This window comes from Paramisgurnus dabryanus, chromosome 16 (assembly GCF_030506205.2).
Source record: "Paramisgurnus dabryanus chromosome 16, PD_genome_1.1, whole genome shotgun sequence".
NCBI lineage: Eukaryota > Metazoa > Chordata > Actinopteri > Cypriniformes > Cobitidae > Paramisgurnus > Paramisgurnus dabryanus.
This window is the reverse complement of record NC_133352.1, coordinates 29,618,628-29,850,909: the sequence shown is the minus strand read 5'-3', so window position 1 is coordinate 29,850,909 and position 232,282 is coordinate 29,618,628. Positions and strand designations below refer to the sequence as shown.

General features: G+C 36.6%; 5 protein-coding genes across 10 annotated transcripts; 3 read left to right on the top strand and 2 right to left on the bottom strand.

Moving 5' to 3' along the window:
- Nucleotides 1–306: 306 nt before the first annotated feature.
- On the bottom strand, nucleotides 307–54,802 carry trpc7b (transient receptor potential cation channel, subfamily C, member 7b). Of its 2 annotated transcripts, none has more exons than XM_065274847.2 (12): nucleotides 54,501–54,802; nucleotides 49,446–50,208; nucleotides 33,734–33,913; nucleotides 23,968–24,132; nucleotides 19,957–20,173; nucleotides 19,649–19,882; nucleotides 14,465–14,729; nucleotides 5,424–5,619; nucleotides 4,962–5,183; nucleotides 908–988; nucleotides 716–791; nucleotides 307–576 (listed from the first exon to the last, which is right to left on the bottom strand). In XM_065274847.2, the coding sequence occupies exons 2-12, from the start codon at nucleotides 50,196–50,198 to the stop codon at nucleotides 434–436; spliced, it is 2,532 nt and encodes an 843-aa protein (XP_065130919.1). In that variant the 5' UTR covers nucleotides 50,199–50,208; nucleotides 54,501–54,802; the 3' UTR covers nucleotides 307–433. The 2 variants fall into 2 exon arrangements, with proteins under 2 accessions (XP_065130919.1, XP_065130920.1); XM_065274848.2 differs by having other exon boundaries at nucleotides 716–788.
- A 6,517-nt stretch (nucleotides 54,803–61,319) lies between these two features.
- Nucleotides 61,320–72,875, top strand: adad1 (adenosine deaminase domain containing 1 (testis-specific)). The gene is made up of 15 exons (XM_065274845.1): nucleotides 61,320–61,404; nucleotides 61,662–61,730; nucleotides 62,099–62,221; nucleotides 63,968–64,109; nucleotides 64,436–64,570; nucleotides 64,652–64,828; nucleotides 65,044–65,112; nucleotides 66,086–66,166; nucleotides 66,251–66,376; nucleotides 69,828–69,951; nucleotides 70,076–70,246; nucleotides 71,104–71,336; nucleotides 71,544–71,778; nucleotides 72,013–72,145; nucleotides 72,472–72,875. Exons 4-15 carry the CDS (start codon nucleotides 63,974–63,976, stop codon nucleotides 72,583–72,585), a joined length of 1,734 nt encoding a protein of 577 aa, XP_065130917.1. The 5' UTR covers nucleotides 61,320–61,404; nucleotides 61,662–61,730; nucleotides 62,099–62,221; nucleotides 63,968–63,973; the 3' UTR covers nucleotides 72,586–72,875.
- An 11,175-nt stretch (nucleotides 72,876–84,050) lies between these two features.
- Nucleotides 84,051–195,689, bottom strand: dock2-like (dedicator of cytokinesis protein 2). Of its 2 annotated transcripts, none has more exons than XM_065274814.1 (52): nucleotides 195,549–195,689; nucleotides 191,029–191,112; nucleotides 190,896–190,936; nucleotides 190,713–190,768; nucleotides 189,645–189,741; nucleotides 189,328–189,479; nucleotides 188,401–188,536; nucleotides 185,306–185,463; nucleotides 185,036–185,117; nucleotides 184,772–184,907; nucleotides 182,816–182,891; nucleotides 182,161–182,237; nucleotides 180,303–180,553; nucleotides 180,045–180,143; nucleotides 179,884–179,956; nucleotides 178,279–178,382; nucleotides 177,521–177,707; nucleotides 175,351–175,448; nucleotides 175,178–175,267; nucleotides 174,953–175,053; nucleotides 174,719–174,853; nucleotides 171,004–171,112; nucleotides 169,073–169,143; nucleotides 162,951–163,057; nucleotides 147,260–147,399; nucleotides 140,906–141,001; nucleotides 105,329–105,427; nucleotides 103,891–103,985; nucleotides 102,840–102,918; nucleotides 102,219–102,319; nucleotides 100,775–100,833; nucleotides 100,541–100,689; nucleotides 99,838–99,923; nucleotides 99,501–99,657; nucleotides 98,905–98,945; nucleotides 97,530–97,620; nucleotides 96,597–96,707; nucleotides 95,251–95,340; nucleotides 94,614–94,718; nucleotides 91,974–92,115; nucleotides 91,304–91,385; nucleotides 91,114–91,198; nucleotides 88,403–88,489; nucleotides 88,043–88,219; nucleotides 87,871–87,954; nucleotides 87,633–87,770; nucleotides 87,436–87,554; nucleotides 87,078–87,174; nucleotides 86,787–86,885; nucleotides 84,712–84,817; nucleotides 84,466–84,614; nucleotides 84,051–84,362 (listed from the first exon to the last, which is right to left on the bottom strand). In XM_065274814.1, exons 1-52 carry the CDS (start codon nucleotides 195,589–195,591, stop codon nucleotides 84,294–84,296), a joined length of 5,496 nt encoding a protein of 1,831 aa, XP_065130886.1. In that variant the 5' UTR covers nucleotides 195,592–195,689; the 3' UTR covers nucleotides 84,051–84,293. The 2 variants fall into 2 exon arrangements, with proteins under 2 accessions (XP_065130886.1, XP_065130895.1); XM_065274823.1 differs by having other exon boundaries at nucleotides 84,051–84,359.
- On the top strand, nucleotides 116,492–138,258 carry insyn2b (inhibitory synaptic factor family member 2B). Its single transcript, XM_065274843.1, has 4 exons — nucleotides 116,492–116,670; nucleotides 127,143–128,785; nucleotides 129,219–129,293; nucleotides 137,018–138,258. Exons 2-4 carry the CDS (start codon nucleotides 127,380–127,382, stop codon nucleotides 137,181–137,183), a joined length of 1,647 nt encoding a protein of 548 aa, XP_065130915.1. The 5' UTR covers nucleotides 116,492–116,670; nucleotides 127,143–127,379; the 3' UTR covers nucleotides 137,184–138,258.
- Nucleotides 195,690–203,432: 7,743 nt separating the features above from the next.
- hrh2a (histamine receptor H2a) lies at nucleotides 203,433–217,082 on the top strand. 4 transcript variants are annotated; one of them, XM_065274768.2, is made up of 5 exons: nucleotides 203,433–203,565; nucleotides 212,371–213,817; nucleotides 215,574–215,603; nucleotides 215,708–215,801; nucleotides 215,886–217,082. In XM_065274768.2, the coding sequence occupies exons 2-3, from the start codon at nucleotides 212,724–212,726 to the stop codon at nucleotides 215,599–215,601; spliced, it is 1,122 nt and encodes a 373-aa protein (XP_065130840.1). In that variant the 5' UTR covers nucleotides 203,433–203,565; nucleotides 212,371–212,723; the 3' UTR covers nucleotides 215,602–215,603; nucleotides 215,708–215,801; nucleotides 215,886–217,082. The 4 variants fall into 4 exon arrangements, with proteins under 4 accessions (XP_065130840.1, XP_065130849.1, XP_065130831.1 ...); XM_065274777.2 differs by lacking the exon at nucleotides 203,433–203,565 and adding an exon at nucleotides 205,022–205,106 and having other exon boundaries at nucleotides 215,711–215,801; XM_065274759.2 differs by lacking the exon at nucleotides 203,433–203,565 and adding an exon at nucleotides 205,022–205,106.
- The last annotated feature ends 15,200 nt before the right edge of the window (nucleotides 217,083–232,282 follow it).

Here is a 232,282-nt window from a genome sequence, read left to right as displayed (position 1 = left end):
TTCCTTGTTGATGTGAAAAATAAGCTTTCTTAACATATGGATTGTTGTAAAAGTTGTGCTAGTGAAATGAAAGGATGTTTAAGTAATTGCAAAAGTACTAGCAAAAAAGTGTGTAAGCTACAGTATGTCTCTCTCTCTCTCACACACACACACACACACGTGCGCGTGCACACACACACAATTTCTGCTAATAAATGTGAACTTGATACTTTAAACTGGTAAAATCTGTGGTACAAGCCCACATGTACTGTAATGTGTGAAATGATACTCAGTGTGTTTTGTGTTAATTAGAAAGCCTGCAGGAAGTGAAAAAGAAATCTGCTTTATGTACTTTCACACAGTTACAGTCAGTTCAAATATTTCCATATTAAATAACACAATATCACAGTGTTTTCATCACCTCTCTCATTCCTCATGCATTTCAGCACATTTTTTAAGGTTGTTTTTTTGCATTTCTGCCGAACTTGTCGCTGAGTTGTTGAATGAGGTCCGTCAGTTCTCCAGTGGCCTGAGATTTCTCTTCTAGAAGCTCGTAGCGGAGACTGGAGATGTCCTGTTTAATTTCCTTCAGCTCACCTACAACACACAAACATTCAGCGGTTTAATGGTGCATATGATCATAAAAACACACAAACTTTTACACACACAGGCACAAACAGGATGTAATGTGCTACCAATCTGAGATGGCAAAGCAGATGTTACAGCGGATTTTTACCTTCATTAACTTCATCATTCTCTCTGTCGACTTGAGCCTTCAGAACATAGCGCTTAATCAAACGCTTCATTATCTTCTGTGAGAGAGAGAGAAATAAAGGAGAGAAAGAGAGAGATTGTCACTTTAATAGTATTGTATGTAGTATTCTGCATGAGCAATTTGTTTATTTGGATTATTTGTTATGTTTGTCACCTGATAGCGTGTTGGGTTTTTAATGGGTTTCTTTATGGTGTTCTCCTCTCTCTTCCTGATATTTGCTCGATGATGATCATACTGAAAAACAACAACAGTTACAAGTCTTGGTCTTCTCAGAGTGCCTTTGCATAGCTTGCGACACACAACCATTAATGCTTTGGCTTGTTTTGAAACGTTCACCCACATATTCATGGATTTGATCATATCATCACACTTACAATCCTGCTGTTGTTTTTCTCCACAATCCGAATTCTCCTCCACGTTTGGCTTTTTAAATGGTGCTCTTAGATAAGACTCTGTTCTTCTGCATACACGACGCTGACAGAGCAACATATCAGATCAAGCACAGCCGTCTGCTTCACTTGATTGAGTCTGAGTGTCAATTTCGGTTTCAATGATCTTAATCAAAGTCTCTTTGTCTGTCTGCAGCGCATCACTGAATAAGATTTATACAAAAACTGCAGACGAGACAGAATTTAGACCCTAATAGATCTGTGTGAGATTGAGTTTCTATTTTAATATCTTCAGCTATAGAAAATGAGTTTTAAAGTAAGAACAGAAAAGTGAAGTAATAACACAAACAGCACATGACAAACAAGCCTGTCACAATGATGTGAGTGTCTTACCCAAACGTGTTTAACATTAATCTAACACAGTGGTTTCCAACCTGGGGTACGGGCGCCCCAGAGTATACAGAGGGGGGCCTTGATCCGATATGCTTTGAGCTCAAATAAAAATGCATAGAATTTTCCACTAATAATTTTCATTAAAAAAAAATCTGATATACTTTGAGCTCAAATAAAGATGCATAGATTTTTCCACTAATCATTTTTATAAAAAAAAAAAATCTGATATGCTTTGAGCTCAAATAAAGATGTATAAAATTTTCAACTAATAATTTTTATTAAAAAAATAAAAATAAATCTGATATGCTTTGAGCTTAAATAAAGATGCATAAACTTTTCCACTAATAATTTTCATTAAAAAAAAATCTGATATCATTTGAGCTCAAATAAAGATGCATAGAATTTTCCACTAATCATTTTCATAAAAAAAAATCTGAAATGCTTTGAGCTTAAATAAAGATGCATACACTTTTCCACTAATAATTTTCATTTAAAAAAACTGATATACATTGAGCTCAAAAAAAGATGCATAGAATTTTCCACTAATCATTTTTATTTAAAAAAATAAAAATAAATCCGATATGCTTAAGCTCAATTAAAGATGCATAAAGATTTCAACTAATAATTTTTATTTAAAAAAAAAAATCTGATATGCTTGAGCTTAAATAAAGATGCATAAACTTTTCCACTAATAATTTTCATTGAAAAAAAGTCTGATATACTTTGAGCTCAAATAAAGATGCATAGAATTTTCCCATTATCATTTTCATATAAAAAAAATCTGATATGCTTTGAGCTTAAATAAAGATGCCTAAACTTTTCCACTAATAATTTTCATTAAAAAAAAGTCTGATATACTTTGAGCTCAAATAAAGATGCAATGAATTTCCACTAATCATTTTTATTAAAAAAAATAAAAATAAATCTGATATGCTTTGAGCTCAAATAAAGATGCATAAATTTTCCACTAATAATTTTCATTAAAAAAAATCTGATATACTTTGAGCTCAAATAATGATGCATAGAATTTTCCACTAATCATTTTTATATAAAAAAAAAATCTGATATGCTTTGAGCTCAAATAAAGATGCATAAAATTTTCAACTAATAATTTTTATTAAAAAAATAAAAATAAATCTGATATGCTTTGAGCTTAAATAAAGATGCATAAACTTTTCCACTAATAATTTTCATAAAAAAAAAAATCTGATATAATTTGAGCTCAAATAAAGATGCATAAACTTTTCCACTAATAATTTTCATTAAAAAAAAATCTGATATAATTTGAGCTCAAATAAAGATGCATAGAATTTTCCACTAATAATTTTCATTTAAAAAAAACTGATATGCTTTGAGCTCAAATAAAGATGCATAGAATTTTCCACTAATCATTTTTATTTAAAAAAATAAAAATAAATCCGATATGCTTAAGCTCAAATAAAGATGCATAAAGATTTCAACTAATAATTTTCATTAAAAAAAGTCTGATATACTTTGAGCTCAAATAAAGATGCATAGAATTTCCACTAATCATTTTTATTAAAAAAAATAAAAATAAATCTGATATGCTTTGAGCTCAAATAAAGATGCATAAATTTTCCACTAATAATTTTCATTAAAAAAAAATCTGATATACTTTGAGCTCAAATAATGATGCATAGAATTTTCCACTAATCATTTTTATATATATAAAAAAAAATCTGATATGCTTTGAGCTCAAATAAAGATGCATAAAATTTTCAACTAATAATTTTTATTAAAAAAATAAAAATAAATCTGATATGCTTTGAGCTTAAATAAAGATGCATAAACTTTTCCACTAATAATTTTCATAAAAAAAAAAATCTGATATAATTTGAGCTCAAATAAAGATGCATAAACTTTTCCACTAATAATTTTCATTAAAAAAAAATCTGATATAATTTGAGCTCAAATAAAGATGCATAGAATTTTCCACTAATAATTTTTATTTAAAAAAACTGATATGCTTTGAGCTCAAATAAAGATGCATAGAATTTTCCACTAATCATTTTTATTTAAAAAATAAAAATAAATCCGATATGCTTAAGCTCAAATAAAGATGCATAAAGATTTCAACTAATAATTTTTATTAAAAAAAAAAATCTGATATGTTGAGCTTAAATAAAGATGCCTAAACTTTTCCACTAATAATTTTCATTAAAAAAAAGTCTGATATACTTTGAGCTCAAATAAAGATGCATAGAATTTCCACTAATCATTTTTATTAAAAAAATAAAAATAAATCTGATATGCTTTGAGCTCAAATAAAGATGCATAAAATTTTAAACTAATAATTTTTATTAAAAAAATAAAAATAAATCCAATATCCTTTGAGCTCAAATAAAGATGCATAAAATTTTCCACTAATAATAATAAAAAAAAAAATCCAATATGCTTTGAGCTCAAATAAAGATGCATAAAATTTTTCACTTAGAATTTTTATTTAAAAAAAATAAATCTAATAATTTTTATAAAAATGCATAAAATTTAAAAAATATTTTAATAAGTAAAATATCATATGATCACAATGCCAAAATATGGTATTTAAAATATTCAATTTTTTTCAATTTTGCTTGCTTATCTACGTAACAGCAAAACCAAACAGATAGACAGATATAGAGGATTGATGGGGCTCAGTTTGTCATATATGGTGACCCTGGACTACAAAACCTCATAAGTCATAAGTCACTCGGGTATATTTGTAGCAAGTCAACAATGCATTGTATGGGTCAAATAATATGCCAAAAATCATTAGGATATAAATTAAAGATCATGTCCCATGAAGATATTTTGTAAATTTCCTACAGTAAATATCTCAAAAATATATTTATCATTAGTAATATCTGTTGCTAAAGACTTCATTTAGACAACTTTAAATGTGATTTGTTCAATATTTTGTTATTTTAGTTTGCACCCTCAGATAACATTTTTTTTGTTGTATCTTTTGTTGAGTTGTATCTCACCAAATATTTTCCTATACCCTAACAAACCATACATCAACCCCCGGAAGCCCTATGGCTTATTTACTTTCAGATGAAATCTCAATTTCAAAAAATTGATCCTTATAACTGGTTTTGTGGTCTAGGGTCATAAAGGTACTTAAAGGGGCACAAAGGAAAAAAGGTTGTGAACCACTGATCTAACGGGCGCCCTGATTTCACAAAGTAAGATGTGATCTGAACCAACCTTTTTTGTTGGTTCAGGATCAACGTTTTATTTAAAAGATACCCCAACTTACAATTGTTACCCTTCAAATCTAACATACACCCTAATCCTAATCCTGCAATCTGATTGGTTAATGAAAATGTTGATCCAGGACCAACAATGGTGTTGATCCAGGATCACATCCTACTTGGTGAAATCACGTTCACCCTGATCTAACAGATGCAGCTGAATTCTCTCACCTTCAGCCGTGAGTTGAGCATTCCCATTTCCAGCTCGCTACCATGTCGATGGCCTTTTCCCTTACATAGTCGCAGGAGGCCGGACTTAACCCTGATAATCAGGTAGTAGAAGGATTTTGGACTGGGCACCAGGTTAAATGGAGCAGGAAGGGTCCGTCCCTCATCGAAATACGACAACCAGAGTTTAGCACGAGCAAACTTCCATTCAACATCAGCGTCTTCCTACAGAGAGAGCGAGAGAGAGAGAGAGAGAGTGAGATAAAGTGAGAGAGACCTACTGTACTATCTGATCATGTATCAGGAAGTCTTAAAAATAAAGGTGCTTCACGAGGACATAGAAGAACCATATTAGCTGCATGGTTGCATAAGTAAGGGATAATCTAGCAGTTATTGCAGAAATAAGCCCTGACATTTGTATCACACTTAAGAGTCTATCGACAACAGTCTCTGGATCAGTCTTACCTCTATCTCCTGGTAGGAGCTGTTTATCATTGCGATCAACATGTTGAGCAGAACCACCACCATTGTGACATTATAAACCCCGTACAGGACGTAACCGATGTTTTCGATGAACTTGTGATCATACTTCAAAACCACAGAAATCACCTCTGACAGACCAAATATAGACCAGAACAGAGTCTTGAAACTCTCTTCAACCCTGTGAACACAAAAAACACAGACAGACGGGTAAGAGACAAGGCCAGAGAAAATGCTATGGCTCACATGGCTGATTTTTAGCTCAGAAGAAACATTTGAGATAAGCATGTAAACACATCTGTGATGTAGCTTAATTTCATATATGTTGTGTTCAGAAATTCATCGGACCACTATTCATACTGTGAGCTGTTTTTTAGCACAATAATACTATAGTCCACAATTACCATAAAATTGTTTAATGTCAGTTTCTGTCTAGTTTAAAGGCACACATTAAAGGAAGGTCTAACGCCCCCTTGAGTGCTACGATTTCTTACAACCACAACAATAAAGCGGCATAAAAACTCAAGCACGAAGGATACAGTTCATGCATCCTTCAAAAGTGGCAGAATGAAGGGCATGAAACAGATGCTGGCTTTGAAGTATCCTTTGGACTGAGATGTCCTACAATGATGCGTGTTGACATGGCAGCCGATATATGCAGCCTTCATAGGAAGCATCCTCACGTTTAACTCTTTCCCCACCATTGACGAGATATCTCGTCAATCAAGAGAAAATGCTTCCCTGCCAATGACGAGATTTTCTGTCTTTCCGCAATACCGCTATTATCCACCAGGTGGCACCCTTCTGCAACTTTTTAAACCCGGAAGTATTGCCCTATGGCAAGCGGCTGCATGTCCGTGTCTGTTTTAAAGATCGCTCTGAATGGGATCTCTATGAAAAGTCCGTCACAAAAATGGAATTATCTCTGCTTCTTGCTCAAAATGTGGTGTTTTTGCAGAAACCTACCCATATTCAAAAGCTGATTACAAAAGAACCACTGAAGGTAGGATGAAACAGTTTTTTTTTAAACAGAGGGTCTGTTCTTTTATTTGGTATATTGTATGTTTATATATTTAAAGAAGAAAATTTTCTGGAAGGCATTTAACTTTGGTGAAAATCATAAAAAACGCTGGCGCTGGCTGGCTACTTTGAAAGAGTTAAGAAACACCGAATGAATCATTCAGTGAATCAAATCAAGTGACTCTGAAGAACAGTGGAGCTGTTAAATAATGCATTTGTGAACTTTAAAACAATGATTCAATGTCTCTCTATGTGCCTTAAATATCTGTAGGTTTATATGCGACACAGTGAATCTCATGAAAATGGTCACATGTTTTACAGCTAAAAAAAACCTTTAAAGGAACACGGCAACTCTTTGGGGCTTTAGCTTATTCACCGTATCCCCCAGAGTTAGCTAAGTCCATACATACCCTTTTTATCTCTGTGCATCCCGTAACTCTGTCTGACTCGCCCACCGCTAGCCTAGCTTAGCACAAAGACTGGAAGTAAATGGCTCCAGCTAGCATACTGCTCCCAATAAGTGACAAAATAACATATGCCTATTTATATGTTGTGATTTGTATAGTAGTCACAGCGTGTATGAATAACAAGGTCATATGAGACACAGCCGGGTGATTCTCCTGAAATCCAGACTTAGAAGGTGTCCAGCTTCAGATTTTTTTAAAAAGCCCTTGAAGCCATTTTTGCACAAATAAGATTAAGGTCTGAACTTACTATAACCATTATTTTTAAAGGATTTAAAAAATATTTCCTTATTTACATTTTTTGGATTATCATTATCAAAAATCATCATTACTGCAACATGATATTACATTAAATATATGCATTTACAAGCTCATGTTTCGGTAATGAGAACTAAAAAGTTGTCTAGGTACCATGACAAACAAAATTTCAACTTTTATCTGAAGAGAAAAAATAAGATCTGCTTACCTGTTAGTTAAATGTTAGTTCCTCCAGGGCTTAAACAATGATTGAAAATTGTTGCGGAGGATGAGAAAATTGGTCTTGGACACATTTATATTCCTTATTATTGTCTCTACATTTAACAATGATCACCAAATACCACATGTTTCTTTACTGTAAATGTTTATAGTATAACATGCACTGAAGCTTTTAATTTTTTGATTTTTTTAATTATAAATATTTCCATGTCAAAGAACCCAAATCCAGTCATGGACACGTTGCGGTAATGAAAATTTCCCCTTAAATGTGGAAAAAACAACAAAATTGGTTTGTATGATGTCATTTGAAATCATATGCAAAATAGTACATGAAGAGATGTTTATAACTGTATGCTTCTTATTTTGATACTCTTACTTTGCATTTACTTTTTTATCAAAATGTTTCATGACACTTCATAAGTCTAATTTCGGGAGAATCATCCAGCCATCTTTTTACCGTGGAACGGGTTCTTTTTAAATGAAAATAACCCCCAATGAACCCCCAAAATTGTCTATGGAATGAATATGTCCCTAACAGCTAAGATTAACACACATTTTACCTCTCTCTTATAACTAATAATAATATATTTACATATGAAATTTTTTTCTCTGTCTTTGAGCGAATTTAATTAAACAAATGAAAACATCAGGATATATTACTCGTAATGAGTTTCGTATAGGTATTACATTTCTCCTCTCTCTCTCTCTGATCTGGTTTAGACTCTATCACTACTTTATGTTATTATGCAGACTGCAGGTATATATTGCCTTAAGCAAGGTATATTTTGCCTTATTGCTTTCATCTTCTCATGTAAAGCTGCTTTGCAACAATTAACACTTGTGAAAAGCGCTATATAAATAATATTGAATTTAATTGAATATTATTCACATGCAAATCACATTAAACAGAGAACATTAAAAAAAAATAACCCAACTAGAAAGTGATTCTATAGCTGCTTTTTGAAAACCCTCACCTTTCACTTCTCATATATCTACGTCTTTCCGTTAATCCATCCATTTGTGCGTCTATACTGTATATCCATCCATCCATCCATATATCCACCCTCGGGTTTAAGTTTCAATTCAGTGTTTGTCTTGTTACAGCTCTTATCTCTTCTTAGGTTTAATTGTTAGTCAACTCTTATTATTCCCCTCCCTATCTTTATTTCGGACCCAGTAAGCTGGATAATGTTTGCTTGAAAAGCCTCCGCCTGCGATTGTGTGTTTGTGTGCATCTTTAAACATTTGCAAGTAAAATGGTTGACTGTCAGCAGGCCCTGAGGGGGACGTTTTTAAGAGTTTACTGAATGTTTTTTATATGTTCCCTGGTGACACTCTTACAAACCTGAAAAGATTTCGCGAGACGGACTGCGAGCTCAGACGATCACATCACACAGATCGTGACTGTGCTTCCTGATCGATGCGTCTCAGCTTTATCCAGCAAGAGAGATCCGCTCTTCTCTTTTGGTTTGGGGACACGTTCACTCATTCTGTCCATTTCTGTCTTTTTGTTTCCTTTTTGTTACTTATCTATAAAATCTAAAGTGAGACCCTGAAGTGCTTTTTAGAGACACGCTCTATCATCTCTCTCTCTCTCTCTCTCTCTCTCTCTCTCTCGCTAAGAAAAACTATAATAATTTGGTTCAATCATTTTAAGCCTAATATAAGGATCATTTATCACTCAAAAAATAGCTGGGGTTGTTTTTAACCCATGCTGTGTAAATATTGGACAGAACTCACCGCTGGGTTAAAATTGACACAATGCTGGGTGGTTTTAACCCCACTGTTGGGTTATTATAACCCATGGTTGCGTGACAACAACCCCACATTTGGTAATTTTTAACCCAGTCTAATGTTTACCCAGCATGGGTTAAAAACAACCCAGCCATTTTTAGACTGTGGTTAACATGGCTTTTATTTTTTTTTATAAAATCAAAAGTATTTGAGTATTGATCAGATACTGTATAGACATTTAACATTTACAGTCCGTGAAAAGGAACTATATGGGAGATTCTCACGAAAACTTGGTTTTAAAAATGTCAAGCATGAAAATGTAAAAATTGCTTAAATTTACTTTTTTTCCCACCAGACATTGAAAAACAAAGTCTGGAGTAAATGGGAACATTAATTTAAACACTTTTACTTATCATTTAACACTTTTTGTAACATAATTAAAAAAATTAATCCTAAAAAATCTCATTACCGCAACAGTCAGAAAACATCAACACTGACATATTTTCAAAATTACATGACAAACCTGAAAGAACATAATTGGCGATTCTGCACATGCATTTAAAATCAAAGTATTATGCTTCTATTATTTAAATTAACATTTAATAAGCATCTGTTGCGGTAATGATAATCAAAATGTCGTGTAAGCATTCTGACAAGACAATATTTCAAATTAACTGTAAAAAAATGATCTTACCTGGTAGCCATCTTGAAGTAACTGGTCCATGTGCTTGGTCACTCAAAATCAAACTTTATTAAAATTCTGTATGTGTGCTTAAACTGTTCTCAAAAAGTGTTGCGGAGGATGAGAACATCAGGCATGGACACATCATTTTCCTAATTTTTCATCTAAAGTAGTCTAGAAAAACATCCATTTATTTTTTTTCTAAGTATTTTTGTGTTAATTTGATTAAATTACAACATAACGCATGTTCAAACACAGCCGGACACATTGCGGTAATGAGAATTTCAGCAGAAAATGAGATAAAATTGACAAATTATAAATTCTTATGTTGAAATCACACATTGTGCAAGGTAGAACACAGTATTGTGTTAATTCTGATGCTTTTTAATATTACTATATTACACATTTTATAGCTAAAATCATTAGTGCCATGGTGTGTCAATGGTTTCGTGAGAATCACCCATTTGATCAATGATTCAGTCCTATCTTACATTTAGGACTGAATATGCATGGTCAGGCTTCATGTTATAATTCAATTTTTTAACCTGGAAATGTGACCTAGACAACTATGTTTTCACAAGTCACTCACCTACAGTCTTTACTCGTGATGTCTATTGAGCAAACATTCACCATCCCTTGACAGGTGTCATTGTGTGTATGTTTGTGTGTGTGATCAATTTGTGCTGTGCAGGTGTCTTTCAACTGATCTCTCACCAGTCCACTTACACACAGAGACACACACTCACAGTCTGTCCCAAGAGAGATCATTATCACTTCCACCTGCAACACACACACACACACATATACACACACGCGCGCGCACACACGCACACACACAGCGCTGAGGCAAACTTGTGCTTCAACCTTTAAAGCTTGTTAGGAAACCCATGAATGTTGAACCTCACAGCAAACTGTCTGCTCTTCATTTCCCAAGATTCACAGCTGCTATGGCAGCAGCAAACCCACTCAGAGTAGTTGTCATCGATCCACTCCTAATCCAAAATTTATTCACTAAACCTTCTAATAGTGAAAACATTCACCTGCCTTAAATATTTCTTATAATAGCCATAAAATATATTTTACACAGTTCTTTTAAAATTATATATTTTGTTCCTGTTCCATTTATGCTTAATAAAAACTCCTGTTCCAATATTTTATTTGCTTGACAAAGTTTTTACATGCATTTGGTGCTGATCTGTAAATATGGACCCAGATTTCACCTTATAAATCTCTTATTGATACTATTATGTAATAAAACACATCTCATGCGGCAAAAAAATACATTTCATTAGCTAAAAATATGTTTGAAATATATGCAAAATACATTTTGTAGAAAGTAAAGCTTAATTAAATATATTTTTAATATTTGACAATATATTTAGTTTTATCCTTCATATATTAACATATATTTCAAAATGTATTTTAGGGGCAACAAATACATTTCTAATTTTACAACCCATACAGCAAAACATATTTTCCTGGCCAAAATATGTTTACAAAATTTAGTAAAAACTGTATAAGTATCAGTGGCGGTCAGTGACTTGTTTTTCTGGGGCAAACGATGCAAAGCTCATAACAAAACATGTATTTAGCCCATCGTGTGTTGTTCGTCATTTCAAAATATGTGTTCAGCGCGTAATGAATATGTGCATCATGTGTCATGTCAAAATAAGTGCCTGCTGCACTGAATGGTTTATGATAAAAGTGACGCTTGCGTTTGCCAGATCCTCAATTAATTTCATGTTCAATCAGAGTTTACTGTTAAGGGACTGTCTTGCGAGTATTTGTGAATGTTAGGGTCTCTTTTATCACAAACGGTTTCGACATGTGTGCAGCAGGCACTTATTTTAACAAGAAAATTGATGCACATGGTTAACATGACGCAACGAGCACATATTATGAATTTGCGCCCCTCTTAAGAGAAGTCACCAGCTGCCACTGATATGTAAAAATATTAAATTATAAGTATATTAATGCAGTTAAAATTATATTAAATTTTGATCGTTTTTCTTTCAATACAATGTGAATATAAATGCTTTAAAATATATTTATTTACATTTCAAAATATACAAAAAATGGCCAAAAATATATTGGAGAAAAATATTTCCGTAAATATATTATTTGGCCATTTTTGTATATCTTGAAATTTATTTTAAAAATAAATATATTTTAAAGCATTTATATTTATACATATTTATATATTTTAAATTATGTTTGAAAATATATTTTTGCAATATGGGATCATCCACAGATCCACTACAACTGTATCCAAAAGCCACAGGATTAGAAAGGCTCAAATGCCATATATTTCTGCCTTTAACCATAACTTCAATAATATAAATATATATATGGTGCAGTCATAGCCGAAACCTAAGTACATAACCCTAAGTACACCAGTTTGAGTCTCATGACTGGCAGGATGCGACTGAGGTTCCCCTGAGCAAGGATTTTTCCCCAATTGCTCCCTGGGCATTACAATGAAACACATGATACACTTTGAATCACTTTATAAATTTAAACGTTTTCATGTACCATTTGTTGTCCTGTTCACCACATCTGAGGTGCATTAAACAGACTGTAGGTCCAAAGCTCTTGTATCTTCAGTCTCCATGTAAATCAAGGATTACAACATCTTACATTCACCAGACCAGAACTAACACTGCCCTCTAGTGACATCAGTAAAAAATTCCACTTCATTCACACAGGTGAGGCGTTCCAAACGGGATAATTCCACATCCAATGAGATTTTCAGAGTGACAGCAATGTTGGCCACCGTATTAAAGGGTTAATCCCAACCGAGCTGCTCAAAATTGGCCACTTCAAAGGGCCCTTCGAAATGAAAGATTACAAAGGGTGCAACTGATGGACACTTTGCTCCACAGATTCTTTGTGCAGCGATTGACACAGAAAGACCACACAGAAGTGAACTCCAACACCCTTTATGCCTTTAAAGCTCTCCGTCTGGAGGGTAAACCCCTCGAAGGGATAAGGACATTGGGATGAGTCCTTCAGAATATAAAGCAGGGACAAACACACACACACATAGACCCAGTTGTATTGTTTTTCCATGTTCGTGGTGTTCACTGATGCTGAACAATTCACTCATGTCTCTGTATTTGACGTTTGTCTTCAAAATCTGTAATCAAACTGTAATAACTTTCTCTGTAATAACCCCTATCGTCCATTGCCTGATGTCATTGCGCCCTCCTCTTCACGTCCCAACCAAATCCTGAAGGACAAAATCAAGCCCGCCCTCATTTTCTCGCACTGAGTGTTGTACACAATCCAAAAAATACGACATAAAGTGACATTTCACAAAATAAAATGAATCGATTACAAAAAACATGAATCAATCAATCATTGATTTCCTTACTTTTGTGAACCATGTTGTGAACCAATGCCTAAATGTAATGTTTTGGACCGGTTTAAAAAAGCAAGTCTCACCCTCCCATGTGTACCAAAGTTCAGATCAAACAAAGTTAACCTTCACTGTTTTAGATTAAATCACGCTGTCAGATGCCTCCTAGACAGTTTGTTGATTAAAATCTGCTCTGTGGCTCTCGCCGTCCCGAAAACAGTCTCTATCTCTGCGGGACTCTTCTGTGACGCGCACCGAACGATTAAAATCGACGCCTCCCCTCTCGCACCCCTCTGACAGGCCGACATACATCGATGGGACGCTGTCACTCCCCCCCGCCTCGACTCTCCATTTAGAAGCATCACGGAGGAGCGTAACCATGGCGACGCTAACAGGGTTTCTGTGGGCTGTTACGGGCCGATGGCTGGCGAGCGCCGACGATGCATCACTTTAATCAGCATGCTAATTTCCCACCTACAGCCAACAAAACCACCAGCGCAGACACAACACATCGTACAAAATGTGCAGAGAAAATTAGATCTACTTGAATATCTCGATTGACAGAAATGAGAATGGAGAAAAGCACAGCAGAAATCAAATCCAAAATCAAAATGTGCTTAGTTTTGTCACCACAATCAAAGATTTCCCTCATACAATTCCTCCAAGACTAAATTACCAGTCGTTTTATTGCTCTGTAGACTCGTACCGGATGTCAACCATTGACTTATTTGTGTCTATTTTTAGGAAAAACATCCGAGTGTGATTTAAAAGCTCGGTTTTAAGATCTTTATAATGAGGAGCGGTACAGAGCACTTTATGAGACGTTTGAATCTTTTAAATGAAAGACAGTGAAAGCAGCAGGCATGGAGAAGAGCACCCGTGAGGACCACCGGTACAACTCATTCTGTTTGCTTTACAACGAAGACAGACCGCAGGGATCCACTTCAAATTGAGCCGTCTAGAACTTAAAATAAAAAACATTCACAAAGCGATCTGAAAAAGATTACAGCCGAGCTATTCTCTCATATGACTCACAGAATAGAAATCAGAGCTTAATGCTCAAACACACTCGTGCTAATGCAAGATGACAGCGAGCGAGCGAATGAGAGAGAGAGAGAAATTGGAGATTTTAGGTGACAATTGAATAATTCACCAATTCTTTTATCTGTCAAAAGTCTGTGTCTTGCATGACAAAATTGAAATGCCCGACCAATCCGTATTTAAAAACAGACGAACGACAGCGACCACCATAACAGAAAACATTTGAGTACCGTATGTGTGCGTGACTCACGTGGTGAAGGCCGGATTGTATTTGGCACCCAGGTAATATGAGTACAGGTTGAACATGCCAAGCATGAAAGCCACGAAGACCATGATGAAGATGACCATAAACTTGAAGATGTCCTTCACCGTGCGACCCAGAGAGATCTGCAGCGGGCCGAAGCTCTCGTTGGCCGGGAGGATGTAGGCGATACGAGAAAAGCTCAGGACCACGGCGATGGCGTACAGACCTTCTGAGATGATCTGAGGATCTGATGGTCTCCATCGGTTCCTTGCTGAAAGTGAGACAGAGACTTTTAAAACTAAATACTAGGTCATTAATACTTTAATCAGTTAAATTACTCTCACAGTAACCGTTTTTGTGCAATGATCAAATATTGAAGCATCCTAAGTCTTTACTTTACCGAGCGCTCGAGGGTCAGTGACAAAAATTGGCAAGATGAGAAATTCTAAAATCTTTAAAAAGACTTGTTTTAAAAGCATGCATCAAGTTTTTCAATGCACATAGTGTATTTATATTCATTTTATGCAATAGAAAATTATATTTGCACTGTTTTTATGAAAGTTAAGACTGAATGGACCTGAAAATGTCTAATGGTGTAACCGCCAATTGCGTCAAAGAATGAGAAATATTAAAGCTCCAGTGTGTACTTTTTTTAGTTAATTCTTAGCAAAAACCCATGTTTTCTTCCAAAAGTATGTGCTCATTCATGTGTAATTACTTCCACCCCACTAATCAAAGTATTCTCGTAAGTGTAGAATCTGCTATTTAAAATACATACCGCCGTAGCGCTCTCTGGCTGAACCCATGTTGTGCCTCCATCTTTGAAATACATTCGCCGACGAGGGACATTCCTGAAATTCAAGCTCCGCCTTTCGCGCTTTCAGAGCACACTCAAGCTGGCCGCGAGCTGAAGCCTACGGAGGTTGCATGTGTAGGCGGTATACGTCATCAAGACAGTCTTATTTCAGAATATTAACAATTATAAAGCTGACATTTATTCTTAGTTAATTGTAAATTGATGTAATATGCTTATGACTTGCGAATGTAATGCTCAGTTGATTTAAATAAACCAGGCTTGATGACGTATGCAGCCCGGATATGCGACCTGCGTTAGACTGAATCCTTCAGCCGCACGCCGTGATAAACCTGCGATCTAATGCTTTGAAAGCCTGTTGAAGAACTATTCTCGAGGACATTAAAACAAGTCGCCAAGGAAGCGAAACAGGGATTTTAAACGAAAACGCGACAGGAAAAACATCAAGACCAAAGTCAATATTGGAGTTAGTTTTCCAAGATGGGGCTCATTGGACTCAAGTTACTTTCTATCTTCTCCACAGGTAATTCAGCATATTCGTTTACATCTATACAGTTTATGTTGTAAACTTGAAGTTTTATAGTTCCTTGGCTAACTATAGCATGGGTATGCGTAACACTTGTTAGTGTAAACGTTCATGTGGTTTAATGTCTTGGAACAGCCACACGCCGTCTCTCCGCCCATTTATGTAATCTGAGGTACTGAGATAAATGTTTTTCATCTTTTCTGAACTCTAACACAAACACACGGTGTACAGCGCTATTTTTAGCCTTTCATTGATAAAAGCGTCTGATCTGCGCGTCTTTCGTTTCATTTTACAAGCGTGTGAAAGTTGAGCGATCTTATTACCAATATCAGAGAAAGCTCTTACATATACACGGACATGTAACGTTTACTTAAACATAAGCATTGGACTCTGACATATTAGTTCGCGTCCATTTAAACCCGTCATTACTCTAGCTCATGAGTAAATGACAGGAGAGGAACTGGTCCACAGACCATCTCCTCAGTAATCTGAAGAGAAGCGGTCGAAAATGGACAAAAAGAGACCGATTTAAACACCAAGTGTAAACGTAATGTCTCTCTCTCGTCCACTTGTGATCTGATCGATGAAAACACATCTTAATACCAAGTTTAACAGCCCATGTGATATTTTTCCTCGCGTGGATGAAAAAGGAGTGTCTAAGCTACGTTTATGATTGCTTTTTGTAACTTATGTGATTTTAAGCGGACATATCATGACAATCAGACTTTTTACATGTTTAACATAAATCTGTGTGCTTTGACGGATCACAGGCAAAGGACAATGCAAATTGTTCATTTTTTTTCATTGCTTTTGCTTTAGCTACTGGAAGCAATGTTAACCTTGGCATGACAGGGCCACCGTACTAGTTAAAACGCGTTCCGAATGGGGGGGGCTAGAAACTAATAATCAGTTGGTTGTCATATAGAGCTTTACCGCTAGATGGGAGTAGATCCTACACAGTGGGGCTTTAAATATTTCATCCACCTTGATAGCATGTAAGCCTAATCATCAAATAATAATAATAATAATTTTTTTCTAAATGTAAATTTTAATGCGTTTTTGAAATATTTGTCCTGGCATATGCTGAAAACAGCTCTGTTTTCTAAATAATCCATTGATGTAAAAATGTATGTAGAAAAACTTGCTAGATGATTATTTTTTATTCCACATTTTTTATGAATATATTTATATTTTCATAAAAAATAGTAGTTACACCAATTGACACAGACTGGTTATAACCACATTGACATTTTTGCAATTATCCCCCAAATATTCTTTGAAAATTTAATAAATCCAGAAATTTTAGACTTGGTCCTCAAAAAAGCGAATGTACGCAAGTAATCTGCCAATTTATTAGGAAATTTTAACCCTTTTACATTTAATTGAACCATACGGACACAAAATAATTAACGCCACATCATTGACCCAAATACAGATAATACTACAAAATAAACAAAAACTATTTTTACAAAGTATATTACAAAGTAACACTTACGAATGTAATAGAATTGAAATTAACATACGTTATAACAACGTATATTGGTTGTGAAATAATATAATTATTTTATAAAAATCCTTTAAGCCAATGGGGGCTCCGGCATAAAGAGTGCAGTTATGCAAATTTGAAAACCACGCCCACCGGGGGGAAAACAATCCAACCGTCTCCATTAACTTTGTATTGCGAGAGGCCGCCTCCTTGTCATTTCTGGCTTATAACAAAAACAGAATAATGCCCAAAACCTGCTGTGTGTCAGGATGTACAGCTAACAAGCCAAAAAACCCAGAAAAAGTTTTTATAAGCTGTCGAGCCGTAAAACCCAGCCTTTAAGGAGAAAAAGTGGATCGCCAACTACGTTTCCCCCTAGTGGACGCAGTTCTACTAATAGGAGTACTTTGAAAAGTTGCCTGTTTTCTACTTTTGTGTCTTTAAACGCTCATTTTTTGGAGTCGACAAACTTATTAACAGATAAAACTTAAAAACAGAATAATGCCTAAAAGCTGCTGAGTGACAGGATGTACAGCTAACAAGCCAAAAAACCCAGAAGTTTTTATAAACTGTTGAGCCGTAAAACCCAGCCTTTAAGGAAAAAAGTTCAAATGTATTAAAAGTTATTAATAGTAGTACTATGAAAAGTTGCCTGTTTCCACTTTTGTGTCTTTAAAAGCTTGTTTTTTTTGGTCTCGACAGTTTATAAAAACTTATTTCTGGGTTTTTTGGCTTGTTAGCTGTACATCCTGACACACAGCAGCTTTTGGGCATTATTCTGTTTTTTGTTATAAGCCAGAAATTACAAGGAGGCAGCCTCTCCCTATACAAAGTCAATGGAGATGGATGGATTGTTCCCCCCATGGGCGTGGTTTTCAGGTTATGACGCGCTGCGCTCTGTCTCTATTCCCGCAAGCTCCGTCTACGATGATACTATCACAGTGTCATTTATAATTACCAATGTCCTTTTCTGTGGCTATTGTAGTATTTTCTGGCATTCAATTTGTACCCATCTCAAACAACATGGTAATACCATAGTGCATTTTGTGATGGGATGTGACACTAGACCTTCATTCACCCTTGCTTTGATGTGTTCATGTATATATGCATCACCATCTCTGCTTAATTTGATCAAAGTTTAGGGTTTGATTTTAAGGAATTGTAAAATAACGTTTGTTAGGGGGTTTGAAAGTTTGACCTTCAAAGGAATGAAAGCAGAAGAATTCTGATGGCTTTCTTTAAAGATTCACATTGAAGCACAACAAAGATCAAACCCACAGTAACACACACACACACACACACACACACACACACACACACACACACACACCTACCTTTATTCTTTTGACTCGCCATGCCTAATGAGTGCGTATGAGTGTGTGTGTTTGTGTGTGTGTGTTCACAGGTTGTGATATCAGTTTCACACCAGCAGATAGCAGCATTGATAACACAGCAGCAGATTTCTGCTCACTGTTCTGCTTTGCACACTAACTAGTATACTGAGTAAAGCATACTAGCATGATTGAAATACACATAACTAGTAGACAATTGTAATTGAGTGAAATGTGCACATCAGGATTGTGTATTGAATGTCTGTATAGCAGAATGTAGATATTTACAACTGTACCAAATTGGTTTTATTGTTATTAGATTAAAGGGATAGTTCAACCAAAAAAGAAAACTTTGTCATTATTTACTAAACTTCATATCATTTGATCCCCAATGTCTTTCTTCGTTCTTCAACCCAACCTTTATTTTTAAGTATTGTTTTGAGTTACTATAGGAATGGATGGTGACTATCTCTGCAAGTTTCAAAGGGACCCAAAAGTGTTAAACAAATACTGTAACTCCACTCAACTCGTGTCGTATACTTTAAGTGTCCTGAAGATAAACAAAAGGGTTTGGTGAAAACAAACCAAAATATAATCCAATATCTCATGAAAGTCTTGACCTGTGCCACTCTTTCAGTGCACATTATTGCTGTCTGTACTGTTGCTTACTGGAACAACAAAGAAATACATTTCAAGATCAAACAACATGAGGGTGAGTAAACAATGACAAAGTTTTTATTTTTGAGTGAAGTATCCCTTTAACTGTCACACACTGCATACTTTTTTTGAAGTATACACTGTGGATTATGCAGTAGATGCAGCTGATGGGCTTAGTTAAAACTAATCTGATTATTTTTTATGAATGAGCTGAAACACTCCACCACTTGTGTTAGTCAGCATCCGTTGTGTCATCTTAAAACAATGATTCATAAGGTATAATGTCAGAAAATATGTTTATCATGGTAAACAGTTTACACTGGCAAGAAACAGGCGTGATGCTCTGCAGCTGTTTGAACTGCATGCACTTACACACCATATGTGAAGTAGGCGATGTCATCAGGAAGTGACGCATTGCTGATGTCGTGGTTGGGAACATGCAGGTCAACGTAGAGCTGAGCTTTGGACGCTTTGAGGAACGCCATGAAGCGAGCTGTGAATGATGCCACAAAGATGGACAGCATTCCAAAGTCCAGAACGTTCCACAGGTGCATGACGTACTCGCGTGGACCGTCCGTCCAGATCTCCTTACATTCAGACCAGATCATTCCTGTAAAACATACACAGATGGTTACACACGTCTGACCATTCGAACTCTTAACCTTTCAAACTTTTAGTCCTTACCTAGAACCCATTTCATGATAAGCAGCTCTGTCCAGGAGAACCGGGTGGTCTTGACCCGAAACACCTGACGTGGGTGATCTGTTATGGTCTCGTTCGGGAGGTTCTTCACCCCCTCAAAGCGGTCCGATGCGTTCAGAATCAGCAGAGTCAAGAAGATGGTGAAAGAGACGGCATGAGCTACAAACTTCATGAAGGGACTCCGCAATATCTGCCCCAGCTGAGAAAGAGAGAGAGAGGGGGGTTCAATATATTTAGTTTGATTTACTGTAAAATAAGAAACACTTAAAATTATAGACTTATTTTTTTAGGTAATTTTGCTCATCAAGAAAATGCATTTTAATTTAAGAATGTTTAATTATTTGTACTGAAAGCGAGACAAAAATACTAAGTAAGAAAGTCATTTTTTGCAGTGCTTTTCCTAAAAATTTGATGTCAAAAGACCAAACATTTTTAGGGGTAAATAGGTCAAGGATGTGAAAGTGAAAGATAGTGATAAAAAATATAAATAAAACTTCGAGGACAGTGAAATGAGTTTAATATATTTTAAATTTTAAATAAATGTTATTTTTAAAATATTCTTCCAGATATAATCAATTTATATTTAATACTGAATGTAATTTTGCATTCTGCACTACATAGACTGAAATCTGTAAATAATGAGAGTTTAATGTCATTATTGTTCATTACGCCAGCTGTTACTCATAAAGTATAAATATAAAAGGACGATAACATCAGATCATATGTCTTCTGCCGAGTCTTCTCAAGTGAGTCATGTGACAGAGGAACATTTGTTATTCATTTAATATATTTATTTCTATTTGCAGCCCTTTCTTACTCACGATCACACAGACAAATGTGAATTTACAGCACTGATAGCATCCACATTAAACACAGAAAACAAACCTTTATTAAGTTATTGCATAATGATGTTTTATTTTTCTTATAGATGTAGCCATCATCACTGTATCTTATATAAAAATATAGAAAACAGTAACTGTAGTTAACTTTTTTTATATCAAAACACGCCGCTTCTAATGTTTATGGAACTTATTTTTAATTTCTGAAAGACCTTTGGGATGGATTTACACTGCCTAATTCCGATTTGTTGCTTGTATCCGATTTTTTAAGGAACCGCTTACATCATCTTTTAACTCATTCCCCGCCAGTCATTTTTTGAAAAGTTGGGCACCAGCATTTTTTGTGATTTTCACAAAAGTTTCACAAAATGTTCTAAAAAATAATAAATACAAATATATCAAATGAAAGAACAGATCCTCTGCTTAGAAAAAAGTTTCATATATTTTTTTCTCTGCTTATAAACTCTTTGGTATTTTTCTATAAAAACTTTTCAGCAAAAAGCTTAAATAATAACATTTTGTGAAGGAATTTTGTTAGAGATCAGATTCAGAAAGGTTATCAAAACATACACAGAGTTTAAAATGAGTAAATAACGTTTTTGATTCAGTTTTTTATAAATTGGGTAAGTCTAGCCATCTAGTGGATAATCACGGTATTGCAGATTAACATAAAATTCAACAAGAACACTTTTTTATGCAAATATTTTCTCTTAATTGACGAGATAACACGTCAATGGAAATAAAAATATGAAATAAAATGTTGCGATATGGAATGGACACAAAATGATTAAACAAGATTTTAATCAAACTTCAACATTACTCCACTAAGTGGAGCCACTGTCCTCCTTTTCGCTGCTAAGAAGAGTTATGTGATGTACATCTGAGTTGATGTCATGTACCAGCGTCGCATTTTCAATGACGCACAACACGTTTTTATATGGGAATATCCGATCAGTACCCTTACATTCACGGACGCGAATGCATGTATCCGATTCATATCTGATTTATTTCTACATATGAATGCGGCCTAAAACCGATCTGAGAATATCGGAATCTATGCGCTTTTTTCCTGCTTACATGTTCGTGGGTCATATATACGATCTGTGCCATAAACTGGAATTGAGTCACTTCAAACATGCAATGTAAATGCAGCCTTAAATACCTCGTCAGAAATTCATTTGTAATCAGTTTAAGTTCTTTGTCTCACCAGATGATGTGAAAGTTTTGATTGGCACTTGACTTCAAGTGTCTCTCTCTCCCACATAATAACTTCATCATCAGTGTAGCATTCACCTCTCTGTAGCACATTCAGCACCTCTCTCTCTCTCTCTCTCTCTCTCTTGCTCTCTCTCTCCCTCTCAAGTACTTTAAAGTAAAAAAATGGACATAATGACTATATTTGCAGCTATCACTGCAGCGCCCGGGGACCAGTGTGGGACAGGTACCTTGCTCAAGGGCACCTCAGTTGCAACCTGCCGGCCGTCTTGGGTTACAAGCCAGACTCTCTAACTTCAACTTAATTACTACTATCTTACGCTATCTAAAGCTATTTCGTGCATTCTGACTTATTAACAAAGTTAAAGAGTTAAAATTTCGTTAAAATGGGGTAGTCCCAAACGGGTCATGACTTGCAGGCAGTAAGTAAAACTGCATCAAATGTCTGTGGTCTTTTGGCAATCGGCACCTAAGTGCATATAATGTAAATGACAAAAACATAAGTAAATCCAGAGATAATGTTTTGTGCATGTTGCTTGCTTGCTTATTTTTAGGCATAGTTTACCCAAAAATGAAGATTCTGTAAAATCTACAAAGAAAGATATTTTGAAGAATGCATGTAACCAAACACCATTCACTTCCATGGTATTATTTTTCCATCTAGGGAAATTGGTGGTACCCAGATCTGCTTGGTTACAAACATTCTTCAAAATATGTTCTGCTGAACACAAAGGAATAAACAAATGTATTCAGGTTTTTAACAACTTGAGGGTGTCCATGACAGAACTTATCTTTTTGGGTGAACTGTCCCTTTAAGAAGCTTCATACATCATCAAGTGTTCTCAGTCATTTAATTCATTAAAGGTGACATAGAATGATTGAACTGAGTATTTATCCTTGTTCTGTGATGTGACATGTAGACACATTTTTTTTGTTTGGGTCTGTAATGCCTTAGAAGCTTCCTAAAAACCTCTCTCAGATAACTCTATTAGGGTGGGGGATTTTAAACAAGTGGTTTGGACCTATTTGGCCCCCCCTACTGGCTTAACTTGCAATCTCATTACTGATTGGCTGACTTTCCTGACACTCAAAAAATGTAGCCAATTATTTTAAAGTGGAGGGGCAGTGAGATGCCCGTGATGTCATAAGCATCAGTTTTTCAGATTGGGCCGTTTTCTGGCTGACATTTCTAAAAGAGGAATTTCTAAGAGACTGAGATGTTTAGCATGTCTAGCACTTTTTGTATGTTTGTGAATGTGGGTAGACTACCATTATTCAACAAAGACAAGGTAAAAATGTTTTTTCATTCTCTGTCCCCTTTAATAATCTACTATGGTTCATTGTTCTGTCATAGTTTCTTCAAAATTAAATTTTTTTTGAGTGTTTTTAATAAAAATATTTTCACTATGATGTGTACCCTTTGATTGCCCCGCCCCCAGTTAAACGAGTACTCGTTCTTTAGACCCGTAAATTAATCGAAATGAAAAATGAGACAAATGCACATCCCTAATCCATAAGATGTAACCAAAATGTTTTTGTGTTTATTGTGTGTGTCTGAATGTGTATTTTTGTGTTTGTGAAAAAATACACTTTTAATTCCTACAAACACATTAGGGCTGTCAAAACATGACATCACTAAGTTTATTATACAGTATGTGGACATATTCTAATATTTATGGTGCAAAATCTCTTGTATAAAAGACCTACGAAGGTCTAAAGGGACTAGAAAGAGTAACATACTGTAGAAGTATATAAACGCATAAGGGCCAGATAGAGGATGTAAAATAATCAAGTTAAACTATACCAAACTTTAGTTAACATAGCATATTAGTGTGTAAATAATAACTCTGCAAGATAACAATAAAATGCTAAAGCGTCAAAGCCTTTCTAGTCTGTGAAATATTCCTCCTGGCACTGCAGGCAGGAGTTTGTGTGTTACCTTGCTACAGGGCACGATCCAGTAAGCAATGGCGAGGAAGGGCAGACCGACAGTAACACCCAGAACCGTCAGACACTTCACACCAATAGACTGCTGTCTCAGACCCGACAGGTTCTCATACCAGATGGTCAGGAGCTGCTGCTGACAGTTTGGATGAGCCACAAACTGACACAAACAAACAGAAAATCCTGAGGATTAATAACACTGAAATCTGGCTGTGAATGGCAGAATAACACAAAGTGTGGGAAAAAATAAACAATTACTGTATATAGAATTGATGTTAATATACTGACAGGTCTTTATCAATCTTTACTAAAATAACACTAAATGATCATTATGTTGAAAAAACAATAATAATAAACTTAAAACTATGTAATAACACAAATGTAACCAGAAAAACTATGTTATGATAAGAAAATAAATAAATAAATAAATAAATCACATTTTGATCATCTTCAGTATAATCACCTTAAATGTGTAAAAAGTTCTAAACTATGAACCTCAATGTGGGCTCTTACTGACTGCTTCATCCTTTATCTTTCAGTCACAACCGTCTACTTTAAACAAAATATTTCATACAATTTTAGTTTCATAATGAAAGAATTAATATGTTGGCACAATTTCAAAAATTAGTTTCAAAATTTCAGCATACCCTTCAGATGAAAAGATTTTTAAAACTAAAGAAACATTTCAAGTATACAAATAATATTTTTACACTTCCAACTAGCTAATTGTATGTTTAATATTCACAGGGGCGCTGCTAAGGATTTTGTGCCCCATGAAAAGAATCTTGACAGGGCCCTCAACACAGCAGAGACTTTTTTCATTTTAAATTACATAAAATCATGTGCTTTTTTAGCAAAAAATATCTAAAAATTCTTAAATTAAGATGCTTTTTCTTGATGAGCAAAACGACCCAAGAAAATAAGTCTAGTTTTTAGACCAAAAATATTACATTTAAGGGATTTTGTGCATAAAACAAGCAAAAAAATCTGCCGATGGGGTAAGCAAATTTTTCTTGAATTTAGTGTTTAAGAAAAATGTTCAAGATTTTTTTGCTTACCCCATTGCCAGATTTTTTTTTACTTGTTTTATGCACAAAAATCACTTTTTTCTTGGGTCGTTTTGCTCATCATGAAAAAGCATCTTTATTTAAGAATTTGTAGATATTTTTACTGAAAACAAGACAAAAAACTAAGAATTTTTCAGTTTTTGACTTCCAGATTTTTGAGGCATTTTCACTTCCTTGTCAGTCAAGTTGATATTCTGCCGGCGCTATAAGTGAAGTCAAGCTGTGTTGCCTGGATTATACAATTTAGGCGGACTGAACCATTTTATGATAATTGAGAGGGGGGAAAGGGGTCCACGGACGTTTGTGTTTCCTAAACAAATACATTTTTTTGATACCAGGAAACAGCAAATAGAATAAATTAAAGTTAATAATTTTTACTATTGAATATTTTTTAGCACCACAATTTTGGGCGCATCATACAAAAAACAGACGATGCGGCAGACAATTTATGGAAATCAATTCTCAATATCTCTCAGCTGAATGTGCATGACAGATATATTAGGTTATGTGATAAGCACAGAGAGATGTGATATTGATTTTAATGTGAGCTGATGGCCATCCCTGTAATACAGTGCTGGTCTTGATCGGTCTAGAGGTGTGTGTGCGCTAAAGTGACTTACAGTGATTTACAAGGTATACTTAAAATAGCTGTGCAACTTAATACAAGAAAAAAAAACTTCTTTTATTGACCTTTTTATATTATAAATAGATAATCCACTTAAGAGAGACAGGAATATTGTTCAAGTAAATTGAATGCACTCTTATTAGCTCTTATAAGTGTCATGCACTTAAACCTCAACATTGAACACACAAACCTCAATCATGGACGACCAACAAACATCATTCATTCAAAAACAACTCTAAAAATATCACAGCGTGTGTCACATAAAGTACTGTATAAGACTAAGGTCAACTTAACCATGTACCTGGTTGCCATAGTTACAGACGATGAGAGCAGGTGTGCTCAGGGTGGTGTAGCCGATAAGCAAATTAAAATCTGTAAAATGTACAATAATAGTAGATATTCTATTCTGCATATTTAAAAATGTAACGGTTATTAATTATAACACTTTATATTAAATTGTTTTGTGTTTTTCCTAAGCTACTTTGGGATGATGCATTATAAAAAGTAATATCATTATAAAAGCACTATATAAACATTTCTGAATTGAATTGTAACAAGTCAAGCATCCCTTCTGTCTACTCTTAATGAAAATGACATCTAACTCTTGGGTAACAAAATCATTTGAATACCTGCCTAAATTTTATTGCTTTACTATAAAAGTCAATAATTATATGGTCATTTGTATTCATGCAAAATTTGCATAGCAATCTGTCTGCTAAGTAATAACAGTCTGATGTGCATAAAATTTAAATGTCAAATGATGCAAATCATTTTTAAGGCACAATGATCTGCCGTCCTGAGCAAATGTTTCACTTATTGACAGAAACATAAAAGTTTAAAACCCCACAATCTTAAAATGACTCCTATTCACAAAACCTTGTCTGTTGCATTTGAGCTCAAGGTTTACAAAAATCTGGGGGCAACAGCAATAATAACCTTCACATTTATTGGTTAATGAGATTGCGACCCCTTTAACCCCATGAGTGACTCATAACAAATAAAATGTTCGTATCTCAAATACCCCAGCAGTTCCTCCAGAACAGAATCAATAATAAAACATTCACTCCTCACAGGAACATTACATTATATTGCTCTGTTATTGTGTTGGAGACTTTATTGAGTTCACACAAAAGCAATTCTGTTCTCATTTACTCGCCCTTTATCTTACCGTGAAACACAAGAGAGGACATTTTAAAAATTGATGAAGACTGCTGTTTTACACACAATGAAATGAAGGAAGTCTGTGAATGTCAGTCACTAACATCTTCTCTACATCACTCATACAATACAATGTAAGGATAAGTAAACTGCAGTTCCTGTTTAAATTGAGTATCAGCTTTAAAAGAGTTTAAAGATTTTATGATTTTTCCCCTATATGGAGTCTCTTGTTGCATACCCTATGTGGACCCCGTTTAAATGTCCTAATATTTTGCTAAATGATGGCAAGCACACAGTTGATGGTACCCATTGAATTCCATTGTATTTGTTTTTCCTACTATAGATGAAAGTCAATGGTTACAATCAGATGTGTGCCCACCATCATTTATCATGTGGTCATCAAAAAAATGATATTCATACAGGTTTATAACAACACGAGGATGACATTTTTTGGGTGAACTATCCCTTTAAGCCCTGTCTGTAAAATTGCTCCATTATGTCACAGATTATAATGTTTGCGCCTGGACGCTTTAGTGCCCGTCACCATTATATCTGTTTATCTTATGATATTACAGGTTCTGTGAGATGTGTTTTCACAAGGCCACTGTGTCTGCTTCACTTTCCATCACACAGGAGAAACTCTGTGTGTGTATTTGCCTGACATTTAAACCAATTTTATCCAAGAGGATAAGGCCACAGAATGCACCGTTCTCCAACCGAGACTTGATATTTACAAATCTGAGAGGACAGAAAAACATACATACGCATTCATGCGTGACCCACTGCTATTGCTGGATGTTTACTTTTTTTAATAAAGAAATGTGTCCGTGTGTTGCCAGATTGTGCTTAATTAAAATCTTTGAGATTAGTATTGGTGAGCGGGGCAAAAACTAACGCGGGGTTAATTGTAACATGGACCGTTTACATTGTTGCACAACGTTGAGCGAATTGTTTTTTTCCGTATTGTTTTCACGCTGCCAAAAGACAATCTCCCGCAAATGTATATAAAGGTATAATGCTTTTGCATAGAGTTATTGATGAAAGAGTGTTTTGGTGGCATGTAAGTAAATTTTCTCATCATATGTTTTTTTTTTTTTTGGTTTCTAAGTTGGGTGTGTAAGATACCAAATCCAATGCTTTGTCATATTAATCAGTGTCTTGATGACTAAAACATAGCATCATTTTGAAATCTGTCTGCAGCTCTTAGCAACTTTTTTGGTAGACTTAAAAATATTTTCACCCAGCGGGGTTAATTGTAACGCTGTGTTACAACTATCCCCCCATCAATAACGGTATGAAAACAGCTAACGTTAGCGTAATTCTTGCTGTAGTTTTAAATAGGCTACACAGCAATGATTTCTGGCTGCTAACAGAATAAATGTGCCTGTCTTATCAAAAATGTATTCATTTATTTTGTTTATGTCTTTAATATTGATTGAATAAGGTCACGTCAAAGATTAAAAGCATAATAAAATGAAGACTTTGATGCTCATTATATCAGAATTTGATTTTGAGACTTTAGACTGGATCACATACAGTATAAAAAATTTTTTGTCATTAATGTGCTGCATTTTCTCACATATTTAGACATTTGTATCCATTTATAATTGAACTGGTTAGATGAGGGATGAATAGTGTAAATACCTGTCTATTATAGGCAGACATATAAACAATTTTCACTTCAAGTATATAGACAAAATAGTATTGAAATATTTGCATGCAAACTTAATTTTAAGCAAGTGTTACAACTTACCCCCTGCCTGTTACAATTAACCCCACCTACGGGGTAAGTTTTAACGTTTGCACTTGTGTCATGTTTGGTGTAATTGTCCAAGAATGTAAAGCAATAAAAACAAACTTCAAATGGTCATTTATAGCAGAGATGTGTGTGTTGATTATGTAAAAATCTTTTTTTTAATGATTGAGCCAAAACCAAAAAGTGTTAGGTTGTGCCCCGCTCTCCCCTACATGTCTGTAGCATGGGGTGTACAAAAGTTGAAAACTAAACTTTATGCATATTCACAAGCTCCTGTGTCCCATCTGCCATCAGTTCTCATTTAGCACCCTGCAATTTGCCACCCACATCCATATTTCTGCAATCACAAGGAGTCCATTTCTATTTGAATAATAATAGCATGTATAATTTATATTCGTATACATTTATGCAGCAGCTTGAGGAGGAGAAGGGCTTCCCCAGCTGAGACCTCAAGTTTCTTCCTCATCTACTTCATCATCTCATGAGGAGTTTCAACGTCACTTTTCTAAAGCTGCTATGAAACTGATTGCAAAAAGTGCTGTACAAATAAATGAACCGAAAAGGATTAAAATGGATGAGAATCTGAGATAAAAACACTTTTACATTAGGGCTGCACGATTACAGGAAAAATGATGATCACGATTGTTTTGCTCAAACTTTTGATCACGATTAAAAATATGATCACTCTTTTAGTGAAGAACTTTTATTTACTTCAGTATTTTTATTACACTTTACAGCCATGTATAAAATATTATATACATTTTATAGACCTATATTATAAAATATTTTATTGTTTTGTAATATCCACAGCTCCCAATCTCTTAGATCTTTTTAAAACATTTACAATAATTCTGCAAAATTCCACATAGATTTTGCAAAAGAAATCCGCAGAAACAACAAATATAACTCCTTACACAGATTCCTTGCTGTACTACTATTGCAGCAATTAAAGCAGTTTAGTTTTAACTGTCAAAATTATAAAATCTTATATTATATATTATCTTTTATTTATTTAGAGCCTTTTTTGTTTGTTAAATTAAGGTTTTTTGGTAATGGCCAAGCGGTTAGCGGCCGACAGCTAACGTCATGTTGACGACTTGTTTGATCAAATGAGCCTCTCATATCAACACTTCACTTGCCTACAATAACATCTATATAAAATATATATTTTCAGCATATAACAATGTTAGTTTAAATGTTTATTATCAACACACTATTTTTAAAAAAGCGGAGGGAGGCTGCTCTGTTGCTCGCAGTCGCGGTGGGGTGCAGAAAATAATGAATCAAAACAAAACGAAATAAACATGAAACGAAATAAACATGCAGGTTGCCTTACCCTACACATTCGCTATGCATCAGTCTTTTATAAAGTATGCGCAGTATTTAAGGTTTTAATTCAGTTCTCCATATTCCCCGATGTGCTTAATGTTCTGCCGCTGGCATCAGGGGCGGATCTACCGGGGTGGCACGGGGTGGCAGTTGCCACCCTAAATAAAAGCATTGCCACCCCATATGCCACCCCAGCGCGGGTATCCTAATATATATAATTTATACCCGAGTAGGCTCTTTTAACCGGAAAGGCAATGTAGTTTGTCTCTGCGTGTGTTTGGGGGTGGGAGACACATATCTGACGATGATTGGTGTGTGTGTGTCTTAGACGGGGTGGGACAACCATAGATATGTATATAAAGGCTAGATGGCTCAAGGCGGAGTCAGCTGTGTCGTCACTTGGCGGCCATCTTAGGTCAGTGCTGCCATAGTGCTGCTCCCTGCTGCTGTGGACGGAAGGTGAGTGACATACGCCAACTAAAATGCTCGTAACTTGCTGAATTCTTGACGGATTTACAAACGGTTTGGTTTTTTACAAACGTTATTAACGTGGCTATAATTCTGGATGCTTTAACATGTTTCATGAATTTTTTTATTTATTTTAAGTATACGTATTCAGTGTCATAGGTACATCTTTGACGTTTATAACAAACCAATCCGTTTGAAAATCGGTAAAAAATTAAGCAAGTTATGGTCATTTAAAAGTACCTGCATCATTAAAACTCAATGCTACGAGTGAGCGAGCGCCCTGTCCTAAGATGGCCGCCAAAATGCGGACGTTCCACTCAATTGGCCATCAGCGCGGACGAGCCATCTAGCCTTTATATACATATCTATGGGGACAACCACGTAGCTGATGGTGATTGGCTTAATTTCCATCGTTAGCCAACCAGAGGCAGCAGAGTTCATACACAAGCATGCAGTCAGTCCGAGCAGAAAGTCTTTTACAGTGTAAAAAAAGTCCGCGCAGATTTGCCAACTTAGTGACTTGGTCGCTAGATTAAGAAACTTTTTAGACCCCTTTAGCGACTTTATTAAAAAAGCGACTAGGACAAATCTAGCGATCTTTTCTGGCGTGGTTGGAGACGTTTGGAAACTGCGGTGAAAGGATGCATCGCCCCGTCCAAGGCACTCACATGCAGCCCGGTTCTCGCGCTGCAGTCCATCCCTTCCGAGTCGCACAAACCCGCAACAACAGAGCGATGGGAAGTACAACGAGCTCAAAACAAAGGTAGCGGACGCAAACACAAAGTATAAAAAGCACAAACGTTACTTTTCCATCGTTGAGGTTAAAGGCAAGAATGATTATGAACGTGCAACTTATGCCCATGAAGAAAGAGTCTCTTCACGTCTGTAGCGAGTAATTCTGATCTAATAAAGCGCCTCACATCATCACATGCTGCCAAAACAAATTCTCTTTAGTGTCTTAAAGTGGTTAAGTTGAGCATCACATCGGCAAATCAGAGTACTAAATACGGTCATATTTATAGATAAATGTTGCATCAGGATAAATAAAAAAAAATTAAATTGATGTTAAATATTGCACGAGGTAGTTGCTTGGTAGTTAAAACAACTGAACTGCAGGTTTATGTAAGCAGTAAATATCTTTTAAGCAGTTCTTTCTAGCCCGTCATGTCTTGTTAGCTACTGCAGCAATCAAAATATTCCATACGTGCATATGAAATCGCTCGTTATGATATAGTCTAATGTTTTTATTTGTCTTCGTTAAGGAGACAAAACTATTCAGTGTTGTGTATGTTTAGAAAGCTTGAAAGACAACTTAATGCGGCATTTTCCAGGATATTATTAAAAGAAAGGCTGATATCCATTCTTTTTACCAAAAATAATAGAAAAATCAAATACTATGGGAGTGGAAGGTACAAATAAAACAGAAAAATATGTTGTGGAAGGGAAAAGAATAGATGAAGTAATGAAGGAAAGAAACATATGGATGGCAAAGAGCTAAAAAGAAGTGAAAAGACAGAAATCCATCATGAAGTGAGTGAAAGGATTAAAGAAGAGGGTTATGAGAGAAAGAGATGTTTGCCTTTCAAATATGTTTTACATAAATATAAACTAGGCAATCCTATTTTATTTATATAACTGTCTTTATACCATTATGTTCAACCAGTCAGTGTTTTTAGATATTGATAAGCTGTATGTATTAACTTAGTATTAAGACAAAGGGTGCTACAGAGATGCTAAAGGTAGCTGCTTGGGTACTTACTTATAGGAACATTTGTTGTTGCGTTTATTAATGTTATAAAAATTTGAGGTCCAGTGTTCACAGAATATAGTATATACAGTATATAATTTCTTGAATCCACGACAACCATGCAAGGACGCTTACTTCATTGCCACCCCTTGTAGTTCTCATGCCACCCCCTTGCCACCCCATAAATAATTTTCTAGATCCGCCCCTGGCTGGCATAGACTCTAAACACCGTTGCAACAGGTGCATTGTAAATGTGCGTAGTGAACTCGTGCGATATGTTAAATGTATTTCTTTTACAATTTATCAATGTCTCAACGTTTCTTTTAATTAAATTAAAATATAAAAAGGTGGATAAGCCTAAAAATCCAGATGCCTGTGATGTTAAAATTGGTCCGAAACCCAACCGAGGGGCGTAAAATGCTGAAATGCAGGGCTCTAATATATATTTATATCAAATTAGAATTAAACTGAAATAAAAACAAAAAAAAATTGAATAAAAAAATGCCTATGATATGCCTTTTATGTGGCAATAATTTTTTTAAACCCCTTGCTGCTCACGGTGCTTATTGGACACATATCCTTGGCTAACTTACATGATACGCGATTCGTTATTGTTGTCTGTGTCGTGGATGTCGGGTATTTTTTTATGATTGCGGCTTGTGTCTTCAGCTTTTGAAACTCTTGATATTTCACGCTTGTACGGAACAGGAGCACAGTTTGCACAAGACTCGTAACGTTTACTCTGACTCTGCCCATAACAAACACATTGCTTGATTCTAGACCGTATGCTTTGCGTTTGGTCTTTGCACATTAATCGCGACGATTGTCATTAATTAATCGTGGGGCACGCATATCGTTATCATGATAAAAATACGATTAATCGTGCAGCCCTATTTTACATGACTATATGAAGCGAAGCAGAAAGCTTCAGCTTTACCTGTGACATTTGCATTCACAAAACTATAACTTTGGGGGTCGAATTCCTATTTTTGTTATCCCTAGTGATCTTGGTCTATTGTGTCATGTGGTCTATTATGTGTTTAAAGTTCAGCAATGAAGCCCTGACAGGAGTCATGTGAGAAATGCTATCACATTCATAACAACTGCTCCGGTGCTCATTTATAGCTCAATGGTAAAGCATTATATTAGCAGTACTAAAGGTCATGGGTTTGAAGACAAGAAACGCACACGTTGATCAAAATTGTAATGCAGTATTCGTTGCTTTGAAAAGAAGCACTCATACAATTATGCACCAAAAATGCATTATGATGTTGACACAAAGCATTATCACATTTGACAGTTATTGCCATTATTACCCATAATAACCATAATTATGAAGTGGATTAGACATAATCTGGTTTGAATTTGATTATTTAGTTATTATTCTTTAATCAGTCAGTTTGAGCTCTGTCAGTGACTACTAAAGGATTATCATTTAAAATACAGCTGCCAGTAATCATTTCTACATATTTTTTACAGTTTAGCATGGTACAGTGAAGCTACAATAATAGTACTCGATGGTTAAACCAGGTACTTGAATGAATACACCTAGTAAAACCATGTACAATGCCATGGTACCCATCTACAATAGAACAAAGAGGGCGTTCTCACCTTTTTGACTTCATATTTGATGGCGAGTTTGACCCGACTCAGGCAGGGTCTCTGTTCTGTGGATGGGTTCTGATCCACATCACCGTTCAGAATGGCCTCCACTTCTTCTGTATCACGACACAGATCCAAAACACCAACCACAAAATCCTTACACTGCATGGATAACTTCCTGTACTCATTCTGAAAGAGAGAACGAGAGAAAGATAAGATTTCTTTTTTATTCACATAACAATTTTTTTAAATAAAAGACTTAAAGGATTACTCCACTTTCATTAAACAATCCAGATAATTTACTCACCCCATGTCATCCAAAATGTTTATGTCTTACTTTGTTTAGTTTGAAAAAAAAATTATTTCCAGGATTTTGCTCCATAGTAGACCTCAACAGTTTCAAAGGGCTCTAAACCATCCCAACCGAGGCACAAAATAAAAAAGTACATTTAAACCACAACTATTCGTCTACTGTACTGTACTGGCCCGTGTGATGCACCAGCGCAACCTTTTGTATTAAGTAATCACTTTGAAAGGTCATGGGTTTCATATGTGAAATGCACACATGCGGACCATTTTAAACAATTAACTGACATAAACACATTATTAGTATCATACGACAAAGTCTGAACGGTCCTCTTTCTCCACACTTGTAAAGACTGGAGTGTGTGGTTAAAAAGTCCTTTTTTTAAATGATGATTTAGATAAGACCCTTATGCCTCGGTTGGGATCATTTAGATCCTTTTGAAGCTGCACTGAAACTGCAAACTTTGAGGTCCACTAAAGTCCACTGTATGGAAAAAAATCCTTGAATGTTTTCCTAAAAAACAACTTCTTTTTCTGGACATAGGCTTTTAAAAAAGGTTTTAATATCTTGACCACACATACTTTTTACTCAGTAGAAATGTTCTTCAAGTTTTGCTACACCAGTCAAGAAATAAATTAACTGAACCAAAGTTGTTGAACCAAAAATATTTGATTCAACAATAGGAAGAGTTGTTTGAGTCTTATTTCACTGTTTTATGGAAAGTAGCTTCTATTAAACCACAAGAGACACATTTATCAACAACATTTAGACAAGCGCATTTACAGCCATATCATCATTAGAACAGACAGACCAAAGAAAAATATGAACAACTCAGCACTTCAAGCAAATATTCGCTTTATATGTGATGTCATGTTCTCAGGGGGGCAACTCAGCCGCCCCATCCCAATTGACATTAGTAACGCCCCTGATCCAGAGCATCATCCAGTCCACATCCATCCACCCTCAGAGGGATTTTTTTAGCTATGTTCCTCCAAAGTTAAAAGCGGGGTGCACGATTTTTGAGAAACGCTTTTGGAACTCTTTTGGAGTCGGGCGGAGTACCAAAACACTTGTAGCCAATCAGCAGTATGGGGCGTGTCTAATAACCAACATTGTTGCATATGTGTGGGGCGGGTCTTTCAAAAGAAGGTCCAGATTCTATTGGGGTAGGGGCGTGTTTGTTTAAGTGATTTCAAATGTTGGCTTTCAAAGATCATGCACCCCGCCTTTAATTTGCAGGACCTGTTCAATATTTTGTGTTTAATCATACCAAGCCTTGTTCTCCTCCCCCTTTAGGCAGTAAAAGTAAACTTTGAGAAACCCACAGGAATTTGCAATTTATTTAACATTTATTTTAAAATGTATATGTATTATATGTATTTATACATTTATTAGTTATTACTTCTGTAAGACATTCCTGAAGAAAAGCAGTTTGGGACACCCATACACTGCTAGCAAATTCAACCATTTACAATTTTTTTTTTACTATAGTTAAAGTAACCCAACACACAAAAGTTTTCAGGCTTTGCATTTTTGACGTGACATCAACACACACACAAAAAGCTGAACTCCTCCGTATAGAGCAGGCGCTCTGTTGTTTAAAACCAAATTAAATGTCTTTATTTAAATCCTACTGTGTTACAAGTCCAAAGTAAGACACGATCTGACGTACAGTGATATGAAACAAGGCACCAATTATTTTACTGACAGAGAAGTAAACTTGTATTATGCTGGTGAACTCGAACTCCAGAATGCAATGTCAGCTTCAATGACAGCTGAGCAAGCGCCAAATGTGAACCCAAGAAAATAATCGAGCTGGAGATTAAAACTGACAGTTTTCCAGACAATTCATTCAGATCTCTTGTGATTGGTCCTTTCACCGGAAGAATGAAGCTTTTTATATAAGATGGAAAGATCAAAGGGTGAAACAGATGTGATGCTGAGCGCTGAATTGCTCCTAAGGATAACAAGCAATCTGTCTGTCTTTTTAAAGCCAGCATTACCCACAATTCCATGGAACCATGTGTATCTGAACCCTATTTTGTTCAAACTGAGACACGGAGCACTCTCTGGAATAATGTGTCTCTCACCGTGAGTCTTGCCTGTCTATAAACGTCTTGCTGTTGTGGGTGAAAGTACAGATGGATCTGTTCGCTCGAGTTAGAGAGATAATGTTATCTATCAAATATGCTGATTCATGTCAAACACACACAAGGACGTGTTCCTATAGCATGAGACGAGTGATGACAAGATCAAGAGTTTGATAACAAGGAAACAAATGAGACATATATAAGACTTCTGTGACAGTAGGTACTGAATTAGATGAAGTACCTACTCATCGACCGTTAAAGGTGCAGTGTGTAGATTTTAGCGGCATCTAGTGGTGGGGTTGCAAATTGCAACCAACGGCTCAGTCCACTAGTGTTGCTTTCGTCAACGAAAAGTATGACGAAATATCCTCGTCAACGAACCTTTATCACGTGACGAAAACTAGACGAGACGCAACGTAAATGCTGGTCATGTGACGAAAACTATAATAAAATGTATAATACAATATCGTTGACGAATAAAAACGAGACTAAAAGTGGTTTACTAAATAAAAACTATGCTAAAATGTGTCTTCATTTTCGTTGACCAAAACAAGACGAGACGAAATGTATATTCGTCTAGCCATCTCCTGGCACCCCGCCACCTGACTGCAAATGATCATGTGTGTTCAATGGCGCTCTGCAAATCGATACGCAAAAATACGTAAACGTACCGCGAGAGCGATTAGAAAGCATGCAGAGCAGTCTGTTCTCGCGATGCTTTGATATCATACGCAATCCGTTTGCGCAGTATCACGCGACACGTAACGTTTGATGGCCAGCTGCGCCCGCGAATACACCGCCGCATCAAGTCTTCAAATGGAAACGAAAAGTCCAAAATGAAACCCGTGCGTCGTTTTCAGGTGAGTTCACAAGCCTGTTAATATGTATAGCGTTGACTGCTGGCACCGCGAACTCATCTGTGTGATTTAAATAGTATAACAATGTACCAGTTTGCATCTTCAATCGTTTAAATGACATGTGCTGCGTTGTGTTAAATATATATATGCTAAAGACTTTGTTTTATAACTTATATGCTAACAACAAGGGTCTGTGTCCTTATTTATTATTTGAATTAACTAAACTTGCTTAACTGAATGCTTGAGTGTTAAATCAATCAAACAGCTGTATTATTAAGAACATAACCATACATACAAACTTGCTTTTGTTAATAGACATCTGATGTTTCTTAAAGCTGGCTTTTAATTTACTTACAAGAAAGATATTTAGTAATTCTCCAAAATTGCTTGGATTTATACTGACACGTAAAATTAGCTTTGTCACATTATAGTGCCATTAGCTGAACAAATACAGATATACTATATTGCATATTTGTATAATTTTAGTTTGTGTTGCTGTCAAAATACAATTATAAATGATAACAATAGCATTTTAATAAAGTGCTATAGCATTTTAATAAAGTGCTATTCTCACACATAGCCTACTATAGTTCTGATTTTGTTGTTGTTTTTGAACTAAAGGTGGCACCACCGTAAAAGTCAGCTTATGGCACCCATCTGACCAGCAGTGGCCCTGTGTGTGTGTTTCTGCTTAGACTGCTCTGTTTTGATTATGTATTGTAGACTTTAATGTAGACTCTTTACCTAGTCAAGTCACTCACTCAGAGGTTAAATAAAATTAAGTAAAATATATATCTTCAAATCAAGTAAATTCCAATCAGAGCATCTTCCATGTCTGAAATGGATGTATTCTTATATCTATAAGGTATAATATAACAAGATAACTTTTTTTAATGGGTTTGGCTAAAAGAAAATTTTGGTTTTGTCTATACTACTGCTAGGTACTTATACTATATTGACTGGGTTAAATAGAATTGCATTACTAAAAAGAGACAAAAATACAATTTTCATTGACTAAAACTAGACTAAAAATGTCACCAGTTTTCGTCGACTAAAACTAGACAAAAATAGTCAAGGATAATTCTGACTAAAATAAGACGTAAATGCCCAGACTTTTAGTCGACTAGAACTTGACTAGACTAAAAAGAGTATGAACTGACTAAAACTAATAAAAACTAAAATGTCAGCTTGACACAAAGACTAGACTAAAACTAAAATTAAAACAGGCCGCCAAAAACAACACTACAGTCCACTGCTCACCCCTCACTTTTAAACACATAGAGAAGCTATGGTAGCTGCCACTAAACAAACATGTCATCGTCAGAGACAACTTAGTAAAAAAATGTCCATTAAGGGCTTCTGTAGAAACATGACGGCACAAAATGGCAACTTCCATGTAAGGTGACCCTCGGTGTATGTAGATAAAAACGTCTCATTCTAAGGTAATAAACACATAACGATTCATTATGAAAGGCCTTTATACACCCCGGATAATATAGTTTTGTATATAATATTGTATTTCTGTCAAGAGATCTTTCTAGAAATTACACACTGCACCTTTAAAACAGCAGGTACTATATAGTATGAATATGTATAATATGAATGAATTCGGATGTAGTACATCCGCCATGTTGATACATCACGTGACATACGTCTTCATAACAACAAGTAACAATGAAACGTGTTTAATCACAAAATCTTTTAATTTCATATGCAAGAAATGAAGGCATAATTTCATCTGGGTGATGCTTTAACCTCCTAAGACCTGGATGTGGTCATCAAATGTTTTTGTTGTTTTCACCATAATACTTAATTCTGTGTAACTGGAACCTGTTGTACACAAATGTGGACAATTACACTGCTTCATGTTCAAAAAAAAAAATTGGTTATTATATTTATTGGTTCTTCATAACCACAAATAGCTGAAACAAATCTGAAAAAAGACAAACCAAAGCTCGGGTCTTAGGAGGTTCAACTACTAGTCTGAAAGATCATAATGTCTTGGGCTGTTTCTAAACAGAGTAGACTAACATACTTAATCAGTCCTGTTTGAAAATTGGTAAAAATGTCACATCTATAATAAACAAATTGACGGGTGGTGCTTTTACTGAAATAATTTAAAATTAATGCAAGTATAAACAAACCCTGAATGTTGTAAACACTACTGTGCTTTTAAAATATTGCTTTGCATAAATAGTTTAACAATGGCAGACTTAACCAATAGCACAAGGTACCAATGGGACTTTCTGTTTGTCAAAACAATGAAAGACAGAAGAAAAGACATAAGGAGTGCGTTTGACATGAGTTTTGCAATGACATCCTTCACAATTTTTGCTAATATATAACTATTTTCTCTCATATATCCTCAACAGGGCCAATTTAAACACATCTGTGGAGAGCAGACCAAGTAACACAAAAACATTAAGAATTTATTCCCTGAAAAAAGGAAAGAGAGAAAATGTTTTTTTTCTGCAGGGTTGTGTATATCTGCATCTCTAGAAAAAGGTCTGCAGGGTCCTAAATTGTATATTTATAATATGTCCTTATCATCATACACGCATAGGATGAAATAGCATTTACTCAAATTGTATCTTTTCCTCGCACTAGTATAAGCACACATTTTTAAGCGCATACTTTAAGTTTCTTTCTTTTCTTTAGCAGCCCGTAAAACTGTTTGCTTAAAAGTGTGGCACATTAGCGCCACATTTTCATACTGTATAATTTTCTTACTGCATAATAACTTTGATTAGCAACATTAAATATCTGTAATATGACATTATGTAAGTAAATTTGTTAGTTTAAACATTAGAAATCAGTTAATCATTACTGCAAACACATGGCATGACAATCTGTAAGTGAAATGTTAACAGTGTAGGTGTCGTGTCACTATAATTTATCAGTTATTTTCTACTGTCTCTTTAGCATATGATGATGGAGTGGATGGATAAAATGTCAAATAATAAAAATAGTTCCACAAAGTCCCTGAATCGACCTAATAAGAAATGGTTGTGTGTTTGTACATGTGGACAGCCCGTAACACACTATGACTGATAGTTGCTGATCTAACTGATTTGCCCTTCTCATCGCACTATTGAGAAGAGATCAGTCATTAAGAGGGATGAAGACACACATAGACCCAAAGAGAGAGACTGACACAATATCATTATTCTTCTTCTGAACTCTTCCAATCCCATTAAAGAAAGGTTCTTCTGAGTTCGATACACGATAAGATCAATAGCTACGTCAATTGAGTCACTTAATAAACTTGTTTTACTGTGTGTTCATCTTAATTCAGTTCTTGTCGTGACCATGTAAAGCCAGTAATGTGGATATGTCTGGAAGTCGTGCCCTGTAGACTTCTGCTGTCAGTGGGTTTTTGTAAATGCAATTTATGCTTTTTCTCTACAGTTCTTCAATGTCACTTTTAATATTGCTCTGCTTCGCTACTGAAATTTTGTGTTGTGACACTGCTAATACTGTTTGCTCCTACAGTATATGATAAATTACTAGTGTTTCACATCTGTAAGATGCTTGTGTCAACTAAGTGAATAATGCAAATAGAGTATATTACACTCTTTAACAACAAACATTCACAACAGATGCTTTATATTCAGAACTGGTAGTGGAATATGGCTTTTCCATTACAGCCACAATGAATGTTGCCACATATATATTAATATGCTAAATTAATATACATTAATATGCTAAATTACAGTAATGCTTCTTTACAGACTGTTTCATTATACTGCAACAAGAACTTATACATTAAACATCATTCATACAACAGCACTTTACTAAATGCAAACTTTTCTGTGAAACAAGCTATACAACCTGAATTGAACAGAATATACCAGTGTGGTGTTAGTAGAAGAAAGATGATGATGATGATGATGATGATGATGATCATCATCTTTCGCCTTTTTTTCTAACACACATAATACAACAGTTGTTGCCCAAAGTGCTTTACAATGGTTCAAACAATCACATTTGAAGATGTAATAAAACCTAGGAGAGTGATGAAAACAAAGCGCTAAAATCAGTCCAGACAACAATCCAACCATATCATATAGAATCCCAAATGGACTTTAAGAAGTGAGCTTTTAACAAGGTCTTGAAGATGGGCAATGTCTATGCCGACCTGATAAAGGAGGGAGTTTAAGGGTCCCAAATGTGGGTCCAACTTGGGAGAAGTTTATAGTTTATTCTCACAGTATAAAAAAGATGTTGGTTTTCAGATCTCAAAGATCTAGATGGAGTGTACAATGATATTGTATTCATTTTACTATTAACTTTGAACCAAGTTTACAGACATAATATATATTTGAATTTGTGAATGAAACAAGCAGAGATAGTGTTTAAAGTGTTTTTCTTATCACATTGGCAGATTTTTTTGCCCATTTTATGCACAAAATCACTTCAATTAAAGCAATAAACCCCAAGAAGCAGTGGGTTAACAACGCCCCTTAGCTGTTATAAAATGCACTGTAACCCCACTGCTTCGAGGGGGTTTATTGCGTTTATAAAACGGTTAGTTCATATGCATAACGTTAGAGGGATTTTATAAAATAAAACACAAATAAGTTGTAATTATATTAGTACAAATATTACTCTTCCGCCAAACAAAGTAGTTCCTCAGAATCAAGTGTGACTGAAACAGAGCGCAGTTCCCAACCAACAGAGATGCAGCAAAGACACAATGAAAATATGTTTTAAGACTGTGGTGTTTATTTTATAAATCGCCATTCATCTTATTTAATTTATACATTAACATTTATATTGTGCAACTGTTGAAGTGATGATCAAATATGCTTGGAAGCATGCTGAACTCTTTCCCCGTCAGCGTTTTTTTTTTTAAGTTGCCACCCAGTTTTAGTTTAATGCCTTGCAGAAAAATGATCTTCTTTAAATAAACATAAAATATCAAATGAAAGAACAGACCATCCGCTTTCAAACAAAAACAAACAAAAAAACATTTCATCCTACCTTCATTTCTTCTCTTATCACATCTCAAATTTTTTAGCTAAAAGCGGAGATAATTCCATTTTTGTGAAGACTAGTGATGGGTCGTTCGCGAACGCCGGCTCTAAGAGCTGATTCTTTGTAGCGAACGAGCAGAGCCGAATCTTCAGACGCATGCAGGGGAGCCGGCTCTTCTAATGGAGCAGAGCCAGAAGAGCCGAATCTATGAAAAGAGCCGGACTGCCATCACTAAAATGTAGAGCCGGAGCTTGAGCCGAAAGAGCCGAATCAATGGAAAGAGCCGGACTGCCCATCACTAGTGAAGACCTTATGTAAAGATCAGATTCAAAGCCATCAAAACTTACACGCTGTGTTTTCAGTGTTGAGTGAATGCTTCAGTGTTTAATTTGGGTAAGATCGCCACCCAGTGGATACTAGCGGACGTATGAACTTGAGTTATAAACTCCTCAGACAACGTTTTCTCTTTATCGACGAGATGACTCAACAATATTTATTGACAGTTATCTGGATATCACCATTAATTGTGCAATTGTAGACAAATTTAAAATATGATTAAAGACACTGGTGTTTATTTTCATAAATCAGTAGGCAGCAACAGTGGCGCAGTGATACTTATGTAATGTGGTCTGAACCGTGAGGTTACCGGTGTATTTTATCACGGCTTAGAACGCATTTCAACCAATCAGAATGAAGAACCACAACTGCCCGTTTTATAATATATATTTTTTGTCTAAAAACTAGACTTATTTTCTTAGGTTATTTTGCTCATCAAGAAAATGCATCTTGATTTAAGAATATATATATATATATATATATATATATATATACACTAGACCAGTGTTGGGCAAGTTACTGAAAATTAGTCATTAGTTACAGTTATTAGCTACTTTATTTTACTTATTTTAAAAGTAATTGAACTACTCTACCAGTTACTGTATATCAAAAGTAATTAGTTACTAGGGAAAGTAACTTTTAAGTTACTTTTATGTCTGGTTTTTTAAATGTAAATATGAACAATACTGAACAGTCAAACGATCAAATGATAGGCTGGGGGCCACAGTGGGCGTCACTCTTTTATTAGTTTGGTTATGTACTGCATTATTTTAGTAAAGTTTCTTATATGAATGATCTATTTTACACATAAGACTCTAATATATTTCACATAATGTAGATGCCTATTTTGCTTTGGATTCAGCCTTTGAATATTTTTGGAATATTAATATGTAAGCTTACTTCATTTATGTATATCATTTAGACAAATATTCTGTATGTTTTCACTGAAAGGATACGTGTTAAAATTGTGTACTGTCTCTTTAAAAATTTGGGGACTGTAAAGCTTGCGGGTAGTGCGCTTTTTGGAATACAGTCGCACAGTTTTCTTTACCACATCCGTGATATTTAAGTTTTAAGATTATGGGCTCTATCTTGCACCCAGCGCAATTGACTTTGTCAGTGACGCATGTATCATTCGTATTTTGCCCCGGCGCACAGCGGGTTTTTCCCGTCACAGAAGCACGTCGGCAAACTAGGGAATGAACTTGCGCTCCCTGGGTGGTTCAGCGCAAAAAAAGAGCCGTGTTCCGGCGCAAACCATCCCTGATGCTATTTTGCAGTTTCAAAAAACAATTGCGCCACTGACCAGAAAAAAAAAGTTTAAAGTCAGTGGCGCGTTGCGCGTTGTTCATTATGCTATTTTAAAGGCGCATGCTTGACCATAATGTATAGGGTGCACAACGCGCATACACTTTGCTTATCTAATCTACACAGATGCAACAGTTATTTTTGCAAATCATAAATTGTTACACTTAAAAATATTAATACACGAGATAAGGGGAATCATAGTGGTGAGCATTGTGGTGATAGTTTTTATTTATTCTCATGCAAATAACGATTAAAATATTTTCATAACTTTGTTGTGTGGCTGTATTACGTTTATTTTATGTAAATAATAATTAAAATGTTTTCATAAGAAACCTTAATGTATATGAACTTGATTTGTAAGAGTACTTTGGGGTTGGACCTTGCTTGCGTTTCTTGGGTCCGATTTCAAAGCCCCCAAACCCTTTCAGCGGTGAGGGTGGACGCAGCGATGTCCTCTGCTGGCATCAAGTCCTGAGGCAGATCCACCTCCCGTTACACGGCGTGCCCGATTTATGCTGGCAAGCGTGGGATTCCCCCGTACAAGGACGTCGGTCTCCTCGGCTGTGAACCGCTCCTGGCGTGCGCCTGGTAAATCCGTCATAATAATAGCAACCCGCCATGGAACTTGCGCCCTTGCGTTTAAAGGGAATGTTGGCTAGCGTTCTGATTGGTTTATTTGACGTTACGCCCAGACCACACCTATGAATAATGAACCTACTTCAGACCAACCCCTTATTGATTTGCGCCCGGCGCAAGAGTTATTTCTCACGCCGGGAAAATAGCAACAGCGCCCAAGATCCGCCCACAAACTCACTTGCGCGTTGCGCTTCGCACTTGCGTTTCAGATCGTTAAAATAGGGCCCTCAATATTGTTTGTCTATTTTTTATGTTTGATGTAAAAGATAAACAAGATTAAAAGAAGATATTTAATCAGAAAACAGAGTACATGGATAGTTTTGTCAGACACAGAGCGAGTGAAACCAAAACTGAAACTAAATGCGCACTCACACATACTATGGAGTTTTAACCCAGTTGTACAGCGCAGGCTGCATATTTTACTGGAAAGCAACAATCGCGGATCGTTCTCTTCCATGAAAGCCGATGTAAACATCTCAGAATATATTATCATTTTTTTGATTTATTACTTTTGTGGACTACAAATGCAAGTTGATGTCATACTGGGATTGCTTGGCAAAGATAATTTACAAACATGAGACCGGATGGACTTATGACAATTTTTAAACAAAAGGTATGTTGTAGCATTTAGATTTTTCATGTTCATTATATACGCACTGTCAGCCATGATGAAGTTTAATGATTCATTGCGCCGCCCACCGCGGTCCTGCGACATCAGATCAGAAATGTTATGTCTGCAAGTGTTATTTTTTAGTAATTGTAACTGTGTTACTTGATTTAAAAGAATACTTTGTGACATGCTTGTTACTGCTAAAAGTAGTGGAATTGCGTTACGCCCAACAACACTGCAAAAGACAAAAATACTACAGTAAGTAAGAAAATTATTTTTTCCAGTGCAAAGCAGCACTTGTTCAATAGGACAGGCTGAAATATGTTCATGCATACGCTGAAGAAAAATAATTTACAATGCTTGAATATTAAATTTTTTATAAATTATCTGAATATTTTTGTTTCATTTTAGCAAATTAACAGGCAGGTTTTAAGCATTCTTTAATTACATTCCTCAAACAAGCTCGCTCTCAATACACCTGGACTCAATGACATCCGTGTTTAAAATGAACCTGGCCCCGTCCACTAATGAAAAATTCCAGAAAGGAACAGGAAGGAATCCATCAGCTAAAATCAGCTACAGTCTTGTCACCACAGGCAACAGCCCTGATGTTACCTGTGGCAGCAGTATTCATGAGACATATGGAGCTGTCCGGCACTCACTGAATTCTGGGCAGATTGCTGCGTGTTTTGGAAGGATAATAGCAGCATTATTTTCACCAGATGGAAATATAGCCATCATCTCTACAAAAGAAACTCTCTCTATAACCATACGGCTCTCGAATGTGAAGTGTCTCCGCGGGATTTCGATCAGAGACGTCTGGGCATTTAACTGGCACAGAAAACCTAACAGAGTTGATATGAGATTGGGGAGTAAAACCCTTTTTACAATGTAGAAGGAAGGAAAGTATGATTGGATTTGACAAAGCAATCGATGCCACTGCAGGAACCAATGATATTTTGGGTTGAAACTCAAAAGCTGATGCTTTTATCCAAAGCGATTTACAGTGCATTACAAGTAGGGTTGCAAAGATTTTTGAAAACTTTCCATGGTAACTTAATTCAGGGAATCTTGTAAATACTCCAAATTGGAAACTTGGGGATTATTTAGAAATTTATATAAACTATATCATATACATACAAAAATAAACATTTTGTTTGGTCTCAAGCAGACATGCATGCAAGGTATAAATTTGAAAGAATCCTGATACTTATGCTCATCAAGCCTGGATTTATATGATAAAAAATCCTTCAGAAATCATTCTACACTGACAAAAACCATTTTGATGATATTTTGTGTGCAGAATTCAAGAAATGATCTGTGCATGTTATGGAAGAACGCCAGTATACATGCATCATGTGTGGCATTAATTGCCGTTCAGTAAGCAGTGTGCATGTGACTGAGGAATTTTCAGGGTAGAAATTCAACTAAAAATGGCAAAATTATGCTGTTTTGTGTTGTAGGCAACTCTGCAATTTTTTCCAAATTCCCAGTTTATTCCTATTAATTGCCATGGAAAGTTTCCTGCCTTGATTTTGCAACCCTAATTACAAGGTATACACTTTTGTCAGCATGTCCACAACCTATGACCTTCTGCGCTGCTAATGCAATGCTCGACCACTGAACTACCCAGAAGCGACAGGATGTGACTTCTAATTAATGCTTGTAAAGCATTCTGCTGTGTTTCTCTAATGAGACTCACTGACTAAGAAACACATCACAGAATCACAGAAAAACACCCCAACTTACACTTCACATGTCAGTGTAAAACAGAAGCATTTTGACTAGTGCTCTCAGATGTTTGGATATCAGTATATGCAGAATAAATCCAGTGTAAACCCTCAGGAGACACTGTTCGAATTGATTTGGGCAACAGACGGATGTGATTTCTGAGGAGCAGAACGGGATCTGTCCGTCAGATGAGACTCACACTCATTAGTGAGCTGTCTCTCTCACTACATACAGTAGGCAGCTGCCTTTAAAGTCAGCATCTTAAAGGGTTAGCTTACCCTAGAGTGAACATTTTGTCATTAATTCCTCACCATTGTGTTGTACACACCAGTGAACAGCCCCATAAACAGCAAAGCAACTGACAACTTTCAAGGCTTAGAAAGGCATTCAAGACATTGTTAAAATAATCCATGTGACTACAATGATTTAATCTCATTTCATGAAGCAATAAGAATACTTATTATGCTCAAAAAGTCAGTCTCTGATGTGAACTCTGATGCACCGGCATTTGTTTGGCACTTGGCAGTCATAATTTTATATAAAGTACACTGTATATACATATAATTAATTTATCTATGGCTGCATATCATTTATCTTACATGTGCTGCTTTCGTGTTGGAGACTGATTTTATGATCACAAAAAGGATTCTCGTCGCATTATATCTAAGAAAGCATCAAACATTCAGCCTGATCTTAGGCGATTTTGTAATTATTATACAAGGCATTTAATTCATATAAATTTGTACAATATGTTTTGTAAAAACTCTACACAGGCTATGTACCTAAAGCCCCACACTTAAACCCGGTGTCACTGTGGCAAAATCACATCATGCTAAAACGTTAAATCAATTAAAACGAATTAGCCAACTTGTTAAATTGTTACGAATGAGATTGTGTTGAAACTTTTAAAACAGGATTCACATCAGGAGTGCACCTATAATGCCTTAAAGGAATAGTTTAGCCAAAAACGATATTAAACCCATGATTTACTCACCCCCAAGCCTTCCGAGATGCTTATGTCCATCATTTTTCAGACAAACACATTTTCAGTTATTTTAGAAAATGTTTTAGATGTTTCAGTTAATCAAATGTAAAGCTACGGGTTCCACGTGCTTCAAGTCCAAAAAATATGCATTCATCCTTCACACAATACATCCAAACCGCTCCAGGATGACAAACAAAGGCCTTCTGAGGAAAATCTGTGCTGTTTTGTTGTAGAAATATCCATATTTAAAACTTTATTAACGAAAATAACTAGCTTCCAGTAACGCCACCATCTTAGACTCCTCTGTATTCAGGAGAGAGTATCAGCGTAGTGTACGCACTTTTCTTAGTGACGTATGACAAATTCGGAGGGCGGGGGCACAGAGCAGCAGCACAGAACCCTCCATAAACTGCGTACGCTCTCATCTTGAATGCGGACACGACTAAGATGGTGCTGTTACCGGAAGCTAGTTATTTTCGTTTATAAAGTTTTAAATTAGGATATTTCTACAACAACACCGCACGGATTACCCTCAGAAGGCCTTTGTTTATCATCCTGGAGCTGTTTGGATTTCTTTTGTGAAGGATGGATGCACATTATTTGGACTTGAAGGACGTGGACCTGTAACTTTACATTTGATTAACAGAAAGATCTAAAACATTTTCTAAAATAACTGAAAAATGAACATATGCATCTCGGACAGCTTGGGGGTGAGTAAATCACAGGTTTAATATATCATTTTTGGCCGAACTATCCCTTTAAAGGCAGGAGTTTAATGCTATTTTACGCATTCTGACATATTAATACAGTTAAAGAGTTGTAACCTTAATGCTAAACAAATGCAAAGTGTCACAATTTCAAGGCCAAACTCACACCACCTCTTTTCCACAAGTTTCAGAAAGTTTTTTCATTCCTGTTACGCATCACTGGCCCCATATTCCTTTTACGGGCATTTCCCCTGGAAAGCACGCCCACACATCAATCAGTGAAGAAGTCACAGGCATCACTGCATGCAACAGGTTTCAAGAATCAACAATGGCATGAAAATGTGGGATGTGAGGAGAAGAAAGCCTTGTTCAGCTTTCCATGTAAGCCAGCCTTAAGGAAACAATGGATAGAGTTTGTTTATACAGGGTAGAAGCGTATGTGTTTGTTTAATGCTGGATTTCCTTGAAATGGGGCGGTCCCAAACGGAGTTGCAGGTGGTAAGTAAAACTGCATCAAATGTCTGTGTTTTGTTGGCAATTGGTGCATAAGTGCATACAATGTAAACAACATGAACATGTAGTGAATCATAAGTTATCCAGAGATAGTGGGATAATGTTTTGCGTGTGTTGCTTGCTCGTGACTTGCTCCTCCTGTTGGGCTCTGATGCTTTTCCGGAAACAATCCCTAGAGCTGATCTGTCTTTTATAAATATGATAAGACTAAAGAATCTTCGGAGATATGAAGGATGTCATACTACTCTATAGGTTTAACATTAACATGAGATGAGCAGAAACAGTGTGCACTGTGTGTTATGTGAGCTTACATAAATCACAAGGTTATGGAACATTAAGTGTGCAGTAAAGGACAGAAATCAAATTTTCTCACCGGTTCTTGCTCTGTTTCTCTCTGGTGTGTTATTTATTGCTCTTATACAGTGAAAGCTGATTGTCTTCTGTAAACATTCAGCATTATTGCTGTTCTAATCTTGTTTGGGAAAATGAGACTTAAGTTTTATAAAGCGTTCATATTTGGTTTAAAGTGATTGCGTTTTATTGTTATTTTTCCTGGCGCAATATCAAATGATTGATTTTTGGTTCTTCTACACATGTATCCACAGTTTGTACTTTAATGATTGTAAACTGGGTAATCTTACAAAGCAATAGCATCATCACTTACCTTAAACTCTGTCTCTATGTTGGCAAGGCGTGCGAGTTCGTTGCTCAGCTCGAGAGCCGTCAGCACGGGATCTTCACTGGACAATGACAGGTAGGCGGCGCTGGCGAGCCCTTTGTACGCGTTCATGCGCGATCTGGAGTGGCTAAAGGAGTCTCGTCTCTGTTTCTCCGTACACTCGTAGCACTTGCAGAAGTAGTCGTGGGGTCGCTCGATCCTGGCGCCTTTAATCAACAAAATGTGGACGATCTCATACTCCTGACAGTGAGCGGCCAGGATCACAGGTGTCACGTCGTGGGAAAATCGCGTCCCGTCCTCGTCGTAGGCGTAGAAGTCGTCGTCCCTCAGTTCTTGCTCCAGCGGGCTTAAGGTGAGTCTCAATCCGCCCGCGAATGCCGGGTGGGCCAGTATGGCCTCAACGATTCGCACGTATCCTTTGCTGATAGCCAATAGGAGCGCGTCGCCTATGCGTGCCATTCCGTCCTTCTTCAGGAGGAGCTCTGTGACCTCCAGGTGTTCATTGGCAACCGCTAACTGCAATGAGTTCTGGCCCATGTAGTCCACACAGTTGAAGTTGAGTGTTTTGGACTCGTCCAACATCTTGCGGACAACAGGAATGTTGCCGTACTCTGCAGCGTCAAGGAAACGTTCCTCCTCTGCTGTGAGGCTGGTCCCACGTTCATTGAACATGTAGGCAGGGCCTCGGACGGCCTGGCGACGCCCCTTTTCTCGAAGGGTGGTGTGCCTGCGATGCATGACCGCTGACCTGAAAGACAGAACACAGAAAATTTGCTAACTTTACTGTAAATGGACAGATAAAGGTGTATTTATAAAAGTGATAGTTCGCCCAAAAATGAAAATTACCCCAGGATTTACTCACCCTCAAGCCATCCGAGATACATGTCCATCATCTTTCAAACAAACACATTTTCAGGTTTTTTGGAAAATGTCCTGGCTCTTCCAACCTTTATAACATTTACAAATGGGGTAATTTTCATTTTTGGATGAACTATCATTTTAAGAAACGTAAGGACGCTCAGACAAACCAAGCAATGTCACCCTATCAAAGGAGTGGGAATTTCTGCTCTTGGAAAGCCACTGGAGCTGGAGGGTTGGAGGACAACCCAGGAATTGCAAGCCCTGCTCTATCAAGTCTTGTGTACTTGCATGTTAAAATGAGAAAAGAGAAATAATATTACTATTGATAAAACGACAGACATTGACCTCTCCAGGGTTTAAATTAGCTTTTCGAGTCACAGTCGGCCTAACCAGCCAATCACAACTGCTCATTTTAGAAATGTTACATCACATGAGGCAATCTGACCTCTCAGTAGCCCGATAATCAATGATATAATGAACCCAGGACAGGACTTCCTATAGATCTCTCGCTCTCTCTCTCTCACACACACACACACACACACACACAATCCTTAAATACTTAAGCACTGTTATCTTACAATGACAAAGGATTTTCCGCCATTAAAATATGCTGGATGTGGATGTTAAGTGCTGTGATTATTACAGCGGATACATTCTTTGTGATCAAAGTCAAACACACATTGTTAATGCAACACAGAGACCGAAATCTATACAGTATAAAATAGCTGGGTTGTTTTTAACCCATGCTGGGTAACTATTGGATTGAACTCACCGTTGGGTTAAAGTTTACCCAATGCTAGAGTTTTTAACCCAACTGTTGGGTTATTATAACCTATGGTTGCGTAACAACAAGCCAACATTGGGTAATTTATAACCCAGTGTTTTGTCTGATATTTACCCAGCATTTAAAAACAATACAGCAGCCATACAGTAATACATGCATGTACAGTCTGCAAATCAATATGCTGTCTGGCAAACTCTGTGCTCCAATGAACGAGACAGAAAGAGTCAATCAGTATCTGACAATATCTGTACATTGTGTTCATTCTCTCAGCTCTTCTTCACCCCCATGTGTTCTTTTATATTTTATATGTGTTATCTATTTTTTGTTGCTTGTGAAAAATACTACAGCAATTACTTTGTACAAGTTAAAGGTGCAGTGTGTAGATTTTAACGGCATCTAGTGATGAGGTTGGGTATTGCACCCCTCCCTTTCGAAGCACATAGAGAAGCTATAAATAAATAGCTAAAAATAAAACACTACAGCTCATTTTGTAAGGTCTTTATACACCACTGAAAACATAGTTATCTATATCATATTGCATTTTAGTCAAAGTATCCTTCTAAAATGTACACACTGCACCTTTAAAGCTAACCATAGTTGTAGTTAATATGCACAGTTTAAAGACTTAAGGGGATCGCACACCAGCCGCGCAGCTGAGCGTCGCGCCGCGTCGCGTCTAGGACAACTCGGGGTATTGTAAAGCGGAAGTGTACATTAAATAGCGTGAGCTTCGTCAGATAACGTCTACTTAAAAATGCAAAATATACGTTAGCAGCCAATGTTAATCGTTGGGACAAATAGGATGTTATTTAATGTTAAACTATGTGAGTGGCGCTGTGTGGCGCGACAGGGATTTGAGCAACTTCCTGAGTCACAGCTGGGCGGTGCGGACAGGCGCCACCTGGCGGCGCCGGTGTGCGTATACTCATAGAAAACAATGTGTTCGATTTTTTTAGAACGGCGTGGCGCTGCACGGCGCTGAGCGGCGCGGCCGGTGTGCGATCCCCTTTAAAAGGGCCACTAACCTGTTTTCAGCAAAATAAAAAGTATTTGGTATCCACAAATGTCTGTAAAGTTTGAGCTCAAAATACACCACATATATTTCATTATATGACAGAGATAGCTTGTGTTTAAACAGGTATTATTAATTCATATGTTACAATATATTATGTGAGCCTGTCTGTGAAATCCAGGCTAAAGTCTCATAATCTAATCAGGTGAGAGGCATCAAAGTTTGATTTCAATCTTTGGCATGACCCAGTCAATATTAAAGATATCAAGGTTATATGTTCTTTACATTGCAGGATGATTTTAATTAGCAAACAATAAATTACAATAAAATATTTAGCTGGATTCAAATCTGCATAATGCATATTAAAGATAATACATGTAAATAATAAGTATGAATTTATGCATAAATGTGCTGTCAGAGAAAATACCTGAAAAACAGGAAAAAAGTGCTAAGATTTCTATTAAAGGAGAGTAGTGAGTCATATCTTGACATCAGCATATTTGCTGACATGGTCTAGTAAGCAACATCCCAGCAACCAATCAGAAACCTCAAGCAACCACTTAGTACACTGTAACAATCACCTGAACACCTTAGCAACCCACAGCAAAACCATGGCAACCACACGGTCACAGCTTCCAAGCATCATACTGTAGTTTTAAGTTTCTTTGTAGCAGACAGACGGACACCTGTTACCTGACACTGTGTGCTCACAGACAAATACAAGAATAATTTTATATAAAGAAAAGATCACAGGAGATACACAGCGTTCTGAAACATCAAACACAGAAAGGAACATGAAAGTGTCACCCAGATCTTAATATCTATTGTAGTTACATGTGCACAGACTGCATGTGTTTGCATATGTTTTGAAATATTTGCTGTAGAGAAACACTAGCCCACTAATGGCTACTGGTGGAAATAAGTGCAGACTTTGTAATCGGAATTGAAGTTCATCTTCAAACAACAATTTATACTTCTGCTAATTCTGACATGCCTTATCGTTCAATGTTTTTTCAGCAGGCAGACATGTTTCATAGTCATTGGTGGAGCAGATGCCAATATCTAAATCTTCAAACTGCAGTGTAATGTTCTGTAAACCTCACAGAGCTTTAGCAAGTCAAACTGCCAGAGGAACGCATTTTAACACTACAGACTTCATCATTTATTCCTGTGTAATGTGCTTCAGTCTAATCTGACAGCTCAGGTTCATTATAAATGAGTTTATACAGGGAATAAATTATGACGGGATTCATATGGAAAAAAAATGATTTTCTGGATGGACACACACAGAGAATGAATAACTATGCAAACTTCTCTATCCTTTTATCCTACACTACATTCTCTCTCTCTCCTTTCTGAACTATTTTACCCGCATCAGCATGGAAATGGAATTTTTGCTCCTAATCAGCAAGGAGAATAAAAGGACCATCTGGAATTACAATGAAGGAGAGAGAGAGAGAGAGAGAGAGAGAGAGAGAGAGACTCTTTTCTTTCTCTGAAAAAGCACATTAAACTTACACACAAACTTGTTTTGAAACACAAAAGGGCAAAGTGTTTTGTGTTATTGACTTAATGGCAGAGAGGATTTTCTGTCAACATAAGCATCCTAAAAAAATCTATAAAGCAGTTTTTGTCAGGTTATTCGTTTTTGCTTCAGGCCCACATTTTACATAATTTCGTGTTACCTTACACAACCTGATGAGCATCTCTAACATGAAAAAAATAATTACAATCATGTACGGCAGGCTGCGAGATCAATACTTCGTGTTAATCAATGATTAAAGCCTTACCGCGGACTCATGGGTTCTGGAGGGCACGTGGTTAGCGCATGCGCGTCACACTGGAGAGTTTTGGGGGACGCAGCACAAACTATCAAAATCAGCGATGACAACAAAACTTCTCTGTCAGTTTTCAATACTCTATATTTATTTTTAATATTATAGGCTAGATGAGAAACTGATGCACAAACCAAGTAAACACGACTTAAAATACTACAAAAAGACGTAATAATAGAATTATAAAATATTTGCAAGATTATTTAAGCAAATAATTATTCACAAAATATTTATTTTAATATTTATTTATTATAATTAATTATTCAATTAAACTTTGCCATTATTATTTTTTATAAATATACTTCAAAATGCATTTGAAATTAAATAAAGCCCACTAACATAGTAAGTCTAGTATAGTTACGGTGTAAAAAGATTTTAGAAACCAAGTTTACCTAACATGACCCTTTACCTTTAATGAACCTAATCCTGATTCAGTCAAACGTTCACTTTATTCAAAACAGTTTTAATAAAATGAACAGTACATGATCTGCCGAAACGTATATATATGTGACCAATCTATATGCACTCAAAACAGAGGTTTGACTTACGCGTGAGGCAGAGCGCAGTTCTCTAGAAACTCATCCGGGCTGTGCGGATCATGAGCGGGAGAGTGAAGAGATCCGCGGCGCTGTCCGTGGTGCTGAAGACCGCCGCGCACTGGAGACGCGTCGCAGCATCGCCCAAAACGCGCCGGTGTGCCTTTGATCAACTCCTGCGAATCGCGCAGCGACGCTTCTCTGGATCGCCTATCCGGGGGGTGAGGCAGTGGCACAGATGCCCGTCGCACCGGGGATCTCTGAGGGAGATGAGCGGGAGAGGAGGTGGAGGGTGGGGAGGAGTAGGAAGAGGAGACAAGGAGACCCTCGCCTTCGTCACACATCGGGAGATCTCATGCTCCGCAGCTGATAAGAGACATTGTTTTATGAAAGTAAGCAACAAGTGGGAGAAGACAGTTTAACACTGGCATTAACAAATCCGCCAATATACTGTACACACAAACACAGTGCTTGTGTGTCTGGAAGGGGGTTGTCCAGGAATGGTTATCTGACATCACACTGGGTCATTTTCTGTGTCCATTGTGCATTCTAGGAAAATCCACAGGGAACCCCAGAGATTAATTAATCCATCACACACATACACACACAATCACACACATGCACAAAGCCGAACTCACCCATCTGTCCATGCAATCACTCAACTTCCTGCTGAAATCAAGGGCCATGATGTTTTCTCACCTCATTTGTATCTCTGAAAATCCATTCCAGCCAGTTTATCTTTGAAATCAATATTTCACTCCGAGGGCTTTTACTGGGGCATGTGCCAGTATAAATCTCAAGTTTGTTTTTTTACTTGAAAAATTTACTTAGAGACACTACACTTTTTTGAAAATATCATTTTCCAGCTCCCAAGGAGTTAAACATTTAATTTTTACCATTTTGGAATCCATTCATCTTATCTCCGGCACTCCGGGTCTGGCGGTACCACTTTTAGCATAGCTTAGCACAATCCATTGAATCTGATTAGACCATTAGCATTGCGCAAAAAGAAAATAACCAAAGAGTTTCGATATCGTTCCTATTTAAAACTTGACTCTTCTGTAGTTACCTTTTGTACGAAGAGCCATGGAAAATTAAAAGTTGCGATTTTATAGGCAGATATGGCTATGAACTATACTCTCATTCCGGCGTAATAATCAATGACTTTGCTGCCGTAACATGGCTGCAGGAGGCGCAATGATATTACGGTCCACCCGAAAAAAGTCCCCTGCTATTGAAAGTTACCAAGGGGACTATTTTCGTAAAAATCAAATGTTTATCTCAAGGGGAGCTGGAAAATAAGCATTATTTTTTTTTTAAAGCAAGCATCCCTTTAAATTGCCAGTGTCTTCATTTACATTGGAAAACAGCGGCAAAAAAAAAAAAAAAAAAAATGCAACGTAGTAACCCAATTCACGCAGTCACACTTTTCCCAAAAACACAAATCAGAGCGTCTGAATTTCCTTCATGGAGCATGCAGCACTGCACACAGCTGGTTGATAAAGCTGGTGGGTCAGCTGGCCTGACAGCCTGACCAGCTTAAAAAGTGACCAAAACACATCTAGACCAGCTTGCTACACCAGCTAAAACCAACTCACCAACATTTTTTTTTCAGTATGTTAAAGCAGTTATCTGTTATTTGCCAATAACGTTTTGCTGTTTCTCAAAACTACAACCTGCTTTAGCCCTCATAATGGTGATGACTTAATAATTAACTAACAATGCAAATGAAAAGATTTTTTATTTGTTAATATGGCTCACAAAAATGAGAATTATTTCTTAATATTCAAAGGGGCAGTTTCCTCAACTGGGTTTAGATTAATCTAGGACTATAGGCCTTATTTTAGGACTTTTAAGTTTATACCTTACAACAAACATTACTGGTGTTTATCTTGAGACAAAACAATGACACTGATATATGTTAAGATTTGTCAGTGCAAGATGTTTTTTAAATTAAGGCAGCCCAAACATGCACTTAGTCTAAGTCCTGTCCTGGAAACCGCCCCAAAATGTTTAACAATGCTGTACGATGTTTTGATTTCAGTATATTGCACATCTTGACCAGTTTAAATACTTAACAAGCCCTCTGGCCTGTAAAAGGTCACAACAGCGCTGACGAAAATTAGAATTTCAGAGCACGTTTTAAAGAGCCAGCGTCTGCGAAATAAACTATTTACTGTGAAAAGCTTTTGAAAGAGAAGACAACACAGAGAAAGGTTAAAAGAAAGAAGAGTTTGTTTCTCACATATGCAAAATTCAGACCCTGACCTGACCCCCCATCTCTCTCTCTTTCTTTCTCTCACTCTCTCTCTCTGTGTGTGTTTGTCATATGTTCCCTATCATTTCAATCGCTTTCTCACTCTGTGTGTGTTTATGGTGGACAGGCTACATGCATTATGTATAATGGATTGCTCTCTTTTGGTCAGCTCTATTTCGCCCGAGGTCTCCTAAAAGCTTTCACTCCATCTCATGCTGTTTGTATTTACTAAATAAAAAAATAAATCCACATAGTACAAACAACACAAGACAAACTTTCTGTGAAAACTGAATATATTTAAAGGAGCCATGGCATGAAAATCTGACCTTTTCCATGTTTAAGTGCTATGTTTGGGTCCCCAGTGCTTCTATCATCCCAGAAAATGTGAAAAAGAACAACCCTGTAACTTAGTTTTGGTAAACCATTCTCTGCAAGCACGTGAAAAAGTAGGTCATTGAAATTGGGCTCTCCTTGTGATGTCATAAGGAGCTCGTCTTATAATAAAACCGCCCCTTAATCTGCACTATCCAACCACAGCACTGCCATTTAGTGCAGGGAGAAAAAATAATTGACAGCACAATTGAGTTTGTGTTTGCGTTTCATCAGCTCATTAGCATTTTAAAGGACACACCCAAAACGCAATGTCAATTTTAACATGTTATTATAATTATCTATGTAGTATTTTGAGCTAAAACTTCACATGAGTATTCTGGGGACACCAAAGATTTATTTTACATCTTAAAAAATAATTGTGAAATGTCCCCATTGTGACAACTCAAGTTGTTCTAATGTATTGTAATGTATTCATAATGTAAAATAATTCATAGGTGTGCATGAAACCTCTCTAGACATTCATCTATCGGCAACTGAGACATTTAAGTAGAATAACAATATGAATCACAAACCCACTGAACAAAGGTACATGAACATGTACCGTTTAGATACAGGTATGCAAACATTTGTGATCCTGGATCACAAAATCAGTTAGAGAGATCAAGTTCCATGAAGATATTTTGTAAATTTGCAACCGTAAATGTATCACAACTTTATTTTTGTGAGTGGATGCAGTTAAGGATTTCATTTGGACAACTTTAAAGGCGATTTTCTCAATGATTTCATTTTTCGCACCCTCAAATTCCAGATTTTCAAATAGTTGACACTTGGTTTTGAGGTCCGGGGTCACATTTGATCCTAATTTGTACCTTGGAGGTACTAATATGAACTCTTTAGGTGCAAAGGTGTACCACTGCATGAAAATCATAACATCATCTTATTCGTATCTCATAATATTATACTTTGCACTTTATAATACTTTCTTTAAATGTACTGTACATTGTGTTTAAACATTTTAAACTTTATATTGGCTCCACATTCAGCATCATTCACCTGTTAGAAAGTGAATAGGTAGCAGCTACAGCTCAATACAGTCTCTGCAGTCTTCAAATCCATCACCAGAGACCTAGAATAAAATATTATGAAATACAACAAATAAATGATCACAGAAAACAACTCTTAAAGATGAAATACCTGGGGCAGCTGATCAGCACTGGAGCAGCTGTCAATCAAAACCCTCGAGCCCAGCAGAGAGAAATGCAGTGCGTCACTCGGATCAATAAACTATCCAGCCGTTCAGCTCAACCTCCGCTGTGGTTTGAACCCGAAGTAACACTAAACAAACATCAGTACTTCACTGCTGTATTAGATTATTCTGGTCTGGTTCTGTTCAGGGCCATCTGTGGTTTGCACAGGGTCAAGCGAGTTAGCGGTTAAAGATCTGCGATACTGAACCTCGAGGAACTCCTGAAGGACGGACTTCATACTCGTCAAGGTTTTCTGCGTTCTGAATGTAGTTATTCGTGAAGGCGCTCTTCTCTCCGGCCATTACAATTAATCTGGATACAGTATTGAAATGTTGAACACAGTTGTGGCCACTGAAGGTCACGGAGACTCAAAAGAGCCACAGCTGACTTCTGCTACATTTTAAAAGCATTCCTCTCCAAAAGATGCTCTGTCAGACACGTCTGTGATCCGAATGTGACAAAGAGACAGTCCATTGAGCTTGTGGGTGAAAGAAAGACAATTATCCACCCATCAAAAGCATGAAGCTCACAATGGCTCTATTCCAAGAACCTAGAGAGCATTTTCCTAGATAACATTTTAAACCACCATAGGTACACTTCTTACGGAAAGCCATCCATGCACACAAATTCTTCTTTTGGGTAAATTTAAATGCAGCACTGCAGTATCATTTACAGATAATGTTGTTCGCTAATGTTAATGTCTAAATAGTTTAGTGTTCATTAGACCTACTACACACCTTATGTAGTGCTTCACAGTGCCATAAAAGACCCATTTTTGGCCGAATTTTTCTTTGAGGAACCAAAATTAGTTCTTCCGTGGCATCGCTGTGAACAACATTTTAAGCACCACTACTACTGTGCGTTTTTGCTTCAATAGGTCTATTTTAAATAATGTATTTCCTACAACAGATATTTTAGTTTAAAGGAATTACTTGTCTTTAATGAGCTGAACCGGTGGTAGAGGAAGATATCAGAACACAGAAGTGCTGGTGCAAAGTGTATCACCTCATGGGAGACAGACTGTTAAACGTGTCTCTCTGATGGTGAAGGGAAACTCTTCTGCTTGTTTAATTGCTCTCAGCTGCTCATGCATGGACAGAAACAGCTTTTAAGTAAATGATCTCATTCACCCAAACACTCGCTCTTAGCACAGAATGAGCTCTAAAATTTTTAAATGAATAAAAGAGATATTTACACCAGTGTGTGTGTGTATGTGTGCATGTGTCAAAGCAGCAGATATTCTCACCATGGCTTCACAGCAGGTTGAAGCTGTGTTTGGAGCATTGACCTGCTTAAGATTCTGAAATTAGAAAGCATCACTATTAAGAAAAGTAATGTTATAAAAGCACCATGGTGCTAAAATGTTTATAGTTCTCTAAGAAATCAACCTTCACACATTAAACTAGGCGAGTAGAATAAGTAAGAAATAATTGACAACGCGAAGTGGGTGTGCATTATTTTCAAATAATTCAAAAGGACGAAGTCAACTATTCCACTTATACCATGGTTACCACCAGTGTTGGTAACGCATTACAAGTAACGTGCATTACGTAATAATATTACTTTTCAGAAGTAACGAGTAAAGTAACGCATTACTTTATAAATGTACAAATTAATATTTCAGTTACTTTTTAAAAAAGTAATGCGAGTTACTTTTCAGTTTAATTAATTTGATTTAAAAAAAATAATAATGTACTGAATTAAACGTAGTCATGTAGAATAACACACTCTACGTGTGTGCACCTGAGCGGGAACAGTTTGAGTCAAAAATGGAGATGGCAGGCCATTTTTGCGATGGAAGTATGCATTTTTTGAATGCAGAACTTCTCAGTCATAAAAAACACCTGCAAGGCCTGAAAGAGATCATGCCTCATCCAAATAAGAAAAAGTAACTTAAAAGTAACGTAAGTATTACTTTCCATGAAAAGTAACCAAGTAACGCAATTAGTTAATTTTTTGGGGAGTAACTTAATATTGTAATGCATTACTTTTAAAAGTAACTTTCACCAACACTGGTTACAACAAACATTGCTCTGGTGGTTATTTTTAAGACATTTGACAGGTTAGGTGTGCGGTTTACAGAAAATAATCAACACCCATGGAACATTTCTCAGCCAATCAGAATAAAGCATTCAACAGGTCCATGGTATAACAATGCACTGAGGGACATGAATGCACTGAGGGACATTGAGAGATCTGAGACCAGAGGGAGCCAAAGTGTGCACCAGACCTTAAGTTCAATGCCAAACGTCTGGCTAAAGGAGATTAAAAGACTCAAGACATGTCTGATGTCAACATAAGAAAGAAAAGATAAGCAGCATAGTCTGACAATAAAAAAATGACCAATTATACATTTAATGCTTAATGACGACAGAGTACACACACACACACACACACACACACACACACACACACACACACACACACACACACACACACACACACACACACACACACACACACACACACACGTATGCACGCACGCGCACACACAAACGGAAAAGCTGGATGAACATGAAGTCTTAAACTGGAGGATTAATAATTAATTTGTGTTAAATAAGATTTAAAGCTTAATAAACTCTGTCAAGACAGAACTTTTAAAAAAAACTTTAAGAGAAAGAGAGAGAGAGAGAGAGAGAGAGAGAGAGAGAGAGAGAGAGAGAGAGAGAGAGAGAGAGAGAGAGAGAGAGAGAGAGAGAGAGAGACCCTAGCAATAATTTCAAACAAAAAAATGTATCTTTATTTATAAATATATAACAACTGCTGCTGTGTTTTAAGTATTATTTAGTTTATAAGGAATCATTTAAATGAGATTAAAACTTTTTTACAATCGCGTTCTGTAAAAATGGCCCTACTTCGTTTTCTGCAATAAGTCCCGCCTCCATAACTCATATCAGTAATATGATTTGCTTTGCCTTTCTTTAGTCCCGCCTTTCTAACCTACGTCGCTTTATGATTGGTTTTTGTTTTACTCGCTAAAGGTAGGATGTACGGCTGCAGTGCACTCGTTAATCAAGCGCCAAAGCGCAGCCTGAACAAGACGCGATATGCATGATTATGCAGGCAGGCTAACTTACTGGTAAGTTAGTGAGGAAGAAAGCATTCCTATATTAACCGTTTTATGATCAAAATACGGGACACGTTGTTTCACATAAAATGATTCAGGGACAGCGTTTTCCATTGCAATCACATAGAAAAACCTAAGGAGTAAGTTAACGTTAGTGCACACGAGTCTGTCTGTATGCAATTTAAAAGAAACAAAATAAAAATTCGTTTGTGTTTTTTGTGATGGCTGTTGAATAAGTATAATGTTTAATCTTTTTTTTGCTGGAGCAGATTGGGAGGAAATCTGAAGGTCCGGTATTTTACTTGCCCAGTCAGAATTTTCACTGGCATCACAAAAAGGTAAAACAAAAATATTCTATATTTGTTGCTTTTGACATGTGTAACCTTAATAAATATTAAACCAAAGATTAAAATAATAACATTGGTGGGGACATAAAGTGTCAAAATCAAAACTTGTTAAGTTAACAGTAGATTTGGGTTGCAGTCATCCCTCCCTAACGTAACACACGTGGTCCGAAAATTAATTGAACCATCCGCAGAAATATATTTCTTAAATTACACACAACGATTAAGTTACACGATAATTATTCACCACATGATAACAAAACTTTACAGACTTATCGTGCACTCTGCCACGTTGGGAATAACTTCATCCTTACTTCCGTTCTGTTGTTGTGGTTCCGAATCCTGGTGCTGCGGGTCTGCAGAGGGCTTCTTGGGATTTTTCGATTCACCAGCCCACGTGCGACCTAAAAAAGTAGCAGCCCTAGAAGAAGTGACTGCCTCCGGGGCGGGGTTTGTGTTGAACTGCTTTGGGGAAAATCACGCAGGTAGGAATGCTTGTTTGATAAACCGGTGATTAACATTAACGCCACAGATATTACTTACAATACATCGTGATCGATAAATGAGGGTTTGTTATGTTTTATTAATTTGACAGTACTACATTGACTGCTGCCCGACTCTGTTTAAATCGAATCGTAGTTATTTCACCATAAACCTTCAGATGTGCTTTTAGCATTTTATTTAAAATGCATATGCGACTTTGCAAACAAACAAAAGAACTTGAACGCGGATTAAAAATATGCATGGCCACGTGCTGCTCCTTCGTGATAAACTATCAATATTTAAGAAAACTGTCAATCTGAATCGAAACATCAAATTGTTTAATCTAACGTTTTCAATCATTGGGGACGCAATTACATTTTTATGTCTCCCTTATTTAACTAACTCACGAGCCCACGTGAACTTTGTTCATTTTATAATGTATTAATAAGAGCAGGGGTCCACAAACGTTTTGGGGACAGGGAGCCCTAAGGGAGGAAAATTTCCAAGGACCCACTTATAACCGTTATTAAGCACATTTGAAAGAATACATCAGACTGGAAATGGATTTAAAGATAAGTACAACTCGCATCTCTGACCTGAGGGGAGGAAATTAACATAAACAAGCTAGCATCTCCGTTTAAAAACTGAGGCAATGAAAAGAGCCGATTTATACAAATTAAAAGTCATCTAAAACATTACCATAACATCCAGTGTGTAGATCTGGGGCCTGTACCATGAAAATGGTTAAACAAACTCAGGGTTACAGGATTAGTTTCAAGTTGACAAAACCAAGCCAATCTGACCAGGCCTTGTTGGTACAAGCTATTTTCATGGTACCCAAAACCCAGGATTTGCACAAACTAATCCTAAACTTACCTGGCTAACCAACTAAACCGGCTTTATGGTATAGGCCCCTGACGTGTTATGGCACATATTCACAGATCCTGGGATTTATACTGAACAATCTATTAGCTGTTTAAAATTGAAATGCATATTTTATAATATTTATTTATGTTTTAAATATATGGAATATTATTTTTTTTTACATTACAATTCCATATTAATATTTCATATTTTTTATCTTAATATTCTTAAAAATTGTGTTCTTAGAAAGGATGTTCTTGCACTATTATGCTATTTTATTGTTATGTCTAATCAGTGACATAAAAGGGTCTTTACTATCGACTATCCCCATTATTTCTGGAGCAATATAAAAAGTAGCTACCATGACAGGCATAATCCTTATATACCTGTAACTATTGACTCCGATAAGAGTACAGTATTGTGAAATTTCAGAATTAAAGTTTACATTTAAAATTGCCAAGTGTCTTAACCAATGAATAATAAAATGTATGTGTTTACTATTATATTTGACTTTTGAATTATTGTGACACTTAAATCTTTTTTTAGTGAAAACCTGAACCATTTTACCCGCAAAATCATATTCGAACCTGCCCAATCTGGCAACACTGCGTATGATTCCACAAAGAACCTTTAACATTCAAAGAACATTTCTGATTCACAAAAATATATTAAAAAGGTTCTTCAGACTTTTTATTAGTTAGTCCCACAACTATCAGGTATTTTTGCTAAACAAACCTGGTAAAATTCTGGGTGGGCAATATAAGAGCCTCTTTTTGCCCATAAAGTGGATCATGTGACATCACTATAATTAGCACTGCCAACATATACTTGATTTGTCTCTCTAAATGAATTTTACTGTACCTCTATTTGTGTTTCTTTCTCAGGTGAAGATGTTGAGAGGCGTATCCTTCAGAGGTGTTGGCAGGGCGAACAGCCGCATGACAAACATCTCTCCAGCTTCCTCACATAGGAATTCTATCTCTGATTTCAGCGACCTTAACAACAACAAATGTCATCTTGCACAAGGTTTCAATCTCACCACTACACCCAGTTGATCCCTGGAGTCGATTCTTTCATTAATTTTATCGGTTTTGTCTCTAACAGATTATTGCTTTTCTACAGGACATACACAGATGTGTTCGGGCAGGGACCATTTAAAGATGCATTTTCATTTACGAGATGTTGTGAAATAGTATTTTATTTGTGTATTGTCCCAAATTCAGGGTGAAACTATTTTAATGAAAACTACTTATATAGTGCATGCAATACATGGATTTATGGATTATTCACATAAGATTAGGAGTATTTATTTTATAAAATCAAATACATTGAGTCAATGTTGTGTCTTACAGATTCCAAACCGAAAGTTCTCCCCCGTGAAACGATTGCCAGATACAAGCGGGGAGAGACGCATCCAGTGTCAGCATTGTACCAGCTTTCTCAGGTTCTGCCGTTTCAATTGGATCTAAAAGAAACCGTCACCACCGGTAACTGTCGATCTACATCACACATTTTACAAATTGATAAACTTTGTGTATTTGACATCTGTGCACATTTGTTTCGAGCAGCAGGAGTTACTGGGTTTTTCTTTGCGTTCTGTGCCGTGATCGATGGAGTCCAGTATAAGACCGGTATGGGCATCACAAAAAAAGAAGCTAGAGCCAAAGCGGCCGAGCTGGCTCTAGAAGAGCTCATAGCAGTTTTAGAGAATGATGAGACACCTTCAGAGGATTCCTTCAAAATTGGTAAGAAGAATCTAATCATGATGCACAATTGTTTTAAGCTCAACTCAAGAGCATTGCATTAACATGGGATTGCAAGGGTCAGTAAGTAAACTTCTGCATGCATAAACACAATGCATGATTTTGCTGCAGACACAAATAACATGCACATAGTTGCAGTATGTGTTTGTGGATCTTGACTTTACCCTTGGGTCGAACACTTTGTGTGTTTTTCCCAGAGGGAGCTCTGTCCATACGAGACAAAGATCCAGTCATTCCAGAAATCCATTCCAGGAGAGCGGTGTTGGGTAAATATAATTTTATTAATCATTAGAAGAAACTATGGAAAAGATTAATTGAATGCAAAAAAATGATAACGTTCAGGCCAGATATGTTTTTAATCTTTCAACTGTATGCAGTAAAGGCAACAAACTAATGCCAAATAACATTACCCAGGGTTGCCACGGGTCCTTGAAATTCTTGAAAGTTTGTGAATCTGGGAAGTTTTTGAAAATATACATACATAGATACAGGTCTTTGAAAGTGCTTGAATCTATTTTATGCAAGAAGTTTTCTGGGAAAAATCCATATTATTCCCTGTGTAGTGTAGGATAATATCATAAAAATTCTTTTTAAGCAAAAAAATCCATATAATTCCCTGTGTGGTGTAGGATAATCATAAAAATTCTAGAGTTTTTAAGCACACATGCTTAAATGTTTGCTTTAAATGCTTATATCCTCTGTATGCCAATGTTGATTCATACCAAAATGCTTTTTTTCATAGTTGTGTTTGACACATGAAAACGTCTCTGGTTACTTATGTAACTGTTGTCCCGAGAAGGGAACGAGACGCTGCATCTCCCTTGCCATACTTCCTGCATCCCTGTAACGCCGTCTTTGGCAATAGTTTAGATAGCGATATACTTCCTGGTTCCCGCGTCACCCTGTCTTTGTTGTTAAGCCTCACCATTGGTTGAATTTGATATACACATTCAGACGAACTTACCCCTGGAGGCGTCCCCAAAGTGTCACCTCACTGACGCAGTGAGTGCAAAATAGTACCCTGGAAAGGGAATTGTAACAATGTATCTTAAAAGGCAACACGATGTAACCTTGCTCTCACTTGAAATGTGTCCCCACATTTAGTCCTTGAATTTGAGTGTATTGGACTTGGAAAGTCCTTGAAAGGTCCTTGAATTTGAAGTAAACTAAAGTGTGGGAACCCTAATTAATGTTTATTCACCTGAAATCTATTTGACTTTCTTTTATTAAATGCAAAAGGAGAAACAGGGAATTGTTCACAGTTTCTCCCCTTGAGCTCCACGGAGGATAAACCGTCTCATAGGTTTCAAAGACATGTGGGTGAGTAAACAAGTGTGCAGAATTTTCATTTTTGTGTGAACTTTGCTCTTGACTAATAATTTCATTGTGGTTGACTTAACACAGAAAGGAAGAATCCTCTGAAGGATCAGGTACCCATTGCGGTGAGGGAGGTCTTTACCAAGCTAATGGACGGTTACCCAGAATTCTCTGCCTGTGGAAGAACAGTGGCCGCATTTGTCATGCAGTCCCGTAAGTCAACTTCACAGGAAGTCAGACAACAGCCTGGGATTGTGGGATTTCTGTTAAGATGTCGTGTGACATAAAAGATGTTTCTCTATGGCCTCGTACACACTGCAAACTTTCACCTTCAATGGGGGAGTGAATCCCCTTAATGATCATTCAAGACTCACACTAACGTGTGTTTGTACAGAACAGGACTTAGCACTAAAAGGTAATTTGTCATTTAGCGTCTGCTAAATGACAAAACGTAAATGTAAAATGTGAAGTGACAACCAAATTTACATCCAGTGTGTACAAGGCCTTTAATCCTTACCTTACAGTATCTGCATTGTCTGCATTATAATCAAATTCGATTAACAAGGAAGGAAGTTGGATTTTGAATGACAGTTCTCTGTTTGGGTGAATCTCACGAAAACTTGGTTTTAAAAATGTCAAGCATGAAAATATAAAAATTTCTTAAATTTACTTTTTTTCCCACCAGACATTGAAAAACAAAGTCTGGAGTAAATGGGAACATTAATTTAAACACTTTTACTTATCATTTAACACTTTTTGTAACATAATTTAAAAAATTAGTCCTAAAAAATCTCATTACCGCAACAGTCAGAAAACATCAACACTGACATATTTTCAAAATGACATGACAAACCTGAAAGAACATAATTTGGAGATTCTGCACATGCATTTAAAATCAAAGTATTATGCTTCTATTAATTAAATTAACATTTAATAAGCATCTGTTGCGGTAATCATACCTGCAAACTAGTCGCTTTTCGGCGAAAATCGCCGTTTTGAATTGAAAAAGGTCATCCACGTGAATCATGTAGATCCGAAGAGTTTTTGTTTTTTTTTGGGGGGGGGGGGTCTAAACTTCCCATAAACGGGAGTTTCAAAAACCTACTGCGGTCTGTTTCACAAAAACAATAAAAGCTCTTTGGTCATCACGTGAGGTCATCACAGTGTGGTTAAGGTTAGGATAGCCGATTGGTCAATGGATGGGAGCTGAACAAATGGGGTTACGTGAAGGGCGGGTCTTTGCGTTGCCAGCAGCTTCTATTAAAAGGCTGCATCAGCTTTCCCGCGGATTAAACTTTTCACGCTACCGCTACTGACACTGACGTTTGTTTTGAGGTTAGTTTTGAGGCACTTTGAGGCACTTTTGCTTGTCCGATTGCTGCAGGTTTTTGAAAATATAAGCCATTCTTGCTGCTCATAAAGGGTTTAAACATTGACATGCGCTCTTTTATATGTCAATGGCATTAATTAGGCATCGTTTAAAGGTGGAAATCTTACTGTTCAGATGCATACTAGTTCAAGATAATTTGCGATTTATAGATTTCACATCTGAAAGAAAGGGGTAACGTTAAGCGCGTTTTCTGTGCGTGCGTTTGTTCTGTGAATCACACGCAGAGGTGTAAAGTACTTAAGTAAATGTACTTTGTTACTGTACTTAAGGTTTTTTTTGGCTACTTTGTACTTTGTACTGAGTATCAAAAATATAAGCAACTTTTACTCTCTACTCAATTACATTTTTGATTGGGTATTTGTACTCTTTACTCCACTACATTTGAAATGACACTTAACGTTACTCGCTACATTGTTTATTCGTCAAATAAAAACGAGACGAAAGTGTCAGAGCGTGAAGATGGATAGAATCTGTGGTCGCGAGGTACGCACAAACACACAACTGAGGGACTTCATCTGGCGCCACGCAGGGCAATCCTATGATATCAAAATACTGCGAGAGCGAATCAAATACATATGGAGAAGTCTGGTCTCGCGGTACTTTGATGTCAAATGCTGAATGGCTTGCGTTGAGCCACCGTAGCGGGACATCTGCGTGCTGCGTATGCCATAAACTGTAGAGAAAAGTTCGCGTCTGGTCTGAGAGAAGAGATAAAGAGCAAACATATGGATGCATATCACATTTGCTTCTGTCAAGGGACCCTTTGTTAAACATGTGATGCTACAATCAAAACTAAAGTGATGAGCGATTGCAGGAGGGCCATCCCGCACCTCAAAGGCAAGCACAAATGTTTACTCTGATGCTACTTTATCAGCTAACCTGAGCTGGTTGATATAACTTACTTTATAAGCCAAAATAAACCAGCGATGTCCTGTACTGATTGCCTGAGTAACTTAAGTACATTATAAGATTGATAATAAGTGTACAATTTCACTGTCCTCACATTAAATCAAGTATGCTGTAATGTATTTACTGTTAAGAGGGATGCATGACTGAAGAAATGTAGTGCACTTAATGTGAGATAGTGGTGTTACGTCTACTACATGTGTTTTCAATTAATCTTTCAAATGAACAACTTCACGTTTTTAATATGCAAATTTCTGTTACTGTATATTAACTGTAACAACCTACTGGACTCTATACTGGAATTTTTGATATATTTAGATTATAACTTTTTTAGGATTGGCCTAAATGTAAGAATATTTGGTAACACTTTACAATAAGGTTGATTAGTTAACATTAGTTAATGTATTAACTAACTTGAACAAACCACGAGCAATACATTTGTTACAGTATTTATTCATCTTTGTTAATGTTACTTAATACAAATTTAAGCTTTAATTGTTTGTTCATGTTAGTTCAGAGTGCATTAACTAATGTTAACAAGATTTTAATAAAGTATTAGTAATTGTTGAAATTAACATTAACAAAGATTAATAAATGCTGTATTAATGCAGTTCATTATTAGTTCATGTTAACTAATGTAGCTAACTAATGTTAACTAATGAACCTTATTGTAAACTGTTACCATATTTATATAACAATAGTAAGGGGGGGGGTGCGGGCGCGTATACAATGTGTCACCTTTTTCAGCCCTTCTGAGTTTGCAGGTATGGGTAATGATAATCAAAATGTCGTGTAAGCATTCTGACAAGACAATATTTCAAATTAACTGTAAAAAAATGATCTTACCTGGTAGCCATCTTGAAGTAACTAGTCCATATGCTTGGTCACTCAAAATCAAACTTTATAAAAATTCTGTATGTGTGCTTAAACTGTTCTCAAAAAGTGTTGCGGAGGATGAGAACATCAGGCATGGACACATCATTTTCCTAATTTTTCTTCATTATTATTATACATGAATATTCAGTAAATATTTTTCCTGTCATCTAAAGTAGTCTAGCAAAACATCCATTTTTTTTTTTCTAAATATTTTTGTGTTAATTTGATTAAATTACAACATAATGCATGTTCAAACACAGCCGGACACATTGCGGTAATGAGAATTTTAGCAGAAAATGAGATAAAATTGACAAATTATAAATTCTTATGTTGAAATCACACATTGTGCAAGGTAGAACACAGTATTGTGTTAATTCTGATGCTTTTTAATATTACTCTATTACACATTTTATAGCTAAAATCATTAGTGCCGTGGTGTTTCAATGGTTTCGTGAGAATCACCCGTTTATTCAATGCGTGTTGTGTCTGAAGCCACAGGATGCGAGGTTATTGCTCTTGGGACGGGCAGTTCAAATACAAGCGCAAGTCCAGCACCCACAGGACGAATTCTGCACGATTCCCATGCGGTGGTAATTGCTCGGAGATCATTGATGAGGTAAACCGTTGATCCGCTCATTGATGTCCAACAACAAACATTTGTAATGGATGCAATAATCTTGCCTCATCTAAATATTGGTCCACTGCTAATTTTAAATACTTTTTTTTATTATTTGCTGTAGGTTTCTGTATAAGAATCTGTTGCTGTTCTACAGCAAGAATCCCTCTCAGGTGGAGGAGTCGATTTTCCAGCAGGACCAAGTCACTAAACTCCTGTGCTTTAAAGATGATCTCACTCTTCACCTGTACCTGAGCCACCTGCCCAGAGGAGCTGCGCAGATCCCATCTCAACTGTACGCACACACACACACAAAATTGTCCAATTATGAGAACAGTGCTCTTGTGTAACCACACATTAGACATTTTCGACCTTCAGGGTTCCCACAGATCCTTGAAATTCTTGAAAGTTTGTGAATCTGGGGGAAAAATTCAAGGCCCTGGGAAGATTTTAAAAATATATATACATACATAGATACAGGTCATTAAAAGTGCTTGAATCTATTTTATGCAAGAAATTTTCTGGAAAAAATGACTATTTAAGCATACATGCTAAACTGTTTGCTTTAAATGCTTGTATCTTCTGTATGCGAATGTTGATTCATACCAAAATGCTTTTTTGCATAGTTGTGTTTGACACATGAAAACGTCTCTGGTTACGTATGTAACTGTTGTTCCCTGAGAAAGGAATGAGACCCTGTGTCTCCCTTGCCATACTTCCTGCGTCCCTGTAACGCCGTCTTTGGCAATATTTCAGATAGCGATAAACTTCCTGACTCCCGTGTCACCCTGTCTTTGTCGTTAAGCATCACCATTGGTTGAATTTGATATACACATTCAGGCGCATTTACCCCTGGAGGTGTCCCCAAAGTGTCACCGCAGTGACGCAGCGGGAGTTCCCTCGAAAGGGAAATGTAACAACATATCTTAAAAGGTAACACGATGTAACCTCACTTTAAATGTGTCCCTGAATTTGAGGGTATTGGACCTGGAAAGTCCTTGAAAGGTCCTTGAATTTGAAGTTAACTAAAGTGTGGGAACCCTGTGACCTTACTGCAATATCCAGATGTCATGGTGGTTTAAACTAAATAAATTTCATTGCCATTTCTAAATGAATTTAAGCCAAACAATGATTGCGTTTCTTGCTCTTTAGCCGCTTGAATCCGCTGTCGATCTCCGCATGGGAGGTGAACAATCAGATCAGTCTTCATGTTGTGGTGGAGGGGAAGGTCTTCTCACAGTTCTCCAGCTCGTATGAACAGATGTGCTTGCATGTGGTCAGTATGTCTGCCACCGATAAGATCATGCAGTGGCAGGTGTTAGGCTTCCAGGGGGCACTACTGAGCCATTTCATCGAGCCGGTCTACGTAACCAGCATCTTCATCGGTAAGTTGAAATATATCCTATAATGGTTGGACATGTTTACTCCACACCTGCCTGTAACACACGTCAACTGCATGCTGATCACATTAGTTTTCATAAGTTTGTTATAATGGCACTTTTTGTACATGCTTTCCTAGCACATAGCGTTCTGATTTTTGATATGAGATGCACTTGGATAACTGTTAAATGTTTGGTTGATAATGTGTTGAGGTGATGAGAGTGGCAGTGATACGCGTGGCATGGAGATGGCAGTGAATCAGCGTGTAGATGGCATCACCTCAGCACTTCCCATGTATTACTGCGCCCACTGGCCGCACATCAGCCTGGTGACCTCGGCCATTCCCGCAGTAACACAACTCACTCAGAAATCCCTCAGTATTAACTGGAGTCATGGAGATCATTCAATTGAGGTGCTGGATGCTGTGGCAGGCAAGTCCACAGAAAAGTAAGTGCTGGAAATGTCGAGCATCCATGCATTCCTTCGTGCATGCGTCCATTCGTCTATGCATCTCTCCATCCACCTATGAATGCCTATTAGCTTGTCTATAAATGATTGGTTTATCCAACCATAAATCTTTTTACTTGGTATCACATATGGCATTTTGTTTTTATTTTGAAAGCGTAAGCGGTTATTGGAGTGTTTGTTGTATCTGAAGTCTTTTCTGTGTTTTTGTACCAGCTCTCCATATAAGAGCAGTCCAGCTTTGGCCAGTCGGCTTTGTAAAGCAGCCATGTTTAGTCGATTTAAATCGGTATCTAAAGAAGCCCAGAGGGAGGAGCTACTCAACACCGTCACCTACAGAGAGGCAAAGGTAATGCAGTCCTATTATTTAACCCTGACTATCCCACTCAATTCAAACCGATTGTGGTAAAAGATGCCACAACACCTACCGATTGTCATTGCTAAAACCTCACCGTGCACACTTAAACAATGCAATGAATAGCAATGCTTTAATGGTATGCATTTCTCACAGGCCAGAATAGAAAATGCCATAATATCAGTATCCAATTGAGAAAAACAAGTAAAGCTATTACCGATCTGGCAGTGACATAAATGAACGTGCATACAAGTTTATCTGAATCTGTTCGTATCATTTTGCACTATTTAATATGATCTTTGTTTTTATGGCACATGAAGATGATGGCAAAGCCGTACCAGGAAGCGAAAAATATCCTAAAGTCTCACCTGGCCAGGAAGGGCTACGGCCAGTGGGTGGAGAAACCACCGATCAGTGACCATTTCAATATGTGAGGAAGCACTTGCAGACGCTGCAAGCACCTTAGTTATTTATTTGTTTCAATTGTTCGGTGTTGTGAATTACTCGACTGTTCGCTTTGTTTGTTTTGTTTTGTTTGGTTGTATTTACGGCACTTCAGACAACCGAGATATACAAGAGATGTTTTTCTTCCCATAAGTACAAATGAAAAAATACAAAACAGGCTAAATAGAAAATACTAGAAGAACATTAGAAGAAAGAGGAGGGGAAGTTCAGTTTGTTTGTTTGTTCACATAGTAAATGGAAATAAAAGATGTGCATTTTTGATTATGTTGTCGTTGTTTACTGTGGGAATATCAGAAGCTTAAATCTTTGAGTTTATAATAATTGTACCAATCAAAAACAACTATTCAGTGTGCATGGCCAACCTACAGTATCACATTGAAGTATTGAGGAAATGGAATTTATACGCCGGTCATTTATTAATCCCAGAGGTAAAACGAGGAAAACTTTACTAAACTCCGTGCTGATGTTTGGATAAGCAGCTAACACACCGTTTTATAATAATCAGAAATGATAGAAAATGAAACTACATTTTGGTGAAAAAATACTTTACTAACATTACAAGTACAACTTTGTAAAAAATAGAGAAAGCGAGCATCATCAAGTAGAAAGTAAAGTTATCCCAAGTTATTCCTCAGATACACACAAACGGACACCACATTTAAAAGCGACAAGGTGAGGTTTAAGTGCTTGGCTGGTGTTAAAATGTTTATTTGTAGTTATGCATAATCAGGCTGGTTCTCATTAGCACAATGGTTTTGATTGAGATATTAAAAGTTACCAAGGTAACAAAACCGTAAGAACTAACATTTGGGTAATGTGAACAGAGACGGTAAATGACCTATAACATTTAAAAACATGTCAGAAATGCTTTGTGGGTCTTTGTTTCGCACTCATGCAGGACATTACAATGACAGCGTTTTTGTTCACAGGTTAAAGGTTAACTAGATTTCAATCAAAACCACATTAGTTTTTTTCATACCAGGCCCTGTTCACCCACTGACTGACTCTCATTTATGATTAGACAGCTGGATGAATAGCTTTTTACCTCAAAGCATGTGTGTTGATCACAGACACAAATTCACAGAGGAAATTACAGGCACAGAGTCAGTGACTGTAAAACAAATGAGGAATTCAGGAGTTTTCATGTAAATTTTGTTAACACAAAAGACTTGTGTTTAGGTTCAGTAATTTCACTTGGTAATAAAAAAGTTATTAGTCAGTATTTGAAAAATTGAATTGGTATTTAACGAATTGGACGTGCATGCAAGCTCACATATGTATTTTGGGGAGACCAAAGATTTGACATCTTAAAGTCTTGTGAAATGTCCCCTTTAAACAAAATGTATCTCATTGTCAACATTTTTATATCCAACATGATAATAGTGAGGTCATGTGACAAACAATTCAAAATGAATTCTGTAACCTTTCCTAATTCAGAAAACAGTAAGCAGCTTTCATCATATATGGCATGGTATGCAATAGTTAGCAGTACACAAGTATTTACTGTTAATTAAAAGCCCCCCCCCCTCGCTCTGTGTGTGTGTGACTATCAAAGGCTCTTTGTGCAGTTAACACGCACACACACACATCATTAGTTTATAATTACCTGTCTTACTCCAGTAGGGATCACAGTTAGAGTTAAATGAAATAATCCATTACAACATCAGGATCTCAAGACACTGTCACGGAGAAGCTTTAAAGATCCACCCCTCATTCTGAAATTAAAGCTCACCTTGCATCAGTTTAGTGTGTTTAAGTCTGTCACGAGCCCAATACATCACATTTACAAAGATGTATGACGGGCTAATTCATTTCATTATGTGTTGAAGTCTGTAGACACTGACAGACAGATGTGGTCTGTGGATCACTTAGTGTGTCCTTTAAAATGAGTGTTCATAAATCCTGAAACGATAATAAACACGCAGTTAAAAATTTATGGGAGGAGATAATTTAAATTTATCACGCGGTAAGATTTACTAAAGTTTGTTCTCATCAGTTTACTAGTATTTGTGCTATTATTTATTCCCCAAAAAGCATGTCTTCAACCCTAAACTAATTTGCGCTGCCCTTGGTAGATTGTGTTGATCATTATGGAAATGAGATTTCTGCACCTGTTTTTTTTTAACAAATCACCTAGTAAAATTTTCACTCCCATCAGTGCTTTTTTGAAATTGCGCTCTTACTCCAATTTGCTCTGTTAAGTAAATCTTTGTCATCATCATCATGTGAGTGGTCCCTAAAGTGAGGCAGAGGGGTGTACAAGGTCACAACCTTGAATTAATTCTGAGATGTCAAGCATGTGTAATCCAAAAAACAACAGAGAAGGGCATGAGGTCATTGATTCTAGTCAACAATGTATAAAGAGGACATCACACTGCTGCAACCTCCATGCTCAGAAATATCTCAAATGAAAGCTCAGAGAAATATAAACACAGACAAGATGTAACTGTAGCTCATTTGAAGAGCAGTTTGTTAACCATGGAAAGATTGAGGTTTAAGTCACCAGGGAACATAAATACTAACATATTGATGAAAATGTACTTGAATCCACTCTAAAACACTTTTGTAAAATTGATGGATAAAATGAGCATCATTTAAAGTCCCCCTGTAGTTGATCATTTTATCCCTTCAAGCTTATCTTTAAGCATCAAAACAGCATATTATGTAAAAATCCTTCCTATGCCTTAAAGTAGCTTGAATGTAACTCTTGCCTTATTTAGTTTACATGGATCCATGAACATGCAAATTAGTCCCTGCTGTCTCTACTCAATTGCACCAGCTCAGACCTAAGATATATACAGGGGAGTCATTTCCACTAGGGACGGGGGGGGGGACATGCCCCCCCACACTTTTCAAAATCCCATTCGTGTCCCCCCACTTCTCAGGGTTTACAGTACTGTGCAAACATCTTAGGCCACCACCACCAGACTTGTTGTTTTAGAAGTTTTAATGTCCATCCGTGTTTATTTTTCAATCTATTTTAATTAAGATACAAACAGAAAATACATGAAATATGTATAAAAAAAATACAAAATAAATTTTTTCAGGTCTAAATGTGTTCTTCAGGCATCGTCTGTGTTTAGTGTTACCTCTCTTGGCATTAAATAAATCTTGAGCCTTTTTGAGCAGAATGAAGTAAAAAAAGACTAATTTCTTTAAAATTAGAAATTAGGATTTAATTTAATTTATGTTTAAGAGATCCTGCAGTTTCCTGCTATTGCTCGAGTGGAAAAGGAGTTTACCCATCAGTTTCATTTTTATACACATTTCCTGTATTTTCCGGATGTATTCTATTAAAGAAACAATTATATATGATCACTATAACATTGCAAAAACAACAAATTAATTCTGGCATGGTGGCCTAAGACTTTTGCACAGTACTGTACAGTATGTGTACATAGATGCTGCATTCGGTAGTTCCACACATGCATTCACGAGTTGCATGTTTGCAGCACATATTTTTTGGTGCTGATGTTAAAGGACAAGTTCGGTATTTTAGACTTAAAGCCCTGTTTTCAGATTGTTTATGGTGAAATAGAATGGTTTTGACTGAAATTTCGACATTTGCGGCTGTCCTGAGAATTTTCGCGTGTTTGTGTTTCAGCTCAGACCTCTACAATGGTTTTAATGGTGCACTGGAACAATCCTTCCTAAAATGAATCAAACTTTCGTTTACAAAGACGTGAAACTCACCGAGTGGTCAGGGGTGTTCACTGATATGCTCACACAAAAATCGCTGCAAAAGATGCTTTCCAACAGCTGTTTTAGCATTCGTTGTTAACTTGTGGACCTATTTTCCCAAACGCCTCACACCGGTACATTCTTCCGCTTAGAGCTTGAATAATAAACACTCCAGCCCAGGTGGTGGCGCTAATCCGCCTTTGCCAATTGCAAGAATAGAAACAAAGTTCCCAGCGCGGAGTAATACCGTACCTCACAGGACGTCTAATACAAGTCAATAGAGTTGGTAAAAACTACGATAAAACCTGTTGGAATGCGTCTTTTTGGAGCGATTTTTGTGTGAGCATACCAGTGAACACCCCTGACCACTCGGTGAGTTTCACGTCTTTGTAAACGAAAGTTTCATTCATTTTAGGAAGGATTGTTCCAGTGCACCATTAAACCCATTGTAGAGGTCTGAGCTGAAACACAAACACGCGAAAATTCTCAGGGCAGCCGAAAATGTCGAAATTTCAGTCAAAACCATTCTATTTCACCATAAACAATCTGAAAACAGGGCTTTAAGTCTAAAATACCGAACTTGTCCTTTAAGGTTAAAATAACCACACTGCACGTGAGCTGCGCATGCTTGTGTTACAGAAGTAGAGCTGAAGCAACAGTGCTGAGATCGTGACAATGTGATTGGTTACATGTTTGTGACGTAGGAAACTGAGGGGATTTCAAACAGCGGGAATAATGCTGAGTTTACACCCACCGCGTTTTAGGCGTCAAAATCGCGTCAACCGCGCGTGGTTTGCCACTTGGACAATTTGTATGCATTTGCGCGTGTAGAGCGAAGTAGATGCGCAGAAAAAGCAAGCATTTGACACGCGTCAGAGGCAAACTCTGCTTCTTGTGGGAGGGGCAAGTGCTATGCGGTTGTCTGTTTGCAAGATGACTGATGTTGATGTACAATGTTGTGCATTTATCGAGAGAGTTACCAGTTTGTATTTGGTCACTTTACTACAGGGGGAAAGTAAACGACGCGGGTCGAAAAAAGTGAAGTGTGTATTACAACTTACCAGGTTGCCCAATGTCCTCACTGACACTCTTCCAAGCGAGGTCCTTTTTATTCTTGTCTCCTCTATAGAAATAAGAACTTGTGTCGTATAGCTCCGGGTGACTGCTTACGGACAATATCAAGCATTGGTTGAATGAGTGACTCCGGGGGGGCTGCCACCACAGCAGCAAGCAGGCTCCTAGTTGGTTAACGCGGCGCAAAATTCCGCCAAAGTTCAAATTTTTCAACTCGGGCATCAGCCGCAAATTCACGTGAACCGCGCCGCGGGACCTCCTGATGCGCATCAACGCGTCTTCATATTGACTTAAAGGAACAGTATGTAAGAAAGTTATATCAATTAATCATAAAATGGCCCTGATATGTCACTAGACATTAAGAAATCATTTTCATATAAAATACTTATATTGCTGCCAACAGTGGTCTGGCCAGGATATTGCCATTTAAAAAGTGCAGTTGCAGCCCTCAACTGATGTTTATGTTGTCATTTTGTGCATTGGCCACATTGGTGTGATTGCAGTACCAGTTTTAGCCACAAGTTTTGTGATTGCAATACCAGTTTTGGCCACAATCCTACATACTGTTCCTTTAACATTGAAATCACTTGCGCTTCACACCTCTACCGCGGTTGGTGTAAACGCAGCATTAGGCTGTCTCAGGAAAACCCACATTTTATGCAGAAAATACTCGGAGAATGGTGAATTTGCACATGGTTTGTCTAAAGCATATTAAAAATACCAGATAATAAGCGAATATAAACAACCATAAAAACTTGATTTTCAACAAAGGGGGACTTTAAACAAATGAAAGAATAAATGCAATAATGAAAAAATTTACAATTAATTTTAAAAATAATATAAATGTAAATTTTAGTTGATGATGTTATGAACTCAGTTGGCAAATAGATAAAAAACATTTGCAAAGAAATTTAAATATAATTTAAAAGCTACCATTTAAAAAGTAATTTATTTTGATACATGACATTCTTAAACAATAATTACTGTAGAGCCAAAGAGCTGACACAGATTTACATTTATGATTTAAAAATAATAAATTGAGAACTACTGAAGATTTAATTTAAGTAGCACTTTTGTCCATCTGTAAATCTATGCTCATCACCAATGAATGTCAAACTTTAATTCGTTATAGATGTGCATAAATTGGGACAAATGCAAAGTAAGGACAGCAGCGGTCTCATCTCCGCTGTGACATTCTGTGTTAAACTCTATCTGTCTGACCTGCCGTGCACTCCTGCCTGCTTTTCATCTCACACTTATTTATTTCGCTTTTCTTTAGAGGAAAGAAAGAATGGGGTTTGTTCTGTCTGCTATTGTTCATTTGTGGAGTATTTTCAGGATGTCAGAAATCATTGACGACAGCTGTCCAAAGACTCATTACAGCCACGGGCACCTTTCACACGCCTATACCCGCCTCTGATTCTCCTCTCGCTTTCTATTACCTTAAAGCCACACACACACACACACACACACCTGTCAGCCTGCCCTCATCATTTGCCGACTGTACTGTGCTTTGCATATGTCTTCTTTCTTTAGTCTTTGATTTTCTATCAGTTTCTTTGTTTATTGTTTCTGCTGATGGTTTACATCACTGACATGATGATGCTTTCAAAGAAACAAGACTCTTTGAAAAGCCTCTGACCAGTGCCGGCCTGAGCCTCTTGGGGGCCCTAAGCAGAATGTGTTTGGGGGCCCCCCTCCCACCACGCGGACACAAATGTCACGCTCTAATGTTACATTATAAATTAATAATAATTTAAATAATGAAAAAAATCTATACTTAAATAAAATACTTTATTCTTCAATGTGTCATGTCATATTAACAGGCTATGGAATGTTAACATTGGCCAACAAGAAAAACCTCATCTGCTGCATCATCAGCTGTGGAGACACTGACACTTGATGAAACATCAGGGGCGGGTGGAGTTGGTTGTGCTCCAAAGTACTTCAACAGTGTTCCTGAAAAAAATAGCATTGGATAAGTGCATAGTTGATCGAGCAGAATGAGTTTATTTTGCTTATTTTTCATTACTTACACAACAAGCAATAAATAAATAAATATAGGATAGCACTGTTACATCACTACCCACCATATAAATAAGATTGAAGTCCATTTTCATCACAGAAATCTCCCTACCCAACATGGTATTGGTATATATTCTCATAAAGTCCAATACCATCTCTTACCAAAGATCTTAGACAGAGAGCGCATGTGATTTGCCTATGAAGCACATACAGCAATGCTAGCTAGGGGTGTGATATATCACAAAACTCACGGTTCGGATCACATTATGGTTTTTGAGGCACAGATCTGATCATTTTTCGGATCAGCAGAATAAGGGGTTGGAAAAACTAATAAAAAAATGAAGAAATTATTACAAACATTTATAAAAAGAACAAAGTTGCACATTAAGTAAGGGCTAAAATTAGCATTAGGAACAGAAATCAAATCAAATGAATCATAACACTTTATTGTATGAATTAAATATAATTATTCTTTTTTAGAGCTACAGAAGTGATTTTCTCTTTGTCTTGGAAGGTTTGATTAACATTAATGACACAGACGTAAGTAGGTTAATTAAGGTTACTGTCTCTTTAAGAGAAGCACGGACCTGGTTTCTGCCTAATCTATACATAAACCGTCTAAAGACATAAACAACTGTTTTTATTGGAAAAGAGTACTGTGGAGATCATTTTGTTTGTATGTGCCCTGTCAAGAACAGAAAGATTTTATGTGTGCCCTACTAAGTGCACTTATACGCGGCGCGCTCACACAGACGGAAATACAGAGGGCGGAGCATAAAAACGTTATGTTATTTTCAGTGCTCTATTCCTCAAATATATGTTAATGGACTACAGTATGACACAAAATAGCGGAACTCTCTCTAAAGTTTAAACATCAAGTGTTAGTGTTCTGTTCTCTGAAGGGAGCTGGGCTGGACAATTTAAACCGCATGGGCTTGCAGAATACTGCTCACTTTAGCGCCTTTTTGCGGGATAAATTGTTTAAAATCACTTGAAATGTTAACTTTTGCAAGCCTTTGAAACACGTGCAAATTATAAACTTTCACTATTTAAGCGCATGCGAGCCGAACCGTGGGTCGATCACGGTCACGGATTAACGTCGATCTGTCACACCACTAACACAAATTAAATATACTGTATATAATCATGCAAACATACCTTTATCTTGCTCTTTTTTTCTCATCCTCGGTCCTTTTCTTTGTTCTCTTTTCGGCCCCAGAGGGATATATCCTTTTTTTTTGACATGTCAAATGGCTCATCATTGTTTACAGTGAGTGACGACGTTGTGCACTTGCGCGCCGCCGCCGACGCGCAGGTGGCGCAGGTGTCTATGTTGCGCCTGACTAAAACGCTAGCACTGCAGACACATAGTTGTCTGCAAATCAAAATTTTCTTGTCTTTAATTATTAATTTATAAATTCGTATTCATTCATTCATCCATTTATATTACCTGTTTAAGTTATTTAATTGTATAAAAAATAAAAATAAAAAAACGATTGGGGCGGGGGCCCCCTGGTGGCCGGCGGGGCCCTAAGCAGCCGCTTGGTTCGCTTATGCCTCGGGCCGGCCCTGCCTCTGACTGTTAATGAAAAACATCTCTCTCTCTCTCTCTATAGCTCGGCTTATACACTTAGTGCCTCTGGTTACACACAACACAGTATGTGATAGTTTAATAACAACAATTACATTTACATGCACAGAATAAGAGGATAACTATCACAAATCTGTTATAGAAACCAGTTTTCATGAGTTAAAGGCGTGTATGATTTTTGAAAAACACAAAAGGGAGTCGGGCCGAGTACCAAAACACACTTGTAGCCAATCAGCAGTAAGGGGTGTGTCTACTATCCGACATAATTTCCTGGGTCGCGTATGGGTGGGGCGGTCTATCAAAAGAAGGTCCAGGTTCTATTAGGGTAGGGGCTTGTTTGTTTAGGTGATGTCAACATTGGCTTTCAGAGATCATGCACCCCACCTTTAACATGCAAATCAAGAAACCGCCTATGCAGAAAAATGTGTTTACATGGGATTCGGAGATTTGTCAGGTTTCTGGAGGCAGTGATGTCACCGCCTATAGTTCATATAAGGGCAGTGTCCTTTCATTATGGGATGATTGGGTGTTGCCAGTTTAAAGTCTGTGATATACTAGGTTCATGTGTTTCTATGCAGAATCGGATACCATTAGTGCACAGCGGTTCTAATTAACAAAGAAGAAGGAAAGAGAGAAAGAGATAAGTTATTATCTCAGCTATCTGGTGTCGTCCATTGGGACTGAGCTGGATGAATCTGACTCAAGTCAGAGCAGAATATCGGCCATGAGAGAATCGCAGGAGTGTGAAATTAATCTTCACCTGGACACGTCGCCATTAACACAAAAATAAATGAATTAACCACAGAGGACAAACTGTTTATTTACACGACCATAAAGGAACAGCTGCGGGAATACGTGCTGACTTTAATTTCACGTCCAGATGGAGGAAAACTGCATTCATGAATATTGTGTTTGTCCTCTGTTTGTAAGGGCTGGGTTTACAACCACCAGACAGACAATCACCAAGGAAACCAATTAAGCTGATTACCTCTTCTGATAGTACACAGATAAGGAAATACCACAAAGACAGAGAGGTGCTATCTTTCAGTGTACTATTTATGTGAGATTCTGTATTAATGTATTGTGTCATCCAGGTATCCTTCAGGTTCACTAATACATACATCAGAAATAATACAGTATGTTAGGAATAAGCCATCTGCACACATCAACCTCTTCCCAGCCCGATAGCAATTAGAAAAAACAACTCACCTGGTCATTATGACATCACTGAGCTCTGACCCCGCCCCTAGAGATTCCGTCTTCTGTAGTAGCAGTGACACTGTTGCCATGGGAGACAGAGCCGGCAGCCGTGCTCCAATCAGAGGCCTCGAACAGAACTGGATAATGCGGATACTCTCGGCTTAACTTTTTGTTAAGTAGGAAATGAACTCTGAACAACACATTAGTAAACATTGTGACGACACACACACACACAGACCATCACATGTGCGCACACACATACAGTCACATGCATTTGCTGATTTTGGTCTTGTCTTGTTCCTTACACAAACAGTATTTAAATAACACTGTGTGTGTTTGTGTTTGTTTGGTTTATGGATGTTTCAGAGTGTGTTTGTGTGTCTGAAAAAATTTAATTGTCCGGGGAAACACCAGACGTTAATATTATTTATTTATTTATTGTTATTTTTAGGATCTATGGCTATATATTCAAGATGAGAACATGTTAATCTATACAAGATTAGTAGTTATTAGCATCAGATAATAATCATAATCCAGATTAACAGGCATCTGTGACCTGTTTGTGTGTGTGTGAAGAATATGTGTATGCAAATGTGTTTATGTAAAAACTGTGTGTGTGTGTACGCATGCGTGTTTAATTAGAGACAGAAAGATGATAACAATGATTACAGATTTCATTAGATTACTGAACTGAACACATCGACACACAAACACGCAAAATCAGACAGACCGACTGAAAATAAGAGAGTCAGACACAAACACACACAATCACAGACAGATGAGCTGTGTGTGCACCATGATGTTGACAAGATATCTGCTCCATATCCTTTCACATTTAATGACCACAAACTCTTTCACCGTCTAAAAACACACACATGGCTTTTTGTAGTTTAATATTTTCTTTCATGTTTTAGGGCCATTAAATATATTTATTATCTGAAACAACCTGAAACATTATGATCTTCCCATAAAAAATTATAATAGAGATTTTTAGATTTTGTTAGTTAAATTCAGTTTAAATAGAGCAACACTGCCACCTTCAGGATCTCTGGTGCTATTGTAACTGCATTTTTCTTTGTATTAAAGGGATAGTTCACACAAAAATAAAAATTATGGCATCATTTTCTCATCCTCGTGTTGTTCTTAACTTGAATGAATTTCATTTTTTCTGATGAACACAAAATAAGATATTTTAAGAAATGATGGTAAGCACACATCTGATTGTTACCATTGACTTCCATAGTAGGAAAAACAAATAAGATGGAATTAAATGGGTACCATCAACTGTGTGCTTACCATCATTTATCAAATATCTTCTTTATTATTTATCACAATACTTCTATAATATTTGTTTCTCCTACTATGGAAGTCAATGGTTACAATCAGCTTTTTGCTTACTATAAATCAAAATATCTTCTTTTGTGTTCATCAGAAAAAAGAAATTCATACAGATTTAGAACAACATGAGGATGAGAAAATGAGGACAGAATTTTAATTTTTATTTAGTAAACAAACATTAATCTGAGCAGGTTAGGACGACCTAATTCAACTATGACTATAACTGATCAATCTAATCCATTACAATACAATCAAAACTTTTCAAGTAGTTTGTTTTTTAGTTTTAGTGCATTACATACAATGTTGTGTCTTTATAGAACAGTATAAATCTTTCATTTAACCCTTTTTATTTTTGGATTAAAATATATCTGCAGTCCGAGTCAACAACGTCTACAACAGGCAACCTTACAAACGTCAGTTTTTGTTTCATTTAGAAAGTCACACATATAAAGCTTTTTGAAAAGCTACTTTAAATGATAAAAGTGTGAATTTTATTTATTTCATTTAACGATATTGACGTGTGAATGCAGTCACAGATTTTTAATAACATCTTTAGTTTGTGTGTATGTATTTATAGCATTATGTGTCAGTGATCTGACAGCACATTTAGAGCTTCAGTGAGTCGTGACTTCATTTCATTAAAACACAATCAATGTAATCAAACTCCACAGTTTAATACGCAGACATTCAAATCTCAATTAAAAACTAAAATAACAGCAAAAATACAGAAGCAGGGTGTGTATAAAATGAGTTTTGAAAAAGAAATATTTAAAAATGAGTGGATTTTTCATCAGATGGATCGGCGGACGTTTTGCTTTCATCGGTTTTGGAGCTCTGCTGGAACAAACACACAATGAACAGATGATGAATGCTGATGGCTAAATAAAGTTAGTGATATAATGTATGCACATGACGGAAAGCCAAAGAGTTGGTGTGTTACCTTAGTTTTAAAGAGCAGGTTTATGACCCCTTTCGAGCGGCGGTCACCCGTGCGGTCAGAGGGCAAACAGACCGATACGCTCTTACTGTCACGCTTGGATCGGGCTGACTCCACCTCCTCACTTCCATTGGCTACTGACAGAGCCAAACCTGATGATGGGATATAGGAGACGGGTACATGTGTGTGGATCGTATCAGCTTCATAATCTCATAATCATGTTTTATTTCACAAGTTAACGGGTGTTACCTGTAATAGTAGGCAGAGATCTGGAGTTGATGTTGGCCAGACTGCTGCCGCTATCGCTGGGCTCTGATAGGTTGGTGTCGCTGCGAAACTCTTGTTTCTTTGACAGCTACAGATAAAATATTCCTCATCTTAACTTATTGTTTATCGTGAAAAGTTAATGAGAGTGCAGCTGTTTTACTGTACATCAAGCGGCCGGCTAAAGACATCAGACATGTTACGATCACATGACCGGCTCCTGTATGTGTCACTAGGTGTCAGTGTACACTCAATGGTGCAGTTTAGTCATTTATTAAAATTGTTTATGATTGTATTTATGTATATGAGCCATTCCACCGAATCAATGCCATTTCTGTCCACAGGACATTATATGTATAAAAATGCATAAAAAATACATTTAAAATATAATGCACTCTGAAACACATTTTATTATTAAGCAAAGTGTCCTGCATTAATCTAACACCACATTTAAACTATATAATTTAAAACTTTAATAAAACTACTGAAATTTTTTTATACTAAATCTCTATAATTTACATTTAAATATAAATGATAAAATTCTTCAAATATCCTTATTTGTTTTTTTTTTTGCATTTTTGTGTGGGTCCATATCCAATCACCGCTTTAAATTAGGGCTGTCAAAATATTAATCATGATTAATTGCATACAAAACAAAAGTTTGTTAATGTTTTTATATAATATATGTGTGTGCACTGTGTGTAATTATTTTGTATATATAATAGGGCTGTCAAGAAATTAATTGTGATTAATCGCATACAAAATAAACACTTTTTGTGCTTTTTTATGTGTGTGCACTGTATGTAATTATATTATATATATATATATATATATATATATATATATATATATATATATATATATACATTTACATGTATATTTATATATATTGTGATATATTTTATATTATAAATATAAATAAAAACATACTTAAATAAAATTTTTCTTAAATTCATACATGTATGTGTGTATTTATATATACATAATATATACACACAGTATTACTCACAGCGATTACTCTTTTGACAGCCCTTATATATGAATACACACACATGCATGTATGCATTTAAGAAACATTTACACACACACACACACGCATATTTATTTATTTATTTAGATTTTGATATATTTTTATTTTATATATAATTAGTAAATACATAAATAAAATCTTTCTTAAATTTCTTAAATGTATGTGTGTGTTTACACAATACATAATAATTACACACAATTAACACGCAAATATGCAAACACAAACTTTTATTTTGTATGCGATTAATCGTGATTTATCTTTTGAAAACTTAATAATATTTTAGATAAAATGCACATTTTAGTCATGTCCCCAGAATTCCAACACGTTCCCCCCTCTGAAAGTCTAGGAATATTCTACAAGTCACATTTGTAAGAGGAAGTGACATCATCTGGATCTTCTGAAGATCATGTGAAGATCAAAGGTTATTTTCTAATGTTCTTTTCTGTATATTTAATGATATTGATGATATTGACTGTGAATGTCAGTCTTAATGTTCACTCCTGTTACCTAAATTATTTCTTTGATGTGATTGGTTTATTTTTAAATATTTTTTTTGCTAAATCAACAGAATTTGCTCAGTGTCTTCAAACTACTAGCACATATTTAATGCAGCTATAGTTCATGTATTTGCTACATTTATGCTAAAAACTCAGTCCTGTTACTTTCAGTCCTGTTACCAAAATGCCTTCAGGCTCCATTAAGAAACCATGTTATAAACTAGTTTGACCAATACTCATTTTGAAAAGTAAATTAGATTTAGTGTTAAAAAATATTTAAAAAATGAACTTACAACATGCAAATGGTACCGATTCGGTGGAAGGTCGCACATATTGTATTCATTCAAGTCTTTTATTAATTTCTTGGTTTCTGGTGTAGTTCTTACTTAATTTCCTTCTCTATGTATGAAATGGTGGTATTTTTCTGATTCATTCATAACTGTCAAGTACTGACAAGTAAAGATTTCATTATAATCGGTGTACGTCTTCACCTCTGTGTGTGTTTTTGTGTGTTGTGTGTTTTCTCGGCTTACCCGTTTGTCCAGGGTGCTGCATCTCTCTTTCTCCTCACTGATGAAGATCATACTGCTACGGCCCACCTTCTTCTTCTTCTTGGACTTTCTTAGTTTTACCTGGATGAAAAGAATGACATCAGAGTGTGATGACGTCCTGGAGCTCTGCAATCATTTGTCATTTTTCTCCTTCAGTTTTTGTGATTGGCCGATTGAAACATGTTACAACAAATTATCACTTCCGATTGAATCTACAGTAAGGAGATCCTAAGTATCCATAAGTATCCTGCCCTCCAATCACAATGCTCTTACCTCCACCTCAACACCGCTCTCATCCATCACACTGATACTTCCACTGGCACGAGGAATGATGGAAGGAGAGGGAGGAACGCCACTGTCCAAAGACAAACTATACAGAGAGAGAGAGAGAGAGAGAGAGGTTCAAACATTAGCTGATTTGTCACTTAATACAATGTTTCAAAGCGTGCAATAATTAATGGTTTTAATGGTAGGTTGCTAAAATATTGTCACATGACCTCATCACATTGGTCACATGACCTTTTCATGTCACATGTTTAACTCAGTGCAGTGTGAACTCAAAAATAAATACTTACTTTCTGAGGTATTAAAATTAATAAACCCATTTTTGTGTGCTTGTGGGTGTGGTTACCTTTCTGGGTGTGTCTTCGTGGGTGTTCCACATTCAGATCCAGCCAATGAGCAGATGGATTGTCGGACAGAGCGAAGCATCGACCTTGGACGTGTGGACCTCCTCTCATCCATATCCGGCTAGAAAAGAAAAACAAGAGGATGAAATCAGGAAATCGAATATTTTCTAACATCTTCCAGTTCTGCTCTCGTTCTCACCAGTTCTCTCACTCCATACTCCTTCTCCACTTTCTTCTTCAGCTGTTTAAAGCACTCCTCCATACGCTCGTGGAAAGGTCGAAGATCATCCGTCACCCTTTTTCCATGAAAAGCGATTCCTCTGCCCAACAACGGGATCTACAGAAGTTAACACATTTAATAACACTAGTTATATTTTATTGTTGTGTGTGTGTTGGTAAATGTATATAATGTTTTGTATCTATGTATGTTTTATGACCTGCCATGCGATGAGATCTTGGAGTCTCATTAGTTTCTCTCTGTCGTCTGGATGTTCTTTTGTATATTCATCTGTGAAGAACGCCTGAAGAGGACGAACAAATCAATACGTATTTGCATCGTTCCTTTCTCTCTGCTCCAACACAAACACACAAACACAGCATTTCTCTGACCTTCTCATATTTGGCAAAGCCGCCCATGACAGCAGGATCCACGATGCCATTGAGCAGCATGGAGAGGGGGTTTATGGGTAATGTCTCATCACACTGGTACTGGTTGATCATGGTGAGTATTTTCTCATTGGTTTGTCCCATCGTCTCAATAGCGTTCTCCAGTGGACTAACTGTCGTCTGAGAAATAGAAAAATTGCCTTTCACGTCTGGAACGATATATCTTGTATTCTGTTTACTGTATCCCACAATGCAATGCTTTCTTATTGACTTATTATTTGATCAACCTGACCAAATAGATTAAACAGTTTGAAACTTCATGAAATAGTAATATAGCAGAATAATAAAGTTGATATTACTTACGTGAGTCATGCTTAAAGCCTCGAACCAGCGCAGAATTCCCGGCAATTTATATGCGGTTATGAAAGTGGTTCGCTCGATCCACATTGACTGAAAACAATAAAGATGTAGTAAACTTCTCTAGTAAACAGAGTTGAAAAAATGTGTGTGCGCGTACTTGTTTTGGTATTTTTGAGGGGCAAGTGTCTAAAAATGTACCTAACATACCTGAAATAACATAATAGGTACATTTACATGCAAACAAATAATCCATTTGTAATCGTATTGGTGGCTCAATCGGATTAAAAAAGCCTTCATGTAAACACCTTAATCAATACCATTGAGGTCGATCGAATGCAAATTTCGATCATATTGAAAGGGGTGGTGTAGTCCAATCTGTGATCCGATCAGCAGGAAAAAGTATCCATGTAAGCGTGTGAATCGTAGTATTTTCTTAATCGGATGCAAAAATACCTTGTGCCCATGCGCAGAAAATGCGTCTTATATTACAAGTATTATTATATTTACCTCATATTTACTTATCACATGATTCTCGTCACAGAAACATGTAATAGCAAGACAATGGCAACATGTACTATTAAGGTAATGGACAGCGTTCACCTCTTTCATAACATTACGTAAAGCAATAAATTAGCGTTATGCCTTTTAAAAATTGTGTTTTCTTGCATATATCTGAAAACAACTTTCTCAAACTCAACTTTGACTTTGTACATTTATCCAGAGATAAAGCATAAACTCGAAGATAGGTGCTGTGTTGCCAAGTCCTCTGTTTTTTGGTGGAGTTCAAATTTGGGCTATTTTTAAACTGTTTCCACAAGTTGATTTTTTCTGCGGGGTTAAAGATGAAAGGATTTAGTTGAGTAGTTATTGGTATGTGAGCTGTGAAAAGTCATTGGGATGGTTTTGATACGCAAATCTGGCAACCCTGGCTGCGCGCTTTCGGAGACGTTTGGTTCAGATTATATAGAATGTACATATAAACAAACATTTTATTCAGATTACAATGTTTAGGGTACATGTAAACTGTATTGTCATAACCAGGGGCGCTGCTAAGGATTTTGGGCCACATGAAAAGAATCTTGACAGGGCCCCCAACACAGCTGAGACTTTTTTCATATTAATTTACATAAAATCATGCGCTTTTATGGTATTTTGACTAACAATGGGGTAAGAAAATTTTACTTGAATTAAGTGTTTAAGAAAAAAGAAATCTTATTTCAAAAAAAATTTCACCCCATTGGCAGATCATTTTGCTTGTTTTGAGGACAATTTCACTTAAATTGTATATTTATTTGTCTTAAAACTAGACTCATTTACTTATTTTGCTCATGAAGAAAAAGCATCTTAATGTAAGAATTTTTAGATTTTTCTACTGAAAACAAGACAAAAATACTAAGTAAGAAAGTCATTTTTTGCAGTGTTGAACGTTTTACTAAAACTGTGTATTGTTATTTTTTCCAGCGTTTTCTTGACCTAACATGGGGAGAACATTAAGTTCCTTTATCATGCACTTTTAACACTAGAACGGCCACCAGCAGTAATTTTAACTGCAACATTTAAACTTATTCATTGCAAAAAATAATTTTCAAGAAAAAAAATCTTTGTATTTTTTCTTGTTTTTAGTAAAAAGATCTAAAAAAATTAAATTAAGATGGTTTTTCTTGATAAGCAAAATGACCCACACCTAATTTTTAGACCAAAAATATTACATTTAAGGGATTTTGTGAATAAAACAAGCAAAAACCTGCTAATGGGGTAAGCAAATTTTGTGTTTAAGAAAAATGTTCAAGATTTTTTTGCTTACCCCATTGGCAGATTTTTTTGCTTGTTTTATGCACAAAATCACTTAAATTTAATATTTTTGGTCTAAAAACTAGATTAATTTTCTTGGGTCGTTTTGCTCATCATGAAAAAGCATCTTTATTTAAGAAATTTTTGATATTTTTACTGAAAACAAGACAAAACTACTCAGAATTTTTTTCTTGAAAATCATTTTTTTGCAGTGTGGTAATTATCTTTAACATTAGAACGAACAAGGCGTCATTTTGAGCGTTTTGAAATTTGCATAGTCAATAACTGTCTAAATAAATCATAAAGCCTTGCTGCTCCCTGACTTTTCCTAAAACTACATGAATTTTCATTAAAACTAGTTTAAATTTTTATTGTGTGAATAAAAACAGAAATAGAATCTATAACGTCCACAGGCAGTCATTTTGCGCTGTTTAAATTGAGCTTTGCCAAGTTGATATTCTGCCGGCGCTATAAGTGAAGTCAAACTGTGTTGCCTGGATTATACAATTTGGGCGGACTGAACCATTTTATGATAATTGAGAGGGGGGGAAGGGGCCCACGGACATTTGTGATTCCTAAACAAATAAAAAAAATGTATACCAGGAAACAGCAAATAGAATAATTAAAAGTATATAATTTTTACTATTAAATATTTTTTAGCACCACAATTTTGGGGGCTTCTCTGGGCCCCCTCTTACTCGTGGGCCCCGAGAATCATCATTGTTTACCCCCCCTTTACAGCGCCCCAGTCATAACCTGCAATCAGATTAAATTCATTCGGATTGACAAAATGTTGTGCATGTAAACATATCCAATGTCTAAGGTTTGAAGTGTATTACCTACAGTATCATTTATTCAATGTACTGACAACAAGAGTCAAAGTTCAGGTGTACTGTTAGTCCGTAAGTTTGTGTTCAACTCACAGCAAATTCATTTTCCGGATCGACTTTCCCTTTCCTTACAGGTCTGGAGTACTGGAAACGCTGTACATAGTTGGACTTGTAGAAACTGTAAATTCACCAGAGAGATTAGAACAGCAGAAGACATGAACACAAAAACATCACAGTGTTTGGTTTTTTGTGTTGTGATTGGTTGTTTGAGTGTCAAACTGACTTGATGATCTGATCTGGGACTGGTTTATTCTTCAAACGAGGTGGGATCTCCAGAACCGGCTGGACTGTGAAACACTGAATATCTGATCAAGACTGGTTAAAGGTGTAACTTTCAGAAGGATCTCTTGACAGAAATGCAGTATAAAATCATAACTAACTATTTTATAAGTGTATAAAGACCTAAAAAGATGAACTAAATGGTTTTTACTACCTTAGAATGAGCCATTTTTATCTATAATTTATTTATATTTTATATCTTATCTACAGTATATTATAATTTATCTATTTTTATCACATCTTCTTTATTATTTCAACAGGTACATTAAATAGAGCAGTGCACTGTCAGAAAAAAATTACATAAAATGGTCCCAAGCTGTTACTGGGGCAGTACACTTTAAAACATCCTAATAAATACAGTTTAGGTACAGATATATATACATTTGGTACCAATATGTACCTCTGAGGTACTAAAATGAATGCTTCAGCTGCAAAGATGAATTTTTTTAGAATATGAATTTGTAACAGGAACAGCTAGGAACAATTTTTTCTGAGAGTAAAAAATTATTTCATAAAGAACTTCATATCAATGTTAAAAAAGGAAAGAAAAGGACTTTGAGGAAAGAAAGCAGATGCACTTTCTCGTTCCTATATAAAGTGAGTGTGAAGGATACACTGCATGTTTGAGTTTTTAATGTCATCTCCAGGCATTGTCGTAATGTTGAGTCTCACAGCGCTGGGAAACTGACTCATCAAATGACTCTGGAAATCTTCCCTGCGTTCATACTCTTTACCACGGTGAATGAACACTTTATTCTGATGAAGAAACAAGAGAAGCATTAGTCCAGAATCTGTCACAATATTATGCCTTGTTTATACTTGACGCCTCCGCATGTGCACGGTGGGGTGCGTGGGAAAAATACCGTCATTGCGTTGAGTGCGCAAAATGAACAACCTTCCGGTCTCTCTCATGAATCCAAGTGCTTTAACTGCAATTCATTGACTGGCCACTAGAGACGGGCTTCAAAATGGAGTCAATCTCATGTTAAAATGTCTAATGTTTATAGCCTGGTACAAAAATTGTTTTTATATAGCTAATTTTGCTCTTTATTACAACTGTGAGGGGGGTGATGTTTTTGTAACCAGTCCCTCCAGAAAAACGCGATTATGCGATTGCATGATTCAACGCATAATCAGGCGAAGTCCACATATTTATACGGGGGCCGCATTTTTTAAATACGCTGCACTTTCGCCTCATAAATTGCAGATTTTTTGCTCGCAAAATATGCAGGCTTGCATGATTTCATAATCCCTGCATTTTCATGGTAAAAAGTCATATATATCTTAGCAGAAAGTTGAAAATTTTTGCATTTACTTCACACATGCGCAGCCATGTCCCATGTTGTCATGGGACTATTAGGGAGTGACGTAATTGCGCGACGTGAAAATCAGTGAAAAGCTGCAAACAGTTTTTATAAAATTCCATCTCATTTTTTAGGAAAACGTACCGCAAAATAAAGGATTTTTGCCCGCAACAATCTAATTTTTTTTTGCATTTTTCTGGAAGGACTTTGTAACTTATCCATTTGAATTATTTTAAGCCTTAAAGTTCTGCATAATTAAGGGTGTGGCCACTTGAGTGACAGGTAAATTGCTGCTGTCACTACCGATGAGCTAGGTGGGCGTGGTTTCAGCAACCAGAAACTTCAGCTCCCCCACATTCTGCCTCTTTGTCCATTTTTGGTTTTCCAGAAGTGACGAGTGGCGAGGCGCTGCCAAGATGGTGAAGTCATGGTCACTACGTCCATGCTTTATAGAGCCTATGGTGGCGGTGTTGAAAGTATTTTTTGTAACTCACGCAGCTATCAAAAAAACAGACGCGATTCCAGCCGAGCAGGCATATTTGTGACGTATCTTTTTGATCAATCTATGCAAACTAATGCATATCTGATACTTTTAAGTATGGAAAATTTTCTAGTTAAACAAGTTTCTAGTATCCCCGCCATTGAAGAGTTCTCTCATCTGCCAATGACAAGTTTCATGGCAATCCATATTTCTGCTATTATCCACTAGGTGGTGCTCTAACCCAACTTAAAGCATCAACGGATGCAAAAACAATAAAAACTCAAAATATACTTAAAAATACATTTATTTTCAGCCTTTTGCTCAAAAATGTGCATTTGTTCAAAAATGGGCAATTTTTTAAAATGCTGGCAGGGAAAGAGTTAAAAGTGCTACAGTTGTTCCAGTGAACGACAACTTCTATCCTCTAGTTTGTGTTGGTTTTGGACTCGATTACTCAAGTTGCCTTACCCCTGTCATGTCAAAGAATAGTGCAACAGTGAGCATGTGGAGTATAAAAAAATCTTTAGACAACTCCTGAATGAGACGTTACTCTCATGAGCATATCCTGTAACACAATACTGAACATTACATGCCATTAAAATCATTTAAAGGAATATTCCATTTTCTTAAAAGAAAAATCCAGATAATTTACTCACCACCATGTCATCCAAAATGTTGATATCTTTCTTTGTTCAGTCGAGAAGAAATTATGTTTTTTGAGGAAAACATTGCAGGATTTTTCTCATTTTAATGGACTTTAATAGACACCAACAATAAACACTTATCTAGCGAAACGATTGTCATTTTTTACAATAAAAATAACAAATATACACTTTTAAAGCACAACTTCTTGTTTAGATCCGGTCGTGATGCGCCAGCGTGACCCCACGCAATACGTCATGACGTCAAGAGGTCACAGAGGACGAAAGCGAAACTCCGCCCCAGTGTTTACAAGTGTGTTGAAAGAGGACCGTTCCTACGTTGTTGTATGTCAACTGATACTAATTAATGTCTTTGTGTCAGTTTATTGTTTACAATGGTCCACAAATGTGCGTTTTATATATGTAACACGTGACCTCCCTACGTCACTACGCATTTACGTTAGGTCACGCTGGACCAGACCTACACGAAATGTTGTGGTTTAAAAGATCATATTTTTTATTTTTCTTGTCAAAAATGACAATCGTTTCGCTAGATTAGACCCTTATGCCTCGTTTGGGATCATTTATAGTCCTTTGAAAAAAACTGTTAAGTGTTGAGTTAAGTATTAAATGTTGGGCTCTATTAAAGTCCATTAAAATGAGAAAAATCCTGCAATGTTTTCCTCAAAAAACATAATTTCTTCTCGACTGAACAAAGAAAGACATCAACATTTTGGATGACATGGTGGTGAGTAAATTATTTGGATTTTTCCTTTAAGAAAATGGAATATTCCTTTAAGAGTCAAACACACAAAAACACACACTGACCCTGAGGAACTGAGGGAAACCGCAGCCGTAATATCCCACAGCGAAATAATCCGGTTTGGGCCGAAGAATTTTCATGATGTTCTCATAAAACTTTGCCTGCTGATTCTGCAAAAAGTATCATTAAATAAAACAGATGACATTTAATAAAGACAAGACTGATAATTTCAAACAGGGAACTTTTTTACTATTAATGGTTAATGTAGATGCTCTCAACCTTTGGGTTTGCAGAAAATTTCATGAACCGTTTCTTATTTAGGACATTTATTGTTTGGTTGTAGGTTAGATCTATATATAAAATCTGCCCTAAAGATACTATACATGTATAATAAACGTCTATACCCAACAGAAAGGTGAACTCATATTCACTCATGTATGACTCTGGAGGATTGCTGGTTTGCTGTTAAAGGTTAAAGATGCAGAAGTTCGCGACGCACCCTAAACCTGCTCGTGTTTGCATCGAGACCAAAAACAGATTCACGCTGATTCAGATAACATTTTAGATTCAGTTTAAATACTGGACTTTGATGCCATTAGTTGTGTGTGGTCCTAAACTCTGTGACTTGTGTGGGGTGCAGGGTTGAATTTTGTAACTTGTGTCATGATGAATCAAAAAAATCTCTGGACTTGTGTGTGTTACCAGCTTCTGTCCGAGGAGCTCGTAGTCAAACACCTCCAACTCATACTGATCTGCTAACTCCTTACACAGAGCGATGGCCTCCTCCCACATCTGAAACACACAACACACACACAACACAATTAAATGCACTGTTCACTAGATGAACAAATAGACTAGAGAATAAAATTATCAGAGAATTACAGTTACAATAGCAGAGACATTTATCAGTTTGACTATAGAGTTCTCTACAGGGATTATTTTACACAAATCTCAAACCTGCAATATAAACGCAAAGAGTCTCTTAAATGAACCTGAGCTGCAATGCATGCAAAATACCCAGCCTTCTATTTAAGGTTATTGATCTACTTTATTACAGTGACTTAAAGGTGCAAAAGAGGATGTTTGTTTTATACATTTTTGCAATATTACTTGAAACTGTCTTTACTAAATGATAAAAGACTATTTATTAGCTGCACTGAAAGTAATAATATTAATATACGTCATCTGTGCACAAGATAGGGCCTTAAAAACATCAGCCAATTGCTCATGCGGTCATCGCATAAGCGATTGGCCCTCTGGCTTGTCAATCACTGCCATTACGATCCTTGTGAGAGACGTGCGCACTCACGTAACTAAACACAGGCGACGCATGCGCATAGCGCATGAAACTCCGTCTTAAGTTTCGTTTTGTTTTCATTGTCGATCCTGCTTTCTTCCTCGAATTTGCACTACGGTAGAGAAGAAACTCGAAAGGAGGACGCAAAAGAAAGACTCTTTTAAGCCGCTGGCGCTGGGAATAGGAGAAAATTGTCAGAAGAACGTAATGTAAACAGAGTCGTTATTGGAGAAACATTTCAATGCTGGAGAGAGGTGTCGAGACAGACGCGCAGTTCGCAAAATTCTTCCCGACAGGTAACAATGATTATTCTTTCTTTGGGGAATAATTATTGTTGTACTGTTATTCAAGTATATTGACGTTGTTCTTGTACTGTAGTTGTAAGGCAGTGACCAGTCTGCTACATGCTAGTTGAAATGCGAGTAGCGTCGACTGATCTAACGTTTTAACGTCTTATTTGTTTAATATCAAATCATTTCACATAATGAATCCACTGACGCGAGTCACGCGACACAGCATATGCCGATGGTAAACAAACACTCGTGTTCAAATATTCATGCACGAGTTTTGGAAGGCGTTCCCTAGAAATGAGCCGTGAAGGAGGGAGGCTGTTCTTAGCATGCGCTCATTTAAAAAACTCAGTAACCGTTTTTGGATTCTCAGTCGGCGAAAAACATCCTCTTTTGCGCCTTTAAGGGAAAGTGAAGAAATTCTGAAAACCGAAAGCTTAAAGACTGAACCTTGTGCTGACCTTGCCCTTATCAAAGTAGCTGATGATGGTGTCATAGAGCGTCTCCTTCAGCTGCCGCTGAGACTGAGGAGTCTGAAAGTCCAACTGAGGAGCCGACTGTTCCTCTGACCACTAACACAAAACAAAACATTTGCATGTATTATATTTAAACTTGCATTTTTTTACAAATGTAAGTGCAGTATGCAAGTATGCATCTTATGAATGGATACACAATACACATATATGTATTATTTTTTTAACATACAGTATGATGTCATTGTCGTACTGAGGAATGAAATCAATAAATCAAAAATGATTGGTCAGACAGTATATAAAGTGAGAGATTAAATCAGAGCTGCTAATGAGAGACTGTGTGTGATAAAACATTTATTATAAATCTATGGATTTGAGTTTCATTGCATCTCTTCTAATATAAACTGTGGGTTTTATAAATCAGAGCAGCTCATCAACAGTAACTGCACCGATGTCATAAATTTAACCCGGGCCCTTTATCTGTCACAGGACCCAGTGAGGGACCAGAATAAATCAACCAGTGAACACAAACCAATAACATTATAGAGACCTAGTGTGTGTGCGTGTCTGTCTGTGTGTATTTGTGTGTGTGTGTGTGTGTGTGTGTCTGTCTGTCTGTGTGTATTTGTGTGTGTGTGTGTGTGTGTGTGTTTATCTATCTGTCTGACTCTCTCTGTGTGTTTGTGTGTGCGTGCGTGCATGTGTCTATCTCGCTGTCTGTCTGTGTTTGTGTGTGTGTGTGTGTGTGTGTGTGTTTATCTATCTGTCTGACTCTCTCTTTGTGTTTGTGTGTGCGTGCGTGCATGTGTCTATCTGACTCTCTCTGCGTGTTTGTTTGTGTGTGTGTGCATGTTTCTATCTCGCTGTCTGTCTGTGTGTGCGTGCGTGCGTGTTTGTGTGTGTGTGTGTGTGTGTTTTCACCTTAAGCAGTTTGGAGTGCAGCAGTAGTGTGTATGCCGCCTCAGTGTAGTTTTCTCCCTCCAAATGAAGATCCCGTAATTTGTAGAGATACCTGACAGAACACACACACGTAATGTTTTTAATATATCTAACAGCTTATATTATGGAAGTTATAAACCTGATATACATATACACTAATGTGCAAAAGTTTTAGGCCAACGTCACCAGCTTTGTTGTTTTAGCAAAGTTTTAATGCCCATCCATATTTATTGTTCACTCTTTTTAAAGATACAAACAGAAAATACAGGAAATATGAACACAAAATTAAAAACAAAACAATTTTCAGATCTAAATGTCTTCTTCAGGCATCAGTCAGTATTTAGTGCGACCTCTCATGGCACGAAACACATCTTGAGCTTTTTTGAGAAGATTGAAGTCTTGAAGTCATTCGATTAGAATTAGAAATTAGGATTTAATTTCATTTAGGTTTAAGAGATCCTGCAACTGCCTGCTATTGCTCTGGTTATATTCTAATAAAGAGACTGAAAAATAATTATATATGATCACTATAGAATTAAAAAAAACAACAAATCAAATGGTGTCATGGTGGCCTTTTGCACAGTACTGTTTGCAATCCTTATGGTTTCTTATTCCACTTTACTCAAAATGCTGTAAGTAGATGACACAATACAGTTTCTATGCGTCCCACAGGAGGGCAGTATTACATAACACCATACACCGCTTGAAGACATCTCTTACATTGATTTTACCATGGTTCAATTGTGTTGTAAAGTTTTAAAAAAAAATACTGTAAATAAATACAAGATTATCTCCAATGGTTGTCTTCCACCTAAACAGAATAATACACAATGTTTGTGATACTACACAATACTTTATACAATAGGTATACACTCATAGTTTGACTAGTTCAAAACAAATTTTGTTTTGTTTATTAAAGTAAACTTCAAGTAAATTTCGTAGTTTCGATACTGTATGTAAACTTGTACATTGTAAACTTTAACATCTGACTTGCGTAGCACGAATAACAATTACTATTCAAGTCATTTGTACCGTCAACTGTTTGTTTACCATTATTTTCTTTTTTAAATATCTTCATTTATGTTCAACAGAATAAAGCAAACATATACAGGTTTAGGACAACATGAGGGTGAACAAATGATGACAGAATTTTAATTGTTGGATGAACTACTCATTTAAGCCCACCTCATGTTGTTATGTATTTGCATGGATGTTGATCCTGTGGATTTTAACATTGATTCAGCAAGACCAAGATAATCTCCAGATTACACGCACGCATGCACATGCACATGCACACACACACACACACATGCACAAACGCATGCACAAACACATGCAGTATTAATATGTAAATTACCTGATATACATCCCTTCACGGGTGATGTCCTTGTAGAAATTCTGAAAATCGATAAAGTGAAATCATTACTTTTTTTATTCATCTCTAAACACAGCCGTGCGTGTTTTAAAAGGCATCTGATCATGTTAAATAATGTTGAGGGATATTTTGGAAGATTTTCTGAAAGTAAACTTGAAATAACCAAGACAGCACACAGTTTCTTATATAAAGAATATATTTACATACTAAAGTCATTTCCAGCCTCACCGGTTAAAGACGGATGCTGGTGATCCTCAGATCATTAAAAATATACAAGCAGACATCAGAGGAAGCTAAAATCTCGCTCAAGTGGAATTAAATTATTGGGAAAAGATAAATATTTTAAGTTTTAAGTGAAAATTGATTGCATTACTCAAGATTTAATTTATTAATCAGGCTGGGGTTTATATTTCATCCTGTGTCACTGCAATCTGAATTATTCATTATGAGTCGAAACTTTTCTAAAATCTGAACATCATCACTGCCGGACAAGTAACACTGCCAGGAAGTGATCAGATCAGATCAGATCGATAAAAAATATGTTTGTGACATCTAGAGGGGAAGTGGGCGGAGCTTACCAGCAGATTGACAGTGCAGCTCATGCGATTGTTTCGACTGTCATCACTCATCACAGTGCGGTAGTCAAGGAGACGTTCAAGGAGGCCGGTCACCAAGGTAACAAAGTGTTGCACCTCTGTTAACAGTTGAGGGCGTTCCTGAGCACACTCTAAAAGACTACACACACACAAACACACAACACACACACACACACACACACACACACACACACACACACACACAGTCAGATGTATTCTGATGGTCTTGGCTGTGGTTTAATAGAGATTTAAAAAGGATTTGGAGGTTCTTAAGTCAAAATTATCCAAGAGCAGTATGTGTGTGTGTGCGTGTGTGTACATGCTCTGTAGTAGCTCCATGTATCTCTCGTCTCCACCGCCCCCCTCCACCTCATGGTCCAACTTCAGAATAATCTCATCCTCAAACTGAGAGAGAGAGAGAGAGAGAGAGAGAGAGAGAGAGAGAGAGAGAGAGAGAGAGAGAAAAACACATGTTTCAAACATACAGTCATTGATAACAATTTGTGTCATATTAATAAACATGTTGTGTATGGGGACATCCTTCTTTGGTGACATCAATAATGTTTGTTTTTAAGTTTTTTAGAGTTAGGGGGCGTGTACACCAAAGCGTTTAAACGTGGCTGAAATGCCAGGTGGATGCCGACTGTGGGCACCTGCCAGATTTTTTCAGCTAAGTGCCTGGCTGCTATGATACTTCTGCTTTGTTTATCAGACGTTGTACTATGCGCCTGTTGGTTGTTGGGATATTTGTCCCACCCCTCTTCCACTGTGATTGGACGGGCAAGTGAAAAGTGACATCCGTGAAAAGTGAGCGCGGAAAAACCTCTGAGTGCCAGCTGCTGGCGTATTTGAAAAGTGCGGCACTTCCATTGTAAACAATTGAAAACATATGCCGGCCCTCTTAGGCTATATTCATGATCAGCATGTTTATCAAGACAACATTTCTTAAATGCGTACTGTGTGTGTGTGTGTGTGTGTGTGTGTGTGTGTGTGTGTGTGTGTGTCAGTGTTTGTGTGTAAACCTTCTTGAAGTGTCCAGAGTGGTTGTATTCACACTGCATCATGTCAAAGAAGATGGGGATGGTGGCTCTACGCAGCTCCTCCTCTGGAATCAAAGTCATCTCTAAAATGGGACCCACCATCCCAGGAATGAAGCAGATCTTGTTCACACCTGCAACACACATACAAAGTGTGAAACTAAATGGGCATACATGCTACACTTCAGCATTACTATGCATGAACACACATGGCCTTACCAAGCTTATACCACATATCTCTGATCGCAAAACCAATCTGCCTTCTCATTTCACCATATCTGAGAGAGAGAGAGAAATAGAAATAAAATGATGTTTATTGTTGTGAAGCCAGACGTAACTATATGGATAAAGTCCGGTTTACTTTGAAACTCAAAACTTATTAATAGACAAAGACTGAAAGAGATTGACAAGTGTGTTTGTTTAACAGATGAAGCTGATGATCCCATAACAAAACATTTTTTATTTATTTCATTTTAAAATAAACATATATTTACCTGTAGATTGTGCAGACTTTGTGTAGACTTTTTAAATGTTGGTATAAACTAATAATTTTTCCTACATGTTAAAAATTTAACATAAAATAATCTCTATATATATCACAAAAAGTAATCACAGGATTATTATTATTATTATATTATTAGTATTATTAATAATAATAAGATTATTATTATTAGTAGTAGGTGTAGTAGTATTAGTAGTAGTAGTAAGAATATTATTATTATTATTATTATTATGGATATTATTAATATTGAAATTATTGTTATTATTAAAGTAACAAATTATCCTAAAGTAACAAATGATTATTTACAGCCATGAATTGGAAAACAAAACAGATTTGTGCTTAGTAGTAAAGTTTAAGTCAAGCATCAATATTAACTTTTCCTCCCAGCGGTTTTTTTTTTTTTTTGTTGCCAGCCAGCGCCAGCATTTTTACGATTTTCACAAAATGTAAATTCCTTCCAGAAAAATAAACATACAATATATCAAATAAAAGAACAGACCCTCACTTAATTCCATCCTATTTTTATTTGTTTTCTTTTTTATTACCTCTTAAATATGTTTTTTTTTTTTCAAAAATCCAAAGATTTGCATTAGAAAATTGCATTGCAAATTTTTATTGTTTTTACTGTTTTTGGATCTGTGGATGCTTCAGTGTTTTATAAGTTGTGTAAGAGTGACACCTTGTGGATAATAGCGGAAATATGGATTGCCGTAAAAACTCTTCATTGGCAGGGAAGGGTTTTTTTCTTAATTGACGAGATTACTGTTTAAAGGCAAAGGAAAGATTAAACAATGCTCAACCTCGGGGTTGGTAAACAGTTTACTTCAAATTGAAAATTCAATGCAAATATAGTTGGTCATTGTAGCAAGCAAAACTAATTTAAACAGCGACTCCCCATGTCTTGTGTTAAGCCGGCCAATCAGACACGAACTGAAGATTTTAATCAAAATGATTCAGATGGTCAATAAAGACACCATGTGCCATCTGAGACTCGGATCGGGATTATACTACAGGCTCTATGTTTAACTGCTGTGGCTTCAGCTTTCGTCTCTGTCTGTGCGTTTCTTTGCCAAATGTCATAAAATATCCTCACAACTTTTACAGCGTGTGTACGAGCAGATGCCAGCAGTTTAACTGAGATGTGTTGGTTTGTAGACTCACTTTGCTAGAATCTTGTTTCTTTTGGTGGATGAGAAATGCTGCAGTTGCAAAGACTCCTGGGTAATAAAAGCCACCGCCAAGTGAAAGTAATTATTCCATAACTGTAGGAGAGATGATGAGAGAAAGACAACAGGATGAGAGATAGCATCAAGGATTTTACATGAATTCAATCGATTATGATAGAGCTCAGTATTACGACCAATATTAATAAAGAAACAGCTGGGAAAACTGAGCAAATAGTGCTGGGCAAAGATTAATCGCGATTAATTGCATACAATATAAAAGTGCATTTTTGCATAATATATGTGTCTGTGCTGTGTGTAATACTTATGTATATTTAAACACAGACATGTGCATATATACATTTCAGAACATTGTTATTTTTATATTCATTTTTTGTTTATAAATATATAATATCGAATATATAAAAATATAAATAAATATATATACACATGTAAATGTTTCTTAAATACATACATGAATGTGTGTGTATTTATATATACATAATAATTATACACAGCACACACTCATATATTATGCAAAAAAATAACTTTTCTTTTGTATGCGATTCATCGCGATTGCCCAGCACTAAAATCAACTCTTACAGAAGTCAATTCATACCTGCACTTCAAAGTTGTTGTTGTCTAGGAACTTTTGCTTCATGGTGTCTGCATACGTGTTGATCGCTTGGAGAAACACTCTGATTGGACGAACATATGAGTGCAAGAATACTTCATTTGTTATATGGATCATTTCAAATACTCAAAGGAAACACAAAAACAAACATGAAATAACAATCATTGGTATAACTTTTTTGGTTTTGCATTCTCTCAGATTTGGATTTATTTAATTATATTGTATGCAATTCAGGCATCCGTTATTAAAATTGTGTTTTAAAATAATGTTTTTCTTTATTCAGGCTACTTATATTTACTTCAGGAAACCAAAAATTGAAAAGTACCTGGGATTTTGACATTTTGCAAGCCCTGTTATGTCAACTTTTTATAAGCCAAAACTGAAAATGGGTTGAATAGAATTGACTTGCAAACCAAGTTGTTTTAATACATGTCCGATATATCAAAATGCATATAAAATCAGTGTGATGGAAACCCAGCTATTGATAAAACAGAAGCAACTCCGCCTCTTATTTTTGTTTAATTTTGCGTGCATGTGAAAGTTGTGCGAGCTTATTTCATTGCTCTGAAATATCAGAAAAAGCTCTTACATATACATGGACAAAACATTGTGCATCATGTTTACTAACAACACAAGCAGCGGACTCTGACCTAATATAAGTTTGTGTGAATTTAAACCCAACATGTCCCCGCTCACATTTAAACAAAAGCAGAAAGAGTCGCCCACAGACCACCCCCTTAGTAATCAGGACAGAAGTGGTTGAAAATGGACAAAAGAGACGAATTAAAATACCAGGTGTAAATGTGAATGTGTCTCTTTTGTCCACTTGTGATCTGATCGACCAAAACATATCTTAATACCAGGTATCTTCAACTATGTATCTTTCTAAGCATGTAAACATGATGTCATATAATTTCTCTTTCTCTATCTATCTTTCTTTCTCATTGGCATCTTGTATGATGTTGACTTTATGATTGTCGATGAATGTTACAGTACAGTAGATCTCTTGTGTGTCTGTCTGTACAAGTTTGCTCACCGGTTTTGCACCATGATCATTGTTACCCAGTCTGAAGGATAGACGTGTTTACCAATCAGATCCTTAAACAACAAAAATGTCTCCATCAGGAAGTCCTGTAGGAACACACACAAGAGTTAGCGCATGAATCTTAAAGACAGACAGACACACAAATTACAGCCATAGGTCAGAATTATTGGTTCCCTTGGTAAATATAGATATTTTTTCAGCTAAATATATTCCTATTCATATTTACATATTTATATTTTAATACCCCAGGGTGACTAGAAACACAAAACTGCCCACCATGACTTTATATTTCACAGGAGTATACATATAAAATTACACAAAGATTAAATTACTTTGTAATTTAAATAAATCAAAGAAGATTGCTGTGCCTCACAAATTAAAAAGTGGATGTAAAAAATGGCTAAAAAGCATTGAAAATTCACAAATCAGGGAAATAATTAACAAGTTCAAACAACAAAGGGGTGCAAACAAGGATTAAAATGTACACCGTGTCCACAGTTAAATATACTGATGGATCTTTAATATTGTGGGCTAATTTTTTTTCTGGAAATCCCAGACATCTTGTTCAGATACATGGCATCATGGATTCTATCAAATATCAACAAATAAAACCTGACTGCCCCTGCTAAAAAATCTTATAATGTGCATTGTCTGGATTTAAAACAAATATAAAATTCAACATAAAAATGGGTCACCAAGCACAAAATCAAGAATCTGCCATGGTTATCTCAGTCACCCTGACCTGAACCCTATAGACAACACATCCTCATCCCATGGCGTCAATATTTGACGCCACTTGACCATGCGTCAACAGTTGACGCGGAGGGTATACCTTTCGCGTCATTTTTTGACGAACTGGGGACTTCAATACTATTAGGTACGCGAAATTAAACAGTTGTCACCTGGCGTTGGGGTTAGGGTTAGGTTTGGGTAGGGATGTCGTTATGTAAATCTAACCCTAAACCGACGCGAAAATGGTAAGAAAATAGGAAAGAGAATGCAACGGACTTAATAGTATTGAAGTCCCCAGTTCGTCAAAAAATGACGCGAAAGGTATACCCTCCGCGTCAACTGTTGACGCATGGTCAAGTGGCGTGGGGTGAGACTGGGTTGCTATAGAAGATTAGTGGGGTGAACTGAAGAGGATGAATCACAACAGCGTGCCATTCATTTATATCCAACCCATTTTTAATTAAATTCCTCCAATGAAAGGTTATTTTTTGTGATTTTTTTAGAATAAACCATCTAAAACAATGCAAATGTATTTAACAGGTTATTTGTACATAATATAGGGTGCCAATAATACTGACCATGAATGTAGCTGATAAATACAGACAACAGAGAGATGGAGATAAATATATGTTGAGTGACTGTTGATAACATTTAAACTGCAACATATACATTGTGACTGTGTCTGTGTGTGTGTTACCACTAATTCAGATGTCCCACTGAAGGTCTCGATGTACAGCGAGTAATGTTTGTCACTCATCTGACTCAGAATAGCCGTCATGCACGCCACCACACGAGACTAGAGAGAAAAAGAGAGAGAAATAAATAAGTAATATATTTATTATTCATTACTTTGACTATATAACAGTTATGACCAGGGATTTGCTGGGGGTGGAGAGGATTACCCCCCCTCTGGTCTTTATATCCCTGCCTTTGATAAATTATTTTGATCCCCAGTGATAAATGTATCCCCCCATAATTAATGGTCATCAAACGGCCATATAAACGGCCTCAAATAAAGATAATTTAATAAAACGCTGCCATGCAATAGTGCAAACAACAGGAAAATCAATGGAGTATAACTGTCAGCGCTTCCTCTCCTGTGACAATAACCTTAGGTGACAGCGCATCGAGGTTGTGTCATGATCCTTTTTTAATCCATGCACAGATTTTCCAAATGTTGCAGAGCATCAATAGTCTATTTCAGCACGAAAACAGCTAAGTAATAAACATATCATCGTATTTTACAGGGCCGTAAGAAAACAAATCCATGAAATATTCCCACTGAGAATGAGACAGCAGAAACTACCATTGTTAGGATCGAGGGGAACTCACAGGATGACTCAGGAAAGCAAAAAATAGAAAAAAACACAAAAATATTTTCTTTGGGGTATTCCCTTAGGGCAGGGGTTCTCAAAGTCTCAAAGTTTACATTCAAAGGTCCAAATCTAAATTCTCATTATTTTCATAGGTCCGGAAAAACTGGTTATTACAAAAATTGTCAAGCATGGTAATAATTTATGTAAATCATTTGTTTATATAACAAATCAACACAAATAGTTTGGAAAAAAGTATTTTCCATTAAAGTACATTCATAACAAGTGTATTTAGCATTTAAAGTAAAAAAAATAAACATGAAACACAAGAAGTATGCCAAAAGTAACCAGGTGCAAAATACAGAGCAACCTAATAAGAGAAATGGCACACGTGTTGCAAAAAGCTTGGTTGGTAAACGGAGACACCTATAAATTGGCCGATGATGCTTGCTATGTTTCTCAATGAATTACGGTGAAATGCTGCTACATCTTAAAGCCAGAGGGCGCTCTCGTGCAGAAACTCAATATGTGCTGCAGAAGAACAACCATACACACGCAGCTCCAGGAAATGGCTTAAGGATATATTTATATTGCTGTTCTTCAAACCTTTTCTGGTAAGTGTTGCTTTTTCAAATGCATGTAAGGAGTTACTGATCAAAAGCCGTAGTACATAAAACAGCTGTGCATAATATCTGGGTGTGATGGCTACAGCATCACACAGGAAATTTTTAAATAACTCGTTTTATTTTCAGACCAGGAATACTGGAATGGTTTACAAGTTTAATATGCATTTTTAAATTAGCAAATGCACACATTTAATTAATCACATAGAAATGAATGCACTTGCAATATCGGGTCCAGATCAAATTCCCTACGGGTCCGGACTTTGAAAACCCCTGCCTTAGGGCAAACAGTTAAAACTAGGTGTATGTTTTGAGGATCGTTCTAAATCTGATCTTTAACTCTTTCACCGCCAGCATTTAAAAAAAAAAATTGCCAGCCAGCGCCAGCGTTTTTCATGATTTTCACCAAAGTTTAATGCCTTCCAGAAAATGTTCTTCTTTAAATATATAAACATACAATATACCAAATGAAAGAACAGACCCTCTGCTTTCAAACAAAAAAAAACCCGTTTCATCCTACCTTCAGTGGTTCTTTTGTAATCAGCTTTTGAATTCAATTTTTTTGACAGACTTTTCATAGAGATCCCATTCAGAGCGATCTTTAAAACAGACACGGACATGCAGCCGCTTGCCATAGGGCAATACTTCCGGGTTTAAAAAGTTGCGGAAGGGTGCCACCTGGTGGATAATAGTGGTATTGCGAAAAGACGGAAAATCTCGTCAATGGCGACGAAAGAGTTAACAAAAGTTCTTTAAAAAATACAATTATCTCAGAAGAGGGTCTGTTATTTAATTTGGTATATTGTATATTTATATATTTAAAGAAGAACATTTTCTGGAAGGCATTAAACTTTTGTGAAAATCATAAAAAATTCTGTTGCTGGCTGGCAACTTTTTTTAATAACGCTGGCGGGGAAAGAGCGCTGAATAATCAATATACAGTTGTGGTTCATAATTTATTTTCATAAATAATAAAAAAAAGTTGGCACCCTGGTCATGAGAATGAAGCTAATTTCAGGCAAAGAGAGAGAGAGAGACCGAGAGGGATCAGATCAGATCTTCAAAAAGAACAAATGTAAAAGTTCTGAAAGTACTCTTGTTCTTCCGATGACGAAGGGAACAAGATGATGAACGACATTTCAGATTGTTTCCAGAATCTTTCAATCTTCACAATCGACATCCAGTTCCCCTTCAGCAGAACTCTACCTGCTCCACATCTGTAGCTCTCTCTCTCTCTCTCTCTCTCTCTCTCTCCAGTGAGAGGATATAAAGATCAGCGTGTGATAAATGATATAGGTGACGGATGACAGATGGATGTTTGTTGACTGAGAGGTGAGACCCATCACTCATAATGACATAACAACCCTCACTGTACTATGCTGATAACAAATGTGTGCGCATGAATGTGAATTAAACAGAGTTTGGGCTTTGCTGGTTTAAAGCGGTCGTTTTTCGTGATCCCATTTTTCAAACATTTTAGTTGGTGTGTAAGTTGCTGTTACAGCATAAATAATGCCTGCAAAATGATAAAGCTCATTGCCAAGCGATATATTTTCTTTAACAGAATTCGCTTTTTAAAGACTACAGAGAACTGCCGGTTTGGACTACAGCCCTCTACTTCCGATATATGGCATCATTATAAGAGTTTTTGACTAACCTCCGCCCACATGAATACGCCAGTGGCCAACTAGGCTAAGCTGCTGACTAATCACAACACACTAAACCAGGTACACAATCAGAACTTGTTACATATTTCTGAAGAAGGGACTTACATTTAGTCATTTGGCAGACGTTTTTGTCCAAAGCGACTTAAAAATGAAGTAAACCATAGAAGTCTCATCAAGTCCAAAACAGTATACATAGCCATGGGTTAGTTTTTTTGCAAGAATGTATAAATAGAGATCAAGAATAAAAGGAAAATAATAGATAGTAAGTCTTATATTAGGAGGTAAGGTAATGGCGGAAGAGATGGGTTATTAGCCGATACTTAAAGACAGCTACAGAGTCAGCAGATCGTGTCGCAACCGGCACATCATTCCACAGTTGTGGAACATTTTTTTTTTTTTGAGATGGCACCACAAGCCGTCACTCGGTGACAGAGCGCAGGGATCGAGAGGGTACGTAGGGCTGTATAAGCAAGCGAAGGTAAGGGGGTGCTGAAAGGTGGTTGTTTTCAAATGACAGAACTCAGGGATGTCATGTATATCGAAAAGAGCAGTGGTCCAAGCACGGAGCCTTGAGGCACCCCGGTATCAAGACGCTGGGGTCTGGAGACGTCACCTCTCCAGGATACCCTGAATGACCTACCTGAGAGGTACGACTTGAACCAAAGAAGGCTGTGTCAGAGACACCCATAGCCATGAGGGTCGATAGCAGAATGTGGTGATTGACCTTGTCAGATCCAGTAAGATAAGTACAGATGATTTGGAGGCTGCCCTTTCCTGCCTTAGGGCTTCAATGACTAAGAGCAGCGCAGTCTCAGAGGAGTGACCGCTTTTGAAACCAGACTGATTGCTATCCAGGAGGTTATTTTGTGTGAGGAAAGAGGAGCGCTGGTCGAACGGGTCTGTAATTCTCTAGCATAGCAGGATTGAGTGTGGGTTTCTTCAGCAGTGGGGTTATCAGAGCCTCTTTAAATGCTGCGGGGAAGGTACCAGTGGAAAGAGATGAATTGATAATGTGGGTGTGAGCAGGGATAACCGACGGAGAGATGGCCTGAAGGAGATGGGTGGGTATGGGATCTAGCAGGCAGGTAGTCGGATTGTTAGAAGCATGGAACAAGGAAGACATTTTTAGGACAGTAAAACAGCTCTATAGAGATAAGTATATTGTTTGGAAAATTCTGTGTTTTTTAACACACGAAACATGAAAAATTGAACCTTTAAAGCATCACAATGTCAAAAAATAATGTTTGGTTTTCGTAACCCTCACCCCATCTCAACTCTTTGGATGGTGGAGACGTCACAGTCTGTAACTCTTTACTTTAGTGTTGTCTCTGAAAATTAGGGTGAAATATGAAATCAAAATAAACATGATTTACTTTCTTATTAAACGCTCCTGCTGTCACTGTACGTGATCCATTCATCATTTTAAAGCCAATTTTATGTTGTTTCTTTGTAATTTAATAACCTTAGGAACAACTTTGTTTTACCTGATATTAAAAAGTCCTCTTCCATTCATTGTTCATAATAAAATGAAGTTTCTTCCTAAATATTTCAAATGAAATATAAAAAACCACAGGGTAAAATGGGTTGTGGGGTTTCATGACAAAAAGAGAAAGTAAAATCAAACGAACATTTAAATAATGACATTCTCCCTTTAAGAAAGACAAATTCATAAAAAGTTATGTGGTAAATGTAGAAGGCAGATGGACAGATCAGAAAAACCTGAGTGTGTCGTGTTCATATAAAAAGTGCTGAAGTCTTAAACAAATGTGCTGAGAGAGACACGACCCACAATCCCATCGGCTGTTTAAAGAACTCAGAGATCAGTTGTGCGGGCTGGAAATATGCTGATCACAACATAACACTTCACTTTCTAACTAAGCCCGGTGTGTGAGCGATTTCTCTCTTCTGTTTATCTCACTGCTCCTTGTCTGCAGAGTCTTAGACAAAGACTGAAGGATAATAAAAGACATCTCTGTCTCACACACAAACACATTGCAGACAGCACATTTATGATGGCCCAAGATGCTGTCTGCCTTGCTGGACGATTTAATCTGTGGCATCTAAAAATAATCTTTCACACATACTTAAACACATCGATTGTTTTATATAGTTTAAGACCGAACTATTTTAAGCGTTTAAACCACAGACTGTAAAAAAAGATGGATGACTGACGCAACGTCGACTCCTTTCATTGTAATGAATTGAAGCCAAACATTTTCGCCGCCATGTTACATGTTACATCTACAGATGTAACAGAGACGGGTCTGAATTTCATTGTTGTGTGTCGCTAGTCTCTATCAATGAGGTCATTAGGAGGCATTCCTAACTCTTGTTCTCCTATAATTAACTATAAAAAAATAAGTAACCATCCTCTCACTAAATGACGGAAGACGGATGACGTACTCCACTGCTTCACTCAAGATTTGTTGTCATTCACAAAAGTCGCTTGTTATTTGCATAAAGTAGAACTGTTCTCAACTTTGTCGCATAGCTGGAGACACCCCCCTTATGTTGCCAATGGTCGCTGTCACTCGTGTCTAGGGATCCACCGAATTTTTGGCAACCTAAATGATTCAGCCAAAAAAGTGAAAAGGTGCTTTTAACTCTGTCATCTCCTGTCAATCTTGCCACTCTCTCCCTTTGATCGTACTTGACTGTGCACGCAGGCAGGCGCACATCCGCTGCTCAAAATACAGTGCTGCATAGGCGTCGTTGTAGGTTTCTTAAGGCAGGGTAACGAATAGGTTATTTGCATTTTGCGCGGGAATAGAAAATCGGATTAATATCCGTTTAGCCATGACTATTGGATGTGGAACAGTTTAAACAAGTCTATCTATAGCTATCTGATCAGAGAAGTGACCAGGTGTGAAAAGGACCTATAATGAGTGCTGGAATGTAAAAAAAATCTTTGTTAAATAATGTAAAATAAATATAGTAAAAACGAAATTTAAATCAAATTTAAATAAAAAATTGGTTATTCTGTATTCGGCTTTTTGCTGAGTTTTTAATTTTATTCTGCTTCGGACAAAAAATTTCCTTTCAGTGCATCCGTACTCGTGTTTCATCGGAAATTGCCAAGCTTTTATTCAAATGAATAAGATTGCGTAGCTCCGCCATTGCTAGTCACTGGCGGCAGTGACAGAGGTGTCACCCCAAATTTAATACGCTAGTTTCACTCCCTACAATAATTCACTTCCCGTTAATTGTCGTGTTAATTTCGACATGCGGCAGCGCAGCACATTGTTAAAAAAAGAGAATATTAACATTGCAAATACTACATGATTTCATCATAAGCTGGAAGAGTATAGTATTTGTCTTTACGTGCACTGAAGAAAGTATAGGCTATGTTTATATAATATAGATTGGCCTTTCTTTTTCAGTTTGCACTGTTTTTACAACAAAACTCAATGTTTTTTTTTATTTTTGAATTGAATAGTTGTTGGACTAGACTGCACTTCGATAACGCGTGTGCACAGAGCTAAATGAGTTCATGTTCGCGTCTTTCTGGCTGTAATGGATAAATACACAAAACATTTATCATAGTAAGCAACTGGTTATGTCTTAACTAGGGTTGCATAACGATTAATCGCGATGAATCTATAGCAGAATAAAAGTTTTTGTTTACATCATATATTTGTGTGAACTATGAATAATAATTATGTATATATAAATATAGTAAGTATTTACATATATATAGTAAGTATTTATATTTATATATTATATAAATTATACATAAATATACAAATGTATATTTCTTAAATATATACATGCATGTGTGTGTATTTATTTAAACAAAGTTACTATACACAGTAAACACACATATATGATGTAAACAAAAACCTTTATTCTGTAATAGATTAATCGCGATTAAACGTCATGCAACCCTAGTCTTAACCGAATACATTTTTTTTGCATTGATTAATAAACAGTACCTGTTTTTAAATAACAAAATCAGAAGAGAAAATCACTCACTGCTCCTGTTTGACTAACTACTGCTACTTTGTAAAAAAAAGATTAATCCATATTTAAAATGCCCCAAATTCTTTGTGGTGGGCTCTGCTATTTGGAGTTTACTGACCAACTTCTATGAAAGTGACTGCAGGTAACATAAAATATTTTGCTTTATTAATAGACAGTAAATCAGATGTGAGAAATAGTTTACAATTCAGCCTTACATTATGTTTACATCTGTGTTAGTAATGCATGCAGTGCAGTAGGGATATATCTAATGTAGGGTAATGTGAAGTAATCAGCAATCATGGGATTCATTTATGCTTTTAAAAAAAGGGTTAAACATCATTTTCTTTCATAGACCATGAACCCCCTAACGTAGCTTATACCTTGTGTGTACAGTAAGGCAGTACAATTTTTTAGGATAATTTGAATTTCATAAGCATTTACAGTCACACACACACAAGCACACACACACACATACAGTACATCAGGGCAGCAGCAGAAGTGTAATCTGTGTTATATAATAAATCTAATTAAGTAGAGCAGTGTCATTTATGAGGACAGATGAGTCACTCTGCCAAATGAAAATAACCCCCATCCCAAACACACACATACACCCTTTCATGATCCATCACTACACCTGTCCAAATGTGTTGTCTCTCTGTATCATAGATAATAACAAAAGTGAAGTGAAATGAAAGTGACATGCTTGTCAATTATGCAATGCATACTCGAAAAGTGACCTCTGTATTTAACCCATCCCAGTGAATGATGAACACACACACACACACACACACACACACACACACACACACACACGGAGCAGTGGGCAGCTATCCCTGAGGAGAAATTAGTGTAGGGGCCTTGCTCAAGGGCACCACCGTTGCAACCCGGCGGCCGTGAGACTTGAACCGGCAACTCTCAGGTAACAAGCCCGACTCCCTAACCACTATGCTACAACTGCACCCCACTGAGGTGTAAGAGATGTGTGTTGATGATGGAGTGTAATCAAAAAATGAGGCAGCCTCAATTAAGTAAGAAGTCATGTAGAAACACATACCATGTGTCCTGCTGAAACAAGGAGGAGGAAGAACAGAAAGTACAGCTAAACATAATAAATCATCCTCACATTAGCATTCAAACACACCAATGCAAAACTGCCATTTATTGCAGGCGAAAACTTCCAAAGAAAGCGAGACAAACTTCATTAAGAACGAACTTCCAAATCTGGTAATATAATTATGTATGTGACCAAACAAAACATTTGGCAAACTAACACATTTATGAGCCATGAAAATTAATTTACTTCAATATCATTTCCACTGCTTACAGTACTAAAACAATTATTGTTTTTAGGGATAAATGGTAACTGAATACAAAACTAACTGAACATCTATAATCATGTATAGGAATAGGTTTATTTACAGTTTGAAAACAGGGATGGGTGAATAATGGGTTACTAATATGCGATCAAGTCGGTCACTTTTGGAGGCGGGGCCACATGCAAAGTTACAAAAATGCCGTGCACACTGCCATGGGTGTGTGTACTGAACCTGTTATGTGTGTGTGTGTGTGTGTGTGTGTGTGTGTGTGTGTGTGTGTGTGTGTGTGTGTGTGTGTGTGTGAGAGAGAGAGAGAGAGAGAGAGAGAGAGAGAGAGAGAGAGAGAGAGAGAGAGAGAGAGAGAGAGAGAGAGAGAGAGAGGTAGAAAAAAAACACGCTGTGCAATTTTATTTATTTGTGGTGGTCACAAATAAATGAATGTATGAGAAACACTGTACAGTATGACTAAACTGGAGCATGGTGCTAGCAAGAACAGGGTTTTTTAATTTTTCAGAAAACTAACAAACTAAATCTCTCGTAAATGCGTTTCTTGGATAAGAGAAATGTTATTCAAAGATAAGGTGGTGTAAGGTGTGTTTATGTTCTGTGTGTGTGTGTGTGTGTGTGTGTGTGTGTGTGTGTGTGTGTTTTGTGGTCATCCTAGTGTCTCTTCTCTCCTGTGATTTGTAATATCATCATCATCATATCTCTCTCTCCTTTTATCATCTCACTCCCCATCATTTTCACTCTATCTCTCTCTCTCTCTCTCTCTCTCTCTCTCTCTCTCAGCTGATGATATGAGATTCCAGCTGCACTTCAAATCAAATTAAAATAAGCTTTACTGAGAACAAACCACAAGACACACACACAAACACGCACATGCGCACACACACACACACACACACAAACACCTGCCCTTAACACTCTCTCACAGACACACATGGACACACATGCATACACGCACCAACACACACACACACACACACACACACACACACACACACACACACACACACACACACACACACACACACACACACACACACACACACACACACACACACACACACACACACACACACACACACACACACACGCATGCAAACGCAAATGCACACATGCAGCCACTCACGTACACACACACCTGCCCTTAACACTCTGTCACATCACACACACACACACACACACACACACACACACACACACACACACACATGCATGCATGCAAATACAAACGCACACATGCAGATACACACAAAAAAACACAAACACATGCATGCATGCATAACTCTCTCTATCTGATGAACACACAAACACACACATTTACACTTACACCCACACACCTACACCTGCCCTTAACTCTCTCTCTCTCTCTCTCTCTCTCTCTCTCTCTCTCTCTCTCTCTCTCTCTCTCTCTCTCTCTCTCTCTCTCTCTCTCTCTCATGCATACAAACATACACCCCCCACACACACATGCACACACACCCACACACACCTACAAATGGTGGCAACCAAAGTGAGAAAATTACCATTAATAAAAAATATACATTTAATTTTTTAATATTATCTAGTCTCTGCCTCCCAGTAAAACTTCACCTCTCACAAAAACATGATGACACAACGTATATTTGTATATAATTATTTACATTTGTATTATTAAAACCGCTAGTAAACATACGGCTGTATATTTTCCACTTACTACATTTGTACATTCTCATAGTGCTTGGGAGTTTTAATCTTGACTATACTGAACATGTGACTTCTCGCACTGTACATCCTCTAAAAACCACTACTTTTACATTACTTTGTACAAATGGTTTATGGTGTAACACCAGTGCTCTCTCTATATTTATTCACTGATTTACTTTGCTGAGCATTTCTTGGATCAGAAATAATTTTTCAAAACACTATGTTTAATATTCACATCATCAAGTAATTTGTGCACAACAAACAAGCAAATTCTCATTGTTTTGGACAAATTACAAATGCTTTGATACAATCATGCAGATGATTATGTACAACAGCCTGCTGTTTGAAACATTTTTAATTGCTAATGTCATTTTCATCAAAATACATTATACTGCTTTCTGTTGAATAGTCTTACAACTCAAAACATTTAGGAATTAGTTCATCATACAGTGCATGTCATGCATAATTGTTGACCTTTGTGTCTTAATCTGTTACTGTAAGGATGTTTTTTCATACAGTAGGACATTTCTTACAGTGCAGTGAACTTTCTTATTTACTTTTAATTTGTACTGTAAATAGGATTTTTTTTCTTCAAAATATAAAACTTTAAATTAGTTTGTTTACAGAAAAAAAAGATGAACATGTGAATTCATCCACAGTTTACACCAGAAAATACTGACAAGTATAATTGTGTTCACTTTGTATATTGACAACATGGCTAAATATTTTGACTGTCTTGTTCAATGAACAATCACACAAGGACTTGTCATTTTGATGGGACTGACGTGTTCACTGACATTAAACATTTATTTTGCGAGATGAACTAAGGATTTTGAACAAGTCACATGATTTTGCAGGACATCCATGATGTGCAGCTTGTACAAAATGTTCTGAGAAATGCATTTATTTTTTTGGCAAATTTTCGAGGAATGCCCCAACGCAACTGATAAAAACTGTAACATTTACGACGTATTTAACTTCTGCACATTTCAAGATTTTACAAACACCAATTCATGAATGTGCTCCTGGGTGTCCAAATCTTATGTGACTGAGCAGGACATAGAAACCAGGACACACCGCAGGATTAATACACACACATAGAGAGTGAGAGAGAGAGAGAGAGAGAGAGAGAGAGAGAGAGAGAGAGAGAGAGAGAGAGAGAGAGAGAGAGAGAGAGAGAGAGAGAGAGGAGAGAGAGAGAGAGAGAGAGAGAGAGAGAGAGAGAGAGAGAGAGTGAGAGAGATTCAGAGGGAAACGATACGAGGGGCTCAGTTCACCAGCAGATGGAGAGAGAGACAGATGTGCTCATGATAAAGAGAGAGAGAGATCATAAAATTCACAAAAGAAAACTACAAAGATGGAATGTTAAAAAGAAGAGACACATCTGAAATCACACTGGAATATATAAGAACAAGAGAGAGGAAGATGATGAAGAACGCTCTGTTCACCTACACGAGACTCTCTGATGAAGGTCAGTAAAACATCTGCTGAAATAATATGGCTTAACTCATTGGCATACATCTGAAAAGTATTGATTTTGTTTATAAATTGGATTGAAACTTAACAATACTCGACCTCATCCCTAACAAAGACACCTGTGTGAAAATCTGTGTGAAAAGAGGTTTTCAGACATTTATTATTTAAGAAGTAATTCATATTTATAAGATATGTACCAAACTAATATTATGAGCTTAAATTATGTATTATACTGTAGTAATACCATGTTATTTGGACATGGACCGTAGTAATTTGTTACCAAGAACCTTGGAGTACCTAAATATGGTAATCATTTCACATTGATATTTAAGCATCAAATTACAATGATTACCTCATTGTTTCTTCACAGCCCATTTTTGTACAGCATCACAAATGAATGAAATGAAAATTGTCTGTGTGTGTGCACGAGTACTGTGTGAAAAGTGTGTCATTCACTTAATCTTTTAAAATTCACAAACTTTCCAAATCTCAGGATGAGGTTTTATTTATTGTTTGTGTGTGTGTCCACTTCACAAAGCATTTTGTGTGCGCAAATACATTTAGCATTATATTTCATTAATAATTATACAATATAAAAGATAATTTAGCAGCTTTTTGACTCTACTTCTGCCTGCAGTTTGATCATGTAAAATTTTGTTTAATGAATGTTAATGATAGAGAGTTTATGTATTTACATACTGATTACACACATCATGCCCTGGTCTTTATATTGTGTGTGTGTGTGTGTGTGTGTGTGTGTACATTATGTAACAACAGGTATAAAATAACCATCTGTCACTGAATGCTCTAATGCAACTACAGTGTGTGTGTTTGTGCGTGTGTGCGTGTGATAGAAAGAGAGATAGGCAGACTGACAGACAGACAGATGCATACGATAAAATACATGCGAATAAGATACATACACATTTGATACATACATACGATGTATGAATACAATATATACATACCATAGATGACTAGGTGATAGATAGTTAAACAAATCAGACGGGGTAGACTGACAGACAGACAGACGGGTAGACAGACAGACAGACGGGTAGATGGATGGGTAGGTGGACGGGCGGACAGACAGACAGATGGGTAGGTGGGTAGATAGATGAGTAGGTAGATGGGTAGATAGGTAGGTAGGTAGGTAGGTAGGTAGATAGATGGGTAAGAGGGTAAGTAAGTGGGTAGGATGGATGGATGGATGGATAGGTGGGTAAGTGGATGGATTGATGGATAGGTAGATTGGTAGGTGGATGGATGGATCTGTCAGACAGAGGGGTAGACAGACAGACAGACAGACGGGTAGGTTTACAGGAAGGAAGGACGGACAGACAGACAGACAGATAGATACATGGATGGATGGATGGATGGATGGATGGCTTTACAAGTGGATGGAAGGATAGGTAGATTGATAGGTGGATGGATGGATCTGTTAGTCAGACAGACAGACAGACAGACAGACAGACAGACAGACAGATATATGAGTAGATAGATAGGTAGCTAGACGGGTAGATACATGGCTAGGTGGGTAGGTTTGTAGATAGACAGACAAACAGACATATAGATGGGTAGATAGATGCGTAGGTGGGTAGATAGATAGATGGGTCGATAGATAGATAGATAGACAGACAGACAGATAGACGGACACACACATGGATGGAGGGATGGACCGACAGACAGACACAAAAATAGATAGATAGATAGATAGATAGATAGATAGATAGATAGATAGATAGATAGACAGACAGACAGACAGACAGACAGACACACACATGGATGGAGGGATGGACCGACAGACAGACACAAAAATAGATAGATAGATAGATAGATAGATAGACAGACAGACAGACAGACAGACAGACAGACAGACGGACGGACACACACATGGATGGAGGGATGGACCGACAGACAGACACAAAAATAGATAGATAGATAGATAGATAGATAGATAGATAGATAGATAGACAGACAGACAGACAGACAGACAGACAGACAGACAGACAGACAGACACATGGATGGAGGGATGGACCGACAGACAGACACAAAAATGGATGGATGGATGGATAGATGGATAGATAGATAGATGGGTCGATAGATGGGTCGATAGATAGATAGATAGATAGATAGACAGACAGACAGATAGACAGACAGATAGGTGGATGGGTGGGTAAGTGGGTAGGATGGATGGAAAGATAGATGGATGGATGGATGGCTTTACATGTGAAAAAAGCATATAAACATATTTATATAGAACTAGTTAACACATACACAAGTGTGTGTCAGGTGTAATTCAGAAGAAGAGTTTGTATAATTGATCGCACACTGGAGAAATCTGAGAACAGATGAAAACATTACAGACACAGCAGGACACTTTACATCACACACACAGCTGAGGAATGGAGGGAGAGAGAGATCTTATTTTAAAACTCAGAGATTATTTTCAGAAAAACTCAACAGTCTATCTGAACGCATATGCTTATTTAACAAACAGCAATTATTTTATTATAAAACAGTACACTGTTAATGTATCATTATGTAATGAGAACCAACAGTGACAATATTGGATATTAAAAATATTAACTGCTTTATTGTCATGAAAATAATGTCACAATGCAAACAATACTAATGATCCAAGATACTCGGTTTTCATTATGATCAAATATATATATTTTTCTTTTGGTGTGAAATATAACCTGGATGTTTTTGAGAGGAACGAATGAAAACGAGAGAAAAGCAAACATCTGAGCGTCTCACGGGACGTTTCTGGTGTTTCATCACAGACAAATGCACAAACACGCGCTCAGGCTCTTCTTTAAAAGCCGTTTTCTTTTTAAGCTGATAAATCTTTTAAGCTATCCTGATACTCTCACAGGCGGAAACACAAGCGTCTGATTGGTAAACACACTCGCTAGGTGTCACATGACCGGTTCTAAATAAACACACATTTCCCAGAATGCACCGGTGCAGCTTAATGACTCAATGAAATCTGTCGTTAATATTTTGCCTTTAATATTTCATGTGTTTTTGTCTTCATTTATTTGTGATGTCATCTATTTATGTTAATCTACGTATAGTTTAGTACGTGTGCACTAAAAAATAAATCGCACACATCTCACAGTTGTGGGTGTTTGTGTGTGCATTTTTCTGACAGTGGCTTCCATGTGATTTGTGCATTTGTATTACTGTGGGTATGAGTTATGTTTGTAATGTAACTCTTGCTGTTTTGTCTCAGCGGTGCTGTAGACGTTGGTTAGTTAATAATACTGTATATCACATCCTGAAACCTTTGTGTTTGTGTGTGTGTGTTAGTAAAAGTGCATCTAAAAATCCCTTCGGTTTAGTAAAACCTTTGTTTTGTTTTATGCTTGCTAAAATAATGTCACAGCACTGTGTGTCTTGTGTAACTAATATAATAAAAACTAACAGAAAACAACAAAAAAACTGTTGTTGTAATATTGAAGAAGGAAACAGCTTTCCTAAAATCCCATCAGAGCCAATGTAAGCATTTAATGAAAGCTGATGAATACACAACCCGTCTACAGAGATTTTACAGCACTGAGTGCTATTTCATAAACTGAATGTTAAACTTTAGGTTTAAGAAACACTAGCACTTTAATCCAAATGAAATACCTCACATGTATCTCAATTTACATTGCATTAAATAAAAGTATTACCTCAAAATTCCTGGGGTGACGCAAAGGGCTGTAAAGCCATGAAAAAAGTAATGTAATTGCATCATTATTTTTTTATAGAAATAACTTAATATACAGAAAGGTCAATAAGTCTGAACCAACAAGTGAAAATTACTCTAATTTGTGTATATATCATTTTATACATCTTTTTACATATACATTAAAACAGGTGTCTTAAGATATTTTATACCTTCTGACTTATTAACACTGTTTAAGAGTTCGACTCCTCATGCTAAACATAGGCAAAGGGTCAAAAAGACACTTGGACATATGACTTGAGTACTTGTGTGCCGAATGCACTTCACCAGCGTTTGTACAAGTTAAAAAAGTTTTTTCGAACATGAAAGATTCATACGTAATGTAACAATCTTGCTTTATTTCTTTTGTGGGCGATTTCAGTGCTGGAAGTACAGTGGAAGTCCTTATATGGGCACTTCAACCGTAATAGCGCACGCACCAATCAAGAGCGAAATAAACGTCACTAAAGAAGTTTGTTGTTGTTTGTGAGGGAAATTTAAGATGGACTCTTAGTAAAGATGTGTTAAAAACAACACAATTAGTTTACACTCTTAGAAAGGATTTACACATTATGTGTAATTTTATCACATTTTGTGTTGACTTTGTGTTCAAATATAACACAAGTTGTGTTAATATGTTATTTCAATAAAAACATAAAGATGGGTGGATTCTGGGACAACGCATTTAGGGTGTTGTCCCAGAATCAACACTAAGGGCCCTATTTTAACGATCTGAAATGCAAGTGCGAAGCGCAAAGTGCAAGTGACTTTGTGGGCGGATCTTGGGCGCTGTTGCTATTTTCCCGGCGGGAGAAATAACTCTTGCGCAGGCGCAAATCAATAAGGGGTTGGTCTGAAGTAGGTTCATTATTCATAGGTGTGGTTTGGGCGTAACGTCAAATAAACCAATCAGAACGCTATACAACATTCCCTTTAAACACAAGGGCGCAAGTTTCATTGCTATTATTATGACGGTTTTACCAGGCGCATGCCAGGAGCGGTTCACAGCCGAGGAGACCGACGTTCTTGTAAGAGCAGTCAAAGACAGAGAAGTTGTTTTGTATGGGGATGGGAGAAACCCGCCCAAATCAGCGTAGGTTAAACAGGCGTGAGAGGAAGTAGCCACAATTGTCTCATCAGCTGGCATCCCCATCGTTGCGCCAAGCGCTACAATGATGTCAGGAGACGGGGGAATCCCAAGCTTGCCAGCATAAATCAAGCACGCCGTGTAACGGGACGTGGATCTGCCTCTACACAGGACCTGACGCCAGCAGAGGACATCGCTGCGTCCACCCTCACCGCTGAAAGGGTTTGGGGGCTTTGAAATCGGACCCATGAAACGCAAGCAAGGTCCAACCCCAAAGTTCACTTACAAACCAAGTTCATATACATTAAGGTTTCTTATGAAAATATTTTAATCGTTATTTGCATGAGAATTTTTTAACGCAGCCACACAATAAATAAAAACTATCACCACAATGCTCACCACTATGATTCCCCTTATCTCATGTGTTAATATTTTTTATTGTAACAATTTATGATTTGCAAAAATAACTGTTGCATCTGTGTAGATTAGATAAGCAAAGTGTGTGCGCGTTGTGCACGCTATACATTATGGTCAAGCATGCGCCTTTAAAATAGCATAATGAACAACGCGCAACGCGCCACTGACTAGTTTTTTTTGGTCAGTGGCGCAATTGTTTTTTGAAACTGCAAAATAGCATCAGGGATGGTTTGCGCCGCAACACGCCTCCTTTTTTGCGCTGAACCGCCCAGGGAGTGCAAGTTCATTCCCTAGTTTGGGGAAAAACTCGCTGTGCGCCGGTGCAAAATACGAATGATACATGCATCACTGACAAAGTCAATTGCGCTGGGTGCAAGATAGGGCCCTATGTGTGTTGTTTTTAACATATTTGTTCTATAGGGACAACACACTAAATACATTGTCCAAGAATACACAAGTCTCTGTGTAATTATTGGAACTACACATTTTGTGATACTTTTAACACAACTTGTGTTTTATTTTAACACAAAATTAACACAAAATGAAACATAATTGTTAAAATGAAAGAAAGAAAGAAAGAAAGAAAGAAAGGAAGAAGGAAATAAATAAATAAATAAAGAAATAAATAAAGAAAGAAAGAAAGAAAGAAAGAAAGAAGGAAATAAATAAATAAATAAATAAATAAATAAATAAATAAATAAAGAAAGAAAGAAAGAAAGAAAGAAAGAAAGAAAGAAAGAAAGAAAGAAAGAAAGAAAGAAAGAAAGAAAGAAAGAAAGAGGTCATTAACAGGTGTAATGCACACACACTGCCGGGTGAAAGGATGTTAAATCTTTGTCCCCTAAATAATGATGGATGGCCAGTAGACCTTCACTTCACTTACATAGATACTAAAATGTATTTGAAAATGCGTGTGTGTGTAAGAATAATGACACAAGAGAGGCACAGAAAGACAAAATCAAAGTCAAGAGTAACGGAGTGTGAAAGAGAAGAGAGAAAGAGAAGAACGAGGCTAATGGAGAGATGAACACACACTCATAGTGTGTGTATGACCTGGAGAGCACAAGGAATGAAGTGGGACGTCTAAGTGTGTGGTGATGAACCGAAGCACAGATCATACAGGAGGAGTGGGGGGGGGGTGAAGACGAGGTGTCCTTCATAAAAAAGTACTGTGGTCGTGGTACCACGGAAATGTAATGCGTATATGATATGACTGATATATATCTTGATTATACAATATAGATATAAAGTAAAAAAAAATGCATTTAAGCCATTCCAATAAAAATCATGCAAATACCATTATGGTACAGTATTATACATAAATCACGGTTCTCAATCGGAATGTTTAAATAAACATAGTAATACTATAGCACACTGTTTATGGGACTATACAAATGAGAATCTTGGTTTGCGTGTCCAGGCCAAGGTGAAACTGTGAGAAATTCCCTGAAACACATCATGGGGCAAACAATGGTCTGCTAACCCAGATTTCTCTCTCTGGAGGCTTCTGAGACTACAGACATGAAAAATGAGATCTGGATTTAAATGCATTTACTTTTATTTGTGAATCTACTATTCGGAATACAAATTTTCCTGTCGAATATTTAAAATCAAGATCAATTACACTTCTCAATCTATTGTAATGAAACACACACAGAGGGCTTGTTACTCATTAGGTCTGTTTTGTATGTGTGTGCGCGTGGAATAAATGAGTTGTGTTGTATGATAATGTCTGTCTGTGAGAGGCTAATGAGGGTCATCAGTATTTTCGACAAACAACACCCACACACACGGGTTTGTTTCACTGTATTAGTAAGGACATCTCACAGGCTTGTTTTTATAATTATATTTTCCTAACCCTAAATCAGACCGGTGGACATTATTACCACATGTCTTTGCCCTCTTGAGGTAAACAGACAACATTTTTTGAAGGTTAAGCACGTCCTTGCCGCTTTGCTAAAATATAAGGCTGTTTTTAAGCCTTCTTACAGACTGGTTTGAGTCCATCTCATCCTAGAAATGAGGGGTTACAGAGAGCAAGATATGAACTCCAAAAAACGCAAGAAGTTGAACAAACAGACTTTAATATTAATATCGGAAAAACCAAAGATGTAAGACACAGAGAGATGGAGATAAGACAAAAGAATAGAGATATAATTATAAACCCTACAGGATGAGAATAAGACTTCAATCCGCAGGATGAGACATATGGGGGATTTAGTTAAACCCTGTTAATATTGGTTATAGTTCTGTTGGAGTTATTAGTGCCTAATATGAACTTACAGTAAGAGACATCCAGTTTAGACCAGCATGCTTCATTACAGACAAATACATACAATGTGTGTAACATTTGTCCGTAGTTAAAAAAAAATTAAATGCCCACTTTACTGACTAAAGGGCTGTTCACATTATGGACAAATACATAAAAAAATTAAAGAGAACATTTCTAAATTAAAGTGAATAGACAGGTTCACACCACAATGATAAAGATGCAAGGAATTTTTTTTAGCTGATAAACGATAAACCATTGACAGCCAATCAAATCTATTTAATTGACTAGGTATGTTTTTATTCCACTACACTGATAATTAAGATGAAGTTTAGACATTTCGCCATGCACCCCTCTTGTGTAGGGTACATTCCTTCACGTCCCCCCCAAACAAAATTCATGACATAAAACAATCTCAAACTTAGCATTTGAATGAAAGAAAACATATTAAACACTATTAATGTAGTGCTGTAGGATGGTAACTTTGTTTTTTCTGGGGTTTGTTTACACCAGGCCGGGTGTATAACTGGGGGGGCACTTATTAATTTCTTGGGGGGACACTATACCTTATTGTGGCCAATTTCCTGCTCCTTATCTTTCTTCTTATGGCTACTATTATTGCCTGTAGGCCTACAAATCGCACTATTAAACAATCTTAATAAGCCTGATAATCACAAATTAACTCTGTTCTCTCTTACCTAATCTCAGGTGAATTATTTGTGCAAATAAAAAATGGTGCAGTGGAATTCAGCGACATAGGTGGCGAAAAAAAGAAAAACAGAACATAAAATTAAAACTGAACATTTTAATTTTGTCCCTATTATTGCTTGGGCATGAATAAAAAGCCTTTTAAAAAATGTATTTACAGTTTTCTTTTCAAGCTTGCCTTTTTATTTTAATATTGTCAGTCTTGACTCAAGATTATATTGAAAATGAAATGTCAAATCATCTATTTAATTTAATTTTTCAATTTGGCCGAAATGATGCTTCATCACGTTAAAAATGAAAATGAAATAATTTAACTCTTTCACCGCCAGCGTTTTAAAAAAAAAGTTGCCAGCCAGCGCCAGCGTTTTTCTTGATTTTCACCAAAGTTTAATGCCTTCCAGAAAATGTTCTGCTTTAAATATATAAACATACAATATACCAAATGAAAGAACAGACCCTCTGCTTTCAAACAAAAAAACCTGTTTCTTCCTACCTTCAGTGGTTCTTTTGTAATCAGCTTTTGAATATGGATAGGTTTCTGCAAAAACACCACATTTTGAGCAAAAAGCAGAGATAATTCCATTTTTATGACGGACTTTTCATAGAGATCCCATTCAGAGCGATCTTTAAAAAAGACACGGACATGCAGCCACTTGCCATAGGGCAATACTTCCGGGTTTAAAAAGTTGCGGAAGGGTGGTATTGCGGAAAGACGGAAAATCTCGTCATTGGCGGGGAAGCGTTTTCTCTTAATTGACGAGATATCTCGTCAATGGCGGTGAAAGAGTTAATATAATGTTTTAATTTTTATTTTAGCATTTCATTGTCAAATTTGGGACATATTTTGCTATTTTATTTTTTATTTAAAAATGTAATTAATTATTTTATAATTTAATTAATTAATTAAAAAAAAGTCCAAAAATACCTTCCATAATATATGACATAAACAAATTACAATCTGTCTTTCGTAACAAGCTAATTAAAATTTAAACAAAACACAAACAACATTACAACAATATTTAAACACACACAACTCAAACATAAATGTAAATATAAAACAGACATGAACTCTATTAGAATACATGTTAAAACAATCTGATACAATTTTTATAATGGTTGCACTATGTTTACTATTTTAGGCAAAACCTCCATTGCATAGACTCCATCTATGTTCATCTACACTGCAGCACAACCCCGGAGTTCTCTAAAACAGAGTCTGCTGAGTTTACGAACGACTCTGTTTCTAAGGGGCTTTGCTCTGCATACAGATCTCCTTTCAGCATTGATGCCGCTTCCTGGTTTGTCACTCCCTGGGCTGTCCTAGATCCTGGATGGCTTTTTGATTTCTCTGCTGCCAGTCTGACTCCTCGTCTGCTCTTACCTTTGGATTGTTCCCTGTTCTGACTGAACTCCCCAAATAGCGAACCTGAATGACTCTATCCTCGTCTCTCTGCCCTCCCGGAGTTGTTCGGCTTTATTAATAAAGTGCTGATTTATCTTTGCAGTTCGCTTTGAGGATGATAGTGACAGCAACATTACTAGCTTGTGTGAGTTGCAAACGGATGTTTAAAACCTTGCATGCTGAAACATCAAGGAAATGCCACCTAGGTCGCTGAATTGCTCTGCGCCTTTATGTAGGCTAGCTCATGTTTAATTTGCGCGCTGAATCCACTCGCCTGAGATTAGGTATTTGCAGTCATTGGATAAATTCAGTTATACACGTTATTAACCAAATTGTTATATCAAAGTATATGACTGATTTTAGCTATCCAATTTAATTTATGTCTGTTAAGAAAACTGGGGGGGGGGGCACACACCCCTTTGCACCCCCCATGGTGCCGGTTCTGGATTAGACAGAATTTTTAAAATACAACATCAAAAAAATGTCATAAAACAACGTTTTTATACATTTGAAAGTATCCATCTTCATATTAAACGCAAAAAGTATGTGGACACAGCCTTCTGGCTAGTTGCCTAAATTCCTTACAAATTTTATTTATTGGTGTGGCGGAGTAGGACCTGACTGACCTGCACAAATCTCAGACCTGAACAAAATGGGGTTTTGAGCCCATGACAAACATTACTGCCTGATCTCACAAATCCCTGCAGCTGTTCCTAGTGGAAATCCTTTGCAGAAGAGCGGAAGTAACGGAAGGACTAATACTAAAACATAATACTAAGTTGTTTAAAAAGAACGTATTGTGGTGTCCACATAGTTCGAGCACATAACGTAGCTTTCTTCTTCATTCTAATGTTCTCCATATTTTTAGACAGGTAAACAAGACAACTGGTGGATTACAGTTAGACAACCAATGGTGACCAGGAGTGAACCCAAGCATTTCTGACAAATGAGATCTCTGCTTACACTGTGGAGCTTCCAAAACTCACAGACGACCCATTTGTTTCCTGTAGGGAGTGATTACCTTTGAATTAGATAGTATGCTTCAAAACCGAGCCCTCACCCTTTCCAGCTCCTCCTCAGGGGGTTGAGCCAATCAGTAGAGGTCATGGGCCGACGGGCAGCTGACACATCAAATGCAGTGCCAGCATTAGAGATGCCTGTAGCGGGAGGGCGGGCCATGCTCTCTCAGAAATGGGGTCCTTTGTGCAGCGTCGGTGTACAAACGTCGCCAGGACTTCGTTCACTTCCATCATTAAAGAGGAGGAATCAAACCGTCAGCGCCACCAATGGACCGACTGTGGAAACCATGTCTCTAGATCGGATCCGGCGCTGTGACGTCAACGGCAGGCACATCGTCAAGTCAAAGAACAGCGGCAATCACGTACCGCAGGAGAATGATGTGTACTGTCAAATTAACACTGTTGAAATTAACTCCAACCAATCGGGGCCAAGAGGAAGTTTAAAGCGAACCCCTCGGTACACTAATGGAAGTGTTGTTGCACCTGAGGTGGTGGGCGGGGTTTGTAGTGAGGGAGCAGAAACAGAGGATCCAAGACGACAATGTCAAACGATGGCACGAGATCACAAGCGGGGTCAGTCACTTAAAGGGGAAAGATCCAGACCAGTCGTGAACTACGCCAGCTCATCCTCAACGACGCCTCGCCCATGTAGAACACTGGCATTATCGCCCAGACTGTGTGGCGCCTGCGGGAGGAGACAGTCTCAAGCCCCACCCTGCATGGCACCGGCTTGTCGAAAGCGAGCGGCTAGTCAGGTGACCCTTCTGACTCCACAGACAAAAAGTTCTTTACCAGGACTGCAAAAACGAAATTCCACAGTGGCACAACCAACGTACACCCAAATTCCCAACATACACAATCAACAACTGCCATGTGAATCCACCACCTCAGCATTAAACCAAAAAGACATGCAAACAAAATCAGAAGCATCGGCACTGAAGAAAAAGGCAGAAAAACCAAAAATGTGCCATGGTGAATCAACTACACAGTTAAAGCAATCCCAAGCACATGACAAGATACACAAACCCCAGCACACGCAAGCTACAGAATGTACTGCACAAGGCATAACACACGACACACCGGGAAGGGACAAGTGCACAACCACAGAAAAGCACGGAACTCTTGCATGTCCCAAACCGCTACCCCCCACACTTCCGGTTGGCTCGGAGTTAAAAGCTACGCCCGCTCTTCCGCCCAGGAATTCAAAACAAATACATGTCGAGTCCAAACCAGCACCTCCAGAACTTCTCATTGGCTCAGACATGAAGCCAAAGTCACAATCTCCACCTCCTGACTCCAAACCTAAAACCGAGAGAGACCCAGACGCACACCCACCGCAAACAGATGAAATCCCACAATGCAACGGTGGACCGGGTGTGCTACACGGACTGTTACAGAATGTAGAGGAAAACTTGTTGTATAATCAAGAAAAGATCAAAGTTCTTCTCAATGTCATCCAGGATTTAGAGAGGAACAAGGCAATGAGTGAGGGGTGAGTGAAAAAAAGAGATTAAGGTTCTTGAGTTCATGAAAGCGTGTGTTTGATGTGTAATTCCACACTTTCTGCATCCCATAATTCCCTTGGCAAATAATGTGTCTTGCGGCAATGCAACAGAAATTTTGATCATAAAGAAAAGTTTAACCCCTCTCTCTCTCTGACTCTCTCATGTCATATTTACCGTCTCATCTTTATCACTCCCCCCTTTATGCATTTCTCTCTCTCTCTCTCTCTCTCTCTCTCTCTCTCTCTCTCTCTCTCTCTCCCTCTCTCTCTCTGATCTGTCAGGATCACTTTGTTGAAGTTAATGTGTTAATACATGTTTCTGAAGTTTAAAGTCCTTACATTTTTATAGTATACTCAAGGACATTCAATGCTCCCTGTGTTCTCTCTGTGTAAGTGTAATTGTTTTGTGCACTTGCTTCAGGCGACGCTCCTACAGAACAGGTCAGGACATCAACAACTGCTCCACCTGTCAGAAGACAGCCTGCATAATATACAGGTACCTGACAAACCCACCAAAACTCAGACCAAAATATATTTGGACATTTTATGTATGAATGTCACTAAGGGCCAGGTTTACTAAACGGGGCAAGAGTGCAATTCCAAAAGAGTGCAGATGGGAGTGGTAATATCTGTGGGTTGTTTACTAAAAAGGCGCAAATTAAATAACACAGGCACAACAGCTGATTCCATAATGACCAAAGCAATCTACTAACAGTGGCGCATATTAGTTAAGGGTCACAAATAAGCAGCGCTGATGCTCCTCAGGTGCGGGTGATCTATTAACACCTGATGCACTTGAGTTCAGCACCACGGACATAACAGATGAAAATTTGGCGTGTGAAATCCCAGCTAACAAAGCCATTGTACACTGAAAAGAACCGAAGAAAGGTTTACAAGAAGTTTTGAAAGACCTGCTATTGTGTGACTCCTCTTTCATTTCCTCCAGCAAACAAAAAATAACATGGCTTGGCAAACAATATTTTTGAATAATATGTTCCTCTGTCATTCCAAATAAACTGTTAGTGTTTAAAAAAAAATCCTCTCGTATAAGCAACAATTGCAGACATTACAAGTGCGAAATTATTTAAGACATGCTATTTTCTGTGTTAAATAATGGCGCAAATATCAGTAATATCACATGCGCAAACATTAGTAAAATGCGTTGTGTGAATCATTGAAATAATCTCCTCCTAAAATGTTTGCGTCTGAACGGGAAACTCCCAGAAATAGATATGCAATAAGGTCAGTCGCAAAAATAACTAGACCACACCTTTTCAGCGCTAATTATCCACTGCGCGCCTTTAGTAAATCGTGAAAGTCATTATTTAACGCCAAAATTATGGTTTGCGCTGGCGCAAGGTGTTAGTAAATCTGGCCCTAATAATGTTCCTGTACATCCATTTGTGGGATAGTTCAACCAAAAATGAAAATTACTCCATGATTTACTTTGTAAACGAAAATAACTAGCTTCCAGTAACGACCGCCGCGCATTCACGAGAGTTCCAACGTAGGATGAAGCATATGATACGTAGTAGAGATGAGACGAGAAAGACAAGACATCATACACCTAAAACGCACTCTCTTGTGAACGCGTGTGGATCGTTATCGAAAACTAGTTATTTTAGTTAAAATAGTTATTAAGTTTTAACCCCTTAACAATCATGAAAAAGGCTAAAAACACCTAAAAAGAACACTAAATTGACTATGGGTCTCATTCACTAAGCATGCGTACGCACAAATTTGTTCGTAAAATGTGCGGACGTTTTAACCTAAGAACAACTTAGACCACATGTGCGCAATAATCACGATCAGGAAAAAGAACCCTATAATATATATCTGTGTTATATATGTTATTTTCCTCGTTCATGATTATTGCATACAGGTCTAAGTTGTTCTTACGTTTCTGTATACATTTAAAATAATGTTTAGTATGAAAGTTTTTGTTGAATCATGATTTGTAAGTTAAAACATCTGTACGCACATTTTACGGACAAATTTGATCGTCTGAAAAAAATTTGTATACATCGATGATGGCTTGAGTGTGAGTAAATCATGGGCTAATTTTTATTTTTGACTAAACTATCCCTTTAACTATTTCAAAATTGTGGGGAAATATCAATATTTTGAGTGGCGGTGTACTGTAGATACAGGCAGTCACAGATCCATGCTTTGTACTGCTAAATTAAAAGTAAGCTTACGGGGTACTTCAAACTTAAACTTACTTTGAAAGTGCTAGAAAAACCAATCCTTTGTGACACATTTATAATAATATTATCTAGATGTGACTCTGCGGGATCTTCTGCCTTTAGGGCAGAAACAGTCAGACTTGTACCAAGATGCCATTAGGATGTATTAAACATTAGGATAAAATGAACAAAGCCTTTATGACATATCAGAGATCACATGATTTGTAGAGGAGAGCTGCTGTTTTTCTTCTAAAAAATCGGATTTACAGATTTTCACCTAATAAAACTGGTGAAAAATCCCATCCACTTTCATTGCAGGAGATACCATACTGTATCTAGTGACCGGAATATCACGGAGACATACAGAAGGGCTAGGATATTTGGACCAGGAAACAAATACCATCCATTTAATAGCAAGCACCTACAGTAAAAATCACTTATTGTGGCATAAAGGTGAGCTTCATGCTCAACTTAAATGTCTTTCTAAGACAAATATGTGTGACATAATTTAAGAATCAGATGACGTGTGTGTCCATTTCATAGCCGTTGAGGATCAGTTCGGTTTTATAACAGAGGGACGGAGAGCTCAGACTCCCAATAAAGAATAATGAAGCCTTGTGGGACACAAACATTGACCATAAAGACAAGAAAAAAAAACATTGAAACTGTTACTGTAGGTATCCCACCAGATACACATTCGGTTACTAAAGCGCTGTTAGATATTCCTTCTCTTATCTCATTTTCTATCTTTTCTTGTTGGGATAAACAGGATCATTATTTGTGCGTTATAAGGAGCTGAAGTCACAGTAATACACATTTCCAGCACACATTGAGGTAAATCCAGCCCTGGGAATCAATTAAAAAAGATGGATTTCCTACTGAGCTTTAATCTCATGACAAAACAGCTACACAAAAAACAGCTTACAGCATACACACAAGCTTACGTCTCGACCCATGAGCAACGACACAAAACAGTCACTGGTACAAATATTTACACCTTTAATAAAAAAAAATGAATGTGTTCTTACAGAGACTGCAGTGGAGAGGTACAGTACACTTAACTCATATCTCTCTCACCCGCCTGCTGCCCATAGAAAGTACTGAAAAAAACATTTTTAAAGACTTTTTTAAGAAGTAAAATAAATCTTTGGTGTCTCCAGAGTAAGTTTTAGCTCAAAATACCATATAAATTATTATTTATTATAGAAATGTTAAAATTGCCACTTTGTGGGTATGGGCAACAATGTGCCATTTTTGGGTGTGTCCTTTTAAATATGCAAATGAGCTGTTAAAATGCAAACACTGATCGCCATGATGGTGGATTTGTTGAAATTGAAACTCAACTGTGCTGTAAATTATTTTCTCTCTTTCTTTCTCTTTCTCTGCACTAAATGGCAGTGCCATGGTTGGATAGTGCAGATTAAGGGGTGGTATTATTGTAATAAAACCCCCTTTTGACATTACAAATTTCAATGACCTATTTTTTTCACATGGTTACAAAGAATCGTTTACCAAAACTAAGTTACTGTGTGGTTCTTTTTCACATTTTCTATGGCAATGGAAGCACTGGGGACCCAATTATAGCACTTAAAGGATTAGTCAATTTTCTTAAAAAAAAAGGATAATTTACTCACCACCATGTCATCCAAAATGTTGATGTCTTTCTTTGTTCAGAAGAAATTATGTTTTTGAGGAAAACATTCCAGGATTTTTCACATTTTAGTTGACTTTAATGGACCCCAACACTTAACACTTTTTTTTCAAAGGAGTTTCAAAGGACTCTAAACGATCCCAAACACTGCATAAGGGTCTTATATAGCGAAACGATTGTCATCTTTGACAAGAAAAATAAAAAATATGCACTTTTAAACCACAATTTCTCGTCAAGAGGTCACGGATGATTTACAAGTGTTGAGAACGAGGACCGTTCTGACGTTGTTGTATGTGGAATGATACTAATTAATGTTTTTGTGTCAGTTTATTGTTTAAAATGGTCCGCAAATGTGCGTTTCATATATGTAACACGTGACCTTTCCACGTCACTACGCAATTTTGTGAGGTCGCACTGGCGCGTCACAGGACCAGAGATAGACGAGAAGTTGTGGTTTAAAAGTGCATATTTTTATTTTTATTATGTCGCTAGAAAAGACCCTTATGCCTCGTTTGGGATTGTTTAGGGTCTTTTAAAACTTTGTTGAAAAAACTGTTAAGTGTTAAGTGTTAAGTATTGGAGCCCATTAAAGTCCATTAAAATGGGAAAAATCCTGGAATGTTTTCCTCAAAAAATATAATTTCTTCAGAACAAAGAAAGACATCAACATTTTGGATGACATGGTGGTGAATAAATTATCTGGATTTTTTATTTTTTTAAGAAAATTGACTAATCCTTTAAGTGCTATAATTGGGTCCCCAGTGCTTCCATTACCATAAAATGTGAAAAAGAACCACACAGTAACTTAGTTTTGTTAAACGATTCTTTGCAAGCATGTGAAAAAATAGGTCATTGAAATTTGTAATGTCAGTTATATGCCAATAAGAATTCATCAATTCTCCTGGAGCTAATGATCACATTACAGCTCAACACATTAACTTTCTAGACTCATTTGTGTCTCTTACTTTGTTTACAAGATGAGCTGATATTAAACGTGACATAACTAAAATCCACCAGGTGCATTTACCTCCTTATTAAAATGTTCGCACAAAGATCACAAAGAAATGAATAGCATGCAGACTAATTCCTCATCTCATCATCATAATACAAGCTTAAGTTTACATGCAGCGGGTCGTCTAACTGGGGCCGATGTGTTGGGACCACATGACAAGCCGAATTAATACAAGAGTGCACCTGTAATAAGTCACCTGAGCTAATAAAGAGCAACATCAGAGCAATATATTCTATCTGTGGGTTTACTGTGACACATAAGCACACACACACACACACACAGTGTGATTTATAGTGCTAGATTTGCTTTGGCTCATGATAACTGAAATATAATAGTGATGATTAGGGATTTTCAGCATCTTTAAGTGCGAACTGCAGTTCTGGGAGCTTTCTGGGCGAGTAAACTTTCTCCTTTCAAACCATTATTTCATCAGAAATTCTGCTTGTATAATTCCTCCATCGTCTCCTTCTCAAGGGAGACGAGAAACAGAGATGGGCTTAGAAATACGACCCATATAAAACATAATGTGCACTCAACAAACAATGTCAGACTCAAAAACGTTTTTTACATTTGCTGAGGAAATGTGAGGAGGGTGAGTTCACTTAAAAAAGTAATGCAGCACATCTCCTTGAGAGACTTTAAGGATCGTTCGTGTCTGAAGCACAAATGGTGTGTGAAAAAGTGTGGAACAGTGGAAATATGGGCATGCTAAAATCACTATTGTAGTTATGGGCAAAACTCCAACATGTAAGTGCTTATGGTTTTGCCGGAGGAACGAGTCGTGTGCATGTAAATGAGTCATCAGAATATGCAAATTAAACAAAGCCGTCTTGCAATTTCTCATGACAAATGACGTCCGCTCTGTTGATCTTTCATAAACATCCCAGCAGCACTGACAGCAAAAATATATGCACACTTGCAAAATCCTTTGGATTAAAAATGTCCTAATGGAAACAACAATGAAAGTAGTAAAAGAAAATGCAAGGCAAGTGCAGGTCTGTTTTGTGTCCATGTAAATCACCTTTTCACTATTGTTAAGACTCTACATATTTGTCTGTGCAGTGTAATGTAGATACAAACAAAGAAAAACACAGTTTTGAATTGTGGAAATATAAGTCAAGCAAAGATTTTTAGCTTATATTGAAATTTTAAATTCTTGTTCACATCAGTATCCATTAATATGAGCAACAATAACAGTGACACTACCTTAGTAAACACTATACCAAGATCCCTATAAAGTCCACAATAGAGATCACAATAGAAATCGCTATATAGATCACTATATAGATCACAATAGGGATCGCTATATACTGTAGATCACAATAGAGATCACTATATAGATCACAACATGGATCACTATAAAGATCACAGTAGAGATCGCTATATAGATCACAGTAGAGATCGCTATATAGATCACAATAGAGATCACTATATAGATCACAATAAAGATCGCTATATAGATCACAATAGAGATCACTATATAGATCACAATAGAGATCGCTATATAGATCACAATAGAGATCACTTTATAGATCACAATAGAGATCACTATATAGATCACAACAGAGATCGCTATATAGATCACAACATAGATCGCTATATAGATCACTATATAGATCACAAAATAGATTGCTATATAGATCACTATATAGATCACAAAATATATCGCTATATATATATCACAAAATAGATTGCTATATAGATCACTATATAGATCATAATAGAGATCGCTATATAGATCACAACAGAGATCCCTATATAGATCACTATATAGATCATAATAGAGATCGCTATATAGATCACAAAATAGATCGCTATATAGATCACTATATAGATCATAATAGAGATCGCTATATAGATCACAACAGAGATCGCTATATAGATCACAACAGAGATCGCTATATAGATCACAACAGAGATCGCTATATAGATCACTATATAGATCATAATAGAGATTGCTATATAGATCACAACAGAGATCGCTATATAGATCATAATAGAGATCGCTATATAGATCACAAAATAGATTGCTATATAGATCACTATATAGATCATAATAGAGATCGCTATATAGATCACAACAGCGATCGCTATATAGATCACTATATAGATCATAATAGAGATCGCTATGTAGATCACAATAGGGATCGCAATATAGATCACAATATAGATCACAATAGAGGTCGTTATATAGATCACAATAGAGATTGCTATATAGATCACAATAGAGATCGCTATATAGATCACAATAGAGATCACAATATAGATCACAATATAGATTACAATAGAGATCACTATATAGATTGCTATATAGATCGCTATATAGATCATAATAGAGATCACTATATAGATTGCTATATAGATCACTATATAGATCGTAATAGAGATCGCTATATAGATCACAATAGAGATCACTATATAGGTCACAATAGACGTTGATTTGGACACAGCTTTTCAGCTCTTTTCTGAAACATTTCTCTCTCTCTCTCTCTCTCTCTCTCTCTCTCTCTCTCTCTCTCTCTCTCTCTCTCTCTCTCTCTCATTATAAGACTTGTTAACCTTTAATTGATTGTCTGTCAATGTGTTTCTTTTTTCAACACTTTATCTCTCGTCTTTTGCTCTTTTCATACCTTCTCATATCACACTCGCTCCCTCTCTCTCTCTCTACTGACTTATTTGCTGGGAAGAGAGGGGGAGTGGCAATACTGTAAATAGAGGGCATAACCTTGTGTCTCTGTTACACACACACACAGACACACACACACACACAGGGAGAGAGAGAGCAAGGGATACTAGTTCCAGTGAGATAAATGGGCAGTGTGTTTGACTCTGCTGTGACAACACTTTTTTCAGTATTAAACAGTTTCTGCACAAAGATGAAAAAAAATTCAATATAGTTTCTATGTAAATTATATTCAGAGAATTGTTTGTAAACACACTATAAATGTATTGACGAAACACATTACAAAGACTGTGAACTATGTAATACTGAACTGTGGAGTTCAAACTGTTTTTCTCCATTTCTGAGTGTAGGATTTTTTGGTTGTGTCTAAAATCATGGCTCGATGACGCATTGAACCTTTACACATACTAAAAAAAATAGATTTCTCTACGGACAAAAATCAATGAGATTTTTACTACTGCAATCCCACTGTTGTGCTCTGTTTAAAAATCAAGATGTGGAACATTGCTTGATATAGGGGGAGAGAGAGAGAGAGAGAGAGAGAGAGAGAGAGAGAGAGAGAGAGAGAGAGAGAGAGAGAGAAATAATAATTTTTTCATTGTTTTGTTTAGAACATTATTATTATCTCCCTTGTTATGAGTTACTCATGTATGATGACAGATTGATCATCATGATTTTATCTTTCTAGTGTTGAACATGACTTCCGTGTACAGGAGGGGAAATTTCAAAACATTCTTGAAGTGCTGGAGGCGGAGTATGATGTCCCCACCCCTGTCCCAAAGTCCGCCTTCATACGACCACAAACTAAAAGCCGTGTCAAGAAACTGCGAAAGAAATGCTTCTGGTGGCTGTAGCACCTGACCATCACCACCATGGATATTAAACGGCAGCACAGAAACGCACTATTACGCTTGATTGTATTCGTGGAAAATGCCCCAGCTTGATGGGGAGTTCACCAGCATCACTGTTGTCATGGAGATACAAGACGTTTATGATTATTATTATTACAGAAATGTAAAAATCAAGGACTCGTGAATTTTATCGATCACAAAAATATAACCGGAGATGACAAACTTCTTAAAACATCCACTGACATCCTTATAACTCAAGGTCAATTCAGTCCATGGAGACCCACAAGACCCTGTGTCTTATCCCCAACATGCTGTCTGCCAGAGATGTTACTCAGTCGATATGTGTTGACAACTTACACCAGCTAATGAATGTCTAAAGCTCTGTCCTAAAATCCAGTGAAAGCTGCCTGCCTAGACAGCATCATGTGCATACAAAACATACAAAGTCGAAAAATGCTTGGCAGAGAAAGCAATCCCAGAATGCATAATAAAAAACACTGACTAGTATTGAAAATAAGAATAAGCTGTGAAAAATGTGCGTTTTAATAAAAACAGACATGTGAATGCTGATGTCAAAGTCATGTAGAGTAAATAAAGACAGAAGGGCAAATAAACTTGGTTTTGGAGCAGAGCTTAAATAAATCAATTCGGTTCAAGAACAGAAAACCCAGATGTTCTTAAATCCTCAACAAGCAGAAAAACTCACTTTATTTCATCTGTATGTTGCTCTTTGAATTAAGATTTCAAATAGATTAAAGACACTGCTCATTCACACAAAACTGAATTTAATGTGTATATGTTTGCTATTCTCACAAACGGTACTGTAGCTGAATTGTATAGACACATTATGTTTAATAGACGAATATATTTTCCTCTTATTCATATATATTACTTGTATGTATGCACATACACACTGGTTTAAATGTCTTCCAGTCTATCTCTTTCCATTTCCAGAGTTGAAAACATATACAGTATAAATATATAAAGAATATCATACTATATTGGATGTATTTTTATATGCTGATATTCTGATAAGACTACATTTCTCCTTCACCTGTTTGTAATTGATATATTTAGGATGGCGCTAATAAAATTGTGTATTTTACTGCAGTAAATGTTTCTGGTTTGGTGAGGAAGGTGGAAAAGAAGATAACGTGTTTTTATATGAGATCTTCCCAGAATATTCCCAAATTATTGGTTATTTTTCTATGCAAATATGTACTATTTGCACTTCTGATAAATGCTAAACAGCATTTATTTGCGGTGTACCTGTACTATCCCAGCAAGCAATTTTACTGTATCTTTAAAAGCCATCCAAACACAGCCCAGATGTCTAGGCCACTGGTTCTCAAACTGGGGGCCGCAAGATGGTGCCAGGGAGGCCCCAGTTTTATGACATTTTATAAAATACATTCATTTATCATGAATTCTGTGTAATTAAACCTAAAAAATAATAAGCCAACTAACCAACAGCACTACTACAGTAGGTATAATTTAATATGTTTTGTTTAATTAAAATATTACATTTTAGAACTGTTTTGTCATAAATTTTCTTTAGGGGGGCCGCGAAAGAATGCACCGTACACAAGGGGGGCCGCACGCTGCAAGTTTGAGAACCACTGGTCTAGGCTATAACAAGGCAAAATTTGGGCTGTGAGTGAAAATTGAATAGACATTTAACTGTAGCCCAAAAATAAATGGAAATAAATGAAAGCAAAAAGCTTGTAATAACTGTTGACTTTGCTTACATGATGAAATTCCAGACATCTCGCAGGTTATTTTCGCAAAAACCACATGTAACCAAATTCAAGTTTACTTTTAGAAAGAAATGGGTCACTTATTGTCAAATATAGTAAACCTAGACAGTGAAATGACGGCTATTGCTTGCTGGGATGCAATGACTCACAATAAAGTCTGTCTATTAACTCTTTCCCCGCCAGGGTTTTAAAAATTTGCTAGCCAGAACCACCATTTTTTATGATTTTCATAAAAGTTTAATGCTTTCCAGAAAATGTTCTTCTTTAAATATTTAAACATACAATATATAAATGAAAGAACAGACCCTTCATCCTACCTTTATTTGTTCTCTTTTATCACTTCTCAAATATGGGTAGATTTCTTCAAAAATAAAACATTTTGAGCAAAAGGCTGAAATAATTTAGATTTAGAGCAATGATCAAAACATACACAGAGTTTTTACTGTTTTTGGATCACTGGATGCTTCAGTATTTATAAGTTGGGTAAGAGGGCCACCTAGTGGATAATAGGGGAAATATGGATTGTCGTAAAAACTCATCATTGGCAGGGAAGCATTTTCTCCTAAGGAGATATCTTGTTAATGGTGGCATGGTTTCCCGCAGCACTTTGCAGTTCGGGCTGCCCGCCTAAGCTGGGAAACACTACCGCCTTAACTAGGTCATTCAAAAAAAATAAAAATAATAAATTGCCGTAAAAACTCATCATTGGCAGGGAAGCATTTTCTCCTAAGGAGATATCTCGTTGGTGGCAGGGTTTCCCGCAGCACTTTGCAGTTCGGGCGGCCCGCCTAAGCTGGGAAACACTACCGCCTTAACTAGGTCATACAAAAAAATTATAATAATAAATTCGCTTTACACCGCTAGCTTGCACGCGCGCCACACGCCCGAAATGAGATAAAGACGTGGTCCGTCATGTCTGGAAGATAGCCAGTTGATAAAAGCGTGTCCGTGAGAACTGTAAGTGTAAGTTTTGGGGTTATTTAAGCCTGTTATTGTATTCGTCTATAGTTCTTGCAACTTTCCATGCAAGTTAGCTGATGATTTTGTTGTTTGAGCAACCTGCTAGCTAGGTTTTACGTGCCCGTTGATTAGATATAATTGTTGAACGCTCTTGCTCACTTTATTTATGTGCATTATTTACATGCTACAGTAGTTACACTTCTTTAAGATAATGTAATTAATAATAAGTTTTACAATTTTCGCCAGACAGTCTACAACATCTGCTTTAGTTTGTGTTTATTAACCCTTAAGTTTCACTTCATCACGCAGCTATTCCCATTAGAGGTATCTGTTAAAAACATTTTATTCATTAATAATCTAGTATGTGTTCATTTTCTGTCATAGTTTCATTTAAATTAAGTTTTATTTGAGTGTTTTAAATAAAAATATTTTAATTTTCATCATGACACGTACGCCCCGCCCCTTCGATTGCCACTACCCCGGCCCATACACCCGCCCAACCCTACCACCTTAACTATCAAATTTTCTGCGGGGAATCCCTGGGCGGGGAAAGAGTTAACAATCTAAAAAAAAAAAATCTTTGCTAAATGCAGTAAAGGGGTGATCACACTAGACTTTAAGCATGCAAGTACGTTTCAGACATTGCTGTGAATATGGGTGGGGAGCGCTTCGTCTATATATTTTTTTTTCCGTGACATATCAGTTTTCTACTTGTAACGTGTCTTCATTTTTGCAGGTAAAAGAACTTTGGTACGCAGCGAAATGCAAAATATCTTGCGTTCCCAATCTGACACATTTGCATGCGTATGAACGGACGTTAACGGAAGGAAAAGTGTAGTATGACCTCTCCATAAGGTAGCTAGACTGCACACACCGTTAAGATGAAACTTACAGTGATGTGACTGGTTGCCAGGATGTTGCTAAGGTGTTTTTATCTGCTTGTTATGCGGTTACTAGGGTGTTTCAGGTGAATGTCAGAAGAGGGTGATAAAGTGGATTTAGACTCACGATGAGAGCGTGTTCTCGACCCATAGTGATGACCGTACAGTTTATTGTCCTCAGAAGAGATGACACGATCTCCTGAATGTGCTTAAATGTGTCGCCCTGAAAGACAGAGAGAGACAGAGAAAGAGAGACATGTCTTATATTAGCAATAAACCACATTACATCCAAAAGCAAACATTTAAAACACAAATTCACTATTTTTTTATCATGTTTGCTTGCTAAGCAAACCCCAGTGATCTTAACTACTGTATGCTATAAATGAGAAATGTTTTGTGTGTGCACAGGTCTGGTCTCTCCGGCTCCTTCACATTAATTTATTGCTTAAGTGTATCGATCAGGCTGAAGAGCTTTAGATCTGAACCAGAGACTCTGTGTGTGCGATGTCAACTACAGCCTTTTATTTCTTATTTTATTCAATTTCTTATTGATTCAAGAGTTTTAAAACTCATCTGTCTCTACAAACTGTCTCTGTTTATTGTATACACGTGGAGCTTTTCAAGAAAACAGACTAACAGAGCCGATGTTGCTGAAGATCTGGCGTCTTATAAAGCCTCCAGCGATTCGACAACAAATCAACGTCAGATGAAACCTTACTGTGAAAACACACCGAGATGTGAGATGAATAATAATGCTGAAAACAGTTTGTCGAACACAGACTCTATCATTATGTGGGTTAACTTGGTTTAAAGTATAGATTAGAGTCACGTATAACCTTGGGAATCTTGTTGATTTTAACTGGGAATCCCTTTTTTAAAGTTTAATGGAGACTTTCCTTAAACTTGATACTAAAACTCATACATATCCAAAAACATGCCACGCTTGTTCTGACTAAATGAAATTGTTTCAACAAATATGTCCTAACTGTTCAGAGAAAAAAAGCAATCTTAGTGCTGTGAATCAGTAGGTAGAGATTGTTTTGAACACTGGCTGGTTATCTACTTGCTCAAAAATTGGATCATTTTTAACCAACGCTTTAAATAATCAGCTTGTCTCTCATCACAGCATCACTTTCATCCATGACTGTGTGTGTGTGTGTGTGTGTGTGTGTGTGTGTGTGTGTGTGTGTGTGTGTGTGTGTGTGTGTGTGTGTGTGTGTGTGTGTGTGTGTGTGTGTGTGTGTGTGTGTGTTGCTTTTGAGCTGTTCAATTTCACAGCTGGTCTCTGATCAGTATTTTTTGAGGAATCATTTGAGGTGAGTAATATTATGAAGCTCCTCGGAGAGTTTAATTCAAACCACAGCATGAAACATGCCCTAAGAGAGACAGACAGACAGAGACGGAGAGAGAGAGAGAGAGACCTCTTCGTCTCACCTCACTTCATCTCTCTGTTTATTTGAACTGTGAAACGCTCTCAGAATCCTGTTAAAGGCGAGGAGAGGTCATGACCCCGTCACATCTCCATTATGCTTTCTCTTCAACACATATCCAGTGATGTGTCTGAATATAACATGGGTTTGACCTCCTCTCATCCCTTCCTCATCTCCTCATCACATATGCTGTTTGGTTTTGCACACAAAATTGAAGTAAACCCCTGAGTTTTGTACATGTTAACGGGGAAACGTATCATTTAAATGTGACACTTCTCTTACTATCCCAGAATAATATGCAGAGCATTTACTAAAAAGCCATTGGTAACTTAATTTCCCGTAACAAGTGACAATGTGGCACTTTCAAAACCTCCTCTGTCTGTCCAGCCCATAGCAACATTCACTCAACCAATGGTGTGAGTTTGGGGCAGAACGACTTATAACTAGTGTGTAATGATAAAATGTGATACACACTAATAATCTGAGTCGCAAAGGCGATAATGCACAGCTCTTTCATATTCGTATTTCATATTATGACTCTTTGAGCAGTAGTAAGTCCATTGAAAAAAAATATTAATTTAATTTACTAATTTTTTTAATGTAAGTGGTTGTGGCAATTTATTCAAGCTACATTTAAACAAAAAAAATAAGCAAAAAAACTTTTAATTATTATACATATTCTTTATTATCATGAAAATACCTGAAAAGGTTTAAAGAACAGAGATATAAATATGCTTGTAGCTGCATGTGTAAATGGTACTTTTTGCGGCGCATATTGGGTTTCTGCACGAGAGCGCCATCTGGATTTTTGATGTAGCGGCATTTCACCATAATTCATTGAGAAGCATAGCAAGCAAATCGCACGATTTATCTTTACACCTCTACTTATAACCAATGGAGGATGGAAGAGTAACATTATATTGCTACAACATTTGTTTTCCATGGACTCCCTGTGAAACAAGGCTTACAAGATGTTAGTGGAGAGAATTGCTTATTGATCTTATATCCATATCCAACTTATCAACTTATGTCATGACCATGTAAAGCTGGTAAATCTGTTGTGTTTCGCTTAAACAAGAAGTGCTGATACAGTAAACTGTTTCTATTACAGTACCTCTCTCTCTCTCATCTGTTCCCAGGAAAGTGGAGGTTCAAGAGGTTTATATTCGAAATGCATCACAGTACAGAAAGTGAGATTAGTGCATTAGACTTCACAGAATGCAATTCTGCAATTAAACCCTGTAGCTTTATGCTGTTTGAAAAGTCCAATAGATGCAACTTGATGTTTGAAATCCAACACCAGTTTAGCATTGATGGTGGTTTAACACAACAAGTTAATACTGTAGCAGCATTTAAGCATGGCAGATTTACCTAATAACACACAATCCAATTGAATGTGCAAAATTTTACAATAAGGTTTTATTAGCAAACATTAGTAAATGCAAGCTAACAGAACTAATAATGAGCAAAACAGTTTTTTATTTTATTTATAATCTTTATTAAAGTTAGTTCATGTCAATACACTTTTAATGTTAGTTCATTGTGCATTTACTAATGTTAACAACTTTTGATTTCAAAATGTACTACTAAATGCAGAAATAAGCATGAACTCAGATACTGTAAATGATGTAGAAGTATTGTTCACTTAGTTTTGCCATCATTTGCTGTTCATGTGTAAAAAATCCCCAAGTTTGGAAAGAGGTGCGACAGAAAACAATTTTCCTCGTGTCAATGGATGTTTCAGGCAGAGATTGCGTTAACCGAAAAATTTCCGTCTTTGACCGAAAAATCTGAAAGCCATCCGTCATTTTGACAGATTACACTGAGGGTGATTTATTATAACTTGTAAATGTAATGCCCAGCTCTGTCCAGTTATTGGCAAATGTGCATCATTCATTCATCTGCTTCACGTGGTGTTGAACATGTAAAGTGAGGCAGGGTCTCTGTTCATCTCATATTCTCGTCTTGTAAGTTCATGATATCTGAATGAAGAGCTTAAGGGCCAGATTTACTAAACGGGGCAAATTAGAGTGTAATTTAAAAAACAAAAAAGATGGGCGTGGTAATATCTGCGGGTTATTTACTAAGAAGGTGCAAATTAAATAATGCAGGTGCAACAGCTGATTTCCATAATGACCGATGCAATCTACTAAGGGGAAATTTAGTTAAGGGTCACAAATAAGCATAGCTGATGAGGTGCAGGTGATCTACTAACGCCTGATGCGCATGATTTCAGCACCACGGACATCACAGCTGAAAATGCCGGGTGTGAAAGTAACAAAGCAATTTTCTCCGAGCCCTAATTACATTTGTATTCCAAACTATTACAGCATCTTTATCACGCAACCCTTGAGAGAGCTGAACAAATATTGCGTTACTTAATCACTGTTTTGTGCGTTGAGGTCCAGAAAGATGTTTTTGACCATTACTAAAGCTGTAATTTTTTTCTTATAAAACGTTTTGTTTCTCGCTTTATGTGTTATAGTACTGATCAATCTACAGGTTATTTAGAGCTCTAATACAGTATATCCTGAAGTTTGACATCTCATAGTTTTTCAAAATAAAAGTTAATAGGGTTTAAATGTCAGGAGTTACTGTCGGGACGAAAGTAGAACTTGTTACTTTTGTCCGGCTGCTAATGCTGTTGCATTGTGTCGAAAATTTGATTTAAATGTAATTTAATTTAATTTTCATATTGTTCATACTGTTAAAAAAATTATTTTCAACAATTCAAGTTTGTACTGTCGGGTTGCTTTTAAAACATTTGATAAAACAGAATTTTAAAATGAAATGTAATGTAATTTCATTATTTTTTGCAAAGATAAATGACAAAATATGTTTGAAGTTACATATTAACAAGGTCATAGTCATGTATACTTACTAAAAACAAGTGTAATACAAAAATCTATCTTGTTCGGTTCTGTTGTGTTACTTTTGACCCACCTGTGTGTTACTTTCGTCCAAGCTGACAGGGTCAAAAGTAACCATACTTATGTTTAAAGTGAAATTACACTGAAGTCGTTTTACATTTGTTCAAAATTTCACCTGGTATTAATAGACCACCCTTGTGAGTTACTGATCACAGCAAAAATATATCTCTGTCTAAAATATTATCTTTTAAAATTATGATTATCTGAAAAATTTTACTTTTGCCTCTGCTCTCCCCTAGTACACTGAAAAGAACCGAAGGACAAAAAAATAAAGGTTTACAAAAAGTTTTTAAACACTTGGTATTCTATTTCCACCAGCAAATAAAAAAACATGGCTTGGAAACAATATTTTTGAATAATGTGTTCCTCCGGCATTCCAAATAAACTACTACATGTTAAAAAATTTTACCACACGCCCTTTGATCTCTGTGATACCTCCTCATATCAGCAACAATTGCAGCCATTTAAAGCACAAAATTATTTAAAACAGAAAAAAACATGTCTTTAATGATGGCGCTTATGGGGTTGCGTGAATCATTTAAATACTCAAACATAATCATTATACATATTCTTTATTATCATAAAAATACCTGAAAAGGTTTGAAGAACAGAGATATAAATATGCTTGTAGCTGCATGTGTAAATGGTACTTCATCAGTGGCGCATATTGAGTTTCTGCACGAGAGCGCCCTCTGGATTTTTTATGTAGTGGCATTTCACCATAATTCATTGAGAAGCATAGCAAGCAAATCGCACGATTTATCGTTACACCTCTACTTATAACCAATGGAGGATGGAAGAGTAACATTATTTTGCTACAACATTTGTTGTCCATGTACTCGCTATAAAACAAGGCTTACAAGATAATAGTGGAGAGAATTGCTTATTGATCTTATATCCAGTTAAATTGCAAACATTAGTAAATGAGGTTGCGTGAATCATTTAAATACTCTCCTTCCATTAATTTTGTGTCTGAAAGGAAATGCATATGCAAAAAACTAGACCACACCTTTTCAGTGCTAATTAACCACTGTGCGTCTTCAGTAAATCCTGACAGTCGCTATTTACCACCGAAATGATGGTTTGCGCTGGCGTAAACTGTTAGTAAATCTGGCCCATAGGGTCTTATTTTCATTCAAATTTGCTATAATATATAATTATTGATTATGAAGGGACGTTTAAGACCGTGTCGGTCAAGATGATGAACAATGAAAAAGTCTAACCCAACCTCTGGTTGCAGGTACAGTATTAGGCTAGATAGTGATAGCTTAGCTATTGTATTGTATTCATAATTACACAAAATAGAAAGAGTATAAAACATTAGTGAAGCAAATAGTGTTTGAGTAGCATGAGCTTTGAGCATTTTTATTGACAGAGGTGTCTTCCAATCAGCAGTAACTCATTTGCGCAATATACCTCCCTTTATCTGTTTTCTGACTTGTTATTTGTAGTTTTAATTATGTTATATGAATAAGTTATATGATAGATCAGCTGTGCAAAACACATTAAATAATCAATAAACATCCAGCTGTGAAACCAATCTGAAATCTGTCAGGTGATGTCTGTTTTGGCAACCAAACAGCTACAAAGTTAATGATGGTGCGGCAATGTTGCTTTTCTTTGTGTCATTTACTGAACTGCAGGCAATTTTCCACATCTGACTTTGAATGGCAGCATTAGTGAACGACTTTGTGCTCTCCTGTCTACATAAGCAGAATGTTAACTGCAATTTAACCTCACAAATGACTGACTTTAAACACTTCACAATACAACACAATACTCCTTAGTTAAATGAAAATGGATTTGTAATCAAGATTTCTCTTATCCAATATCTTAGATTGTTTCTTCCACTAAACTTGCTGCAATGCATTCTGGGAATTTCTTTATAAACAATGCACACAATTATTTATTTATTTACTATAGTGTTAAAGATAAGAAAGAAAAAGTTTTAACCTTTGACAAATGGGCTTCTTCTATGGCACGACTACAAAAAACCCTTTTAGAAACTTTAAAAGTGCAGACACTTTATGTGATGCCTGATTGGACAACACATCTTTGGTCATGACAAGAGTAAGTACTAAGTGATATTTTATATTAAGTGAATTTTGGAGAGGCTCTTACCACGTCACTACGGCTCAGCACCTCCAGGATTTTGTTCAGGAGTTCCACGCTGTTTCGCTTCTCATCTTGACCCTCGCTCACACCAGCCAACGCCCCGCTCAGCTCCCTAAGCATCATGGGTAACAAGATGTCCCGGCAATCTGAAAGTGACATCACACAATGGTAAAATCAATCTTGAAATATGGTATACTTAAAATATTAGCATATTAGGGTTAACATTAAGGTCAGTATGTAATCACTTAGGGGCGGTTTCTGGACAGGGCTTATCCTAGTCTGAGACAAAAAAAAATATTTTAGTCTCAGACTAAATTTTTGTAATGTTTGTTCAAATTTTTATTTCGTTAAACAGGAGAAATCTATCAGCACGTGTAATTATTCAGTCTGAATTCAACTGTTTGAAATGACACAACAAAGATCAGCCTCTCCTTCTTATCACTAAGATGTAAACCATACACATTACTGCCCTTTTTTAAAATATTACAGACTTACTGCCAATTTGTGCCCGTTTTACTCACTAAAGCCAATTTCACATCACATTTTTTGCTTGACAAGTGTTAATGTTGGATTCCTGAGTGTAATCCCCAATAAAGTCCCCACAGGGATGAATGAGGCACTGCTTAAGGTGCCATTTAAGCAAACTGAGAGCCTGTAAAAGACCCAGCTGTTGGGTTTTATACACCATTGTCCATGATAACTGTTTGACGGCTTTTTTCACGAGCTTCTGTCTGCAGTCAAATAAGTGACTATACAATAAAATCTCACATAACTACTAACTCTTATTCAAATGTCTTCATGTCTAGTCCTAAATTCAAGGCATTATAGACCCTTTTACAGCTCACGTGATCAAATAGCCTGCGCGCGCATTTGGGCAACGGAAGTGGTGTTATTCCCCATTGGTTCTAACGTGGTAGCAACACAGAAAGTTTATTAAAACGGTTTCCCAGCATCAAATTGTCTGGTTGTTGCGTTTGGTTGCACAAATATAATATACTAATATACGTATATATGTATCTGGCAACTTTATTTTTGGCCATCTGCTAACGTCTTCTATCCACTCCCCTATAGTACACGGATCTGGTAGCTGTGTTGAAAATGTTCATAAAGTCAACTTTTTTAAAATAACTTACTGTTTGTGTTGCTTCACTTTTGATTCTTACGATACTTCCGTTGCCTAAATGCGCGCGCATACGCTGCCACGTCATCATTGTGTACAAACAGTAAAAGGGTCTATAAAAGCTCATTTAGGCCTCTGTTCTTAACAAACTGATAATAAATGATGATTAAGAGAAGGGGGTTAATGCAATTTAACCCTTTTGTGTTGTTGGGGCCATTTTTTTCTTAATTTGGCCACAATTATCTCTGTGTTTCAGCAAACGGAATGATTTTTGGTGCTAAATCTTATCAGTGTTTCCCGCAGCACTTTGCAGTTTGGGCGGCCCGCCTTAGCTGGGAAACCCTACCGCCTTAACTAGGTCGTCCCAAAAAAAAAATCACTGCACAAAAGGCTGTCAAGTGCATCTCAGAGAATAGCGTGAATGCACTTCACACCGCGAGCGGGCACGCGCGCCACACGGCCAAATGAGAGAAAGACGTGGTCAGTCACTGTCTGGAGGATAACTAGTAGCCAGTTGATAAAACAACTCGGAGAATAGCGCGGACGTGCTTCACATCGCGGGCGTGCACGCGAGTCACACAGCCGAAATGGTCCATCAACTGTTATTGTTTAAGCCTGTTATTGTATTAGTCTATAGTTCTTGAAAATTTAAAGTAAGTTAGCTGGTGATTTTTGTTGTTTGAGCATCCTGCTGTTGAGCGCTCTTGCTCACGTTATTTATGTGCATTAGTTACATGCTACAGTAGTTACACTCCTTTAGGATAATGTAATTAATAATGGGAAATAATCAGTTTTTACAGTCTTCGTGGCAAAAATGACCACGAAGCATAAATGGGGAAAAAATCTGATGCTGCACAAAATCTAAAAATGCATCAAAGCCAATGTTTTTACTAATCTTTGACATTTTTACAGCTGTTGAATTTAGTGGCCTTTTTTGTCCACTAACAACACGAAAGGGTAGTGAATTTAGGAATTTAAACAATGCACAAAAGTTAATGCATTCTGACTTATTAACACAGTTAAAGAATTGAAATCCATACGCTAAATAAACACGAAGCGTCAAAACAGTGTGTGACTGAGTATTTCTGGGCCAAACTCACGCCTTCTTTTTCCTACAAGTTTCAGAACGTTTTTTTTTTTAACATGGGTACCAATTACATATCAGTGACCTATTGCTTTTATGGGCACTTCCTCCAGAAAAGCACGCCCACATGTAAATCAGAATGAGAATGAGGACGCTTATTAGCATTGCTTCTTCAGGTAGAAGTCATCTACTCCGCACAGGCTTCACTCCATGTGACAGCTTTGTTTTATATCAAGAATCAACAAAGGCACGAAAGAAGAAGTGTGTTTTGGATGTAAGGAGAAGAAAGTCTTTCCAAGTAAGCCAGCCTTATGAAATCAATGGATATAGTCTGTTTATCGGTGTAGTAGCGGAGTTGCCCAACCGGGTCATGAGTCACAGGCGGTAAGTAAAACTGCATCAAATGTCATGTTGGCATTCAGCGCATAATTGTATATAATGTAAATGACACAAACATTTAGTGAATCATAATTTATCCCAAGAAAGTGGGATAATGTTTTGTGTGTATTGCGTGCCTGTATGAGCTTCCACACAGAGAAAACACTAAATGTCACAGCCTATAAAATGTATTTGTGTGACAGATTCAGGTGCAATATATACAGGTCTTAAACCCATAATGAGGTCAAGGTCTGCACCCAGAACATAGCACAACACATGCATCAGCGGTTTTCATCCTAACATCCAACACAACGCATCCTGCTTTAGCCAGAGGTTAAAGATAAAAACATCTCAATCTTACAGGGCGAGCATTTCTGACTCTCATTTCAGGCAGTAAAACACATCAGGAAAATAGAGATATAATAAAAATGATGAGTTTTCCGCAGTCCCACTCGCATTACTGATCATAACAGTGTGAACGACCCTGCTTCTCTTTCATTTTACAGAAACGTTTAGAGCTACTCAACAGTGTCGAGCGATTTAACGGTAAACAGACGGTTTAGTGTGAGCTGACATCATTGCCGCAACCTTCAGTCTCGTAAATAAATGACAATCGTAAAGATTGGCATTGATGCTAATTAGTGAGCCAAATGGTAATTGGATTCGTCACACTTAACGTTCCCCTGAGATAAAGCGCCATTGAAAGCGCATACGTTCAGAGGAAGATAAATGCTGTGTTGCTTTGGTCCCTTAGGGAAAGAGAAAGAATATTGAGTGATCTGATCTCATATAAAGGTTCACTGGTGTCTCTGTTTATAGTCTGTCCTGTTTCATCATCAGTGCCACGGGGAAAATGTGCTGTCAAGCATTTCTCAAGGCCAAACTGACCCATTCACCTTCTAGACCCTGCCAGTGTGAATGTGTGTGCACACCACACATAACATCTTATTAAACCATGAATACCCCCAAAACACAATTTTAGCATTTAAAAGTGTGGACATGAACACAACATCCTCAGAATAAGCTAGATGCATGTTACATACCAAGGGCTGTGACGGTGGCAGTATTTTACCATCGCGATGATAATGCACCAATTCATTTAGTGGTTATATAATGTGTGTGTGGGGGGTGCACGTGTGCATTGATGCATATAGGCTTATATATAATGCATACATATATTTTAAAATGCAAAAATGTAAGCGAGGATCACATAATAGTTTCTTAACAAACGTCCGTGTTCATAGGCGCCGATTTCTTTTTCCACTGGAGGGTCATCGTCACAACGTCAAACAATGCTTAGGTTACCTAGTAACGGCAGATGCTCTGAAGCACCCAAGTGCTTTGAAAAGAAGGAGAAAAGCAACACGGCCACATTTCCTTGTAATTTTAGATGCGAAATGTTAAGTAATTGTGAAGCACTTCAGTTCTTGTGCATTTCGGCGAATGCTCGAGCCCTGGAGCACCTACGAGATTGGCACTTATCAGCATGTTAATTGTAGCACTTCCTTCCATGAATCAACACACGGTTCAAGTGAGGAACCTTATGGGTTATAATGTTGCCAAAAAACACGTTTTGATGGTGTACTGGAAACGCAGATTGATCCAATCTTGCCTCATTGTTCCACCCTTAAGCCAGCAAGTCATCACGGATATCAGTTGCCTCTAGTGGTGTGATGGGACACTTAATCCACGAGACGAGACAGGAGATTGGGTTCATTAGAACGAGACGAGACAAGATTTTTACATTTTTTTAAGAAATCCTCTATGATAAATTAAATGAATGGGAAACTGAAATCACATTACAGGGTTGCCACACCTTAGTTAACATCAAATTCAAGGACCTTTCAAGGACTTTCCAGATCCAATACCCTCAAATTCAAGGACTTAATGTGGGGACACATTTCAAATGAGAGCAAGGTTACATCAAGTTACCTTTTAAGATACATTGTTACAGTTCCCTTTCAAGGGAACTTGCACTGCGTCACTGCGGTGACACTTTGGGGACGCCTCCAGGGGTAAGTGCGTCTGAATGTGTATTTCAAATTTAACCAATGATGAGGCTTAACGACAAAAACAGGGTGACGCGGGAGCCAGGAAGTATTTCGCTATCTGAAATATTGCCAAAGACAGCGTTACAGGAACGCAGGAAGTATGGCAAGGAAGACGCAGCGTCTCGTTCCCTTCTCAAGGAACAACAGTTACATTTGTAACCCGAGACGTTTTCATGTGTCAAACACGACTATGCAAAAAAGCATTTTGGTATGAATCAACATTCGCATACAGAAGATATAAGCATTTATAGCGAACAGTTTAGCACGTGTGTTTAAAAAGTCTAGAATTTGTATTATCCTACACTACACAGGGAATAATACAGATTTTTTTGTCAAATTCTTTACAATAGAAATGATACAGCCACTGTTATTCTTGAGCAAGAACATGCAAAGATAAAATCATGTAAACTCCAGGTGAGGGTTTAATCTGCTGAGATGCTTCACATCTGACACTGAGACAAACACAACGCGTCTCAGGCGAACATTATTGGAAACCCAAACAAAAAAGCACACACAGAAAAAGATCGATTATAATGCAGGCACATTGGACTGGAAAAGGTTTAGCCAGAAACTTAACTTTATGCTGATATTAGGATAGTGGCCATTTCTCAAACAAAAAGCTGCATCCTCCGGAGGTCGCATGTGCAGGCTGCGTTCGTCTCCGTTAACTGAGCATTACATTCGCAAGTCATAAGCATATTACAACAATTTACGATTAACTAAATATAAAAGTGAACTTTATAATAATATTCTGTAATAAGACATTCTTTATGATGTATGCAGCCTACAACTGCGACCTCCAAAGGATGCAGTCTTTTGTGTGAGAAACGTCCAGCATTTCACCTCCACGAGAAATCTCGTGACATAATTCATTTTGTGATACATATTTAATCTCGCAAGATCGCGTCACACCCCTAGTTGCCTCTCCATGCAAATAGCGCACTAACTCTGAGTCTGCTGGACTTTTGCGTTCACACGAACTTGAAGACATCTTGCTAGGTGATATTTTACTTAAGATTTTTCTTAGTTCGTGACGTGCATACAACAGTGGTAATGACAACCGTAACGGTACATATCAAAAGTTTGTGCCCCTCCCGAGGCTGCTTGAAATGCTTTTACCCAACACGTAAAAACACTTACTCATCAGATTTTACATTACTGCCGACTGAAATTTAGCCAGGAGCCTCGCTGCTGGACAGACAAAGTGCGTAATGCATCACTTAGATGACTTTCCAAAATAAGGTCTTTTGAAATTTGAGGAACATAAAGAAGACTGATGGGAAATATTGTACTTCTGTCAAGCAGATATCTTAGACCTCTCCCTTTTCATTCTTAAAAACTTCACACCATATGAAATCTGTTTCTGTAAAAGACTGAGGGAGTCTAGAAGATTCACACCAATCTAAATCACACCATATTCTGTCTGTGAAGAATCACACACCTACTATTTAAAATAGATTTATGAGGGCCTAAATAAAACAGAACCTACACTATCTTTATAAGTGTGTGTTTGTTTGTTTGTGATTGTGTGTGTGTGTGTGTGTGTGTGTGTGTGTGTGTGTGTGTGTGTGTGTGTGTGTGTGTGTGTGTGTGTGTGTGTGTGTGTGTGTGTGTGTGTGTGTGTGTGTGTGTGTGTGTGTGTGTGTGTCAGGCCGAGACAGTATTAAATGAAATCTAATCTCAGTGGTGTGGCAGGCCTTCTGAAGACAGAAAAGGACCTTGACATCTGTTCCCATAAGAATCATAACTTGGCCCCTCCTCTTCACCAAGAAATTCCCTATTCATTTTTCCTCTCTGCCTCTATCCCGGGAGTTCACAATAAACTATTTCAGATGATAATCAGATGCCATTTCAATAACCCAGCTGTCTTAAATCAGATTCACCCACAGCACCATGCCAGAAAGAGAGTATGAAAGGAGAAAAGTCCCGTTCTTAGATACTTCAAATTAAAAGCAGAGTTGGGCTTAACCTGCTCTCTTCATGCAGCACTTGAAAGTCTAATTCAATCTGATGTCTATTACAGAGATTCGAGAGGGTTTGTTTACGTTTCTCCTCCTTTGAAATGCTGAAAAAATTCACCTCTAATTCTCTATTAGAGAGCGGAAGAGAACTGCAGCTGTAAATTGGATTTTGGGTTTTCTAAAACGCTGTTCACATTCCGATGACAGCTGCAGCAGTGGGTGACATTAACCACGAATCTTTCGCCAAAGAAAACTTTGATGTATTTTAATGCCTTGAACTGTCAGAGAGATAACAATGACAGCTGGTCATGTTAACAGATATACCGCAGTAAAGCGACTACATTAAAGCTTTTTAAAAAAAGAGATGAGCCTGCCGCTGGCGATAAACACTGTACTTGGGATTTACTGTGTCTGGCGTGATGGGGACAAATCCAGATGAAGTCTTAAACTTGATAACAATACATATAATTCACAGTCTGATATCTGAATGTTAAAAACAGACTCAAATTGGCTGAAGAGAGCACTTCATTTCTGCTGTTGTTGAAACAAAATTGGGGGCTCTTCAGATGGTTAGTAAATCATACTGTACTGATCCAAGTACTATAGCACTCAGTATGACTCATTTACAGGAGTTTGGACTTGTGATACTACATTTCCTTGGCTTAGGGTAAATCTTGGGCATCTATGTATAGATGTGCACCTCGTGCCATAGCCTACCATATAGCCTGATTTGCATCTCCCCAAAAATATAACAACACAACATGCATCGCATTTCATCACACTTTTCCACTTGCAACCGTAAAAACTAAGAAAGATGGACCAAGTAGAGCGCTCGAAGTAGAGTATTTAATGCTCGACCTGATTTGGCCAAGTGAGAGATGTCCTCAGGGCAACATATTGTTTTGACCAAAGTACAAATTTTTTTTTGTAAAGTACACAGTAAAAACACATATGTATGATGTTAAAAAATACGATTAATCGCTATGCACTATTTTGAAATCTGATTGGTTGATTAAAATGTCATCAAAGGACATCAACTACTCAGCAAAATCAGGAGAGCCATATTTAACAATTCCGACTATAACAAGAGTTGCGGTCTGCATGTCGACGCAGAAGTATAAATGAAAACTGATGTGTAGCCTATGGCGTAGGTCCGACTCAAAAGTATAAATTAGTCTAAAGCAAACAATGGCTGTGTCTGAAATTGCGTACTGTGACAGGAGGTACTTAAGTAGATAAAGTACCCACTCATTGACCGTTAAAACAGTAGGTACTATATAGTAATAGTATAAATGAATTCGGACATACTACATCCGCCATGTTGATACATCACGTGATATACATCGTCATAGCAACAAGTTAGTCATTAACTGGAATGACGTTAAACTAACGTAATTTAACCACAAGGGACATATTTGTAATATATATTTGCATTTGAATAGAGCCGTGTTACCACTTTTGGACATTTTTGAATAAAACAAAGGGTCTAGTTCACTAAGCATGCGTTATGCGTATGCACATATTTGTGCGTGAGATGTGCGTACGGATGTTTTCACAAACAAATCATGATTCAACAAAATCTTTCGTATCAAAATGTCTTCTAAATGTATGCAAAATTTCAAGAAAACCTAAAACCACTTGTACGCAATAATCATGTACGCTATAATCAAATACTAGGCTATAATTATAATATGTTTGATAATGTTGATATATAACATTTACATGATTATATTTTATATTATAATATTTTCTGTATAATATATATTATTATACATTATTATTATATTCATTATATTATACATTATTATAGCCTACTTATTTTTACTACACATATAAAGATGATGCACATAATGACAAATCTTCACGGTTTCTTTCCTCACTTTTTAAATCTCTATATGAAAGCATCTGCTTAATGCCTAATGTAAACGTCATGTAAATAATGATTGATCTCCTGTCTGTTTTATTTTAGATACAGATGCGTGTCTCTGTCATATTAATTAAATGTCATATTTGTTAACGCATCCTTCTGTAATATTACTCCGGTCAGTGGACAGCACTGGCTTCCTCCAACGACAGCAAAACCTCCCAAATAAAAAATGAAAATCAAAACGTAACTTACCTATAATAAATATCATCATGGATTTCTTTTGCTTCTGTGACAAACTGCTCTAAAATTTTCTGTGGACCAGCGCTACGCTGCGGAAAACCCTTATATGGAGCTGCTTTGGGCGTGTTTTATGTAAATTACCAACCTCGTGCACAAATTCACTAACGTAAGAACAAGTATAAGAACAAAGTCATGTGCACGTGTTGTGAATTATCCGCAAAGTTTTCGTGAGAAATTCAAGTGTGTGTATAAATACGAAAAACGTACGCAATTATTAGTAAATGAGACCCCATGCCTCTACTGCTTCTTCATTGGATAACTCCTCTCCCGGGGGCTCACGGAATAGTAAAGGGTCTATCGAATTAACACTCCGGGATCTTGCCGGAAGCAGTAGGTCATCTGGGTACTTTTGGCCTACTGTTTTTGTAATACTATAAATTCGGCATAGACAAAAGCAGTATGTTTTTTTGCCTAGTATATAGCATGGAAGTAGGCGGTTTCAGAAGCAGCCCAAACTACCCAAAACCAAACAAAACACACTATAGTAATGCCAAAGTGTTTTAAGCCACACAGAACTTCTTACTAACCGTAAGGCAATGCCAACAAAATGTAAAAATCTATTAGGCAAATGCAGCTACAATCACTGAATGTACAATTAGACTGGAACGAGTTTCTGTGCCAGATATTTACTGAATTATTCCTTCTGTGCCAGCCAAGAGTTTGAGCTCAAATATCTTAAAAAAACAAACCCATAAAGTCTGGCTTGAATATTAATATCATCATCAACTCTGCAAAATCATATTCAGTGCCACTCTTTGACAACAGTTATACACACAGTAAAAGACAATTAAATTAAGAAGACGCAAACATCAACAGATGGTCAGACAGAAAAAAAACTTAAATGCATAATAATAAAAATAACAGTAAATGAATAAACGAGTGAAATGCATCCTTTCAGCTGTAATGCATTTTAACCCAGCAGGACAAACAGTCGAAAAGCCCCCGGCTATCGTAACCATAACAACAGCCGCATTAAAGCTTGACGAAAAAAACTTCACTTTAATTCACTTCTAGTGCATTAGAATTAGTCAGATGAGATGAGATGTGTGTGCGTGTGTGTGTGTGTGTCCCACGCTCTTCATCATTTTAATGCATCAGGCAGAGAAAGAGACTGAATTACAGACACATTTGTATATTACTTGCTGTGTGTATGTGTGTTTCTATATTACAGTTATGTAAAGCAAATTTCATTGAACCAATTCTCATTAATATCATCATGCCTTAAAATTAATTCACAATAGAGTCACAGACCAAAATACACACCCATGAAAACACTATCACAAAGATAAAGTTTCAATTAAATGTAGGACTGACACAGAAACAAAGTGAAAGAAAACATAACTCAGTCAGACATTTGGTCGCAAACTCTTCTGATCACATGTAATGGAAATCTCAGCCTTTTACGTGAGGCATTTTTTCTTGTGGGATTTAGGTGCACTGTTCTGGGATCTGATAAGCTTTGTTTTTGTTCTGATCTGAGAATATCAAACGATCTCTTATTAGATGATTGTTCAAAAGCAGGTAAGTTTGAAATTAAAAAAACTATCGGTGTGTAGATCATGACTGACTTCACTTCTGTTTGACGCCGTCAGTTAAAGGAACGCAGCAGATCTTCAGGCAGATGAGATGAGAGATACGAGTAATAAGATCATTATTTGTGTTTAATATGATTCAATAATTTCAGTTTGTCAGGCTTTAGAGTAAGACAGCAGAATAATTGCTAACTGCTCTCAGATTATTATTCATGAATCTAATTTCACCTCAAGTGGATATTAAACATGTCAAATGCATTTCCACATTTATCTGTGTGTGTGCGTTTGTGTGTATTTTCCATCTTGAAGCCTGAAGCCGCACGTTTACACGATAGTCATGAACCCTCAAGCTAAAATCACACATAAGTCTAACCGTGGGTTTACACCAGATGCGAGTTCAACGATTTGTGTGAGTAGATTACATACAAGTCAATGAAAAAAGGCACGAGCAAATGCATCGTCACGCGGGGGGGGGGGGGGGGAATGACGCAATATGGGCGGCGCGTTTACCACAAAAACATGCTCTATTTGCCTTTAACGCGTCTCTGGCCCAAGTTGAAAATATTCAACTCAAGCGAAAAATTAGCATGACACAAAATTAAATCTGGCGAGTAATGTCAAGCGAGTAACGCGATGCCCCACGTCTGGTGTGTACGTAGCATAAGTCTTTATATATAACTTATTTGATTGTATCAAAGTAAATCTTAGCTTTTGACATGGACTCATAAAATCTGATCTTTCTCAGTAACTTTGATTAACAGACACTATAACCCAATCTTTGTTTCAATCCAAAATCCCTGCCTCCCTGGAACGCGTTAATTTTGTACAAAGCTCATTGCTTTGAAAAGCGCAGTGTTATGGTGCGTTCACACCAGACACGAAAAAGGCGACAAGCGAGAGTGATTTACATGTTAAAGCAACACTATGTAGTTTTTTTACCTTTAAATAATGTCTCTAAAATTATTTCAGTGATAGAACAACTTTTAACTGGACAAATTGTACTGTTGCTGCAACCTGAGCAGCCTCCTAGCTGCTACAAGCACACTCTGAAAGTGGCGGTGGAGGGTAGGAAACACAGCCCCACCCCTCCCCCTGCCTGCAGAAGAGTGTCTGATACCAGGCACTGTTGCGCTTTTCAACCACATGGGGGAGCTGAAAGTCATTTTAACATGGAAACTACACAGTGTTGCTTTAAGTCAATGCAAAGACGTGAATGGCGCGACTCAGATGCCGCGCTCCGCGCGAAATGAGTTGAAAAATCTGAACTTTGGCGTGTAGCGTTAACCAATCAGGAACTTGCTCTAGCAGTGAAGTGATTACATGACGCGAGCGGAGCAGAAAAACAAAACAACTATGAAGGACAATCATCATCGCTATATGAGACATCGTCGTACTTATACAGAAATTAAAAAGATCTTGTTTAAAAGAAAGTGAGTGAGGAGGTCAAACAATCTGGTAAGTTTACTAAATTTAAGCTATATAAGGCCCTCCCATGATGCGAATTTACACGTGAATGTGTCGAATGACTCGAATTTCGCGTGCGTGATGAAGCGAGTAAACTCAAAATGTTCAAGCGTCCAAATATGCACGAATAGCACGTTTTTGCTGCCTCTTCCGTGTTTTTAATGCCTCTTTCGTGTCTGGTGTGAACGCACAGTTAGGGCTGGACAATAATTCAATATCAATGTATTTCGCGGTATATATAAATATTATTTTTTCAATAACAGTGATATGGTTTCTAAACACATTTCCGGTATTTCGATATACATTACATTACCTTGGCCGTTTGCATGCCACGTCTAAAAACACGTTAAACGCGTGTCAAGGCACTTCTTCCTTCCAAAGTGCGCTCCCGTGGCGTGTTTCGTAGCCAAGCAACCATGAGTCATGCTCTCCGGAACAGCGAGGAAATCGTAATGCCTGGTTGGATTTAAATTGTTTATCTGTACCTGCGCAGTGTATCCTGAAAAACTGTAAGGGACTTCAACATCAGGGCCGTTTTTAAAATGGCGAATATATATGGAGCGGTCGAATGATGCATCTATGCACAGATATCTATGCCAAATCCTTTTTACTAGCCAATGGCACAAAATCTTGCTTTGTGCCCACCATGAAAACAGTCATACTTTAGAAGCTGGCATAATATTAAACAAACAAACAAACAAACAAACAAACAAACAAAACAAAAGCTGTTATTCCATTGTAACAGTGATTGCAAACTATTAAAATGCAAATAAAAAACAATTGCCAATGTCAGATGACTATGAAAATTACAAAACTACTAAAACATTGTTATAAGACTATAGTGTTAGTGTGTAAATTGGGAGTCAACCACAGCTATGTTTGCTCTCTGCCAGCTGCCAATATTTCCCATCATGTCTTGTTTCATTGTTGGGCAGGTGACGGCCAGAAGCTTTTCAAATGAAGCTAATATTGTGAAGATGATTTTAGACCATATCGATATCTCAATCTCTCTCTGCTCATTTCAGAGTGACGCTACACAAAATGGGACCTCGACTGCCCGGATAAATTTCAATTAAAATGCCTGTCAGGACGGCTTATGGGGTACACTGTAATTCAGAAATAAATGAAATGACGCATGAATATATGAATGAATAAATAGCTCTTCTTGGCATCACCAAGAAGAGAGGAATCCTCGCACTGTGATGTCAAGTTACCCTGGGCCAATCACCAGAGGCCAGGGAGCGATCTTATGAATATTTATGACACAAAACACTGGTTACCTATGAAAAGGCTGATCATGATTTTGCTCCAGAACAGTAATACCAGGTTTCATTCAGGTGGAACAGAAAGCAGACGCCTCGTGCAAACTAAGAAGAGGACGACTGCAGCAGAAATCACTAAATGCTCATTTGAGGGAACTAAAACAGCTTTGCATCTTTAATGTCTTTAATGTGCATCACAACTTTCTGCAAACACACACACATGTGCAGCACACGCAAACAAACACATATAAATGCACACAAACACATGCAAGCCAAGCACACTCAAACACACAAATGTACACAATCTAACACATGATCACAAGTACACGCAAGCACACATAACATTATACAATCTAATACACTAAACACTGAAAAAATACATGTAAGCACACACAAAATAACACATAAACACACACAAACACACGCAAGCACACACAAACGTACACAATCTAACACACTAAACAAACACATGTAAGCACACACAAACGTACACATAAACACTCGCAAACACATGCAAGCACACACATACATAATATAAACACTCACAAACACATGCAAGCATTTTCAAACGTACACAATCTAACACACTAAACACTCACAAACACCTATAAGCACACACAAACATATACAATCTAACACACTAAACACTCACAAACACCTATAAGCACACACAAACATATACAATATAACACACTAAACACTCACAAACACCTATAAGCACACACAAACATATACAATATAACACACTAAACACTCACAAACACCTATAAGCACACACAAACATATACAATATAACACACTAAACACTCACAAACACCTGTATGCACACACAAACCAACACAATCTTACACACTAAACACTCACAAACACCTGTATGCACACACAAACCTACACAATCTAACACACTAAACACCCACAGGCAACTGCAAGCACACACAAACGTTCACATAAACACTCACAAACACATGCAAGCATTTACAAACTAACACATAAAGACTTACAAACACATGCAAGCACACACAAACAAACGAACACAATCTAACACACTAAACACCCAATAACACCTGTAAGCACACACAAATGTACACATAAACAATAACAAACACATGCAAGCATTCACAAACTAACACATAAACACTCACAAACACATGCAAGCACACACAAACGTACACAATCTTAGACACTCAACTCTCACAAACACCTATATGCACACACAAACGTACACAATCTAACACACTAAACACCCAAAAACACCTGTAAGCACACACAAACCTACACAATCTAACACACTAAATACTCACAAACACATGTAAGCACACACAACTGTACAAATAAACACTAACAAACACATGCAAGCACACACAAACGTACACTATCTAACACACTAAATACTCACAAACACCTGTAAGCACACACAAATGCACGCAATCTAACACATTAAACACTCACAAACACCTGTAAGCACACACAAACATACACAATCTAACACACAAACACATGTAAGCACACACAAATGTACACATAAACAATCACAAAAACATGCAAGGACACACAAACGTACACATAAACACTAACAAACACATGCATTGCATGCAAATTTTCACAAACTAACACAAAGACTAACAAACACATGTAAGCACACACAAATGTACACAATCTAACAGACTAAACACTCACAAACACCTGTATGCAAATACAAACCTTCACAATCTAACACACTTAAACCTCACAAACACCTGTAAGCACACACAAACGTACACATAACACTAACAAACACATGCAAGCATTTACAAACTAACACATGAACACTAACAAACGCATGCAAGCACACACAAACGTACACAATCTGACACGCTAAACACCCACAAACACCTGTAAGCAAACACAAACATACACAATCTAACACACCAAACTATCACAAACACCTGTATGCATATACAAACCTTCACAATCTAACACACTAAACACTCACAAACAGTTGTAAGCGCACACAAACGTAAACATAAACACTCACAAACACATGCAAGCATTCACAAACTAACACATGAACACTAACAAACACATGCAAGCACACCCAATTGTACACAATCTAACACACTAAACACCAACAAACACATGCAAGCATTTACAAACTAACACATAAACACTCAAACAAATGCAAACACACACAAATGTACACAAACTAAAACCTAAACACTCACAAACACACGCACACAAGCACACACACACTAACACACACGTAAGCACACACATTCACACAAAATTTGACTAATTGGTACAACCTCTAATCAGAACGTGTGTGCGTATAAATGTGTGTGTACGTGTGAGATGCCAAACATAGCCAGCTCCGTCTCACACAAACACAGAGTCAAAATCATCAGCCTCTTTAGTAAAACACACACACACAAACTTCAGCGAGATGAAGGCTGTTGATGAATGTGCTTAAGAACACACGCACGCACACAAACACACACACGAACGCACAACAAACACACATATCATTCATCACTCTTTAGCATCTAGTTAACAGGCTTGTTTGGCAGGAAAAGACCAGAGGCTATCAAACATATCTAGAGAGAAAGTGAGCGAGAGAACCAAAGCAAAACAAAAATGAAATAACAGTAAGCAGAAGATGTAAGGACCGGAAAAAGCAAAGTATAAAGGTGGGTTTGTCTTACCCTGTTTATGAAAGAGTTTGCTGCCCACTATCTCAGTCATAGACGCCACTTTGTGTTTCTGCAGTTTATCAGGTGGAATACAGGTGTAGAAATCATACAGCAGCTTACTATTGACCGACAAAGAGAGAAAAACAAGATAACTTAATCAGCTTTGAACAACTTTTATTTGTTAATTAAAGCTATCAGAATGCGTCATGTCAAATTTTGTTTCACTATGATGTCAAAGTGCAGATTCATGCATGCACATTTAATAGGAGATGAGATGCAATCACAGGATTATCCAAACAACAAAATAATAAAGATGCCTCAAAGATTACAAGATGTTGTGCAGTGTCTTTAAGTTTGTTACCTCCCTTGTGATCCTAACATTTGGAAAATTTGAATAAAGTTCAAGACTGCATCAGTAAGCCACTGTTTGTTTATTTTCTTTATTTTACCGCAGACGGTTTATCTTTTTAATAAACAAGACTTTTCATAGCCAATGAAAATATAAATGATGCACTGCCGACTACACACACACACACACACACACACACAACAACATATTTTAAAGAGAGGCTTAGAAAACAGCCCAAAATTTCTAAACTAAATATTTTATGCAAAAATCTTAGTAACATTATAACTGAACCTCAGACAATGTTACAAAATTAAAAGACGCGATTCATGACACCGTCAGCCGTTTTGTCTAAGAAGAATATGGGCAAATTCAACGTTATGAATGTGACATTTGCAGTCAAAACTTGTAATATATCAGAGAATGCATTCATTACCAATATATTGAACCATCTGTTTAAATTTTCATAAACCCCTGATGATAGAGTCTCATGTTTAAAGGTGCAGTGTGTAATTTTTAGAAGGATCTCTTGACAGAAATGCAAAATGATACACAAAACTATATTATCAGGGGTGTATAAAGACCTTTCATAATGAACCGGTATGTGTTTATTACCTTAGAACGAGACCTTTTTATCTACATACACCGCGGGTCCCCTTAAATGGAAGTCACCATTTTGTGCCGCCCTTTTTCTACAGAAGCCCTTAACGGACAAATTTTGACATGTTTGTCTGGTGTCGGCTACTGTAGCTTCTTTATGTGTTTCAAAAGCGAGGGGTGAGCAGTGGTTTAAGCCATTGGTTGCAATTTGTGACCTCACCACTAGATGCCGCTAAAATTTACACACTGCACCTTTAATATGTTTAAAAACATGCATGCGTTATGGATGTGACAAAAAAAGAAACGTTTTTGGGAGAGGACATACTTTTACTATTTAATTTTTTTAATTTAATTCATTTAGCTTTGGGTACTTTAGTGTTTACTATTTCATTTATTTAATTAATTAATTTTATAAAATATTAAATAAATTAATTTAAATGGTTATTAAATCTACACCGGTGGCCGTTTTTTGGGTGAAACGCTCAGCTTTTCAATGTCATTTCTCACTTGACCATCCAATCACAGTGGAAGAGGGGCGGGACAACCATCACAAAAACCAACCGCTGCATCGCTAAACGACTGATAAACAAAGCAAAAGTATCATTGCAACCACAGCGCTCATCTCAAAAAAACGCTGGCAAGCACCCACAGTCGGCGTCCACCTGACGTTTAAAGGCTTTGGTCTACACACCTCCTAAAAGACTTTAAATGAGACTTTGCATAGACATTTAAAAACACAAAGATTGACATCTGAGATATCAGTTCAGTAAACCCTAAAATTAACTATGCTTTTTTTGGCAAGTGTTGTAACCATGTTTTTTTGGTGTATAGATTACTATAACTTGGTGTACATGCCCCCTAAAGTATTTGTAAATATGTTTAATAGTTAAAGCTACACTGTGTACTTTTTTGAGTTAATTCTTAGCAAAAACCCATGTTTTCTTTCAAAAGTATGTGCTCATTCATGTGTAATTACTTCCACCCACTAATCAAAGTATTCTTGTAATTGTAGAATCTGCTATTTAAAATACATACGGTCGAGTTGCTCGGCTGGCTGAATCCATGTTGTGCCTCCATCTTTGAAATACATTCGCCAATGAGGGACATTCCTGAAATTCAAGCTCCGCCTTTCGCGCTTTCAGACTACACGCTGGCCGCTAGCTGAAGCCTCCCGAGGTTGCGTGTGTAGGCGGTATAGGTCATCAAGACAGTCTTATTTCAGAATATTAACAATTATAAAGCTGACAATTATTCTTAGTTAATTGTAAATTGATGTAATATGCTTATGACTTGCGAATGTAATACTCAGTTAATTTTAATAAACCAGGTTTGATGACGTATGCAGCCCATATATGCGACCTGTGCAGACTGAATCCTTCGGATTCAACAACAGCTTGCACACCGTGATGATCCTGCGATCTAATGCTTTGATTTGTTGCAGATTTGAAAGACTTTTGAAGACCTATTTTCGAGGACATCGTCGCCAAGGAAGCGAAACGGGGATTTAAAACGACAACGCGAAAGGAAAAACAACAAGACCAAAGTCAATATTGGAGTAATGTTTGTTTTCCAAGATGGGACTCAAGGGACACCAAAGTTGCCTACTTTCTATCTTCTCCACAGGTAATTCAGCATATTCGTTTACATCTATACAGTCTATGTTGTAAACTTGAAGTTTTATAGTTCCTTGGCTAACTATAGCATGGTTATGCATAACACTTGTTAGTGTAAACATGTGGTTTAATGTGCTCGAACAGCCACACGCCGTCTTTCCGCCCATTTATGTAATCTGAGGTACTGAGATAAATGTTTTTCATCTTTTCTGACCTCTAGCACAAACACACGGTGACAGCCCTATTTTTAGCCTTTCATTGGTAAAACTAACGCCGCTGATCTGCGCGTCTTTCGTTTCATTTTACAAGCGTGTGAAAGTTGAGCGATCTTATTTCACCAATATCAGAGAAAGCTCTTACATATAAACGGACATGTAACATGTTTACTTAAAACATAAGCATTGGACTCTGACATAATATTAGTTCGCGTCCATTTAAACCCGCCATTACTCCCGCTCATGATTAAATGACAGGAGAGGGACTCCTCCACAGACCATCCCCTCAATAATCTGGAGAGAAGTGGTCGAAAATGGACAAAAAGAGACGGATTTAAACACCAAGTGTAAACGTGATGTGTCTCTCTTGTCCACTTGTGATCCGATCGATAAAAACACATCTTAATACCAGGTGTAAACAGCCCCTGGGATTTTTTTCCTCGCGTCGATGAAAAAGTAGTGTCTAAGCTACGTTTATGGTTGCTTTTTGTATGTGATTTTAAGTGGACATATCATGACAATCAGACTTTTTCCATGTTTAACATAAATCTGTGTGCTTTGACGGATCACAGGCAAAGGACATTGCAAATTGTTCATTTTTTTCATTTTTAAAACGCGTTCCGAATGGGGGGGGCTAGAAAGTAATATTCAGTTGGTTGTCATATAGAGTTTCACCGCTAGATGGGAGTAGATCCTACACAGTGGAGCTTTAAGTATGTGCAAATTTCAGAATTGTCACGTACAAAATGGAGAAATATCCCATCCATAACGTTGTTTCTTTCTCATACATGCACATACAAAACTTAAAATAAAATATAAACAAAAAATATGTCCTCGCTCATATGTCCTGTCTTTTTTTGTCAAAACCATGGTTATTTTGTAGTAACCATGTTTTTACTACAGTAACCATGTATTTTGTTTTGTTTTAACCGTCGTAAAACCATTGTTTATTTGTTGTAAGGAAAAAACTTTGGGTTAAAACTTTACGTTTCATGATAAGTGGTTGACATTTGCATGGAATTGCCCATATGAATTATTTAGTCTGGTATCTTAAGGTTGATTATTTATTTATTAATTTATTAAGAGTACGACCAGTAGGAAGAACAGTAAGCATTAGCTTTTTTAACAAACTTTCATATATATAATCTAATAGAAAATAAAAAATAGAAGAAATAACTTCAGGCAGAGAACTGACCTGTGTTTTATTGATCGCCTCTGAACAGTGTCTAAGAAAAAATACTGTAGCATATCGATTTACTCAAGCCACTGGTATGGAAGCAGACAGTGTTTGTGTACAGTGATGAACTGTAAAGTACCTGAAGCTAAACACACCCCCTTTACAAAAATGTTATTGTTTGTGGTAAAAGTGTAGTAACCATGTTTTTTTTTTTATCTATAGTAAAACCATGGTTAAAGGTATAGCGGAGGTTTTTCTTAAATTTTAGAAAAGAACCGCCTTCTCCACTTTTTAAAAAAAATGCAATTGCGCAACACTCCTGATTGACAACTAGAAGGACCAATAGTCCTGATGAACCTCCCGGAAAAAGAAAATCCTCCGCAATACCTTTAATTTTCATAAGGGACACACAGCTAGGTTTTATTAATTCATAACAAGATTAAACTTTAACCAAATATTTAATAATGTCTCCTTTAAACCATTAGAAAAAAACCTATCCAAGCAACAAAAGGCATTAAAATTCTTCCTGACCCCAGCACACTGAATGAATTCAAATAACATCAAGGGAAGCTCAGATACTGTATAAATACTGAAATAGTATCAACTTTACAATGTGTATTAAAAATGATCGATGATTCTGTTTACTTCTGTTTAATAAACTTTGCAAACTAAAACTGTCAAATGCAGCAACTCAAAAAAGTTTATACTGTAGGAGCTTATACTAAAAATGTAAAAACTTTTCTTGGAAATTGCATAAAACACCAAATGAAAAAACTGTGATTCAAGCATCTGCAATATGCAAAAGGCAGTCCTTAAAACTCTATACTAGACTTTCAGCATGCAAAATGTCTGTGCAGACCTTTGATATATGTGATCCTGCCAGTGAAAACCCAGCTATTCGTGTTTAACTCATCCTACATAATGTAAAGAACATTCTGTGAAAATATAATGTTGATGTATTAAAGGGATAGTTCGGCCAAAAATGATATTAAACCCATGATTTACTCACCCCCAAGCTGTCCGAGTTGCATATGTCCATCGTTTTTCAGACAAACACATTTTCGGATATTTTAGAAAATGTTTTAGATCTTTCAGTTGATTAAATGTAATGTTACGGGGTCCACGTAACAAATTAAATCCAAACGGCTCCAGGATGATAAACAAAGGTCTTCTGAGGGTAATCCGTGCGGTGTTGTTGTAGAAATATCCGTATTTAAAACTTTATTAACGAAAATAACTACCTTCCGGTAGCGCCGCCATCTTATACTCCTCTGTATTCAGGAGAGAGTATTAGCATAGTGTACGCACTTTTCTTAGTGACGTATGACAAATTTGGAGGGCGGGGGCACAGAGCAGCAGCAGAGTAGCCTCCGTAGGCTGCGTAAGCTCTCATCCTGAATGCGGACGCGACTAAGATGGCGGCGCTACCGGAAGGTATTTATTTTCGTTAATAAAGTTTTAAATATGGATATTTCTACAACAACACCGCGCGGATTACCCTCAGAAGACCTTTGTTTATCATCCTGGAGCGGTTTGGATTTATTTTGTGAAGGATGGACACACTTTTTTTGGACTTGAAGGTCGTGGACTATGGGTGGACCCCATAACATTACATTTAATCAACTGAAAGATCTAAAACATTTTCTAAAATATCCGAAAATGTGTTTGTCTGAAAAACAATGGACATATGCAACTCGGACAGCTTGGGGGTGAGTAAATCATGGGTTTAATATCATTTTTGGCCGAACTATCCATTTAAATATTAACTGAGTAAGATCATGCCCAAGATTGAAATCAATGTGAAATCAAACTTTGATGCTCCTCAGAATTTCATTAGGAGACTTTAGCCTGGTTTTCACAGACAGGGTCACATATTGGCAGCAACCGGATATGATATCACACATTAAAGTGTTTTCTTAACTATTCACACATAATGAAGTTGATTTTATTAAAATTTTACAAAATTAGATTGTGCAATACTGTTAATTGCAGTATTTCTTCCACAAAAGGTCACGCTGTGACAGTATCGATCATCTGTTATTCACACTTCTTCAAGTGATATGAATTTTCAGGTTATCAAACTTAAACTTTGGTAGGACAGAAATGTCATTTTTTTTCTGTGGCACAAGGCTTAGACTTCAGCAGGACAGAGGAGGGGTCAGAGGTCATGAGATGAGACTCACCTGAGAAGTTTAGGGCAGAACACTTTCTCGACATCCTGCAGGACTGTGGGGAGATACTTCAGAGCGGCCACCTGCACACACACACAGTAACTTTAAACATGTATATTTAAAATGTCAGAATCGTGTACCATATAAACAAATGATATTTTCTTTTAATTAAGGAGCTCAGATGCAAAAGCCTCTAAACTCCACCTCCATCAAAAATGAGAGGATGATGTACATCGCCATTCCAAACCAAGGCTGTGGGGGATGGACGTCCACGCATGCGGTTTAAACCTATTGTTTTATATCAGTATGCTGGTCATTCAGCCATCAAAACACAGAAAATACATTGGTTTACAAATTTCCACAAGACAAAGAACCTCAAAAATCATGGCTTGTTAAAATGAGAAGGGACATATGACCTGATCTGAGATGAGAATAGCGCATTGGGCCCTATTTGAATGACCTAAGCGCATTGTCTAAAGCGCACTGTGCACGGTCTAAATGGGCGTGTCCGATTCCACTTTTGGTAATTTAACGACGGGAAAATGGTTTATGCGGCAAGCACACAGCCTAAGAGGGTTGTTTCTATTCTCATAATAATTAATGGGTGTATTTTGGGCGAACGTGCAATAAACCAATGAGAGTCTCAGCTCTCATCCCCTTTAAAAGCCAGTTGCGCCTGGCGCCATGCCTAATCCCTATTTAGAAAGCGGAATTTGTAAACTGAGGAGGAAGAAGTTAAAAAAATGTGTTGTTTTCAATTTTATTTATATTGTTATTTTTTATTTAAACCTTTAAAAGTAATTTTCTTTCAGTCATGGAAGTAAATAAGCAGACTTTTAATTGCTGTAAATATATTGATATCCTACATAATCATTGTAATTTCATAAAATAATTTGCAAATATGCAAAAAAAAAAGGTTTGTTCTCTAAAAATACTTTATTTGTAACAAACAAGAGATAAAGAATTTACAAACGTGTGGAGAGCTATTTCAGCACTCGGACAGCGCCATGGTTTTTTTTTTAAAGCATTACTTAAAAATGTTTCTCATCTCACCATATCCACAGGTACAAAGTCATCATTTACAATAAATATGTAAGATAGTATTTAAAAAACATTTAAAAATAGTTGCATTTTTTAAAGCAAAGCATTTATTTACTTACCAGGCTACAGGTGAAACAGCTCTTTACGCCTTCTAACGTCTCATAATCGTTCCTCATTTATGTCCAAGAGACTCAATAATAATCTTTTACATTTTAGTCTTATATTTTTTCATATTTAAAAGCGTTTTGTGCTGCTGCGCATCCATGTGTGTGATAAGCAAATCTGCGTTGTCATCCCGTTTATAGGCGCATATTACTAACATGCTCTTTAAAAACAAAAGCAATTAGACTTTAGATTAAAGATTTTTTCAGTTTAATAGCACATTGTGTACCGTATATCGGTTTTGGATATTAGCCTGTTGGCTAATTGCTAATTTTTCATGTTTTAAGCATGTTTACTTATCTTTAAAACACCAATATAGTGACACAATACAATATTTAATAAGTATTCATCTCCAGTTTGTATAGATCATAAGATTATGTCCCATGTATTTTCTCTTTTATGTTTTTTCAAGACATGAACGTTTACTAAATAACATGTGATTGACTTAATAACAACCTATTTACATAATAGCCAGCATCCTGATACAAAACAATAGATTTAAACTGACTGAAGGCGTATTAAAGGAATGCTCTCGGCACATATTACATTTTCTTCAAATACTTTCACTTCAAATTTGCTTAATCCCAGCCTCAAGTATGTAGGCTGAATCCATAAAAAAGTCTGATAAAACAAATGCTCATTTATAAGACGTCAGATGCACATAGAGGGTTTTGCATCTGAACCCTTTAATTGTGTGTTACCACAGCACTGTGAAAATACAAAAACACACAAACACACACCTGCAGCAGTACGGTTGTGTTGCAATCGCTTTTCATCAGATTATTGATCGACTCGAATAAACTTTTGAGAGAATCTTCAAACTCTGTCTGTTCCTTCCCTTCATATAATCTAGAAAGAAAAACAATGAGACATTTAGACATACACAATGTAAATGTATACTGCCCATGCATAAATAATATGATATACATATAAACACGTGTCTAGGATATAAAACATTCACCCCAGTGATTTTTTTATCTTTGGCAAAAAATTATTAATTGGTCATGTGGATGTTAAAATGATACCCCAGCCAAATCCGAGATACAGATGTTTATCATCAAGTTGTTCCCTGACCCCTGTTTTCTACCATTATAATGCTTTGAAGAACAAGGACATTTCCTAAATTAACTTCAAATGTGTTCTTCTGAAAGATGATGTTTGTATCTTGGATTGCCTGTGGTTGAGTAAATCATGGGTTAATTTTGATATTTGGCTGGAGTATCCCTTTAACTATATTAGAAACAGAAACATAATCCACGACTTTCGTCAAATGTAGGAGACACACAGGACCTCAACACTGTCCCTCTCTCTCTCTCTCGCCCACCTGCTTCAGTAAACATTCACTTGACTCTTGTTTCTCTCTTTCTCTCTCTCGCTTTCATCATTTTTCTGTCTGTCTATTATGAGTAAATCAGCACAGATGTTACAGATATGAGCTTTCTGAAGGGAGAGATTATACTGTAACATTTACCGCAATACTGCTGAAGAACAGACGTGATTATGGGAGCATTGTCTCTCTAATCCACAGAAGAGATAGATAGTTAATACACCATCTATGACCCCCCCAAAAAACACACAAAACACAACAACAAACACACACAGCTTTTGTTAATCCTAATGGTGGGTACGAAATGAGAAGTAATAAAGTTTCTCTCTGACTGCAGAGATAAAACACAAACAAAGGTTGTGTAAGAAGAGAAAAATCTCCATCGATAAAAGTAGAAAATTCACTGCAAGCACTAAAAGTACTAAAATGAGATACTGGATGCTGATTGGTCAGTACAGGTGTCAATCAGGCTGCTGTGTGTGTATTAATTGCAGTGCATTTATATATATCAGGGTTTATGATGATTATATGCTGATTACAGTGAGACTGATGTCTCTCTCTCTCTCTCTCTCTCTCTCTCTCTCTCTCTCTCTCTCTCTCTCTCTCTCTCTCTCTCTCTCTCTCTCTCTCTCTCTCTCTCTCTCTCTCCTGTCCATCACACACACACACACACACACACTCATCATCATTAAGATTCATTTAGCAGTGGTTTAGGCATCAATGACTATTAGGCAAATTATACTGCAATTGGCTGCTACACCAACCTGATCCTCAATACACTCTACATCACAAACACACACTGTACAAACTAGGGTTGCAAAGGGGCGAGAAGTTTCCTGTAAGTTTACGTTAGATTTCCGGAAATTTTCCATGGGAACTTAATCTGGGGAATTTTGGAAATATTCCAAATTGGAAACTTAACAAGTATTTATGGGAATTAAAGGGAATTTATGGGAATTATTTGGAAATTATATAAACTATATCATATACAAACATTTTGTTTTGTCATATGCAGACATGTGTGCAAGGTAACATAAATTTTGAAGAAATCTTTCAGGAATCATTCTTATTTTGATCAAATAATGCAGACTTGATGAGCATTAGACTTCTTTTAAAAAAATAAAAAATTGTAATGTGTCCAAACTTTTGGGTGCTTTTGTGTATTTTTATTATCTCACCTAACTGTTATTTTGTGTATTTGGTATAACACTTTGGGCCCTATCTTGCACCCAGCGCAATTGACTTTGTCAGTTATGCATGTATCATTCGTATTTTGCACCGGCACACAGCGGGGTTTTCCTCCACAGATGCATGTCGGCAAACTAGGGAATGAACTTGCGCTCCCTGGGCGGTTCAGCGCAAAAAAGGAGGCGAACCATCCCTGATGCTATTTTGCAGTTTCAAAAAACAATTGCGCCACTGACCAGAAAAAACTAGTCTAAAGTCAGTGGCGCGTTGCGCATGGTTCATTATGCTATTTTAAGGGCGCATGCTTGACCATAATGTATAGCGTGCACAACGCGCGCACACTTTGCTTTTCTAATCTACACAGATGCAACAGTTATTTTTGCAAATCATAAATTGTTACAATAAAAAATATTAACACATGAGATAAGGGAAATCATTGTGGTGAGCATTGTGGTGATAGTTTTTATTTATTGTGTGGCTGCGTTAAAAAATTCTCATGCAAATAACGATTAAAATATTTTCATAAGTTTGTTGTGTGGCTGTATTACGTTTATTTTATGTAAATAATAATTAAAATGTTTTCATAAGAAACCTTAATGTATGTGAACTTGATTTGTAAGTGGACTTTGGGGTTGGACTGCTTGCGTTTCTTGGCTTTCAGCGGTGAGGGTGGACGCAGCCATGTCCTCTGCTGGCGTCAGGTCCTGTGTAGAGGCAGATCCACGTCCCGTTACACGGCGTGCCCGATTTATGCTGGCAAGCTTGGGATTCCCCCGTCTCCTGACATCATTGTAGCGCTTGCGGTGCAACGTCCTGGGGATGCCAGCTGATGAGACAATTGTGGCTATTTCCTCCCATGCCTGTTTAACCAACGTTGATTTGGGCGGATTTCTCCCATCCCCATACAAAACAACTTCTCTGTCTTTGACTGCTCTTACAAGAACGTCGGTCTCCTCGGCTGTGAACAAGCCGCCACTGCTTTAAGTTCCCTGTTATAGGCAACTATGCATTTTTTCAAATTCCCAGTTTATTCCCATTAATTATCATATATTCCTGTCCATTTCCATGGAAAGCCTTGAAAAATCCCATAATTTGTACAACACATACACAGTATATTAGTGAGTTCCTCTCTCAAACAGTTTTCATACTAAAGGTAATATACCGCACCCTACACCTAACCGATCTCCCACACACACACTGCTGATTTCAAACCTGATATTATTAAAGCAAAACATGATTTGTCTGACACGTTAAAAACATTTTAAATCCCCTCAGACTGTTTTATATGTTACATTTGGTCCCCAAAATACCAACAAGCACACACACATGCACAGCTATGAATGTACACACAGTTCTGTTACAAGCACACACATTTCAAGGAAAAAGAATGAACATGTCGTCACACAAACACATCGAATGTCACAGGAAAAGCAGAGCCGCGTGAATAAGTGGAATAATAAGTTCACATCTAAACAGTGTGCACTTCTGTACTGTTGTGTAATGGAGGCGTCCACGAGCCCCGCAGGCCGAGTGATCCATCAAAGCTCGACACAGGGCCCTTAATAACCAACACAACCCGCTGTTACACGACACACTCATTCCACCGCAGGCTGATGGACAACACGTGACCTTGTCAAAAAAAACTAAAAATGTCCACTTTAATTTTACCAGAAATCAGCTTTGCTATTTACTCTCTGTGATGAATGAAAACCTCACCATATTACTACCATACTAAAACTATTTCTGCAGTATGCGTACTGTGCACGGTGTGCATGGAGTATTGGAGTGGCACACGGGAATGAAGTGATTGATGCAGGTCACATGACACAACATCGCTCTTACAATCTTCATGATGATTGGTCAGGAAGGTTTTATTTGTGTCTATAAGACTGTTGATTTGGTGAAAATAATTCACTTTGAAATGAATCATACACACTTACTGCGAGTAGAGCATTCGGGAGCGGACGACAAATTTGAAGATGTACTCGAGAGCTTTGAGCGTCCGGAGGATGGGTTCACAGACCTCACCTCGACTTGACACGTCCAGATACGTCTTCAACACAGACATCAACTTCCTAGAGAGAGAAAGAGAGATATTTGTGGAGTATAAAGGTAATAGATTTTCCACACACATACTGCCATCTAGTGGTTTAGATGAGAAGTGTTTGACTTACTTGTAGGCCAGTGTTGCACTGAAGTGTTGTTTGATGTAAGCTTCCAGAACTGTGTTAAAATGCTGAAACTTCCTATCAGCGATAAGACCGATGATATAGATCTGAAGAGACACAATGTTTCTTTTTGTTACACTGCTATGAGGCTACATGTTTGTGGGTTCGACAAGTGTATTTGTGTGCTTGTGTTTTGTGGTAGGGTGCTGTAGGATTATGAATACTGCTTACCAAAGCATCAAACACCAGAATGTCATAGTCATCAGTCTGAGAATGTTCCATCATGATGTTAAACAGAGCATCCAATGTGTCCTGCAGAAACTACACACACACACACACACGCACACACATGAGAGAACTACACACACTCTTATGGGTCTTTTCAGTGTGAGTCAGAAACAAACCTTCACAACTTCCTCTCCATCGATAAGTTTTAGCTCCTGTAAGTTTTGTTTTAGCAATTCAGGACGAGTTCTCCACTTCAGCAAACCCAACAAACCCACTGAGAGAGAGAGAGAGAGAGAGAGAGACACAGAGAGAGACATAGAGAGAGAGAGAGGTTTTAATAGTATATCCTCAGCTGACTCATAATTATGCATCTGCTTTTGTCGAGTGTTTAACTGTGTGTGTGTGTGTGTGTGTGTGTGTGTGTGTGTGTGTGTGTGTGTGTGTGTGTGTGTGTGTGTGTGTGTGTGTGTGTGTGTGCGGCCGGGTAATTATCACGTTGGGGGGACCAATTGTCCCCACAAAGATAGGAATACCAGTGTTTTTGTGACCTCATGGGGACATTTTGATGTCCCCATGAGGAAACAAGCTAATAAATCAAACAGAATGATGTTTCTTGAAAATCTAAGGTATCAGACAGTTTCCTGTGATGGTTGGGGTTAGGGAATGGGGCAGGTAAGGGGAATAGAATATACAGTTTGTACAGAATAAAATGCATTACGTCTATGGAATGTCCCCAAAAAACATGGAAACCAGAACGTGCGTGCGTGCGTGTGTGTGTGTGTGCGCGTGCATGCGTGCCGGCGTCCGTTGGAGTTGCAGTATGAGTAATTTCTTCAGTAGATTCATTAGTGTGATTAACAAGCTTTCTCAAGCACAGCTGTTGTTGTGCACCTGTGTGTGTGTGTGTGTGTGTGTGTGTGTGTGTGTGTGTGTGTGTGTGTGCATGTGTGTGTGTGTGTGTGTGTGTGTGTGTGTGTGTGTGTGTGTGTGTGTGTGTGTGTGTCTGCCCTTAGGAAAGGTTAAAGAAATGAAGCATTTAAGAAGCAACAAACACACTTTTTCACTGTCTTTAGATATTAAAATCAACAACTGACCTATTTGTTTTCCTAACACACTTTCCTTGTTTCCTAAATGAACATAATTCCACATAAGAAATTTTTGATTGAATAACGAGTTTACCTTTTGTCTGACAATGCCACACACATTTATTTTTTGTCATATAGAGACATATGTCACCATCCAATTAAATCAAGTCTCATCCTACATTAATTTCTATTAATTATTTAGGCTATGTTTACACAACAAATATATAGTGAAAACTGGTAGTTTTCCGCGTTCATAAATATTTTTACCTACACATGACAAGTGTCAAAAAGATTCACGTTTACACGATTCGCGAATACGGCTAAATCCACTGTATTATGTTCCAGGCCAGTAGATGGCGATGATACCTTGTAAAAAAAACACTACAGGGCACATGCACGTTCTTCTGCAGAGTGATAAATGCAAACAATTAAGACAGCGAAAGCATCAAGCAGTTTAGTTTAGATGGATGATGATAAGGTAGGTTTATTACTACGAGTGACCCTGGACTATAAAGAGACAAAGTTTTGTTAACTTTGTTGGAAAAGCTTAAATAAACAACATTATTGTTGTTTTGGTTATACTATAGATGGTTTCATCGAACGCACTTGCATTGACACAATACACGTCTGGTCTGAACTGTACTTCCGGTTTCAGTTATTTTAATGGTCTGACTAGTTCCTAAACTGAACTCTTGAACAAATACCTCGTCGAAAATAACAAATGTTTTAGTTTCCTATGCTATCTATGTGTTGTTTATTTTGCTTGTTATATAAATAAACTACGTTTTAAGTACTTTGTTGTTATTTATTCTTAGCGGACTTTACCGGAAGTTACGTGCTGACCACGAAAGCTGCTTGTTTATGTTGTTACTGCTGAAACCATTTATAGAATGTGCATTCACTGTCACTACAGATTCACTGTTTACGTAGTTTACACACAGACAACAAGGCGTTGTAATCAAAAATGTGCGCTTTGAAACCTGACATCAAAACTTTGCATTTTCAGGACCCCCAAATGCCATCATTGTGTAAATTAACAAATAATTCCTGCAATAAAAATGTTCCCATTTATGGTTAAAATAGTTGTTGTAAGAATGGCCCCTTGGTTTTACATAAATACATTAAGTATAATGTGTTTTTCTGTTAAGGATGAATTTTCAAGCTAAATGACAATCTTTCCCTCCCTCCACTTTTCTTTACAAACACACACGCACACATACTGTAAGCACACATACTGTACAAATGCAAACAAAACACACACCGTTCTGGGTGAGTTTGGTGGAGCAGACGAGTGTTGCGATAGTGAAACCGTCTCTGGAGCTCACAGACAGACCACCAACGCTGCTGGAGCTGCGCATCAGCGTCGACCCCTTGTGGCTGTCAGAGTTACTGCGCTCAGATGGTAGTGACAGATACGAGCTGACATCCTCCATCCGTTTACTGTCTCCCTGCAGAAAGAGAAAGACACAAGAACGGTTTTGATCAAACACAATCCTTCTACACATACAGTCTTAGTTTTTCTGTCACTTCCACTTGCCGTTTTTTTCCAGAAAGATAATTTTCCATGCATCAGTATTAGTAACACTTTACAGAAAGGTTGTATTTGGTTAACTCTAGTAAATGCATTATTAGCAAACATAAACTAACAATGAACAATAGTTTACAAGAGAAAAAGAAAATTCACTCATGTTAGTTGATGGTGCGTTAACTAATATTAACAAATACAATTTTTAATTTAAAAAATGTAATAGTAAATGCCGAAATTAACATGACCTAAGATTAATAAATGATGTAGAAGTATTGTTTATTGTACATGTTAGCTAAAGCATTCACTTTTTGGGACATCTTCAAATGTAATAATGATTCATCAATGTTTTTTTTTACTGTAAAACTGCAGAAAGGCTTGGGTTTATTTTTGGTCATTATATTATTAATTATCATTATATTATATATTATAATTCAACTTAATATAAAAGCAGCAGATGTTTACAGTATTATTTTCATCAAGACGTTTCAGACCTTAAAGACAGTCAGCTCATGTATTCCATCTTTCAGGACGGTTCCATCATCTTTCATCAGACGCACAAATGCCATGGCAAAATTTCTCTCACTCTTGTCTTTTGCTGAAGAACATAAATTACACACAAATTTTACAATAAATTCATAATACCATTTATATTTAGCCACCAGTGTATCAAGTATTCTCTCTTAAAACAACTAATCTCTAACCCAGAATCTAATTTCACACTAGTGTATTATAGACTAGCATGCATACTTCTGTACTAAAAGTCTGTACTTCACTGATGACTTACTCTACATACTGCAGACTAAAACTTTGTCTTACGGTACTACCACACAGGCAACGTCCCAGCAAATAGTTTTTTTTACTTACATCCAGCTAAATTAAAAGAACATTTCTTCACTTTCATAAAAATCCTAATTATTTACCCATGTCATCCCATAGGGCAAAAAAATACATTTCAAAATTGTTTAATTGTGGTTCAAAAAGTACTTATTTTTTAAAATATAAAACTAAGTATATTTTTGCAGTTTAAAAATATATTAAATTTTAATCTTTTCAGACCTGTTATGTTTACACGTTTGTAACGTACATAGCTGTCTTCCTATGCAATTTAAATATTACCGAGCCCCTAAGGTGACATTGGAGTAAAAAAATCTAAAGTTTAGTTTTAATGTGCTCACGTGAAACTTTCATGTGCTCACGCAAAATCTTCACTTATTTAATTTTTGCTATAAAATATAAATGCTTTAAAATATATTTCAAAATATACAAAAAATTGCCAAAAATATATATTGGTGAAAAACATATTTTAGCAAACATATTTTTAAAATAGATTTCAGTAAATATATTTTTTTAGCCAATTTTGTATATTTAGAAATATATTTAAAATTATATTTGAAAATATGAAAATATTTTTTTGCAGTATGGGATTAAAGATGTTTATGTCTTTCTTTGTTCACTCAGGAAGAATTTTTTTTTTTTAAGGAAAACATTTCCAGGATTTTTCTCCATATAGTGGACCTCAACAGTTTACAGTTTCAATGCATTTTTCGCAAAAAAAATAAAAAAAATAAACTTCTCGTCTTGCAATAGCCTTGTGATTAGCGACGTGTTTACGTAATACGTAAGGTCGCCCTGGCACATCACACAGCTAGTGCAAGTCGAATTTTGTGGTTTAAAAGTTTTTTTTTTTTTTTGCCGAAAATGACAATCGTTTGGTTTAGAGCCCTTTGAAGCTGCATTGAAACTGCAAACTGTTGAGGTCCACTAAATAAAGATCCAAAAAATCCTGGAGAGTTTTCTCAAAAAACTTCATTTTTTTCGACTGAACAAAAAAAGACATAAACATCTTGGATGACATGGGGTGACTAAATATCTGCATTTTTTATGAAAGTGGAGTTATCCTTGAAAAACCATTAGCTATCACTTCACTTTATGGTCAGACATTAGAAAACCTTTTGTAAAGTACTGTAATGTAATTCAGTCTCATTCATTTCTTCCTAAAGCTTTTGGTGAAATACGGAGTATTTAATAGCCTCTGCTCAGCAGTGTTTTGTGTTCAAAAAATTGGATGCTAGAGACCCTAAAGCAGCAAAACTCACACTCCTGTGAGGATCGATGTCGAAACATGAAGCGCAGGTGGATCCGGGGAATGTCTTCAAGAGGGAGCGCCACCTAGGGGATGAAGTTCAAAACTATAACATACAGACCTTAAAAGGTTTTTTCATGTTGACTGTAATAGACTTTTAATGGTTTTACTCACCTTAAAGGTTTCTATCCAGCGAGGTTGTTTGATTTGATAGTAAATCACTGATCTATATTCACTTACAGGTCGATCTCCAGCACCAAGACAAATTGAGTTCTGAATGATAAAAAAACACAGGAGACACAGATGTCAAATATCACAGGAAACTACAAATCTGAATTCAGAATGAATGTATACATTTATTTACATTTAAAACAGCAGAATGTTGTCACGTAACCACCAAAACCTCATTTTTATTGGCTAAATGAAACTCACTGGCACGATCTTCCCTTCCTCATCACACACCAGCATGATGACCTCGACGTTCTTCTGTGTGGTTTTGTTGTACTTGTCAAAGTCTCCGGAGTGCAGAGTCAGGTAGATGTCATTACGGATGTCACCGGGCATAATAATTTCGGGAAAGCCGAGTTTCCGTGCGACCACGGTGCTCCGGTCCACCAGGTGGGGATATTCCTTTCTGATCTGGACTATATCACCCACTAGAGCTTTCATGGTGACCCACAGGCCTGCATGGAAGAAAAAACGGATGTATTTAACTCACTGAATTACATACAATATTATATCTGATACTCATGATTATATTTGAGAGAGATCATTTTTGGCTAACGAAATGTTTCAACTAAAGATTTCAATAAATAAATTGTGAACTTGAAAACTGAACAAATACGGCAATATAAATATATTTCAAAATATACAAAAAATATATGTGCTGAAATATATTTCGAAATGTGTTTGCAAAAATGTATCTTCACAAATATATTTTTGGCCATTTTTTGTATATTTTGAAATATATTTTAAAGCATTTATATTCACAATGGAAATTTTTTTTATGTTACAAACCTGTAAACATAACAGGTTCGAAAAGGATCAAATTAAATATTTTTCAACGGCAAAAATATAATCATAATTTTATATTTTATACATACCTATACATTTTATACTTGTACTTTATACATTTTATACAAACTTTTATATTTTGGCCAGGAAAAATATATTTTTTGCCATATGGGTTGTAAAATTAGAAATGTTTTAAAATATATTTATATATGAAGGTTAAAACTATATATATATATATATATATATATATATATATATTCTAATTCAAAAATATATTTAATTAAGCTTTACTTTCTACAAAATGTATTTAGCATAAATTTAAAACACATTTTCGTTTTTTGTTTTGTTTTTTGCCGGATTGGCGTTGAGATGGTTTAAAAAATTTAATCAAAATGTACAAAATGTTAAAATTTAAAAGCCAATAAATACTTAAATCAAGATGTATTTACTTGATGAGCAAAATGCCCTAAGAAAATATGTCTAGTTTTTAGACAGAAAAATATCAAATTTAAGTGAACTTATGCATAAAACAAACAAAGTGGGGTAATGGGGTAAGAAAAAAATCTTTAAATAATAAAACCCTAGACTTATTTGCTTAGGTCATTTTGCTTGTCAAGAAAATACATCTTTATTTAAGAATTTTTTGATATTTGTTCTGAAAACAAGACAAAAAAACTAAGTAAGAAATTTTTTTTGTTGTTTTAGTTTATAAAGTTTAAAATATAAATTTTTTTCTTACAAAATCGCATACCCTCAGAGAGTCTTGTGGATTACTTCTGTGAAGGAAGGATGGACTTTTTGGGCTTAAAATTAGAAGCACCATTACAACCATTATAAAACTTGGAAAAGCATGGACATTTTCTAATATAACTCTGATTGGGTTAGTCTAAAAGAAAATAATCATATACATCGAGGATGGTTTGAGGATGAGTATATCATTGGGTAATTTATTGGATAAACAAAATTTATGTAAGCAACTAAAAAAAGAGTATTAAATAAAAAAGTGTATAGTAATGAGTTATAATTATGTTTTGGTGTATGTGCATCATCATTGTAAACATAATTCTTTTAATTCATTCTTGAATGTTTCTCTCCCATTGTCATTGTGAGGACAGTGATAAAGCTTGTCTGTTTCTCTCAGATCAATCATTTTGTTTCATTGATATTATCTGTGTATGTGTGTGCACGTGTGTGTGCAGAAGGGATTACTGCGATCAGTGGAGTATTAAAGTATTAGCCGGGGCAACAGTGATGTTATTTCAGCATTCAGTCGTACCTTGACCTCCGCTGTCTCCTCGAGATGTCGTCACCTTGTTCAGGAGAGTGTGAAGAAAATCATGTTCAGCTGCGACCCTACAGTACACACACAGTATAAATATATATAGTCATAAAAAGATGATTGCATTTTCAAATATGCACATATTTGTGTGATGCAACGGTTAAAATTATGTTTCACTTTTTTATAAAAGTCATCATTTTGGGTGATCAAGATAAAGCTAAAGGACTTTTACTCTTAATATATATTAGTGCACATGAATTATGTGCTATATCCCTCTTATCCTCTTAGCCATAAAATTGTTTTATGTTGGAAAAAGATAAATTGACAGAAAATCCTTCATTGATAAATGAGATGACTTTTAGTCTATTAATCACATATTTTAGGACTTTCAGCCTGACCTTACAGGAATTTTTACATATTTACAAGTTGGCTAATTCGTATAAAACATACGATTATCATAAAAAACAATAATGAAACCCCACCCCTAAGCTCCACTTCCCCAGTCTCTATTTACTTTCATCTCCTTTAGTCTTCTATAGAAAAAATGTAATTCAATGTGAATGAATGATGATGCACATTTTTCACTTTTTGATGAGCTGTCCCTTTAAGATAGAGATGCGAGCAGAAAGAAGGGGAATGAAACGAGACTTACGGATGAAAAGGAATGAAATACTGCTTCTCTTCATCACACTCCATCTTTCCTTTGATGATGTCACTGATGTCCATCACTGTCAATGCAGACAGAAATATCACCCAATCAGAGCTCATCAAATAATGTCATCATGAACCTGTTTTGTTGCTGTGTTGCGTCAAACGCATTTGTCACTGTCAGTGAGGATCAGGGCTCAAGGCTTCATTGGTTATCAATGGCAGTTAGCCTATAAATGTATCTAATTTGCATAAATCGGTGTCAGAATAAATGATTGATACTTTATTATGACAGCAGATGTTTAATCAGTGCCTCTTGAAAGGGTCAAACAGATATTTTCATTGTATTGTAGGGCTGGGTGATATATCGCAAGAAAAAATTACTTTGGGGTAAGCAAAAAAATCTGGAACATTTTTCTTAAACACTAAATTCAAGAAAATTCAAGATTTTTTTGCTTGTTTTGTGCACAAAATCACTTAAATTTGATATTTTTGTTCTAAAAACTAGACTTATTTTCTTTAGGTCGTTTTGCTCATCAAGAAAAAGCATCTTCATTTAAGAATTTGTAGATATTTTTATGAAAACAAGACAAAAATACTAAGAATTTTTACTTCTGTGATTAGTAGTAAATCGCCATCACCTGCTGTCAGATAGAGTGGCATTTGCCAAAATATATATTTTTTAAATATATGCTAAATAAATTTTATAGGAAGTAAAGCTTAATTAAATATATTTTTGAATTAAAAAATATATTTAGTTTTAACCTTCATATATTAACATATATTTAGGAATGTATTTCAGGGGCAACAAATATATTTTTAATTTTACAACCCATACACCAAAAAATATATATTTTTCCTGGCCAAAATATACAAGTTCATATAAAATGTATAAGTATGCACAACATATAAAATTATAAGTATATTTTTGCATTTTAAATTATATATAATCTTTTCAAACCTGTTATGTTTACAGGTTTGTAACATACAAAGTTTTCTTTCAATGCAATGTGAATATAAATGCTTTAAAATATATTTATTTTAAAATATTTAAAAAATATTAAAAAAGGCGAAAAATATATTGGTGAAAAATACATTTTTGTTATCATATTTCAAAATATATTTAGGGCTGCTCGATTATGGGCAAAATCATAATGACGGTTATTGTATTTATTTATTTTTTAATCATAATCACATTTATTTAACATATTGACTTTGAAAACATGCAATTATTTAATTTTTTCTTGAGTAAGTGTTGCAAAAGGCTACATGTGTTATGTGAAAATCAAAAACAATGAATTGCTCAGCCCTTAATACATTTCAGTATATATATTTTTTGTATATTTAAAAATATATTAAAATTTATATTTGAATTTTTTTTATATATTTTTTTTAAATATAATTTTTTATATATTTTTAAATATACAAAAAAAATATATATATAAAATATATATAAAATATATATATAAAATATAAATATATATATATATATATATATATATATATATATATATATATATATATATATATATATATATATATATATATATTTTATATATATATATATATTTTTTTTTTTTTGTATATTTAAAAATATATAAAAAATTATGTACTGTATATATATATATATATTTATATTTTTTTTGCTGTATGGGTTACTACACAGAGCCGTAGTTCACGGTCAAGAAAGGCAATATCATATTTACTTTCATAGGTGATTTGTCGGCGATTACGAATGTGATATTACCTAGATTGTCGGTGATCTACGGCATTGTGTAGTTCATGTCACTCTATTAAAAAGCAGGTGATGGCGATTTACTACTTATCACCGAACTGGCATTACTAATGATCCCATTTTACAATCCCATGCAATATATCACTCAGCCCTATTGTATTCACTGATATCTTTGGTGATTAGCACATTAGTGTAATGTATTGTAAGATGCATTAATGCGGTTACCAGCTACACCAAATGGTCTGCGCAGACCCATCGTGCATTTCTTATGATTCGTCTCTTTAAGATCCATTCGGCCGACACGCACGATCTGACAGATCAGATAGATCTTCTCTCGACTCAAGTCTTTATTTCCAAGATCCTGGAAAGAAAGATGTTTTAAGACCCTGGTACAAAGGCCCCAGGACACGAACAATGTGTTTTATTACCAATACATAAATGGTCACCAATAAATATCCATCTGTTGCATTTTGGTGCTAAGTAACTTACTGTAAAAACCACCTTTAGGCTGTTAAGCATCTCAATGTCCTTTGGCAAACCTTTATCCCCCCAACGCACCAAATAATTTTCACTAGAGAGAGAGAAATAGATGACAAACATCTTGACTATCACATTCCTGTTTTTCAGTTGATAAAGCATTGCATCAGCATTGCAAAGAGCATGGGTTCAATCCCAATACTGCTAAAAAAAAATTATAAATTAAATCTGCTTTCAATAAAAAATGTCTTAAAAAATACAGAATCGTAATACAATCTCTACCTGATATTTGTCTGTTTGATGGGATCATACAGAGACATAAAGAGTTCAGAGTCCTCCCCAATACGACAGACGAAATTTCGCACGAAAACATAAAGGCTGTGTGTGGGAGAAGATTGGATGCGTGCGGAAACTCCGGAATGATCCATGTTAACGTTGGACTGGATAAAGCAGGGAAGACACAGAAACAGATGAGTAGTTAGGTTGCAAAACTCTTAATCACCATAAAAATAATATTTTGGATGGTTGCTATATTGGTTTAATCAGATGATATTTTATGTGGTTAATAGGATGTATGGCTAAATGGTTGCTTACTGGCCTCAAATCAAAATCTACAAGTTTCTATGTCCTGATAGTTGGGTATTTGAAGAGTTTGGTTCCAAAACGCGATAAACGGCATTTAAAAAAAATAATAGTTACCGCCAAATCAGTATTGTATCAGGTCAGAATTAAAAAGTAAATTCTTCATTTTATACAACATCCGACATCCACCGTTTTATTCTGTCATCTTTTTTCCCTTTTTTTTCAAACCGCGACAACGCCAGTCCTACTTCTCTGCAGAATGCAATAAATCCGCTTAACCAATCACAGTGCACCATTCCACGCGTTATAAACAACAATGGCGGCGCTTTGAATACACACGGAATCCTAGTTTTCCTCATCTACTTTGTACTTCGTGATCAACAAACAAACAAAAACAAAAAAATAATTTTGATGGCATTGATAAACCTGTGGTGGTTTTCTGTGGTGGGGAAGAAGCGTAAGCCATTTAAATTGAATAATTTACTCGAGAGGCACTCGGGCGAAGGAAAAATGCTGGCTGTTGCTTGTTCTCCCGACAGCATCAAGCTTCTGTCATGCTAACACATTGACCCCAGGGGATCTTATTAAAAAGTTCCATTATTTTACTTGAAGTCAACAAAAATCGAGCAGGACCAAAACATTTTACAGCTTATCGCTGTCAAAAACATTCTGCGACGACATCCCAAGGATGACAGCAGCAATGACAGTGTTCTTAAAATGACAAAGTTAGTGTTTTGATTAATGCCACAAATGTTTATTTTTTAATCAGTGTATAACACTAGTCAACTAAATTAATATAACACAGCAAAGATGAATGCACATTTCAATAGATTTATAGCATTTTGCAGAAAAAAATTATTCGTTTCAATCTTTGAAAATCAAATTATGGATCTGAATTTTTAATGTTATTGTAACATTATACAGAAAACACATTTGTACCCAAATTAAGTCTAAATGGATTTATTGCGTTATGAAACCAAACTTTTCAACCAATTCTGATTGCTTAGAAAAGTAAACATCTTCTCAACAAGCCGTTTGATTTAAAGGATTACTCTACTTTAAAAAAAAAATCCTGATAATTTACTCAACCCCATGTCATTCAAGATGTTTATGTCTTTCTTTGTTCAGGCGAGAACATTTTTTGTTTTTTTTATGGAAAATATTGCAGGATTTACTCCATATAGTGGACCTCAACAGTTTCAATGCAGCTTCAGATGGCTCTAAACCAGAGGTCCCCAACCACCGGGTCGCGACCCAATACCGGGCCGTGGACAAGTTGCCACCGGGTCGCAAGAATGTCCCGGAAAAAAATGTATAATAGCTACGTAATAGCTTAATCGGGTATTTTGTACTTTAAGAGCCGACTTGAAAGAACATAAATAATTTCAACTTTTTGTACGAAAAACTTTCTCTTTTTCGTTGTTTCTCTTTATCTCTACCAGCAAGCCAAGTTCGTTTACTGTTAATTATTAAGACTAAATGGGCAGGCAAGCTGAAACAATGAAAGTAAAAAAAACTGTCTTCCAAAATATGGTTTTACACGTCTATATAAAATATACTATAAATAAAGCAATTATTAATTTTCCCAATGCATGGTTGTTTGATCTTTCTTCCATTTAAAACTTTATACATTTTACAAAGGAGGATTTTCAGCACTTTGTTTGAACAGCAACTCAGCGAGCCCCCCAAACCTCAACCCATGGTCCGCAAATTTATTTAAATTTATAAAGCTGAAACTGGTCCGCTGTGTAAAAAAGGTTGGGGACCCCTGCTCTAAACAGTCCCAAATGAGGATTAAGGATCTATCTAGGGAAACCATCGTCATTTTTCGCAAAAAAAGTAGTAAGTACTTTTTAACCACAACTTCTCATTTTGCAATAACCTTGTGATGTGCCAGCGTGACCTCATGTACTGTATTACGTAATCACGTTGAAAGGTGACAAATGCGAAACTACCACTCTAGTGTTTACAAGTGTGGAGGAAGACGTTCAGACGTTGTTGTATGTGGAATGATACTAATAAATGTCTCTGTGTCAGTCTATTGTTTAAAATGGTCCACAAGTGTGCGTTTCACATATGAATGTGTGACCTTTTGAAGTGACATGACTCATTTAGACAGCACGTGTCACATTTACTGTCTAAAGCTGCATCTCAATTTATCCATCTATGGGCTAGACCAAGGGTCAGAAATAATTGCACGTTAATAAAAATAGTGGCGTTAAAATGAAGTGACGTTAACGCATTATTTATAGATTTTGACAGCCCTAGTTAAAATAAAACACAAGTTTTGTTAAAAGTAACACAAATGTGTAACACAGAGTTGTGTGGATTATGGGACAATGCATGAAGTGTGTTGTCCCTAAACTTACACTGGTGTGTTGTCTTTAACACATCCGTTCTAAGAGTGTACCGACCATAGTAGGAAAAACAAATACTATGGTCGTCAATAGATAATTGATAATAATCAATAATGAAATTTCTTCATTTGTGTTCAACAGAATAAAAAACATTTTTGGATCTCTTAAGCAAACACAATTAATATGAAGTTCATATTTTATTTCATCTAGTTTGGTTAAGGTCATAAAGTTACATCAGTAGGGTTAAAAAAACAGTACATCTACATGTAAAGTGTTTTCTACTAAGAAAACATTAAGTACCACTAAACTTAGTGCTGTAATTTATCATGCCAAACATGTAATAAATCTCTCTTTCTAACGCTCTCCAGAACCTCTGAGAATGCCTTTGCAGTTTAATTCACTGGATCTATAAACCAATAAATGAATGTGAAATGAAACCTGTTCATCTTTAATTCGCTCTGTGATCTTGGTGGTTGCGTCCTCGTGTGCTCTGAAGAGACTTATTACGCTGGCTCGATCAGGGTCCAGAATATTCCCATCAGCATCCCGTACCACCACATCCAGCTCCAAGATCCTAATGAGAGAGAGAGAAAAAAACATGAATCAATCTGATTTAAGTGTTTGGAAACTACACATCTATGTATTGATCACTATATCCTACATTAAGTGCTCACTTTTGCACAAAAAATTGCATATTAAAATAAAGCCCTAAACTGACGTGTCAAATCGGTCGACTTTGATGTCATACACCAATTGCTAGATTCATATGTCGAACCATTCTCTCTTTTGTCTGACATTATAATATTAGTTTTACAAATCAATATTTCATATCCATGTATTTATTTATTTGGCAAGCGCTCGTGTAATAAGATGATCGACTTTGTTCACGTCACCCTGAGATTAATTTGAAGATAATGACAAAACCAGATTCTTGAGATCTCAAGACAATAATCACATTACCTCCGATCGATATCTCATGATAATGGCACAGATAACTCACTATCTTGAGAATGCAAAAGATAAAGAATCAGTTGTTATCATGCAAACCATCAGCTTAGAGCTTCAGTACTCATTTGTTAACATTCAGCTGTCAAAAAAGCATTTTGTCCCCTTCAGGTTTGTTAATTCATTTCTTAATGATAATGTTGAAATGCATTACTGCCCCAAAGCAGATTACTGATGCAATGAAGACAAACTACACCAGATTTTAACTTTTAACACAGATCCTCCTTTAAACTATTGTGTGGGAGTCATGTACAGAAATGTTTTCTGATTACATTGATACATAATGTATAGTGAACATATACTGTACACCAAGATATTTACAAAGTGACAAACAGACATGGGTTTAAAAGAAACCGGTACTTGTTTCCGTAGTCGATCTTCGAGGTCACTTTCTGTTTGAGCTCCTTAAACTCATCACTTGGTAATGTGCCGGAAAGGAGCTGGGAACGCCACTCCATAAGATCCCACATTAGTCTCTGGACCTGAGTGAAACGCTCCTTCTTATTGGCCTGCTGTGGTAAAAAGACAACAACAGTTTTGTCAGATGTTGAGGAGACACAGGCTATGTATCGGCCAAACTATGCATGCATATGGTGTTCAGTGCACCATGAATAGACTGCATACTGCAGTATTATGATAGCATGCTATTCTGACCACACCCACAGGTAAACACTTACCACAAAGAGCTGCTTCCAGATGCTACCCCATTCTCTCAGTGTTGTGGTCACCTCCTTCACCAGAGGCATTTCAGCTGAGGTGATAATCTCTTCATCTCTACAGACACAAAATAATGTGTGTAGATAGATAGATAGATAGATAAATAGACAGACAGACAGGCAGACAGACAGACAGACAGACAGACAGACAGACAGACACATATGATAGATATACAGGATAGATGATGAATGGAAGGATAGACAGACAGACGGACGGACGGACGGACGGACAGACGAATAGACACATGGATGGACGGACAGACGAATAGACATATGGATGGACGGACAGACAGACACACAAAATAGATAGACAGATAGACAGACATACAGATATATAGGATAGAAGTATAGATACAGTAGATAGATAAAATGGATGGATGGATGGATTTATGGATAAGATAGATAGATACATTGGATGGAAAGATAGAGACATAGGATAGACAGACAGATAGACAGATACATAGGATGGATTGATACATTGATAGATAGATACATAGGATAGATAGATAGATACATAGGATAGATAGATAGATACATAGGATAGATAGATAGATAGATAGATAGATAGATAGATAGATAGATAGATAGATAGATAGATAGATAGATAGATAGATAGATAGATAGATAGATAGATAGATAGGATGGAGGGATGGACGGACAGACAGACACATAAAATAGATAGACAGACAGACAGACAGACATATAGGATAGATACACAGAAACATAGTATAGATACAGTAGGTAGATAAATTGGATGGATGGATGAGATAGATACATACAGAAAGATACATACAGACAGACAGACAGACAGACAGACAGACAGACAGACGGATAGACAGATACATAGGATAGATAGATTGATAGACAGACTGATAGACACACAGACAGACAGATGGACAGACAGACAGGCAGGCAGAAAGATAGATACATAGGTAGATACATAGGATAGATTGATACATTGATAGATAGGATAGATAGATTGACGGACAGACAGACAGCTGTGAATAAAGATAAAGAGAATGGACTTACCCTCTCTTTTCAATAATAACTTCCTTTAGCTCTATAAAGCTGGCTGGAAATGCCCCCTTAGATCGAGGAAAGAAGTTTGAAATGAGTAAACAGGTACTGGAGATGGAGGAAGTTATGGTTATATTCAGGAACAACACAGACTGTTGTACTAATAATACTACGAAAATGAACACGTTTACTTACTTTTCTGTCTTTGTTTTTGATCAGGTAACCTTTGTACCAGCCTGAAAAAAGAACAAAATACCAGGCTTTTAAAGTTCGTGCACTTTATGAGATTTGCTGTTATATGAAGCAGTTTTCCTCATAATGCGGTTACCTTCACATGATTCCTGTATGTGCACCGTGTCTCCAATAGCCAGGGATAACTGTTTTTCCGCATTTGCGGTGAAATTCCACTTCACTTTAATAACCAAGGAGAGAAAGAGAATGGCATAGCATGAATGGCATATGAATGGCATAGCATCTAGCAGTAACTTCAGTGAGATTCATGCAACGAGTTAAAATGAAACATTTTTGCCCATGTCCTGTACAAAGTACACTTTCAGAAAAAAATAAGCTTTCCATTGATGTATGGTTTGTTAGGATAGGACTGGTTTTTTAGGAGATACAAATATTTGAAAATCTGGAATCTGAGGGTGTTAAAAAATCTAAATATTGAGAAAATCACCTCTAAAGTTGTCCAAATGAAGTCCTTAGCAACACATATTATTGACGATAAATACATTTTTGATTTATTCATTTTTTTTGAAATGTACAAAATATTTTTACATATACACATATTATACACATATTTTTTCTGTCTGTCAAAATATTTTTACATTTATATTTAATATCCTAATGATTTTTTTATTTTGACGCATACAATGTTTTGTTGGCTATTGCAAATACTGGTTTTGTGGTCCAGGGCAGGGTCACATTTATTTGCACTGTATATTTATAATACTTCTAGTTTCACAGCAGCTTCAGAGAAAACACATGTTTCTATGATTAATAGTAATCTGTTATCAGAAGTGATTGTGTCAAAGTAATGTCCGGTTGCAGAACTGTGGGGGAGAGCGAGGCACAAAGTAACGCTTTTGACACTGTCATTTAAAAAATATTTAAGTTGATTTAATTTTTAAGTTAATTTTTTACACAATAAACATACAAACATCTCTGCTACAAATGAACACTTAAAGTTTGTTTGTGGGACCTGCCGTTATCATATAATTACACCGAACGTGACAGGAGTGCAAACATTACAACTTACCCCATAGGTGGGGTTCATTGTAACAGAGTGTTTGTTGTAACACCTGCTTTATAAACAGAAATATTTCAATCAAATTCTGTCTATGTACTAAAGGTGGATATTGTTTATATATCTGCCTATAATAGATAGATATCCACACATTCATCCATCCATGATCCTGCATCTAACCATCCTTGTGTTATGCATCAATGCATATAAATAGAAAGGGCTGCACAATTAAGACTTGTCAAATGATATTGTATTAACAGTGATCATTTTGATTTATAGTATTGACATTGTTTTTATTTCATTATCTGAAACCCCGCTAACCCCACTGTGTAAAAATGTTTGCAATCCCAGCTATTAGTTATTAGGAGTTGCTGACATGTTTCAAAATGGTGCAATGTTTTAGGTAACAAGACTAGGGATCGACCGATATTAATTTTTCAGTTCCGATGCCGATTTTGGTTTCATTAGCCTTAGCCGATGACCGATACAGGCTGCCGATTATTTTGAGTCGATATTTGGAGCCGATACTGCTTTTGCTCACTCAATTTACATCATAAAAATGACACAATGATGATGCCAAATGTTACAAGTCTCAATTTAAAAAAGTAACATTTATTGAACTTATTTATTGAATAAAACTATATTTAACAAATAGTAAAAACAGGTGAGGGTGCTATGGAACCATGAACTGCACTCTTCACAATGACGAGGAACTATCAGCAAAGGATATTGATTTCTAGCACTTTACTACTACAAACATATATAGGTGTGGAATTATCTTAAACTAGAACTAGAGCTTAGTTTAATTAGGATATATAACTAGTTTTAACAAACATGCCTTACTAAAAACATTACTCGTGTCCATTTTGAGGCAAAACACAGGGCACTGATGTATTTTAAGATATGTTAAATAGAGATGCTATTAGTTTGGACTTTTCTTACATTTATTTTAGTCTAGGACTAGTCTAATCGCTGTCCGGGAAACCACCCCATAGAGATGAGAAATAAAAACCCGCTATGATCAGCTGATAGGCCGAGCTTTCGATGTTGTCATGGAAAGGTTGGTTGTTTTAAGTCACATGACCTGCAATCGCTTGCGGCTTCCAGCACTCTGTTTGTAAATAATGTCGGAAAAATCGGCGAACACGGCAGCCACGTATCGGCCAATGCCGATACACATAAAACTCGCAAATATCGGCCCGATATATCGGCCGGCCGATTTATAAGTCTATCACTTAACAAGACAGTGATTAAAATAATATAAGGTTAGATTTGGTGACTTACAAGACCCTACTCAGAAATAAAATTAAAAAAAAAGATAAAGAAATGTACTTCCAATATCTTAACGAAAAAATATGTTTCATATTCACAGGAGATCATTTTCTGACAGTAAGAAAAAAAGTAGTGATGCACCGATGTATCGGCCGCCGATATATATCGGCCGATTTTTGATGAATTTGAAACCATCGGCATATCGGCAATAGCACGAGAAAAACAATCGGTATCGGCCTATTAATTAACTGCATAAAGAAATCCATTATATGTAAAAAAAAAAACGAGTTAATGTTGTAAATAAAATAAATGCTGAACAGCAAAAACCACCTTTGAAGGTTGTCATGCTGTCTTATTATATTTGTTATAGCTTAATTTGTGTCTCTCTTATTATGTTGGTCAGTTGAATGTTAATTAGATCAAATCCATGTTCAGTAAAAATAATTTGATGCAGAAATAAACTAGCAAATAGACCAACTGTATAGTATTGTATACAAGTGTTTAATATCGGTATCGGTATCGGCCAGAAGTTATCTGTTTAAATCGGTATCGGCCCAAACAAATCCTATCGGTGCATCCCTAAAAAAAAAACCAAAAGGACAGATTGCTTGGGCCTGTATAAATATATAAAGTAGCCAAGATGCACACCTATAGTGTTTTATGTAAGGTATGTTTGTAAAAACTTCTAAATGACTTAATAAGGCCTAGTCCTGGATTAACCTAAACCCTGTGGATTAGACTAGTTCTAGACTAAAATAAATGTAAGAGCTGTCCAAACTGAAAACAACTTGCACCGACATATAAAATACATCAGTGCCTTTTGTTTTGCCTCAAAATGCACACAGGTAATGTTTTTAGTAAGGCATGTTTGTTAAAACTAGTTATATTTCCTAATTAAACCAATGCCTATAGTCCTGGCGTAAAATAATCCCTGTCTGGGAAACCACCCCATATGTATTAAATTACCGGTAAGCAGAAATAAATAAAAAAATGTATGTACAATTTTCTGGTCTCAAAGTCTATGCAATAAATACGTTCAGACAATTACAGTGGTTTGTTCAGATTACTATCCTATAAAAGCAACAGTAACAGTGCCGCTTGACTTTGCAAACCTCACCAGTCAAAAAACTACACACAGCATTACACACACACGCAAACACACACAGTTCATTTCTGCAACTACTGTTCGTTGGTCTATTTCCTCCCAGAGTGACTTCCTGTATAACACACACAGCGCTCGCTCACACACAAACACACACATACACACACTCACACAATTTCTTCATGTCACTTTAGTGCACTGACTGCACAAAATTGCCCAAAAGCGTATCTTCAATCACAAATCAAACACTACGCTAACACAATTCTACACAAAATCAACAACTACAACTTAAGTTAAGGGTAACTTAAAAATCCTGTAGCTGTGTTTGTGTATCTCAGTGGTGTGGCATTGCATTATCAGTGCAAAAGGTCATAGGTTTAAACTTGGGAAACACAAATACTAATAAAATGTACACCTTGCAGTCACTTTGGAGCGTTGCTAAATGCATAAATGTAAAATATAATAATAAATGTAAATCATAGTAAACATTTCTATTTGCTTTTGTAGCTAAATGTCATTTTGTGATTAGATTTGATTGCTCTTTTATAGCTCAGGAGAAATTTGGGAAATTTTCTTTATGGCTAATTGGTTTCTAATTATATTTTTTGATAGGCTGATGACATTGTTACACAATCCTCCTTTGTGGAGAGATACAGTAAAGATGACTGTAATATTACCCAGCATGCAATAACTGTCATTTCACTGTCTAGAGTAACCCACTTCTAGACAAAATAAACTTGAATTTGGTTAGTGCCAAAATTGTTTTGTGAGATGTCTGATATTCCATCATGGAAACAAAGTAAACAGTGATTATAAGCTGTTTGCTTTCATTAATTCATTTATTTTATTTCATGTATCTTGGGCTATGTTAGATGTCTAAATTTTCACTTACAGCCCAAATGTTGCCTTGTTTCAGCCCAGACATCTGGGTTGTGTTGGGACGTCTTATGAACGTCTTTTAAACACAAAATTGCTTGCTGAGTATCGTGCCATTAATCTGAATACTGCAGGTGCTCAACGCAAAACAAATCCACACATTATTGTAAATGATAAAAGTGAAATCATGTAAGGCCCAGTGGCCGTATGATAGATCTGTCTCTGCCCACATCCTGAGATGTAGGAACCGAATCGAGCCACCAAAGGCGGGCCGCCAAGAGCATACATACAAATACACACAAAGTCAACACACACAGGTGCAACACACACAAAATGTGAAGTAACTCACCGACTCCATATCTTTGGGAGTTAGTTTTTGTCCAAGGTGACATGGTTGGACGAGGAAATGCCCTTTATGTGTGCAGCCCTCTTTCTCTCTGAATATCTAAGTTCCTTTCTTTAGCTCAAGCACACTTCTTTTTAGTTTTAGTTTTTTTTTTTGGGCGGGGATGTGAGAGTGAAACGCTCCTCCTCTCTGTCTATCTGTCTCTTCCTCTTCCTCTTTTTCAATCACGTTTGGCCACAACATTAATCATCAGACAACAAATTCAACGTGCGCCATTCTGCCTCGAGCTCATTTCTGTAGCTTTTACTGATGAATATACAGAGGCCTTTGAGTAGCAGATCCTGCTCTGCTTTGCTCTGTTGAGTATTAGATGTGACGAATCACATAAATCATTAGGAGCTCATTTATACTTCATTTATAAATCTTTAAGACAAGAGGAAACATCTGGAGTGGGCTGAGACAGAAAAATAATTCCCGAGCTGCTCGATTAATGCATGCAAAAGATTTAAAAGATGCAGGTGTATACAAACACACACCGCACACATACACACAAGCTGTTCATTAGGCATCAACAACAAAAATACTACCATTTTTGAATGTGATATCTTCTGCAGCCAATAGAGGGCAGTCAATGTACAGAGACTCACAACAAAAAGAAGTTTTGCTGGTTGTGATGGAACTAAAAGATAACAGATGGTTACAAAGCTTAACACCTTACCCCTTAAAGCAGTGATTCTCAAACTGGGGGCCGTGGACCCCCTGGTTGGGCAGCAAGATGGTGCCAGAGCCCCCAATTTTATGACATTTTATACATTAATTTATCATAAAATCTGTGTAATTAAACCTAACCAACAGCACTACATTGTATAATTAATGTTTAAGAATGATTAATGTAATACATTTTGGGGGGGCACAAAGGGATGTACCACAAAGGGATGTACCATATACAAGGGTGCCGCATTCAGAAAAAGTTTGAGAAACACTGCTTTAAAAAATGATGGCTTAAGTATTGCACCAATAACAGCTGAGCCATAACAAGCTTTAGCCATACACTAAAAAAATCCATTATGCCTTGTCCAATTTACTTAAAGGTATTGCGGAGGATTTTCTTTTTCCGGGTGGATCATCAAGACTATTGGTCCTCCTAGTTGTCAATCAGGAGTGCTGCGCAATTGCATTTTTTAAAAAAGTGGAGAAGGCGGTTCTATTCTAAAATTCGAGAAAATCCTCCGCTATACCTTTAACTGAAACAGGTTAATAACTGGATTTAACTTGAAATCAAGTCAACTCGATTTTTAGGTTTTTTAGTCTCAACTTAATTTTAAATTTGTAAAAATTACATTTACTTAATTAATTTATGTTGGGACCACATTAATGACTTTTGTTGATATTATTAACTGGGCCATGGATCTGTATTTCCCAGCAGGGTCGGAGTGGGACTCATTTTCAGCCCTGGAGTTTTATGCCTAATGCTGCGTTTACACCAGCCGTGTTTGAGGCGTCAAAACCGCGTCTAGTTTTCCACTTAAATAGTTTGAATGCATTTGCGCATTTAGAGCGAAGTAGACGCACAGAAAAAGCAAGCATTTGACGCGGCCCTTGTGACCCAAAAAAACAGACTGGCCCACTGGGAATCCTCCTGGTTCTCCCTATGGCCAATTTCGGGTCTGTTTCCCAGCATGCTTTGCATGCAACTGCCTTTGGAGAGTAATGTTTAAAATTAAGTGTTATTTTATGAATTTTTTGGTAAAGAGAAAGGCACTAGGCTAAATAGTTTAGCTTGTTACTTTCAGCTTATGTTGGTTGTAGACGAAAAACAAAGCGTTTCAGTGTTGTACAACAACAGCAAATGGGATTTTAATGCCACAATATTGGTGTAGTGGTCTATACGTGTAGCAGCAGCTTTTAGTGTGAGCCACTTTATGACATGGATATGAATACGACCTTGTTGCTAATGCAAAGTAGGCCCTTTGTTACCGGTTGCATATGTCAGATTTTTGCATGACTCAGTCAATGTAACGACGAAGCAATAGATCAAATAGTCCAACTGATGGAAAAATATTTCATGCTCCCTTGTAAAAATATGTTCAAAATACAGTATGATGAATGATGTTGATAATGTCTCCTCAGTAAATCATATTAGCACTATGTCAATACATGTTGCACTATTGTTGGTCTGTGCCACTGATCTGTGGTCTGCAGACGGAGTTGTTGAGTGGCTTCACACGAATCGTTTGGGGATCTCTGAGAAATGGGATCATTTTAATTTAATATTTTTAGAAAATTACAGTGTTTTTTTGACCTTGCATGCATTTAAACCTGTTGTCCGGGGCTTAATAACAGAGAGAGGACACTTAAAATTGGCTTCTTACTGGCTCTTTAACTTACATACTACCTACCAAGAGAACACCATAGTAACACACTGGCACTGAAAGCAGGTTTTACATGAGAAAAACAAGGTAAATGTAATATCTAGGTCAATGTTTGTACTTCTATTCTGCCAGTCATGTAGGGATTTATTGATGAATACCAACATTTAGACATATAAAACTGTCAATTGTGATATGGTCTGAAGAAACGACCGCAGTGTGATCTTTGCAGAAAACCTCACGCAGGCTTTTATCAGATCTTAACATGCTCCAATGATTCAATTGGGTCTTTATTAACCAAGATCCAAGCAGCTTAACTGATTCTCTCAAGCAGATAATAATAATGATTGTTTATTATAGCACATGAACCTTTTATTAAATAGATTAGTGCTAAGAATCCTAAATATGCCGATTTGATCAAAAATATACATTCAGCAGTGCTAGCGTGCACTTTAAGAATCCAATAACACAGAATTATTACTAAATGGGATGCAAGTAGTTATAGTAACCCAGCTTCTGTCAAAAAGTGATTTATGACCCCCTGTCAATCATCTTTTGACAGGTAGTGCCCCACCCCATCAATCAAAAACTGTACAATCTGTCCAGTTTTAGTGACGTTTTTATGGGTTTTCAGGCTGTGGTCCGAATCAGCGTCATTTTACGACTTTGTCAATCAAACCTTAAATTCCTTTTTGTGTCTGTTGTCGCACGATTGTTTGTCATATTTATTGATGTACATGACCTTACACGTTATCAGTTCATGCCATAATTGTTATAAAAAACACTAACTATCTAACTGCATTTAAACGCACTCATTATCTATCAGTATCAGTATATTCATTTGAAGTATTCGAATATGGTTATCAGTACAGAAATATTAGTAATTATATGATCTTTTGATCATCTTTTTAGTTATAAGGTAACATGAAAGGCATGATTCTTGCATACATTTGCTTTATTGCAGTCTTGCAAAATGCTGAACCCACATATTGATTTTAAACCTATTTATGACTGTGAGATGTTTTTATAGTGGCAACTGTTTAATAATCCCCTGAGAATGTGCTCTGGTGGGTAAGTAATGGTTGAAAACCCGGGCTAATTACATTAACACTGAACCCTTAAGCAAACCAGGTTTCTTAGACAACACTCAGTAAATTGTTTGAATTGTTAAGCATTAAATGAACCATTCAAATAAATAAAATAAAATAAATAAGAAGCATAAAGCATTGCTTACAATCAATGACAGGCTGGAAATAAAGCGTGAGGAGAATGTGTGAGACTCATCTGAATGTGATCACAGCAACACCTCAGCGCAGAGATTACTGACAGTCTCCAGACTTTAATCTGAAAGATATAACAATATTATAAACAACTAATTAAATAAAAAATGAAACAGAAAGCTCTTTAGATGTCCTTTATAAAACTATAATGCAAAAAATGGTTCTTTGAGCATTGTGAAGCACCTTTCTTTTTAAGAGTCTTGAAATAAAAGATTCCTCATTAGAAGAATCACTTTTCACGTTTACATGTACATCAATAATGCGATTTTTCCAATAATCAAAGGACTTAATGGCAATAAGATGTTTACATGACTGGAGCTATTACTTCTTTACTCCTGTTTACGTGCAGTTTTTATTTTCTTATTATTCACACAGAGCCCAATGCAGAACACAAATGATGAACTACATGTCCACTGTTTTAATTTACTTCCGTTAAATGACAAACACGTTCTTATGGACGTATTTCGTTATTCTGTGCCGTGATGAAGATAGAAATATTATTACAGTGCATGTAACTGTTTTATACGCTGTTGTGGTGTTATTTGAGTTGTTTCTGGATGAAGTCAGACTGCTGACAGTGAGTTGCGTTGACAGAATTCAGAGAAAACGTCCTTTAAACAAAAACACACGTGCATTTCGTTAGTGCGGTAAAGATGCGATTAAACCGTTTACACGGTGTACGCCACCTCTTTTAATACGATTATACTTGCTGCGATTATGAGCCTAATCGCATTATTTCTATTAAAGTATTTGTGTTTCATGAGGTGAAGTATAATCACAGGATTGCCAAAATCCCATTATAATCACATTATGAGGGTGCATGTAAATGTGGTCACCGTTTACTACTATAAAAATGGCTGTTCTTGACTGTGAAAAGATCTTGACTTGACTGTGAAAAGATCTGTTCTTCAGTTTCGACTTTATGTTAAATAATTAATTGTAAACCTTAACTAGACCACTGATAGAAATTACAATATTACTGGCAGCTGTTGGCCAGTGATTTAAATGTATGTTATTTACTGGTAATAGCTTGTTCAAAGTTAAATTAACATTAACAAGTCTTTATCTTTACAAAATAAAACTATAAAATAGCAGCCTTGTGCAAAGCATTCTGGAAACCAAAATCTGAAGGAAACAACTGAAAAAGGTTGATGAGGATTTCTGGTCCCCAGAATGCTTTGCATGAGGCTGTTATTTAAGTTTTATTGTTTAAAGACAAAGACTTGTTAATGTTTAATGTTGATTTAACTTTGAACAAACTGTAAATCTACAGTAAGTTACTGGCAACCAGCTGCATAAAATCATGTTTTTATAAACAGTCAAAATGTACTGGTTTTCTCTCAAGACCTTTGGACTTTTTTAACTGTGTTTTGCTCCAGAACATCTGCTGTGTCTTTTCCCCGACCCGACAGTCTATAAGTATTTGTATGAAAGCCCTTCTCATGAACCTCCTGCTTTCAGCTTTCATCTGTATCTAAAAATATTCTCTAGACAAAAACAAGCAAACTTTCAATTCAATCGATATACTGTCAAAGGGCAACATTAAGTGTGTCTTAATAGAGGTTTAAAGTTGGGATGCATTGAAAACACAGCCGTCGAAAGAAATAAACTCTCCCGTTAGGGCTTAGCACTCATATTTCACTCTTGCTGCAGTAAAGCAATACATGAATATTAATTTTTCTCTCCCTATTTCTCTTATAGGCAGAATCTAACTGTGTTTTATGTTTAATTTATGTTTAGCTTTAGTTCTTAAGAAAGAAAAATAGGGAGAACCTGAATAGCAGATCTAGGCAGGTGGAGCTGGGGGAGGAGGTGGGATGGGAATAATCCCATGGTGCACTGCATTGAGATGAACCAGGATAGAATGGGATTAAATAGGTCATGTTGATAGAAAAGGAAGATCGGCTACATGGAAGAGTTTCATTGCTAAACTTGCTATATTTTCTACCTAGTAGGGGTGTCCTCGACTAAGGATTTACATATTTGAATCAGAATTGTCGAATCTTTCCATAGTCGACCGATAGTCGATTCATCTATGTTTGAGTGCATGGGTTGGGAGGGGGCCAGACCAGGTACAAATTGGTAACTTTTCTTTTCTTTCACAAGCAGCACACATAAACAACTTTCTGATAAAGTGACCAAAACTGTCTTTCAAGTAATAAACGATGACAAAACTGATGATGCATTTATATATATTTTAAGGTAAAATATAAGGCAACATTTGTTTAATTATTCCTCATAACATTTTAAAGCCACGATCTACAGAACATCACACAAAAATACATTTTGATAACTAAACCTAAAAAAATAACAAAGGTGATCCTGCCTTGGAAACTCCGGCTACAATTCAGTGTTTTTATTTCATTTGGAGATAGCGCGTCAAAGCAGTCATGACCAAAAAAACCCGACAAATGAGAAATTACAAATAATTTGTGATTGGGACTGTAAATGATAAAAACCAATCTTTATATACAATTCATTAAACGTTAATTTATAACAAGAAAAACACTGAAATTAATGATTTTATAGACACTACGCGTTATTATTTAGCACAGAAATACCTGCTTGCTTGCTTTGACTTTGATCATCTCTGTATTAACTTTAGATACAGAAAGACCGGATGATATTATTTATTTTAGAAATCTCTTTGCTATCATTTGAAAGTGAACACCGCCCGACCATAATATTAAATCACAAGAAAGACATTCGTGTCAGGCAGAAATAGGTTCGGTGCAGATATTTTCCGTTTTATCACCGAAATAAAAAAAAAACGGCTTACCTGTTTTGTAGTTTAACTTTTGACAAGATAACACCTTTGTTTTAAATACATTTTAAAAACTTATACTCGTCGAAAAACATCTATTTTTTAATGTTTAGTTTGATGAACTCCTAAATATGAGACGCAGAGCACCTAGCCCGTTCGGCTAAATTACATGCGCAAGCATATCCAGCACGCAACAGCGCAACATCCATACAACGAAAAGCTATGCAAAATTTACATACTTAAATTAGATCAGAATTTACGTTTATAATAAATACAATTTTTTTAATAAAATAAGGTCAGAAGTAACAAAGTGCAGAACAAATATGCAAAATGCCTCAAGTGCACGGAAACAAAACACAAGCCAAATAGTTAAATCAGATAACCCAAAGTGATTCATAAATAAAATAAAATATAGAAATTATTAAAAGAACGAAAGGCATAATATAATTTGCCAGCTTTGTCTTTTAAATGTGGAAACAAAGAGGCAATTGATTATTAACATAGAAACCTCTTATGCACGTGTAGCCCGGACACAGGGGTTGTTGGATTTATAAACGCATTTTAAAAATATTTATTGAAAGCTGCTACTTCACATATTATTTGCAGCATTATCATAATATGCAGTATATTAATATATTGTGAGAAAGATGTTATATGTGAAATCAGATAATGTGTGCACCCATATAAGGCCAAAATTGAATGATCCTCATTTCATAACACATCTGCGACGATTCGACTGTGTGATTGGTAGTCGAATCAGGCTTCTCCTATCGATGCATCGAATCTTCGACTATTCGGGGTCACCCCTACTACCTAGTAAAAATTGCTGGGTTGTTTAAATCCACGTTATGGACAAAATCAATTGTTAGTTTTTAATAACCTAGAATTTCTTCCAGTGGTTGGATTTGTCCATGTCTGACCCAGCTGAAATGTAAATTAACCAGCACACCAGTGGTGGCCGGTGACTTTTTTTCCAAGGGGCACAAATTTAAAATATGTGTTCTGAGCGTCATGTGTATGGATCATAATGTCAAAATATGCGTTCGGTGCTTCATGTGAACCTATGTGCATGATGCGTCATGTCAAAATATGTGCCTGCTGTATACGCTTCAAAAGTATTCATGATAAAAGAGACACTCACATTCACAAAATATTTGCAAGACGCTCACTTACTGTAACACTAAACTCGGATTACACATGACATTAAATGAGTATCTGGCAAACGTGAGCATCTCTTTTATCATAAACACTTTCGAAGCATCTGCACGTATTTTGACATGACGCAAGATGCACATAGGTTCACATGTCACATATTTTGACATGACAAACCACACACATTACGTGCTAAATACATGTTTTGACAAGCTTCGCATCGTGGGCCCTCTATAAATAAGTCACCGGCCGCCACTGCAGCACACTGCTATTTTTGTTTGTGAAGTAGTTTCATAAATTCTTATACTTCCTGCATTTACACTTACCAGACACTTGCTTCAGAGAAAATACCTGTTTATGGAGAAAAAAAGGATTAGAGGATTTGATTTTAAAGGGAGAGCTTCAGCATGTTTCTTTCAAGTGATCACATAAAACACGGCGGAGCAAAAATAGCGGTATGACACTTTTGTTGCATTTCAACTCTGTTCTTCTTTGAAGATGAATGTTTGGATGTGCGCGCACTACTTTATATTCATACTTGACTCAACCATGGGCTCAAACAAGCATTTTGTTGAAGTGTATATTTTTTTAAACTACTAATATAAATCATAACCACAAACTATAATACAATACAATACAATACAACATTGAATGTTACAATATGTTATTGTTATTATATGTTTGTTTTTTAATGCCATTCCAGTATCTATGACTATATTGATGGCGAAAAACAAGTTAATCTATACACACAAATTGCATAAATAGTGATGATATCAAGTTTGATGGAAGAAACTGAAGATTCAGTACTGTAAAGTATCCTTACAAAATTAATCATGATTTTTGTGGTAAAAGTGTTTTTTTTTTTACTTCTGAATATTCTGGTTGCACATGATTAAATTAGGTTTTCTTAAAATGAAATTATCATTAATTAAAATAAATTTAATTTTAAGAAAACCTCATTTAATCATGTGCAACCAGAAAATCCAGAAGTCTATATTAGATATCTATATTAGAATAAAAGTTTTTGTTTACATATTGCACTGAAAAAAATTGTTCATTCAATTTAATCCATTTTTTTAAAGTAAGTGGTTGCAATCAATTTATTTAAGTTACATTTAAACAAAAAAATTAGAAAGGCATAACAAAACAAAAAACTTTTGTTTAAATGTAGCTTAAATAATTTGATTGCAACCACTTACCTTAAAAAAAATGATTAAATTGAATGAATCATTTTTTCAGTGTGTGTAAACTGTGTATAATAACTTTGTATTGATAAATGCAAACACATGCATGCATATATATTTAAGAAATGTTTACATGTATATACATTTGTATATTTATGTATAATTTATATTATATTATTTTATATAAATATACTTAAATAAATATATATATATTTTTTTTCTTAAAATTATACATGCATGAGTGCATATTTATATATACATAATTATTATACATAGTTCACACACAAATATGATGTAAACAAAAAGTTTTATTCTGCTATAGATTAATCACGATTAATCGTTATACATCCCTAATTACAACTAAATATATTGAAACATTTTCTTTATGCGTGTACTGAAATCAAATATGACTGAAGTAAAAAAAGAGGAAGAGAAAAGAGGAAGAAGTTTAATGGTGTGTCTGGTTTCTATATTTAAGGTGGATATAAATAAAGCAGTAAATAAAATTTCTGTCAATTGCAAACAAACAAGGCCATCTAGAAATGAATCAATATGCAGTGTCCAATCACCATAAGGAGAGAGAGAGAGAGAGAGAGAGAGAGAGAGAGAGAGAGAGACTCATACTTGGCTGCCTTCCTTATGCAATCTGATTGGCTGAGTTGAAGTAGTGTGCAAGCGAGTTTTTGAGGAAGAGAAAGAGGGAGAGAGAGAGAGAGAGAGAGAGAAAGAGAGAGAGAGAGAGAGAGAGTGAGTGTGTGTGTGTGTGTGTTTATAGAAGGACAAGTGCAGCAAAAAGAAGAAGGTCGCTCAGGGTAAGTTGCGCTTTTAGTAAATGCATTAAAAATCTGAATCTAATTTCAGCACAACCTTGGAAGCATTAAAACTAAATATTACTGTGTGAAAAATATCAGAAATAGGAACAAAATTCAATTTGATCTCTACTGCTGAATGTTGTTTCAAGATCAAAGTTGAATGAATGAAGGAGGTTTAGACAGTGTGGGAATGTTTATGTTAACGTGAGATGCATGTTGAGTTTATAGGCTGTTTTAAACTTGAGATCTGAAATAGACTAATGTAGCTCTGCCTTTCTCTTCCTGACTCTGATGTTGTGCGTTTAGTGTGTGTGTGCGTGTACATACTGGCTTAACCTATATACAGTAAGGACTCAATGTCCTTATAGTGTGTATTCAGATTTCAGGTCGCTACCCCTGCATAATGTGTGTTTGTGTGTGCACGTGCGTGTGTGTGTGTGTGTGTTAGTGAATCATGCACTTTATGATCAGAAGGAGAGACTCTTAAGTTGAGTCTTTCTGTATGGGGAGCATTTATTCATGTGCGTCAAAAGATGAAGCACGTGCGTTTTCGCATGATACCTCTTCCGCTAACTTCAAAAATAATAAGCATATCAGCTCAGCGTTTAAAAAGATGTGGTCTCCTAGCAACGCAACACCCATGACGACCATGCTTGTCAAAAGAAATCAAAAGATGGGCGACTTTATCCCCCACCAGACTCCCTGACAGGCACAAGAATGAAGACAAATGTCAATCAATGAACGCAACGGCCACATTAAAAAATATCAGCACATAAATACCACCTGTCTCATCTAAACAAGATTGATCCAATAACAAAGAAACACATCATTTTAAATATTTCAAACAACATTTGTTTACAAGATAAACCGTAGCCTTTGCTCTTACAAGCAACAGTATTAGTAGTAATGCTTTTGCTGAGGCATTAAACTTGCTTCATGATAAAACAGGTGAAATTTATGGGCCAGGATCAGATCTAAAGATGTTATAAGTTGGACCAGTAAGCAAAAACTTTGAATTATTTTCACAAGAAGGATAATATCGGTACTTACTTAGACAACCCAGTAATTGCTGGAGAGAAAGTTTAGATATCTGTTTAAAGTTTAAGGTCTTGTTGGAGATGGTTTCTGGTATTTCTTTAAAAAATCAGATGTCTTTTTTGCAGAAGTGGACAGTCTTGAAGTATTTGAAATTTCTACTAAAAGGATTAGTCCATTTTCTTAAAAAAAATTCCAGATAATTTACTCACCACCATGTCATCCAAAATGTTGATCTCTTTCTTTGTTGAGTCAAGAAGAAATTGTGTTTTCTGAGGAAAACATTCCAGGATTTTCTCATTTTAATGGACTTTAATGGACCCCAACACTTAACAGTTTTTAAGGCAGGTTTAAAAGTGCATACTTTTTATTTTTCTTGTCAAAAATGACAATCGTTTAGCTAGATAAGACCCTTATGGCTCGTTTGGGATCATTTGGAGACCTTTGAAACTGCAATCTTAAACTGCATTAAAACTGTTAAGTGTTGGGGTCCATTAAAGTCCATTAAAATGAGAAAATCCTAGAAAGTTTTCCTCAAAAAACATAATTTCTTATCGACTGAACAAAGAAAGACATCAACATTTTTTATGACATGGTGGTGAGAAAATTACTTGTTTTTTTTGTTTTTTTTTTTGGAAATTGACTAATCCACACATTTTTCAAGTTTTCGTATTTTTTTTTTTTTTTTTTTTTTGGAAAGCATACATTTCAAAGTACATCATAATTTTTACTCAGCTACATTGCATAACTATATGTTTTTGTTATACATGTAATATACATGTTAGTACATTAAACATTTAGTACTTTCACTTTTACTTACATTCACTTAACTCTTTCCCCACCATCGTTTTTAAAAACCAGCCAGTACCAGCATTTTTTTGAATTTTACAAAAGTTTAATGCCTTCCAGAAAATGTTCTTCTATAAGTATATAAACATACAATATATCAAATGAAAGGACAGACGCTCTGCTTTCAAACAAACAAACAAAATTGAAAAAATGTTATCCTATCTTCACTTGTTCACTTCAAAAATACCACATTTTTAGCAAAAAGCTGAAATAATTGCATTTTTATAAAGGACTTTTGTTAGAGATCAGATTTAGAATGATTATCAAAACATACACAGAGTTTTTACTGGTTTTGGATGAGTGGATGAGTTTTACCACCTAGTGGATAATAGCGGAAATATAGATTGCCAAAAACACGTCATTGGCAGGGAAGCGTTTTCTCATAATTGATGAAATAACTCGAGAAACTTGTCAATGGCGGGGAAAGAGTTTTGTGAAAAGTGCATTTTACTTGAGTAAAAGTATGAAAGCATACAGTTTTAATGTAATTAGGTATTAAATTTCATATATGCAATATAAGGAATAAACAGAGTCACTTTTTACCCAAACCCGACGTGCATAAATCTTGTTTTAAAGAAAGACCTGACCCGAGACAAACCTGAGAAAATTAGACCCGAGTCTGACCCGAACCAGCTGCAATTTTTTTTAACCCGACTGGACCTAAATGTAAACGACACCGGCGTGCGTGCCGTCTACAGACACATATAAGTCAAGACAGAAAGAAACCCTGGTGGCCTCGCAACCAATTTGGCCCGCTGCTCCAATTATCTTACTTTGTTATCTGATGACGACACCAAGGTTACCATTATAATGTACATTAAAAAATTAATTGACAGATGTCTCAATGAAAATTAACCTACCGCCAGCCACATGATGTCGCAAACACTCTTGGAAAACAGAGAGAGGATGGGAAAATGATATTGAGACCCAATGCCACTATTATTATACCCGACCCGTGTCTGAGGCACACATGAAACTTTTAGAAACTTTTAGGTTCGAGTCTCGGGTCGGACCTCGGGTTTTCGGATCTAAGTGGACCAGTGAAAACCTCTACTGTCCACCTCTTCCTTATTATATCTTTGGTCTCTCCTAGAGATTATGACTTTCTCTCAGATATCTCTGATGTTTCTCTTTATGAATAAACCTTAATAATATAACATGTCTCTAGAGATTAAGTCGAATTATGTTTTTAAAATGATCTACTCCAAACTATGCCATCCAAGTTTCAATTACCAGTATCTCTTCTTTTGCCTAAGGTTTTAAAAGGAAACTGAAAAGCACAGCAAAATTGTTCAAGATAAATGATTATTTACAGAAAAGCTTATTTATGTGCACACACCATAAACATCCTATGTACAGAAAGGTTATAGCATCATTGATGTGGACCCCACTGTCATTTTATGAACATGAATCAGATGTCAGAGCTTCTGCAGAGGAGAAAATAAGTAAACAATTTAAATTTTGGTCTGTGTCTGACACAAAACCTTTGCATGTCTACAGTTCTCATACTTTAATGATCATTTAACAGTTATTGGTTTATTATATATGGTAGGTCATTCTTGTCATGCAGAAAACTTAATGTTCTTGTGTAATATAAGGACACCTTTTTCTATAAAAGCAAGAGCAGACTTTTAAAATGTTTAACTTTTAAAAAAAGTTCAAGTTATTAACAGAATGGCACCCAACAAGATGGAAATGAAGAAGATGAGCTTCAGTCAGTCTGTGGTGAGATTCTCTGCGACTGAAAACACAGGAAAATATTGTGGAAAATATTAAGTAACTTCTGCCCTTGCAAACCAAAAGTTATCAAAGCTAGTTCAAGAATGTGTTTTCCAGTTTTGTGTGACATGCGGTAAGCGAATGGACCGTGGGCTGGAAACAAAGAGCTACAGATAGCCATTGTTCAGTGATTGACAGGAGCAATGCTATGTAAATGTCAACCTCACCAAGTTTTACCAAAGTTTTTAACCATACTCTGATATCCCAGGTGTCAATATTTAGTGGTGTTAAGACCAACGTGAAGTTTTCAAACAATTCATAGTTTGATAAGTGCAGCTTTTAGGATCCTAACATAATCCATAATATTGTCTCTTTATCATAAATGCACACGTGAAAATTAAAATAAAATAAATATTTGTGATGCACCGATGTATCGGTCGCCGATATTTATCGGTCGATTTTTTATTAATTTTAAACCATCGGCATATCGGCAATAGCACGAGAAAGGCCGATACCGCTTGTTTATTGCATAAAGAAATCCATTATATGTAAAAAAAAAATTAGTTAATGTTGTTAATAAAATAAATGCTGTATAGCAAAAACCACCTTTGAAGGTTGTCATGCTGTCTTATTATATTTGTTTTAGCTTAATTTGTGCCTCTCTTATTATGTTGGTCATTTGATTGTTAATTAGATCCAATCCATGTTCAGTAAAAATAATTTGATGCAGAAATAAACTAGCTAATAGACCAACTGTATAGTATTATATACAAGTGTTTAATATCGGTATCGGCATCGGTATCGGCCAGAAGTTGTCTGTTTAAATCGGTATCGGCCCAAAAAAATCCTATCGGTGCATCCCTAATAAATATTATTCATTCTTTGAAGAGCTGTCCATTCTCCATTTTGGGTATTATTGCATCTGGTTTATACATTTTAATTCATTAAAATTAAATGTATATTTCCCTATATAAAATATTAAACATGAGAAAAGACTGATGTCTGGACTCTATCATCAGTGGTTTAAGGAAAAATAAACAGATGGTTCAATAAATTGGTAATAAATGCATTCTGTGAGAATATATATTTTGCTTACAGTATGGTTGAGCAACATTTGGGAAACTGACATTTCTTTTTTTGCTAAGCATATTGCGATATGAGAAATACTGTATGCCTTGCATTACTTGTATAATTCTGCCAACTTGACAAAAATAGTTGCGTAATGGTTTTACACACCTCCGGTCAAGTGACCAAACCATGACCGTGTAATTAAAACCCTCTCTCAAGCGGTATTAATTGCTAGCACCATGCCTTTTGACATGTTACCAAATCTGTGATTTCTCTCTGCCGTTGGAAAATGTTCTTGTATGGTGTAACACTGTCATGCGAAATAAATGATCAGCATCTGTATTCTCTGCGATGTGACTACTGAAGATTGTGCTAAAAAACAATATATTGTTGTGCGGTCCTCAGGGTTCCCACACCTTAGTTAACTTCAAATTCAAGGACTTTCCAGGTCCAATACAATACCCTCAAATTCAAGCACTAAATGTGGGGACACATGTCAAGTGAGAGCAAGGTTACATCATGTTACCTTTTAAGATACATTGTTAACTGTAACATGCACTGCGGTGACACTTTGCGGACGCCTCCAGGAGTAATTGCGTCGGAATTTGTATGTCAAATTCAACCAATGGTGAGGCTTAACGACAAAGACAGGGTAATGCGGGAGCCAGGAAGTATATCGCTATCTGAAATATTGCCATAGACGGTGTTACAGGGACGCAGGAAGTATGGCAAGGGAGATGCAGCGTCTAGTTACCTTCTCAGGGAACAACAGTTACATACATAACCCGAGACGTTTTCATGTGTCAAACACAACTATGCAAAAAAGCATTTTGGTATGAATCAACATTCGCATACAGAAGATATACGGTAAGCATTTAAAGCCAACAGTTTAGCAGAATTTTGATATTATCCTACACTACACAGGGAATTATATGGATTTTGCATAAAATAGATTCAAGCACTTTCAATTACCTGTATCTATGTATGTAGATTTTCAAAAACGTCCCAGTGCCTTGAATTCCCCCCCCCCAGATTCACAAACTTTCAAGGATTTCAAGGACCCGTGGGAACCCTGAGTCCTAAATGTCAACCCTGAGTCAACTTCCTTAACTTATCAAATCCATTGCCAATGCTAAATCCAAACTATGTAACTTCCTGGTTTATGTGGTCATTACATACAACCTAAAATTAACAATTTTCCAAGACCACATTTCGATTAAAATTTTCAATTATATAAAAGAAAAAACAAAAAAATGTGTGTCAGTGGAGAAATTACACAAATTTCAACATTTAAAAGTACTGAAAAAGTCAAATACTTCAAAACATAGCTGTGATAATGTAAATAAAGAAAACTAACTAAAATCTTTTTAATCTTTAAAAATGATAAAAGGGGGGTTTAATTATATTTTCTGACTTATTGACACAGTTTAAAAGTTGAAATCCTCATGCTAAACAAATTCAAAGTGTCAACAAAGCAGTTGAGCATGTGACAAAGTATTTCTGAGCGGAACTGACACCTGCTCTTTCCTACAAAAAAGAAAGAGTCGCAGGCGGTAAGTAAAACTAATGTCTGTGTTATTTAGGAAAACGTCATGTAAGTGCATGTTAGACTCTATTTAGATATGAACTAATGTAATACTACTCTATAGGTACTTATGATTAACATGAGATGAGCAGAAACAGCGTGTGTAATGGGAGCTTTAAAAGGGGGGCATAAAATATAGAAATGACCAATCTTCATTGAGAGAGGATATTAATAACTGTACTGTAAGTCACACAAACACACACAGAGCATGAGAAATGTTTAGACGCATGGGACAGAACAAGTAGCTATGCCCACATATGGACTGAGCCTTCTGTATAAGGGCAACAGCTGAATTCGTATGGGTTTGAAGGATGCATTTTTTCAAACAGAATATTAATGCCCGTCCAAGAACGTGCTTGTGAGTCTTATGTCATTCTGAAAGGAAAGAGTGTGTTTTCTTTGAACAGTGAACAAAGCTAATGTGTGTAGAAATGACATTATCACTGCCGGGCTTTGATCATTATGTGCTGTGTGTGTACGAGACTGACATGAGCGTTGGACCATTGTTTCTCTTTCAACTTTCTGTCCAACACACCATCATAATTCGCTTATGTGGGTGTCTGTGACAGCGTTCGGTTACTCTGCAATTATTTGTCTTTAACAATATCGACTTGCAGCTAAACTTCCATTAAAACAGAACAAACGACCACAATCATGCAACCCACACTTTCTCGATTTCACAAAAACGCACGCTTTAAAATGAAACCTGTGCACTTATCGACTTTACAACTTGCAGTCAGGCTACAAGCAACCTGTAATTTAAAATGGCTAAATCAAGCTACTGTTTTGAAAAAAAAAAAATCAAGCCATATGTGATATTGCTATAAGAATCGGTCCTACAGGTGCATATAAGAATATAAGAATGTAGACAATTTCTTACAAATATTCTACATATGTTTTTAAAATGTAAATAAATTTAATTTAAAGGCGTTATGTTTCATTTAAAATAATGACTGATTTCAACCAGGTTTTACAAATAATCTAAGCATCTCTGTTCTTTTAAAACAGGAGGAAGTGGGCAGAACATGCAGCATCCCATTATGACCAGAAGAGGGCGACACACTTCTGTCTAACAGCTGACCACACAGATACAGGCAGAAAAAAGAGGGTGAAAGGAGACACTTATGCTAAATTATGGAAGGCCATCGGGATTATAACCCTTTAAATGTCCTGATCTGTAAACAGTACACTGACACATGTGCTGGACAATCTTACTTACAATGCATCAGCGTGTGCTTTCCCTGGGAATCAAATCCATGATATTGACCTGTTGAGCTACGGAAACATTTCCATCACCACCAAACCTGTGGAAAGAGAAAAACACATTGTGACTTTTATACACAAGTACACACGCTTACAAAATGACATCACAGGTGGCATTAGCTGTGACGCTATCCGCTCTGATTCTCCTCACTGTCTGTGGCAATATATTGATTTGTCTGGCTGTGTATGTTACTAGACGTTTGCGTAACGTCACCAACTGCTTCATTGTGTCGCTAGCAGTTACAGACTTTCTACTGGGCGTTCTCGTGCTCCCGTTCTCGACCCTCTACCAAGTCACAGGTGACTGGCCACTGGGCGGGCACTTCTGCAACATTTACGTCTCGTTGGACGTCATGCTATGCACCGCGTCCATACTCAATCTCTTTGCTATTAGCTTGGACCGTTATTTTGCGGTGACCTCTCCTCTGCGCTACCCAATGCTTGTGCTTCCATGGCGCGTCGGTGCGATTTTAGCGGCGATCTGGTTAGTTTCGGTGGGCGTGTCGTTCGTACCCATTCACCTCGGTTGGAATACTAGAGACTTGAGCGTGCAAAATATACGAGAAGGTGACTCTAATCGAGATTGCCGTTTTGAGCTGAACCCGACGTATGCGGTGGTCGATGCCCTCGCTACGTTTTATCTCCCCCTAGTGGCCATGTGCTGGAGTTACTACAGAGTGTTCCGCATTGCGAGGGCACAGGCGAAACGGATCATCTCAACCCAGCGAGGGCTGAAAACGGGCGTGACGGCGTTAACCCTACGCGAACACAAAGCTACCGTAACGCTGGCGGTGGTGCTTGGCGCTTTTGTGGTGTGCTGGTTTCCGTATTTTACCTTTTTCACCGTGATGGGGATTCGGAAAGAAGAGAACCCTCCACGGACGGCGCAGTCGGTGGTGCTTTGGCTCGGGTACGCAAACTCTGCGTTAAACCCCATACTTTACGCCACACTCAACAGAGACTTTCGATCTGCGTTCTTCAAGCTGCTTTGTGGAAGACGAGGATGTAAAATTGGGACCAAAGCAATTGTAGTTACAATGGAGGAGGGGCTTATAAATAGACACTCCCCTTTGACCAACAGGGTGGGTCTTTTGCCTAGAACCTGTGTGCTGCTGCAAGAGACTGAAAACAGACAGAGTGCAGAAAACAGCACAAGCGGCTCTACGGTCACCATCATAGCAAACAATAAAAGGTATAAGAAATACAACATGTTTAAACATTAACAACAGAAACTCTTGGGATAGTTCACACAAGAAAGTCATTTACTCACCCTCAAAACCAATGTGCTCTTCTTCTTTCTGTGTAATGTTAAAGGAAAATGTATAGATGGTTTTAGCAGTAACAACATTATAGCAACACTAAAGAGTTTTTTTTTCACCTTAAAATAACGTTTCCAAAATGTTTCAGTCGTTCATCCACTCGAAAGCGGGGTGAACGGCACTTTCACATTCGCTTTGCAGCCCTCTATCGGCCAAAACCGCACTAAAGAAGTTTCCAAACGTCGGTTCGCGGTCCTAGTTCGAGTGAAACCTACAAAAACTTGCTTTACGGCAGACCTACAATCCAATCAGAGCCAGCTATGTTGCAGTAGGCTAAATTATTTGGACAATTCCGCTTCTAACCTGTAGGGGGAGCCAAGCGCAAAAACTTTTTAGTGTTGCTTTAACATATTGCTTTCGTGGAACACATGTAACTTCCGGTAAACTCTGCAAAGAATCAACTTTTAGAGTAGCTTATTTTTGATGAACAAAGCAAAATAAAAACAACAAGTAGATTACCTTATCAAATCATAGCTAAAAAACATCAAAAACTACACTGAGCTAACATTCATGTGCAAAATGTGTACTAAATAATGTATACAATGTTAACTGCCAAACCTCTTCACATAGCGGTGATCCACGATCGCCGTCTCTCCCTCGTATTTAGAAACCAAAACATTTATTTTCGACGAGGTATTTGTTCAAGAGTTCAATTTAGCCACTAGCCAAACCATTAAACAGAGGCCAGAAGTTAAGTTACGTCCAGACGCATCACCGCGACAACGCGAATGCGCGTGTAAGATGAAACCGTCTCATTATGTTCAATGAAGTTTAAATGATATACGTTAACTTATGTTTTTATTTATTTATTCAATGTTTTTGTTCAAAATAAATCAGTAATGTATGCGTTATAAAAAATATTAAGCAAAATGAATTAATTTAAGACCATCTCTCCACCTTCTGTTTGCTTTTATAACCGCCCACTTCTATGATTGACAGCTTACATGCTGCTGGACAATCGCATCGCAGTTTCACTAGCGGACACAGCTTTTCAATGGGTATTTTTAATCACATCATGTGTTTATTCATGTTAAAGACATCCAAATGATCAAGGCACACCTATAAAGTTTTTAGCACTAATAGAAGCATGCACTGTCAAACTATTTGCACAGACTATCATACTAACACACATGCTCTCGTGTAGATCTCCCGCTTTTGTCATGAGCCATGTAATTTAAATCTCATAGTGGGTCATCATCATTACCGGTTGCAAAATTTGTTACTTACAGTTTGGGCGATTCTTGTTTGGTCCAAAACACTTGTCACAGCAGCGTATGACAGGAAATTTGAAACCTTGCTAAGACGCTTGTTTTACACAGCCAAAAGTACAACATTTGTACGACATCGCAATCTTAATTTGAATTAAAAACGTATCATGGTTGTACAACAAAAAAAACTCATATCAACTCACTCCTCAAACTAAACGACAGTGGGCGGAGCCAACAATGCGATCGTATCTGCGCGTATGACGTCACAGATCTAGTTCAGACCTCAGACTCCAATTTCAATCGAGTTGAGATGGTTTTTATGTTGTTGTTTTTAAGTATGGTTTTTACGTCTGAGCTTGAAAGATTTGTTCACTCTTAAATGTTCTGCATTATGAATTCTTATTTTTATTTTTTGTTTAAGAGATCAAACACAGGAGGCAGAAACATGATGGTGAGAAAATAACATACATTTTTGTGTGAACGATCCGTTTAAACAATACAGTTTGTTCTAAAGGCCTTTCTTACAAAGTATGTACTATTTTTTTTTTCTTTTAGTAGGCCATGACTTCTAAAATTGGCACCATGTCTACCTCAATAATGCCTCTATTAGCGACCTATCATCTTGAACGAATCAAGAATCTTTATATAGGTGAGATATTCAGAGGCCAGTCTGATGAATCAGATCTGATATGCAAAATGCAGAATTTAATAACACAATCCATTTTTGTTGCAGGTGAAGATTTACGTAGCCTTTTTCTGTTAGATATTTTCATCGAAACTTTAAACCTACACATGTTGCACCATGGACACTTGGTCATCCAAAGTCTCAGTCTAGGTTGGATTCAGTGGCCATTTCCATGTGTTTCCCGGGAAAAGCTTCTGGAAGAAAGAGAACAAAAACTCAATAGAAAGTGCCCATCAGTACACAGCAGAACTCCATAAAAATGCAGATGCAAAAATCTATTTGCAGCTAAAATGTCTTTTTGGCGCCTTCTAGTGGTGATGGGCGGTAACACTAGATAATGTAGGAAAGAGTCCAATTACCTCAGATTTAAAGGCAAGTACACACAGAAGCACCTGAGGACTGCAGAATTCATTTCTTGCTATTACATTTTGTGTTTTTTTTCCACGGTGGATTTACAAATTTAGATATTATGCAGTCAGATTCCAGCAGGGGTCTCAAACTCAAATTACCTGGGGGCCACTAGCCAGTTGCTGTTTTCCAACAGGGCCCATTCAACAGCTGCAACAAATAAATGTTTTTACAAACATGAATTATAACTGGTATGATTATTGGCACAGTTATACAACTCAGAAAACATACATAACCAAACTTTTTTAGGGTCTTCAGCAAGGATAAAACTGTATGTTTTAAATTAATGTTTTAGGTCAGTGATGAGCTATTTATAATATACAGCTGTGCAAAAGTCTTAGGCCACCATGCCAGAATTAGCATTGTTGTTTTTGCAATGTTATAGTGATCATTTATAATTGTTTCTCAGTCTCTTTAATAGAATACATCCAGCAAAATACAGGAAATGTGTATATAGTATTAAAAACTATATAAAAATGTAACCTGATTTGTTACGTTTTTATGGTAAACTCCCCTTCCACTTAAGCAATAGCAGGAAACTGCAGGATCTCTTAAACCTAAAAAAAATTGAATACTAATTTTAAAGAAATTAGTCTTAGGTCACACTAAACACCGACGATGCCTAAAGAAGAGGCATTTTTTTATATACATATTTCTTGTATTTTCTGTATGTATCTTCATAAAATAAATATGAATGGACATTAAAACTTCTAAAACAACAAGTCTGGTGGTGGTGGCCTAAGACTTTTGCACAGTACTGTACATTAGATTAACACTCCATTAATAATATTACAGACCCAAACAAACTGAACATTGTTTTACATGCTGGAATTCAAAATAAACTATTACCACATAATTCTGTCTGGGACTCCTGAATGCTGCACTATAAAGAAAATTGCTGTAGTTATGCAGCTTTTTGCCAGTAACTTACTGTAGATTTATATGTATCTAGTTTATTGGCAACCGTTTGTCCAAGAAAAATGAACATTAAACATTAACAAGTCTTTATCTTTACAGAATAAAATTATAAAAAACAGCCTCATGCGGAGCATTCTGGAAACCAGAATGTAAAAATAAAGTCTTGTTAATGTTTAATGTTAATTTATCTTTGAACAAACTGTTGCCAGTAAAAAATACAGTAAATTTAAATCTACAATAAGTTACTGGTAAACTGCTGCCACTAATACAGTAATTTCTACTGATTTTTTTAACAGTATATCTTTAGTATTATCTTTACAGTATAACTGTAAAGATAATAAACATTTTGAGAACACATCAAATGAGTTTGAAATGTAATGTACAAAAGAAAAAAAACTCTATTCTAAATAAGAGAAAAAACATTAATTAAGTTATTCTTAGTAACTAATAAGTTATAAAGAATATGTGCAATATCTAAACTAAAAAATAAGTTTATTAATTATTTGTTTTTCTGTATATTGGTGGGTTTTTTTTGGCATCTAAAATTTTGTTCTTCTCATTCAGTCATCTGACCAACTATTCATTAAAAACATTCATCACTGCCTGTTTAACACTGTTATCAAGCAGCAGTACATACATGAACACACACACACACACACACACACACACACACGCACACTCACACACACAGAGAGAGACAGAGACTTCATAGGCTTTCAATGAGTTATCCATCATCCTGGTTTGTCATCAAAATATCAAGAAATAAATGGGCCAAAAGCAGGCGTACACACACACGCACGCACGCACACATACACACAGAGTAATTCAGTCGATTTCTGACCTCAGGAGATAAAAGAAGGAGGATGAGGAGGGGAATTATAGAAAGACATGAAGAGAAAATAGTGGATGGAGGTGATGAATATAATACTATAAAATATGAACATAATAATAGTAATAAAAGAGATTAGAAAAAAACAGAGAGGGGGATACAAATTCATAAAATAGAAAAAAAAATGATTAAAATATTTGAAGGACAAGTGAAGTGATCTGATTGGCTAAACAAAAATCAGATTTAAAATCAAATTTAATCAGAAATTGGTCAGTTGTTGTAGAACACTGGACAGCTGAAATCTGGTTCAATGAAATCAATAATGAACATCCACCAGAATATCTGTAGTAGGTCAAGAGATACCAGAAAACTCTGCCCTACAAAAAAAAAAAACAATGAATGGCAAACATGAAGTTCTAATTATTTCTTATAATTTAATTAATAATTACTATAATTAATATTTAAACGATTTTAAATGTCTCAAATAAAACTCTGACCATATTTGATGTCACAAACTTCAGCAAAACTGATTATTTTCATAAAATCTCCAAATCTGACATCAGGAAGCTCCATTTCTAAAATATGTCCTTTACTTAGTTTGAATAAAACAAAAACACAAAGTCAGTATCACATAATCAATGCAGACTAATTAAAAATGCTAGTTAATCAGCAATTAACTCTAAATTAACCAGTTCATAAATAAGACAACAATTATTATTACAAACAATTAATCATTTTTGTTAAAACAGCAATAATAATGATTAAATCAGAGCATCTGTTTTTAAATTACATTTGCATATTAATATCAGTGAATAATCCACTACAACAGGCTTAACTAAGATAAACAATTAAGTAAAAGAAGTCACAAAGACAACATGTTGTTGCAAAATATTGTGTGATCTGCTCAAAAAGTAATTTCCTTAAATAACAGAGTATTTACAAACATTCAAACACGACCAAAACACAAAAAAAACACACTCATTTTCTCTCTCTCTCTCTTTCTCTGTGCTGGTCCTTTATCCCACACTGGTTAGTGTGCTGGAATTTAATATGCGACTTTTGTTATTGGGAAAGTGGCGCATGTGTCTGGGTGCATGCTGGTCGCAATATCTCTGTTAGTGTAGCTAATGCAATAAAGAAGGCAGGAGGCTATTCATCACCTTGGCCGCTCCCAATGCGCTTTATTATTTTAATGCATTTCACAGCGATTAAAAATGATCTATCACCACGTGTATGTATGTGTGTGTGCGTGGCTGAGGTGAAGAAGTGTGTGTGTGGGTTTGTGTGGTCACTTAAAAGGCCAATTACTGCTGCTGGTGTGTAAAGAGACAACACAGAAACTTCTGGGTCTCTATTTCCCTATCATGAAGTAAAAACCTCTCCCCTGTAGTTTTATTTTGCTCTTCATTCAAACGTTGTCTCCCTGAAGCTGTTGTAGTGTTAGTATGCTGGCTCCTGTACACGCACCTGCAGTCGTTACACTAGTCATGTTAATATCATCACTGCTAATGAGTGCACTTAATGAGCGATGTGTTAAAGCTGATGGTAATTAATCTGTGATTAGTCCAGATTAGTGCAGGGATTCATCAGCACACAGCTGCATATAAGAACCGGAGGCCAGAGATTTTATTCTCACTTCAGGCTGATCTGGAAACAGTCACCCATAGACATATATATCGTTGATGCCACGTTGACTGAAAAATTGTTTGTCAATGCTGCTGCCATATTGGTCAGGTCAAGACTGCTCTATAAACGTAAAGAAGTAAAGAGCTGCGGTTTCTAAATAAAGGGCACATTAATGTTCATCACCTGATTTAAAGGAGACGTATCATGAATCTTTTTTAAGTGCTATAATTGGGTCCCCAGTGCTTCTATCAACCTAGAAAATGTGAAAAATATCAACCCAGTAACTTAGTTTTGGTAAACCATTTTCTGCAAGCATGTGAAAAAATAGCTCATTGAAATTTGGCTCCCCTTGTGATGTCAGAAGGGGATAATAATCCCGACCTTTAATCTGCACTATCCAATCACGGCACTGCTATTTAGTTCAGAGATCAGCTCATTTGCATTTTAAAGGACACACCCCAAAACAGCACATTTTTGCTCACACCTACAAAGTGGCAATTTTAACATGATATAATAAATTATGATATTTGAGCTAGAATTTCGCATGCGTTATTTGACATCTTAAAAAAGTCTTGTGATATGTCCCCTTTAAATGGTTATGGAGCACAAAACAAAGATATATTACATTAGGGACATCTCCAAGAAAATTAAGCCAAATTCTTGACTCGCATGAATTTTCACAAATATGTCTTAACTATTGAGATTAAGTTATTGCACAAACGTTCTTGTACATTACATATAATTTAAACTATCAAAATCGCAACTCCCCTGTTGACTTGTGTGTGTTTATAGGACAGGCTTAACATCTTCAATACGATGCATCACAGCACATTCATCTCTCACATTACATTTACAGGTGTGACAGACGTTTTTATCAAATGCATCTTGCAGTGCATTTAAGTTAAATTTAAGTTCAAATCAAGTTTTATCGATATGCATTTCCTGTGAATTGAACCTGATTAACCCATTGACCTCTACCAAATGAGCTACACACAAAACAACCATCACTGTACGTGTTATAAAAGTGACCAATGCTACCGTGCCCCGGCCATATATGACTAAAATAATCTCTTATGCCCGAATTTGTTGAAATTGATTTTTTGATTTGTAAATAGTGTGAACAGAGTGTTTAAAAACAAAGATTCACCCCATGAAAATGCACAAACAAAAACTGATGTAGACACACACTCATGTGGAAAGCGGAAGCTGGCACAGACACACATACTGTACAGAGCAGATTGCTCTTCACACAGGCAGTCAGAGGGTATGAGGACGGGTATGCGTGTGTGTGTGTGTGTGTGTGTGTGCGTGCGTGCGCTTGCGTGTGTGCGTGTGTTTCAAGTCCGATCTACTGTTTGTATTTATGCTTATGTTGAATTCTTAGAAATGTACAGTAACATCACCTCTACACATCAAGCCGCACGATTTGAGGATCATTCTGTAATGAGGGCAGCTGCTGTCTGTCCCCGCCCCCAGGAGGCCTCTCACCAATCAACAGAACTCCCCATGAATCAATTATCACCAGAGGAAGGGGGCGGAAAACACAGTCACCCAGTACTGAATACTGGTTTTGACAATAAACATCACACTCACCCACACAAATACATACGGTGCACATACATTCTGTACACACACAGACACATAAGACATTTTAGGTAACGACATAAACAAACAGCCTTTGTGGCCCAATCTTAACTTCCCGTCAACTTTTGCAAAGCCTAAAAAACAACAGATTCCCTCTAGTAGTTTATTTCTGATAACAAGCTTAAGCTAGGCAAAGCTCGTGTTTAGGAAACCAGACAAGGTTTATCAGTTCCCGAGCTCAGTTTAGTCACTAGTCAGACTGATAAACAGTTAGTTAAAGGGATAGTTCACCCAAAAATTAAAATTCTGTCATCATTTACTTACTCTCATGTTGTTAGAAACCTGTATAAATTTCTTTGTTCTGATGACAGAAAGATATTTTGAGGCAAAGTCCTGCAAGGGGTCGGGTACTTGCGGATACCCTCATAAAAGTGTCTAAAACGGGTGGATTTAAAATTCACGGACGGGGATGCGGGCGGATAATTAACTCTGTGAGGGCAGGTAGTAGCGTGAATAAAAATATGTGCAATATTTATAAGTCTAAATTACCATTACACACACAACATATGCACGACCTTTGTTGATTCTTCTCGTAGCCTAGCTGGAGCGAGCATTGCTGGAGTTGCATAAAGTGTTGCCGTTGATAGCCGGAAGCTGGGAACGTCTTCTTTTAAAAATCATTTTGAGACGAGACTTAGGAGCACAGCAGGGGTTGTGTAGGAAGTGTTGGGGAAAGTTACTTTTAAAAGTAATGCATTACAATATTAAGTTACTCCCCAAAAAAGTAACTAATTGTGTTACTTAGTTACTTTTCATGGAAAGTAATACTTGCATTACTTTTAAGTTACTTTTGAGTTACTTTTTCTTATTTGGATGAGGCTTGATCTCTCTCTCTCTCTCTCTCAGGCCTTGCAGGTGTATTTTAAGACTGAGAAATTCAGCATTAAAAAATTGCATACTTCCATCGCAAAAACGGCCTGCCATCTCCATTTGTGACTCAAACTGTTCCCGCTCAGGTGCACACACATAGTGTGTTATTCTACATGACTACCTTCAATTTAATTCAGTACATTACTTTTTTTTAATCAAATTATCTAAACTGAAAAGTAACTCGAATTACTTTTTTTTTAAAGTAACTCAAATATTCATTTGTACATTTATAAAGTAATGCGTTACTTTACTTGTTACTCCAGAAAAGTAATACATAATGCACGTTACTTGTAATGCCTTATCCCCAACACTGTGTGTAGGTAGGTTGTATTTTTTCTTGTTCTTTTTTCATTAATAGGTCTATTTGTGTATAGACCAGTTCAAAAGATGTAAACAACACTGGTCCAGAAGCACTTCCTGTTTCCGTTTTTTAACACTAGATAAACTTTGGGATAAAATAAACCAACAGAACATATAAACCTGAATTAACTGAAGTTAAACAAACATCTTAAAGATAATAATATATGTGAAATAAAAAAATTACTGTCACAAACTGTAACAGGAAGTGCTTCTGGACCAGTGTTTTTTACATCTTTTGAACTGGTCTATAGTAATTAGGTTCCATTTGTGCCGATGGTAGGCTACTTGAGTGGCGCAAAACAAAGCAAAGCGCACTTTAGCTTTTCATTAGCCCATTCATGACGCTGTTGTGATGTTGAGAAATACTAGATAAAAAATAAAGCACTTTAATTGGAATGCTTTTAGCGTGTGATATTTATGCGTATGCAGGTACAGGTCGGGTAACGGGCCAAATATTAACGGGTCTGGGCGGGTGCGGATTTAATTTTGATATTATCACAGGTGACGGTGCTGAACTTTGCGAGTATGGGGGGGAGCGGGTCTTTAACAAAATGGACCCGTGCAGGAATGTTTGTAACCAAATTATTTACTTTAAATTTTTAAGTTGAAGTAATATAAAAATATATGTTGATTTGATAAATATATATATATATATTACAGTGTGTAAACATATATTTACATATACTGTAAGAGTAAGAGAGTATATATCTTGAAATAGGTTTGTTCTTCTTATCTCATTGGCGAATTGTGTTTTCTTGCTTAAAATAAATTAAACAAGTGATGCTTATATTTAAAACAAGATACACAAAATGCCATTTAGGTTGAAGATATAACATCTGAAAAAACTCCTCATACACTTTAAAAATTTCTGGGTTATTTTTAACACATGATGGGTAAATACTAGACAGAACATACAGCTGAATTAAAAATGATCCAATGTTGGGTTATAATAACCCAGCAGTTGGGATAAAACAACCCAGCATTGTGTCAATTTTAACCCAGTGTTCGGTCTAATATTTACCCAGCATGGGTAACAAATAACCCAGATATTCAAGTAATTATATATATTAACTGAAAAACAGGACATAAATACTTTTCAAAAATGTTTTTGAAAGGCATCGTTACTGCAATGTCAACTTCCCAAAGCATTTGAACATTTAAAATGTAAGACATCTCATACTGACACTTACAAATAGAATGAGAGGAGAGAGAGAGAGAGAGAGAGAGAGAGAGAGAGAGAGAGAGAGAGAGAGAGAGATGCGTGTGTGTCTGTGCGTGTGACAGGTGGGTCTTCAGCAGGAGGGGCCGGTCAGGGTCACCCCCCATCTGGGGACAACCATAAAACCAAACACACCCATCTGAATGCAAGCAGCCTCTCCTGCTGAACAGCGAGCGAGAGAGAGAGATTCATAGTTAATAATGTTTTGTGAGATGGTCAAATTGAGTTGTGTGGGCCGAGCTGGAGGGCTTTATACAACAACAGTTTGAGCAAGATAAATGACCCTCATTCACACACAGACACACACACGCATGCACACACACGCACATACACAGAGACACACACTCGCATATGAATGGCACATGGAAAGCAGCACAGCATCAACTTAAAAAGCTCAGGAATGTGTGTGTGTGATATTCAATAATAACATTTACATCATCTAATCATCAATGTTATATCCTCTGTGTATGTGATATTCCTTTCTTTTCTGCTTTTTTCTTTTTCGCTCATTTCTAGGTTTAGTTGAGGAATAAAATCCAAGTTTTAAAGAAGAGTTTCTACTTATAATAATATTATATAATCATTCACTCACCCCTCAGTTATGCCTGTTATTTGTTCCTCTGTGAAACACAGTATTTTTAGCAAATACATCTTTGGTGGATTAGTTGATATTTTCCATACAATCAATGGGAATGCATACACGGAGACTCTCTAGAAAAGTACATAAAAGCACCATTAAAGTATTAAACAAGCAATGCACACATGCCTCTAATGGAGCTTATCAGTAAATATCAGGCCAACTCATCACAATTTATTCACATTTAAAGCATTTGGCAGATGCTTTTATTCAAAGCATTTAAGCAATAAACATGTATGTCTGTTCTCCTGAAATCAAACCCATGATGTTTATGTTTGCCAGCCTGATGCTCTACCAATTGAGCTACAGGAACACTACCCAGCAAATAAAAGACCCCCAAGTTATTGTTAGAATTCCATTTCCCCCCCCTAAATTATACCTTAATTGTTTTGTGTGTTTTCTTCATACTGACGCTTTTTAATAAACACACACACAATAGGAAGAGAACTGCTGTGCGTGTATCTGCCCCGGGGCAGGGCAGGTGGGAAGTGCTGCTTGACTGGTTGGCTGTTGTAAGGGGCAGACAGTCTCAGGTCCGAGGCCCAGCAGCCCGTGGGAAGCAGGGGGCTTGAGTAGGAACGATGCCAGGGCCGGGCACAACGAGGCTGGTGCCAGCTGCCGTCGTCTCCCCCTCCCTCTCTAACGACTGCCTGCGGTCAGGCCACAGGAGGGGTTAGGAGGTTAACAGCCAACAGTGGCACACACTGGATAATCGGCTTTTATTAAGTGACCTACGCTCCACACACACGGAGGCTGAACACACTCCATAACCAAAAATACAGTATATACAACACACACACACACACACACACACACACACACACACACACACGGGAAATACAGAGGAAATATTGTTTAAATAATCAGTGACTACTAAAGAAAATTGCATTGGTTTAGAATAGACATACAGTGTATTCAAGCATACTTCACTGCACAAAAAAAGCAAAATGTTAGGCAGTGCAGTACTACAGGTTTAAAGTCGTAGTTCACATTCTGATCCGAAAACCACAAGAAGAAGAAGTGGCCTTCAGATCACACCTAGGACATAAATGCACATTTTTTGAATGTTACCCATGGTAAGGTTTAAACAACTTTAGTTGTTTACTCTAGGTCTGTCAACATTTTTGTGTTTTATTGTGTATTTCATATTTTCCTGTGACCAACATTAAAGGGACACTCCACTTTTTAAAAAAAATAAGCTCATTTTCCAGCTCCCCTAGAGTTAAACATTTGATTTTTACCTTTTTGGAATCCATTCAGCTGATTTCCAGGTCTGGCATTAGCACTTTTAGTATAGCATTAGCATAATCCATTGAATCGGATTAGACCATTAGCATTGCGCTCAAAAAAACCCAAAGAATTTGAAGCTAAAACTTGACTCTTCTAGAGTTACATCGTGTACTGAGATTGACAAAAAATTAAAAGTTGCGATTTTCTAGGCCGATATGGCTAGGAACTTTACTCTCATTTTGGCGTAATAATCAAGGACTTTGCTACTGTAACATGGCTGCAGCAGGCGTAGTGATATTACGCAGCAGCCGAAAATAGTCCACTTAGTAACTTTCAATAGCAGGGGACTATTTTCAGGCACTGCGTAATATCACTACGCCTGCTGCAGCCATGTTACAGTAGCAAAGTCCTTGATTATTACGCCAGTTTGAGAGTATAGTTCCTAACCATATCTGCCTAGAAAATCGCAACTTTTAATTTTCTGTCGGCCTTAGTACACGATATAACTACAGAAGAGTCAAGTTTTAAATAGGAAAAATATCCAAACTCTTTGGTTATTTTTTTGCGCGATGCTAATGGTCTAATCAGATTCAATAGATTATGCTAAGCTATACTAAAAGTGGTAACGTCAGACCCGAAGATCAGCTGAATGGATTCCAAAACGGTAAAAATCAAATGTTTAACTCTAGGGGAGCTGGAAAATGAGTATATATTCAAAAAGAAGTGGAGTGTCCCTTTAAGTCCTCACAACATACCGCAAAGTTTCTGAAGAAACTTTCTCCTTTTCTCTAAACATTTCTTCTCTGATGATCTTCATTAGTCATGCATATTTTTTTCCTGGACAGATTGCAAATCCATGCATCCAGTTTGTCTCGTCTTCTCTGTTAGTTATTCAGAAGTGCGGTTTCTTCTGTTCAACAGCGCACAAACCAGCCGAGCGCTCAACCATCACGGCAGAGAGCCGCACATCCTCTCATTTCATCTCTATTCGCTCTGGCCTATTTCTCCGTTCAGTGCAAAGCCCTCAAGGTGTATGAAGGCAACGTAAAGTGAGTTACTGTCTTTAAAACGTCATGTCTCATGTTACATCAAAATAACGTTTTCTTCATTTGCAGCTCAGTTCCTGATGTTACGTCTGTAAATTTTCTCTTAAGAAGAAACACCACAAAACCTTTCACTAAAGAGAATATAAATGATCATTTCTGATGTAACACAGAGAAACAGATGAAACATACCTGCAGATGAAATGAGAGGTGAAGACTGCAGGTAAAATCCTTCAAACCTCCCAAAATGGTGGAGAAACATATAGGGCATCAAGAAAAAGTATCTGGTTAAATACAGAAAGGTAACAATAATTTAAGTGAACATATGGAAGTAAAACATTTGGTTCATGGTATCTTCTGATAAAGGATGCTCATCTATTAGTCTTACATGTATCAAGTTCCTTCAGACCTGAAGCTGATTCTTAACTCAGATGAAAAGTTCAGTGAGTTCATTTAAAGAGACACTACACTTTTTTTGAAAATATGCTCATTTTCCAGCTCCCCTAGCGTTAAACATTTGATTTTTACAGTTTTGAAATCCATTCAGCTGATCTCCGGGTCTGGCGCTAGCACTTTTAGCATAGCTTAGCATAATCCATTGAATCTGATTAGACCATTAGCATCACGCTCAAAAATAACCAAAGAGTTTTGATATTTTTCTATTTAAAACTTGACTCTTCTGTAGTTACATCATGTACTAAGACCGACAGAAAATTCAAAGCTGCGATTTTTTAGGCTAATATGGCTAGGAACTATACTCACATTCTGGCGTAATAATCAAGGAATTTGCTGCCGTAACATGGCTACAGGAGGCGCAATAATATTACGCAGTCCCCGAAAATAGTCCCCTGCTATTAAAAGATTCTAAGGGGTCTATTTTCGGCTGCTGCGTAATATCTTTTGTTAACTATTTGGTTATTTTTGAGCGCGATGCTAATGGTCTAATCAGATTCAATGGATTGTGCTAAGCTATGCTAAAAGTGCTAGCGCCAGACCTGGAGATCAGCTGAATGGATTTCAAAACGGTAAGAATCTAATGTTTCACACTAAGGGAACTGGAAAATTTGCATATTTTCAAAAAAAGTGGAGTAACCCTTTAAGAAACTTTGGAAGGAAAGGGGATGGGTTATTTCTAAAAACTGCTTCAAAGATGATAGATCAAAGGTTCCTGTTCTAAAAGGGTACCTATATGCAAAATCCACTTTTACAAGTTTGAATATAATTTGTGTTGGCAGTGTGTGAACACAACCACCCTAACAATGAAAAAAATTCACATGCTCCTTGTTTTTTAATCTGCATTAAACCAAAGCAGTCTCATTAGACATGCCATTTTGATTCTCTCTCCAATGTGAGGTCACATTGATAAAGCCCCACCCACTTACAGTCCTGCATAGTTTCCACCCTCAGCGAGTTGTACTCAGTCCACTAGATAATATTGTCTCAGACTGTATTAATCAGATCTATTTGAACTGAAAGCGCTGACTGACTGTTTGTAAGGAAGTGAGGAGCTGTAGCTCATTTGCATATAAAGGTAAAGACATTAAAATGCATTATGCTCCACCCAAATAGGGGCATTTTGGTCATGCTATAATAAATGATCTGGGTGGTATTTTGAGCTGAAACATCACAGACACATTCTGGACACACCTGAGACTTGTATTTCATCTTGTTAAAAGGCAATAACAGGTGCCCTTTAATGTGATGTTAAAAGTATTAATATTTCTCCTGTTTAACAACTAAAATTAACGGAGAGGTTTCCCGGACAGTCTTTAGAATAAGCCTGGAGTAGGCCTATTGGGGGGCATAAGTAGTTTTTAACAAACAAACCTTACAAAAAACAATACAGGTGTGCATCTTGAGACAAAACAATGATTAAAAAATGCAGTACAAGGTGTTTTTAAACAGTTTGGGACTATGATATAATGCACAATTAAAGCACACATTGGTCATAACTACACATTATTTTGATCAAAAAAATAACCCCAATACAATCAGATTCAGACAGTTCCTAAAGTAACTAAAGGAAAGAAATCAAAACCTTTTCAGGTTTCACTGAGCGTCATGTGATGCCAGAATTTAGAGTTTATATTTTTACAATCCCAAATCTATCAAAAACATCAGTCATCCGAAGCTCAACAGCTGTGCGCAGACATATTAATACATTTTAAAAAGCCCTCCAGTGTTTCAATCAGCTGTCTGATCCATGCATCATAATTTCACCCTAATACAAATCTGAATGCTGGAAATAAATCCACATTTGGAAACGTTCATTTCAGAGAAATGGTGAGATATGTGAGAGATGAATATATCGAATGCTTATAAAGATTTACACAGCCTGAGGACGAATGCAGTACAGGGAAAAAACGCCCTCCTTACCGCCAACATTACTGTGGTACTTTTAGTTCTGTAGAGTTTTTGTGTTAATGATTCAGTGCCAACTGTCTTGAATCTCTAAAGAGCGAGCTTGTGACAAATAAACTTTATATCAAATATATACACACTGAAACACAATGAATATGATAAGATGCATGACAAAAGAACAGATGTGCTGTTTTAACTTAATAGTATAAGTTGTCAAACATTAGTGAATGTGAAGATTCACATCTGTACAGTAGTTTTTGGACACTGGTGTGAACTTACATACAGTCCAGTCCATCCATCAGATAGCACTTCCAGAACTTGAGATGGTCATTTGCTAACAGATGACACTTGGTTTGATATTTTATCATCTAATGCAATCAGTTTAATTCATTTAAAGGGCCCAAATGCTTTGTGGGGTCACTGTAAGACCATCTGCCCTACTTTTTTTATATCGCAGTGATGCATAATATTAAAGCAATCTGTTTGTTAAAATAATTAATGCTCGTTTTTTCCTTTGTATGCGCAACAGACATTCAGCAACATCATCCGGCATAATGCTGTACATCACTATGATTTATTTAATATTCAATGGGGTGCCAAAATCAAAGAGCCCTGTATATAATATGTGAGTTTGGCTTTAGGACAGTAAAGATTTCACTTCCTGGTCTTATAACGCACTCCAGTGCCTGCATAAGCAATCCCATACAGGCGCATCTTCATATCTCTCTGTCTGTGATGCGATTCTTTAGCACAGATCATAATAAAAAACATAGTAGGTGTTTTTAAATGCTCTATTACTTACCGGCGTCACTTCATATTCCGCCATCACTGGTTCTTTGGAGATAAAACACTCTTATTTATTATTCAAAAGCATACGACCCCTTATATCACTTAATTCAACTTTCCTCCTTTATATGTATCTTTTTGTCTCTCTGGATCCCACGCTCGTGACGGGTCTCGCTCTTTGCTGAAGTTGGGAAATTGATAACGCGGCGGAGACGCGCAATAAAAACGGCGCCCGCGGGCGCGACACCCGGATCCCCTATTATGCAAATCCGAGGGTAATTTTAAAGACAAATCGTTGGCTTTTATTCCCTTATATTTCGGTTTTATACGTCTCCGTTTCTCCGGAGAATGAAACATTTAATGTGTCGACCCCAATGATGGATCGGATTTTAAATAATTCCCAGCGAATGGAGGGGCTTTGACTATATCAGGGTAAGAAAGGAAAAGCCGAGGATTTCTGGATCAATATTGATAAACTTTTCCGAACGCAAATTGTGAAAAATATCGGCAATAAAAGTCTAAGAGGGAAGCTGGGCGGAAAGCGGTTATTAATAGTGGAGCAATAAAAACAACATGGTGAAACTTCTTGTGTTTAATATTAAGAGTTCAGTGCATGTTATTTGTGTGTGTTTTTCATTGGTCAGGGGCTTAATTCTTTAAGACGAATTTAATGTTCAAACTAGAGTTCAAATTAAGGTTTAGGAAACAGATAAAACTCAGTTTTATTTATAAATTCCCAATGCGCAAAGCAGCTTTACAGAAAACTATTTAATAAATGAAAATTAGGCAAAAACGATAAGTTTGGATTAGACATGAGTTAGGATGTTTCCATGAGTTGTGCTAAAGTCGTCCATGTTAATAGCTTATAATTGTGTTTATTAAGAATTTGTCTAATTTGCGCACGTGCGCGCTATATTTTTGGATCGAAGAATTAGAAAAATGTATAGTATTAATTGTAGGCTACTTATAGCCATGATGAGTTTGTAACTAATACACTTTCAGTCTTTTTTTCTCACAAATTATCTTCAAGTTTAATTGAATTAATCTTATTATTTATTAAACGCAGTTTATAAATTAGGCAATATAAAAAATAATGAGACCAAATTAATTAAGGAAATCATATATTAATTTAAAATCATGCTAATATTAGCTACACACTTGTATTCAACTAAAAAAGGAGCAGGTAAGGAGTTTGGACGGAAACTCGTGGGACATCCGGAACAACGAGATGACGAATATGAGCGTTTATGAGCAGATTAAACGCGGCGCTTTCAATCAATCAGTGAGTGAATGAGAGAGAGAATATGAGAGAGGGATAGAAGGTGGGGGGGGATCATTACGCAGAGGACATGTTCATAATACAGGACAAAACAGCCACCAAAAACAATTAAATCTGGGTGCATGGTATAGGGCCTTCTACCAAATAACTAATAGGCCTATGGCCTTTTTCTTTTCTGCTAATGGGAATAAACATATAGGCTACCAAAGAAGCAAATGTCAAACAATTATATGCTACTTATCACAAGTGTAATAATAAATAGGCCAAATTTCTCAGCAAGAGCGCACTCTCCGCGTGTACATATGGCACGGAAACAGCGCCAGAAGCACGTTTAGGGGAGTCAAGCGTTTCTGCCAGAAATGTCCGAATACATTCATGGGGTGGTTTTTAAAAAATCATTCATGTGTCAACTATAAACTAACAGCCGTCAAAAGCTCCGTGGCGTTGTCACATTTTGGGGGTTTGTGTCCCCTTCACTAGGAAGAGCGAAGATGAAAACAAACGAAAACCAAAACAAATTATACAAATAAATCTTTTGGTGCACCCAGGGTCACAATTTAACGAGCAGTTTTATTCTGCCTGGAGAAGTTTAAGTGTATATATTGTGTTTATTTAAATCATTTCAGCAGGTGTCAAATTAAACAAAACTTCAGAGTGCCCTTTAGGAAAACAATATAAACACATCTCTCCAGCTATCCATTTAAAAACCTAAGTTAAATGAATTGTTAGAAGCAGGGCAGTGAAGAAAAATGGGAGTTGTTTAATCGGATTTAAACTTGCGTTAAAATAGACCTACAACTGTGTGTGCTTCTGTGTGGGATCTAATGAAAAATTGATTCATATAGAAAGGAGAAATTTGTAAACCTGCAAACCTTACCTGCACTGTGTGTAAAGTCGGGGAGGGGTTTAACTAAAAAAAACAAAAACAATATTAACTCAAGGTAACAAATAAACAATAAAGGACAGTATGCACCAGTTTGCTTTTTATATATAGTCTACCTTGTGTTCTTTAGAGTGAAGATGATCCAGGCAATTATATCTACGCGGGGCCCCGGGCCGCTCATGTCCATTTCACCTGCGCAGACGCTTAAACTGTATTACCGAGTCAATCTTCACTGCTCTTTCATTGCGCCCGTCCTGCCAGAGGACTGCCCACGGCAAACACTCCATTTCCCGGTGTGAGGACAAGAATTTGGCCGTCAATTTAAAAGGGTTTGAGCGCACGCACACAACAG

What these genes read in the sequence shown, in the direction of transcription:
- adad1 (XM_065274845.1), top strand. Translation starts at nt 63,974, where the DNA reads ATGTTGAGAGGCGTATCCTTCAGAGGTGTTGGCAGGGCGAACAGCCGC. An exon ending in TTCCAGGAGAGCGGTGTTGG is followed by an intron (nt 65,113 to 66,085) that starts GTAAATATAATT and finishes TAAATGCAAAAG; the next exon opens with GAGAAACAGGGAATTGTTCA. An exon ending in GCTCGGAGATCATTGATGAG is followed by an intron (nt 69,952 to 70,075) that starts GTAAACCGTTGA and finishes TATTTGCTGTAG; the next exon opens with GTTTCTGTATAAGAATCTGT.
- trpc7b (XM_065274847.2), bottom strand. Translation starts at nt 50,198, where the DNA reads ATGCATCGCAGGCACACCACCCTTCGAGAAAAGGGGCGTCGCCAGGCC. An exon ending in ACATAGAGACAGAGTTTAAG is followed by an intron (nt 33,914 to 49,445) that starts GTAAGTGATGAT and finishes TCTCTCTTTCAG; the next exon opens with AATGAGTACAGGAAGTTATC. An exon ending in GCTCCTACCAGGAGATAGAG is followed by an intron (nt 5,184 to 5,423) that starts GTAAGACTGATC and finishes CTCTCTCTGTAG; the next exon opens with GAAGACGCTGATGTTGAATG.
- insyn2b (XM_065274843.1), top strand. Translation starts at nt 127,380, where the DNA reads ATGGGCCGACGGGCAGCTGACACATCAAATGCAGTGCCAGCATTAGAG. An exon ending in AACAAGGCAATGAGTGAGGG is followed by an intron (nt 128,786 to 129,218) that starts GTGAGTGAAAAA and finishes CACTTGCTTCAG; the next exon opens with GCGACGCTCCTACAGAACAG. An exon ending in ACAGCCTGCATAATATACAG is followed by an intron (nt 129,294 to 137,017) that starts GTACCTGACAAA and finishes TTATCTTTCTAG; the next exon opens with TGTTGAACATGACTTCCGTG.
- hrh2a (XM_065274768.2), top strand. Translation starts at nt 212,724, where the DNA reads ATGACATCACAGGTGGCATTAGCTGTGACGCTATCCGCTCTGATTCTC. An exon ending in ATCATAGCAAACAATAAAAG is followed by an intron (nt 213,818 to 215,573) that starts GTATAAGAAATA and finishes TTTTTGTTTAAG; the next exon opens with AGATCAAACACAGGAGGCAG.
- dock2-like (XM_065274814.1), bottom strand. Translation starts at nt 195,591, where the DNA reads ATGTCACCTTGGACAAAAACTAACTCCCAAAGATATGGAGTCG. An exon ending in GCTGGATAGAAACCTTTAAG is followed by an intron (nt 179,957 to 180,044) that starts GTGAGTAAAACC and finishes TTCATCCCCTAG; the next exon opens with GTGGCGCTCCCTCTTGAAGA. An exon ending in ACATCGATCCTCACAGGAGT is followed by an intron (nt 178,383 to 179,883) that starts GTGAGTTTTGCT and finishes TATGTTCTTCAG; the next exon opens with CAAAAGACAAGAGTGAGAGA.